This window comes from Erithacus rubecula (assembly GCF_903797595.1).
Source record: "Erithacus rubecula genome assembly, chromosome: 2".
Classification (NCBI taxonomy): Eukaryota; Metazoa; Chordata; class Aves; order Passeriformes; family Muscicapidae; genus Erithacus; species Erithacus rubecula.
This window is the reverse complement of record NC_136685.1, coordinates 86,466,617-86,754,974: the sequence shown is the minus strand read 5'-3', so window position 1 is coordinate 86,754,974 and position 288,358 is coordinate 86,466,617. Positions and strand designations below refer to the sequence as shown.

Genomic DNA, 288,358 nt, shown 5'->3' with positions numbered 1-288,358 from the left:
AGTGCTTTGATCATTTTTCACCTCAGACTCTCTCTGAAACAATCTTGTATGTTATACTCTTAAGGAGAGACAACCTTATAATTTATACCAGTTAAATATATATTACAGTACCTTATAGCTAACATAAGCCTTTTGTTTTCCCTCAGAACACTACAGCAAGCCATATTATGAGTCAATAAAATCTGCCTTTTCCCCTTGTTCAACTGCATACACTTGGGGCCTGGGCCCATGCCAAAAAAAATCAACACATACCAATGGAGGTCATAAAGAAAAAAAATCTTGACATCTTCTCCTGCCACTCATTTTAACATAGTTAGTCTGGCTGGACACATAATTTACTCTTTCAGATAATGTGCTAGCTGATTACTATTGCTCACCTCTTAGCAAATATTTTGGTCAAATTTCCAAATTCTCTGAGCCAACAACTTTATTATATGTATATTTGTTTGACTACAAAATATCTATAATTAAAACCAGCATTTTTTTCCCTTTCTTAATTTTTCTGAAAGTGAGAATTAGGCACTCTGAAGTTCATTCTTTAGGAAAAATGGAGGGGGAAAAAGATAGCAAACAATAGAAAGTTTTAACCCTGTGGGGATTTCTTATTGAAAGCCCACAAGAAATAACATCATTTAATTTCAGACTAAAGGAAAATCTCTCACACAAAACATATGTTCCTTGCCTAAACCACAGCATTTGTTAAATGTTGCCAACCGCAGTTCCTAGTGTATGTGCTTACTTTTATGGGACACCACTTCTTCACACAAGGCTGTGTTTTTGTAAGCAGACTGTCAGCACAAAAAGAATATTCACTTCTGAATTTCATTTTCCAGACTGTTCATACTACAACTCTTCAGAAATCAGGCAACTCTGTTCATACTGGAGATGGTAGCAAATCTTATATATTCAACAGAAGGTGTTCAAAGGCTTAGCCAAGGATGAGAAGCAGTCAGAAGAAATGGATCTGATCTGGAACTGATTCCTGCATTTCAACACTTCACAAGAAAACACCAAATTTACAGCATTTGGCCAAAGCAACTCATTTAACATTACCTGAAATTAGTGTCACACTTGAACTCAAAAATACACACCCAACATGCCCTAATTCGTACTGCACCTCTAATAAGCAAAAAAAAATTAATTGAAAATGGAAAGGCAGGCACTAAAGTACATCCTCTAAATGCTCCTTTGTATCATGGTTACAATAAGAAACCATAAGAAGAATCACAGGAAACATGATAATACCTCTAAATAAATATAATAATAACCTAAAAATAATATAATCTACAATTTTACAGTTTGAGGAAATAACACACAACCATTTTAAGTGTTAGAAATTATCAAATCCAGAAAGTTCAAAACCCTCTTCTCCCAGCAGTGGCCTATCAGTACGCTGTATTTATAAGGTCTGGTTTATAGATCTGGTTCTGCAACAGAGCTACGGCACAGCTGCCCACATCATGGAGTGGTTACAAATGACCTTACTAAGCACAGTTCCCCTGTCAACTTGCCAGCATTTGCTGGATTTTCCTGTGGGTCCAGACCCGTCCTGTCACTGTGTTACTCCTCCCATTTACTTTAACAGTGTTGGAACACATCCATGCTCACAGAAAAAGTTCAAGCAGAGTAGGCCTTATGTTTGCAATACATTTCATTAATATTTCCTTTAAAAAACAAACCCTCATGAAAATATAGAAAAAAAGTTCTTTTGATATGGTCTGAATGTCAATAGAATAACTTCATTGCTTCCTTTTGAAAATGTGGCTTAGTGAGCTTTTTTAGGCTGTGCTTACACAAACAGTCTAGGTAGAGGGTAGTGGGCAGTTTGTTATGGTATTTTCCTGGGTTTACTTTCATTCCCACTTTCCTTTTGTTAATACCCCCAGTTGTATCCATTACTCTGAAACTCTTAAAAGTGGGTGCATCCCTCTACTTGTTTTGGAAGTCAAGTCCTTAAAGCACAAACACAGACACTGAAAGTCCTGAGCACTCAAACTGTTTCCTGGCTCATGGACAGTTGCTCACTTTGACGGTTCCAGAGGTCATTTTGGACATTTTGTATTTTCTCTTTGCATTTTGTACCACTTGTACACAAGAACATGTGAGAAGCCACAGATGTGGTGCAGTCCTTTTCCAATCAAGCAGCAGGGACCACTCAAAGGAATGCCTTCATCACACCACACATAAGGGGTGACATCCTCAAAGGGATGAATGCCTCTCCCTTGTCACATTGTAGACTCTATGAGATTGAAAACCTGTTCAAAAGGGTCTTCCATAATTAAAGTGTGCAAAACCAATACCATTGAGAGGGGGCATAAATGACTTATTTTTTTGTCCAGAGGAGCTGAGTGCAAAACAAGACACAGGTTTTTAGCAGCTGCTGGTGCTAAAACGCTTTAGAGCAACTTCTGCTGGTGTATGTAACCATGTGAAGGGCACTGCATTGGTTTGCAAGACCATCTTGAATTAATTTATACCTCAGGACATTAATTGCTCATGGCACTGTGATTACTTTGAGGGGGCACTACTCTATTCAATTCACACACGCTTGTTGGAATTGGAGCATTTATTGATTGCTTCTCAGACCATGAAATTCCCTTGAGGATATTGCTGCTTCAATAAAGGACATCTGCTAGGAGGGCAATGGGAGATATGAACCAGGCCAGGGTTCTTCTTTGCCAAGAACACCTGCAGATGTCAGAACCATCTTGGGTTGTCTGAATAAAACCAGGACCTAAATGATTGCACAAGATAATTTTCTCTAAATAAATCATAATTTTCCCATTAACTAGTCAATGTAGGCTTTTGAATAACAAATCTCTACATGTATTTACCATCCTAAATTTGCTGTACTTCATTAAAAATGTTGAGGAAGCATAGTACTCTTTTTCCTCTCCCAGTTTTCTCTCCAGTTGCTGTCAATCCTTACAGACTCTTGGCAGCTGGGTCCTATCCATACAAGTACGGTTAAGGTAACTGAAACATTGCCTTCAAATGAGAAAACAGAAGAAATAGTAGAAAAACCTGTTTTGACTTTTCTGTTTCAAAGAGCTTTGGCTTAGTTTGAAAGAGATGTAAATTCTTGGTTTATTTTAAAAGTAACAATGTTTTAATCAGTTTTTCTCCCAAGCATGTGGCCAAACAAATACCATTTCTCCCACCAGGATCCCTGTGGTCATTCCACGAACTGAGGCATATTTGGTACACTCCTTCAGGAGTGGGATATCATGACTTTTATACCCCAAGATCTTCCTATGGATTCACTGCTATAGGCAGCAATGAGAAAAGTTATCTGATCCAAGGTTGGGGTTTGTGCAGTGTCCTTCTGAAAGATGCCATTTTTGAAGGAAGCTGAGGACAGTCCAGAGGAAGAGAACATCACTCTGGGCTTGAGTCAGCATGTCCAGACCTCCAAGTGCCCACCCTCATTTCCCTCATTTCCTCTCTGCCTCCAAGTACCCAGGAGTGCTGCTGCTTCCCATCCTTGCTCTCAGCCTGGTGTACTGCTTCTTGCTGTGTTTCTTCTGCAATTGCAGCATTTTGAGGCTTCTGCAAAAGTCCAAGGGGGCTTAAAACCTGATATCAGTAAAACTTTGCTGCCTGATTGACGGGCAGTTTGCCACATATCTTCAAAACATTTCCATCTGTCAGACATCCAAATGTCATCAGTTCTGGGAAAGTGTTGGTGTGTCTGTCCTCAGGCAGGCAGGTGAAAAGTGTCTAATCAATGTTAGCCTGCTCCCTTGCTGGTCTAGCAGCAGCCAGAGAAGACTCTGTAGAAATTACTCACCATGTGATCCTGTCCAGCTTGAAGCAAATTTGGGTATTGCCTTTTGCTATGTGGAAAAACTGGAGTATTTAACCTTACTAATAATTCAGTAAAATAAATTTCTTGTGCCAGAAGGTCTTATGATGGAAAGCAAAGAGTTCATATTGAATAAAACTGAGATGTTTCTAAGAAGAATGGAAACAGTTTCAAGCAGGACGATAAATGTTTGGATAGGATGAGACCAGCTTGATATTTTTTACTAATCCAGAAAATAATTCGGTGAAAACCACTGAGACAACTCTTTAGATGTACCTGCAACTTTTATTCCACTGTTATTAATTGCCACATCAGGAAATAGAGTTTCTTGGTGCAGAGTATCATTGTGATAGAAAATTAACTCTGTTTCTCACTACTAAACAGTAGAGGATTTTTTGGGCCATGTTTCAGATATTCATTCTCCCTGAAGAGTGCCCTTATGATTAATCTTTTTACCCAATTTGTCCTTCTTTCTGTGTTCCTGAATTCTCCTGTGTTGTAGAATAAGAGTTATCCACCAGATTTAGATGTTGGTTGTTTATAGGATTGGATTAATTATAGGAGAACACATTCTTTACTTAAAATGCCAGCATCTGAAAAAGGCCCTGCAGATACATGAGCTGCTGCTAGTCCTCTGGAGCAGCATGGACCTTTCCTCTCCTGGTTGTTCCCTTGCTGTTTTTAGTACAGGTGCCACTTGGCATTGCTTAGCACTCCTTATCCCAGCAGACCCCTGAGAAAGAGGATTGTTATGGCATGTGCTGCAAGGATGTGCTTGCTGGATCCTGGTGGACACAGGTCCTCATTTGGAATCTGCATCTTGATCTTCCGCAAGCTGTTCTGATGTTACCTGGAACTGCAAAAGGAGCGATCCTGCCTTGCTCTTTTCTGTCAGAACAAGTTCATACTCAAACGGGGATAGGAATTTGACTGTAACATTCAGAAATCCTTAACAGTGGTTGATTCTTCATTTTCTCATCTAGTGCAATAATTACTCTTGAACATATGGACCAGTCCTACTGAAAAAGTTGACTCTTTAAAAGTGACCATTTTACCTCAGCAAATTCTTTGTATAGACACCTTATTGTAATAATATTGGTGCTATTCTTTTAACTTGACTATGGCCACACATCCTGAACAAAACGTTGTTTTCATAAGCTCTCCTTTTCACAGTCAAAAACATTGGCCCTGGATTGCAATCATAGTTACACAGGGCAGAGTGAAGAAAAGCCCTGCCAGGAATCTGCCTGTATTAGCACCAAATTTATTTCTATGCCTTGTAAAGCTAAGGATCATTTGAAGGCTATCTCCAAATGCTCAGGAGAGAGGAAGGTGCCTGGTGGCCTGTAAATATAGCCTCAGTAAAATCATAGGATTTGTTGGGTTTTTTATACTTTGTAAACACATGCACATTGTGCTCAGTTTGCAAACAAGCAGCTGCATATTCTTGTTTTTTTTTAATTGTGGTATTGGTTTAGACTGGAATAAATCTAAGCAAAATTTTCTGTGTGGGCTAAAGGTTCTCATCTGCTTTAAACTACACAATACAATTCCAGTGTGTCTGGCAGAACAATCGGGGCCTTGTTGGCTACAACACTGTGAGAATAGGAAAAAATTAATTCAGCATCATCCTGATGATAGCAAGGATAAAGCTTTATAATAATAACTGTAAGAGCCACTGGATAAAGTGTAACTGGCTGTAATCTCAGCCCATGTCACATTACTGCAGCCAGAAAATAAAGATCATTTTGTTCCTAATTATTCTGTGTATCATAACATTATTAAAGACACATTGCTACTTTGAAAGCATATGATCCCTAAAAACTGAGCAGAATTCAAGTCTTTTACAGCAGGGTATTTACCACTCACATCAGAATTGTTTCTGCCTTCCAGTGGAAAGCTCTGGGGCAGAGATGTCCTTGCCAGGCAATCACAAAACAACTGCTTCAGGGACTAAATACTTTCATTAAAAACATTTTTTGTCCTACAGCAACTTTGTTGCTCATAAACACTGTGTACTGCCAACGTAATTGGAACTAACATAAAAGCCACCTCTGTGTCTCAGGAGAGCTTTTTAGACAAAAGTGCTGCAAGTGTCATGTGCCTGGTTTGGTCAATGAAGAATGGAAAAGCCTTAAGCCTTGAAAATCTCAGTGCTGAAGACTCTCTGGCCAAACTGCATTTTTCTATTAGATTTTCACCACCCTGCCCTTCTACTGTCATGGCATCTCTTAGGTCAGGAGCAGTAATGCCACCAGGAACAAGCTCTCCTTGATAACACCTGCGGGATTTATTTCCTTCCCACTCTCTGCAGGGTTATATCATATTAACTGTATCAGAAAACTAAGCTTCTTTAAAAACCTGCCCCAACTGCATACACAATGTCCTTCCTAAGCTGCTTTATGTTCTCCTGTAGGAATTACATTACTATATTGCTATATTACTATATTGCTGTATTACTATATTGCTATATTGCTATAGGTGGAAGTCTCCAAACTTGCATTTTGCTGTAAGTAGGACACACAGATACCCCCAGTTAAGACAGCTTCCTCTAATCTTGATGAGACAGATAGCCTGGATTTGTGGGTGCCAGCATTCCTGCTTCATTCATGCCCTCTTATCAATTCATGTCATTGTGTTTTGTTTGGCACTTGAGAAGCTCTAAAGAACAGATTCAGAGTTGACTCTTTTAACCTTGTACACCTTCTTCCTATGTCTGAACTGCCAGAATGGAGATCTGGAAAAGTGAATTGTTATTTCTATGCATTTAAAAACAAAGCACACACAGGAAACAATTTCTGGGGAATTAGTGACAGGCAAAATGTATCTGAAAGAATGCACTGGAACCTCTCCTGTTTTAAATTTTTCCACTCACCAAGTGTCCTTATCCATACATCACTGAGTGGAGTAAAGCTCGATCCTGTATACTAGATAACAAATCACATGCAGATATCCTTTATTTTGCGCAGTGATTCAACATCCACCTGGACATTCCTCCCAGGAATATATCTGAGTACTGTTCACTTCAAGTCCACACCAGGTTCTCACTCTTTTGTCTTTCGTCACTTTGTCTTCTCTTTTAAAAACTCCATGAATATTGTGAAGGATTTTCCAAATGTGTGTCTCCATTTCTCTCTCTCCCTTCCTCCAGAAGTTATGCCTTTTGTCTTCAGAGAAGATTCAAATCGGAGGAAATGGGAGGAAAAAAATTTTCCCAGCATTTTCAGAAGGGGGATTGGCCTCACTAGCATTGGAAATGGTGTGAGGATAAAGCAGAGCACAGCAGTGATGTCCAGAGTCAAGGCTTCCTTGCAATTGCCTTTTGCCATCACTGTCAGCACTTACATGGGAGCACTGCAGCTCCAGGAAGAGAAATGGGACATTTGCAGGGAGGGTTTCAACACCTCATAGTGGTCTCTGCTTTTAGAGTTTGTTTCCTTATTTGTTCAAATCTCTCCAATAGCAGACAACTGTAAATAGGTGTCAAATCAACTTCACCAGAGCTCACTCATCTCCACCAGATCACTGCTTATCTTTGTCCCTTGTCTTGAATTTGGCTGCTTGCTGCAGCCACTGTTCCACCTGGTTGAATCTGAGTGTTGCCAGAACTTCCTAATGCCTGTTTGATTTCATATCTCTCACACTCACAAAAACTCTTGTCTTGCTTATTTTATCTCCAGGTTTGAATTAGCTTATGCACCATTTGCTGTTCAGTAATTCTGCAAGTGTCTTAGAGCAGAATGCATGCAACCGAAACAAAACTGGGGGACAAAAAGATCAAAAATCTTTCAAGGCTGCAATTTCCCCTTTTGCCAAATTTTGGGTGGTGAGCTGTGAAAAGGAGTTTTCTTCCTGATAGTACAGATGCAGACAGCCTTGAAAGGAACTTCCTTCAATGAGTTAATTGAGGAAAAGTGGAACATAATTGCTGATGAACAGCTAAGGACAAAAACAGAGAAGAATTGATTTAAAGAGCATTTTTAAAATGCCTTTATCATAAAGACAAAATACCATATAAAGTCTGGAATTTGCTGGTTTTCACACATACTTATGAAACACATGAATTTCTGTTTTGGCCATCATTATGAAACTCAGGCTTTTCAGATGGGTTATTTCACCTGTAGAATTGTTTTCAAGTCATTACATGGTAAGGTGTGGGTGCTCTAAGCCGTGTTCTAAGAAATACATGACAATTACTTTGGCTTCATTTGCAAGACAAAATAGGGTGCAAAAATCTTTGTTCACTGAAGTTAAAATCCAGAAAGCTACCCATTTCTTCATGAACAAAGAACCATTGTGTGCTTTTACTGGAAAGGACTTCATTCAGATAAAATGGAAGCATGAGAAAGAACAAACTTCAGAGGCCCCAAGAGGGAGTTATTTTCACACGTTTCTTTTGGAACAGGCTGCCTCAGCTCTTTGCACAGCACACCAAACAAACAGACTCCCTGTTTCATTAAAAGGCTCAATGTAGACAAAGGAAAAGATGAGCAATGAACAAAGTCTCATTTGTAAGGTATATCCTACATATCAAAGGAAATAAAAGACATTGCCTCAAAGAGGTTACAGGCACAAAAGATGTGTAGCTACAGAAGTCTCTTTGCAGCATAAGGCATCAGATGTTTTTCCAACAAAAACAAGAATTTTTTATTCAAAAAACATCCTGTCTACCCAGATGTGGTGTTAAAAAAAAAATTAATAAAAAGGAATGTAATCCAGATTTTACGGAAGAAAATTCTGTCCAGTGTTCATCAGACAAAAAAAATCCATTACAGCAGAGTTCTGGTATCTGTACATCGTCTCTGGCATGTTCTCCTCCCCGTTCTTTATGTCAATTCTTCAGTAATGCCCTTATTCTGTCATTTTGTGCAATATGTTATTCTTTTTACAGCTTTGAACAACGTGTTCTCATAGGAAACGTTCCTGTACTGAATAGGCCATGAAATATCTAAGTGTTCTCTTTTCAGATCCAGTGCTTGCATACTTGATTTACCAATCATGATAGATAGATAGATAGATAGATAGATAGATAGATAGATAGATAGATAGATGGATGTAGAAATATTATCTTTAATAGGTATCATTAAAAAACACAACAATTCTATATAAATTCACCTTGAGCTAATGGAAAATTTTCTAAAAAGTCGAAGGCACCTGTAAATCAGTTCTATGTACAACATGGACTCAGCAGTTCCAAAGTGACCTATACTTCCAAGGAGTTTTACATCCTGGAAGAGTCCAGAATAATTTTAGAAATTATGAGACATTCTTGACTCTGTGTCCCGAGGATTGCTCTGCCAATGTTATAGAGAATTTTATTTAGTCTGTCTAAAGGAACCCAGGTGAAGGCTGCCCATTTGTGTGGTGACAGACATAGGAAAACTCAAGACAACACAAAAATATCTCATATTCTTCAATAACTAGGAAGAATACAATACTCAGAATACAGCAGCCCAAAACAATATATAAACGCTGCAATGGAATTTCTTCTTTAAATATTAAAGTAATTAATTTTCAAAAATGAAATGAAATGAACTGAACTGAACTGAAATGAAATGAAATGAAATGAAATGAAATGAAATGAAATTAAATTAAATTATCCAAATGGATATAAACTGGAGTTGTTGGTAGTCCCTTTGCTGAGTGTGCAGGCTGGAAGCCTGATTTGATACTGTTAGGTGGTCCCTCTCTAACATTTCCAAGCCTTGATAGAGTAGTTTATTCAAGTCAGCTAAAATCCAACACCCAAAGAAGGTGCCAATCAGTACAAACAGTTCAAGCTGTGGTACAGCTGCAAATGCTGGGTGCAGAGATTCCGTGTGGGACTGTTAATTAAGAAATTTATAGTATTTTCATTAGGCCAAAAAAAAAATATTAACTTTGATTTTCTGAAAATGTTTCTTGGAGAAGTTGTTGTTTTGAGTGTAGCTTTAAGATGACTAGACCATGGAAATTACTTTGAATTACAGCAGTGCTACATCCACCTATATAATGATTCAAAAGCAATCAACAATTGCATTGGCCATGAGACAGTTCACTCTGTAAATAAACCAAATCACAACCTGAACCTGATTAAATTTAAAATGTAGAACATCAGTTTGAAATTTTGCACAACAGCAGATGTGATCGCCCTTAGACAACTACTGACAGCAGAACCTAATGGAAAGCCTGTTTTCTGTGCTCTCAGTCAGGAATACTTGGAAAAAAAAAAAAAAATGAAAACATGTTTTCAGTTGGAGGTTTGGTTTTCCAATTTAAGAATTTTCCAGAGTAGTATTCCCAAGCCTAGCACCAACCATTCTGAATCACAGCCTCAAGCCTAAGGTTGTGTTAGGCTTTGGCTACAAAATGCTGCTCTTCAATCCTCACAGTGCTGTGAAGACCAGACCTCCTTCCCCCTCCTAACTCCCTTTTGTGTCTCTTTCTGACTCTGTTCATTAGAGATTTCATGTGTTTAACCATCTGATGAATCATAGCTTTTATCCACTATCACATACAGAGGCTACTGGGATCCTGCCTGCAACTAATGACTAAAATGGTATTTTGCAAAACTGAAGAGGGCCTCATGTGACAGAGTCACAGAGTCTGGAGGTACTGAGCACAAGGGCTGTCTATTGCTCTATAGAAGTTTCTGGCTCATGCAGACACACACCAGTACTACAGATATTATTTTGTTCCTTCTTTTTTGGGAAACTCCTTTCAATTTATAGCCATGCAAGTTGCAACAAAGCTCTGCTCACATAATAATCCAGCTGCATCCCACTATGACAGTAATCCAAAAATCTAAGACCTCAAAACTTCAAGAGCCCTTGCCAGATTTTCCCTCGCCCTTCCTGGGTTAGCACTGCAGCCAGTTAAAACCACATTGAAATTACCTTTTAAATATGCCCTTAGGCAAAGAGCTACAGCAAAGGTTTGGCAAAGCTCATCCTGTTCTTAATGCTCTAATGCCATATTATTACTACTCACTGAAAAGCTTAATGCATTTAAACTCAGCCTTCATGCCAAAATACACTGACGCTATTTAAGAGTTTGCCATATAATTTGAACTGATTGCGTATTTATTGTTGGAGGAGTCTCAGACCGTAAAGCCTCCTGTTTCCTCAGAAGCACTTATCCCTCTCATGCTCTGATAGTCTCCTGATACAAACTGTTATTCACAGCAGACTGCAGGGAATTCTTTATTTAATAGAGAATATTTTTATTTCTTCTGCCTTCCATCACTAAAGTTTTAAATCTGGAGTTCAGAGATTTTTCTGCTATAAGAAGTAAAAGCAATCTGCTTCAGCAAAAAAATCTCAGATTCTCCTATATCACACCCTGGTGTTCCCTAAGGAGCAAAAGTACCTGAATAACTGCTTTTTGGATGTGTCTATACATGCACTGGGAAAAGATGATTCCCTTTCCTCGTGGAAGCTGTTAAAACTAGTGTGATACAAATACATTCTAGGGATACTTCTTTAACTCCTGATGCCATTTTAAATTTGGAAGGCAGATACTGAGAAACCAGGAAACTGTTAATGGCCAGCTATTCTTTAAAAAAGCAAGCCACAACCCAGACATCTGAACTAGGAAGGTCCACACTCAACAACATACAAAGAAGTCTTGGTATCTGTGTGAACATTTTTTTTTTTTTTTTTTACTGTATCACTTAAATCCCTCCTTGCCCTCATTTTGATACATGCTTTTTACTTCTGAGGAAAATTCACTTTGGTAGCAGGGTGCATTCACAGAAAGATGCACTTCTTGCAGCAATTGTAATACATTGAATGCCATAAAATATCAGCTATGCCCTCAAATTACACTTGGATAGTTTGTCCAGTGACAGTAGCTCCTGCCAAACCATTCAGCAGCATTTTCCCTGTCTCTCATCAAAATGCTCCTTTCTTCTCCTTTAGTTTTTCCTTTTACTTTCTGATATCCCTGCATGTACTCCACAGCATCCAAGAATTGCTAACTGCAGGATGTCTTTTCCCCATCTGCTTTCAGAAAATGCCTCCTTTTACTAAATTACAAGCTCATCTACTTGAAATACCCAAAAGTAACCTGACTTGAAATAACATCGAAGCATTACCAGTGCCTTTTATCATGGAGATAAGACAGCTCTACTGTGGCAGACAGATCTGTTTGCTACTAGATCTTCTCTGCCTGCTCTCTTTGACAGTGTGTTGGGGGAGAGAGATATGGGCTGGGCTGCAGTCAGTGAGGGCAGAGCAGGTCTCCAGTGCCCCCAGTGAGTTCCTGCAGAGCTAACTGGCAGCAGGGAGAAGTGTGCTTTGTTACACTACAGCTCTCCAGATGACCTTCATGCAGGAAGGCCAAAACAAGCATTTGACCCTCTGTGTATTTAACAGGATCTGTGCCAGGAAAAGAAGAAAAGAGCCCACACACAGTCTGCAGATTTATCAAGTAAGTGTCTTTCCAGAAGTTAGAAACAGTGAGTCTTTCTTGGGCGACAACTGTGCCTATGTTGTAAATCCACAACTAAAGATGGTATGGAATTCACATTTCTTTTTTATTTTTCCTTTCAGGCTTGTAGTTCTGTACCCTGCAAATGGCCAAGAAGCTGCAGTCACCGAATCAGACCTTGCTAACTGAGATTATTTTTCTATAATATTGTCCATCAAGCATCATGTCTCCTGTGCAAAAATGAGATTATGAAAGAGTTAAACACTGAGGACTGGGTATCCCACTGACAGCTGAGTAAAATACATCTGCAGGCTAAATGAGAAGCACTTCTATATTTGAAGAGGATAGTGCTACTAAGGATAGGGGAGGCACGAAAAGAAACAAGACAGAAACCAAAACATACTAAATCATGGTGGTCAATTAAAGACCACAGCACTGTCACCCAGGCAGCAGGAATCCATGAAATTTCAGCTTTCACCACATCCAAACAGGGGTATTTCATAATGAATATGTTGGATCTGCAGTGAATCTGGAGCCACCCACACATCAAGTATTTTGTTTATTTTAAACTGACATGCTCTTTTCCTGGACTGATAAATGAACAGGAGATGGAAGTGAAAGGGAATAAATAAATCTCACATGTAGAAATAAATACATTTTCATCTTCATAGCATCAGGAAAAGAGTTCTTGTCAAAGCCTGAAAAGTAGGACGGCAACTGTGTGTCATTTTATCATCTGAACTCATGGAGATAACTTTCATTGGAAAAATAAATCAACTTTGTCACAAAGTCTCTTTCAGCTTGATTTCTTGGCACTATACCAGCCAATACAAATTCACGTATGGTAGCAATGCTTGAAAGTCAGAGGCCAAGAACTACAAGAGCAACCAAGCATTTCTTTAGCATCTGGAAGTAAGGAACTACACATTTTCTTAAATGGCTTTTATCAAACAGAACTGTGAAGAGGGACTTGTGCTCCTCTTCACCCCCAAACACCCCACTCTGCTGAATGCCTCTGGTATCCTACAGCTTTGTAATCTGCTCCTTCACATGCTGGGAATCTCAGCATCTCCATTGCCTGGAAGAGATTTTGACTAACTCCTTAGTAAGGCAGCTTTGAGAATAGTGGAAAGATGTTATCCAAACAATAACAGTGCTCTGTGGACGAATCCTTACACATCTCTCTGGATCTTACAGCAGAAGATGCTGCTGCCTGCCCTGGCTAACACAGCTGAGGTAAATGTTTTGCTGTGACCTCAAAAAATTCAGTATGTTCCTTAAAATAGAGAGAAAATTATATGGAACAAGTATGTTAATACATCTGATTTTAAATGGGCAAGGTCTGAAGAAAGGACCTAGTCCATTTTCATGAGATCGTGATCATGACCTTACCATCACGTGGTTTACTAGTCCATTTTCTGCATTCAATGTGATTAACAAATTCTTCCCTTAGTGATTACAAATTCAGATCCTATTTTTAAAGTTTCTTTTTCCTCTGAAAGATTTTTCATGAAAAGCAAGTCATACCAGCCTTTCCCTGAGGTAATTTTCATTCCTATTTCTTTACCTCCAGACCACTCCATGCGGTGTTTTGAGTTTCAGTGAATCATAAGAAAAGGAAGGATGGGATCTGCCATCTGGAAATGATTATGAAAACCTATTGTACTGCATAAATATGCTTCTTATTTTCCTTACTAATTCTAACACAAAGCAGTGATACTGAAACAGATGCCAGACTAAACAGTGGAGAAAACAATGCAAACATGAACTTTGCCACCAACAACTTAAGTATTCAGCTTGGTCATAAAGGAAAGCACAAGCTGGAGTGCATGAATATTCTGAAGTGGATGAAATGATCTGTTAGGGAAAGTGAAGAGAAGTTTAAGTAGGGTTTCTGGAGGGTTTTTTTGTTAACATCAGCAAAATTTGATATCATTGAGAACTACCTGGACTTATGCTGCTGAAGTGAGAAATCACAGCAAAAAGGTTTAGTTTCTTAAAAAGCTCTAGGAAAACATGCATCTCTAGCACAGAGGAAGTCAGAAGGAAATCAGCTACAAAGAATGTCTGCTCTATTTCCTCTGAGACAAAGGTATTTCTATCTCCAGAAAAGGCAAAACAATGGCAGCTTGCCTTGGGCCTCAGCTCCCTCAGCCAGCTCTTTTTTGGATTTTGTAACATATTTGTTGTTGTTGTTGGGATTTGAGTGATCTGGCACTACTCTCCTTTTAAAATGATTCAATATTTTGTTCAAAAAATCACTGATTCTACATTTAGCTGGAAATATGGCATTGGATTGCTTGACCTTATTGAAGAATTCTTTCATGTCCTACAAATTCAAACAACATTTTGCATAAATTTATCTGGCTCATTTATTCTTGATTCAATCAAAACCAAGTCACAAAATTATCAACAGCCTTTTAAAGCCGATCATACAGCAGCCCAAAGCACAGACCAGGGTTCACAGTGCTCAGTACAAAGAGGTAGCACCTGGGAGACTTTATAGTCATTGCATGCAAGTGGGAGTGCACAGAGAGGGTGGGGGGAGAACCTCTCCTACCCATCTCTGCATGGCTGCTGCACAGCAGCCCTCTAGAATCTCTTCTGCTTGTGCCCGTGGAAGAGCCCATATACACAAGATCTTCTGATTTTGTCCATGCTTTTCACATAATCAGAAGCTAGACTTGCAATACTGTTTGTTACATTTACTTTTATGGAGAGACTGAGGAGATATTAATGACTGGTAGGCATAGAGTACTGCAAGTCAGCTGACACAAGAACAATCTACAGATCATATATATTAGGGTACACAGTACAGGCTACCTGGATATTAAAATATTGACATTAATCACATGCACATTACAAATATCAGCTGTCTGCTGATCTTGTAAATCACAAAAATTATGCCTCAGTTTATTTATCACTCAAAATCATTAGGATGTGATGTTATTTACTTTGAACTTCTATGTTTCACTGAAATGTCAGAATGAGACAATTCTCTGGAATGGTATAAAAAGCAGCAGTTATGTCTTCCTCCACTGCCTTTTATTCACTGCAGAAAGGAGCATTTAAAGTTTGGAAATTCTTAGGAAAAGAGATAACTCTGGTAAATAGACAAGAAACAGCTCAGGAAATTGGTTAGCTGGGAGTGGCCACACACTGAAGTTGCACAAGCTGTATCCCGAAGTGCCTTTGTCAGCCATGGCCAAATGTGGCCTCAAGTCACTGGCCCAAACTGCCTGGAGGTCCCAGTGCTTGGCAGGGCACAGTTCAGGGTCAAGCTCGTCCCCATGTGGGGTTTGAGTTTTCCTGCCTGAGAAAACACAGTTGATTTGCCTGGGGCCAAGCTGAAACACGAGCCAATAACAGGAAGTGAGGATGGTGGGAGAGCCTGGACTCAAGCCATGAACCAATGTGCAATTAGGCACAAATAGCATAATGTCAGAAAGCCCTGCTGAAACCAACAAGTCAGCTCTGGCTGGAACCACCAGCCAGATTGGTGTTATCAGGCAGTTATCTGGGCAGGTATTTAACTGGAATCACATTATCACCTGATTTCTGTATTGCAGAAGGGAGGGGGTTGGTTGTCCTCCTTTTGCAAATCTTCAAATATGACTGAATAAAACCCAGAAATTAGCAGATTCTCGAACATTTCACCCTTAACATACAGACCCAAACCAGCAGGAACAGCTTGAAGACAAATCATTCCATCTAGTCCATCAAATACCACCCCCCAGTGCTGCTTTCACTGATCTGACCACAGAGAGGAGTTCAAGTGGGAATTTTCAACAGCAGAGTGCTCAAAAAATATGTTTTGAAATTGCTGCTCAACCTCTTAAGATTTTCAGCAAAGTCCTGCAACAGGTCAACTGCCCAAACTTTTGCATACACGCCTTTCTATTCCCAATGGCTTGTGGATATCAATTCTATTGGCATCCGGGTGCCTGAGCCCCTGTCTGGTTAATGTCTTGGAGCTAGGGAATATCTGGAGTTCTGCCTCAAATGAATGAGCTAACTTTCCAACAAGAGCAAGCAAAGTATATGACCATGAATAAAAAGGATGGATAGGCTTGAACAGACATTTAAGGCTCAGCCAAGTAAGTGCCACAGCTGAATGGGAAATGGGTTGGTGAGGAGAAAGACCAACATATACTGAACATCATGTGAAACAAGGGGAACATATGTGGATGAGTAAGAAAAACAGAAAGCACAGCATACAGAAGGAAATTAAATCTGGACAAGAGGTGGATAAGATGTTCCCAGAACACCACTGGCAAGGCAAAACCTTGTCCCAGAAAGGGCAGGGAAAATCTGCAGGAAAAGGCTGTTCAGCAGGAGTGGGGTAAAACAAGCAAATTAAAACTTTAAAGCTTATACAGCAAATTGTGGTCTTGTACTCCTATGAACCGTAAGACAAACCTTGTACCTGAATGCTGCTGGCACTTGAACACTATCCCACAAAACCAAACAGAGCAGCTCCCCTAGATCAGACAGCAATGGAAATCTCCTCCTGACTCCGAGACCACAGTTTGTTAGTTCTGTTTAGTCCTAAAAAGCCCTTGCTGAGCATATCAAACATCTGCATTCAGCTATTTCAGGCACTGAAGTGGAATCCAAAGTCTCTGGTCCCTTAGGAACAACTCTTTGTCTGCAAAGCCTCTCGATCAGACACCTGCAAGGCTCTCTGACGTAGCAGTCCAAGCCTAGGCAGGAAGTTTTTATCCTACATATTGGCTTTTTAAAGTGCAATATTTGTAATTCAATGCAAAAAAACCTACTACCAGCCTAGTCACAGTAAATTCTGCCACAATGTGCAGCATCTGGTAAACAAATTCTAGCTTCTTAATGGTATTTGACAATGGTAGTGGCACCACACATTCCTCTCTGTATACTCACTGCTTAGCAGAGTAATTTCAAAAGCATGTTGATAAATTGGAGAGGCTGCAAATGTGATCTGAGTGCTGGAGAAAGCACAATATAGCGAGAGTTGGCAAGTTCAATCTGTGCATGTTATCAAAAAAGTGAAAGATGGGCTGACTGTCACATAAAAACTTTCAGAAAAGACAAAACCAAGGATTCAAGGGCACTTCACTTTAAGCACAGAATGACTGAGACCTGTGTGCAGCCACAGGAGCCAGACAAAAAATCTAATTATATTGCAGGAGCACATTTAAATTGTGACAGTGATAAACTACTGTGGCAAAACTTCAAAGGATGTGGTGAGTTCCCCAAGTCTTGCTGCTTGTCATATCTAGGGTACATACTTTTCTGGGGAAGATGATTTCAGCAAGCAAATTAGAAGCTCAGTGCAGACCTGAGCCAAACTCCCCAGCCTTTGCTATGCAAAAAATGAGGCAAGATTGTCTGATGGTTCCTTTCGGCCTCAAAAATCTGTCTGCGGGTTTACGAACCCCTCGGACAGGAGGAGAACTCCAGCGCTGCTGCCAAGAGCCTCAGCCCGAAAACCCCGGGGCTCTCGGAGCAGGGTCAGCCACCCCAGCCCTGCTCGCAGCCCTTCCCAAGCACACGGATCCGTGAAGATACACGGCTCCATGAGGGCACACGGCTCCATGAGGGCACATGGATCCGTGAGGGCACATGGATCCGTGAGGGCACATGGATCCGTGAGGGCTCACGGATCCATCAGGGCACACGGCCGATCTCCAGCCGCTGATCTTCGCCTCCGAGCGGGCTCGCTGGGTGAAATATGTGGCAAATACACACATAAAAGACCCAAAGCTGACCTCGAGCACACGGCCAGGGGCGCAGGGTGTGTCACAGCCGTGTCTGTGAGCGCTGGTCCCGGCTCTGTCCCGCTGTGCCAGAGCTGGCTTCGCCCCTCGGCCGCCTCAGGGCAGCGGCGGCGCCGCGCGGCCGCCAGGGGGCAGCGCCGCGCCGGGGCTGAGGCGCCGGGAGAGCCGCGGAGGCGCTTTCCGAAAACCGAGAATTTCTCCCAAAACAGGAGCAGAACGCGGCGAGGTGGCTCCGGTCACACCCCGGCCGTGGCATTTGGAAAGGATGCCACGAAGCTCAGCGAGTATTTGTCGTTGTTGCCTTGTCTTTGTGGCACAGGAGAGGAAAGTCTCCCATGCGGGGAGCAGCTGTGACGCACGCCCGGATTTATGTTCGCAGGGAATATCCGCGGGGAAACACAAGTAGTAAATGTCTAATTCTTCGGCTTAGTAACTGGTATGTTTTAGGAATTTACTGTCCTTGTAAACTTGGAGGATTTGAAGCTTTTGTAAAACAAGTGTGCGGTGAGCCAGACCTGCTGTCTGTGTCACGCTGAATTTATATGCTAAGCGTCATTTCTGCTCCCATAAATGCCAGCTACAAAGTGCTTGCAGAACTTGCTACACCACAGCGGTTTTGCTCAGCTCACTCTGAACCCAGAAAATGTGAGATTTTACTACAACATGAAATTCGGCCTTTATGTTTAGCACACGCTGATAATTATGGCAGAAATACACAGGCAATGGAAGCTTGCAGCAAAAATATCCATCATCTCCCAAAGCACTCAGTGGATTTCCAGAGTTTGTCCTTGATACATGGCAACACTTTAAAACACAGTGGTGTGACACAGTAGGGGTGGAAACATCCTAATTGCTCAAAAGATGAAATTTGCCCTCTCTTTCTTTCCCTCCATGCTGTGACTTCTGTATTTACTAAGAACAAACTACCAGGAAAGTGATTTTAAATTTGAAATTACTATGCACTCAATGCCTGTTTTAGAAAAGCCCAATCATTAGAACTTCTCACTGTTCCAAGTTTGCCCAAGTGTGCTGTCTTTGCCACTTTTCCTGAGCAGTCCATATCCACACCTTCCTCCCTAAATCCTGTCTGGCTTTTTCCTTCCTTGATAAAAACAGCAGGAGAACTGACTCAATTATTTTATCTTAGGGTTCCTTATTTTTTTTTCAAATACATCTTTTTTCGCAACATTTGGACCCAGATCTTGAGGAGATAAGGAACAAGAAGAGGTTTTGCTTATTACTTCATTTTCATCTATCACTGAAGTTTAGTATCTTTTTTCGCAAGTGTATAATCACTGAAATATTTCCCTTTAATGAATAGTTTCTGATATATGACAAGTTACCTTCCCTGTGCTTGAAAGTGAAATTACAATAAATAATTACTTTTAAATGTAAAGCAGCAGGAAAGAGCTATACTTCAACATCATGTGTAATTTTGTAATTTTTTTTAAGATTTGTTGGTCATTATTTCCTGTGACTACAGTTTATCTGGAATGAAGTGCTACATTAAATTTTTCCTAAATGAGAGTATTCCTTAGTTTTTCTGGTATTGCTTGTAGATCTAACATCACAAATGAGCAAATCAAAAATCCCGCTAATTTCAAACAATCTGAAGGTTCCTTCAGACACCAGCTATTGCTGCTACCTATTCACTGCCCCTTTGATACTGAAACAGTTAAAAATGTCTGCAATTTCTTGACTGGGCCAAGTTGCTCTCTGGTGCAATTCCATAGAGTATATCAAGGATGAATTTAGCACCATTTCGTCAGCATTATAAAAGCTGCATTTAGTCATTAGCCAGCTGATAAATTATTCAGGAGATTTTCTTCCATGTAGCTCATTAGGGATAAAGAAAATCCTTTTCCAATCAGTCATTGTCTCGTTTTTATTTTTGGTTGAAGCACACGCACCACATTAGCGAGTGATTAATGGCATCGGCAGGCAGCGGCCAATGGACCGTCGCTGCCTGTGTCCATGAGGAGGTGCGGCTGGAGCCCGTCCCACATCCCGCTCCTAACATGAGCAGCTTGGGGCTGGCAGTGCCAGCCTGGTGTGGGATCCTGCTCCCGGGAAGGTTCCATGGCACATCAGCCGTGGGATAGCCCCACGGTGCCCACCTGCAGGAGCCTCTGGCTGCTCGCTCCGCCCTGCCGTCCGCTGCGGAGCGGCCAAAGCGCTGACTAACGCTGCTCCTGGTGCGGAGCTCTGGTGGACACACGGGTCTGCAGCAGCAGATCCGCACATGCCAAGAGAGATCGCTCTCTGTTACTACTGACAGAGGCCAAGGCTAGAGCTGTGCGGTGAAAACAAAAGTGAAGCTTTTTTTTTTCCATTACAGAGTTTGGGAAGTGGATGCTCAGCACAGCACACGCTGTTTTGTTAGTGGTGAGGGGTGTGTGTGTATCATTGCTTTGAGCTCAGGTGACAAAGCCTCACAAATGATTCTCCTGCTTCCAAAACCCTGCAAATACTCATATTCTCTCAGCATCAGCTGCTGCCTGCAGTGTCCAAGCACACAAAACCTGAGCCCAGCTCGCTGAAACATCCAAATGCTTTGCAGCTTTCACAGCTGGATGATTATGCCCATTTCCAAGTTATTCCTGTTCTAATTATAGTCCGTGAACACAGGGAGAGAAGTAGAAGGCGTTTTCCCCATTCCTCCCTCTCTAGCCATCAGTTCTTGAATGACTGCAATAACCAGCTAAATAGTGGGAAATCTCAGCTAAAATCTCTCTCCCACCAGCTCTTTAAGAACAGGACATCAAACTTCAATCTTTCCTTCTTGTCATCAAGTCTGTGGTGAACTGTTGCTGGATTCTTTGCTGATTTTTTTTTATTTTATTACTTTGTTTTGTTTGTTTGTTTGTAGAAGTTTTTAAGACATAAACCAGAGAATGAGGAGGGATTGAGGTCTCTCAGATGGCCATGGATATGGGGCTATGTGCTCATTACCCTTCAGTGTAAATAGTTAATTGTACTGAGGATCTACCATCAGGGTACCATGAGTACCTGAGATAGGTAAGTATTTCCATAATAGCCCAAGAACAATGCAATTAAGGTGATTAAAGACATTTTTCAATTCAATCTTAAAAAAAAAAAATGAAGACAAACAGAACTACACTTAACTGTAGACATGGAGTTTTATTTGGATCATTTAAAGCAGGTCTGCCATGTAAATTAATGTTGATTTGTAAAATAGAATAATGCAATTTATTTTTTTTTATGAGTTCTACTGTTTCATAGTGTCGAAAAAGGGATGGGAAGTTTTCCATCTGCCTAGAGGGATGTCAAGAAACTGATCTGCAGAAAATGGAAAAAATTAAAACTATTTATGAGTTCAGAAGTGCAGCAATTTGTAGGTGAAACATTCACATCCACCAGGTATTTCAGAATTGTTATAAAATGTGGGGAGGAATTACGTAAATTTCTAGCAGGCATAGAGGGAATTATGAACTGTACTAAAATTGTATCTGTAGAATGTCACAAGTTTTATCCCCACTTGAGTTGTGTAATTATTTTAATATATTCACACCACAGCATTAATGGCTGGCCCATTCTCTCTTCCAGGGAAAGAGTGAGCAAACCCAACAGTCAGGATATGTCTGTCATACCAGTTTGGGCTCATTGCACCAGGGCCCAAATGATAATGCCCAGCTCTGCAGCACAATACTCACTGCACTGTCATGAGGGTGAAATTAATTCACATTAGGAGATGCAAACTCATAAAGCTGATAACCATGCCAAAGCTTTGATGCATTATGTAAAAACTCAGTATCAGTTTTCAGTCCCCTTCACTTCTGCCTCACTTAAAAATTCCCCACTCAGATCTGTTATTTCCAATCCAATCCAACACAAATTCTTTGCAATATAAACACAGAGCTTTGTCCTTTTAAAAACCAGATGATATTTAAATTAGTTTCATCTAGTTGCTTATTTAAAGCAGCATGACAGCAGGGATAGCTGAGCTCCACCTTGATGGATAATAAACTTGAACTCAGTGTTATGTGCAGGGGATTGATTTATGCTGTTGACAGATTCTAGGCTTCAACAGTGAATGTGTTAGAGGGGATGTAAATGCAAATGGCCACATGGTTTCCTGAAGACATGAGGGCTCCTCATGGTCTTATACTAATGACTTCCACATTTAGCTCTTATTTTTCTCTCTATAAGCTCCCTGTTTTTCCCAGGAAGGTTATGACCATCCTCACTGAATGCATTTATTCACCAAATCAAGGGTTATGGATTAATAGACATTGATTCCTAAAAAACAAAACACACAAACCAAAAACCCCTCCCAAAAAAAGAAAAAAAAATTCACTTTCAGAAGTATCCATTGATGGTACCTTCTAATATCTGTTAGACCACAACCCTGACTAAATGAAAACTGACATAGGGTAAAAATCAGTATAAGAAATGTCAACCTGCATTTCTTATGTCAATACAGATAAATTTGTACTCTTTTTCCATCATCTCAAAAAACTTCAATGAGAAACACACATCTGTGATGACAACCTCAATTTTTGCCAAAAGGTAGTGTTGACTTGCCCCACTTTTAGCAGCCTTTGTCACACTCCCACTCTTGAGAATGATGGAGCAGCCTTTGGTTCCTCCTCTCAGACTGACTTTCAATGTGTGGGTGTTTTTCTGTCTTGCAATGAGACAAAAAGTCCCTGAGATTGTTGTCACCCTTCCCCAGAATTTTTGCCTTGCTCAGATCAAAACATAAATTTTGAGCTATAGAAAACCTGCTAAAAGGAGTTGGAAAAGGAGAATTCCTGACATCTCAGCACTATAACTGCCCATTGAGAAATGTCTCAGTTCTTATAAAGATAATGCAGCTTTGGCCACGCTGCCAGCGTGGTAGGAAACGCTCTGCAGCTCGAGCTCCTGAGCAGAGCCTCCACAGCCCTGTCCCAGAGCCCTGCCCAGCACAGCCCCCAGCTCCTTCTGCCCATCTGCTGCGTGCAGGAGCTGCCGTGCTTGGCCTTTTGAGGAAGGAAATGACCTTGCCTCAGAGGGCACAGTCGCAGCCAAAACCGCAGCTGCAGTTCTGCAGAGGAACACTGAGACCTCAGCTGATGTTACCTTTTTTCTTCCTGATTCTTGCACTGGAGGAAGCAGAAGCCACACAAATTTAGAGGAATATTTGGCTGGAAATGAAGTAATTGTTTGAGTTCAAGCCTCTGATACAGCTCACAGTGACCTAAAGAAAATTCTAAACACAAGGCACTTGACCTTGTATGAAACTGTATATTGCTTTGGAAGGGAAAAGAAGTAATGGAAGGACAGAGAGAGTTGACAGACAGAACTGTCCATCCAACTCCAGCCTGGCAGGCAGCAAGTAGACACATCTGGTATCTGATACCAGCCAGTAAGAAACATCCACAATGTCCAGCATAGTTATTTCCTTGGTTATTTGTATACTGCCAACCTAATAGTTCAACCCATCCTCTTCCCTCATACTCTGAAGGAAACAAATGCAAGTGAAAGACTTCTCTCAGTTTCTCTGTGGAACCAATAGTCAAATCATATTATAAACTCATGGTTTGTCTAGGGTCTGCCCAGCAGCATTTTGTCAATGTATAAACATCCTGGGCTCTGTTTGCCCTTGATCTTGAAACTATTGGTCTTGTTTTCATTTTCTAAAGAGATTTACTGTGAGAATTCCAGAAAATGGAACCTTAATCTAAAACCAAAAAGGTCACAACGTTCACAATACCCTTGATAACACTGAGAATGCTGCATATCTTGCAATAGCCTTGCAATCTCTGCTGAGTTATCGTGTAAAGACTCACAGAAGAAAAGATTTGGTTTAGCAACACCCAGATTACAGAAAGCCAACCTTCCAAAGCAAAACAGGAAGCCAGATCTCTGTGCCAGCTACCTGACTCATGGCAATGGAACCATTGGTAAAGCGCTGTTCAACACCCAGTCAGTGAAGGCCTTCTCACAAAAAAAAAAAAATCAATGACCTAAAAGGTCACTCCTACGTTTTTTATTCTTTTTTTGCCTTACATCTTGTTTTTATTATTTGGGACAGATTTACTTTCAAAGACTTTTCTATGCTATGGGGAAGTCTGCTAAATCATTACAGTGCACTTCCTTGTTCTTACATGTAACCTTTTGTAAACTTGAAATCTCATGGTGTTCTCAAAGCAGGCTTAATCTCTGTTTTAGAGAAAGGGAAAGGTCACTGCAGTCAGGGCCACGAGTCAGTGTCTGAGTCATGATTAGGACTGTGGATCTCAGCCTGTCATTCAACCATAGTCAGGGACAGTCTGTGATGGACGGGGGTCCATCATGGCAGGGCAGCATTCTGAGTTTCACCCTGAGGTTGCAGGGAAGGTGCACCTCTCTCCACAATTTGCAGAAACATTTTAGAAAACCAACAGTTAAAGTAAAGTCAAAGTTATGGGCAAAACAGAGACTAAAACTGCAGTTTCATTATTCTCAGCTGTTTCTAAAAAAGATCATCAACCTGGTGCTGGTGTACAACACAAGTTTTATCACCTTAATAATGCCCAAAGAATTTGTAGGTTGGCCAAGTTTTAGAATTTAAGAGACTGTTGTTTGTGCAAACTCTGATCAGAAGTATTTTGCTGTCAAAAGTTGGAAAACATCCCACAGACTGAAACCTCAGACACTGTGTTCATTTGCCCAGAGCACAGTCTTGGATGCTCTTTGTGTGACCCACCTTCTTGAAGCAGCATATGCATCATTCTACCTGGAAAGCAAAGTAGAGTGACAGAGGGCTCAGAGCTGGACAGTATCAGAAGGGCAAGAAATCAGTATCTTGAACAACTGAATCACATTCACTGTACTGGGGTAATTAGGTTGAAATAGTCAGTGGTGCTGCTGTCCTACTGGGAGTTCTTCATGACAGAGGAGAGATGAATGAAATATTTTACTGTAGATTTCTTTTAACTCTATTATTGCCTATTGCGACAACCAGATCAACCCTCAAAGCTGTGCCTTCAGCTATTGTCTGTACTGCAGAGTATCTCAAAGTAGTGAATGCTTTGTGTTGAGGCATTTTGCATAGTCTAATAACTGTCTGGCTAGAGAAAAGATAGACTTCCATTTCTAGCATAGTGCATTCAGCTTAAATCACAATCCTCTCTCTGAATTTTAGCATAATGGTGGAAAAGGCTATAAAGCAACCCTCGTTATTTCAACTTCTAGCCATCCTTGCTGTAAATTTCCACACGGACAGCCTGGATGCCAGTACACTGACTATTGTATTTTAAAAAATATCATACAGGCTCATGAAGAAGTTGCATATGCTCTGGAAGAAATAAATTAGTTCAATGTCCAAGCGTAGAGGACAATCACTTTCTAAAGTTTTTGTTAATAGCAGTATCACCCACCTTCAGCAGTTAATTACCTTGCTTGGTATTGCTGTGACTTATTAAATGTTCTTTTGTGTTTTGATTACAGTGTAGAAACCCGAAACAGGTACCCTAGAAGAGACCAAGATTCCTGTCCTTAACTGTAGGTGGCATTCTTCATCTGTTCATCTGAGTTATTGCTGAAGGAATTTCAGTATTACTGAGACAAATGAGTTATTTTCATGTTCCCTTTATTAACGTTATCAGTCTTCTCCTATGTTTAATTAAATAGTACTTTTAATTGGAAGGAATGCAGGTTCACAAAATCTAAAGTTGCATAACTATGCTACTTGGAAAGATTAAAACAACTTTCTGCTGTTCTTGCCCCAGAAACAGAGGAAATGACATGTCTTTGAGTGATCTGGATGGTTTCCAGATAAATTCTTCCACCGTGTGCTATGAGGAAGAAAAAGCTGTAAGGCCTAAAGGCCTAGAGACCATTTTCAATTACCTTGCAGCAATAGTGAGTAAATCCAACCACATTTTGAATTTTCAGTATTATCTCTAGAGAAATCTCAAATAATTTCCTCTAGTAGGTGGATTTTGGCTTGCCCAAAATTTCTCATGTGTACTTGGTTATCTGAGACAACTCTGCACTCCTCTAACAGCTTTAGAAAGGTTTCAAGGGGGAGAAAAAAAAAATACAATTTTTTTTCTTAAATTTAACAAAAATATAGTAAGCTCAAAAAAGAGAACTAATCATCTTTGGCTAGAACCAGGCTGAACTACAAGGATGCAAGTTATCTATGAGTATCCCATGCAGCTCAGAGTACATTTTACTCTCTAAGCTTTTCCAGTCCTGATCCTTCTTCTGATGTAATTCCATCAGTGATATCAGATTATGCACATCCTTCATGATGCAGGCAAATATCCACAGAGGAGTGGATTTAAGGACACAGGGTTCATATGCTCTTGTGACCTGGGAGAGAAGACAGCTTGTAATCCTGGGAATAAATCTTCCAAATAGAAATGCAATTCAATTAAATTATTCATTTCCCTTCTCATCTTAATCAAAGATTAAGCTACAAGAAGTACGTACTTGTGCCAGATAACTGAAAACAGATGGCTGAAATTCGTTTAGTTCACCAGAGAAATTGGTAGGTCAAAGACGTTGAGTCCCTTACATAGTAGGCTTTCTTTTATAAAAAAGAACATCATTTGGGGGTGACTCTTTTGATGTTTGCATTTTTATTTCTTTTGTGACAGTCAAAGTTGTTAAATTATCTGTAATCCACATGGATGAGAGGATTACAGGAAACATTTCACAGAGGTGTATTAATTTTTTCACTTTTTTATCCTGTGTGAATAGTGTTATCAAAATATTGATTTCAACCTTTTTATGACTGAGTCAAACCCAAGTCTTATTGATGGGGAAATATTCAGATAAACTTAAATAAAACATTCTGGAAAGTTTAATTTTTATGGGAGTTTGGGGTCCATTTCAAACAAAACATTGAATTAATCTACAGAACTAATATTAGTTTTTATCAGTTCTAAATATTATCACTTTCTATTTCTACAGCACTTAGCAGCAACAAACTTGAAGGAATATGAATTATTTGGCTCTTACAAAAGTTCAGCCAGATGAATTTCTTTTGTGGAAAAATTAGTGACTGAAAGATAAAAATGATTTAGCAAAGTCCTCTCCAGGAGTTGTGCCTACATTTCACTTTACCTTTTATGGATTTTCTTTAGACAGTGAAGGGAGACTAAGTAAATTGTACTTATCTCTTTCCTCTGTCTCCTGTTTTCACAGTTTGGGTACATGTGCCTTCCTGATAAGGGACAGTGAAGAAATTGGGATTAGTCTTGTCTCTCCCATTCATAGTGTTGCTGGGTTCAGCCTTTAGCTTTTAGGAGTGGAAATACAATTCAGTCACCATAAGAAAACTGGGAAAATCCTGTATTATTTCTAAACACAACACTTAGCACATTTTTCTTCATAATTGAAAAAGTAACACTGTTATTGTTTATGATTTACTATTATTAGACATGGAGAGAACACTGTATTAGAATTGAGGAAAAAGGCATTAATTAATTGGTTTTTGTGTTGGTTTATCTGCTAAGTAACTGTATAAGAACTTAAGACATCTGTCTATCATGGTCCAGTCTCAGTGGATGTCACACAAAGAACTGCATCCCCAGCCACCAGGTGAAGGCTGGACTGCAGCTGGTGGGAAATACTGTGGGACTGTGGTGTATGTGTAATGGCTAATGAGGGCAAGCTTAGATTTGCTGCTGATTACCACAAAAAGGCAAAATATTTCACTGGGTTCACTAATATCAATAGGCTTTTAGAATACTTAACTTTGATTGATGGATAGAAAATGCATTACTAAAGTTGTTTCTGTATGCTGGTGAATCCATTACAGTGCAAAATCCTGACCATGTTCAAAGCTGCAACATGGTTCTTAAAGAAGTCAAATAAAAGAAACAGAATTGTGCAGCCCAATCTGTCTAAGGTAATGGATGATTTAAATATCAGTCTTTCTTACCCGGGTTTTGTAAAGGGTCATGAAAACAAGTTCTTGAGTTAGGGGCTTTTCTTTTTCAATGTAAATGAGGTCTTTAGCCACATGGCTGCTAAAGATGAACAGTCATATTCTGTAAGGAAACATACCATAGTTATATAAAGTCATCTTCTTGTATGTTTTATAGTTCCCTGTATGTTCTCAGATCTGGAAAATATGCTTCACAGTGACAGTTTAACTAGAGTACTGTGAGCTGAAGCATGCAACAGGTTTCCAGTTTTCATTTCAGGCAGAGAAAAAAAACCCCAGGTTTGGTTTTCATAAACATGAGCCGTTTTGGTATTAGCTCAAGTCTTACAGCTCAAGTCTGTTTCAGATAGCTGTGGCTTTGCACAGATCTCTAGAGTAAAGCAGCATGTCAGTGACTTCCTCAGCAGCACATCACCATGCAGAGACAGCAAATTTAAAACATGCATTCATAAAGTCACATTCTATAGTGCAATATTTTTATCATTGCAGGGAGGATATACCTGATGTGGTGCTCCAGATGACATCATCTACATTACAATTCTACAGCAAATCTGAGGTCAGCACCATTGCAGCCTTGGCTGTCTGGGATCATACATGTAAGTATCTTTAATTAATAGGCAACTTTCAGCTATTTGGAGTATACTTTAATTTATTTTAAACTGTACCACCGCCTTTGCTGTGAACTGTTACAAGGGCAAACATGAACAAGACCAAGGCAAAATCCATCCTTACTGTGTATTATTAAATCCCACCTCAGTCGTATTCCTGGAGTGTGGTGATGGATTCCCCAGGCTACTCATACAGTTGTAAAATCTCTCCACTTTGCAATCAGTAAAATAGAGAAGAGATGGTCATGGATCCTCTACAACAGCCTGTGCTGAGCCAATACATCAGGGCAGCACAGAACCTCATGGTCTGTGCCATGACGTGTGAACCTTACTGGTCACTATGGGAATTAGTTCACAAATCTTTTTTCTCAAGTTCAGTAAAGGGATTTGGCTAAAGTAAAGATCACCATATAACCTGGAGAAAAACATTCAGAGGAGTAATACTCACCACATTGGGGATTTAATAATGGAAAGATTCAGGTGATCCGCCTGGATCATATCTTTGTAAATCTTGCAGTGATTTTTCAACATCAGATCCATTCAGTGTTTTGAAACAGTGCCTTGGAATAGGAAGTTCATGGTTCTTCTTGTATCATGTGAACTCTGTGTAGGCATATTTTCTAATACTATAAGAACACATAGTGCATTTTTCCACTCCCCTAGAAACTGAGTTAATGCAGAATGACTAATGTATCTGTTTGGACTGTCAAAATACTCATTGTAAACTTGATGCATAATTTAGCCTAAGTACATCACAGCAAAGGATACAGTCCAAGGAACACAGTTTCTTTTCCCTTGATTAATAAAGGCTTGGAAATCAGGCTTAAGAGCATTCTGTGCTCCCTCAAGGTCAAGAAAAAGATGCAATACTTAGAAGTATTTCATTCTGAGGCATTAATCAGTACTTTAGCTCACCCCACATTGCTCAATAATTTGCTTTAAAAATTTCCATGTGGCTTCATCTACCCTTCCCCTCTCTGTCCAATGTTTTGTTTCCCCATCAGTGTAGACCCCAGGGCTGCCCAGGCAGTCTTAGAGCCATGGTCAATAGTAGTTTGACAGAGCTCTTGGAACAAAGTGTGCACTTTAGTCTTCTATGAAGTGTCTGCTTCATGGGAAATATTGTGCAGACCCCTGACAGAGACTAGAAAAAAACCCCAAGTTTATTTGCCTTTTATGTATGATTTCTTGAGTTTGGAATTTGCCACCAGATAATGCAAGCTGACTTTATAAGGGTGATATAAAACACAGGGAAAGGTCAGGTTTTGCAGGAGCTACAAGGTCAGGTTCTTTAGGACCTACGTGCAGCATCAGCAAACGTTTTCCTTACAGCTTTCTTCCCAGCAATTTATTTCCAAAATAAACTGCAGTGATTGTGCCAGTACTAAAACAATCATTCCCCCTATTCACCAGTGCTAGCAAAGTTTTTGACACACAAAGATCAGGGAATGTTCACAAAACACCAGGTTTTTTCTGTCATAACACTGGTGAATACCAGTAAAGAGAAATAAAATGTTTGTAAAGAAAGAACATCAAACCAATGAGCATCACTTGGAACCAGCCCAACTGAACAACTGAAGAGGGAGAAAAAAAGCTGAATCAAGGAACAGTATGAATGGCTTATGGGGACACTGTGCTGTACCAAATAGACCTGGCTGGAAAGTGAAAGCCCACTTGGCACCCTTGAAAACTTACTCCTGTGACGTAGCTCAGTGGTGAACAGAAGACCTGCAAAATTCAGAATTTTATACCTTCCTAATGCTATTTGGGTTCTTAGTAATTTTACAGAAAAATAGTGATAACATGATTCAACAGGGTTTTGTGTATGTTTGTTTTCCAAAGCATCTTATACAAAATTTATTAGTAAGTCTGAAGAACTTGGCTATAAATAATTTAAAATTATTTCTTCAAATGACAATACACTGAAAGTATATCTTCTCTCCTGTGGAAAAAAAAAAAAAGAAAGAGAAGTCTTTGAGTAGCTTCTATAATATGCAGCACTGAATGTCTTGATTAATGAAACCCCAAGGGACATAGAATAGAACCCATATCACAGGAAAAATTGAAAGGCCCAGAAGCCTATTATTTTGTAATAATTACTATGGAATTACAAGCATTCATTGCAGCAAGTTCATTAAGAGCATTTCTCTTTCATCATCACTGAAATACTCTAATATATGCTGGTCAGCTCAGAGATGTGAGCTTGATACAGGAGGGAAATTGTACTTTTAAAGGGTGGAAGGTGCTCATTGATCTGTCTCAGGAGCCAGGCTGAACAGATCAGGCTAATACTGCTGTTTAGAAAGGAAGAAGCTTTGACCCAAGTGACAAACATGAATGTCAGCTTCAGGTTTGTCAACATGGCATCATAAAATCAAGTATTTCAAGTACTGTCAATGACCTGTGTATTTCAGGTGCCTTCTGTTCATCAATAAAAGGATAAATATGCTAAAAATGGAGGCATTGTTTACATCACATTTATGAATTTGAAATACCAACTGACAACAGCTCCAGTATCTTTTACTGCTACATCAGGATTTATCAATCAGCTTAAAAAGAAATGGTAACCACAGTCTTGTGGTTAGAATAACAAATAGCTGTAAGTAGGAAATAGTAAGAGAAAGAAATGTGTACGAAAACCATTAATTTCACATTGTAAAGCTTCACTCTTATTTTCAATATCCCTCTGTTCAATTCCATGGTTATCTAGTCATGTATGATTAAAGAAAACCTAAACCAGAGGCAGATGGTTATTATGTGAACAAAAGATATAACACTTGGGGAAAAAATTACAAGGATTGATAGCAGCAAAATACTATGACCAAGGTAAGAAGAGCAAACTAAAATGTTCAAATGTAAATTAAGTTTTAGTGAAAGTATGCAGTGTAATAGAATATGGGAAAGAAAAGTTTGGGAAAAATGTAGTAAAGGGATATGGACAAAACAAATGGGAAAGAAAAAATAAACAAGGAAAATGTTGTTTAAAAAAATAGAGCTTGAAATATCATATTCCCCCTTCATTGAAAACAAATCTAGTGTCTGTTTCTTTTATGTGCAGAAGGGTAAACACTGGCTGAAACACGCTGGCTTCCAAAAGCGTTGCCAACATAAATCCTGCCAGGAAACACAAGCTGTCCCTTGCATTTGCCCTGCAGTTAATTCTGTTGTTCTGACTTCCACAGGCACAAAGCTGCCTGCAGGTTATTGGTTAATGCTACACCTGAAGAGCAGGCAATAACCCAAACGCTGCTGGGGCAGGCTGGGGGTGTGTGCAGGGCTGCTCAGCAAAGAGAGGGCTACGTGAGCTGTGAGCTCTCCGTGGTGCCCTCTGGGGCAGCAGCCACAAACCCACAGGCTCCCTCTCGTCTGCTCGTTAAGCTGTTTATATAGGGTATCTTTCAAACTTGGCATTTCACCTCAGAAATGCAAAAAACCTGCAACGCCATCATATTTTACACCAGTGTCTCCACAGCTAAGGAGAGTCACATAGCTGCACACTCAAGAACTAGAAACTTGTCTCAAATCTTCATTAGCTGCCTGCCTTGTTTCCCCAGAATCCATCCATCCATCCATCCATCCATCCATCCATCCATCCATCCATCCATCCATCCATCCATCCACACGTGGCTAAAACAAATTGTCTGTAATCAAGCTTGCCTATTGATAAGTGTGTAATAAAATACTAGAAGTATGAGAACCACAGAAAAATTTGAGGACTTTAAGCAGCTCTTTCTCAGGTCAGTTAGAAGTGTCAGGGTTGCCAGATGTGATAGACTACATGGAAAACCTGCCCACTGGGGCACACATATGCTAAGGATGGACATAGAATCACAGAATTGCTAAAGTTGGAAAAGATCTCTAAGATCATCCAGTCCAACCCTTAACCTAGTACTGCCAAGTCCATCTCTAAACCATGTCCCTAGATGAATAACTCCAGGGTTGGTTACTTATCTTCTCCTCTGGGTACCCTTTATAAATGCCTCACTACTCTTTTGGTGAAGAATTTTTTCTCAATATTCAATCTAAACTTGTTCTGTGCAACTTGAGCGTGTTTCCTCTCATCCTGTTACTTGTCACTTGGGAGTAGAAACCATGTCAACTTTTCTGAAGGCTTTTCTGGCTCTGTTAATATCCTTTTGCTTGGTGACTTCAGCTCCTTGCTAAAGGAGGAGGCAGGGTGGTAAACAAGCAGTTCTTATGCATGAGAGATTCTGCACAGGGTCCACAACATATACTGGCATTCCACATACCTGTTCTTCCTGGGACTAGAATTATTTGTTGCTGACATCAGTTTATTTGCCCTCACCTTGATATATGAGTGAGATCATGGGTCTGTAGCCAAAGAAGATCCAAATTGAGATCCAGTCCTCAAGAAAACCTTCCTGAGGCTGGGATGTGCTGTGCCAACAGTCTGTCCAGCAGCACCCATGAGCCAGTCCACACTTACTAGTACTATTGGGACAAAATTAGGCAAATACAAGTTGTTTTAAGTTTGGACTATTACTGAGCCTGGATAAAAGCCATATTCCTTTTCCTTTTCTGAAAAATTGCTATGGGTCCTTTAAATCCTTAAGACAATCAGAATTACAGTTATTTGGGGAGGAAAATATGAAATGCTTTTATATTGTGTTTCCATTCATTTAAAGGAAACTTTACACATCCTGGATATGCCTTGAATATTCTTTCTTTGATGTAGGAAAGAAAGGTAACATCACCTTGAAATCTTTTCATGGATGAATGTAATATATACTGAATCTGTGTCAGGAACAAACATTCCTATCCTTCTTTCTTGCCTCACCAATTAATTTTGCATGAAATGACAGCATTTGCCTTATTAAAATTTCTGTGCTTGTGCCACAACTAAAAGTGTGAGTGACTTTTACACCTGAAAGTGTGAGCTAAAAATAAGCAAATCTTGACTTGATTGCTGTCTCCTATATATTTGAAAAGGGAATGTATGAAGGTAGTCACTGAACCAAAAATATGCAATGATCCATGGATCACTCAAAACTATTTCTCCCATAGTCTAGAATCTGGAAATGAGTCCAAACTAGGAAACACTTAGATACAGCACGTACATAGGTAGTAAGCAGAGCTCTGTAATGACCTGTTAAGGTTCACATACTGCTCAGTATTTTCTTTCTCAAGAAGCAATGTTCAACCATCTCAGCTCTTGAAATGAGGTAGCAAATATCTGTTGACAACTGTGAATGCACTTGCAACTCAGGTTTCACTGAAGTCCAGGTCTTGACTCCATAAGACTGATTTCCTATGTCACCAGTAAGTCAAGTCTTTATTTGATGTTAAATGTATAAAGGCAAAAGGCAAAAAATGCAATTAAGTAGCATAAACATATCAATAAAAACCAGAAACCCTATCTTGAGAGAGGACTGGCCAGCCTGTTACTAAGCAAAAATATTGACTTTTTCCCAGAGTGGTAAAATCACTTCATTGTTTTTCCCATATCCTAGCTTGAGAATGAACAACAGACAAAAAGATGACATTTTTAAAACTATCCAGTGCTAATGAATGAACATACTGAACATACTGACCTTCTGAATATTCAAATTAAATTGCATGCATGCATTACATACATTTATGTTTTAAGTGTAAAAGTAGAGTGCAAAATTGATGCATGACACACTATTCAATCTCTGGGCAATTTTAGAAGGGAAATCAAGATCTCTGATGTTTTTCCATTTATTCTAAAGTATACAAACAAAATTTCCTTAACTTTTCTGTTTACTTGATTTTTTTTATTATTATTTTTGTTTCCTTTTACTACATTCTCATATTATTTGTTAATAGGTAAGCGTTCTATATTTCTTTCAAGCTAGGCTTTCTTTAAGCTAGACAAGATCATAAAAAAAATAAGATTAGTGGAAAAGAAATACAGCATGTTTAAAGTCAGAAACTCAAGAAAGTTAGAGTAATGGTCCCCAGGTAGCAAATTTCAAATCTTTCTGCCTGCTCCCATGAAAAGTTAGTTGCTGTTTCTTTCTCCTTTCCAAGCAGTCTGACAACAGGAATTTACAGCAGTGAAAATATAGAGTGAGTTTTACTGAGCAGGTTTTACCAACATGCAAGCTGTGTCTCAAATGGAAAGCTTAAAAAGATATTTTTTAATGGCAGAGATTTTGCAAAAAAAAAGTTTGCTCTTATAAGCCAATGATTCAGTAGCATTTTTGAGATCAGGAAATCCTTTCTCTACAATGGATACTTTGTCATGCCAAAAGACGGATCTAAAATTGCATTGTGACTCATTCATAAGGCATTCAAACATTTTTATTTTCTTCAAATGTCTGGAGTTTGAATCATCCAAATCTCCATTAAAAAAAAAAAAAAAAGGAGCTGCAAAAACACTCTCTCCTTTCAGATGGGATGTTTTGAGGAAAGGCTACACCTTTCTTCAGTCACTGTGTCCACATGTGGCACCAAAAGTTCGGTAACAGCACTCAGTAGTGGTTAGAATATCCTGGGGGCTCAGGGGCTGCTCACCAACTTGTCTCTACAGATTTTTACCTCTAATAGTGCTTTTCAAAGAACAAAAGTACTTTGGCTGGAGTAAGGTATGTGTATATCATTATGACTTTGTACAAGCTATGTACTGTTGAAATTAATCTGTTTAGACAAGTTCCTCATCTGATTCACAGCTTAAGTAACATACCCTGAAAAGATTTTCATGGGATTTTATTAATTTCCTGTTTTGTTTCTATTCAAGTATTGCTGATGTAAATTTTTTTAGATTAACACAGGAACAGCAAAGATCTTAATCACTGACATTCATGAAACTCCACAAATTGCTCTCAAAAGAGATTTTATTCTCCGGTATGCTATATATGCATGAGAGCACCAATAATGAGTTCAAAGGGGACTGAAAGAATAAGTACACAGGTATTTTAAATCAATGTTCACTTGTGAAATCTTAGGAGTAATCAGTGAGAATTTTTGTTTTAATTACTAAGAAAACCCACCATGGTTGATCCATTCCTCCTTTTGGTTGTCTGCTGCTCTGTTCACTGCTGAGCACTTTTCATTTGTGTGAAATAGAAAATGCAGTCATACCTGTAGAAGGTTCATTTTGGTATCTTCTGCTTTTTTCTTCTGTGTGGGGGTGATTGGGTTTTGATAATAAATTTAAGAATTATTGGATACAATTAATTTAAACTTTATATGAGAAGTACTGCATAGCTAAAATCTTGCTTTTTCAGTCAAATGCAAACCATACCATGCCATCATTTGTTGATCAAGAACAAGTGCATCACATCACATGAAACAACTAGTCAGCTCACACAGTTTAAACCAAATCAGTATTGAAATGCTTGGTAGAGTTACTAATGGCCCAGGGTTAGCTCATGATCACAGTTTCAGGATCAATATCCTGAATACAACAGAGAAATACAGTATCAGGAATTTAGGAAATGTTAGTAAACACCTGAGTATTTCTAAACACATTTCTAGCACAGTTGTGGCTACTGCTGTTTCTATCCAAAAGTCTCACCACCAGATGCAAATCTTCATGCTTCTTTAGACCATCCATCTCTCTCAAAACTTGTAGTAACTACTAGTAATAAAGAACTGTGAAATATCTAGGTTCTTGCTTACCAGCCAAACAAATTATCTAAGTTTTACAATTAATCCACTTAGCTGTCACTGAAATGCAACAAAACAGCTCAAATTTAAGACACTGATCTTACAGACTTCTACAAGTCCCTATAGGACAGCTTAACTTTACCACAAGGAGTAGTTCTATTTTGGCATGGACACACAGAGAACAATGAGAATAAAGCAAACTTATCCACTTAAAAGTTGATATACTAAAAGGTATTCAACAGTTTGACGTACCTTGACTTTATTTTAATGACAGTTGAATTTTTAGTGTTTTCATTGCAACAGTGATTCAGCAGCTGCTTGCTATGAGCCTTTAAAAGTATTTAAAAGTATCTAGAGTTACATCATGACGTTTTATTTTTATTTTTCAAAAAGTTGCATGAATATTTGATTAGTCAGTTCACAAATTTTAATTAATATACACACAAAGTTTGATTCATAATGAGGGAATCTAAGAAAAACCCAGCTCCTTGCACAGCTTGGGAGCTGATATTTTCAAACTCTTCAGAGGCACGGAAAGTCACATCAGAAGTTCCAAGCTTTGACTTTAAAATATTTCCAAGCATTAAACCTTAGAAAGCCTTATGAATAGAAAGTACAAACTCTCCACATCCTCAATACTTGCTTCTTGCAAAGGAGACACTCAAATGCTGTGAAGATTGGCATCCACAATTGTTGGTTAATTGAAGAGATATTCCATGATCCCTATACCATGCACCTGCCTGCTTTGCAATCTAAAATTAGAATGAGGCTTTTTTCCCAATTTCTGTTAATTATAATGGGCCTTTAAAAAATTTAATTTCTACACAGCAGTTCTACTGCATTCACCATCACCTAGAACATTACAGAAAACATTGTACCTTCTTCTACATCATGCTATCCATCCAACAGAATTACCTTTCCAGGTTTAGAGAAATATGTGCAATATACTTTTTCCAGCCTTAGTTCACCTTTGTTTGGAGCTGGAACAAATCTATGTGAGAACTGCCAACTGGAAAAATACTGGTGGGGCAACAGATTTGCCGAGGGCTGGATTACACCATGGAACCATAAAAACCCCAGGAGCATGTTTCAGCCACTCTTTCTTGTCTACTGCCATATTAAATATAGAGTTAGTTTGGTGGCAATCTTTACTGACACTCACCAGCAGCAGCAAGTGACATTTTAAGGTAGATCAGAATAGGTAGCTCTTTTAAGGTGGGGAAAACCCTAATCTTAGTCTCTCTCTCTGTAATGCCAGTGACTCCAGTGGACAGAAGTTGAAAGACAGTTAGAACTCAACTACCTTTTTTGGGAAAATAATTACATTTCAGAATATTAAATGGCAACATAGATTGACACATGACAGGCAGCATTTTAACTTTCAAAGGAAATTTACAGCCAGTGGAAATCACTACTGCCTGCCACTAATTTGCAGAGAAACTGGCCATTTCCACAGTATTATGTATTCAGCTGCCATTAGATTAGGGAGATGTTTTCCTTGTGGAGCTTTTGCAGTCCATACTGTTATGAAAACTCATGCAGTAGTGGATTGAAGCTTGACTCATTGAATTGAAACACAAACTTCCCTGGAACAGAATATCCGTGAATATACCAATCCATCTTAGACAGCTTATGAATGGTTGTCATGGCACAATAAAATTGCTTTGAATAAAAACCAATTAACTTCCAAACACTTCAGCCAAAACTAACCATGAAATCCACATAACAGTAGAGCCAACAAATAGAACCTACTGGGAAGGAGCTTAGGCTATCACAGGAAGCCATGCTATGTATTTTTCCTCTCTACAAGCTTCATGGATTCATGAAAAAGAAACAAAATGTGATTAATTCCCCACTGCAGTCCATCAGTCTCTAGGTACCGGTCTGTCTATCTGTGCCTGTTGGTTGCTAGCATAGGCTGGAACAGAAGTCCGGATTATCTCAGCTGTAACAAAAGAAAAATTAAAATCCCACTTGAGGAAGGAATCCTACAGTCCCTGCTATCTCTGCTCATCCTCCCCTGGCCCAGCTAGCTTAGTCAAGAAAAGTTCAGGCCTAACAGATTATGGAACACAGAGGAATAATTTTGCATTCGAAGCAAAATATGCAATGAATATACCAACAAATAGTTCAAGACTAACTAAGAGCACAGGAGTATTGCTGCTAAAATGTTTCTCCAAAGTGGGGCATGTGGCATTCTGCTATTTTGAAATTACTTATACATAGTACAAAGACCCCCATGGTATTGGTCTGGAAGTTAAGCAAGAAACTCACCCTTCCAGCTCTTTGTGCAGTAGGAAATATTTAGTGCAGCATATTTACATTTACTGTTCTGCTGCTAGAGAGAGTGATCTCTCTCCTGGAAGAAGGCACTGTCAGGTTCTTTGGCAAAAAGACACATGGCAGGAATTTTCTTCAAGTACTGCAGATGGCACAGTGACCCCCATGGATGTACCAATCCTCCCAGTTTTTAGTGTTATCCAAAACATGCTTCTCTAGGATGATGGGGTGAGTATTTTTCCAGATCCAGCACAAACCATGCCTTCTGAGCTCTGATACCAGCACAGGGAACTGGAAAGAGGAGCCTTGGTCTAGAGAGAGTAAGAACCAGAGAACAATGAAAAATTACAAGCAATACATAAATACATAAATCTGTATTTAGCCATTTATGGAATTAGATGATAATGGAAAAGTTACCTTTTACTATACTCTGGTCATGCTTTTTGACCAGACTCTTTTTTTAAAAGTCCTGTCAGACCATTTCAGAAGTAGACACATCATGAAGAACATTTCTGGCTCTTACCATCCCCCATGAACTCTGTCTGTGTAATTCAATGGTGTTAGAAATATCCAAAGACTGCTGATATTTTTATATCCCACGACACACAACAGTCAGGAGTGATTTCTTTTAAGGAAAGCAAAAAATGCTCAGGTGAATATGCTCAAGCCAGGAAAGAGAAAGTGAAACATTTTAAGCCTCAGTTACTTTCCAAGTGACCATTTCTTGTTCCTGGGCAGCTTGAGTCATCCCGAACCAATAGCTTCAAATGGAGTCATCTCATTTTCAGATGCTGGGCAACAGGTTAACAAGGCACATATGAAGAGCAGCTATGGCAGTTATTCAGAAACAACCTTACTTAGGAAAAAAACCAATATTTTTTCACTCTTTCTTTTTTTATTCTTTCTTTTTACTTTACTGTGTGTGCTAAAGACCTCTGTACTGTGGGCATCAGTAATTGCAAAGCAAATGTCATGTAATCCTGATCTACAGCTGTGTTTCCTCCATGAATCTCCAAGCACTATAGAAAGGAAGTATTGCCATCCCTATTTAAAGAGGATGGTTCCTACTTCACAGATGCAGTTACCACACCACAGGTTCCCCTCAGACAGCAGAAATGCTTCTTCAGTGCAGCTCTAAGCATGAAGAGAATCATTCCAATGATGCATTTAGACCAAGATGAATACATGGCTTGAGGCATTTTATTTCTAGGTCTGTATCTCTAGAGGGCAACTGAAGATCAGAGAAGATCTTTCTCACAGACACACAAGTGTAAACACCTGTATGTTCTTTGGGCTTTATTGTATATAATGGCTTTTTTTCCATTCTGTTTAACCAGCACATCTTCCCTACAACTGGAAATTGTTAGAAAACAGCAGGAAAGTGGGTTGGGAAAGATGCAGGGGAAAAGGAGATTATTTACTTGCTGCTTTAAATATTTTCCAGATTTGAGGTTTCAAGGTGGGGGGAGAAAGAGGAGAGGTCTGTTTTTCTAAAAAACATGCAAATTCAAAAGTCAAAATCCTTACATTTTTGAATGCCAAAATCCAGTGGCATTAAGTCAAAACAGATGTTTTATTTCAGTCTTGCATTTTTAAAATGGACATAAGTTTGGATATTGTCACATCATAACAAGAATTTCTGTTTAATAAGTGATATAAATAACTTAATTTTCCTTTTTCTGGAGTTTTTTTGAAGGGGTGTTCCAAGAGAGGTCTTAGTAGGAAACAAAGAAGGGGTATTCTGATTTCCTCTACTCTCCAGCTTGACTTTAATCTGCAATGAAAACAGCTCATCTCATAATCTTTATTATGCTCTGCTCAGAAAAAGATGACCCAAGGAGGTGCTAAAATATTCCCTCTTGGAAAATAGATGATGATAGAATGTATTATGAGCAATGCAGATAGTACCTTTTATCACTTATAATTTATGAAGAAACTATAGGATACAGTAGGATAAAGTAGGATATAAAACCAAAAAAGGGGAAAGTACATTTTTCATTTTGCAAGGCAGAAATGTGTATTTCTTACAAATATATAGGTCTGGGTTGACTTTCTTTTTATTATTTTTCCTGATACAGTTGTCATAATGTTTAACAAAATTTTTATGATCAACACTTGACATTTTATATCTTAGTTGCAATTTTTTGGAAGATGGTATTATAATCACTTGAAAGAATAATAGAGCAGACTGTGCAAACATACATATGCAAAGGTACATGCCTCTGTATTTTCATTTTTAATCAATTTAATACGGCATGCTGTAATACAAAGGGTGGAAAAGAATTCTAAAGGCAGATTTTCTTAACTGTGTGCTATATTGAAAATGATGCTTTGTGAATGATACAGTTGCCATATTTGCATGGAAATGCAAAATCTTCTTTAAATTTGAAACTAAGCATCTAGCTTCTGCAATCCAATTCATTTGAAAGGATTCCTGCACCACCACAGTGATATTTATGCAAATATGCCCTCTGAGATGAGCCTGAAAGACTGGGGAGCAGTTAAAGGGATTTTTTTTGTACAATAGATAAGAATAATCTGTGAGGAAGAAAAATGCAGTTTTCAACCACTGAGTTAATGGTGTGGATTCTGTGCACAGAGAGGGAGCAGGGAGGCAGAGAAGGGAATAGGTGTCTCGTGATTCAAGCTAAGAAATACTACAAATACTAGAATACTAGATTCAAGATAAGAATTACTGGTGAAAGGCAGTGTGTCTATTTTTGCCTTTTACAAAGTAAGATTAAATAGCACAGGAGAGCCTGGGGTCAGATTTTTTTAAACATAAAGGATGTAGATAAGTCAATTTGGGTGCAGAGAGGGAAAATGTGTTATCTGTCATCCAACTCCCTTTGAGAATCGTGAGGTGAGCAACCCATTTTAACTTTAAAAATTGACTCTTGCCTCCATGTGCAGAATAATATGAAGGAGTAGCATTTCCTCATTAACATGTTCTTCCATAACCCTTCAAGCAGTTATCATGTCTCATGGCAGAGAGCAGAGAGCAGTAGGGGCACCACAGTACAGCAGGACATTACTTCACTATTAAATCTGCACTCTCAGCTGTCCCTTTATTATACAGTGCAAGAAAATAACTCCATTATGTCGGGTTCCTGCATAGCTGGGCTGAGCCTGTGATTTCATAGCAAGAAGAAAGCCTGCAGTTTTCTGAAAGAGTGATTTTTGATCCCTGTGTCTGGACCTCAGTCCCACGCTGTCTGCAGGGCAGGGGCAACCTCATATTCACCCATGAATTACTGAGAATCAAATTTCAGCTCCTGGTGGGGTTCATTTACCAATGGCAGCGTTTCCTGGGGGTGATGAGGTGGCTCTGGAAGTGGCTGAACTGTAAAACCCAACTCCTCCAAGGAGCCAGCACATGCTTATTGGTCCTGGATAAACAGGGATGTGTCATCCATGGTGGGGAGGGAGACACAGTTCCCTGTGGCCAGGTCAGCTGGTAACCTTGTGCTCCAGGTCAGCTCCAACCCAGGCTGTCAGTGTGGAGACCCACTACAGAACAGTGTTATGTTTACAATTAAATGTTTTAGCATCACTGTCCCTGTGGTGACTCTTGATTCAGCTTGCTGCTTGTGGGGCAAATAAATCCTATTTTATGTTGGCAGCATGCATTAATGTGGGCAAGGTAGTTTTTGGTCTGAGACATAGGGAAATGCTTCTATGCTTGGAAGAAGGTCAAAGCACAGCAGCAGCTCTGGCCCAAAAAGCTCTCTCATGTTTCTATTGGGATATTTTCTGTTCTCATGCAATTTTCAGAGTAATCAAAACCAAAGGATTCCAAGCAGCAGCTAGATGAAGTTAAGGAAGAGGTTAATATAAAGTACATGGAAAGATAAACTCTTGAGAGAGTTTTCACTGTAAGCAGATGAGAAGAGTGAGACAGTGAGATGAAGGAGAGCACATACCTCATTCAGCAGGGAGCTAGGGGGAGTGGTACAGCTTTCCCAAGCAGAGCTAGAATGTCACTCATTTCCCTAAACCCATGTCACAGTCCCCTATGCCACTCTTCAGCGGCTCAGGAGTGAGTCTTGAACTCACATTTCAGTTTGCAATTTTTCAACCTAGTTTTTTATTGTTTGGGTCAAACTTCCTCCTTCTTAAGTGTGTACTAAAATAGGTATTTCTGATTCATTAAACACAATATGTTCATATGTGCACTGTGTGCTTCAGGACTGAAGCCATATTTCAGTGTTTACTAATATTTACAGAACACTATTTACACATCTCTTGACAATCACAAAATTGTTGTTACTCAGAATGTTCCTTTTTCCCTCAGAGTCATCATTCTGAGTTCTTTTGTTTCTTTCTCCCTGGCTTGTTTGCATTCCCTTTACTTTCCAAACCCATCCTATTTCCTCTCAGGTGATTTACAAAGAAAGTCAGTGACCTTCCACTATTCAGCTCTTGTATAAACTATCTTGACAGAATTGTGGACTTTAAGGAGGGGGGAAGGTGGAGGAGTCTGGCTCCCTGGCTGAGGATGCTGCTTCCCAGGGCTTCAGTTTGGGCCATACATTGTTTGCAGAGCTAAATTACATCCTTACACACCATTAGCTGCCCCAAAATTGAGCTGGCTGAATCACTACATTCTTGTTAATTCCTTTGTTTTGACATTAGCCCCTATTTTACTGTAACTGGGTGATTGAAATATTTCTCATATCATCATTACTCAGAGCTGAACAAGTGAGGCCAGTGACTAATGGCACATTCGTTGTGGGTCATGGATACCTGGTGATGTGCATGGGTGCACTGATTTCCCAACATTCACATTCCCCACTACATTCAGAAAACATTGTGCAGAATGGGACCTTTGTAATATAGATTTTAAAAAAAACCTTCTCTGAGGTTTTTAAGCATGTTTGCTTGCAGTGTGCTTTTAAGTACTCGTGTCTATTATTCCTGTTCTAGTCCGGATCTGTGTCTTGGCATCTGCATGCAGACATTACATATATATATGTATATACATATATAATGTATATATATATACACACATATATATGTAATATACACATATATAATGTAATATACATATATACATATATACATATACATATATAGAGAGAGAGAGAGAGAGAGATAAGATTTAAAGCTGCTCAAGACTGGACAAACTCTGTTGTTTCCTGGCATTATCTTAGCAAGGAAATTTATTGGCACAAATAGTCATTAATTAAAACAAGTCAGATGTGACTCTAATAGAAGTCTATATTAAATTGGTGTAATTAAAAAATCTCAGTAGAAGTGCAGTTCCCTGGTACAGAGATCTGATCAAGGAATATGCTGGAACACTTGCATCCAGTAAACACAAATCCAGCTTCACACGTTTGTATGATATTGAATAATTGCAGAGAATTGATATTTTGTGGTGCTACTCCCCTAAGATTCCTTGTGCTCCTGCTACAAGATTCTCCATAGTGGGCTTTCCATCAGCCAACAGAAGAAAACTTTTCCTCCAAAACACCCCACAAGGTAAAGGGTTGCTGCTGTCTCTGTTGCTGGGGTTGTCCAGAGAGGAACTGATGGATTGTAGCCCCAACAAAGAAGCTTCTCCTCATCCCTGCTGGGTGTGCAGACTCAGCCACAGTCTGCTCCACATCTGGTTGTCTGCTCCAGCTTTTGGCACTGAGTCTGCATGGATATTTGCAATCTGTTGAGGGTGAACATGTCAATATGATGGTCAAGCATGTCAGTTTTCATTTAATGTAGCATCGCCAAAGTATGTTTTTTATTTAAAGTAAGGCTGTTTTGAAACTCTCTTTCATTCTTCCGTGATGTCTCATGGATTATTGAAACACATTTTGGGAAGGCTGAAGTGCCTTGAGAGCTTAACCTCCATTTTTCACAGGCTGCTCAGGGAATTTGCCACTCTTTCCCGTGCTGAATGCAACAATAGCCAGATAAAATGGCTTTTGATGTTAAACTTTGCACATGCAAAAAAATTCCAGCAATGTCCACATTTTGCAGTGTTTATATGTAACTGCAGAACAGGCTTTCTTTCTGCTGGAAGGAGCTGGATCTGAACAGCATAAGAGCTGTTCCACAACAGGGGAGTATGCTTCAAGTGAAGACAGTAAACAACAAGGAAAGAAAAATGTACAAATTAGGACACCCAGGAAAGTTAATTCTTATTTTTCTTTAAAGTGGATTGGTTAAACTAAATTAAAGTCTTACATAGATGCTTTTTCTTCTCCAAAGGGATTAAGTAGTGGCAGTCACAGAAGTGTGTTTAACAGTATTCACAGAACAGTTTAATTCAATTTAATTAATCAGTTTCAGAATTCACTCTTTAATTAAATCCAAGCCCATTTTTAAAATATATGATCTGTTGACAAGCCCTAAATGAATAGCCCTCCTAAAAAGGTTGTTTTTGCTAACTTGAGAATGCGAAAAATAATTCTAGAGCACTGGTGTTGCTTAAGGGGAAGGAGGCTTACAAAAAGCTAATATTAGAGAGTGCTTGGCTTTGTTTAAATTGCAACTCTTTTTGTGACTTTTACTTAATGTTTTCAATTCCTGCCTCAGGTTTTTTCTAAGGAAGAATTCAAGATGCAATTAAATGATAAGAATGTCTCAGTTTGGTAAGGAATCATTCAGTTTTGGTAAATCTGTAATGACTTTAAACTTATCAAAAAGAAGACCAAGCACATTCCCTTAGAGAAATGTGTTTCAACCGAAGCCTGCTCCTCCCAAGGTTCCATCCCAGGTACCAAGAATAGGCAGAAAGTATTTAATTCATTTTTACACAAAGAAACGTCATTATTTTGGTTCAGTGAGTTGAAAACTCAGTGAGATCCAAGGTCTGTTGGATGACTGCAGTTTCTAGGAAAAAGAAAAACTGGTAAAACAGAATGACTAATGACTAGTTCATTTATGGTACAGTATGGTATTTATACTTATGGTTTGAACCCCCAGCCTGTGCTATTTGAAGGATGCATAAACACATTTGTGCATAGCAACCTTCCAAACTTGTTAAAAGGCAGATGTTGAATTCAAATCTTCACTTTCTTGAATTGCTGTTTATTATCTGAGAAACTTTGGGCAGCTAAAATATGATTCCCCAAGGGGTTATTAGAAATTATCTTCACCCAATGCGGCACTTTAGCACCAACCTTAGGAGCTCTGCTGCACCTTTAAGCCAGAGGGCTCTCCAGCACCTTGGTTATGACATCCTATGCAAAAGCTACTGGGTGAGGAACAGGAAAGTAAAGCAATTCCAGTGCTCTAAGAGTTAAAAGCACAGCTGCAGCATTCCAGTAACAACATCCTGGAAACATCAGCTCCCTTAAGAACACGTTGACCACAAAAGTCTGTCAAACTTAAACACAGCAAATTGATTACTGCTACTTTTTAAAAAAACCCTGTCTAGTGACAACACATTTATGAAGCAGTTATGGCAAGTATCAAGTGGATTTCCTCTCTTCAAGGAAAGAAGGATAGCAGCAGACACTGTCCTCCAAAGGTCTTGTTCAGCCTTTTCTTTCAAGTCAGGAAGAGGGAAGGTGGGCATCAGCAGTCATCACCTTTGACAGTTAAACCAGCTTTGGGTCACAATTACCCTGAACACCATCCAGCCAGTTTTCCAGCTGGTTTACCAACCTAGCAGCACTGAAACTATGTCACATTCAACACCCAAGCATGAGCTAAGACACTGAACGAGGTGGAACAGCCTCTTCAGCCAAACTTTACATGACACCTGATCCGGCTAATAACGAAACATAAACGGGTAGATCAGAGCCCAATTTACTTTTAAACATCAGACCACCAAACTCCCCCATCTCAGACAATGCCATAGCACTTGTAGCCTAATTCCTTTTTATCCTCCACAACTATTAATTAGGTTGCTGTTCTCAGCAGGAGGTGACTTGTGTGCCAGTGCAGAGATGTGCAGGAGAGAACTTGGTCTGCCTCGGTAGGATGAGGGGAGATGGGAAGAGAGGAGAGATGGGAAACTGCCTCTTTCTGGGTGGTATTGATTTCAGCATCTCGCCTTACTGATTCTTCCATGGCACCTTGACAAAAATCAGCTCCATCCACATTCTGTCTGTCATTAAGTACTTCAAAAACACGTACATATGCCAAGACCAGCCTGAGAAAAACTGCGTGTGATCTGAAGAATACATGTATTTTTCCTACTTTTGAGATAGGAATCTTATCTCAATGCTTATCTCTTATTTTTAATGATTACAGCATCAAAAGGCCATGATGTTAACAGAGCACAGAATGCAGCATTTAGAGAGCAGAATTATGCAGCAGTTGAGACGAGGTCTGGAAGCAGAAGAAATAAATTTTATTAGTCTTGCTGCTGCTACAGGAAGAAACAAATAAACTCTGGCCTTGTGTGCACTGAACATCTTCTAAACATCTTTTGTTTACCTTTCCTTCTCTACAAACCATGTCCTTCTTATATCTTACGTAATAGAGGTCAGTAAAACAAACAATAGGCAAAAATCCAAGGAAGAAGTAGGTTTCGTAAAAAAATAAAACATACATATATATATATATATAGATAGAAATATAGATATACATATAGAAATATTTAGGTTCTTGATTTGGAGCAATCTAAGCAAGAATGATTTCTCAAATTCTGTTTCTGAAATACATGCAAGCAGAAATGTAAAAGGAAAGAAACTATTTCAAGATACCAAAACTCGTGGGTGATGGAATCTTACATTAGTTCTTTCAACTTTGGCTAAAACCTTTGCTTCTGCTAATACTAAGGAAACTTGAAGGATGCAGCAAAATAATAGAAGGAAATTCTTGCCTTACAATTGTTTGTTTAAAATCCATTTCAGCCATAATCTTTGTTAGGTGAAGAAGGCACGACTTTACTCTTGAAATGGCAGCTGAAGGTACAAAATACAAATTCAGCGATCACTGGGCTGTAATTTAGAGCTTGATCTGAAACTTTCCACAAGCAAAACCACAGTAGGTGAATCAGAGTTTCCGTGGGGCTACCAGCATTGCCACCCCTGTTCAGGCAGGGAAGTGTCTAAACTTGGCAGGGGGCCAGAGCCTCACCCCTCGCTGGCACTGGGGACACTGACATGGAAAAGATGCTCACCAGCATGGCTGGTGACCCAGATCTTGGTCCCTCTGCTCACAGGTGGTCAGGCTTTGGGAGACCACTGAATGAAAGAGGGGGCCATCAGAAATTCCTCCAGACTTTCTGGAGATAAGATTGAGGGCTGACTCAGGGAGAAACATGCACCTACGTATCTTGCAGCACCAGGGATTTTCCCTGAAAACTCCCATTCAAAAATTCACATGGAGCTCCACCAATTTACGGGTAAGGAATCAAGAAAGACAAGTGTCATCACACAGAATCAGAACCAAGATCTGCTTACTGGACTTTTTGTCTTTCATTTACACTTCAGTTTTTACTCAGTCAAGCTGCTATAGATGTCAAAAAAAAATTTGCCTGTGAATCATCTGGTGCTGCTCTGAAGAACTTTGCAAACCAAACTGTGATTTCTCACTGAAATAATTTAGTCTGAGGTGTATGGGGTTGTCCTGCTAATGGCCATTGCCACAAATAGAGCCTCTGTGATATGTATCCATTGGCCTCAGCAGACTTCTTCCCCAGATTTGTAATTGTCTAAAGTCAGCTTCCTTCCATATGCACTACTGAGCTTTACATCACTAAATAGCCATTAGTGATGAATGCTGGAAGTGTTCTAAACACTTTTTTATTAATGATGCTGTTCTTTTATATCTTCGTCTGCAGAGGAAAATTACTAGATCCATTTTGGTGCCTGATTCTGATCTTGTTTACAGTAGCATTAATTTTTAACAGCTCTATTTACTTTGTTTATCTATATTAGTATTTTAGTGCTCACAGCAGAAATTGGAAGCCTTTTTTTGACAGCTGGTGAGCCAAATTGTACTTTGTTGCATGACTATGCACCAAATAACAAACCCTTGCATTAATTCATTGCATTTAGCAGATTCTCTTTCAGAATTCTCTTTCACAATTTTCATTAGTGATTCCAAAGTCTTATTTCCTTTTGCATGAGATAACAAATCTCATTTTGATCAACTTGAAAGAGCCTTTCCTTGAGAAGATAAAGTATCAGAGCCCTTGTACAAATTTTCAAGCTAATAAAACAGCACTGTGGCACAATGCTTGATATTTCTGAAGCTGAGTGAAAGAGCTGAATGTGGCTCCAAATATTTTCCAGATGCTTTTGAAGCTGTTTCATTACAAATTCAAATTTTGTGTTGTGGAGGATTGACACAAATAGATATCTGGGTAAAAGGTTTTGTATGTGTTGCTTGACCTGGCCTTTTGACAAGGTACCAACTATTTTTTCCACAAACAGACAGAAACAGTCAGAGTAGAGTGTGCACACAGAGTAGAACTCTGTGCAAGCCCCTACTGTGAAGAAGGTGAGTGCTCTGGATTTAGATTTAATCACATTCTGGTGCGTGCTCACTCATGTAGCAATTTGTCTTTTTGCATTAGGAATAAAATATACAGCTTGTCAGTTTAAAACATGCATTTTCCCTTCTGCTTCTGTTACTCTTTCACTGGCAGGCTGAGAAGTCCATATTCTGAAATGAATTCTAAGAGTAAGGGTATGTTTTCATTTGGCAAATCAGATTTCAAGGCTTTTCCCCTAAACATTTGAGATCTGAGGTTAGCTAAGCCTCATTCTCTTAAAAATGGGGCTACAAAGGGGCATAAGAAAAACAGAAGTAGTCTTCCAGAAGAAGGGGGCCAAGTACCCAGAGAAGGCATGGTATCTATTAAAAGTGTTTTCATGCTATCATGTGTTCACAGCCTATCTTTAGTTGCAGAAATTATTGGCAATGACGTGGTTTTTGTTGTCAGAAGCAAAATGTCTTTCACCTTCCTTTTACTGTGAGGTATTTCTGACTGTCTTCTGCCCAAGAGAAGTCAAGTGGTCAGAAAGATCACTTGCTGCTGATGTAGGGTTTGGCAGTGCCAAGATCCTTGGGACTGACAGCAAGTTTCATAGCTACCCCTCTTATGGAAGGGATGAGAGGACCAAACAACAGGATAGCATGGGGGAAACATTCCAGCTTGTCTTTTCCCAGCTTCTGAGGGGATGGCTTCATCCTCATCCTACTCACTGACCCTTCATTGGGCACGAAAAGGCTAAAGTTTGTGAAGCTTAATTTGGAGAAACATCACAGACACAGAAGATATTAGGTGGAGAAAACGACCCTCTAAGTAATTCATTCACTCAGTCTCCTGATAACACCCAGCATCTCCATTACACAATGCAGTCTCTCACCCTCTAATTCTCCAGTCCTGTTCTTTTGGGCTGTGTCCCATCAGTACTACATGCTCCTGCTCCAGCAATTTGGAGTCACCTTCCCCCACAGCCTATTGAACAGCTCCAGCCTGTTGAACAACTAAGAAAAACTAACACCACTTCTAGCTGCACTGAAAACTGCTAAATCAAACATCTGCCAGTGCATGGGGTTACTTCCCATTTTTGTCAGCATTCAGCCTTCTGGTCATATTCTCAGCTGCTCAAGCCTTCTCCCCTCAAGTCTGCTTTTCATTTCCTGCCACTCAAATCCAGTCTCTAGCCCCCTTTCTGAGAAGGAAAAAGAGAAAACAAAACTATCAGAATATCCTTTCACAAATTTACAAAGAATAAACTTATCTACCAAGTGTCAAACACCAAAACTACCCACATCTAAACCATGCTTTTACTTGCACACTGAGCAGCATTGTATAATATCTCAGAAAAATTCATAAAGAAGGGAATATTTTGCAACATCTGCATTTCCAGCTGTATACTCTTTCCTTTTTCATCCCTGCATGGAAATTAGTATATAAAATTATTTTTTATATATTTTAATTAAAATAATTAAAAATATACATAAGTTTGCCTATGTAAAATAATGTGATTCTTCTTTGATCTACAACCACATCCATACTTAAGCAGACAAAAAAAAAGGAGAACATTTCCTAACAGACACAGGGAAATGAAAAAAAAGGATTGCCTATTAAACAACACCAGCATTGGTGAAAACAGGTTCCAGTGGCCTGATGTTCGCCTGACTGCACTACTTGATCAAACATATTTGCTTGGGGCTGAAATGCACCATGCTGGGCATGGGGCAGCTTTCACAAAGGAAATGGCAACTGGAAAGAAGCAAGGCATTAGTCAGTGCTGAGTTTCCCTCAAAAACCCATAACTCATAACCCAATGCAAATTACTACTAAAAACAAGAGAGAAGTCTCCTGTGGCAACAAGGTGCTCTTAGTAACAGACACCCAAATAATGCACAGTACTCATTGCAAGAGTGTCTCAAAATAGTGGATGGGTACCACTGTGGCTATGAGGAGGGCAAGGCTTCTAGGGGAAGACAAACCATTTTACTAGACTACTTAGTGCACTTGGAAGAAGTGAACAAGCTTTGAGGAACAAAAACTCTTCTTCAAGGCACAATCTGAAACCACTTTCATTCAGCCTTTCTTACCCCAGCCACTTCTCATTCTTCAGGACAATCTCCCAGCTGGGCTATTGCCACACCTGTGTCCTCAGCCTTGGGCTGCTGGAACTGTGGTCTTGCTGTGGCAGTGAGCAGCCTGGAAGCTGCATCAGGAGAGGAGAAACCATGGAGCAGGAGATGGGCAATGCTGGAATGACAAGAGGGTCCCCTGGCTCAGAAACTCACAGGAGAGCCACGTCCTGTGGCTCTCCCCAGCTGTTACCTTCAGGACTTTCTCTAGGGCTCCTGGGGGACAGATGTGCACAGCGGTCCTGCACAGTGGGGAGTTTCCTTCGTGATTCCCGTTCCCAACCCTTCAAAGCAGAGGCACAGAGAGCATCACCCTCCTCCTGGCTCCCAGGAAACCCACCCCTGACACTGTCCTAGCCCTAAGGGGCTGTCCCGTCCTCAGCACACCATAATTCAGCTTCTACTCCTTCAGGGCCCTGCAGGCAGCACTTCAAGTCCCGTCACAATCTGAAGTGAGGAATTTCTCCGTACAGCTGCAGGGGAACCCCGCACGGCAAGAAAGCCAGGAGGGCTGTGCCAGAGCCGTGGTGAGGAAAAGCGCTTCCTTAAGAATTACACCCCCTTCCCTTCCAGCAGTGGAAGAGCTCCTGTCACGGCAGCAATGCACACGCCTTGTTTTTCAGGAGAGGAGAGGAGTGTGCGAGGATGGCTGTGGGTGACAGACAGCCCAGGGCAGGTGCCACGGTGCCAGAAGAACGCAGCCCCGCTCCCAGCCCGGCTCCAGGAAGAGGCGCCGCTCCCAGGAACAAAGCTGCTGCTTTCCCAGCGTGCTGGGGAAGAAGCCGCTCTGCCGAGCTCTCACACCACCGCCTGTGGGAGATTTTCTCACTGGGGAGCTGGCAGCTGCTTCCAGCAGCCCATGCACGGCTCTGCCTATGCCTTTGACAGTCCTCATCTTCTCTTAAATACCTCCTTGGCTGAAATGCCGGGCTCGTGTTGCAACTACCTCCCAAAGCCTTTCAGGTGCTCTTTTCCTGCCTGCTGAATCTGTGAAGTGAAGCCTGTCCCAGCTTGCACACAACCCTGTGCTTCCCATCCTAAGGTCTGACCTTACAGATAAGTTACATAATGCATAATGTTATCAGAAACTCGTGCAGCTTGTAATTTTCCCAAGATCCCAGTTCTTAGCACACAGCAAAGTTTTGACTTTCTGTTTTATTAAGTATAGTTCTAGCCCTCGTGGAAGTAGGATTGTTGAAAAAGAAGTGCTGTCAGTCCAGAAAATATAGGGCAACCAAAACCAGAATCCATAGTTATTATTATAAAAAATACATGGTGTCAGATGGTCTCAAGATTTCTAAAGGCTTGGGGTTGCAGTAACAAAACAAAACAACCTGCCTCCCATTCCTTGAGTCTGGAGAGAGATGTATCTGCATCACCAAAGCACAGCAATAGAGATTTCATTCTCATCCTGTTACCATCCATCATCACTCTGCCAGGCACAGACACATACAATTTCAAGCAGTCTGGGCCACATCCTTATTTAGAAAATAGTCTCAGCTTCCTTGTACTTTTGCTTGGTGCCTGCTCATGCCATGCAGCACATTAACGTAACAGCTGACAGAATTAATCAGCAGTAATAAAAGCATTTGCATGACTTGACCTGTATAATCTATTTGAGGACATCTCTCTTTTGCCTGTTCTTTCACTCACCCTCTGTGTTTATGTCTAGTTCACTTATTCCTACCCGTATTCTGCAGATCAATTTAAATGTGCTGCAGCACTTGGGTGATTTCTGAGCTGCGCGGCAGAAGTTACTTTTGGCAGTGGTTACCCAAAGCAGGTCGAAGATTGCTGCAAAACTGGTTTTAGGCAGCCTTTTTTTGTTTTTCTTTCACTTAATGAAGACCTGTATGGGAAAAATGTCACCAAAAAATGTCCTCCCCTCAAAAATCCAACTAAGTTTAAAAAAAAAATATTAAGAAGCAAGCAAAAATACACCCAAAAAATCCAAAACAAAACCTTCGCCTAAATTTCCAAACAAAACAAACAATTTAAAAAATAAAGAAGGGAAGGAAAAACTACTTCTTGGAAATGAGCACAATATTTATTATGCATGATGGGAGATATCACTCTGGTGGGTTATCATTGTTAATAAAGTATATTTAATACAATCAGAGGACACAAAAGGGAAATGTTCAGACTAGGACAATGCAATTTTTAATAGATCTGTGGGCCTTCCTTACAAGAAGAAATGAAAGTGTCTGATTTTATTACATTTGCAATGAAGTAATGATGAGGAGACAAGTAATTCTGTAAAGGACCATTCAGGAATAAGTAAGGCAACAGTTACTCTCAGCTATAGTGCAGTAGAATAGATGGCTTTATGCCTGGACTGGTGGTAGGGACGAGGCAAGTCAAGCAACAGGAAATTCCTTCTCATGAAGATACACATATGCATGTGTTCCCCTGGGAATACTGGTTCATGTCACTTCCTGAGGGCTTGCCCCGGGAGACTTGTATTGGTGGGATCATCCGAGGGGAGGTCCTGCATGGCATCTCAGCTGACAAGCTGTGAGAGCAGACCTCCAGCACTGGTCTGGCTCTTCCTGTCACCTGACTGCAGGTGACATCCAGGATGAGCCAAGAGAATCTGATACTGTGACTGACATGGAAAATTATTCCTTTCTGCCCCTACCTTGTCATGCACATGGTGTGACTGTCTAACCTTTCTCAAGAAAGTTAAAGTACAGGCAGATTAAATTCTCTGTGCTACTTCTAAATTTGGAAGCATGCAAACACACATGCAATCAAGGCATGGGCCAAGAAACCTGGGCTGCTGCCAGGGCTATGCTGCATATTTGAGGGGGTTCCTTGATTAGGCAATTACATAACTGCTCCCCTGAAATAGCCTAATGATTATAAGATACATTCTCCACCTGAGTCAGAAATGTATTTCCCTCCCTTCTCTCCATGTTGTTGCATTGAGAGACCACACTTCCAAAATTTTTGCCTATGGAAGTGTTGCAGATGAAGATGAATAAATTAAACTCTACCCTATTGAATACACTTCCTCTTTGTTTTGCCTGTATACTATCCATTTCCAGATGCCAGTTTTTCCAACTGTGTTTTATTGATCAATTTTCTCAGTAGATCTTATTTCATACTTGGTGCCATATCTGTGTTTCTGCCCAGATTGTGTGGGGCAGTGCAGAGTTGTTGTTTGCTTGCTCTAGAAGATGATTAAGTTTCTAAAGAAGATGGGCATTATTAGGTCATGTTCTAGAAACAAGCTCAGTTCTTTGAAAAGTGCACATCTTAACACTGGTAAATATTCACTGCTAGTGTGTTGCAAAGAGCAAATCTGAAAACAGAAGTTCTTGGGTTTTCTCTTTCCTGAGTGAAAAAAAAAAAAAAAAAAAAAAGAAAGGAAAGGATATTTGGTACAGAAAAACAAATTTGGAATGGATGGGAAATGGTTGGGTTTACTTTTGATTTTTCCTGTCTACCATCTCCTGGCAGTCCTTAATGACAACCATCCTGTGAGACTAAATTTATTAATCCTAATCAGATTTGCTAGAAATACCTGTTTTTTGAATAGGCACTGATGTCTCATTTAGTGGTAGAGCCAAACCATTCACCAGTTGAAGAGTTTCTGCATGTATTTTAATTAACTTCAAATTTCCCAAGTGGCTTCTACAGGCAGTCACACAGTGGCCAGTAACAGTGCTTTTGGTCTGTCATATTTTCTTTCCTGACTTGTCTGATACTAACAAAAAAACTGGAGGGGTCTTGAACAAACATATTCAGAGAGCATCACTTGCTTCAGTTCAATGTGGAAAGCGCTGGGAGTCTCAACCATTTACTTCTAGTACATGGAAGAGGATAAGCCAGTTTTTCATAGGGTGGAAGACAGAAAACAGCCAGCAAGCCATGATAATGAAAGGGAAAAGAACTTAATAAAAATCTGCATAACTTAGCACAGAGTCTGTAGAAAGAAGCCTTTGCATTTCAAAAACAAGTGCAAGAAAAAAGATTTATTATAAAACTATGTATAAGAAATTCATCTTAACAACACACTGTAAAACCTTGAAAAGTGAAGCAAAAAAAATAGGGCCAGCAGAGATAAGAACAGTGAGATCTTTAGTAGGACTAAGAGGATATGCTAAAGGACTAAGTTGCATATGTTGGAACAAATGGTCATATCAGTGCATATGTTGAAGCAAATAGGTCAGCTTTGAGAAAATGGCCAAGTTTTTGACAGTAATGAACAAGGGAGAATGTCTCATATTAGTGAGAAAATTTGGGCAATTTCTGTTCAAAAATTTTATAAGAACTGGCTGAGCGCTTTTCTGAACTCCCTCCTTGAGACACTTTTGGTTCTGGGTTTTGTTTTTCTTCAGCAGCTGTTGGAACGTAGGGGAAAACCTGGGAGGAAAGATGAAAATCTTTTAGGATTGTGCCAATATTTAAAACAGGCAGGTAAGGTGAAAGTTATTACATGGGTGCTTGTCTCTCAATCTTAAAGAACATATCCATATATCTCTCACCAGGCTTAAGAGAGTGCATCTGCATTGCACAGTGCAGCTCTTGGCTGAGATAACATCTTAGTTTCAGGAACAATATAGCTGTATCAGTGCAGCCTCTGCCCTATTTTAATTAGCCTGGGCATACCACTGTGCTGATGCAGCTGAACTGTTCCCAGTTCTGGAGCTGGTTCAGTTGGATTTATGTCAGGTATTGTAGCATATTTTGGTATTGCACCATAAAGACAGAAAGGATAGAATCCATATGTCTGGCCATGCAGTATAGTGCTCAGGGAAGGAGTCATACTTGCACCAGTGGAGAAAACTTCTAGTTAGAACAACAGGCAACAACACAATATAAGTCTCACTATCCTTCCAGCAGGGTAATTTGTAATTGTCTTCAGCAACTGTGCACTTGCAGTAATACAAACAATGATATATGAACATTCATTTGAAATATGGTCCAGATGTTGCCACTATATCATGTACTACTTTGCACAAGATTTCTTGGTGCAGATGAAGTCAACAAAGCAGTGCCAGCCTTAATGATTTATGCACACAGAACAAAAAGGGGGGAAAAAAAGGTTGAGAGAAAACTCGTGATTAGAAAGGCAATGAAAAATAAAAGAGACATAAGAAATCACCACATAATCTGGTATATGGTCTGTTGAAGAAGAGGATGGGGTCTCTCATCTGTGTATAATTTTGTTTTTCTTTTCTGTAGCTAAGTCTCTATTGGGTCTCTTGGAGGCTTATGGTATTTCTTCCACGGTAACTGCCATGGAAGCTATTCCCCTAATTGCACAGATAATTTGTGCAACCCACAGGCTAGTACTTGGACTTGGCTTTCCTCACTGCCAACTTTTCTTTTTTCCCCCAACAGATTTTCTTCCTTGTTTAACACCACACTCCTCATCTATTTCTCTCCTCCCCTGCTGTGAAAGTATGTTTCTTTTCTGCTCTCTCTAAAGCTCCTCTTGCCTGAGAAGATTTGGGCTCCTACAGAACCATCCACAGGCTACTCATAAAGGGGAAAATAGCATCTGCAGCTTCTGCTGGCTTCCTGGGGCAGTACCCTCCCAAGTTACCCCAGCAAAGCCCTGCTAGCTGAGAAGGATTGCTGGTTATTCCTGTAGGAGTGGGTATACGGCTTCTACTCTCAAAGGCAGCACTTCCTGCTCCAGTGTATCCTTGTGATGCCTGGTGGATCAGCTCACCGTGTTTGTCTCAGGCTTTGGCATCACTGGGGCAGCTCTGTCTGTGTTGTGCTCAGGTGTCACCTTCCACAGGGAAACACCCAGGCTCTGCTTGTGCATGGTCCTTTCATTTCAAAGGACATCAGTACCCTCTCTTGAATTTATTTAATTGTTTTTGTCACTAAAATGACAAGCAGATAAAATTCATGGGAGCACAGACTACTGGTATGCCCACCTGGGCACAAGAACTGATCCTTCCTCCAAAACAGAACAGAGATTAGAGACTCCCATCATCTTCTCAATATTCAAGAACTTGCACCCCTAGTTACAAAACATACCTTCAACACCCCTGAATGTGCAGATAAAATCTTAAGAACAAAGCAGTGGGGAGAAAAAATGAGAAAGAAAAAAAAATAATGTCTGTATCTATGGTTCCTGCAATGAAAGGGGAAGAGAGAGGTAAAGTACTAAAGGAAGCCCAAGACTATTGCATGGTGGCAGCAAGTCTTGCTTTCCCAAGCTAACACCCAATCTGCTTTACCACAAGATTAAGGAAGAAAGAAATACAATCTGCATGATTAGTTCCAGAATTTGCAGAGAAATGCTTAGCTCTGCTCTCACAGAAATGCTTTTGGGTCTTTGTGTATGTTTTTAAAATCTTTGGCATCCCCTCATCCTTATACATACATGTCATAATTAGAAATTTATATTGTCCTTTACCTTCCTTCATCATCAGCAGTATCAACTTCTGGAATTAATTTGATGTCTTCTTTTTCCATTCATATTGTAATAAACCAATCTTTCTCAGCTATTTTTGTAATACTTTGGGTGTAGTATTTCTAACTCTTACCATTTTAAAGTTTTGTGTTTTCTTGGTTTGTGGGTTTTTTGTTTATTTGTTTTGGTGGGGTTTTGTTTTGTTTTGTTTGTTTTTTTTTTTTTAATTCTGATTTCTAGAGTCCTATAGGTTTCATTTGAAAATTAATTTGCCCTCAGGATTACAGAGAAAAGTGGAAGCAAAATTGAAAACTTCCAACAATCCAAAGTAAACGGAAAGAATTGCACAACTGGTATTTTTCTATCTTGTGATTTTTAGACCTGCCTAATGATTTTTGGACTATTGAATGCATAGGGCTGCTGTCTCTGTTGACCTGAGGGGACATACTCTTCACATACTGAAATTCTAGCACTTCCTAGGGAAGAAATCTTTTCTCCAGAGGTAGCTCTGCCTGCAGTTCAGAATGCTGCCCATGTAAAGAAAGGAACAAACGCTTGGCAACAGAAGATCCAGCTGAAGGAAGAGAGGTGTTCTCTTTCCCCCCAGTAATTGTAGTTAGATTTTTATTTATCAGTTTTCTGCCTGTGATTTTGGTTCCCTCAACCATTACCTCCCTGCCTTTGTACTGTAAAAGACTTACACAGAGCAGACATGAGCTTTCACTTATTACACAGGGATTACATTTCTGTAATTTAGATTTTTACCTCACTGGATCAAAATGGAATTTACTCCTGATTTAAATCTTTACAAAGTAGGAACGAATTGGGTTTATGACAGTCTATGTTTCTCCTGAGTGTGTTTTTTTTTACATGTAAGGTCTCATTCCAGCTCTGTAGGCAGAGCCCAGGGTCTGTCAGCACAAACTGCTGGTTTATCTGTCCTGTGGACACCCCTGCACTGCCAAGTCTCAGCTCTAAGCCAGTTCCCAACACACACTGTACTATGCAGCCCAGTACACATGCACAGTTGAAGTAACATAAGTCTTTTAGTGCATTCTCTGCACGTATTTTGTATCTCTGTTTCATACAGCTCTGGTAGAAGTTATTCCAAAAATGAAGGTGCTAAAAATAGCAAGACTTCAGAACTGAAATAGCAACCACATACTACAGCTTTTTTTCCCACGAGGTATATGTCCTTCTTATCAAGAAATGTTAATGAGACTGTATATACCCACGTTGCAAACAACACTGTATCACACTTCTTTTTTATAATATTTTTTTAATAATCATTGAAAAACATGGCACAACACTACCCTAGTTCTTGCATTTAGAACAAAAAGGAGTCTTTCTATCTCTCTTCTTTACTTTCGTAAATTAAATACACAATATGCCCCTTTTGGAAAATGCACACCACATTTCCAAAATTTAGTCATAATGAAAACCAGAAGGCCATAGTCTGGCTGCTCTGGAGCTTGTGTGCACTGCAGAGAGGAGAAATAAGGTCCATTTCCTCTGTTTGTGTGTCTCTTGTGGATGAAATGATGTCTCTGCATTATGGTGGGATCGAGAGGCTGCAGGGTCCATGTCCTGAGATTCAGCCCTGCAAGCCTGGGACTGTGCAGGGTGTCTGCTCATGCTTCAGTTCTGATGGACATCAGGACTGGGGGGGAGAAAAAATAGGGAAAAAACACCCACTTTTGTATGAGCAAAATCAGATTCTAAAAGCCCAGGGTTGGAGAAGTAGGAAGTGTCTCTCTCACCTCACATGTATATGTGTGTCAGGATCCTCAGGAGCACATTTTGGCACCAGAGCCAAGTGCTCCAGAGGCAATGGAGACAGTGCTGGCAGAGATGTGGGACAGCCTCTGCACAGCTGAGCAGTGAATGGGCTGCCAGGGAAGTTCAGGAGAGCCCTGGCACTGAGGGCAGTCATGGTTTCCTCACCAATCTCCCAGCTCCCCAGGTGCCCAGGGACCCCTGGAGCCAGCAGCACTTCCATAGGCAGCTACAGGAATGTGGATCTCTCCTGCAGCACAACTCACCCATGAAACAGCAAGGAAGTGGCCATTATGTCCACAGAAAATTGGAAAGGAATATAGCACACTCTTAGCTAATATACCTAAAAGTCTGCTGAAGGCATTGGAGGCAGCCAAATACTTTTCTCCATCTGTAAATACATATGATTTCCCTCTGCCTGTGCACAACACTGCTGGATAAGTACAGCCACACACTGTACCAAGATGTTCTTTCCAAGCAGTAATCAAAATTGCCTTGTTTATATTCCCATGCTTTTTGGATTTTTCTGAAAAAATCCATCTAAAAAGCTTCTTTGAAAAACTGCTCTTGTTGAAAGAAAAATGTAGAAATTAATGAAGGGACAGTGTGGGGGTTTGTAACCAAATAATTGCAGAGAATAAGGGGTAGGCTGAGACAAAAGTGTCCCAGGCAGGGATTGATGGGCCAGTAGCCAGGTGCCAGGCTGGCATTACTAAAAAATACCAGGAGCTGGTGCTTGGGGGTCTCTCCAGGATGTCTCACTTGGGGTCTGCCTGTGCAGAAATGCACCTCCTGCACCTGCAGTGAACTGACAGCACGACTGCATGGAAAAGGAAGAGTGGCTGAGCCAGAAATAAACTCTGCTGCCTCTCAGGGAGACCCACAGCCCTTTTAGGCTGCAAGTAGAGAACATGACTGACAAGGGAAGAATCTCATGGTGAGGGAAGGATTTGTTACCTCCTCTGTGTAACAAATGGAAAACTATAAGAAGCAGAGACACTAAATTATGTCTGCAATCTGCTTGGAGACATGTAAAGTCAAAGGTAATGTGCAGACAAGCAGAGCACAGGGAAAAGAAAACACTCTGTTGTGCTAAACACATTACACAGCTCTCTGAGGGTTTGCAGGAGAAAACACTGAAAATTCCAAAGTATGCCAGCATGAAGTGAGCAGGACTGAAGTTTATTTTTTAGGAAGTTCTTCAAATTCAAACATTAGACTTTACAAAATAATAAAGGGACAATTAAATGACCACAAAAAGAAAGAAATAATTCCAAGATTTTTATCCATTTATACAGAAAACAGAAATTAATGGTGTGACTGGTTCATCCAGATGCAAACTCCAGATCACATTGTTTAAATAATAGCTGTGGTTACTCTGCTAGCATAGAAATAGTTCTTAGAAAATATTTTCTTCACAGATAAATAGAGCAATCCATACATTCACAGTCTACAAGGGGAATGAGAATTACACTGGAAGCACAAATAAAGACATAACTTTGGTTTGGCACTATGTGCTGCTGAAATAGTCAGGTTTGTGAGCACCAGAGATGGATCCAGATTCTGGTAATTTTTAATGCTACTTGAAGCTAAATGGCAAGGCAGATCTGATGGTGCTGTTCCCATCTATTTGCCTATTTGGAGCACAAGGGACCTATTGTTCAGCCACACTTCCTGCAGTGGTTTAGGACTAAAGCTCAGGTTGCTGTCAGGGTGGCTGTTTCAGGGAATCCATTGACATGATTAAGGCATTACAATGGCAAAAGAGGAAAAGAGATTTTTATCTACCCATTATCTCCCCAGCTTTTTCTGCCAGGTATTGTTTTGTGTATGCCAGGTAACATTACATGTTTCTCTCTTTATAACATTTTAATCACGATATACCTGCCTTAAGGTGAGCATAAGGATAACATCTATATTTAGGAGGAGTTGGAATTCATTATATTTAAAAAGAAAACTTTGGGAATGGGAGCTTCAGGAAAATGTTAATAAGTTAAGGTATGGCCAAGCAAATAGTTGTTTTTACATCTAGGCAGAGGACTGTGAAAAATGCTTATGGAGATTTCATACTTGTAGCCTGGCTACAAAGGGAGGATATGGACAGCAATGGAGAATGTGAATTTGTAGAGCACCAATTACCCAACACTATCACTCTGCCCAGACACCCCTAATGCATAATGGATATGACATACCTTATTCCACTTCTTAAAGTAAAAGTGATAGCTTTCCTATGAATACATAAATCCAAGTCTTTTCCCTCCGTGACAGCGTGATGGGGTGGGGAGGGAAGAGGCAGTTTGCAGAGAAATGCCTGTTTCTAAGCTGTCATCATGCCCTGTGTCCTAGATGAAAGCAAGGGGTCACAGCAGGTCCTCAGGAGGGTTCAGTCTTATGCAGTGAGGAGACAGGACTAATGTGAATGTGGGTAATGTGAACTGGTGGGAGCACAGAGCTCTAGGATATGAAAGGGGGTATTTTTTCCAGAGAGTAGTAAAACTTCAAAACTGCTTAATTCAATGCAGAATTCACCCAGCAATAGTTTTCAGTGATCATAGGTGTCTTCTTCATTCAAATCCTGCTCTAATTCAACCCTATTAAAAAAAAAAATTGTGCAGGAAGGAAGGAAGGAAGGAAGGAAGAAAGGAAGGAAGGAAGGAAGGAAGGAAGGAAGGAAGGAAGGAAGGAAGGAAGGAAGGAAGGAAGGAAGGAAGGAAGGAAGGAAGGAAGGAAGGAAGGAAGGAAGGAAAAGAAACTTTAAACTTCCATGGTATCATTTTAATCCTATAATACTTATCCTACCGACTGCAGGTAGAACTGTAATGCTAAATTGGAGCTGGGAAGTTTGAAGAGAGTGGATAAATGTGTTCTACCAAGACATTTATTCAAACAATAAAAGGGCATAGGCTGAGTCACAGTGGCTTTTCAGTAGAGATAAACACCTAGAGAAGTAAATTAAACTAAAACAGATTAGGAGGTAGTGTTAAAGTCTTTCTCTGATATTTTTTTCTCATGTTCACAGCACTCAGTGCCTGAAATATGAAACTCAATTGTATTTACTGAGACTCAGATTCAGATCATCTTGACAATTGATGGCCATCCCAGCATTGTCTTGGAAGACTGAGAAAAGGGAAAAAAATAAACTCTTTCAGAAAATAATAGGGAAATATTAGTCATTTCATATAAAAGGATATAATTATATAAATTTAATTAAATTCCATTTCTTTGCAATCATCAGCATTAACACTTACATAAAATTGAAGTTTTGTTATTAACTTCAAAGAAATAAGGATATTATCCTTAATTATATTTTTCAAGGGCAATTTTCTGGCTTAATGCAGAATCTTCTGAAGGTAACAACAAAAGACTGTTGTTGATGTCAGTGGATTTAGTGGGAGTAGATGGTAATTTAACAGTGCATAAAGGAGCTACAGAAAACACACAAGGATGTTTTCCAATTCCTCTATGCCTATTTTAAATTCTATATAGTATATTGGTTATTGAGACATATATCAATAAGTGTGAGTTAAAAATAATGTTTTAAAATTCGAGCTTCTGGAGCAAGTGAAGTTTTGACTCCTATTTTTATTAGAAACCTAGTCCTTTATAAAGCAGCAAAGCAGAGAAAATAATGAAGTATTTGGTAAAACCATAATGTAAGGCAAGTTTTTTCACAAAAATTATTCATGTGTACTAGACAAAGTCCTTTCTTTAGTTTTAATTTAGTTTATTGCAGAACATGCTTATCTCAAACAATTACTGATAAATAATATTAAGCCACATTCCATTAAATGCTCACCTGATAGTTTTAATTGGTTCAAGAAAGGCTGGAAAAACACATTCATGGGTGGAGGGTGTGGCACCAGATTTGGTGTCTTTACTTTTCTTCCTCTTACTATGCAAATTTGTCCTTTTCAAAGAGGTGATGAAAAGCGACATGTATTTATTCCAAATAAGATCCAGACTCAGGGGCTACACTCCTACAGTCCTTTGTCACACCAGATGTCCCTGACCTCCCTGGGAGTCCCTCAGGCAAGGCCATGGATGGTGTCCATATCAATCATGGCCAATTCTTCCTCATAAGGCAATGTTGGTAGGGTGCAACTGATAAATAACAGGTGGTCAGTGCAAAGGAATGTAGGCACATAACAAAGGCTGTACAGGGTTAAAACATTGGGATTTTGCTTGCAGCTGTCCACAATAAATATGCATAAGTTCATTTTTTGCTTAGTTATGGATTCATCCACCTGTTTTCCTAAGAGTGCCAGACATTTTGAACTCTAATTATTACCAGGTCATATCCAAAGTCCATTTCAGTTTACACAAAAGAAATTGTCCGTGATCTCGGAGAGCAGGGATCAAGCCATATGGAACAGTTTCACTGCCATATTTATATTACAGATTGTCATTTTTGACCTTACATTTGGTCTTTCTGCTTAAAGATTTAAAAATTCTGTGCTGTTCTTATTTCCAGGTAGTTTTTGAAAATAGACCCGTGCTCCTGATAAATTATTCCAGCAGATATTGTTGCAGGACCACAAAGTCAGTGGAGGGTTCAGAGCTGTGGCACCAGAGAGCAGAGATGGATGTTGCTCTGACGATGGCTCCCAGCTCAATTCAGCATCCACACCTTCCCAAATCAACTTTAAGGCTCTCTCCAGAGCTGGTTCAGCTGCAGCACATTGCCCACAAAGCAGAGGAAATGAGAAATGAGCACACTTCATTCTCCAGACCACCTCTTGCTCCCCAGTAATACTCAATGGTGCTTCTTGCTTCCTACCCATTCTCTTTGACTATCATCTTACCAGTGTATGTCTGAAAATTTCATCTCTATTGCCTCAGTTCCCATGTAAGGCCATAGGGTATCCTGCAGCCATAGCTCATCAGGAAATTCACAAGTGGAATCACAGCCTTCAGAAATATAACCTTATCAGGGAAATACATATAATTTGTGAATACTCCAGGAAACGCCACATCATGATTTAACAAACAAAAAAAAAGAACTAGAAAACAGCAACAGCAAAGGAGTACCTAGAGAATTCTCATGGGCAGAACTGAACAGCTCTGTAGATATCACCAGCTATCAAGCATTACCAGTTTCCAGTTAGTTTTGGGATCCATTTCATAAATCTAGAATTGCATAACATAATATACTATTATTTAATAATACATTTAATTATGTAAGCCATTAAATTGTGCAACCTGGCCTTCTCTATTATCCATTTTCCTTCTTAGTGAAACAAAAACAGTGAAGCAAGTTCTTGAACATGGCTATTCTGAATCATTATACCTTACTTTATAACAAAACCTCTAGTTAATCAGCATCAGACACATCTTTTTTTTTTATTACATTATTTATTACATTGAAGATATTGGCTAGTCCTGAAACTGAGGCAGTAGAAGTGTGGTTTGCATGTTCGCTGACACCTCTCTGCACAATTAGTTCTGGTGTGAGTCACTTGGGATGGAGATGTTTGTCAGGCAGGTTTTGGGAGGTTCATGGACATGATTAAGTGACACTGTCTCAAGAGGCTAGTGCACACAAAACAAAAAGAAACCAGTCTTCCAGTCTTGGCAAGTAAATAGAGGGAGAGACTAGTCTAGACTGGCCCAGACTGTTTTCTTATATGAGAAAATAAATAACTAAATACATCTTTAGTTTTTATTTAAATTTCTTCATTACTACTTTGCATTAGCAGACTAAGCTAAAATATCATGTGCAGTTTTCCTTTCTTCAATATTTTAATTTACATTAGCTGTTAGTTAGAACTACTTATGTGACTCATTAGTAACAGTCAATGGCTTGGAAATGGAAAAAAAACCTCCAAACAAATCAGTAAGATTATTTCCACATATCAATTTCCTTTTTAAAGGCTGGAACACAAAGTTTGAATTACCTGCTCTTAAAAACACACTGGTGAGCCAAGATGTGTTTGCTTGCTGCTGACCATTTTCATGCAGGCCAGCCATGATTGAAGAAGAAGAGATGGAATCCCCCTACTGGATCTGGATGTGGAGTAGGGCTGCTTGCAGAGGGTGCCCCAGTAGAGGCTGAGGAGAGATCAGCTCCTGGGGGTCCAGACTGGTGATCCCTGCTCTCTATTTCTAAGTGCTCTGCAACCAAATCTTAGATCAGATCTATTGTCTTGATAGAGGTATTTTTTAAATTAGAAAGTATGCTAATTTCAGCATAGCTTCTGAAAGTTGCTGCAGTTCTGTGGACTTCTAATTATTTACACACTTTTTTTGAGACATCAGCATTTTAGAAAAGACTATATACCCTAGTTATAGAGATTTTTATTGGAATATATTGTATTAAAAGACCATGTATGTAATATAATATTAAATATCAAAACACAAGGCTCAATGCATTGTATATGTATCATATAATTATTCTTGCTATAAACTATTAATACTGTAATATTGATTACTAAATTAAAAGTATTTTCCAAAGTCCTGAAAATAAGACATCTAATTACAAGAGAATCTCATGCAACAGTTAAAACAATTTCCATATCCTCAGGGGTAATGAAAGCTCAAAAACCTAAGCTGAATGCAAACTGAACAGACCAAAAGGGAATAAAAGCACACATATTTGTGAAAGACTTCTGCAAGCATATTTCTTTATTGAGTAGAAGCCTGGTAATAGTTGATGAGACACCTAATTAAAAATAGTAAGAACTGCTAGCAAGCAAAAACTGAAATAAATCTCTGCACAAGTATGGAAGCTCTTACTGAACCCTGGGCTCAAATGCCTTTTAGATCTTTCTGCTATGGCTGAGAAATTTTAAGAGCCATATTTTCCTTTTAAACTAATACTCAAAAATAAAAATACAACAGTACTTCAGAATAGAATCTCCTGGGAGTTGAATAATGCTTTTCATTTGAGTTTGCTGCAGCAAGTCAGACTGTACTTGCTACTGCTGAGAATTAAAAAGGTAATAAACAAAAACCAGGCAGAGATGCCTAACTGGATGAACTGGATTGGATCTGTACAGCTCATATGCAATCCAAAAAGACTGCCAAGACAAGATGAAGACAGACTTAAGGCTTTGCTTTGTATTTTCCTGGGATATACAAACACAGGCACACAAGATTAAAGCTACATTTTTAATAAAGTCCTATAGCTATAATACCTGATGCAAAATTGCACTAGACTTTAGGAGTCTGGCCCACATCATAAACTTTATGGATGAGAAGTTAACAATTGATTTGGCTCTGTATTGAAGACAAAGCCTTATTTCTCAGAAGCATCAGCATAAGTAGTAAAGGGACTTGTAGTTTATGGGAAAAACATGCATTGTAGAAGCATACTGATTTTACCATAAGTGATCTGCTTCAGGAAGAAAGTTCTGCAAAGAAATATCCCCTCAACTCAATAAAAACATGAAGCAGTTATTCCTAGTAAACCTGAACTTTTTTAGTTGGGATTATCCCATGCAATGAATATGGAAAGAATCACCCTTAAAATTTACTGATCTTACTAATCATCACTAATAATTGATTTTAAAATCTAACACATATATGCAAAGAAAGAGAGCTTAACTTGACAAACAAATTCTGAATTTTGCAGCAAATTATTTTCCTTGCAGATGAGCATCCAGAATAATTTCAGTGTGAGTATCAATAAAAAAGACTTCAAGGGTACTAAGCAAGAATTTATCCTTGTTTTTCATAATATTTCAAAAGTAATGATCTTAAGAACTTAGAATAGAATATATTACATAGTACAAACACTAGAAAAACAAGTTCTGTTTTATCTAGGCAATGGTAGTAATGTTTCTGCAAATGTAGACACCAGCATTTTAATGATGCCTATCTTTGATATGTATCAATAAGTTATATTTACATTATAAATTTTATAATTTAGGATTTCTTTTAACAGTATCTTCAAAGAGCTTTAGATAGATTGAATAAAATGGTGTAAATCTAGTTCAATTGAAAATCTTGACTGTTTTAGTAGTGTTGCTATTTCTGTGTATCCTGAGAAATTATGAAAATATTTTAATATTCAGAATATGAAGAAGTAAATCATTAAGTATAATTTTTCTAGCAGATGAATTCACTGTTCACTGGTGTTGATACTTCATTGTTTCGCATCTGGTGTAGTCATTTAGAGATGTGCAGAGTCAGTGCAAAACATTACAAAATTAGAATCAGATTTTTCCAAATCCCTTTATGAAGGTGCTCAAAATGTAAGGCAGGAAACTGGAAAGTCACTTCCAGTGTCTTGTGAATCTCCTTTGGATACTGGGCTAGATTCTAATTTTATTCAACTAAATTCTTTAGAACTGATCCTTTTTATTGTTAATTCACAGTCAAGGATGAGATACATGGACCCAAACTCAAGCGTTCAGCCATGTACATCATGGTTCATTGAACAAAATGTAACCAGTGATAAACAGAGGCAGACTCTCAATTATTCTCCATAGGGGTTTTTTTAGGCATTTGCTGGAATTCTTACAAGTACATTCTATGTACTTTGCTGGAAAGTATACGCACAAAAATATTTCCAAACTAAATGCAGCTGGTTTTAATCCTCTGATAATTTAATCTACATGTATCCCTAGCTTTAACATGAACCAAGCCATCTGTAAAATATTAGTTACATTAGAAGACACAAATCCAGTTTTTGACCAGATCCGAGCCAATCAATAAGTATTTCTTTCTTTGATCTTTGCATTTTCTGGAATAATGGCAAGAAACCAAACCAAAGTCACCACAAAATCAATCCAAGCCTTAATGCACTCTTAAAACTAGTAGGAACAGTTTTTGATGAGGGGCTTCACTGCTGGTAGAGTTTCTCTCCTTGAGACATGCATTCCAGTGGTGATTCAAATTTTTCTGCTGAAATCAGAGGATAAACTATACTTGCAATCATATAGCAAGCAGTAGGAATCCTAAAAAGGTAATTTTATTTTAAAATATATATATGTCCCTCCTTGACTTATTTCAGATGAAATCCAGACCAAAATTGTTTAAATAGTCTGTAAAGACAATACAGGAACTAAATGCAGGAAGAATGCTGGAAAAAAAAAAAAAAAAATCACAGCCAATTCCAAGTACACCAAAAGAATTTTGTTCATATTGTATATTCACATTACATTCAATAAGCACATCCATGTGCTTATTCCATACTCTCACACGTCAGCTATAATGTGGTTCCAGTGACATTTACAGATAACTATTTGTATTTAAAAAGCCCAGGGTTGTTTTATTAAAAGGCAATGAATTTGCATGAGAAATGCTATTCTTTTTGTGGAAGTAGCTTTATGTGTCAGTAGTTTTCCTCTATTTGTGAGACACATATTATTAAGTAGGATTTTCACTACCCCACAATTACATAAGAGAGAGATGGTGGAGTAGGAATGAGCAGCCACTGCTGCTGGAGTAGGGCAGTATTTTGATTTTTCTTGGTGCAATTCTCCATGCAAGGGAGAGATGAGCAGAGTATGAAACTGGTGCCTGCCCTCCCACTGCTCTCTGGTCCTTAAGGAAATACAGTAACACTCAAAATGCTCTCAAGTAATTTTTTGGCTACATACAAAGATGATTCAAATGCAGCTCTTCACTTTCTGCTGAAAACAGCGTATTTTCAGCAAAATTCCTCCTATGTACATGAACCCATAAGGCACAGAAATCAAGAAAAAGATTACTAACTTGATTCCATGTCTGTTAAAGAGAGGCTGGTCTATTCCTCCAGTTGTCAGGCATAGCTAATAGGTTTTCCTCCACATTTTTTCCCTCCCTGTTCCTGCAGTCCTGTATTTTTCTTGCCATCTTATTAATGCTTATTAGCTTTACAATGAAGATTTTGCAGTCGTCACAATTAATCACTTTTATTACTGATGTGGAACCAGCTAGAATAATTTAATAGCTTTTCAATACACCTGTCATCACAATCAAACTTCTACTCCTTCATTTACCTCAAACCCTTATAATCTATGTAGTGGTATTTTCATTTGAACTATTAACTAAGGTCTACTACTACCCAATGATTTCTGCCTTTTCCACTTTTCTGGCACCTTCACAGTCTCCCCTTGAACTAGAGGACTGGATGCTCATCCCCTTCTTCCATGTTGGAAAAAGGTTTGGGAGGACTCCATAGTTTCATCTGCTCTCATGGTCAGTGCAGGTAACCAGCACTCCCTGCTCTGAAGGATGCTGGAAGGCTGACATAAGTAGGGAGGGACATGACAAAAAGAACATTCAGTTCCAATCTGCTGGGATTCAGAACATAACCTGAACTACAAAACACAGTAGCAATCATACTGAAATTAGAAAAATACGAGAGATTAATCAATTCCACCTTTCCTACACTGCCACCTGTCCTCTTCCAGCAAGATTCTGGTTCGACAGACTTTGTAGAAAGAACACTTAGAGTAGATTTTGATCTTCATAAATTGTAACAGCTGGGACTGCTCACAATGATTTTCCACATTAAAAAATGCCAGTGACATCTCTAAAATCTTAGATTTGGCAGAGGAAAATAGTACGTATAGCCAATATAATGTCTGGTGCATCTTTTATTCAAAACTAAAATGGTATTCCATGTCATGCATACTTCAACCAAAGCATGCATTGATACAGAATGAGAGAGGAAACCTTTACAAGGCTTACACAGAAACAGAGAGCACTGCAACTTTGAGGTCACTATGAAGCCATTAGAAATTTTAATCTTCTAATTTGAAACAAAGAACCTTCCAAATATCACAGATGTGAAGTGGGACTAGAACAAGCAGTCAACCTAGCAGGGCTGTCCGAAACAAAGAGCTTCTTATATCTCACAGTAGAAGGGAAGATTGTGAAAGGATTGTCAGAGTAGAGAGGAAAAAAAAAATTAGAAACATTAGAAATGTGTCCTGAAGAGGACTAAGTTGCCTGTTCTGAAATGTGGTAGAGGAGTGTAAGAGCATGAAACACCATTCATAATGTTACAGGAATGGTTAACTTGAGACTTTTATGCCAAATTTGAGTCTTTACTGTCCCTGTTTTCCTCATCTGTGAAGTCCTAAAGGAAACTTGCCCTTCATAGTTCAAGGTTTATTTCCTCAAAACGTTATACCTCTGAAAACATGGAGCTGCAGAACCCAATGCCAATGCTTGAACTACCTGTGGAAATCCTACCGCCACTGGTTACTGTTCAAAGGATTAATTTAAGAACACCTGGATATTAAATGAAACTTTTGTCTTCAATGCCTGTCTCACAACTTCAACAATATTAGCTTTTGAATGGCATTTTTCTTCCTCTTTTGAGAAGCACTGCCTTTGCCTGTGACACCATTTATGCACCACATGATGCTCAGGAAGCAATTTTCTCATATCTGATCTTCAGCCTAAAACATTCTCTGTATTCAGAGTAAACACTGGGAGTTGTGGCCCTGATAGATTAAGGATTTTGTCAGAGAAGAATGTTTTTGAAGGACAAATGTCCTAATTCACCAATATCATATTTTAAACAAACTAAAAAGACCAAGTCAATCCAGGCATTCACCTTTGCCACCAGCACCATTTCCCAAGCATTACAAACCACATAAAAAGACAAAGGATACTTCAGTGTCAGTCCAGAGAGACCTGAGCCAAGAAATACCTTTCCAGAAGGAAGATCACAGACATTGAGATCATATGCCTGAACGAAGGTAGAATTTTTGACTTTCTTGTGTTTTCAGGACCAACTTGAAGAGATATTAGCTAAGAAAGATTTAAAGCCTACCCACCCAAGTGAAGAGGGCAAACCCCAGATTTGGATACACAGTCATTGTTGCTGCCATCTGCTGTTTTCATGTGGAATGGAAAAATTTAAAATTTCTTTTTCCCCCTACCATATTTTTTTCAATTTTTAAATGCAGTCATGTAAGGATGATTAGAGGGAGAGCTTTCTTTTTCACAATTCTTGATTTAAAAATGCAAAATTATTAATTTGACCCGATAAATTTTCCTTTAATGTAGTTTTACAGCCTATTTCAGGGTTGGATTTGGAGTTTTTCGTTCTGGTTGTGTTGGGTTTGTGGGGTTTTTTTTTTTGGTTTTTTTTTGTTTGTTTGTTTTTTTGTTGTTTTTTTTTTACATGAATTCCCTTTGGAGATAAAGGAAAAAGTTGTCCACTTCTAAAGAAAAGCAAAGAAAACAGATTAATAGGGGAAATAATGTATTCATTTGGGTGTATTACATACTTTCTATGAGTAAATTTTAATTGGATGACTTGCATAAATGGAATGTAAATTTGTCTACAGCACAGCATGGTTTTGGTGCTTTAAAAGCCAAAGTTCAACTGCTGATGTCATTAATTAGGAATCATAATTAGTAAATGTAGGGTAGGTAAAGGAAATGAAAACAAATGTGCTTCATTAACTATTCTTCAGGCACAGGTAAATATGAGTTCATTCACTGCAACTGTGCTCTGCATGCCTGAGACAGCCTTATTAGGAATACAGTAATAATCTCCTGCCTTTGATTATAGAATAGCTAACTCCCCTGGTTACATTTGTTAGGGATCCATGACTAGGAATCAAAGTGCAAAGCAGGTTTGAAGTTTCCTCATTTGCCCCTATTCCACTATGAGCCTGAATGACCTTGGAGGTCTTCTCAAAGCAGGAGATACTAATATGAATGGTTTTGATGACCATTAGGAAACCAAGATTAGAATTTTATTTTCTTGATTAATTGTTTTGATACTAATAATATTTATTCACAAAGATACAATCAGTTGCTGCATCAGACTTTGAAAGTGATACATCATTTCTGTAGGACCAATCTGAATGCTGTGTGTCCCTGAGCCTGGCAGAAGCTCCTTCCTAGAGCCACATCTTCTCCTGGGCAGTGAAGTAAATGTCTGATACTACAGATTGGAAAATAGCAATGACTAAAAGCTCAGCTGTACCTTGTTGGTATGCAGAGAGCAGCTTTGCCCTTAAAAGTGTTTATAGATAGCTATTATTGCAAAATTAATATTTTTTGAATGGCAATAGAGTTTCTTTCCATTTTATTTCAGTTTAGCCCATGCTGACCTGTTGGTCTTCACTCTCCAGCCCATGTCTTACACTAAGACCCTTGTTGGTGCTCTCAGCCTGTAGAACAGAGGATGGCCACTGTGATGCTCACTGAACTAGGAATTAAATGCTAACATTATCCTTTCTAAAGGAAAGCATCACACACCTGCCTGCTGGATAATAACCAGGCAACAGAGTGGTTATCACAGCTTAAAAAGGTAGAAATGGAAATAGGAAAGAATCCCAAGCTCCCAGAGGGGACAAGGCCAAACATGAGAGATAAATCTTTTCCTGAGGAAGACATAGCTGAAAGACAATAAAAGAGTCCTTAAATTGGGCAGAACAAGAGGACAAAAGAAAAACAAAATCTCTTAAACCATGTCTGTTTATTTTTTTTATGATGGGGTGGGCTGCAGCATGCCAGCCTGTTTTAAAATCAACACTTCACAGCAAGAAACTACACAGCAATGCATCACTTCTCTGCAGGCACTTCCTTCCCCTGACAAATGGATCAGGCACAGTAATAGCTTAACCAGAACTGCACCGAGGGGCGACCAGCACTGAGGGAGCAGGATCTGTAGGAAATAAATCTGTATTTATTTACAGACACATACACAGGCACACAGCTTATTGTGCAGAGCAGCTTCTTATTGTGGAAAACGAAATGTATGAAATGCAAAGCTACGGGAGATGTTTTAACACTCAGGGGGGAAAAAAAAAAAATAAATTCCACATGTTACGCTAATTTATTCTGTTCCCAAGGGGGATCTCCATAAACTTCTCAGTCAAAAAATCAGCTCCTCTTCCAGCAGTTTTAAAACTTATTAGTTTGCACTCTTTGTTAACATCACTAACCTGCTAGGCTTACATTTTCCTAATTTTTCTAAGAAAGGAGAACAGAAAATGGATTGTTTGAGAGCTCATCACAGCGCTCCTGAGTACAAGCTGAAGCACATTTTTCCTGAGGCAGAGAATAAACTGCACCCTAATGTAAACGGCTGATACAGAGCCAATACACCAATTTATGCCCCAGCTAAATCCTTAACTTAGCACTTATGTAAGACATTAGACTTTTATAGCACTTGGACCAAGGTAGGAATTCATGAGGAGCTCACTAATTTGAGAAAACAACTTGAGTGTGCTTTTCAGTATGACAAACTAGACCACTTATCCAATTAGGGAGAGATGAAGGAAGATAAATTCTATTTTTCCAGCTTTCTGAAATGTTTTTCAGATTTTTCTCATTTAATACAAGCTTGATACAAAGATGCAGAATAAAATTTTTAAGCTGTTCTTTAGTTAAAATGCTAAGCCTTTCCCCCATGAGTAAAAAAAGGTATTGTGCATGGAGAGTTTTAACTATCTCTGCTCAAATTCTGCCAGTTTTTTTGAATGCTTAGGAATCACACTGAATCTGCTCATTCCCCACCAGGGCTGGTAAATGAATTAGCACTAGAGCTTTGCTATTTTTCTGTTACTCAGTAGACACATTTGTAGGAGACTATTAATTTTTTTTTTTTTTAAGCCATTAATGTAATGATGGGAAATTTAGCATAAGCTAACAGAGATTTGTAGGTTCTACACCTGAACAAAAATGTGCATTTAATGAGGACCACAGGAAATGATGCAGTCCTTGCCAAAGAGTCATTAATGCCTTGGAAATTTTGGGATAATCAACATAAAGAAGCAACCTGTAAACTGGATTTTTCAGGATATGGATGCTTAGCCTATCCTCAAAATTAAGCCATCTCTATTGAGTCTCCATTATAGAGATTCTCACAAATCATTACTATTATTTAAAAATTTTTGGCTTTTTTGACTGACTGCAAATTGTATTTGTGCTATTAAATGAAGACATCTGAACATTTGTAAATAACTTTGCACACTGTACTGAAAATCTATTTGCAATAAAATGAAAAACTATATATGCAGAAGTGAAACAGAGATTAGCTCTCTCTGAAAGTCAACTTCTATTAGATTTTATGTTAATCAGCAAAAAAGTAGTAGCACTATGAAAAAATACTATGATCCATCCTACTACTACTACTAAAAAAAAAAAAAAAAAAAAAAAAAAATCTCCCTAAACTGAACTTAGCCACTGGAAAGCTTTTGGCAATCTCTAATAATTTTTGTTTGGAAGGACAATTTCTGTAGTTACTTTTTAAGACAACAGGGATGCTTAGGCATGTGTTAACATCAGACCTCTAGCAATACTTAATAAAACTACAGGAAGCATGTAGACAGCAATATCAGAAAGACTTGGCTTCTAAAATTCATTCTACAGGAACAGCTTGGTGTCTTTAACAAAGAGAATGAGGATAGACATAGCAGTTAATTCATCCTCATTTCAAAAATCCTAGGTCATATTTTTGTTAAACATATAATTAGAAGCCTTTGAGGAAGTTTTCTTAGTTCCTCCCAAGTTCCTGACAAGACTCTTAGTGGCCTCCAGCTCATTCAGCATTACAGGTACTGATTCATGCCCCTGGATAATTTAGAGACTGAACCTTAGGCTGCTTCTTGGGGGAGGCAAAATCCCAGTCCAGAAAGAAAACCTGCAGAGACTCTGTGATGAAGGTAGGAGAAGTAACCTCTATAAGTCAGGAAGAAGTAATTGAATTTTTCTCTAGGTCAGGCATCAAATCTTTTCCCTTACATCAGTGACCCCTGGGTACTTGAGACTCACTTGACAGAGTTAACAATATCCCATGCCTTATGGCATGCTAACAAAGTTGTTCTCAAAGTTGATCAAGGCATCATAAAGAACCCACCTAACTGCAAAGAATCTCAAATGATCACGGGGAGAGATCCTACACTGATTACACCACCAGCTGGTTACAAATAGCATCACCAATTCTCTTTTTCCTAGCTCTGCAGGTAGAACAGGAGAGAGGTGGGATCAGACTTCAGGCTTTCTGACTGCTCATTGCCATCTGGGCTTGTGCTACTCACCCTGAAGAGGTGCACCAGAAAAACTGCAGGAGGGACAAGTGAATCCTGTGAGAAGTACATTTCTCTTTCTAAACAGCAAGATGAAATGGCTCAGGTTCAGACTCCCAACTTCATGTACAAGAATCTCAGCAATTTCATTTTCAGTTGTTAATAATGTTCATGTTTCCTCAGTGGAAAAATGCTTAAATGTAATTTACATTCAAGCCACCGAAAGGTTATAAAGAATTCCCAGGCAGAAGGCTGCTCAACCATGTCAATTCAAAAAACCATCAAGACAAACATAGGTATTCTTGCAAGATGTACTGTTCACAAACCTGCAGTCCAAGGAAAATGTGCCAGAGGAATGAAACAATGGGGGAAAACCAGCCTATTTCCTTCAAGGGCTGTGTAAATATCTCTGGAATGTGTATTTCAGGGTAACCTCCTTCTGGGGTTTGCATTTTCCATAACTTCCCCTGTAAGAGGGAGACTCGGTGTGTGCGTCCAGGTCCCCAGCCAGGGTCTGTCAGCCTTGCCTGCTGCAGTCAGCAACACCAAACAGATTTAGTGCAGCTGAGGCACTGGCTCATTGCTCACCAGCTATTCTGAGAAGCAGAGCTTAGGCTTTGCCTGTCCCAGCATAGATCCAGCTGCCTCCTGAAGCAGTGGGAGTCACAAGGGGTCGGGCTGCAATGCAGGGGGAGGGAGAGCATAGAAAAGAATTTACATCTCCCAAACTGTGAATGTGTCAAACTGATGTGATACCTGCCCTGTAGTATCACATTCTTTTCTCTCTATCTTTGCTATCTATATGTGCAATAAAGCACTGCATGTTTAGCTGATTTGAAAGTTGAGATGGGATATTACAAGTTTACTCCAATCTTGAATAGCATTATCTTTCCTAAGCATCAAAACATAAACTAGAGGGAGACAGTAACTTAGCTTGTTAAAACTTTGTAACAAGTCTCTCAGTCCTATTTTTGAATCACTATCAACAGAGACAGTAGCTAACCCCTTAAATCCCTATACAATTCCTTCCCCCTCCAAGTCAAACATTAGTACTATAAATGAGATAAGAAATCACCTTTTCCTTAGGGTTTGCACCTGGAACAGTTATACTGTTAACCAGTTTACAGCTATGTTAAATAATTTGCCAGTACCTGTCTGAAACCGACACAAATAAGAGCATTTTTCCTGAAATTGTAAGTTCTTCCATTCATCAGCCAACTAAAATTGTTAAAAATTACATACACATGGCCACATATGTATTTACTACATTTTTTTTTTTGCTGAAATTCTGCTTGTGTATTATCTATACTGCAATTACATCTGTTGTGTACATCACAAAGACAATCAATAAATAAATTAATGCTTCAGTCAAAATCCCACCTAAATTTACAGAACTTAGCTTAGACATAAGAATTTAAAAGCTGGAGTTTGTCATATTTTGTTAAGCTCTGCATAGTGCTAGCTCTTCAGAAATTCCTATATCAAGTCACACATAAATGAAACTTTCTTTCCAAATGTCTCAGTTTTGTTCAGTTCCTTAACTCTGCAGGCTTACTTTTAAAATATTGGAACCAAATCTTGGGCTTTCAACAGTTCTCCAGTACAATACTCATGTTCAATATAAGATCATGCAGAACTGGTTTTCTTCTTTTCTTTTTTTCTTTTGTTATACTTCCATACAAGCTCTGCACAACTCATTCATGCTCCTAACCAATTTCAGTAGGGATGAAACATTTTGACACAGATGTATGATGCCATCTTCACTTCTGTATCTCAGTTTCCAGCCTACAAAATAGAGGAAACACCTAAAAATGTAAGGATGTTTGCACTACCTCACTCATGGATGCATGTATCTGAAGGATGGTTTCAAAAAGCTGAAGAAGGCAGCTGGGCTTGCTTTTTTTGTTTGGTTGGGACTTTTTGTTTAACAAAACAGCACACCTGATGCACTCAAGTCCCACATGAAGAATTTGCATAAGGCTCTGTCTCCGGGAAGGGGACTTTTTTTCTGAAGAAAATTGTGCACAGGTTCTGAATTCCCAGGGCACTTTGCTTTTCTTAGCTTGAGGAGATTTCTCTCTGTGTACTCCCAATGCTCTGAGCATCTTGGAAACCTGCCCTGAGGCAAGCAATAAATGGGGGGTGGGGAGATAGGACTGAAGCTGTAGTGCCTGGCTCTTCTTGCTTTTGTTTGTAAAACAAAACATTCTAAAGGGAATTTTGACTGGAATATACTGACTGCGGGGCTCATTTCTCATAGCTAAAAGACTATGAAAGTAGACTATATGAAGCCATTCTACAACATACTCCAAGTGCAGGTAGGAACTCTAACACCTGGTGTAATTAAGACCAGACCTTAGAGGCTAATGGTGGCTCATTTATAGCAGATCGACTACAGGGCATCTTTGTTGACAAGACTACAGGATGTATGAAGGTGGATTATTAATGTAGTTGGCAGGCAGCTGCTCTCAAATTCATTGCTGTGGCAGCTGTTCAGCAAAATTTGCTGGAAAATCCAGTGGAGATTAGATTTTGATGAAAAATTTCAAGGCGCTTTTCTCAAACGCTAGCAAGCGCAAACCTCCAGGGTTTATTGAATATTGCAGATAACGATGCTTTTGCCTCAGCGGATGGAAGGTGCTGGGAAACGTGGGCTGCTCGCAGCAGGTCTGTGCTGCTCTCCAGCTCCGCGTTCTCCCCAGTCCCGTTCAACAACATCCACAGCCTGTCATTAGCGGGCCCAGCTGCTAATGCCGGGGCCGATGTGAGGCAATTACCCACGTCTCTGTGTAATTGCGGCACTCGCCTGCAGTGCATTGCAGGGAAATACTTATAGCAAAACAGGATGTTGCGATGGGTACGGAGCTTTTCCTGACCAAGGAGAAAGTGCGTCATACAACTTGATGATGTTGCTTAACATACGAAATCGCCTTGGCTGGGCGATTAGATAGTACGCAGCATGGCTGACTTGAATTTCTGGTCCTACTTTCTCTTTCGCCCCGACATCAAGCACATGGCTGGAAGTTACAGGAGCCGGTCAGGAACCCGGCTGGCTGGGAGCGGGGGGAGTGACTGCTTATACCCAGGTCTAAGAGAGGCGAGGGTACAGAAGTGACAGTTCCCCTGGCTTAACATCAGTGAGGAAAAACTTCCCCGAACTAGTATGAACAAACATTTTCAGATTCACCTAAGAATTTTGACTGCTGGGGTGATGACATTACGTCGCCCAATTAACCCACCCAGAGCCCTCCCGACAGCACAAGCTTTTGAAGGTGAACCGAGGTGCTGCTGCTGACCGACCCACGCCGGGGAAGGCGCGCTGGCCCCGGCGCTGCCGCTCCCCGCAGCCCGTCCCGTCCCGTCCCGTCCCGTCCCGTCCCGTCCCGCCCCGTTCCCCGCGCAGCCCCGCGCTCGGGGCAGCGGCCGCAGCCGCAGCTCTCGCGGGAGCCGCGGCCCGAGGCGCTGGGCGCTGCCCGCCCGCCGGCGGGGGCTGCGGGGCCGGGCCGCCCGCAGGGGAAGCGGCGGCTGCCAGGGCGGGCGGAGTCGGAAGCACGACAGCACGGGGCGCTGGGGCGGCGCTGGTGGCGGGGGCGGGAGCAGCTCGGCACTCGCTGCCGTGCTGGGGTCGCGGCGCAGGACGGAGCCGGGCAGCGCCGGCCCCGCAGCAGCAGCGGGAGCAGCAGCGGCAGGAGGAGCAGGAGCCGCCGGAGCCGCCTCCCGCCGCCCAGCGCGGGGAGCCGCCGGAGCCGCTGCCCCGGGCGGCTTGCGAGCGCCGGGCTGCGGCGCCGCCGCTGCCTGCCGCCGCTCCGCGGGTGAATGAACCTGTCCCGGCCGAGCACGGCGGCGGCTTCGCTTCGGGCTCCGGCAGCAGGCTCCCCCCGCACAAGATGGACGGTTTCGCCGGGAGTTTGGGTGAGTGGCGGCGGGACGGGACGGGACGAGGCGCGGGCAGCCCGCCGTGCGGCGGGGCCCGGGGCGCGCACCTGCGGCCGGCGGGGATGCCGGAGCCGCGGCTGGGACTGCCCGGGGCCGGCCGGGCCGGGGCGTGCGAACACCGCCCGCCGCGGGAGGGGAGGGGATGCCAGCGCGAAATCTGGTCAGCTTCAAACCATCTGTTGCGAGAGCTCCGGCTGCACTTGCCTTCTTTGTTCTTCGCTCGCCGTGGGTTTGCACTTCCCCAGAGCTAGTTGCTTGGCTTCGGGCTGACGGTTCAGCTTAGGTTGTGTGGGTTTCTTTACAGTGTTACTCTGTTTTTTTGTCTCTCCCTTTTGCTCCGGGCGGGACGGACGCCGCCGGTCCGGTCGCAGCCGGTGTCGCTCCGGGAGCCGCGGGCAGCTCTGCCGTGTCCCGGCGCAGAGCGGCTCCAAGGGGAGCGCAGCGCCCCTGGAAACTTGGGGGCGCTGGCGGCATCCGCGGGAATGTTAGCGGGGCAATCGGCGCCTTCCCAGTGTCCGAGCATCCGTCCGTGCGCCCGGCGAGCCCTCCCGGCTGCCTGGGCGGCAGGTTCCTCTGCCGGAGCCCCGGCGTGATCCACAGTATTTAGTGCTTGCTCGTGTAAATGTTGCCAGAAAACTGACAGGCTGCGCTGCCTTCAGTTCTCTGAAATTCTCACCAGTTTCTTGAAGCAAAAATACTCCACCAGCCCAGTTTTTGACTTGTTTGAAGGATGGATTGCATGTGTTACCAGTTTGTGCTTGTTACAATGTGAACCGAACATGTATCCAAATGTAAGAGTTGTAAACCGTGTAAGTTTCCATTTCTGCACATTATGAGACCATTGGCTTTGCTGTGCGGCTTACCTGCTGTTCTCATCATATTCAGTGCCGCTGCATCTATCGCAGGCATTTCGTGCTCAAACTCACTCCATCTTTTGTAGAATAATAAATCTGCGCCTCTTAAAAATAAGATTAATTTATTTTTACGTCACTCCCGTAAAGTCTGTAGTAACAGTGAATAGTTCTCAATTTTCTGGAAAAATTGACTCATTTAAATACTTCTGAGTGTGATCCTAACCTTTCAGGTTTTTGAAATGTCAACTCCAGCATTTTGGGCATCTCTCCAAACCAAACTGGTGCACCATAATTAACAGTATGCTTTGGTAGTTTGGCTCTCTGCCAGGTATACTGTCCTTGCTCAAGTAACTGCCATGGCCATTTTAGATCTGGCGATCAGAAAGCGACACATGCAGGAATTGTACGGGTTCTGTTCCCAGTTTTTTCAGGGAAGATTGTGCCTGTGGGTGACATATGCAAATGTTCCATGGTTAATATTTATGAACCTCTTAACCCAGCAGAAGAACTGATCACCATATCAAAGCACACCGATATTGCTTTTAACTCGTGCAGTATTGGTCCCGCGAGGTCGATATTTAGAAATAACTGCTTTTTGTTGGAAGTAGAAAAAACTCAATTATTATAAAATAATAAGGCTTTGCTTTCTGACGTGGAGGTTCTCAGTGAGCAGTGGCATGGGATCATCATTGCTCAGACCCTTGTGCTGGAGCTGTGATGGGCTCATTGGGGCATCCCGTGTGTCTTATTAAGGGAGGCTCCATCTGGACCTTTAATTTGTTTCCCTGTTTGTTCAGGAAGGCGCTGTGATATTATGTGTATATAACGAGGATTAAGCTCAGCTCAACCTTTCAAAATGTGTATTATGATATTCACTGCTAGTTGGCCTTTGATTTTGCTCTTGTGGCAAGCAGTGATGAGCAGAGGTTTTCTGGACTTGGGCTTAGGGCAGGGCATTCCCAGAATCTTTTGCTTTGAAGTGTGAAACTTTACGTGACTTTTTTGTTACCAGATTTGAATCATGCTGCTTAGTCCTCTACTGTATTTATAATCACTTGTTGGCTCTTCTAGCTGCTAATGAGCACATAGTGTTCACAAAGATGTGTGAATTGTTCTGAGACCTCTTTTTTTTTAAACGTCCCTAATTAAAATCTAATGGCTTGAATTTAATTAGCTGTCTGCTAAATGTCTTTTAGGAAGGCCATAAATTAATGTAATTTAGAATGAAATGTAAAAATTAATTAAAATTATTGTTGGCAAAACTATGCTGTCTATGTATGTGCATGCTCAACCAGTCAAGCAAGGTTATTAGAGAGCAAGTTGTCCTTTTAATGCCTCTTGTCATTATCTGGAAGGCAAAATGTTATTACAGATTGTGCCCTCTAGCACAGGCAGAAATACCTTCTTGCATGTCTCTTATAGTTGAAAATACTTTACGCAGCTGTTTTCTTTTGGCTTCCACGTTGAAATTTTTATGAGAATAAACAGATGAAAGAAATCATTTTATATGTGATTTAGAAAATTGTTTTGGTTATTGGCTGACTAAGTGCTTATGTAGCATTCTGCTTACAAATATACAATTACTGTATACTGTAAAAAAATAAATCTATATATTATGAGTTAACTTGCACGGTTGAAATAGGTATTGATTATTTTGATAAAGCACTGAGTTATTTCCTGTGCACTGTGGCTTCAGTTCTTTTAGAATATCACAGTGATAATTGAATCCCATTTATTGTCTCAGGCAGGACAGTCATATCTCACATTTGGCATTGCCAACCTGACGGTTGTCAGAGGGCTCAGTGGATTCTGGCCATCCACTTCTGAATGGGAACAAGAAGTCTGTGAACTTGGACTGGGCGCCTGGGCTCTATCCTTGTGCCCTGGCTGAGACAGGAGCTCAGCGTGGGCGTCTGGCTCTGGTGCTGCCAAATTCCCCTGCCTCTCAGGGTCCTCATCAGGGCAGAGAAAGCACTGCTGATTCTGCCAGAGGAGTCAAGCAGAGAGTTCTTGCAAAAGGATAAAAAAAAAAAAAGGCAAGAAAGCCCATGTGGGAAATAGCACAGCTAAGGCTGTCAGTAAGTGTTGTCCTGCTTCATCCCTCCTCCTGTTTGTTCTGCACTACTGCCCTGCACCCTCACTGGTGCCTGTGAGCCCCAGGTGAGCTGGCTCAGACATTCCCATCAGAGAGCTGCCGGACTGCAGAAGACTGACAGTTTTGCCAATAGTAATTTTGATTTTTAGGTATCATCAAGGTTTGCTGCCTTGCTGCTTGCCCCTGCTGTTTTGGTGGGTTTTTGCCTAAATTGGCTTGTTGGGGAGTAGGAGAAGCATGACAGGTGGTGGGAGGGAAGCAGTGGGAGCCTTCAGCTGAGGGTAGGTGGGACCAGGTGGTGCTGTGCAGAGCTGTCAACTCTGAGAGAGATTTTGCTGGGTCGTGTCTAAGGTGAGATCTGCTAGATTTAGACTCAGGAAGAGCCAGCTGTGACAGGCTGCCTGGGGCTGGTGAGGAGTGAGTGCTCCTTGCTGGACAGTTTTCCATTGCTTTTAGCAGCTGCATTGTTTTCCCTTCTGAGAAATCTTCTGCTAAGTGAGCTCTGTAACAATAACTCATGGTAAACAAAGATACGGAAACATTCATCAGATTATATTAAAAAAAAAATCACTGCAGCCTTTTCCAAGTTTGTCACCAGTGTGTGATAACAATGTGGAAGAAAGTATTTCAAAAAGACTCTCTCCATTATTGAGATCTGTGGCAGAATAGTAACTCATTAAAATCGGAGAAGTCTCAACTTCTGATTTCAAACCGTGGTTTTTGTGCAACTGTGCAGGATGCCCTGAAGGTTAGAAGGAGTCTTTCTGAAGAAGTCTTTATGGTTGAAAATATTTTAATAGAGAAATTAAAATCGCTTTTCCCTTGATGTCTTAGGAAAGCAGAATAATTTGGGATTTTTTAAAAGATTCTTTGAGCCTGTGCATTTTGTTTTCAGAGAAATAGAAAGTAAAGGAGAGCTGGAATTATTGCTAAGTGGAGATCATTGCTTTGCTCTGCTGTTGTTACTGGAGACATAATAAAAAATATTCTATTTTTTTATAATTTTGTGTAGTATCTGCATTTTGTTCTGTCAGTGTGTATAGCTGCTAACTGCAGTTTTTATCATATCGTTTTGCCCCATTTCTTTTCCTGGGTATTGTGTCAGGTAGTTTCTGAGGCAGTGTTATGAGTATGGGCTGCTGCTCAGCCCTGGAGGAACCAGCAGTGTCTGTTGAACCTGTGGCTTTGCTAAAACCCAGTAAAGCTTCTCCAAAGCTCCCAGTCTGTGGGGGCAGAGCTGGTCCAGGGCTCAGGGTAGCTCAGAGAGAGAGGATCTTGTGGTCACTGGTTCTGTGAGCCTGGAAAGCGTGTGTGCATGATGATTCATCTCTGGCTGGGCTCACTACCCAGAGAAATGAGTGTGTGGGGTGTTTGTCATGTATTTGGGCTAGAATATTAAGTTTTATCGTTGCCCGTCTAGACTGCAGAAGTGGCCGTGGTGCTGCAATGCGATTGCTCATGGCAACAGCGAGCTCAGCCTAATTCACAGGCTCTGCTCCTGGGATTGCTGTGCGCTATTGTTGCTGTGCTGGTCTTCTTAAAAATAAAAACTTTGGCAGGACATCACTCTCCCCTGCCTGAGAAGGATGGCCTTGGCTGGTGCCAGGGGAGATTAAACTCCAGCAGCAAGGAGGGAACAGGCTGTTTGCTTTAGAAACTTGGTGGTGGCGGCGGCTCACCTTTTGCTAAAGAGGTCTTTAGTTCATGTGCAGTGAGGAGGAACCCTTTGCTCTCTAGCCAGCTGAAAAGCAAAGGGTTGTGTGTTTAAAAAACAATCCTATTTTTGCACAGAGTAATTGGCAATATTTACTCTCATTGTGAGTAGTAACTCAACACAGGAGCCTGTTAGAACTCCTTTGCTTAGAATTTCTCCCTCCTTTAGAAAGGCTTTTAATGCTTGGGATGCTTAGAATAATTTCTGGCCTTACAGTGTATTTTTCTTATTCTTTAACTGAATACTTTTGATATGGTAGTACAGTTATCTGACAGCATTGTCTCTTGTCTGAAGAACTTACTCTGAAAGGATTTTTTCCTTCTAATGCTTTATATCATGAAGTATGTCAGAGGGAAAAAATTGGTCAGGAGCAGTGGTCTTGGAAGTTCTTTGAAGCAGCATTTTGTTTTGTAAGCATTATTATTATTATTATTATTATTATTATTATTATTATTGTATTGTTAGTAAGTACAGGGTGATCTGCATGCCACTCCTTGCTCTTCAGAGCTGCTTCCCTTCTTGGTGTGGTTTGTATCAATTACTGAGGTTTATTTTTCCCTTCTCTCTTTAGGTCCTTGCTAAACCTAATCCTTAATGAATGCAATTGTAAGGCCAAGAATGCTGTTCCTGTTTTACCCGCACATAATGTAATGGGAAGGGTGTTAGAGGATAATTAATTTTATAGCACATGGCATGTATGATGACAGTGCAAGTCTCTCTGTTCCTGCTGGTGTTGAGCATTTCTACTAGGGCTATTCTTCTGTTTAGGAGGTAAAAATCACCTCATAAAGAACTTTTCATAAGCTTCACTAGCTTCCTTTCCAAGAAGTCTTTCCTGCAGTTACTTTTGAGCTCAGATAGAACCATGGCTCACCTCACTTTTTCCCTCTCTAAACAAGTAAGCACCAGGAGTTCAAAGAGTAATTACTTGCCTCTTCATCTACTTGTTTAAATTGATGTAGAATTCTAGTTTTCTGTACTTTTCTTTAATTGAATGCTGAAGGATGGATAACTGGATACCACATGGTAATGTGCAATTTATTTTGAGAATTTGAGTGCTCTTTAGGAAGTACACATATGGGCATTCAAATTGCAAATGCTTATGCCCATGGAGCAGCTTTGAGTCTGATCTGATCATTCAGTAATTCAGAGTGGATAGATGGTGCTATGGAAGAGTGGGATGTGGAGAACACCATCAACATTAAAAGCCTGAATTTATTGCTAAATCTTGAAACATACAAAAAGTTTTTTCTCATTTTGCCTTTTTTTTTCTTTTCTTTCTCCTTCCTGCTCCATTTCTTATTTTTGCTTAGCTTTATTTTTCGCTCCATGATGCAAGTATTCATCCTACAAACCATCAGTGAGTGCTACAATATTCTTAGGCTTCCCACCCGAAGATTGGGTTGAATGAACTGGAGTTTTTTAAATTAGTTTTTTTGATTGTTTTGCCTCTCAGTGGGTTGCATCTTTTGCTTATCCTCAATAGTGTCAGCCTAACTTGTTTACTAAATATAGCTGTGTCTTGTTGTTCTTTGCTGGTTTCTTGATCCCTTTCCTGACTCTTTCATGGCCACACTGCTCTGCTTTGCATTCAGTGCTGTTGGTAGGGAAGGACAGCTACCTTTTTAGGAGTGTTTGGGAAATACAGTTTCTTTGTTTGGTTGGTGTGTTCAATGCCTTTCTGCCCATCTAGTGATGTGGATTGCATGCTCTTGCATCTTCTTAAGCAAGATATTTTTGTATGCAAATCTGTCTTATTGCAGAAGTAGGCTTACTCTTTGTATTTACTACCTCTTCTTCCTGGAGCTGCTTGTACTTGTGAGTGACTCTTGTGCATAATAGAAATGCAGTGTGAGGGACAAGAGCAGGAGCAACAGCTGTGCACTGTAAATGGATGTATTTTGGATGTGATATATTCTGTACAATTACATGGAATTTCTAATGTATTAAATTGAAGAAAAATACTCATTGTTGTCTGTCACCTAGTTCTCTAGTTTTGCTGAAGCTCCACTCATAGCTGTAAATGCAGTGTTCCAGCCTGGAGATGGCTCCCATTTCTCTGGCCATTTTTGAGCTTAAAAAATACAGCAGGGGGGAAGCTGAAACCAGGCTGGTTTATGTCTGATTGTATTTTGGATTTGTGTAAACATTCTTAATGCATCAAGCTAAATTGGCAGGCTTTCATAATCCTTTGGGAAAATTGGGAGTTTGAAACCCAGAGGATAAATGAAAAAAAAAATGGTTCTAAGCCCCAGATTTGGCTCCCTAAAGGGATGTTGTAAATTAGTTAGATCTAGAAATGTGGTTTAGTTAAAGTAAATGAAAATGAGTTTTCATGAGAACCTTATAATTTTGAAGACAGAAGAGTTGGATTTCTTCATTCTGAGTTGAGACACAAAAGCGAGAAAATGGCTGTTGACAAGAAATTTATATTTGCCGTCCAAACAAAGAGGTAATGATTTCACCACTTTTTATGGTTTTTAATGAAATGATGACATAAGGGTACTAGAAATTGTTTTAAAATGCTTAAACTCAGTCAGTGGCTGAGGTAAGCAAGGCAGCCTGCACATGCATAACTAATTTAACAATCCCAAATATACAAAAGATGAATGGTATAACTAATAGTAAACTGTAAGGAAACTAAGTTACTTTTTTGAGAACAAAAAAAAATGTTGCTTTTACTTCAGTGTTCTTTGTGATAGCTTTGTGCCCATCACTGTAAAAAAGAACTGCAGTAGGGTGGGCTCGTTTGTTTCCGTCCTCCTTTATTCTTGATCACAAGCAGACCATGCCATTTCCTTAAGACATTTCCTGCTGTGTGTGCATTATATGGACCTTTCTTTCATTAGAACTCAAGATTTGCATTGGCAAGCTCTGTTTAAACATAGGAGAGTAGAGACCAGTCTCCCAGGTTCAGTTTTTGAGGAAGGATGTCACCTCCCCAGACTAATATTTTTAGTCTTTTTTATATATCTTCCAGTACTTCTGGCTCCTGTAACTAATGGGCAAATTTTAGACTGGCTTTGAATTGTAGATATAATTGTAGATCTTGTAGACATAATTCTTCAGGTAGGGCACAAATGACTGAATTCCTTTCCAGAAGCAGATGATGTTGGGGCCACATGGAATGGAAGGAAAAGGGGCTGCTGTTAAAGATTTTCCACACATCTCTGGTTTGGTGTAGATGTGGTGGTGAAATCACTCTCTGAGTAGGAGCAGTTCTTAGGTCATTGCTGCTCACATCCATCTGGGATTCTCTGGGAGCAGAGGCCACTTCAGATATGTGAACATGCATTGCAGTTGGCATGGTTTGAGAGTTATTTGGATGCATTTTGGTTGAATGGACTTCAAGAGCATTTCTAAAACTGCTTTTTGGTATTTCCAAAGAGAGGTGTGGAAAGGAGGAAAGAACCTCCAGAGGTAAGAACCATAAATTAAACTGTTTCAGCTGCAAGATTCAGAGACATGGCAATACTCATGTCTGTGTAGTATCACTTAGCTTCTTTAAACAAGAGCTCTAACAAGGAGGTAATTACAACTTTGTTTAACTATGAAATTCTGCATTGAACTGCTATCCCCTCCTCTCCCAGCGTGTGCTGTGTTAATGCCATCAGAGAGACCTGGCAGGAAATCAGCGGTTTGTGTGGCTGTGGTTCTTGCTTTCTGAATTCTAAACATGTCCATTAAAACCATGAGGCAAGAGGGATAATAACAGGCAGTACAAACTCTGTTTCTGATTTTTTTTTTTCAATAAGTTAAATTTATTTTTTATATTCTTTCATAGGATAAGCATGAAGCAGCACTGAGTCCATCTGCATGTCTATTTTCTCCAGTTCTGGACTTTTTTCTGTGTTTTCTATAATCTGTCACTGTAGTATTTTCTGGAAGATGCTTGGAGGGATGAAGTGTTGGTTATAAACAAAGAGTTGGGTGATTTGAGATACTTTCAAAGGAGCTTTAAAAATAGAAATTGCTTCTCTTCCTCTTAAACATAGAGAAAAGTGGGTCTTAGGCATAGTCATAGAAAATAGTAAACAATTCAGATGATTGTGAAGTTGTTTTTTTTTGTTTTTTTTGTTTTTTTTTTCTCCCTGGACACTTTATTTGGCTTATAAGTGGTTCATTAGAAATGATATTCCAGTATGGCACTACTCCTGTCCTGTCTGCTAGAATAACTAACCTGAAGTGTTGATACAAACTCTAAAATAGGAAGAAGCAATTGCTGGCCCCCAAGTGCTGGAGAGCTTTGGGTGGTGCATTGGCAAAGTCTGTCCAGCACATGAAGCAGTAATGGTATTACAAACTGATAAACATTCTTATGATTCAATTGGAAAATCGTCAAACTGTGGAGATAATTTCTGTGTGAGATTAACATCATGCCTCAAGCTTTTGCATGTTAGCTGGTTTAGGTGCAAAGAAAACAGATAGAAGCTGGCAATCTTCAAATTTGTAAGCTTTGAAGTTTAGAACCACTCCAGCCAAGAACTGAAAAGCAATCCCACTTTAATCATGATGTGGACAAATACAGACTAAAAGTTATTGTTTATTTACAAAATGGTTTGGCTTGGAAAAGACCTTAAAGATCATCTAGTTCCAACTCCCCTGCTGTGGGCAGGGATCCCTTCCATCAGAACAGGTTGCTCCAGGCCTCATCTGATGATAAATTTAATTTTAAAATAGGCTTCCATTTTTCATTTTTAGATGCCAAACCTATAGATGTTAATAGTTGTTAGTTATTTAAACTTTGGAGGGATTCAAGTTGTCAGGTTGGTGGATGTTACCAAGCTTTGATTTTAGTGTATTGCAGAATGGTTTATTATGGGTTAAATGTCATGGTGTGTGTTAGCAAATTCAGGAAATATTTGTTTGGAGGAATCTTATATTGCTTTTTCATTGGGATAATTTGTCAGTGAGCCTCTGTGGTATTGTGTAGAACTCTAATCTGGCATCCTGTTTGCTGAACTGGAGATAGGAGACCAGTTTTCTTTATATCTACTCATCTGAGTTTTAAACAGATTTTTGATCATTCATTTTGTGTATATGTGCCAGGCTTGTGACTCTGCTACAGGAATGTTTGTATGTGTGTATAGTAGTCTACTTCTTGAGAAATATGAGGTTGGGAGAGCATTTTATTTGACTTTTAGTAGTCAAATGTTGAAGTCATCATCCACCTCAGAATCAAGGAGTGTAAAATGTTTAGTACTGGATTGAGGTATTTGAAGCATTGTTAGAGTGGAGTTTTTACCTAGTTTCCCTCTCTGCCTATCAGCTGAGTTATTGCCTAAATGATACAGGTTTATGTGTATCTTGTAAGTGTGCTTTTAATTATCTGCATTTACTTAATTATTACTTGCAGCAGAAATTTCAATTTCCTGCTCCTATAGCTACAGCAGCTTTACCAGCAAAAGGGCTCTAACTTGGCTACTGGTTTTTGTGAATGAATGGAAACATTTGCTGTTTGTTTTCTGTAGATTACAAAGGGATTTTTTCCCAAAGCTATAGATAAAATGTCAGGGAATTGTGGGGAACTGAAAGAGAACTGACAAGAAAGCTTGCATAGAGTATTTGCAGCCTATATTGTATTTATCAGTTTGTGCAGATTTGTGTTTGATAAGACTGCTTACATTTGCCTTTCAGCCTTTAATTGAAGTTAATTTAAACAGATAAAATTTGAATAGTCCTTATTTTAGCTTCCAAAACTAACTGGGCAATTTCCAGACTCTAGTGTCTCCATATGTGTGTATATATATAGTACTACACCCACTGACATCCCCTACCCTCTCCTCCAGTTTTATTTAAAGGATTCACAGTCTGACCACCCTCTCAGTGAAGGAATTTTTCCCAGTATCAAATCCAAACCTGTACTGATGCAATTTCCTGTGTTGTATCACCCCTCACCTTATATATAACATATCTCTTATGTAATATAGCCCTATCTGGACTTACTTTTTGTATGTGTGATCAATGCACCTTTTGGTTTCCTGTCAGTATTACTGGGTCTTGATTATCTTAGGCACTGCAGTATGCATTTTTGTTTTGAAAAACTTTAAGCTAACTTTGAAGCAGCTTTTTTTGTTGGTCTTCACCATCTTACTATTTATGGGTCTTTTGCATAAAGTGTATGAGTTAAAACTCAAAATACCTTCGAAGTTAAACTAATTAGCAGGCAGAAGAAGATAGAAATCTTTACTAGAAAGAAGTGACTTGCTTAAGATGAGCAAGAAGCTGCATTTTGGCAAACGGCTCTTCTGTATTTTCTATTATCTTTGGCTATGTATTTTTAGAGGAAAAATGGGTAGGGTTGATGTAATCTGAGAGTGGCCTGTGACTCTTAACTCCAGTTTTCCTTATCAGCTTAATTACTCTGTGATGTTACCAACTCATGAGTTGCAGTTCTGGCTTAAAAGCCTCGGGTATTGGCTCCTGCCTTTGATCTGCATCTTTCTTTGTTGAGAAACAGGGATGCAGAACCAGCCATTTCATAGTGATTGTCACCTGCCTCAACAACTTTAATGTTTAATCCCCCCTTCTCTGTCTGTTTTTCACTGAATGCCATTTAACTTAAAGTTTTTGCTGGAAAGCTCTTGAGGTGGTGTATGGCATGCTTGCCATGTTCACCATGCTTATCATGGCCTACTTTATGTCACATCACCCTTTTTCTAATCTGTGCTCTCCTCAGATGCTGACTCCTAGTGGTTTCAGCATTACAGAAACAATTTTTGGTCTCTTGGAAACAGAATAGGTTTAGTCATTTATCTCTTGTGCTATGTGAACCATTCATATTCTCAAAATGGAAAACTCAGTCACATTGATGCCCTGATAACTTGGTGTCTTTCTGGGCCACTTCCAGGGATCTTGGAGCAGGAAGGTGCTTTTGCTTTTATACTGGCTGTTCAGTATAAACGTTCTGCTCCTCAGTTCTCTTCTAACAAAAGCCATCCTTCTTATTAAATAAGATAATGGCTGCCATGTGATTTTCTTCATTACCCTCTTCTCTTCTAATTTTTTGTGTGTGTACTTGTACTTTTGTGTGCTTGTGTACTAAAAGCTTTGGAGGACCATCTTTGCTAGAAAAACACTGAAAGTAGATAAGTTCCTGCTTATTTAGAAACGTGTTAGAGCTATACTTTTTTAACATATAACAAATAATCATAGAGGCATTTATATTAGTTTTTTATCCTGTGAAGTACTTTCCACTTATTTGTTAATCATTATTGGTTTGATTGTCTTGTTTGACGTAACTCATTCTTCCAAGAAAAAAATTTCAATTTTTATTGCAGCAATTACATGTGTACAACATGAAACTTAGAAGGAAGTGCAACATCAGATCATTGGGGAGTCTGTGGTGCTTTTGCAGCTAATTTTTATGTTTTGTGGTGTTAAAGTTAATGATTTCTTACTGTGCACACTATTTCACATGCGTAGTGTGTATTTTATCTGCTTTATTACTGAGAGTATTTTTTTGAACCCACATGAGTCAATGTAATTAGTAGAAAACTTATCTTTGGCTTTGTAATTGAACACGGTTGTATTTAGGTGCTTTCTAGTGCTGCCTCTTTTATTGATCTGGCAAGTGACTTGTAACAGTCAGAGTAGTTACAATTACCAAGATGTACTGAAGCTCTTCTGTTACTGTGAACTTTTTATTGCCATGTGTGCTGTTCTGCTCTCATTTTGCATTTCACTTTTCTATGCCCTTTTGAGTAAGCTCTGTATCAAGTAGTCATCTACTTTCTACCTACATAAAAACCCCTCTGTTTTAGTTTTGAGGCAGTAATTTGTAGTCTTTTTGTAGGTCAGTGTTCCTGTTTGTATAAGAATGTTTCTGAAAGTGTCAGCAAGAGCAAACCAGATGGAGTCAAGTTCTGATGGTGTTTTCACTGCATCCCCTGCTGGGAGGATGGACAATGCACTGCTGCCTTTGGGAATGTGCTTTGCTCTGTGTGTGAGAGCTCATCTTGCTGTGCTGGGGAAAGAGATGTACCCATCCCATGGCTCAGACCCTGTGCTGCATGAAGCTGTGCTGGAGGACTGCAGGGGGCTGCTGAGAGACAGCTCTGGCAGTAGGGGACACCAGGCTTGTGAGTGTGACTCTTCTGTCTTGGGATGTAAATAATTTTTTATTTATTTCTTTTTTTAGCCTGCCTTTATAACCCCTCTTCAGGTGAATACTGAGTACTGGCTGTATTTGAGGGCAGTAGGGTGGGGAAAACGAAAGGTGAGCACTTGAAGCCCAAATGATTTCTTGTATAAAATGTTTAGGGTTAGATGTGTGCCCATCAACATGATGAGTGTGTTTCTGCAGAAAATCAGCTCATTCCTGATCTGAGTTGCCAGGCTGGATGGTTTATCTCGTGGTGACCCCTCTCTCACATGCCCAGGGTGACAGCAGCAACTCTGTTCTTTTAGTGGTGTTGGAGAAACCCTTGAGTCTTTCTGAGGAATTTTGAGATGCTGGATGTTGTGGGCTCAGCTTGCTCTCCCCAGGGAGCCCAGGGCAGGGGCTGCAGCACTGACATGTCTGCCTTTGGCTTCTGTGGGTCACTGGCAGTGGGAGGTTACTGGGAGCATCAGTTTGTCACTGTCTCTCTGGAGGATGTGGGGAGGTGAGTGGGCAGATAGTGGCCTGAAAACTTGGTTTGGAAACTGTAAAGATAACACTGTTTAAAGAAATATCAGAAGATTGGTGTGTGCTGCCCAGTATGGGCAGCCTGTGGTCTGGCTCCCCTTTGCAAGGTGGGTAGAGCTGGTTCACTCTACACACAAGGGTGAAAATATCTCCTTGATGTGTGGCTTGCAGGGCAGATGCTGTGGGGGAGGAGGAACAACTTGGTGTGGTAGTGGAGCAGCTGGGGAGACAGTTGGATGCTTTTGAACATCCCAGTACTCTCCAAATCCCAGCAACTTTCTTCTCCCTCTGCTGCTTTTCCTCCGCTTCTTCCTGTTGTCCTCCTGCCATTCTCAAAAAGAGTGTGTGAAAAGACAGAATGGATTTTCCTTTTCAAAGGTTTCTGGCAAAGTCCAATATTACACATCCACCTATGTCATTGTGTCTTCTCACAAATGAAGCATAAGCAAACATAGTGCTGTTTTCTTAACAAAACCAACCCCAAACTTAAAATCAGCTAATGATGTAATTATCCCATTTAATTATCATTATTTGTCTTGCTGTCCTTATTAAGGCAGTTATGCATATGTTCCAGATGAGAAAACGTGTTTTAATTTTATTTTACTGTTGCTGTATGCTAAATAAAAAAATAAGCCAGCCTAATTCCCTTTGAATGTAGATTTTGTGGAAAATGTATATTCCCTTAGAATGTAGATTTTATGGAAATATCTGAGATTAAGGAGTCAATTTTAACTTAATTTACAAGACTCAATTTTGAGCTTCATATTCTAAAGCTAGTGTATTGTGGAGCAGCTAATCATAGGAAAGTCAAATAAGTATCAGATTACAAAACTTTTCTACATTAAAAATATGACCATATGTTCCTCTGAATAATTCCAGATGGAAAGCTGCTGGTTTATAATTTGTTTTATATTACATTTCTTCAGAATTCTTTCCTTATTTTTTTTTTCCTTTTGTTGTTGTCATGAACATAAATTGTGAATCCAGAGATATATTACAAGCAGGGAAAAAAATAAAAGAGTAAAATAATAAAAAAATTTAAACAAAAAGTAGTAGTTTATGCCAGCAGAGTTTTAGGTTGGACATTATGAAAAATCTCTTTACAAAAGGGTTGTAAAGCACTGGAGTAGGCTGCACAGAGGAGTGTTGGGGTCACCACCCCTGGAAGTATTCAAGAAACAGTGTGGCACTTGGGGACATGGTTTAGTGGTAAACATGGTGGTGGGTCGACGGTCACACTTGATGATTTTTAAGGGTCATTTCCAACCCTAAGGATTCTATTTCACTTACTAAGCTGTGTAAATCCCATTCCCCAACATTTTGGTTGCATACTTAAACTGACAGGGGCATCAGGTTTGGATTGGCCATACAGACTTTTTCATATGCTATTATGGATGCTCACACTGTAGAGTACAATTCTTTTTTCATATGTATTTTAAGAAGAATATTCAGGTGCTTATTGAGGGAGTTCCCAGAGTGAATGTGAAAACTTTCAAATAAAAAGGGAAAAACTTGTGAAAGTTACAGACCTCTGAAAACATGCAAAAAATATAATAAAAGTGGTTTTGCAACCTTAGTTCTGTTTGCCAACAGTAGTGCAGCATGCAACTCCTTTTGAGAGAAACATACTCTTGAGAGCTTGTCAGCTTATTTTCTTTCATGACTCCTCTTTTTTAAAATAGCCTTGTGTTACAAAAACCTTAGAAATAGGCATAAGTTTGGTTCATCTTTTCAAAGACAGTGGTTAAATATTTCATAGCAGTAATTGCAGCTGCACTTTCATGGCAAGGTGAGAAAAATGTAATTTTAGGTTATAGTTAATGAAGTTGTAATTGTATGGGAGTCATTTGGGACTCCCTCACTTCAGGATTGGTTGTATAATCCTTTTATCCTCCTGCCCTGGGCAACTTGATCATTCTTGATCCCTGTGTGGAATTGCAGTTCTGGTCCCTATTGGTCCTTGCTCACCCTTTATGACAGAGCACTATCACATTTATTCAGGATAATAATTTCAATTCTTACTATTTGTGTCTATTTGGAGCATTTTTCTTGCATCTTTTTGTTTCCTACTTTCTCACACAGTTTCAACAGTATTTTATATGTTACTGTTGTTACACATAATAACTGTTCCTTTGTTAATAGTTTCTTTATGTTTAACTTCACTCCAAACATCATGTGGGGTTCACATGCAATATACTAACACAGATGATGAGCTTTGCATAAAAAGTGCCTGTTCCAAGTTGTTTTTTCATCTGCATCCTCCCTTGTTTTATTTCTGCTGCCACAGTAAAATGTCAAGGCTTTAAGAAAGGCTATGTACTGAATTCACTTCATGACAGACGAAAGAATGGGGTTTAGTTTTGACAATGACAATCACAAGGTTATAATATCTCAAAACTTATTTCCATGTCTGGAAACTTTATTCTTCTTTTATTACTTCTTGGGGCTAAATATTGATTCAATTGGTGATTATTCAGGAGTCATGTGAAATGCAAAATGCTTCAGAGCCTTGTGGTTTGAAGCCTTTAGAGGCTTGCCCCAATGCCTTTCAGTGGGCCATCTAAGAGGTTCTTTATGTGCTTTGCTGAGGTACTAACTGTTTGTGTCTGCAAAATGGGGATTTTCTTTTTGTAATGCAGGAAAAGTGAATTTTGTGATTTGTGTTTTTTACAATAAGTGTGTGTGTAATTAAAAAAAAAAAATCTGATTATTTTCAACAATGTTGCAAGTATGTTAAGCTTAAGAGAAATCATCTTGATTTCTCAAAAGACATCATCTTTGTTGAAAAGTGCAATTTGAGTAAAATAGTTTCTGGAGTACAGAACCTCCTGTACAGTGCTATTTCTGAAATACTGCTAGGAAAAAGGCCAGGATTAGAAGGGGAGCAAAATTTAGCAGTATGGAGGACTGGGATTGCTAATGGTAAGCTTTTTCTCATGCTTGTGAATGTATCATTTTTATGGTCTTTTAAAGAAAGATATTGTGATATTTCTCCTAGTCTCAATTACTTCTGTAGTCATCTTTATCAGTGGTTTAGACTTTTTTTTACTCAAATTCTATACTTTAAAGGATTTCACCACTTTTCTATGAAACCTTTGCCCTGGTCCTTTAGCATTTTAGATGAAAACTGTCCTTTGCAACTAGAAATTCCCATAAACTTACTTGCTTCTCACACAGAGTAAGCTTAAACCTATTCACAAGCCCTTGTGTGTAAAGAGGAGGGTGTTTGCTTGCAGTTGCTTTGAGAAACAGGGGAGTGAAGGAGCTTTTGCAATGTCAGGCTTGTTTGTTCAGTTGCTGTTATAACAACAACCCCCTCAGAACTGCTGCTTTGTAAATGACACCCTATGTACTGTTAATTATTTTTAATTCTAAAATTAATTCTATTTGGTGAGCATTTAACCTGGAAAGCTTGCCTTGACATGTAAGGCCAATTAGCTGGCATGGTATGGTGTTCTTTGCACACATTTTTTTATTTTTTAAAGAGTTGATGTAGCAGCAGTGAGGCACCATCTGACATTTAAGGTTTGTGATGGTTCCTCTGCATTAGGATTTCAGGAAGACACTGTCACCACACCCATCAGCAGCTCCCTCTTCTCTGGGGACTCCTTTTCCTGGTATTTCCTATGGTGCCTGCGAGATTCAGCTGTTCAGAATGTGACTTGTTTTACCAGGTGACCAGATTTGCTCAGGAGTCAGAAGCCCATGAGAAAAACCATTGCAAGCTGGCAAAACCTCCCCAACTGTGCCCTTGGAAGGATGGAAAGCTCTGTGTGTGTGTGATATTTTGGAGTTAATTACAACAGAAACTGTATTTTGGAGCAGAAATGTGTAGGTCACTCAGTTACATCACCAATTTTCTGTGTGGAGCACAAGGAAGATGGTGTGCAGTGGGTCCACAATCATCATGAACCATGGCTGAATTGGTTATCAGTATTTCATCAAGAATTGTCTTTGAGTAGAAATCAGGCAAGAAGAGCACAGGCCCACCTGGAAGTGATTTGCTGTGAGTATGAAAATGTAAAGTTTGACAAAAGGAGAGGGATGCTGTAAAGGGAGGTGTGCTTGCTTCCCCCAGCACATCCTTTCACACCAGCTCGTGGTGTTAGCTCAGGTGAAGTGTGGGCTGGCACAAGACAGGAGACAGCATTATATCTTGAAATAAACACATAAATATTTAATTGAAAGCAGATGGGGAGCACAGATGATTGTAATAACCAAAATGTGTTGAAAGATAAGGTGATGCAGAAAAATCTAGAGGATGGTTGAGTGTTAAAGCTCAGTGATTGAGTTCATTTCCTCATAGAGAAGTTCCTCTGCATTACTCAAAAATACATGCTATGGCTTTTGGCATGCATATCTTAATAAATGGATACTTTTTCATCTGAAAGTTGCCTTTTGATCACTTTGCTCTTTCTGTATGGGTATGTTTGAAGTTGTTAGTGTGAGTGAAGAAAAAAATGGTAGATATGTTCTTGCTTCTGCAAAACATTGATGCCCCCTAGTAAAACCATTAACTAGGGGTTGTAACTGTTTGAAAAAATCCCTGTACAGGTGTTCTTTGCTTAAAATACTTAAATAGAAATGTTTCAGATTTCTGTTTCTGTAACTGGACAGATAATGGTTTCTCCAGCTCTTTATGGTGGTTTTATCTGCTTACTTTAATTGTCTAAATAAGCAAATCTGAAATGACATGGAGATGACTGTGGGTAGAGGAAACTTAATTGTACAATTGCACTTTCTTGTTATTTATAGTAAACATGTCTAGACTTCTCATTTGTATAACCTTCCCAATTTAACAAACTATAGTACTTGTATTAGATGCAACTGCATACTTAGTTCAAATGTCTGAATGGTTATTCAGTTTTTCTGTATTTTATAAATTAATTACCCAGATATATCTATTTAAATCTTACATTTCTGATTCTACACTGTCTTGAGTCATGGAGTCTCATTTGCTCAGGCAAAAATGTCATTTTTGTAAATGACACTTGACAAACCAGCAGACAGGAATTTAGGAACTGATAAGTGCTGGCATCTTTAGTTACTGATCACATTCTGCCACACATGCCCTCTCAAAGGGTTTTTAGGTATGGGGTTTTTGTTTCCTCCCCTTGCATCTGTTCATGCAGGGCTTGTTCTTTGCTTGTTGGCTGATCTGCTGACACATGTTGCTCGAGTTATTTTTGTGTTGTATTTCTTTGCAATCAGGGAGCTAACAAAAACTCTTGCAGTGAGTGTGTATTTGCACATAGCTTAATCTATCAGTGTAGGTGGCTTTGCAACAATGTAATGCACACTCAAAATGTTAATTTGCAGCTTGGCAAGAGTGGAGAGGAGTTCAGCATTTAGCATCTTTGCAATGTTTTTAGTTTGAATGAACATGTTTAAATGTACTCCTTTAATCAGAAGTCTTCAGAAGACTTAATGTTTGGGCCAGCAAAACAGGGAATCTTCTACTGAAATAATTTCTACCTTCTTTTCCATTCTCTTTTTTTTTTTTCTTCTCCTTCTTTTCACATATATGATTGTATAAATTGCACTCCATTCAATAAGAACTTGTGCAGGTCATGCAGAAACTCTTACAATACAGGCTATCAGGTTTTCCAAATATCAGAAATGCATTCTTAGTAATAGTTGAGTGTCTCAACCTCTATTTTTAAATTATATTTTAGTGCATAAATTCTCCAGTCTATTTACCAGTCTTCATGATTTGCTTATGAGCTTGTTTGTAAATGCTCACAACTTTAACCAACAAGGAGCAAGTGAATTGTTGGGATTTTTTGGGTTTTTTTGTTTTGTTTTGTTTTTTTTTGTTTTGTTTTTTTTGAGATATAGTCCTGGATAGGCTTGTTTTCTTTTGTCTCCCTTCATTCTTCCCCACAGGCCACCAGTGAAAATTAAATTCTTCAAAATATTAGTTTTTCAAATGAAAATAGACTTTTCAGTGAGTAAATGAGAAATGTTTTTGTGACTAGAGGAAGAAGATCAGTGTGTGTAAGAGACAGCTTATTGCTGCCTTTTATCCTATTGTTGGGTTCTACTGCCGCCTGTGCTTTTCACCAGTGTAGGTTCCTCTTGTTTCACCTAAATTATGGCCAGGTTCCAGATTTCACAGTAAATTTCATTTAGACTTCTAAAACTAACTTTAACTTGAGACACACAGTATCTTTATTATATTTATTAGCAAAAAGTAATTTTTTTCTATGTGTGTAGAGTATTCTGTGTGTGTAGAGTAGCCTGGTTCTACATTCTTCAGAGAGGGGGCAAATTCTGTCAACTTCTGGCTTAAATGATCTCCTATTGAAATGAGTAGTCCCTTGCCCTTTTCTTAACACTCTCTGTTGGACTGTCTATCAACATAAATCAAAGTTGTCACATCAGACTCTACTGAAGTTTTTTCAGCATATGCAACCAAAGCACAGCAGGCCAGATCCCCTCTCCTTGATGGGGTTCTGTTGATTAGCATCAGCTCAATTTGTGGCCCAGCATGTGCAGTGGTCTCAATTCCCAAACACAGCCCCACTGGCTCTGCAAGACGCCAGTGCCACATTTATGTTGGAGGAAAGTTTGTTGTATCAGCTGTGTTACAGAAAATCTGTTTTCCCCAGGCTGTTTGTTACAGATTGTTCATTGTGACTTTGGCTGGGTATCAGATGCTTCTATTTAAACAAACAAATGCCTTCTCCTAGTTTTCCTCAACATGTCCTGCAGTGAAGTACCTCTGACTGAGACAAAATGAGAGATACATATGTATTCCATAAGTAAATCATAATTTTTCCAAACACATCAATAAAGCAGTCAATGAATTGTGACTTCAGAGTAGGTTCTAGTGGCACTAAAACAGCAACCAGAATCTCTGAAAATATCCATTTTCAATACACCTACTAAAAACACCAGATGTTTTTCCCCTTCTTGCCAGATCAGTGACACCAGCATCTGTACTACCTGTGTTGCTCAAAGGTGAGCCACAGAAAGGTGTGATCTTCCATATTTAAGATAGAAGTCCTTGTGTACAGATATGTCAAAGCAACTGTATGTTTGCATTTCTGGATTTTTTTCCCCTTTTTTCCTCTTTTCCCATGAGTTTTGACACAGCATTTTGGAGCATCTGCTGACAAGAGTATGTCAAAAGAGTGTAGAGTAGTATCTTCTATTCTTGCATTCTGGCTGGCAGTGTGTTTTGGCTCACTGGTATATTACATTTGTAATCCTATACCATGCATGCTGTCCTAGAATAGATCATAGAATCACTGAAAAATGTAGGTTGGAACCGCTGGAGGTCATCTGGTCCAATACCCTCTGACTCCAGCAGTGATGGCTTCAAAAACAGATAGTGTTACTCAGGGTCTTGAGCCCACTGAATTTTGAATATCTAGAAGAAGAAAAAAAAAAAAGGTTACAACTCTGGGTAATAAGCAAAAAAAGAAAAAAAAGGTTGAGGGTGTTTAAAATTAAAAACAGGTGACTGAGTTGGAGTTTCCTTTGTTGCCTTTTCTTTTTGCACCTCTGAAGAGAGTTTGATTCACTTTTTTCTGTACTCCTCAGTCCCCAAGGTAGTGAAGAGTTGAATTGGCTCCTACTTTGACTTTTCTCACAGCCTCTGGTCTAGCATGATGTGCTGCAGCCTCCTTACCACTGACTCTGTCCAGCTGGCCAATCTCCTCTCTGCTGGAACATACCAAACTGGATGTGTGTCTAGCTGCCACCCAGATGGGAATAATAATTTCTGCCAGCACATTGGCTGCAATTCTGCTCAGACAGCTCAGAGTGGGCAGCCTTGGCTGCTGCAGGGGTCCCTTGCTGACCCCTCCCAGTTCTTCACCTTCACACATAGTCTTTGTGCTGGTCATCCCAGCCTGAAGGGCTTGTGAGACTTCTTCAGACTGGTTTTCTAGTTTGTCCTGGTGCTGGGGAGCAGCAGCCCTGCACCCACCATTTCAGTCCTCCCCATGGCTGATGTCATGGATTCATAGAATTGTTCAGGTTGGAAAAGACCTCTGAGATCAAGTCCAATCATTTATCCAGCACTGCCAGCTCCACCATTACACCATGTCCCTTAATGCCACATCTTCATGGTGTTTAAATATCTCCAGGGGCGGTGACTCAACCCAGAAGTTATTTATGGAACGTGACCTGAATTTTCCCCTTGTACTGCATTAAGAGTGGGGTATTGATTACCCTTGAATAGGATGAGGGTGTGTTTATCCTCTTGGCCAGATGAAGCAGTATTGACCTGGGTATTGACCCATGAGGTGGCACCACTGAGGTCAGCCACCAGCAGGACCATTAGACCACAGCCCCTGCATTTGAAGCCTGGTGACCCAGCCAGTTTCTCATCCCATGCCTAAAAATAATCACATATCTTCTCTCACCCAATCCTTACATTTAAGCACTGCAGATTTAATAAACAGATTAGTGGAATGGAAATTGTTAGTACTGTAGACTTCTAAAAATGCATCACTGCATTTAAGAAGGAATTGGGAGTTGTTTGCAGAAAGCTGACAGTCCAGCAGAGAAATCTTTTTCTTTGTTTTTTTCAACCAATATAGATTTGTGAAAGTGTCACATTCAGAGTGATTTGAGTTGAAAAGAAACTGAAGGGAGAATTGCAATTGGGTTAATTTTTTCAGTACTAATTTACATTGTTTAAGCTTTCTTGCACTGGCTGTGTTTGCAGGCTGTGTATAGGAAAAGCAGCTGTGTTAGAAAGGCTTTAAGGAGAATGCATGGCAATAAAAACACAAAGTATCAGGAGGGTTCAGCATGCTGGAATTATTTCTAGCTAATTTTGCTTTAAAGTAACTGAAGTTTTAAAACAGTTAAATGTACAACTTTTTTCTTCTTTTTTTTTTTTCATTTTCTTTGCACTTTGTGAGACTTTTCTGGATGTGATGGCAAATTATTGTTTGTTATTCAGAATTCATTTTGTAAATTGTTTTTCCTCTAAAAAGGAGCTTGTGTTTGGCTTGGATAAGCCCAAGGTCTGTAAGCACAACCATCCTGGAACACTTGGGCTCATCTGAGCCTGGAGATGCAGCTCTGGGCAGGGTTTGGTGGAGACAGGGGCAGGGTAGAGAGAATGTTATAGGGCAATAATGTTATAGCCACAGCTGACCACCATGGAGCTGTGAACTTCCTAGGGAGAAAATGGGGATGGGAGAGTGTGTTTCTAGCTCAGAAACAAGGGATATCTGTGAGCTCTGTGGAGAATTTTCCACTGTGTCAGTGTGAGCAATGGAATTGCAAATAGGGGAGGTAGCTGCTTCCGGTTTTGCACAGCAGTTTGACAGGAATAATTCAATCCAACACTCCTGTCATAAGGGGGCATTAGTATGATAGTCCTGTGTTGTGGTGACTGCACAGATTTTACATCTCTTTTCCTGCTCTTCCTCCCTGACACTTCCCTTTTCGTCCCATTCCCCTTGTCAAACTCACCCACCACAATCTCCTGCATTGACAGATGTGTTTAAACAGGTATATTGTATTTAAAATATATGCCCATAGCTCTGCATTAGTCAGGTTAACCTTACATCATGCCTTAATTTTACTAATCTCACTCCATTATTACTTTCACGTTCTTTCCATTTCTTGTTTGTTTTGAACTTGAGAAGGTTTGCACAACCAAAGGTGCATTTGCTTGCCTTTTAATTAAACCAAGCAGCTTTGATTGTCAAAAAATACACAAGGATGTTGACTTTGGTAGTAGACAAGTGTTTGGTAGATGTCTTAAATTCTACAAAATCCATGGAAAAAAAAGTATCTTCTGTGTGGCACTGATGAATGAACATGCATTTTCAGTATGCTTTGACTTTTATTATCAAATGCAGTGGTCACAATATCACCTGCAAAAGATAACATGGTGGTGGCAGAGATCAGAACTAGTGTCCTGAAAATGGCCATAAAATTGTTCTTGAAAATTTGCATGTGTTTGTTTTTGTCCTAAGTGTTGATACAATCTTTTTGAAGGCTGTATAAAAGTAGCTTTTTTTTATTTTTTTTTTTAAATTGTGTAAGCAAAATAAAAACTTAAGAACTATTGGAATGAATGTGGAAAAAATTCCAAGTGTGAATTTATACAGCTGTGCACGGTACTAGAGACATTGACTTGTCAAATGTAAAGGAATATAAATACAAATGGAGGTGCATTGCCCTTTTATTCTTAAACATTTGAGTTTGCTGGAAGCACAGAAAATAATGATCTGTTGTTCGAAGTGCTGGATGTATAGATTGATGCCAGCAGGAGTGCTTACAAAAAAGAAAATGCCTTCAGTTTTGAGCAGAATTCGTATCCATGTTCACCATACCTTGAGGAGTAGTCACTCTTCTGAAAAGAATCTGCTGTCAAATACAGGGAAAAACTTGTAACCTAGTTTAACCTAAAGGAAGATGTTTATAATATTTTAATTTTTTTCATTGTTGACAGTGGTGAGAGGGTGGTTTTGTTGTTTTTTTTTTTTTGTTTTTTGTTTTTTTTTTTTGGAGGGGGGCAGTGGTGTATGATTTTTTTAGTTGAGTTTCTTTTTTGGTTTATTTTTACTCTTTGTTTTATTTATTTTTGGTTTTCTGTTGCTTTTGGGGGGCGGGGGGGGGGGGGGCGCTTTTTCCCCCCTCTCTCTTCTCATGTTTCCTGAAACTCACCTTGCAGTAGTTGAATATGGAATTGAGCATCAGGATGTATCTGGTGGAAGGGCCTGCACTTTCATCTTAAATTTCAGTTTCAGTGAGAGAGGACTTTGGTGTTAGGGGAAATTGGGGCAGGGTTTTGAGAAGGAAAAGATCATGTGCAGCTGGGGATTTCCCTTATGGTGCTGCAGAGAAGAATCATGTGTTCTGTTTTCACTGTATGCAATCACTGGAGGTCTTGGTCTTTGTGGTGACTTAATCAAGATTGTGTGCAATCTTTGAGTTTCTGACGCAAGTTGGTAACTTTAGTTTGGAGAAAACCACTAACTTCTAGGCAGCTCTGATGTTCATCTCTGCCCCTGGATACAACTTTGCTTATAGTTGTACTTTGTATAACTGTATATTTGCAGTTATAAAGGTATTTCTTGGCCTGTCACTCTGATTGAAATTCAACAATCAAATTAATTGTGGAGAATATAATCTATTTTCTAAGGATTACTAGTAATGTAGTCATTACTTATGCAGCTGCATCAGTTTGGGGAGCACTTGTATTGAACTTTTGGTTAATTTGCCTTTTGTGCTGTTAGAAATAAGCACAAAAAGCTTGTGATAAAAATCTGATCCTGGTCTGTGAGTTTGATAGATGGAGTTGGTGGAGTTGAGTAGACACAAAGCAATTCAGCTTCAGTCCCCAAGATTCATCCAACTGACATTGCACTCACTTCTACCACAAAGCAAAAGAGAAATACAGAAGTTCCCACTCATTTCATCATTGTTTTTTCCCCTTGCAGATTTAAAGTGCTGACTGAAGTTTGAGCAGCTCTATGTGTGACTACCTATAAATAAAGTTCAGACTGCAAGTAATATTTTGTAGCTTCAGAAATGAAGAGCTGGAAATCATCTGTGATGCACTGGCATTTTCTCCACTATTATCTCTTGCTCTACTCCATCCCTCTGCTCCTCTGGCTTGGCTGCTGCAATTTTGCATTTCCCCAGGTGCAGGCAGGTACTTTAAACAAGCTCCTGGCAGGGACTAGCAGCTTTTTCCTCTCTGTTGGCGGGATTTGGTGAAGTCATGTGGGCACTTGCTCCAGAGCTGGGAAATTGTGTTGCAGTCTGTTCCAGTTAGGTTTCTGTGAGTAATTGCAAACTTCCCTTATCTGTATTGTCTTAAGGGTTTCTGTTGTTAATTGATTCAGTTGCATGAAGCTGTGACAGCTGTGATAAGCCTTACTATTTTTATATCCAGTTAAATATTTATAAAACGTGAATTTCACTGTATGTGGCTGGAAAGTCAGATGGAGAGCCTCTGAGTGTATTTGTTTAATTGTCTGTAGCCAAGTACAATTAGCATGTACTGTACAGGCAGTGTAATTATCCTGTCTAATAAGCATGCAGAATTCTTCCTTACTAGAAGATTATTTTATTGTTCCCTTGGTGCAGTGTGGGGCAGCCTTTGGATCCCCATGCTAAAAATAAGAAAGAAAGATGTGCATATTGTGTATTGCATCAGCTTTCAGCAAGCTTAAAATAATTTATTGTGCAAGAACATGTCCTTCAGCTGATTCCCTAAAGACTATTGACAAGTTTAACTCCTTTGAGCCACGCACACACCCTGCCATGTATGGACACAGAAATAATATAATTCAGCTTATAAAATAATCCATTCAGCTTGTAAAATAACTCATCAATATGCATTGATCTAAATTCAGGAGGAATTTGGATTGCTTGTGTGGAAGAGAAGAGGTAGCATTAGCTTTAACTAAAATATAATTTGATTGATTTGGCATGAGTGCTGGTCTGATTAAGTGCTCTCTGGAAAGGTTGTTTGTGTGTCCAAATGCTTTCTTAGGTTTCTTTGTAACAGGACTAATCCAAAATTGTAAGTCTCTTTAATTCTGTATACTAGAGGCAATCTCTTGATTGCAACTCTTGGAGAATCAGCAGTAAATGCATCCCAAACAGCAATTATGCATTACTGCTTGTACTTGCCCATAAGTTGACTAAATTACTGTAGTAATGTATTTAATACCTTGTACAACAGAGGTGTATTTCTAGCATAGAGGTGCTTAGAAACAGCTGTGCATTCCTCTTTTCTCTTTAGCTGTAGAACAAGATTTTTGTTTTCTGCTTTGGTTAGTTTTGTGTATTGCCTCCATATAGTTAATGCTTAAAGAGAGAGCATGAATGGCTGTTCTAATAGGCTAAGTAGCTATTGACCTGAATGTTTAAAGCTTATTTTGGAGGTGTGAGATGAAAGTATAACTTCCATAAATGAACTGTCAGCTTCAGTGTTTGAGACTTCTGTTTATTTTCTGTTCAATTTCTCACTGTGGATTTGGGGCTTTTTTAGGTGTAAATTAAGAATAATGGCATCATTAAGAAGATAAAGCAATGAAAATGTACTTCATGTCTGTTGAGATAGTCACAAGTTTGCTTGGGCTGTTTCTATGCATGTATTTCCTTTGAGGCATTCATCCCCAAGGTTGGGGTGGAACATCACTGCTCATTCCAGTGCTTCTCTCATTTCTTCTAAGACAGGTGACAACTGGCTCTAAACCATGTCTGTGAAGTCCCAGTGTCCTTTTGTCTGTCCAGTACTTACTGCTGTAATCTTCATCTGGCATTTCTTGGGATGACAGGAGTGGCTTTAGAAAATCTGAACTCTGACTTGAGTGACCCAGCTGTTGGAAGTACACTGCAAACATGAGTTACAGAGTAGGATTACTTTAAAAATCATCAGTTGGTAGTAGTGGTAGGTTGTATTGTCTGCTGCTTTGGGAAGGTACTGAACTGTGGAATAAACAGGATTACACTTAACTTGGAAGAAAAAAAAAAAACAAAACAGTTGAATGAAATGTTTTAGAGTATGATTTTAATACTACAGAAGAGGCACAGATGCAGTTTCACCCAGGTGATTTATCCTGCCTTGGAGTCAGGGAATAGGTAGCCATGAAACAGGTAGAGTTCACCCTCTAAAATATTATTAAATAACTAATTCTGAATAAGGTTGATTTTTTTTTGAGTGGTGTTTTTTCATTTGTTTGTTTTTGGGGTTTTTGTTTGTTTTAAGGAAGATGTATGCACGCTTTCAAAACTTGCATAGAGAGCTGACATTTCTGTCTGAGTATTTGTAAAAGTCTGGCAGATCTACCAAAGTGAATTGAGACAATGAATTGAGAGTATTTCATGATAATTATTTTCCTTACTTGAATCAGAATTTCAACTTGAATCAAAATTTCAACCTGAATGTAATCCACCGAATAGATTAAAAATTGCAAAATAGATTTTTGTCTCTAAATATTTCAAGGTGTCCGGATACTGCCATGCACAGGAGCCTGAAATTACTACCAGTACTCTGTTAAACTGTATTAAAACCAAGTCCACATAAATGTGCAGAGTAGAAATAATGCTGAATCTAATTGGCATTTGATATTCTCATGAACTTTACTAGACTACAGTTAATCAAATGTTGATTCATATTTAATTGTTTTTGTGGTTTGAATTTTGCATCAAATTATATTACAAGGGGCTTAATCACAAGCCTGTTGCTCTTTACCTCAATTTTTTATTGTGAAGTGTAGGGTCTTTTAAAAATAGATGAATAAACTTAATCTACAAAATGAATGTTCCCAGCCTTAACTAGTCACTGAAACAAAGGCTATCAGAGGTATAATTAGAGCTTAATTATATAAGCTCTTATAATTGTATCTTAGAATTAGGGGTTCTTTTTTTTTTTTTTTTTTTTTTTTTTTTTGGTTTTGTTTATGGATATACCATTTTCCCATACTTAATTCTGATTAGCCATAGAATTTTGGAATTCCTAATTTGGTATGACACTTTTCTTGTGTTCTGCTACTTTGTGTTTCTTACCACACTGAGTATGAAGGAGCAGTATTTTTGGCCAGTATAATAACTGTTTTATACAATCCTGCATTAAAAGGTATTTAGGTAATGACAGCAGTATGTATTTATTTGGAAAGATGAGCTAAACTGCACAACCTGCTTTAACAGGCTCCTGAAGTTTTGAATGCCTGCCTTTCAAATGCAGTAATACAGAGGCAGCTGATTGGGGTTGGCCAAGTTCTGCTACATCAATTGTAATTGCCTAAACTTAGACATGCCAGCTGTGATGAGACAAAAACCAAGTAGGTCTTCCTCTTCTATATTCTGCCCCTTATTTAAAGTAAAAGCAGATTATCTCTGAGTCAAAAACGTTTTTAAAATCTTTGTGATAAACTAAGCCATAATGTTTGTGGTTTTTACCTATGAGAGGCTTTTCTAGCTATTTTCCCAAATATAAGCTAAAGGAGTTCTGCTGAAGTGATCACCCTGAGCTGGTAACTTTGCCCTGCCCTGCCCAAACAAGCCCAGTGAATTTGTGGGGGAAGGAGCTTAATTCCTGTCTGCCTACCCCTTCAGACAGGAGTGTGCTATCAACAGTTTGCCTTGGGAAGCAAAGAGCCCTGAATAATTTAATTTAGGTCATAAAAGTTTAAGTAACATCCGGTGTCAGAAAGGATACATGTGTCTGGAGGGGGTAAAAAAAAAAGACAAAAGGGAAGCAGGAAGAGAGAGAAGTGAACCAAGGTTGAGTCAACAGAGGCCCTTTGGAAAAGGGAAATTCAACCCTAAGGAAACCAATACAGAAAACCATAAAATACACCAAGCAAATGTATGGGAAGGAAATCAGAGGGGTGAGAAGTCTATGAAGCAGATGGTCTACTTTGTAATGTGTCACTTCACAAAAATAGGAAGTGAAATAGCTCCTTCTCCAATAGACAATTAAAAGAAAAATAGTATGTGGGGCTGTGGAGATAAGTACCCTAATTCTGTGGGGATGTCTTGTTTTGTTATTTGGTGGTGTGGTGGTTTTTTGGCAGTGAGAGGGAATCACTGTCACCCTTCAGGATGTTGAATAAAGTGATATTCAGGCTGGTGCAGTGAAACACAGGGAGCTGTTGAGACCAGCTGGATATGTCAAAGAATCCTGGGCAAAATTAGGGATGAGGAGTTTCTGTTGCAAGCATGCATTTTGCTGTCAGTATGAGCATGGTGAAAGGGCAGAAAGAATAAGAAAAGTTAGTTATTTGGCTAAAACTAAACAAGTTTATGAGACAATACAGAGTAACCTGATGAAGCAGAACAAGTGAGCGAAGAGGAGACAAGTACAGCACCTTGGGATAAGAGGATTTACAGAGGCTCAATTATTGTCCCAGCCAATGAAGCAAGGGGCAGGACAAACACGAGTTTGCAGATAAAAAAGGAAGGACCTTGATGTAGATTCTAAATCCAGAATTGGGCAGCCAAATTTTAAGTACATGGAAGAAATTAGAATGCTTTATCTTGGTGCTTGTCTCCAAGGTATCAAAAAAAAAAAAAAAAAGGGGGTGGGGAAAACAGAAAACATATGAGACAATGGAAAGGTAGAACATCTCCTGTGAACAATGAACACTCAGCGAAACTAAATCCAAGGAAAAGGAAATACTCCCACCCACTCTTTTTTCCTTATCCTTGTTCTCACAGAATCAGTGTTTACATTGAATAACACATCTCTCTCAGAGGCCACTGAAGCTGAGAACTCTGAGAATTCAAATGATTTAGACATTTATATGAGTAGCAAGTAAGAGGTGTTACAGTAAACATTTTGTTTTTAGCAAAGTATAGAATTGTTGTGGTTTTGGGCATCGGCCAATTTCAGAGGTGTGGTCTTTAGTTTTTGTGGTTCTTCCCTCTCACTCCCCTCCCGAATGTGTTATCAGCACAATTGGAGAAGCAAATGCTTTTCCCTTTTTGATACATGCTGCGGGATAGATTCACCAGTACTCTCACCAGATTGAATGTTTTTCTGAAGTACAACCCTACCACATGGGCAACTTCTGACTTCAGTGTCTGTCAGGGGTGATGGAACCAACATTTGTTTGCTTCTTTTTAAAGAAAGAAACAATAAAAACAACAAAACTTCCCCCCCTGCAACAAACAGACAAAAACCCCAAATCAAATGCCTTGGTTTTTATCTTGTGTGACTTGTGTTTGGGAAAGTTGTTAGGAACTGTTTGTCTTAGGAACATATGAATACTTCTCTCCAGTATTTAGAAGCTGCTAGGAGGCTGTAGCATCAATGGAGATGATGTGGGCTGTTATCTCTGTGAATATAAACAGAATTAAAAAGGAATTGCTCTGTCTGGAAGCTGAACTCCCTTAGTTCAAGTGCTTCCATGCACTGGTGGCTGTTGGAGCCACAGTGCCTTCATCTGCCCAATTCCACCTGCTTTGCAGCCACTGCTGTCACCAGGGAAAAGACTTGTGAGGTGTTGAGATCTGCCCCGTAGCACGAGAATTTCCACCTCAAGCATGCAAATAAAAATCTGAGGGCTGAGCACAGTCTAGTGTAAGAAATTCTGTCCTGAAGCTGTCAAATACAACTGTTGATTTACTTATTTTTTTATTAAAAAGAAATGCCAGTCAGCTGTAATCAGGTTGGGCATGTTGGATCTCCTTGTCACTCCTTGAGATTTATTTCCATCTGATCTGGCAGATGGTGCCTGGTGGTCAGGTCTCCCTCCTGTGGCACAGGCAGCTCCATAATTCATGCTTATGAAATAAACTATTTTTTTAGTTTTTTGATGGTCAGATCAAATCCTGTTAGTAAACCTCAAATACAATGAAATACATTTTCAGAAGGGCTTTAAACTTTATAATGCACTTAACAAGTATTCTTCTCTCATTTGCTGTGTGTTACCAAGCACATCTGAAAGGCAATTTACATGCCTATTGCATTTATAGTGGATTAGCTCTACTTTTTTTACCTAGAGGGGTATGTGTAAATCCTTGATGTGTGAATTGCTTCTGCAGATATGTTCAATTAGAAAGCCCACACTTCAAAGTCTGAGTTATGGATGGGGCAAGGCAAGGCCCGTGTCAAAGTGTTATCTCAGTATGTGTTTGTGAGGCTTGCGAAAGGAAGGTGCTTTAACTTGGACTTTCCTGCTTGGGGGAAGAAACCTGTCTTTTATTACTGTTTGTGCTGAGTTACAGGAGTTAATCATTGTTCAGGTGTGTGTGCATTGAAAGAGAATGTGTTCACCAAAGGCAGTAAATCTAACAGTTCAAGGTGTTTTCTTCTGCTTGGTGCGCTCGGTGTGATGTTCAATAATGATTTTCCCATGTTAGGTGCATTGAAAGCATTTTTAAACACATTAATCTCAGGTGAACAGTGCCTCACAAATATACAAAATATGCACTTGCAATGTTTGGGTAATTGGTGTATAGTCTGCAGCACAATAAAGCTGATGTATGGTTGTACATTCTGAAACACATCTATCAAAGCATTAGACATGACAGCTCATACATTGGTCAAAGGCAAAATACCCCCAGGAATCACATAATTTTCTTAATTTTCACTTAAGTCTTCAGTTGACAATAATCAGTTTGTCATAAGTGAAGGATGCAAAGGCAAGTGAGTTATAAGGTGTTTTTAACCATTCTGTGGCAAAGCCCATAGTAATAGTTTCCACACACCTGGTGACCTTCAGTATGAGAACATGCTGTTGTCTGTCTAGTCGTGTCTTTTATCTAACTTTAGGCATCAGCAGCCTGTTTCAAAAAGGGTGTAAAACATCTCTGCCAGACAAATGGGGGATGGTCTTCCTCCTCATTCTCAATGGAGTTGTTTTATTATCCTAAGGAAGGGTGCTTTGTATTTCTTCTAAACCTTGTGTTTATTTTCTTTATGCTCTTTGCATGCCATGTCTTTTTTTTTAAAACTGGCTTTTCTTTGTGTTTTCTTTTTACCTTTATGACTATTTTTGTCAGTGGTAATCTAAATTCATTTATTGTCTTCCTGAAAAGAATAAGTGACATTTCTAGGAATGGTTGAAACCTTTGACATGACATTTTTTAAAAGTAAATGTTTTTATTAACATAAATGCAACAATACTTGTAATTAAAGTGCTGTTGTGTTTTTAAGAATATTGGTATAGCTTATATAGCCTTATGTTAACAAATACAAGAATGCTTCTTTTGCAATAGAGTTCTGAAGAAAATTAAGTCCCTGCTTAATATTTTTCTCATGTGGTTTTGAAGGCAACATTTTCTTCTAGAGAAGTCGTTAAAACTAAATGTCTTGTTTTGTTTTATTTTGCCAAAGTAATGAAAACTAATTTTGGTTGTAATGAATGTTAAAAATTAGGTGTAATAGAGAAGAATATGAACTTTTGAAATATTAATTTATTTTTTTAAAGGGTATTTTTGCTCATATTTATATGTGGTCAGTTGGAAGGAAGTAAGCACTTTGTCTCCTGCTAAGTGTGGAAAGCTTTAAATACATATTGCTCGGTGCTAACTTTTTTAAAGCATTACTTATGACTGACACATCCTGGTGTAGTTTGCTCTTCCCACTAGTGACCTTGAAAGCATGTCTGTGCAATAATTGCTTATTGCTGGAACAAAAGATAGTTCTGTCCATGGTTGTTTGAATTCAGGAAGCCGTGTTTGCCAAAGTAAAATCTTGGTGACGCAGCCATGTCAGGTTTCAGCAGCCACACCTCTGCTTAGCAGTTTCAAGTTTTCGGTTTTAACCTTTGTTCATAGCAATATTCCTTTTCCAGCAAAACATCTGGGATGGTTTGCTTTCTTCCTTTCGCACTGGAGCTGTGCTAAAGAAATGCCAAGTTAGAAGGAAAAGCAGCAGCAAGTACTGTTGAGGTTTCCAGCCCTTCTGTGCTAAGACAACTGGATGATAGCAGAATAAATGGATTCTCTTCCTGATCATTGTGGTAAGGTTGGCACACAGTATCCTCAAGTGTTGGATGGTATAGATGGTGTGGGTTTTGGGGAATGGGATTTTATAATGAGCTAGCTATGCCTGATAACTGAAAAGCAATGCAGAATACCATCACTGAGTTGTGAAGGGGAGTGGAAATAGGTACTTCTTCACTGCTGTAATGCAGTTTTCAGTGTGGCTCTGAGGTATTGCATTAGCATTTGTCTTTGATATTGGTGTTTAATGCAAGAATACTTTTCTAATGAGCCAAGCTGCTGAAAGTGCTCCCTCTAGGACTGTGTGAATATAGTTTTCACTGCTTTATGATGAGGATTTGCCTTTCTGTAATTATGGATTTGTAAGAATCCCTGCAAAATTAATGAGTTTTGGACAGCAATTACAGTTTAGAAGTGTATAGTGCTGTTCATGTGCTGGGTTGGTCCCTGTGCTGTACCAGCTGCCTATTCTGACCTCTACTCGGGACCGAGTCTCTGGTGAGTGCAACTTCTCACCATTATCAAACTGCAAGCAAGCATTTAATTACAAATTAGCTGTTTTAACTGCTTTGGGGAAAAAAAAAACCCAACAGAGTTTTGAAATTAAATCTTGAAGGATCAGCATTTCAAAAGCAGATTCATCTGTTTCTGCCTGGAGCAATCCTTATTTATGCGTGTACATACACACGTGGCTTTTAATTATCAAATACCAAGGTTTCCTACTGAGATTTCTGAAATTTGACCCTTGGATGCAAATTCTAATTTTTGTCAAGCTCCAAAGTGCTTTAAGCATCGTGTTTGAATGTTTTCTGAGTGTAGAGGGCTGAAATCAAGCGTCATGGTCTTGGAGAGCATTCAGAGCTTTGTTAATATTGCTCTGCAGTCAGATGCGATGCCAGGGGTCAAATCTTTGTTTACAGCAGAAGTAAATGAAGCAGTCATTTTACAAATGACTTGTGAAGAAATGATAGTAGTGGCGTGTGGAGCCTCTCTGGTCCATTTGTTGCTGCATTCAGCCCTGCCTCATCTTCATCCTGCCTGATTTACTGCCAAAGTATGGGACAACTCCCAAAGACCCTCACTGAAAGCAGTTTGTGATCTTCTACCATGATGAGTACAATACCACATTCATCATCACAGCCCACTGCTTATGAGTTAAAATGGGCACACAAAACTCGTCATTTACAAAAATAGACTTTTTTTTTTTCCTCTCCTTTCTAACTTGCTGACACTTCTTGCTCTTCTGTGCTTGCTGTCTGACAGGACTTCCACAGCTAATCAGCACCACTCCTTTCCTGAGCCTCTTAGAGGTGCTGGTGAAGGATTCAGGCAAATTCTGTACCTTGAGAGACTAAACTGTACTTTCCACTCAGGAAAGACTAGGAGAATGAACTTGGAAGCCCAGGTTTTTTTCATGGGCGGCACTTTCTACCCAATACCAAAACACCTTTTTTTAAAATTTTTAATTAAAGATTCTAATATGGCTACTAAAGTGTTCAGTGTGGTTTTTCATTAGGGGAAAAAAATACATTTCCTCATTGAATGCATTTTCAGCCATTGATATATGCAGACTTGGCTGCTGTAATACAAATAAACATCATCTGTGTTCCATGTGGTCTGACTAGGAGACTGAGTATCTGCAGAGAGAATAGCTTCAGCTTTACTTGAATTAGAGTTATGGTAGACACAAGGTACCTGAGAGATCCAGATGCTCAAGAGCAGTTTCTCCTTAATGATAAACAAAAGAAAACAGTGTGTGCCTCAGAAGAAGCTGGGGAATGGAATTCCATCAAGAATTGGGATAGTTGTTCAAGTGCTTGACATTTATTGAAAGTTTCCTAGAATGAATTTTTTTCCTTGTCTCTGTAATATGCAGGGTTCGAATTGAAATGAATTTTATAAAACTTGCTGGAAAAGGCAAGAGGTATACAACAGCTGTTATAGATGAAAAAGGTCTTTCAGCTTCCAGGATTGACTAACTGTTGCCTTACCCTTAGGCCACAAAGTAAGTGGTGAATGCTAAAGTAATGTGAAAATGGGATGGTAAAAGACTTGGAAAAAACATGAAATAATCAAATTTAAGAATGTTTTGAGGCTTGGTGTTTTGGCTGCATTTAGATATAAATGATACCCATGTGATAACCTCTGAGAAAGGACTGGGATGTGCAGTGGGATTTTTGTGCTTTTTTACGAAATATGTAAAATTAGGAGTGTTGATAATTAAGTACTTAAAGTTATTCTATGCAGAGATGAACCTTTTACTTGAAGACAGATTTACGTGATATTCACAGCTCATAAATCATTCTTCCATTGCCTCCCTGCTAGACTATTGGCAGTAGAATGCATTTCTCAAAATATGCCTGTTTTCAATTAGTTCAAGGAAAATTCTCTAGTTATGGAAAGAACATCCATCTCTATTACCTGCCTCATGAATTAACACCCAAATACATTTGCATTAAGATTACCAAAGCTTACTGTGTGTAAGTAATGATTAGGGCTGATTCTTAAATAAGAGAGGATAGGAAGATTTAACTGAACTGCCTTTGAAATGTTTCTAATCCTGAGATTCAGAGTTGTCATGGGTTGTGGAGCAGCTCCTCAGAAATGGAGAAGTGCAGCCCAAAGCATTTTGGGCTTGGGAGGCAGGAGGATTTGAGAGAGCCAGTGTGGTGTGAGTTGGAACTGGTGGGGCTCTGGTTCAGGGGGATGATGGAAAGGCAGGATGCTGCCTCGCTCGCCCCAGTTGCTCTGCTCTCCTGGCAATTGTGCTATTTGGTTTTTTTTTCTCCTCTTTAGCAGCAGTTTTCTGTACACTCTGTATACAGAAGTTCTGGGCTGAGGCAATTGAGAGCTTCTTAGTCCTGTTTTATTACATCTTCTCAGAACAGCCTTTTGTTTGCAATTTGCCCACTTCATTGTGCTTTAGTTTAAAAAGGTTGCAATTACAGATCCCTGCAAAACACAGTTTGTTCTGTGCTTTCATGGTATTTCTTGCATGGTGAGTTCCACCTCTCCTACATCGACTTTGTTCTCTTAACTGAAGAAAAGGCAAGGGACACTGCCAACTTTCACAAAAAGCTTATTTTCTTCCAAGGAGAGTTGAAATAGTTTTAGTCTGTGACTTTTTCTATTGAAAACCAGATTTGTGTGAACTGGCATACTTGGAATGCACAATGTCCCATTAATGTGGTCGATCCAAAATCCCTTTTTGAAGGCAAAATGGGTGATCTTGACTTGTGTGAGGTTGCCAAAGTAAATGTCATTTGAAGTCATTGGCTTGCACTAGGCTGGAACAATATACCTGGCTTTTAAATAAAGCTTTTTTTTCACTGCCTGATCGTGGGTGAAGAGCTAATTTTATTCTGTTTTGCTGCTAGGAGCAGATTTATAAGGTACTGAGTTAATTAGAACAACTATTCTCTGTTTTTCCAGGGAAAGAAGCATTTACTTCAGCACATACATTTCAATATGTAAAATGACAAAGAGACATTTCTAGGAGCATCTTGTCAGCTCCTCTGGTGGGGAGGGCAGGTTGCTTGAGAGCATATGTGTGTATGTATACATTTGGAAGATCTGTGTGAACATATGTCTGCTGCTTCTACAAGGTGAACATTTCCATAAATTAATATTGTTATAAGTGTCTGGATTAAAATGATGCTGGTGTGTATTTGGGCCGATAGGACAATCTTAGGCATGTGATAATTTAAGCAGTCACCTTTTCATTGTAGTCACAAGAAGTGGGTTGTTTTACAAGGTATGTACAAGGAGAAGAATGTGCTCTGTGGCACTGTGACTGTGACACATTGTTCTGCTACTTGTGATGCACTGGGGCTTGGTGCTCAGGCACACATAGTCAACGCTAAGGAAATGCTTTATGTGTGCTCTATATTGGGAATTCTTGACACTTTTGTTAATAGCATGTAAGTCTGTGTTTATGAGTCTTGAAAAATGCTTTGGAGATTTCACAATTTGTGGCCACGTCAGTACAAAACTGGGCTTTTATTAAAGACTTAGTGGACAGTTCTGCAGTGGCTGTACTTTGTCACATCCAGGAGTGCTCAACAGGAAGATCTGTTTGGATCAATATACCTGTTCAGGGATCTTTGGCTGCTGGCATTCCATATGTCAAGATGCAAAATGTTCTTTAGTAAAATTAAAATTAAACTGGCTGTGGGTTGAATTGAGTATTTGGAGGAACAGCATCATTTTATCATACTTTTTAGCTGGAAGGTGAGAATGGGAGAGAGGGAGGAAAGCCTTGGCTATGCTAAGCTGATCTGTGTAGGTCATGAGTCAAGGGACAGCAAGTAACATTTTGTACTCACTTCTTACAATTTTTGTTTAATGTATCTGTTGTCTTGCGCTTTTGAAGGCTCAAGGACAGTGATGCCCAGTTTTTATGAATTCATGTAGTAGATGACTATCTCTTTACTGTAGGGCTTCTGAAAAATGTCATTTCTCCTTGTGTAATAAATTTTTAAAGATTTGGGAAGAGATAATTTATTACTTAGCTATAGGTTCTGTGCTTTAATGAGAGTAATATGCTTCCCTTTTACAAATGCTCTTGACTGTTGCATCCCATCATGTAACCTTTCACTTAAAAATCTTCAACTTGCAAAAGCCACAGGGTGAGGCAGGAATAGGAAGAAAATATTTTAAAGCAAGACCTTATTCTTTATAATAATACTTATAAAATGTATATATTATACACACATAAAATGTGTATCTATTTTATATATATAGATAAAAAGTGCATGTATTTATTTTAAAAGGTAAATATTTGTATACATGACTTTTTTGGCAGCTTACTTCAGTAGCAATTAAGAATGCTTTTGTTGGTGTTAAATCATTCTCGTAAAATTTGAAAGAAAGAAGCATTAGGGTTTCCTCTAGCTTTGAGGAAGCCATAGTAGAGAGCAGAGGTGCTGGGTCTGAGCAGTGCACAGGGAAGAAGGAATCACCACCATCAAACACAAGATGCTGTTTCTCCAGGTTGTTGTAGTGCCAGTGGTCAAATCTACTTCAATTTTGATAATAGTGTTTCACTTCAGGCTAAAAAATGAGAGGTCCTGTTTTACTCTTGATTTCTATGGAGGAGAGTGGGAGAATTCCTAGAATAATTATGTTTTAATATTTTATTGCTGTCAGAAGTATTTTCTAGAAGAATTTTTCTGAGGGATTGCTGTGTTATCACCACAGCCCTAAATGAATGTTGCTTGGAGTGAGTGTTAAACTGAAATGCTGCAGAGTCATAATGCTAGCATAATGCTTTGAGTTGCTTTTCAGACACAGATGATGCTCTTGAAAAAGCTCCTTTTTCTGTGCCTTCCAGGGATTGATTTCTGAAATTAAACATCCTGTCTCTTTGGGTTGTTTGGATAGTGCTTGCACAAGCTTGAGGAGGAGAGAATTGATGCTTTGTGCATGTGGAAGCATTCTGTTTATCATAGTCAAAGATTACTGAGTGCCAAATACAGAAAAGCAAGAAAACTACTCTCAATTATTGAGGGCTTATGTATTTAAGAAGGGGAAAGGTGAATAAAAGGAAGGAAAAAAAGTCTTGATTTATTTTTTTTTTTCAGTCTGACTGATTGAATCCCTTGCACACATAATTTGTGAAAAGGAAATAATCCTAATAGGCTCCTGGGTCATTGGTTTATGGGCCTGGCTCCAGGAAACCTTGGAGAGAATAATTTAGTTAAAACAATGACACTAATCAGGCTGAGAGGGAGATGCTCAGCAGCTTCACTAATAGGATGTTGGCTCTTGTCAATTTTGTCTCCCAAGTCCACTGAGTGGGGGCTTCCTGGTGTTACTTGGCTTTCCTAGCTGGCACATGAGAGCTCTGGCTGAGCTTTCTTTTTGTCTGGGCTGGCTGTGTTTGCCAGGAGCCAAGGACCTGTGCATGCCCCAGGCTTCAGGCTGGAAGGCAGAGGGTCCTCACTGAGGTTTCTGGACTTGAGGTGGTGCTTTTTGAACCTCAATTTCCTTAATTCATCTGCCAAATCCATCAGTTGAAGGATGCTTCATTATGTTGGTGGAGGAAAGGATGGGAATAGAGTGGCATGGGGTGAGTTTTAGAGGTCACTGATACTTAAACAGTGGTGGTAATAAAACCCATATTTAGCTCCTTACTTTCAAACAAAACAATTTATGTGTCAGTTTTCTATGAGAACTTTCAGAATATCAAGTGATTTTTTTTTTTTTTCTCCTCTTTTTACTGCTGTGTGAAATAACAGCTTTGTTCAGGACAAGTCTTTTTTTTGTTTGTGTAATTGTCACATTTCTTTTTGCCTACTTATAATCCTCAAACAAAGTTGTTTGATTTCAAAGCTGGTTTATAGCAGACAAGAACATGTTGACATGCTCTCCAAAATAACCACATGTTCCTTCGAAGAAAGGAAAGTGAAAGACAAAGTTCCTGTTAGCAGGACTAACTGCTGTCTTATAAAGCAAAGAAAGCTGGTTAGAGAAAAATATTAAATATTGTGAAGAGTTTTGATTAGGTTGTATGTTGTCCTTATTTATGCTTTTCCTAATTAAAAATCAGCAAAGTGGCACCACAGCTCTGCAAGTAAATTTCTGTGAAATATTTCTAGTTCTTCTAGTAAAGGACAAAGAAAAAACTAATTCCTGCAGTCAGAAAGTCTTGATTATTTTTTTAAGCTCTGTCCTACACAGCTACTGTTCTTTGTGTGATTAATTACTTTATCAGGTTTTGAACAACAGAAATGTGCTATAGAGGCAGATGACCTGCAAGCAGCAACACTTGAACATAAACTGGAGTATAAGAAGATGTTAACTCTAGGACTGTAGTTTCAGGTTCTTACATGCACATGCTATCTTTGCTTATATACCAGTCTTGCCAGAACTTTTCAGTGAGGTTTAGATGACATCATTCATACACAGGAAAGAATTTAAAAATGCTTTCAAAAGCTGAAGAATGCTTAATATAACTTATGCTCTTTCAGTTAGATTTTTTTTTGTTTCCTGGAGTTTTTTTGTTTGTTTTTAATTGACAGTGAACGTGCCATGTAGCAGGGATAAAAATCATAATCAGTTGTTCCTATCAAGAGCCCTTTCCTCCTTTCATAGCTCATCTTGCTGCTATAGATTTGGGAGTAGGCTGCTGCTTTTCAAATGGGGCATATTTGCCAGTTGGACAAGGCAACTTTTTTCAAAGGCAATTACTCCAAAACATTGCAGGATATGGCAAGCTGAACTTGTGTTTAAAAACAAGAAAAGCCAAGAAAGTTTGCAGAAAGGGGGTGGGGGAAAGATGTCTGGTTTGCCAGAATAGTGTCACACTTTCAAGTAAGGGCAGAGACTTGTGGTATGAGACATGCAAAGTAATATATAAATTTGCTGAAAACATATTATTTTGGTCATGCATAGGATTGCTGTTGAATTATCATACAGATATCCTATTTAGGTTTTAATGCCTGCTTTTACCCAGAATATTAAAGCAAGTAAGAGTATATATTCATATCCTAACAATTTAATGATTAAAAATTAATTTTAAATTACACCCAGTGCAGGTAATCCTGTTTGCTGGATGCCTTGCAAACTTGGGGAGAGAACAACAGGCATCATAAGGCATTTCTAATTAAAGAAATACAGAAGATGTGTACATTTTTGCTGGTATTTGAGGACTGTTAAGCAAACCAAAAGATGTTGCCTATAAAATGGGATTGAAGTTCATTTTCCAACATTAGAGTTTGTGTCTATGAGCTCTTAGATTGTGTGAGCCTGTTTTGCAGTGGGGTAAGCTGGAGGAAATTTCACTTTAATTTTGAAAATTTATTTGAGTTTGAACGAGAATCTAAATAAACATTTCTGGTTTTTCTTTTAGCGCTGAGATTTTTAGCAGTGGGGAACTTCTTGTCAAAATGCTTAGTGCATACCTTGTAATGGAAATTGTGGGAGAATGTGAATAGAACAGAAATAGACCCAGCGTTTATCTGATAGTTCAACAAAAAGTAAATATTGAGATTTGTTTCTTCTCTTGTAATGGACTATTAAAATACAGCTGACTTGGGAATGGGGGGCTGAAGGGGACAATTTCCCCAAACTGCTGTGTTAAAAAGAAAAGTTTAAATCTAGATGGGCCTGTTGCTTCCATTCCTCATGTGTTCTAACACATTTAAAGCCTTTATAAAATGACAAAGTGTGAATAAAGCATAGTGTGCCCTAGGGAGGCTGCAGAAAAGTTCAGAAGCATTTTTTCTACATCTCTGTTATAGCAGAGAATGTACTAAATGTAAATGCCTGGCTGAGTGAGGAAACACACCATACCTAAGCTACAGAAGTTCTACCCAGGAAAAATTCATTCAAACAATAGTGAATTTATAAATGTGCTGTGCAGACCCTGCTAAAGTTTGTTTTCAAGTTTGTTGAAGTACAGCTTGCCAGTCCAGATGGAGTAATACCTCAAGCTTTGGGGCTTCTACCAGCTTGTGCTTCCCCCTCACCCCCTTCCTTTTCCTGTGATCCATGCTGCCTTACATTAACATACCTACACAGCTCTGTTGCTTTCAGCACTTAATTGCTAAGCTAGAGGATACCATGTGCTTTAGCTTCCCTTATGAAACAGATTCCTTTTTTTTTTTTCTTTTTTCTGTGCTCTGTCTTCTCTGCACGTGTTTCAGGTAAATTGGTTTTGGGAAAGGCAGGTGGTTTGGTTGTGTTTTGCTTTTGACTTGGTAGCCACAACTACGTGTATAAAACTACAAGTAGTGGTTGGCCAACACCTTATATAATGGATTATTCTGGTTTTCTGTTAAAATGCCTATTTATTGTGTGTGTAAGTACTGCAAAGCATCAGTCTCCAGCAGCAGTTGCTGCTCTGAGTCTCTGTTCTCCCCCTCATCTCCTGTTACTGGGTCATAGCAGAAGTTGTTCAGAGTTGGCTTTCACTTTATATGTTTAAATTTCATTGCACTAGTGTTGCTCCAGCTAGCCCAAAGGACTGTCCAGCTTCTGAGTGATGCCTTTGGGAACAGCTAATTCTCCAAACTTTGGTCTCCCAGAAGTCATTATTGATACCTGTTTTTTGGTGTGGTTACTATGTAACTTACTTATGTAGCTCTGGTGTGACAAAACCGAAGGAGCACACATCTTCTTTGTTTGAGCATCTTATCTCCCTGTTGCCTGTTTTTAAACCAGTGCTTTGTTCATCTTTAAAATGTTATATGTCTATACTTTAAATATTGCTGTCTATGACATCAGTTCTTGCTGTAATTCTAGATTGAGTTCACTGGTGTAAGCTCTTTGGTTCCTTTTTTGAGTAATAAATTACTCAGCTGAAATAAAATTTGTCTTCATTTCACTGCTCAATTATGTTTATGATTTCTTTTGTTCAGATCTTGTCTTATCAAGGTCATGCTTTTGTACTTGTAGCACCAAGGTTTCTCTTCCTTCTCTCCCAAACTACTTCCTTTCCCCCTTCCTCTTGTAGTGATTTTTGTCACATCTGTTGGTGTTTTGAGTGCCAGTTATTTCAGTATTGTGGGATGGAGATTATCCAGATCCCTTTATGTTTTTATTTGTAGAATAAAGGTCCCATTTCGTCTCCATGCTGTATGTGGCAATAACCATTATCCTCTCCTCATTTTCAGTGTTATCTTATTGAAATGCATGGCAAAATATTTTTGTTTTGTGTTTGTTCCAGTTTGGTTTTTTTTTCCTAAATGATCTCTTACACCTCAGTGTGTAGTAGCTGTCTTTCTCCCCCTCCTTTGAAGCTGTGGTGCATAGTAACAGAGATGCCCCAGAATTTATTCTGCATGGTTCAGCTCAAGCAGCTCCCAGTTGGTTTTGCTCTTCTGTTGATGCCCTGTAACCTCTAAAACATGCTTGTCTTTCTTAAGCTTTTTTCACTTATGGGGAAAAAAAAAATAAAAAAAAGCTTTCCTGTTTATTTTTAGTATCACAGGTCAGTTTTTTATTCATCCAGGTAGTCTAGGTTTCCTCAAGAGATTTGTTCCTTAGCTTGGAAAAATAGAATGCCCTCTGCCAGACTGTTTGACTGTCTCTGGGCAGTGGTCAGGAATGGTCAGGATTGGGTTGTGATTGCTGGAGCTGCTGCTCATCTCTCCTGTCCATCAGCATGAACTGACTGGGGCAGCATCCCTGACCACTGACCCAAGGAACCCTTCAGCTCTTACGTCCATGCCACTGCTATCATTCATGTTTGTTTGGGTTTTTCAAGAAATAAAATGTTAGTTTCTCAAGAGTTCACCCTTCTCTTTCCATTTTATGAGAGAGAATTTGTGGACCACAGGTGTCAATCTCTCTAGGATCCCAGTTGCTCCCCAAAGTGATAATTGTTATGTTTCAATATTTCTCTTTTTTTCTTTCTCTCCTCCCTCATCCACTACCCTACCTGGCAATTTTGGCCTTTGTGTGTAAGTATTGGCCACCTCTCAAAGGTTATGTTTCTCTTGTTTCATAATGTGAAGACTTGTTTTCTTGTGAGAGTAATGCTTTTTCTTTTGAGTCTCTGAATTGTCAGCTGTGGTAGGACACTGATGCTAGCATGTGGAAAACAATGCATCATGCAAGAGAAATGTGTGGCCAAATTATTTGTGTGTGTGTGTTTATGAAAAACAACCTTTTCTGCAGGAGACTGTTACGTTAGGACTGAAGACTGCGTGGGAGAGCTGAAATTGCTGGAAACATGTTTATAGGGGAAATTCTGGCAGGTTTTTAACTGCCATACGAGGAATGTGGCTCTCTGAAAACAAGAAGTTGTATGATTCTTTTTCCAGATGTGATCCCTTTACCTTTAATTGCAATTTTAGGATATGAAAAGGTTTAGGAATGGAAAGACTGATGTAAAATGTCTGATGACACCAATTATTGACTCAGGTTGTTTTCTAATTCCATGTGCACAGTAATGCATCTGCTTGAAGGTGCTTGTGCTGTGTAGGCAAGTGTTCATGGTTCCTCCCTGTGGAGGTGGGATGGCAGATGTTAATGATGATGTGAAACTGTCTAAACTGTGGATGGTTCCTCCCTCTAAAAGAGGGCTGATAGATATTAATGGTGATGTGAAACCGTGTAAGCTTTGAATGGTTAATTGTATGCCTGGATCTGCTGCATGTATTGAGATTGCTCCTTTCATTTAATTGCCCAGACCCTCTTCCATGCTTGCTGGGCTTTTTTTGTGGCTTTGTTCCTTGTGCTTGCCTTCTTTTTCCCCTTTCCTCTTCCCCCCAACCTTTTTTTTTTTTTTTTTTTTTTTTTTTTTTGATTGGTTTTGTTGTTGTTGTTTTGTGCTTGTTTAGTTTTACTTAGGCTCCAGAAGGGGAAGGCATCACCAAGTCTGCTGGTTATAGGTCTGTAGGTGAGGGTGTGCAGAGAGTGGGGGATTTTTTTGCTGCTTCTTCTGGTTTTTTGTTTGTTTGTTTTTGTTTTGTTTTGCTTTATTTTATTCTGATGAGTTAATGGTCAGGAGAGTGGGGCAGAGGGAAAGCATTAGCAAGTAGTGATGCCTGGCAGGGGTTGATTACATTTGAAATAACTGATTGTGATTTATGTTGTTTAGTTTTCAATGAGAAGGAAGAGGAAGTGGGACACATCCTGTCTAACAGCTTCTTTTAATGCTCCACCATTTATCTTTGCAGCATGTGCAATGAGACTGTTCAGATTATTTGCTATGTAAAGAATGTTCAGTACTGTCAACTGTTGAGACTTCTGCCTAATGTTGTCTGTACACTTTGGTATTCAAGTAGCCCCAGGCCTATTGTTGCTGCTGCTTCCTTTACAGGTGAGCATGTTTTTAATGTTAATGTAATTTCCCTGTGCCAGAGAAAAGATCTCAAAAGTTTTGAACCCCAAACTAACTCATTAATGAATATCATTTTGTCATCTCACTTGAGACAGTGTTCTTCATGGTCACTGAGCAGGTGTGGCCCATGTTGTAACCCACCTGAGTTTTGCAGTAATCACCTCCTGTCTTGGTGCTGCTTTGTCCTTTATGATCCTTAGTGAGCAGCTCTGAGGGGCCAGGTCCGTGCCTGGCTCTGTGGGTCATGGACAGACGTATTTCATACAGACAAATACATATTCAAGGCCACTTTTTGGTCCTCTGGACAGGTGGGATCTTGTTTGCTCCTATCACTAAGGGACCTGCTTAACCCCACAAGCAGGTTGTTTTTAAGATGAATTCATGTTGAGATCTAGGGAATATTGTAATCAGATTCTGTTTTGTCAAGAAAGGGAGCCTTTATTTGGAGAAGTGCAAATCTTGTTGAGTTCTATTATTTGCCACTCAACAAAAGGATTAGTTGCCAGATCTTTCAACTCTGTTTTTAGATTAAGGAAGAGGGAGAAAAACAAGAAATAAGGATTTGAAATAAATGTTTTTAATTTTTTGCTGTTACGAGGGTAGGTTTCATTTTTGTTAAGGTCCTTTTGGAGAGTGAAATGAAGTGTAAATTTAAAATATTTTTTTTACAGTATTTTTGATGTGCAGATGGGACTGGAATTGTGTATATTGTGAAAAATCTTGGACTAAGATTATATGTTTCTAGGCAGAAATACTAGGAGTAATTTACTAGATTAAAAAGTAAAAAAAAAATTCTTTCATGTAAGCATCTCTTTCAGCGTAATAAGAACCTCAAAACAGTTCCTGTCATCAACAATTCATGCTTTAAATAGGCAAGAAAAGCAAAAACAGGATAAAACGAAATATTTAAAGGAAATAAAGGTATTTTGTTGGCCATCTGTTTTCCCCTCTTTGTGCACATCCCCTAAATTTTATTTCCTGCTTGGCCCTTAATGTTAAACATGCCAATACGACACCCTCTCTATTCCCAAACCTGTGGAATGAACTTCTTTGTGCATGTTGTCAAAGAGGCTAAACACTTTTAATGTCCTTATTTAAAGGCAATCCCTGGAGGAATTTGGAAATAGACCCTTAGTGCAAGGAATGTGTGACTTTTTCCTTCCATGGTGCCCCCAGGAGGTTGTCCTTGCTCTGGAGACACTGTGGGGCTGGTGTGTGTCATTCATGTCTGGCACAGAGCTGGAAGCAGCTCTTGTCTTGTTCTGGCAGGAAAATCACTGCAGCCAAGGGCTCCTTAGGAGGCCCTTGGTCAGTGTGAGCTTTGGGAAATGAAATACTGCCTGAAGTAAGGAAGGCATCCCATCACTAGGAGGGTTTGCAGGGTGGTCTGTGTTCATGTGGCTTGTGTTTTGTTTTTACTTTCTGTGTCTGGAATCCTGTTTTGGACCTTTGATTTGTTCAGCATGGTTAATAATCTGCTACCATGTTGGATTTTCCAGTGGATTGGAAATTTGACTCTTACTGTGGGAAAAAAACCCCATGAGTTTGTTTTCATTCATATGCTTTACTTCTTTGTTTTCATAATCTGCAAAGGAGTTACAAAACTGTAATGGGCACAAAATTTCAGCTTACATCTAGAAGAATGAATAGAAGCAAAAAGTACACAGTCTTCTCTGGCTTAAACTGAAACTTTAGGAATTTTGCATTGATGATTCAGATGTGTGGATTTGCTGTCATTGTGCAGCTCCTCCTAAATGTTCTGGGAATAATCCAGCAATGTCAGCAATGCCTAGAGCAAGGTATGTAGTTATTTTTCTATGAACCTAAAATTGTGTTAATCTTTGTGGAGGTTAGAAAGACAAACTCATAATTCTTTTTTATCTTTTATGTGTTTTGAAGTGACTCTGGTACTGCACCTGCACATATATATCACTGCAGGTTATTTTTCAGAATGGCACATGCTTCAGTCCTTTCTGATACAGCCACTTGCAATGCAGACAGGTTAAACAGAAAAATAGTTTTAAAGGCTTTCTGCTTAATGCTCCAGTGCAATTAAATCCTGGCTTTGTTTGTAGAAGATAGGATCAGCATGCATTGGAACAATCAATATGGCCCATAAAAATAAGAGGCTTTTGTTACATTAATTTTGTCATGAATGCTCAAGTAAGCCAAAATGAAGTGAACATTACCAAGAGATGCATATCCAGGGATTGAACCTCTTGGCAGAGGCTTTGTACAGCTCCAGATATGTTGGTGGGGTTTTTTTTGGTTTTGGGTGTTTTGTTTTGTTTTTTTTTTTACATCATCAGCTCTACTGCTAATGGATATGATTTCATCAGGAACATTTTAAGAGTTTGGTTTTCTTTAAGGCCATGCTTGATGAAGCTGTGAAGTATAAGGAAGAGAATTTGTGTGTTTGCTTAGCAAAACTGGAAATTTAGCAGTCCCTCAAAGTTGCAAAAGGAAAAAGCATGAAAATCTTAAATGTGTGGGGGAAGTGATCCTGAATTAACTGACACAAGGTCAGAAAAATTGCCCTTTCCCCAGTAAGTTGGATTCTGAGGCTGGCTTCAGAACTCAGTTTAAACAAAGATAGTTAATTTAACCTGACACTGTCTGGCTCTCCTGCTCAAACTGCATCTCTGTGAACAGATCCTGCTACCTAGTGGCTTTGCCCAGCAGACAACCTCACTCACCCCTGGGAGGCTTCACTCTCCTCCAGCTACACCAAATACTGAAATATACTCTTGCAGTTGTAGAATAACTCCCACCACCACCTCTCAGTAGGAGGCTGAGATTTCTCCTCTACCCTTCTCTTTTAGCAACAGATAATTTCAAAAGCAAATCCAGTACTGTGCTCTAAAGCAGATTTTTTTGTCTGGAATTCAATTAAGTCAGCATACTACTGGTTTTGTCATCTTCATGAATTTATTGCATCTTTTTTGCCTAGCAAAACAGTATGGGAAATCAAAGTACTTGAATAATTTGCAAAAAACCAATTTTTTTTACTGATGGGGTAGCAATATTAATAGCCATTCTTTTACAAAAGTAGCTCTGATACTCAGTCACTGGGAATGTGATGCCCTATATGAAGCAGTGAAGGCATCATTTAATATTTAGTATAGCCCAAGTTGTGCAAATGCTATTAGGGTGCATTTTTGAGGATACCTGCTGTAATAACTTGTTGAAATTTGCCATGTTATGTTAAATTGTATCAGAGCATAGGGTGTAGTAGTCTGGAGGTGAGTCCTGGTTCCCTTTTCAGTCAGCTGGAGCTTGTCCCAGGTTTTTAGCCCATCCCTCACCTCGCTTACAAGGTGGTCTGTGTTCAGAGCTGTGCCCCCCCTCCTCCCAGTGCACAGCCACCAGCCAGACTCCTCCCTGCTAAATTGTGCTCCAGGATCTAAAACTTTTTTACCAAATCAAATCTTCCAACAGTGAATCCAGTTTAAACTGCTGGTTTGCTAATGATCTAAACCAAACTCCTGACTCAGAGGGTTGTGCCAACTACGTGCTATTTCCACTCCTAATCCTTTTAGTGGAGAGTGGTACCTTGCAAGCAGTTATCTGCAAGTGTTTTCTGGCCAGTTTTCAGGAATGGCTGGCTCCATTCCTGCAGCTGCTGCCTGACTCCATCCTGTCTGCAGGAGAGTGGACCTGTGCTGGAAAGCCACCCTGCTGTCCCCACCTGTGTGTGCATGGGGTACAGACAGCCCAAGGTATTGATTCCTGTTCTTGGAGGCTGGAGGGCTTCATGGAAATGAGCAGCTCTTTAACATTTAAGCATTTTTGTGACTATGGATTAATGCAATTCCTATTTTAAAATATTGTTAAGTAGACTGGATGTTCATCATATATTGATATTGACATGTGGTGCCCTTGCTCAGTGGTCTCAGATGTAGCATGATTGCAGACCACTTTGTATGGCTCTTCAGGTAGGTGATTAAAATTGGATTGCAAACTCAGTTTACTGTTTCCAAGTACATTCCTTCCAGTGCTCCTTCCTATCCTGCCTAGAATAACAATTGGTTTATAAATGAGAAAAGGAAGGAGACAATGTGAATAAGCCATAGCATCTCATGTTCTTTTTAATGCCATAGATCTGATTTCATCAGTGAAGCAGTAAGATACTTCCTCCAAATTGCTTAATTTAATTCTCCTCTTTCTACTTCTCCCAACGTTCCTGCAATATACATATCCTCTATGGGTTATGAGGATGCTGCAAGAACAAACTTGATTTCATCTGATTGCAGGTATGCTTGAAAACCTGTAATTTTCCTTAATGGAAGGTAGTGCTGACTTCTTGATAGCAATGAAGCAGATAAAATCAGTTGCCTGATTACCCATCAAATGAGTTACTCATTAAATCAAGTAATTCTCCTGTGGTGAGACAAAATGAGTGATTTGAATTCTGTCAAGAGCATAGCAAAGGAAAATACTGAGGTATAAATCTTCTGTTGAGAAGATCTTGAAAGATATGAATTATAGTCATTTGCAACTGCTCTCTCTTAACTTTGTTTTAAAGGAGCTGGGAGGAGATGCCTCTTTGTGAGCACCCTTGCAGGGTGACAGACCTTCAACAAGGTGGTTTTGAGGGTTAGTTTTGCAATACAAATGTGTCTATGTAAATTTGTAAATATCCGAGTCGTGTAAGTGTAGGGAAGCTCCACAAGCGACTTCCAACAATTCATTAATTCCTGATTGCTGTAGTTAAATTTTACACTTTATTTTCATATGGGGTGGCAGAATGTTGAGCAATTTGACAGAATAGTGAAAAACTTTATTTGATGGGAAAGAACATTCTTCGAATCTGTCACATTGCCAGTGGGATGCATCCTTAAATGATGCCCAAAGAAGCATGCAGCATTTAGTGAAAACTTCAGAAATGGAGACTGGAATTTTCTCAGTATATGAGCCAATCTTCTCATTGCTATCTAATACCATTCCTTTTGTTCTGATGTCCTTCAATGTAATGTGGCAATGCATGCTTTCCTGTAGAAGCCTTCATTTATGTTGGAAAAACCCTCAAAAACAAACAACCCAACAAACCAACACATATTCATGCTGCAAATACAGGCCATGGAGAAATAGAGTAAAATGTCCAGCATTGGAGGTTTGTTACTTTCAAGCAGATTTTCCTGTGGTCTTTGTTAAGATAGTAACTCACTAGCAGCTGGTTGAAGGAAATAGCTGAGTCTTCCTGTTTATAGAGGTAGCAGGCAAAATACTGACTAGAAATTACACTGAAATTGTGACATTGTCTGGTGCTCAGTGTCCTATAAGCTTCTGTGGTAATTACAGATAAATAAATCACTGTTACTGTTTGTCTTTTTGTCTTGTTTTGACTAAAGCTTCTTGACCATGCTAGAAATTCTTTTGGCCTGAGGATAGAAAAAAGAGGAATGTGGGTTTGTTTGGGAACTTGTATGTTGGACTGAATAATTCAGTGGTCACCTCTGGTGTGTATGATTGTTAAAAAGTAGTTGTTAACTAATTTAGATCACTTTACTAAGGTTTGGAAATCTTTTCTATCTCAAGACTATCTTGAATCAAGTGTCTCTTACTTTAAAAATTTGAAATACTAGAGAGCATCATAGACTGTAGAGGTAATGATGCTTTATTATGTCCATAATTTAAAATCTGTGTAACCATATGCATTTAAAAGTTCTGTAATTCTCCATTTGGTTTTGTGTACTGCTTTAAACATGGTGCAAGCTGATATGAAAGTATTTGCAGTCCATTTCATACCGTATATGTATTTCAAATGGAAGTTGTATGTTCAGAATTTAGTGAAAGAAACACACACACAATCCCCAAAACTTGAATTAAAAGAAGCTATGTGTAAAGGTGTTTGTCAAGTTTCTGCCTAAAAAATCCTGTGATAGAACTGTGCTTAATACTCCCCTATGAGGAAAGGCTAAGTGATTTGGGATTTTTCAGCATGGAATTGAGAAATTTTTGGAGTGACATAATTGTAGCCTTCCAGTTTCTGAAGGGAGCCTACAAGAACAATGGAGAGAGAGAGACTTTGTATAAAAGCCAGTAGTGACAGGACAAGGGGGGATGGATTCAAATTGAAAATAGGTATAGATTTGGTATTAGGAAGAAATTTTTTGCTGTGGGAGTGATGAGGCACTGGTTGCCTGGAGAGGATGTGGATATCCCATCTGTGGAAGTGTTCAAGGCCAGGTTAGATGGAGCTCTGAGAAACCTGGTCTGGTGAAAGGTGTCCCTGCTCATGGCAGGGGATTGGAACTAAGGAAACTTTAAAGTCCCTTCCAGCCCAGACCATTCTGTGATTCATTGTGTTCACCTGCATGTTAGCAACTAGTTAGATGAAACCTGTGTACTTCATACTCTTGCATATTAAAAAAAAAAAAAAAAAAAGCTTTTGTAGTCTGTCTTAAAAAAAATTAAAAAGCAGGTTATGAAAATAGTTTTTCTTATTTTAGTTTACTTTGTATGCAAATATATCAAGTTTATTCCTTATTCTAAGATGCTGGGAGCTCAGAGCAGTCAGTACTGATGTGTCTTTTGCTAGCAAAGAAGTTGCTTTTAGTTGTAGCCCTATCACCCCTAGTATTCCATTCACTTAACTCATGAATTTATCCTTGTCAAGGAACAGATGGGTAAACTCTTCATTTGAGGCTCGATTAAATGCCTTTAAAATTTGTGATTTCAGTGTGTTCTAGATTGTTCTCTTGTTTTTCAGCTCTTATTACTTGATAATAACTAGGCAGATCTGGAGTACAGGAGTTTCTTGTGGTGAAGTAAGGACAAAGTGAGCTTTAGCATATGTTGCTGTAACCATCCCCACCTCTTAGGGCTGGTGGTTCCACAGTGTGTGGAAATACCTCTTAGGTAATATGATACCATCAAACTCCTGCTGCTTCTGACCTTTAGTCAGTCTCTGAATCTTTGGTAAGCTGGATTCTTGAAAAATACAACTGTATTTCTTAAAGCCATCAAGGACCTTTTCCATTTTTTCTTGTGTGGTGTTTTTCCCCTGTAGAATGATGTGTCCTTGTCTTGACACAGCTGTTTAGTCTGTCAGTTCTGTTAGACCTCTACTGCACATCACAGTTCCCTCTCTTTCTCCCTCTTTCTTTGTTCCTTGCTTTGACCTTTAGCTGTCATAACAGGATTGGTTATCCAGGGGAAGAAATTATTTTTTCTGACCTATTGAATGTTTATTTCTGGCAATACCAACACACTTCTGTAGTCAAAAGTTGCCCTTGGTCTCAAGTCCTGTGAAAGAGCTACCAGTTAAAATGGTATGGTGCTTGTCTCTTACTTGTCCATTGTTTCCTCTCCAGAGAGAGGCTGGCAAAGGTATCAGTTGTGCCAGGCTTTTTGTAATACTACTGTTCCTACAGGAAGAAAATATGTTAATGTCCATAGTGTTACTTAGACTTTTGTTAGTCAAGTAGGCATGATTTCTAGTCTGGCAGATTTTATTTTTAACTTAGTTGAAAGGTCTCTTTCGACTTCTGTGTGTAGATCGGTGTGATTCCTTCTAAAGACAATTTTTTATCAAGCAATTTGTGGGAAGAGTATGGCTTGTTCTTCCCATTTTATATTCACCAGGTTTTAGGAACTACTGAAAAACAAGAGAAGTAAACAGGAATTTCCATACTTGCCTTTTTGAAAAAAAAAAAAAGTATGTTTGTGTGTTTTTCCAATAGTATGGGTCCAAAACCCTGCCTGGGGATTTCACAACAGTTCAATCCTATATTTGTAAATTAAACATGATGTTTATTATTGTGACCCATTTTCCTTAAGAATACAAAAAACTGTTGTCAGCTAAATTTAAAGGAATGACATGGATATAAAACTGTTTCTACAGATTCCCTTTAAACCACTTTGTTTGGTAGTCTGTGCCATCAGAAGGGTAATTAATTTATGGACTGTACAGCTGTTATATATAATATGTCAAAACTGTGTGGCTGTAAATGATCTTTTGATAAGGTCAGACTCTGGAGCAATAGCTTAAGGCCTGACACCTACATCACATTTGCATGTACTAGATAATACTTAAATAAGAGATGCTGCATTTCTGCTGCATGTTCACAAATGGAGATGGTCACCCCACCCCTTGGGTGGAAGATTTGGGTTCTGCTGGCATATGCAGAACTCTGGAAGCCAAGAGGTGTTCCTGTTGGTCTAGGTGAAGCCAGACTGGCACTGTGAGATTTGTCCCTCATCTCCATGGCTTGCCATATGTCTGAGCCACACTTTGGGATGGGGTAGGGTGATGGCAGTGCAGTCACATGTCACCCTAGTGCACAGCTGAGCTGATCACCCACTGTGCAAACCCTCTGTGCATCCACAGGTCTTGTGCTGGACATCCTTAATCAGAAGTAGTTCTGTGGGAAGGATTGTGATTTTTGGGGAGAGTTTTTTCGTAAAGGCTTTTATACCTCCTCAGCACTTCAGAGTGTATGATAAAAAAGAAACTTGTTGGTTTCTCTCATAAATAGTGTGCTCTTTCAAATTCTCTTGGGTTTTTAGCTCTTAGTTTCTACTTCTAAAAGCAGTAAAAATAGTCACCATTTCAGCAACAAATTAATGGAAACAGCCAACATCTGGAGATGTTTTGACATGCAAGAATGACTTTTAATCATTTTCTGAAAGGATACACAACTCTTAAGCAGTTTTGTATTTCTATAAGTAGAATATATTATTTTGAAAGTGCTTTATTAGAAAACAGTTCGTAGATTGTCTCTGCACTACTGTTTCCCCTATTCTGCATGGCAGAAGCAATATTTTTCTTTCTGTTGGCATAAGCTGAATAATTATCAGTAATTTCACCATGGCTAGTCATAACCACAACTTTGATATGGCTAAGACCACCAGTGAGTTGTCATTATTAATCAAACTTTTGCTGATCATTTTCAAAAGCATGGAAATGAGTTCTATTGAACAACCTTGTAAAATTTACCTGTACTTTTAAAAATACCGCTTATGCAAATCGTGTGCTTTTGAAGCTCAGTTCGTGACCAGAGATGAAACTGTGATTATCTCCATAAAGATACAGACTGTATCTAACAAGGATGCTACTGTTCAGACTATTTCCCCATGGACAGGGTTGCACATGTTCTTGGGGTACCACCCAGGTTTATGTGGTCAGGAACGTATGCCTAACACGAAATTTGCAGGAGGAGTACCTTCTTGTGTCTGTTTTAGATTGAGCACTCTTTCATTTGTCAGCTGGATGGGCAGGAAGGCAGCTGCAGGCAGTCTGCATGCAAGCACTCCAGGCAGGCAGCGGAAGGCATGCTACAGCTGTGGTTTGATGCTGTGCTCAGTGAAATGCCAGCCTTGCACCCTGCCACCCTTCCCACCCTCCACATCAGCCTGCTGCCACCTCCGCCGTGTTGGCACAGCTGCTGCTGCAGCAACCCCCCTGGCAAAAATAGGCATTCCTGTGGTTATTCTGAAAATGTGTGTTTGCATTTGGAGGGCTCTAAATTGTTTGCAGGTTTTCCTTTTCAAATTAGGCAATGTGTTTTTGGACAACAAATATAAAATAAATTTTCCCATTCAGATCACTTTCCTAGGCTGGTTGACCAAGTTTTATTAGGGTTTAGTTTAAAGCTGGGTATGATTCAGTTGTGGAGGACAGTCTCAGGACAATTTTTAGGATCCAATGTAAACCTCTTGTTTCTTGTGTTTTTTGCATGCTATCTCCATTTGAGAAAAATGCCATAGGATGAAGGAGCTCAGTTTAGAGTCTAGGAGGGGGGTGATAAGGGAAGGGCCTCAGGCACTGCTGTGTGCTCTCTGCTGCATCCTTGTGCTTGCCTGAGCACTTTATTCTCTTCTGTATCAGTTCCTATTTTGCTTGGTTTTCTGGCAATGAAATGTGATTTACAAGTGTAGCTGTTTCACAATCTCCTTAAGTCATCCATGGGCAGAGCTGCTGTTGACAGACACGATTCCCACCACTCTTTCCAGAGGGTGCTGCCACCTCCTTGCTGACTGGCCCGCTGAGTTTCCCTGTTTTGATGGCAATGAGTTAAGTTTCATGCTATTCAGTCTCCTGATGTGCTTCTTTGTGCAGCCCCATGAGCTGTGCTGGCAGGAGAGAATGAGAATGGGAAGGATGCAGGAGAAGGGCAGGGATGTTGATTTTAGTGCTGCCATATGCCAGCTCTAAGTGACCTTAATCCTAGTCAAAGGCCCTCATCACTCTTCAGAGAATGGAAGTTTATTAGGGTTTATTACAGTGCCCAGCACCTGGAGTGAAGAGTAGCCCGCAGAGGCTGCCACATCCCATGGGTGTTAGTGGGAGTACTGAATCCTGCTGGATATCCTTGTCCTATTTAGCTCACTAACCAACTCTGCACACCTCACAAGTACTGCTGGAAGCAGGTGTGATGCAATGAGCATCCTTAACCAAAGTGTATCTTGTAAAACTGTTTAATTACTTTGTCTCAGCTGATGAGATGGTTTTGGTCTGTTGTGCTTGCTGGATGATAGCAGATATAACATGGGTTTAAAAACAAATGGAAAGGAATTTTTCCTCCTAAAGATAAAGCACTAAAAAGCTTTAGGAATTGGGAGGGTTATTGAAGAAATCATTTTTATTCTCTTTTTTTTGTGGGGTAAAGCTAATGAATGCAGCTGTTGAAGGGTGATACTGTCAGGCAATGAGGTTAATTGCCAGCTGAAATACTGTTGCAGTTTATTTTCAGAAAGAGGAAAGCAAAATATTTGAAGGATCATTTGCTAGTGGAAACATGATTGATTCCCTATATATGAGGAAACAAAATTAACTAGTGCTGCCCTCTTGCAGTTCAACAGCAAGACAGGCATTAAACTAGTGTCATTGGAGTTACCTCTTTGTGATGTTTAGGTACAGTTACAGGTTTTATGAATAAAAGGTAGATAGGGAGAATCTCTAGTAATCTTCTGGATATATCACTGTATTTGCCTCATGCAGCAGCTCTTGGATCTGAAATCTCTTAAATCTGAAGGAAATTAAGAAACCTTTGTTCTGTGAAAACTGATTTCAAGTTTCATATGGCAGATACTTTCTTAGGAGCAGTATCACTTGCCAAGAAAGCTCAAAAGATAATCTTCCTCTCTTTTTCTTTTTTTTTTTTTTTTTTTTTTTTTTTTTTTTTCTTAAAGTACTAAAGATGTCCTGGGGACAAGCGTGTGTTCTGCAGCTGGGGACATGGTGACTTGGGTGGGGGCACCTCTGGTTTCCTCAGTTAGCTCTGAGTGGCTGGATGGTAATTTTTGGTGTATGGACCCACAGGGACCTACTTTGTCCTCCTCTCCTCATGGAAGTGGTGACTTCAAAGAATTCATGCCTTCCTGTGGCTGTCTTCAAAAGGTGGAGGAACCATTTCCTCCCCCTTCTGAAGAAAAGGCCCACTGGAGTGTTTTTTGACTTGTGAAAATCTGAAGTATATCTAAAATCATCCCTTTTGCACAGTCACAAACTGGAGCTACTGCAGTCTTTGAGACATTAACTGTTCTGAACAACACCAGATGTGTGGTGTTCCTAAATATTTGTATGTTTGGGATAAACAAGTAATGAACTAATCTATACTTGTACAGTGTGCAGAGCTCCATTCCTAATCTTTAACAGGCTTTGTTAGATTGAAGAGTGCTTGTTGGTTTTCTTCATGGTGTGGCAATGCACTTTGCACTGCTAATAATCTGAGAGTTTTTCCTAAGCAAAGGCTTACATTCTGTATGTGTTTTATTTTGGAGTGTGTAATATTTTAACTTTTTTTTTCATTATTTGTGCCTATCTAAAATACTTTAAAAGAGCACTTCCTCATCACCCACCATTCATGTTAAATAGTATCAGGGAAGAGGGACCTGAGATGGTGTTTAAGCTTGAATAGTGTAGAGATAGACAACTGCTGAAAATAGGTGGCTTAGAAGGACAGGTATGGTAGAAGGGCCAGAGACAGAAGAGTGAGAAATCCTAATGAGGAGGTAAGGTTATAATGAGAGATTTAAAGGCAACTTGAGGAATTTTGATCAAGTCTTCAATGGAGCAGGAGATGGGTGGCTTGGGAGTGCTTCTGCCATTTTCAGGGTTAGCTGTATACACTGAGCCTTCTGAAATCTTGTTTCAAAAGTTAGAGTTCTGAGGGTCGTTCTGATGGTGCTCTGACAATTGCTTTGGTTCCTTCTGCCTCATCTGCATGCTTTTGATAGAGCAGGCACTAAGCTCTAAGATACCCAGAAATAGCAGTGTTTCATATTCATTTTACAGTAAGAGAGCTTAACTTTTTTAATGCAATGTGCTTTACTTACTTCAAAATTGATATATTCTAAAAGAAATGTATTGGTGTGAGCTAGATTGGATGCTTTTTGCCAGTTGCATGTAAAGTTTCATTGTTCAGAGCACTAATGGCCACTTAAGATTGCAACAAGCCTCTTTCAGCTCTCGGCACTGATCTAACCAATACATACAATGTATTTTGGTACAATGTATCTTTGGCCTCATGGGACATTTTGCCTGTCATTTTTTCCAAGGCTTCATAGTTGTACTGGGAACCATGTTGAGTTTGAGAGGATACCAAAGTGTGTGTGTTAAATTATTCTATCCCAAAGTGTGTGTGTTAAATTATTCTATCTGCCCATCCCACCCAAGATAAGGCTCAGTGTTTCATCTTGCAGATAAGATTGTTTAATGACTTGATGCAACGCAGGAGTTAGGACAAGTTGGGAACTTGGTTGTTGGTCAATCCCATAGCCTCAGTGCTGTGCTGAGCCCCATGGCTTCATTAGGGTCCTTGATTGGGTGCCCTTGCCTTTAACACTTCATCTTCCACCAGACAGCTTCCTAGTCCTTTCCCCTTTTATTAATCACAGTCGTTGTCTGGCTGACTTCATCCTGCAGAGCTGTGTTCAGCTGACTGCCATCTCTTTTTTTAGATCACTGCAGAGGTCGATTCCTCCAGTCGATCAGGAGCTGCTGGAAAAGAAATACACTACTGTTTTTGTGTAGATTGTTAATCCTGGGGAAAAACACAACCAGTTGTGTGCTGTCCTAATTATATGTGTTCGTATGAACCTATTAAGCTCCTCATCAACTATTTCTGATGGTGGAAAAAAAAGTGCTGCCCCTCCTTGTTTTTTGAATGGAGACACGAACTTCCCTTCCCCCCCCCCCTTTTTTTTTTTTACTATCCCACTGTTGTCTGGAAATCTAGACTTTAATCCAGAGTTATTTCATATGCTTGCAAATCTCGAAAATAATAAACTATCTCAAGTATGATAGAAGAGTCAAAATACATGCAGTACATATTCACAAATAGTTTTGTTTTGACATTTATCTTGCTGTAGTCATTCTGCCAATTGGCTTCAGGCACGGCTACCAAAAGAATGAACACATGTTGCATTCATTAGTTCTCATCTGGCTGTGCTTCGTCTTGCAAGACAGACAAAATCATGATCACATTAAATAGATTGTAATGCATTTGTAATACGAGTTCCCTTCTGCCGAACAGAATTATAGCTTTGCAAAGCTGCTGCTTTTAAGCCATGATATTTTGCTTAGTTTTCATATAATGGATATGAGTATATTGCCAGTGACGTCATTGCTTTTTCGTCTCGAAACTATGTCATGTGAAAAATATTCCAATATAATACCGAGCAAACTGCTGCCCCCTTCTTCCCCCCGTGTGAACTCCCCGTGTCCCTGCTCCTGTCACTCCTCGTGCCCGTAGATGTGTAAGTTTCTGACAGACAGACAGGCAGACATGCTGCGGGACAGCCACGGTTTATCAGCATCTGCCGAGGGCATTGCCGCTATCAGCGGTGCCGGTTCTTCAGGCCCGGGCGCGGACCGTGTCCTGGCTGCGGGCTGCTCGCGGTCCGGCACGGCGGAGCCGGGGTGTCGTTCGCGCTGCCGCGGTCCCTATGGGGAGCTGCGGGTCGCTGCCCGTGTGCGAGCAGCTGCCGCTCTCCCTCCCTCCCTCCCTCCCTCCCTCGCTCGCTCCGGTTCGGGCGCAGCTCCGCTGCCCGGCCGAGCAGGCCCGGGGATCGCCGCCGCGAGCGCGTGTTCGCCGCCTGAGGGCGGCCCCTCCCCGGCCCGGCCCGGCCCGCCCCCGCTCGCTCGGGGCAGGGGCTCGGGCGGCGGGACCGGCGCCGCCAGCGGGGCTCGGGGGCCGGGAGCGTGTGCCGGGCGCCCGCCGCGGGGCCGGGGCGCGGGAGCTGTCGCTGAGGCGCGGCGGGGCCGCTGTCGGCCGCAGGGATGGAGGAAGGCTTGTCCTGCCTGGCCGCAGCCTGCGACCCCGCGGCGCTCGCCGCCTTCTGCACGGGTAAAGTACCGCGCTGCCCCGCGCCGGGAGGGCTGCTCCGGGCGATCCCGGCCCCGGGCGGGAGCAGGGAATCCTGGCAGCAGCGGGGCAGGCTCTGCCCTGCCAGGTGTGAGGCTGCTCCGCGTCCCCGGCACTGCCCGCAAGGTGTGCCGGCCGGGGGGCTGAGCGGCGCGCTGCCGGAAAATTGACAAAAGAAAAGTAAATAAAATCGGGACGTGCGTGGATAGCGGAGGAGGCGATAAGGATGAAGTTAGCGTCCACTGGACCGGAGCAGCGTGGGTCCCGACGGCCCGGGCCGGCAGGGAAGAGTTTGGTGCGAGGGAGTGTGGCAGCGCTGGTGCCGGCGCTGCGGCGTGCCAGCCCTCCCCTCGCAGCGCCGGGTCTGCCGCGCTCCGCTCCCGCAGCGAGCCCCGGTGCGGCTGCGGGGCCTCGGGCAGGCGGCAGCACAGGCTCGTCAGCCTGCCGAGAGCGGACCGCGCCTGCTGCCGCCTCCCCTGGCCAGGGAGCCTCTGTTTGCCCTTCAGAGCTAAGGGCTTTCCCCCTTCTCCCTTTATTTTTACCAGTGTCACGGAAAGGTGGAATATTTCAATGTCTATTTCCTTTCTTGAAACAGTTGCTGTCAAAACAGTCTCTCTTGGGTGTAACTGATTGTAGCGTTCTGACTGTAGCTACCAACCAAGTAACTCTAACCAAGCAATCCTATCAGAGATAAATCGTGTTCCTCTTGCACACGGAGTGGAAGTGTTTTACTGCGAATGAAGGAGAGGTCGGCGAGCGCCCGTTCTTTGTTTGCTGATTCATGCCGTGCAATTTGGATACAAATGCAGCATCTCGCATATAAAACCTTGCACTTACGACCTAAGTGCGATGGTCCACAGAAAAGTTTCTTAAAAGAAAAAAAAAATGGCAAGTGCTTAATGTATAGATTTCTATGGGCATTTAGTGGAAGAAAGGAATGACCTTTCTATAGTGTACCTTGTTAAAGTGAGCAACGTTCACTGTACTTTATCTGCTTCAGAATTCAAAACATTTGGTTTAGAATTCAAGATGTCGCAACCCTCGAGAAAGATGGGAGGATAAATTGGAAATGTTAACATTGTAAGTGCTTTGTATGAATTTTTGCAGTCTTGCAAGGATTTTTACTGCAGAAAAGAAAAGCTAATGTTTAGCTGTTTGTCTTGAGACAAAATTCAAAAGAACAGCATTTTTTATGGCTATGGCTTGGAGCTTTGTTACCGATACGTAGAGGTTTATGTGACCAGCGTTTCCATTGACTTTAGTGGCTTTTAGCAAGAGTTTCTGTGATTGTCTGTAAAAAATATAGCTGTGTCTCAAACTTCAGTGAGGCATATCTTGAAGTTCCAAGGAGAGTGTGATATAATGGACTCACTTTTGAGGTTTGTATAGCAATCCAGAAAAATATGATGCAAGAAATATGTTCTTTTCTGAATGCATATGTTCTATTTTAATTTTTTTCTGTCTTAGGAAATTATTTTTCCAAGATAAATCAGTTTTGATATAAGACTGAGCATTTTACTGGATAAGAGTTAGCTTTTGTAATTAAAAGAAAATTTGGCTTTGGATATTCTTAGCAGCGTAGTGTGTTTTGTTGATTTAAAACTTGATTCCAACTTGTACAGTTAAACCTAATATACCTTTATATCAGGTTTTTCCAATGACTGTGTGTTGGCTTGCATGTAAAGTTAGAGTGATAAGAAACTGTTATGATGGAGAATCAACGAGTGCTTTGTTCCTGTGAAATTTCTAACTTCAGCCTTGAGGGCTTTTAGCAACTTTGCAATGGTAACAAGTATGGAAAAGCCTGAGATTAAGTTATAGAAAGTTTTTTTTTCTTCTTTTTGTTGGGCTATACATGCTCATTCTTGCTTTATTTAAAGGAGCTTAAGGCTTTATAGTAACTGTAGGATATTTCAAGTGAGAGTTTTGGGTAAAAAAAAAAGTATCCTATAGTAGCTTACTTTTCTATAGGAACTTTTCTACCTTTAATTGTGATTTGTTTTGTGCACAGGTATCATTGTACATGCCTCAAATTGCCCATTTATTGCCAAAGCTAAATATTAATTCCTAATTCCTCAGTAAAGAAACTAGCATTTCCTTTTAACATATGGGGTACAAGTGCTGATAGGCAGCTTAATCAATTTTTTTTGAAAGCTTTTCTGCTGTAAATAGGAAAGGCTCCTTTTTCTAATTAGCCTTTTATAGTTAAAGCTAAGGCAAAGGCACATCCCTTAGGAAGAGTATAGCTATCAAATTGGATATGGGCTGGAATTTATCTCAGACAAATACAGATTAGAATAGAAATTTTCAGTTTGACCAAGGGAAGTATTTACCTGCAAACAAATCTTCAGGTGGCATGCTTCTAGATTAGATATTCGTCTCCAGTCACACTTGGCATTGAAATTGATATTTATAAATGGGGAAAAAACCAAACAAACTCCAACATCCTGTGTTTTTAAGCTTGATTTCTTTCAGACTCTTGATCTGTATGCATTTGTCCTTAATGTTAAGACTAGTAGAGAGTTTGCTTAGGGTTTTTTCACAGTGGGAGTTGGCCAGTTGCTGGAGATGTGGATGGGGTTGTGTCAGTGGCTCTGCAGAGTTTCTCGGGTGTCACAGTGAGTCTGCCTTGGGCTTGGTGCCTCTGTCACTGTGCCCTGGAGGGCACCTCGACTGGCAGTGGCTTTGCCACCTGCCTCGCTGGCAGCAGTGACAGTGGCTGGCACATGCTGCTGTTCCTGCTGCCTTGCTTCCCTGCACAGGTGCTGGTGCAAAAGTATTTAATTTGAGTTAGTATCTGACATAAAGGACTGTGCTGTAAGTATTTGGGTGTTACAGGAGCCTTTTTCTCTCTAGTGCATGGAGTGCTATGTATACACAACACAAAATTGCAAACAGTGTAAAGTCAGGAGAGGTTTTCATCTCACAGCTATTTAGAAGGCCAATACTTTGCCTCAGTAGAAGTCTCATTTCTTTAACTTCATAGTTACCTTTTAAAACTGTACTGTCATTTTTGGGTGACAGTTTTTTCTGTTTTGCCAGTTCAGAGCTCTAGCTGTCTCCTAACGGTTCTAGGAACATGTATTAGTCATCAGAAGGGGGTTGAGGAGATAATAGTGACTTGTGCAGGGTAATGGTTAGCATTTTTTAGCAGTTGCAGAAAGTAATTGCAAGTTGAAGTAACTGCAAGCCACATTTGGAAGTTGCTGAAGTATCGAAATTGATGAAATGTCAGAGGTGGAGTTGACACAGCAAACTTGTCATTAAAGGTCAGCTAGAAAGGTTCAGACTGCACGCACTTTCTCAGCACCAGGTCTTTGCTCTCAAATTTTGAGTAATGCCCCGATTAAAAAAGTATCTTTATGAACCCTACATCACACCCCTGCTTCACACAGAGAAATAAGTTCAGCAGGAAAGAGGTGGCATTGGAAACTTCCCTCTTGCAGCAGGCTTCAACCTGCTCCTTCTGTGTGGAGCCAGAGCAGCTTGAGAGCAGAACTTGCAAAGAAATACAGAAAAAGTGCTGGACATGCAGCTCCTGCCCTCTGAGCAGGGAAAAAGAAATAACCAGACAGGACAGCCATTAGTCACAGTTCTTTAATGTGTGAAGATATGTTGTGCATCATAAAAACAGGATTTAGGTGACATATCTTCTTGCTTTGCTCTTCTCTTCCAGCACCTTTTTTGTTCTTTATATGTTTTAAAAATGCATTAATTTGTTGGGGTTTGCCTGTGAAGCTCTTCAGAAATATTTAAAATGATGGCAATATTCATGGTCTAATTTCTAATACCTATGAAATGCATCAAAGGGAGCATTCATTTCCATAAAAACCTGGTTTGAGTTGTTTTTTGCATAATTTGACCTATTTGGTAAATAAATGCTGCAATGTCTTGAGCATTAAGATATTTTTTTGAAGTTGCTTTTCTTACATGATAGAGAAGAAAAAGTCAGAGGTGCAAATGTGGCCCTGAGCAGTTTGCACTGATGATGTGCAGTTTCTGTGCTGGGATTATGTTGTGTACGTGCTGGCAGAGTGGCCCTGAGGGCTGTTGGGCAGGAGTTTGGCAGGAGCTGGCCAGTGAGCTGATCCAGCTGAAAACTAACTGGGGATGGGAAAAGTTTTCTATCAGGTAGCCACCAAAAATTATGTCCTGGGGCAGAAACTGGGGCAGAAAAAGCAGCCTGATCCTTCAAGGAAAATCACCTTATAACATCAGCCCACAGTTTGACTGGCTTAAGAACAATTGAAGCCATGGCCAATTCAGTAGTACTACAGACTGAATCAATACTAAAATTAGAACAATTTGTTATTTTGATGGGATCTTCATGTAAAGAAACAAACTCTGTGTCTCTGCTTGCTTTCAGCTTCAGAGTCTTGAGTGATTATTCATGAAAAACATTGAACTGAAGAAAACATCTAATGGCTTTCACTGAAGAAATCTTCTAATTGCCCATCTTAACAATATTCTATGCATTTTTGCAATCAAGGAAACCTTTAGTAATTAAATCAAAACCTGCTGAGAAGGAAAAACATTCTGAAAAACTTTTTTTTTTTTTTTTTTTAAAGATGCAAACTTTTAAAAACTATCACTCTGTCTATACTAAAAAATAATTGTATCTGTTTAGTTAGAATTTTGTTCAGTGGGGGCAGAGTTGTGCTCCTGGCTGTGCTGTGGCAGGATCACTTGTCCTCCCCACCTTTCTGGGAGGTGTTCCCAAGCTCCCCCAGGTGTTCCTGTTGCGTGTCACGGAGTGCTCTGGCACGGGAACTTTGTCCTGTACCATTTGCAGGCTGCAGGGATGGTCACACCTGGTTGGAGCGTGGGCTTGCTCAGGAGTTGCAGAGGGCTGAGCAGAGGCGGAAACTTGGAGCATGTTGACACAGTAGGTTGGTAAATGTGGATTAGTAGGTTAAACAAGCTGGCATTTAGTCTTGAGTAAGAGCAGTGTGCTTGAGGAGTGTGATGCTGTTAACTCTCTCTTGTGTTCACTCCCTGCTGGTTTATGTGGCCATACCCCAGCTTGCAGCCCAAAAAAAGTATTTTGTTTAATAATAAAATAAAAGTCGTCAAATAGGATTATTGGAAAGGTTAGAAGATGCTGAAAAGTTGCAAAATAATTTTATTTCTGTTGATGTATTCTGTTGTGGTGGGAGGAGTATTTTTCATGCATGAAGGATCCTGTTATTTTGGTTGGCAGTATTATTTGGAAATAGTATCCTCCTGGATGGTTCTTTTATATGTATAAATAGCTGAATTAGCATAGCTAATGCTTAGTAAGTGTATGGGGAATTAATCAGTCCTAAAACATAAGCATTAGTGGAATAAACTAGATAATTCAGTGGTTTAGAATAATAGCTGCTTTCAGAGTAACTATTATCTTTTTGGCTTTAGATTGTTCTCCCCACAGTTATCAAACAAATACAAATCTCCAGGGTTTAAAAAAGAGAATAAAACTGAATTGCAAACACTGGAGACCTACAATATATAGTTTTTTCCAGAGGACTTTTCAATTTATGAGTTGGAGCGTATTTGTAAAAAATCTGTAAACTTTATTTCTGTGGGTTCAGGCAGACCTAACCTAGCACTGCAGTTCATGATCTGTTGTGAAAAGCTGGAAGTGTTACCCAGTGATAACCAGAGAAGAGCTTTGACATAGGTCTGCAAGGGACTGACAGATGGGTTGAATGACAATTCAGAGGCTCTCTGGTTGTGTTTGTGCTCGTGAACTTCTGCAGAAAAATGTTCCTGGGGTTTTTTTTGTGTTTTTTGTTTGTTTGTTTGTTTTTTAATTGTGTCCTTTAGCAAATAAAAATTTCTCTTTCTGGTACGAAAGGTGGCTTTTTTATCAGTTCTTAACTCCTTAATTTTGAGGAGGAAGGAAGTAAATGGGAAAAAATGCAACATGCTTTTTATTTGTAATCTGTTGTTACTTAGTCCAAACCATATCCAAGACTTGTTTTCTTGTCAAGTATTTGTAGCCCTTGCAGTATTTGTGATACTGGGCACATCCATGATCAATCACTGTTACTGTTTGCTGGGCTATGTTTTTTACCTAGAAACTGTTTCTTTGCAGCAAATAATGGGAAAAGAAGCCTGTAGATTTTTTATGCTTCAGAAACCCCCATCTGTAGGAAAATCAGATAAGTAATCTGTTTATGATACAAAATGTGGTCTATTTAAGCAGTGTTGATAGATATATCCCTTTTGAGTGTACAAAATTTGGCAAGCATTCCACACAGAAGTGTATTTCCCTGCAGGATCCTTTGAGAAGAAAGGAAAAATATCCCTATGGAAAGGCATTTTTCACATGTAAGCAAATTCCATGCACATATGCATGTGATTTATCAACAGTGATTGTGATAGTTCAATTTTATGTAGGACTTCCACATAAAATCCCTTCAGGGTGAAATTTTAGAAAGTCTTAGCCTGCCTGTGTCAACCAAAGTGTTCTGTTCAGTGATTGATTTTTCTCTGGGAAGTTGTAGCATCATGTAACACTGTTTCCGAGTGTTTGTGTTTGCTTTGCTTCAGTTCTGAAATCTGCTTTGTGGTTTGGCCTAAATAAAGGTGAGACTTAATTCCTCCCTTTTTTTGGGAAGTTTTCCATTTTAGGTGTAATAGTGCCAGAATTAGCAACTGAAATTATGATTGAAACTGGCTTCATTTTTATGTATTTATTTCTGCAGAAGCAGCCTAACTGCAGCTTTATAAAATAGATGTGCAGTCACACGGAAATGTCTGCCATGCTGATCAAGAGTTCTTCCTTGTCATGAATTAAGTCTGTTTCATTTCACGATTACCTCATTTGTTTACAAGCATTTGTGGGAACATATTGATAGTATCCTTGCTAAGGAGAGTGCAGCAAGACTTGGTGGCAGACCTTTGTTCAAAAGACTACCTTTGCAAAATAACTAATGTTAATGTTTCTGCAGCTCTGGAGAAGCAGCACGTTGCAGGACAGTCAGTCTCCTGTCAGGCAGCAGCAGCCACAGCAGCAAGAAAGGTGTGAGCAATGCTTTCCACCCACACCTTGTTTACAGCTGTTACTTCACCAGGGCTGTTTGACTGCTAACATAACAAAACAAAAAGAGCTTAACTAAAGAACCAGTCAGTTTAATTGTATGTGTACTCAGTCCCCCCTTTATGAGGGTGGCTGTTGACTTTCACCAGCATAGATACTTCTTATTGCTCTCTAGCCTGTGTTTTCTCTGACACACAATGTGCAGATATTCCATTTATTTCAGTGGTTCCTCCTGTGTAGTAATAACCAAATTGGAGATTGTGACTAATGTGTGATGAGTACTTGCAGGTCCCACGTTCCAGGTTGGTTGTATGTGAGCCATGTGCTTTATCCTTGAAATCAACAGATATCTTAGCTGTGTCTGTAGTATGACTGGGTTTATGGAGATGGGTTAGTTCTTTTCTATGCAAAAAACCTCCAACCAAACCAAACTGTTGTGGATTTGGTTCTACCTGGAGTAAACACGAGCTGTTGTAGAGATGTTCCTCTAATACCAAAGCTGCAAGCAATTGCAGAAGCTATGGAGGCTTCTTGGTGGAGGCAAACAAAAGCAGGATTTTGACTGCTGCTGTTGCAAATGTTGAGTTGGATCAAATTTATAATTACAGCTTTAATCTCGTGTTCCTAAGAAACAGTGGACTTTTAAAAATATCAAAACTAAGCCTTGTGTTGGTTCATGCTCCCAGGACCCAGAAGGGGTTGAATGGCTGTGAGATGGTACCCGCTGCAGCAGTGAGGGTAACATTTGTATCACAGAGCTGGGATAAGGGGAGATGCAGGAGATGCTGTCCAGCAGATGGATGAAGCATTGCACAGTGCAACTGGCTGCTCCAGCAGAGCTGCGGTGGAATGGTCATGAGAGAAAAACTAACCCTGGAATGAATGCTCCCACCTGAAGGCTTTTCTCATAGAGGCTGTTTTTTTCAAGGGAAAGAATGGATGGCCATCCTTAGGTTTTGGATAAGAAGATACAGTAACTCTTCAAGGTCACTTTAGCTTGTTGGAGTGGAATTTCAAAGTTGGTGTTTTAGTGAATGGGCTCTGGTATGGAGAGGTAATAAAGCAACGGCCACATAGGGAGGGCTGTGAGTAAGTGGAAGGAATTCCTGTACCTGAAATACCAGGAAACTAAGATAAGGCAGTGAGTTGGTGAGTCTGTTTCAAAACAGGTTTTCCCTTTATCTGAAGCTGCTGTGTCCTGTGACTTGGCGCAGTGCGAGCTGTGAAACAGCGCTGTGTACACCAGCGCTGGTGCCTCCCCCTGCTCTGGTGTAAGCACACAAATGCTCAGATCCTGCTTTTTCCAGCAGTACTGAAAGGGGAGGCTTTCCCTGCAGGGTAGATGAATGTTTTGGGAGAGGAAGGTCCGTATTTCTTTGGGAAAGGAAATTAATTCTACAGGCCAGGTTTCTATTTTTCTTGATGGAGTTTTGCATAGTGGTAGTTACGATAGATTGGCTTAGAACAGCACAGAATGAGATCAAAGAAACTATTTGTACAGTGGTATTTTTGATGTTACAATTTAGATACTTGTGAGTCCTGGGGGGAAAAAAATGCACAGCAAAATGAAGCAGCCAGTACAAAAACTTTCAGAAATATTCCAAAACTTTTATTTACAGGAATAATGTCTAGCTTAATTACTAGATAACAGAAACTAGAGATTGTTCATTTGTGTGCCAGAATTTGAGATGAGTAGAATTTTGTAAGTAAACATTGCATGGTACGTAATAAAATGTATCCATAAAAGAAGATGATGCCTGATGTTATCTCACTTAATGATTTCAGTGCTTTTCTGTTTTGCTGCTGAAATGGTACTCTAGAATTGGTGAGAGTATAGCAATCTTACGGTAGAAACTTCTTTCCTCTGGGGCAAAAATGTACTTGTTAAAAGCATACCACAAACAAAAACCCAGTTAAGTTAGTTGCCCAAATAAACAATGAATATTTAAGATATTGGAAGATTTCCATAAGTGTCAGATTGAAAGTATGTTGGTACTACTGAATTCAAGTGCTTTGTAGCAGAGGAGATGCACTGCCAGTGATGGGGAATGTTGGACTTTGCCTTTGTTGTTGCAGTCGAAAGATTTTGCAAACTTGGATTTTATTCACGAGTTACTAGAAAAAGATATGTTTTGGAAATAAAGCTTGTATAATCAGAGGTCAGATGTATGAATTAGGGCTTAAATTCTGAAAAAAAAAAAAATCTAAATATATGAACACTTCTACTGCATGAATTAGCACCATCACTATAGTAGGACCCACAGACCAGCTGTGGGTCCTATTATATATCACTCTGGCAAGAGCAGTTAAAAAATAAGTGGTCCTGGGTTGGAGGGGGGATATAGAGAGAGATGGAGAATCTGAGATTACTGTGAGTGTGCTTTTTTTTTTTTTCTGTTCTTCCCTTCTTCCTCTCCTCCACCTTTCCATTTACAAGCCTCCACACCAGCTTCCTTGCCTGCCACATAGCTGCTGGTCCCTGCCTGTGCAAATGAGTTTCCCCAGGACTCCAGGAAAACCAGTGTTTCAGTTGCTCCCATGTTTCTCCATAAACTGTGTTTGCTGGACCTTGTGATGTTTTGGATAGCAGTGCTTTTGTCTGAGCCTAACTGTGTTTATCATCATTCACTGTATTCTCTTGAGCAGATCACTGAAAGTTAATGCTGCCATCTCCATCTTGTAGATTTGTGCATTAAAGACATAAGGTTAAAGAAGAGTGTTCTAAGTGGGAAGTCAGACTGAACTTAAAAGTCAGAATTCAGGTTGTTCTTCAAGACTATATTGAAATCATGTAGGTAGTACGATGCAGCTTTTAATTACTGGGTCATAGTCTCCTCCAAATTAGAATTCTGAAAAGCTGATTCTTCTTATAAAAGTAGTTGGTTGGTATTTTGAGTCACCTTTATTTCCTTTGAGTGTCTCTCTCTTATTTTTATGGGAAGGCTCTTAATCTTGAAAAATTGCATGCATTTAAACACTGACCTTGCTGCAGCACTTAGGTAGTTCACTGGTAGCCCACAAATGTTAATTAACCTTTAGGCAGTGTGGGGTGATGAATTTAATTTCATTTAACAAATGAAGAGTGAAGTTAAAAAGACATTAATGTCAAAAGCATCTGCTAATTACCTAATTTTCTAATTAAGTAATCACCTAATTTGAAACTAGAAAGGCTTGATTGTCAAAGTGCATAGGAAGGACTGCCCTGTACATGTCAAAAGCCTGATTGCTTCTGGTGGGTTTGCCTGTGAGAGCTGATCACTATTCCACTCTGATGTCTGGTGTTTTGGGCTAGGCACAGCATCCTCTGCAGTGAGGCTTTGGGAGTGCAGGAGAGATGCTTTCCTACTCTGTGTCCTGCTATAGCCACCCTGCAGCCCCAGGCTGTCTCTGTCCTGCAGAGATAAAGCCTGTTGAGTTTCTCCATAGGCTGGCTTGGGTGTCATCTGCTTTTGGTGCAGGGAGGTGAGTGGTGGCTGAGCCCTCAGTGGAGGAGAAGACTTCAGGGATGTGGTATCTCTTCACCTTATGAAAAGTTGCTTTTCTTAGAAAATTTTAGCTTGATCAGTTTGGGCATTAGGGAGGATGGGGATTTACCTACATTATTTAAGGTTCACTTAATTTGTTACTTCTAAATTAGGTTTTTGCATGGAAACGTTCTAACACTTCTAGCACAATATTAAATATTTCCAGTGAAGGAATGCAAATCTATGTGTGCTAAAGTGTTAATGCACGTGCAACTTGCAGCAGAGCAGTTTATTGCAGCTGTCTCTGGTTGCTGTGTGAATTTCCAAGCTCCTGTATTAGAGAAGATGCCCCCTGCCCCTCTCCTTACTGTGACATGAAAATGGGGTGGCACCAAATATTGACAAGAACTTAGGGTGGCTGGGATAGCTGCTGAGCTATTTATATGGGGGATCCCAAGTAGGTGCCCATAGCCACCATGAATTCTGTCTATGGAGTGTAGAGGTCATTGATTTGTAGCAGACATAGTATTTTAGAAGGGGAAGGGCTTGTCTTTGAAGAGCAATATCAGGAACAATATCTGGAGCATCAGGAGCCAAGCAATGTTAGGAGAAGAAAAGTACTTAAAAACCCACAAGGCTTTTTAAGCAGTGGGTGGGGGAAAATCCATGGATGGTCTTGCTCTTGAGATGCATCTCAATGGAGGTGGAGCTGATAGGAAGTATGCAGTTGGGGAAGGATGTGAGGCAGTGCCTGCATAATTGTGTGCCTCTTCAAGTGATCAAATGGATACCAGTCTCAAATATGAGAAGTGTCTGTAAGTGTTTGTTCTGTTTTTGCAGTCTGCCTATCAAAGCTAGTATCAACAAGTATGAAATATAAAACTGTAAGTTATACAGTTACTGGAAACTTAGGCAAGCAGAACACTTACATTGGTCAAATATGATATGGGTGGGTCTGTGCCCTGTGAATCTCATGCTGATGTATTTCTAGATTATCTGTATTAAAACTGAATGTTGACAGCAGCAGAGACACAAGCTTATTACAAAAACATTTGTATTTTCATAAATTTGTGGCTATTATTGGGTTATTTTTTTATCCGGATGCTCTTGTGTCATCTTTTAATCTTTCTCCTTTCTTTGCTTTTTCATGTCAGAAAAATGAAAATATATGAAAGTCTATGTGCAAAAATCTATCTAGCATATACAAGTAGAGCTACTAATTGTTAGGTAAGAAGTGGTAAATCATCTTACATGTCAGAAGAAACCTTTCAGATTAAGTTGCTTCAAAATATGAGTCATGTTCTTTATAATGTAGTGATGGAGGCTCACAGACATGAACATGCTTCAAACTGACCATAAAGCAGTTCACAGTATCGAGGGCCAGTAGCAACTGTTGGACTGCAGAATATTCATGGGTTTCAGCAAAATCATCTACAGACAATTAAATACTGCTTTCTGTGGACCTGGAATGGCTAGTGTAGAGTAATATATCCTTTTTTTCTTATTATTAACTACTTGTAGGGGGTAAAATTAGATGAGTCTATGAAACAAAAAATCTCATGAGTTGTGCAAGTGTGGTTGATGTGGTGGTCCTAGTGAAGTATCAATCCTGAGCAAATGAGTGGTATGTGACAATGTGTTCTTCCTGAAAACCCTAAGAAATGTCTTTGAAGCAGACAAATTTAAGGTGTAGCTAGTGTTGGAAATGTTAATGTATGCAGTATCTGCAGTCCATGTCTTACCTGTACCTATCTCAGAACATTTGCATTATTATTCTGAAAATAAAATAAAGAATGAACTTCTGTCATCAGTAAAAAGTGTGAAATAAGAAGTGCATTAGTTTTAATTTGGTGTAGAAAAGCTGGTGGATTAGGGAAAAGAATAAAAAACTAGCAAGAGAAGCCAAAGCTGTGTGAGGTAATTGAGTGAGTTAAAGGCCAGAGTCTTGTGCTTGCAGGAAGGGAGAGCTTGGGAAGAACTTCCCACTCCACTTCCATGCCATAAGCTCTAGGATAATGTGGTATCATTTGGATTGAGGGGGAGCTCTTTGAATCCTCTGTGTTCATGTTGTATGCTTTGATTCCCATTCTTGTATTCTTTCTATGACTCACAAAATTGTGCATGTGCTGGCATTCAGAGGAGATACTGTAAGTAAAAGTATGGAGTACTTAATTCTACTTTTTTGTTGTTGTTGAAAATTGTGAATTACAGATATGAATCATAATTCTTGATCTTTGCACCTTTTGTAAGCTGCTCTTAAGTGATCTGCAGAAAACTTCAGAGAGTTTTCTTTCTCATTACATGTAGAAAAATTTGTCAGGTATCTCTCTGGAAATATAAGCCTCATCCAGAGTCAAATTTTTCAGTGCTCTTTGGAACAAAAATTGCAAGTTATACAAATACATACTTTCCCTCACATATGAGCAGATCATGGTCCTCATGAGTAAAGGTTCTTTGGGGACAGTTATCTCCTGAAATTGTCAGCCAGGTCTTTATACCAGTCCTAGTAATTTCTTTTCCTTTTCCCTAGTAAAAGACTCTTACCACTCTGGGCAAAATGTAGAAAATGGTGTGGGTGCCTCAACAGCCAGGGGTTTAAAATTACCTGTGGTTTATGTGGCTTTATTGGGTAAAACACAGGATTTTCCACCCCATGGTTTAAATTTCCATGTGCTGGAGTTTGTAGAATTTGTTTTTCTGAAATGCTGCTAACGTCTAAAATTCATTCCTTACTTAGGTTTAGTCAAAGCTGGGAGGAATTACTCAGAGGGGTGATAATGGATGCCCTGGGTTTCTTGAGGGGGCCCAGAATAGACGGTTCAGTAGTAAGACATTTTTTCTTTCAAATGTAGCCAGTTCAACATTCTAGGCAGCAAATGATGAAGGGTGATCCTTTTCAAATGCTGGTGCCCTCACATGCCTGCTGGATGACATGTGAAGAGTGATAGGTGCCTTGGAAGGTTTGTTAAGTACCATCACTATGTCCTGGATGCTCCTTTGGAGGTCCTGGCCCAGGTCTAAGGGGCAGCTTGAATTGCTGCCTTGTTTGATCTGCTGTGAGTGTTTTGATGCCTGTGGCTGTGAGGAGTCTCACACGGAGAAACCTGTCTGTTCAGTGCTGCTCACTGGCTGTGAGAATGGAACCCTCATTTTTAGGGTCATCCTTGTGTCTCATGAGCATGGAATATTGGTGTCCCATGTATATCTCTTATTGCTGTGAAATCAAGGGAAGAATTGATGTGTTCCTGGCTAAAATTAAAAATCAAACTGATGAACTATGAAAAAATCAGTTTATTTAATTTTGAAAGTTATAGTACTGTATGGTTAGACTTAGCACATTTTTGCTGTTCTTTAAGTGCCAGTGCTCTTACCTTAAACCGGTTTTTAAGACTGAAATACCTTAGATTCACATCTATGTGGATGTCTCCTCAACTACTGCCAGGGAGCACTGTAGATGGTGCTTTTTTCCCACACTTGATCTTGTTCCCAGTGTGTCCCTTAAAGGTATAGGTCATTGACAACTTAAAAAAACATGAGTAACACATCAGAAGTGGTGATGTTTGGTTATAATAAGAATAATCAGATAACTAAAAAGGTATTTTTAAAATTAATTAAATGAATGAATCAATAGTGGACTGCACTTACAAATTACTTGCTCTAGTTGCTTAACTGGTTTCCCTCTTTAAATAAGTTTCTCTCTGGTTTTATAAAAGAAGAGCAGCTTATGGAAGACCAGGATAGATGCATGTCTGTGTCAGCAAAAGGGAAAGGACAGATGTTTAGGACTGGGAGAAGAGGAAGGGAGGAGATGGAATTTTGCTTCCCATTGACTGACTTTGTTCTTGCATAAGAGCTGTTTCCTGTCTGAAGGGGGGGACATGTCCTTGAAGGAAGGGATTTTTTTTTAATCTCTTTTGAAGTAGTTCTTTGGATTATTAAATATGTTTTAAATGAAAGAAGAAATCTGGAAGATATTCTGAAAGCTTCTGCGAATAAAAAGTGTAATTGCGAAGATTTGTCAGAATGATCTCATGAATTCCAGCTTTGTTTACTTTCAGGGCATCTTCTTTCAAGATAATCCCTGTTGAGTTACTTTTCAAGACACTGCCAAGAAGGGCATGTTGGAATTCAGTTGAATATTTGCTGTAATGGGTGAAATATTTGGACTGGGGATTTTTAGTTTTAATTCTCTAATAGTTGCCAGGGTGATATATGGTTGTCATCACTTGAAACAGATGCTGCTTCTGTAGAATGATAAAGAACAATGAAATGTCTTCCAAGTGTGCTACTGTATTCCTTGATTAAGGAATCAAGTTAGTCTTGATTTCCCAGTGATATCCTTGCCCTCCAGTTTCTTTCAGTCGCTGTCTCCTGTGGCCTCTGCAGTGCAAAGCAGCCACTGCTGGTTTGGAAACTCCCACTGTACAACAGGGCACATTGCTTTGCCTGGTTTGGAATCAGCTGAATGGCTCAAGCTCCTTGGCCTTCTCCTCGTGCCCCATTTCTGCAGCTATGCCCTCTGACAAGCTGCTGTGTTGAGAGGGTCCTTCTGCCTCTCTGTGCTGTGCCAGGGCTGGAGCCTCACAGCCCAGCTCAGAGGAGAGCACTGCTCCACTCCTCTGCCATCTCCTTGGGTGTGTTGAGGTGGTCAGGACATTGCAGCTCAGCCTTACAGGGCAGGAAGATCTGTTTGCCTGTTGTTCTTCAGAGTTCCAATTAGTGACAGAACTGTGCCTTTGGGAGCTGCTGCAGCAGCCAGCTAATGCACCCCAGGTTTGGGTCCAATGGCAACAGTCTGGTCAATGTTAGTAGTTCATGGGAAATAAAGGTGTCCAGAGATGTGCAGAGTGTTTGCTTCTGTGCTCATCAGAGAGACAGATCAGCCTTTCCTGGTTTGGTAATTACTCTTGTTTGGACTCTACACAGGGAGCTCAGTAAGATTTGGCTTCTAAAATGATAATTTGACATAGCTACTTGCTCCTTTTACAAGTGTTTTATAATGATCTGCTGTATATTTATGCAGCTTGGGAACGTATCCATAATTTATCCATTATAATGGATAATACCTATTACTTGAAGACTTTGGCCAACAAAAAAAATTATGAAGGTTTTCCCCCTTTTTTTTTTTTCCCCTCCTCATTTTTAAGGAAATGTCAAACTGCTTTCTTCTGTTTGGACTGCTACTCAGTGTGAGAGAAGTTACAAAGTTGATAATATTTGGAAAGTAATTATTTTCTGGAGTACTCATTCTGTCTGGTCCACTGTTTAAAGGCTAATATTGCAGGATAGTAGAAATATGCATTATATGGTATTTTAAGTCAATTTGCTTTCCTGAAGAAAAGCTTTTCTTCATGGATTAATGTACATTTACCTTGGTTTCTTTTTTTATCCCACATACATATGTATGCATGTAGGAACTTTTCCCAGCTCCTTAAATCAGGTGGGGGTTTATGTTTTGATCATGAGATTTTTAATAAAACAATCTTATACAGTCCTTCCCAGTCTTGGGTAGGTGTCACAGATCTGGGTTTGTAAAGTCCTGCTGAGAGAGCATTGGATGTGTTGGGCTATGGAGTCATTTAAATCAATTTTCTCCACATAGGGAGGTGCAGTTATGAATGGTGGTAATAAAGATTTTTTTTTTGTTGAATCTTAATCTGTTGTCTCTGGATCTCAATTTGATTATGTACCTTATTAATTAATTAGTTAATTAATTCCCCTGCAGTTTTTTCCATCAGCCAGAATGAACATCGTACTAACCATGAAGTGTACACTTCTGCTTTTGATTTAATCAAATAGTGAATTAAAACAATATGCAAAACTGTCATCTAGGGGCTGGTTTATTATTGTAACCTTAACTGTTCCTTTCGGTTCAATAATAATTGTGGATGCATTTCATTACTGAAGGGCTTTTAGGGTTTTCTTCTAATTGATTGTAGGAATTTTGTTTGTTTTGTGAAAGTATTATGATGCTTTATTTTGGTTGGTTCAGTTTTTGGTCCTTCAGTAGTGAGTATCATGTTTTAACTGAGTCGAAGTTGGCATTAAATTCCTTAATCTCTTTTACAGTGAATTAATTGGAGGAATTTGACTTAGTATTTCTTTTGTTTGCATGTATTTTGAAAGTGCCCCTACACAAGTATTGCAAAGATTAATGCTTTTTTGGGGGGGAGAAATCAAAGTATTGGGGTTGTGGCTTATATTAACTTTTTTCTTCTTGTATGTCTTCCTAAGATCAGTGAAAACTAAGGTTTAGATTAAATAGAATCACAGTAATAATACCTGCTGTTTATCTTTATGTTTAAATTTGCTGTAATTATTTTGTAGAATATAAAGTTAAGCAAACTATATAATGCAGGTGAACTTTTGTGTAGCTATATTAGAAGTTCCTTACTGAGATTTTAGGAAGCCTTAAAGAGGATGGATAAGGAATTCAGTGCCTTATGATTCAGTGACACACTCTTTTACAGATTTTTTTTCTCAAGTGATTGGCCAAAGATTTATTACAACAGCCATATACGAAAATCTCTTATGTGTTATTTTGGCTTGGCAGAAATAATGCAAAGAACTGTCTAAGGCAAAGAGTAAGCAGAAGCTGTAATTTCCTTTTTACCACTGAAGAATAGATTTGGCTGGGTTAGGCCTTGAATGCTAATCTATCTCTGTGTGGCCAAACAGATTTTTGGAACCTTTTTGTAGTGCATTTATTTTCTCTACGCTTCAGGCCAAATGTTATAAGGTTGTATGTTTTTTGGCACATCCAGAGTGGTGATGTGAAAAAAGTTAAATAGAAGGAATTGAAAATAAGAACTCTGATCTAGACCATTGAAATTGAGATTGCCACTTGATGTAATTAGGTCTCTGTTAACAGTACTTGTAGGTTCAACCATGGACTCTTTTTTTTCAACTTTGAAACTTGATTTAAATAAGGGTCATAGCTGAAATTCTTAAACAGTTCCACAACAATACATTGCAGAATTTTACCACAGTTTTATACCTTTTTGGTTAATTCAATTGGGTGTTTAAATAAGATTAATTTCAGTCTTCCATTTGTAAGTGTGTTTTTCACAGGAGGCACATTGTGATTTTAATAGGGCCACGCCTCCTTAAGCCTTCTGTCTTAGCTAATGATTAATAATGATTTCTGTCTTGAAGCATTAATTTGATGTTTGCCATAATATCCATTCCTTATTAGCCCACACACGTTTGTTAGAGTGTCTTCAGTATTTCAAAATGATGGGACAGACGTACTTGTGCTGTACATGTCTCTCTCTGTGGCGTTTAATTCAGAACAAAGCATTTCAATGCCCCTTCCTGCTCTGCTTTGCCTCTGTGCAGATGACAGCATCTCTGCTGCGAGCACCTCCGATGTCCAGGACCGTCTTTCAGCCCTGGAGCTGAGAGTGCAGCAACAAGAAGATGAAATCACCGTGCTAAAAGCAGCCTTGGCTGATGTCCTGAGGCGTCTGGCTATCTCTGAAGACCATGTAGCTTCTGTGAGAAAATCGGCACCAAGTAAAGGTAAGCCCAAATTTGGTAACTTCTTTCTAGAGTCAGACTGTGTTATCATGTCAGAATGTTCTCCATTGGTCACTTGTTTTTTTCCTTTTCTGCCTCATGTGGGAAGGCAGATCTATTTTGAGCTGGAGGGGTTAGGTTTATAACAGTGGCTTAAATATATACGGCCAAGAAATATCTGAAGTATGCTTATTGATTCTCCTATTTGCTAACATTTTTATATTCTTGATACCCCTGAAAATTTTTCTTATTTCTTACTAAAAGGTTCCTATTTTAATTTCAATGGTGGAATGTTAACCTGCCACTGGAGGTTCTGGGGTTCATTGGCAGTTTTGAGTCTCTGCTTTAACTTTGCCTGGGAATTACTCAACTGAAAGGGCATATTAGAGATTGCATTTTTCTCTTGCTCCTAAATTATAATCATGTAAGAAATGGCCATGTAGCAGCAATTTTATTTTTTTTTTTTTGGTTATTCACTAGTAACTTTCATATTGCAGCACTGACATATGTTGGATTGTTTAAAAGTCAAGAAACTAGATGCTTTTTGCACTAATTTTTGTATGCTTCCACCTACTCTCCTCCCTCCTCCCCTCCCCCCCCACCCCCCCATATATTTCATTTTGTGTTCTGGAGAAGTATTTGAATCGAGTTTTGAACTTACTCCAATTTAAAGTTGCGTATTTGAAGAGAATGATGGCTGTGTATGTTTCTGGCATATATCAGGTCTCTGATTATATAGAAGATTAGGTCATATTTCAAATAAATCAGAGTTCTAATTCACCATAATTGCATGTAACCACATCAAGCCATGCAGCACAGAGATCTCTGGGATCAATCCCTGTGTGACTTGCAGTGCCCCTATTACACCAGTGTCAGTATAATGCTAAATTGATGCAATGAAACCTATGCTTGTTTGGGTGACCTCTTTATATAGGCTGAAAATGCTGAAAGTTTGAATTATTTCAGTTGTAACAGAGGGATCAAATTCCTTAATTAAGTGTTTTTGCAGTCTCTCTGCCAGATGGAAGGAAGTCACGATGCTTAATTGGCTTGGGCTCTGAATCCTGCCATTCCTCTTGCTTGCTAAATGGTAGACTGTTGCAATTTCTGCTTATAAATGCAGCTTTTATCTACCCAGTTTACATGTCTGGCCTCATCAAGATTGAAGCTTCTTTTTCGAGCTCTTTTTAAATATAGCTTTAGCAGCTATTTTGACTAAATCACTCTGCTGTCTTCTGTCCATTATGAGATAAAGAAAACATCCAAGTGAAAAACGTGTGCACTATAGTGCCTTAATTCTTCCTCTTTAAATGCAGAGGGGCTGGGGTGTGTGTAAGCATGGCTAAAAAACCTTTGGCTTGGAGCTAACATCCAGCAAACTTTGTGTACAGGCAGGGCAAACTTCCTGTCTTCTGCAGAATGCCTTGGGGCTATCTTCTTTCTGGCAGTCTTGAGACCATACTGAATTCTCTAGGTCCATTTGTTCGGTGAAAAATAAACTAATTATTTGGGGGAGGCAGAGCAGAGGGAGGGTGGAATGTCAAATATCTTCAATTTGGTCATATTATATCTCTACAAATGAATGGCAGCAGCATGGAACTGTGAATAAAGAGATGGCAACAGGGACATGACATGTATGATCTAATTCACTGAGCTTAAATGAATTATGACTAATTGGCACTGTATTTGATTGGTGATGGATGTGTTCCCATTGTGTTCAGTTACCCAATACCTCCAGACAACACATAAACTTCACTGCTAATCATGAAATCAGCTGTATATAGAATTCACAGAAGAAAATTTTTGCATACAGAGACTGGAATTTCAAGAGACTAAAATTAGACTTGAAGAGTAAACTTGGGATTAAAACAAGTTCGTACATTGCTTTTTGCAATACCCTAGTTTCTACTTTTGATTTCTGTATTTTAAATTCTTTCAGTGGTCAAAAACCAGAGATAAATGTGTTATTTTTTTTAATTAAATAGGATTAGAAGATGGTCTGAATTGCCATACAAAAATAATAGTCAAAGAAGTAATTGTTAGGTTTTCTTTGAAGTATTATGCATCATATAACAGATTCTTACTAGTCAAGTCATGATTGCTACAAAGGTAACTGTATTACTTCAAAACTCATCTTGGTGTTTCTGATCTTGTCAAGAATCCGGATTTCTGCATCAAAATAATTGTACTTTTGTGTAAAATATTACAGGTAAATTTTCATTTAAAAAAATGCTGAGGCTTTCGATGACAGAAGTATTTTTCTCTGCAGCAGCCCTTAAATACATACTGACATAAATAATGATTAAAGAGAATAGATGTCTATATATACTTCTGAATACATGGGGAGAGACATATTTAATCTGAAGGGAGATAAATACTTTTAAAACAAACTGAACTTAGCAAGAGTAATAGGACCAGAAAAAGCCACCCTGAATCTTTCTGTCAAACAAAGGAGTTTTAATACAAGGCAATAACTAACCTATAGTTTGAAGGATGGCTTTTCTACTTTTTGCTGAAATGAGTTTTCTAAAACCTCTCAATTTTTTTTCTTGTTGCCACCTCAGCAGTGTCTTTGAAGAGAGATTTTTCATGTGCTAAAAATAAGTGTTGTGAGCAGACAGTGAATCATTCTGAAAGGGATAAATCCATCCTGATTGCTTTTTCACTGGTTTTTCTTATTCTGAAGTTGATGGCTTGACTTAGTGAAAAAAGTGATCTTTTTATCCTTTGTCTAGTTTGTCTGCATGGCACATCTGGTGATCTAATTCTGTTCTTAATTTCCTTTATTTTAGATTGACAGATTGAAACAGTAGCTAAAGATAAAGTTTTTGCATTATCCTTTAAATCTTTGTGTTTTTTTTTTTCACCTACATTTCTGTCACATGCTTATTTTGAGCTTGATCCAGTCTCCAGTGAGAAATCCACATGATTGGGGTATATTTATATTTCTAACTCATGGGCTCTCAGTCAGGAGGTTGCTACCTATGATCTTGTGTGTAAAGCTCTGTCTCAGAAGCAAATGGCTCTTGATACAGGGATTTGTGAACTGTAGAAGATAAGATAAAGGGCAAAATTTTTTAGGCACCTCAGTGTCTCCTAGTAAAGCATGAAGTGGAGATACTGTATAAGGAAAATACCTCTAGTAGGGATTGCAACAGGATTAGCATTTGCCTGTATTTCACAGTGAAAAGCAGGCTGAGAGTGTTTGCATTTAACTTCCCAATGCAAAGTTATTCTAAATAGAGCAAATCTTTTCAGTATAAAAAGGCTGTGATAGTGCTTCTCCATCTCTGCATGCAGCTAAGAATAACTACACCAAGGAGAAATTACCAGGTCCAAAGAGAGTGTAGAGGATTAGAAATGTGAAAGGGTTTGGTAAGGAATCCTGTCCTCAGCAGCTATGGGGCTTGTAGGGATCATAGTGTGGGGATGAGTTTATGGGTTTCATTTCTTTTCTTTCTCTCTTGCTTTTCTTATAAAATAGATGGCTTGGTAAGAAGAATTTCTTTGGTGGGAAATTATTTGCATTTGGCAGCTCTGCACTCTTGTTGCTGCATGCCTCTGCTGTTGATGCATGATTGATGCTGTTAGCATTCACAAAAAGTTCCAAAAACAAAGATTACCTGGACACTGAAGAAAAGGAAAGCATAAAGCAGTCTGGTACTTGTGGCTGCCAGCAAGATAGATTGGCTCACAGCTGGTGCCTGGGAAACCTATTAAAACCTTCCAGGGTGTCAAAATGTGTGTAACAGAACAGGAGAATTCATCCCTCAGGCTCTGGGTGTGCAGACAAGTTTGTGGCACTCTATGGCACCAGTGAGATATCTCAGACTAATCATTTCACTGGAGTATGAGCTTGTGCCTGAAAAAGTACATCTGATGTCTGCCTGTAGAGAAACAAAGAGTTCATGTCCTTTTTCTGGACTCAGAAATAATGAGGAGAATTGACAAAGGTTAAACCTTTGGAGAAACATTTCCTATTGCTTGGATAGAAATTAGTATTAAATAACTCTTATGCAAATTCAACTCACCAAGTGAAATTGCAATAGTGAATGGCAGTTTGCAGAGAGGGTTTCCCATGACAATGAAGAGTGGCAAACTGAGAGGCATTTTATTTTACTTAAAGTAGTGATCTTGGGGACCTACAAACGGAGGTATGTACTGGAAATGCAATTGGTAGGAGTTTTTGTACTTATTTTTTTCTTTCCTTTGTGCAGTGGGCTTTTAGAAGAGGAGCCCATTGAATTTTTCTTCTTTTCCTGCTCTCCTCTCTTGTATGAAGTAGTGTGTGTCTCATCAAATTCCATCTCAGTGCACTCATGTAAGCAAAGTACTTCAGATGTAATTTTTATCTTATCTCAACAATAGTTTAATTTCATTAAGTCATTTTGTTTTATGTTAACAAAAATTCACTTGAGGTGTTCAGCAAGCTTCATTAATGGAAGCATAAGACAGATTTGAGTTTTGCTTTTTTTAGTCTTTTTACTATATTATAAGCAGAGCTGTTCACACTCAGAGCTGAATGTGTGCTTAATTGTTGTCTAAGCAGTAAAGGTTAAAGAAACAGAAAATAGAAGTGTAAATAGGAAAATGCTCATGGTAGTGGTAGGATATAGGTTCTTATCCCCCATATTAGAACTAACCTGGCAAGCTTGTATGTGGGTCATTTTACTCATGGGAAAAGTCCTATTGAAGTCTGCAGGCTGCATGCTCACATAACAAATAATGATACTCTTGAGGTCTTAATGCATTTTCCAGGTGCTGTTTTTAGTGCCATCTGGTCTTTCTGCATTTCTTCCCATTTTTTCCTATCTTATGCTGTGACTTACTGAATATTTTCTTTTTCTTCTGTTACACTTACTGTTCTTGATTCATATATTTTCCTTTTTTTAAAGAATTTGGATCTTGAGGGCATTAATGAACTAAGGGTCACTAGCCAATAAACCAAGTTTAGGAAGGAGGAGTGAAGGACAAAGTTCAGAGGTGTTTTTTAAAGTTCTGTAACCTAATAATCTTGTTCATTGCAGAGGAATATTTTTGGTTGTGGTGATAAATATCCTTATTCTGTTTCCATGTGCTTCTTACAGTTTTGGGTATGTTTTCTGCATCTGTGTACTTCTTTTGGAACAGTGTGAGTAAATTTTCTTGAATGGTACTCTGCTGTTCTCCATGATGCTTCTCAAACTAAGAAATGTACTTTTGGAAGAGTTCAGTGTTGTCACTAACTTTTTTCAAATGAAAACTCTCTATTTATAACACTTTAATACCATTGTCATCACTTGTTTGCTGAAGTGTATCAAATTGTTTCAAATCACCATAGTTAAAATTTTATTTCCTCTGCTTAGAATTAGCCCATTTGGCAATTGGTTGAGTATGTAGATGGTGCTTCTGGGAAAGCATAGCAAAATAAGATAGAAGGGAAAAGGGCAGTGTGATTTGAATAAGCAATTGCCCAAATAAATCTTCCGTTTCCTGTAGCATATTTTAAAATGCCTGCCTAAAGAACAGAGACATGGCTCCCCTAACACCTGAGAAATTAGTTTTGTATTCCTATGAGGATCATTTAAAGTTAGAAATCTATGGGTTAAGTCAATATTTATAAAAATCTTACAGGAAATCTAAAGATAAATATTTAATTACTTTTAACATCTAAGTTAGTTTATCTACCTACTCGGAGAGATGCCCTTGGAGCTCAAGTTGTTTATGCATTAGCTATACACTCTCAAACTGTTGCTTATTAGCATGCCTCTATTTGGATAGTTCTTTTCCTTTTCATAGGAAATGACAAATAATGAATGTTTAATAGCTGTCTGTTGAAATTTGTGAAATTGTACTTCCATTAAATAGTATAATTTTTTTTTCAGCCAGTTGTAATTGCTGTAAGAATAGTAAAGTTTCTTGAAACTTAGTTCTCTTAAAACTCCATTATTAAACAAGCAGGAGCATAATCTACAGATGGTGAACTGAACTATTTATCCTGATTTATTTTGTTCATTATTTGAGACGTGGTGTCTCACCCTGACCTGTATAGAAGACACTTTTTTAGCCTAGGAAGTTTCAATCAGAATTTGAGTCTTGTCAAATTTGATAGGTAAATCTTGTTTAGTATGTAAGTGAAATAGTTGAATAAAACAGAATGCCTAAGAAAATATTTCCCTACCCTTCAGAATATAGTAATCTCATTGAGCAGAGTTTTGGTGCTCCCAAGCTGTTTCTTTGCCAGCATCTTCCATGGGCTGAGGGCCTTGACATCCTTTGAAAGCCTGGAAGCTGAGCCATGACTAGAGCTAGCTGCTTTTAAACAATTCATGGTAACACCTTTAACTAAATCGAAGATTTGTCATAATTTCTATTGATTTTGATGTTGTTCTATTAGGAAGGAAGTGCAGATAAGATCTTATGTTCTGCTAAACTTGTAACTATTTCTGTCTGTTTTTCCACAGCTCACATTGTGGGCTCTCTGGAGAGTTACACACAGTGTACACTTGTTTAGTAAGAGTGCTAAATTGGTTTGCTGTCCTTCCAGGCAGAAAACCCCATGGCATGTAATGTATTTATAATCTAGAAGTCTGTCACATTTTGCTAAAAGTCAAGTGGTTTAAAGTTGTTGAAGTATTTGGATACTGTATGCCTTAATGGGGAAAAAAAAAAATCTACTGTTAAAAAGACAACTTTTATTTTAGTAAGGTGTCATTTCTTGAGCTTTTTCTTTTAAATCCACTTAAGTGACCACAGAAGTAATGTTTGATATAGTTGCAGTTTCTTATTTTAAATTGAAATTACCTGAAGAACAGAAACAAGTCTTTGGTTTTTCCTTGTAAGAAAGGCAGTTTACCTGTTAGAATATTAGAAAATACAAAAATATTGAGGAAATTGTTTCAGTAAATATATTTGATAACAGAATAAACTACATTTTAATGTAAAATATTCTAAGTTTTGGTTTTGAGAAGGAAAATTAATTACTAATTGATTCTCTGCTCAAGCACCTTGTAAGTATGTTTGGAGGGAAAAGCTATCATGTTATCACAGGACACACATTTTCAAACTTACCCCTCTCTCTAACAGCTTGGCTTCATTTTTTCCCCGGTTAGCTAATCAAGGCTGATAAAGAATTGGAAATAGATTTTTGGTTTATTGTGGTCTGTTTTTTCTAATCCTACTTATCTTTCATTCACACATTTGTATACTTGACAGATGTTAATAAAGTGTTTCGTTTGAACTCTACAGATATATTCTATGAAAATTATCAGAACAGAGATGAATCTGTTCCATAAAAGACATTTTTACCACTTTGATCTCTGACAATTTGGCTTTAACCCTGGTCACCATACACTGCCTTTCATTCTGTGTTCAGTTTATGTCTGGCTTTTGTTCCAATCTAGCAGATAAAGCTAAGTGCTACTCAGTCTGAAAATTTTCAGACTGTTTATGCTAGCAGGTGGTGTATGACATGTTATTGCAGAGATGTGCAGCCCAATGCTGGGAGATCTCTATTGTTTCAGTGTATTGATCTGGAATTTGTGTTCTCCTGTGCTGCTTCATTATTTCCAGGTCTCTGAAGCAAAAGCACTTGACTGCCATGAAGGACTATCTCTGCAGTGAAGAAGGTTATAGTGTTGTTAATTTTTCACATCTTTAGACTGCAGAGATGCCCTGGCTAAAAGTCATTAGAGAGATGTGTGGTTTGAACTGGTGGCTCAGCTTCCTTGGACTTCTGATCTGGGAAGATCCCCTTGGTTACCTCTGTCACTAGCCAGACTTCACTGCCAGGGATGTGCACAGAACTTAAACTCACCTTTCCTTTTGATGATTTAAAATACAAATGTATTTCCTTTACATATAATTGCAGATCATTAATTGCATTTTATTCTTCCTTTTAAAAGTAGGTATTCTAAAGTCACTTTTGACTATCTAATTAACATGCAGTATATAGAAACTTTGGAAGGCTCTTGTTTCTTAGGGGTGTTGAGTGTGGGGTTTGGGGATTTTTGTTTGGAGGATTTTCTGCTGCTTTTTTTGCTTTCTTACATTTTATTGCACATTGAGTGTGGCACACTGACCAAGATTTTGTTCTGGAATGGAAGAAGGCCTGATATGTTTTTGACACTTGAAAAAAAATTGTTACTGCAGTTTTTAATCTGGGTTATGTTTAATGGTTAGTCATTTTGCAAAAATAGTTTTTGCCTCAATTCAAAAATACTAATCTCTAATATGATTTTTCACATCCCTCAATGACATTAGGAAGTACTTTGCCAATCTACAATCAATACCCACCTTACTGGAAAACAATTCCAAAGCTCCTGTCTGGATCCCATTTTTTATTTTTATTGTGTTCATCATTGCATGGAGCACTGCATATTGCTGTCATGAGTATATGCTGATGTAGAGTTTTATTTGTAATCAGTTTTGTCCCTGGACATAAGCAGGAGCTAACACTTCCCATACCTCGTAGGGGGAATTACTCTAAATGTAGTCAGTAAACAAAACAGCAGTGTGTTCCTTGTGTTCCCCATCTTAATAAGTTCTGTGTCCTTTGCACATCCCAGTGAATGCCTTCCCCACCATGCTGGGAATTAGTGCTGTTACATCTCCTGATTCAGATGTCTGGAAAGCCATGCTAGAGCTGGCTGGGGAGACATTAATCTATTACAATGAGCAGACAGAGATGTTAAGGTCATATACAGTTCAAGAGTGAATCATAGGCCTTGATATTATGCATCTCTACAAAGAAAATTACTTACTTTGTCACTGAAAATAAAAGAAGCTAATTTATAGGTTTCTGTAGTAACTGTGCTTTATAAGCTCATGTGCTTTTGTTCTTGCATCTGAGTTACGTGGGGTATAAAAAATCTCTTGAGCTTCATAAAAACAAATTCTAAAACAAACTTTGTGTTCCAAATGTTTATCTTGCAAATAAAATAGTCTCTTAAAAGTACCTATTGGCAGGAATTATACAAAATTTATTTATACATAATTTAGGAAGAGCAATTATCTTTGAAGTGTTTTTGGATTTTAAGGGTGTCTTTACTTTTTTCAGACTTCCTTTATTCTCATTTCTGCCTGGGATATTCCACATGTTCCTTTTGGTTTTCCTGATCTGAATTTCAGATGTGATCACATGCTGCTTGGTGCATTTGAAGCAGTGTTTGGTTTGTGTAGGCCAGCCCATTTCTGCATTCATCCAAGTAGTTCTGACATCTAATATTCCCTTGATGGGTATCTCTTGTATATAATGTGGTAGTTTAAAATAAGAATCAATTTGCCTCTCTACCTGCTTGAAAGAGCTGTGCTGTGAAACACGGGGTAGTTTTTAAATGAGGCATCTGTGTGAGTTTGTCCTCTGTGCACAGAGCTGTTGATTCTCTCCAACTGCTGTTTTACTCCTCACTTTTATCTTCAATGGGTGGCCTCATGCCTTATCTATCTCACACTATTCCAAGCCTGCCACGGACACAGACCTGCTATTTTTCTGTCAGTCATCCCCTCTGTGTTTGCTGCTGCAGTCAGAGTGACTGGCCATCACAAACCTAGGAGATGCAAAAGAAATTTGCTGTCTGTAAAAGGGGCATGTGACACAGGGGCTCAAAAGTGACCGCTGGTTTTTGGATGCTTATTGTAGGATTAGCCTGGGGATATTTCTCAGGGAATGTTATACTTCAGAAAGGAAAACTGCAAGTCAAGCACTTTAGAGGAAGGGGCAAAATTCTCTGAGTAAGACCTTGGAAATAAAACAGGCACACAAAAAGAGACGTAGTGGGAAAGGATGAAACATCAGGGTAGGGTAAAATGCCTTGTATTTCACTGGCATTCTGTGGAAGAGGCAGGTCTGGGAGCTGATTGCCAGGCTAGTGTTCAGCTCTGAAAATAGAAGAGCCTTTGCTCCCCCTTGTCTTCCTTGCAATCCCCTCCCACATTCACTGCATAGTTTTAAACTTCTGCAATGAGTGAAGTGGGCATCTGACAGACAACAGCCTTCTTCACATATACACTCTTGATTCATCCCTGGAGAGAGTCTGTAATGTTCGCTGGATGTGGCAGATGTTCTCCAGAGTGAGCACTATCAGAAACATAATAGCTATACCATAGGGCATGTACTGAAAGATATTTTAAGATGGAAGAGGCAGCTGAAATGAAACTGAAAATCTTGGGTTTTTTTTTTAATCCTTAGAATCACAACCCTTAAATAACTTAATAATTCTTTCATGACATCATAGCAGTAGAGAAACTGACCTCTATCACAGCATATTCTTGTCTGCCTTAGTGTCCCAGGTTTCCCAGGTCCAGCTGCTTAGGTTAAGGTTTCATGAATACTTGTTACTGGAAGTTTGTCCTGAATGCTCAGGCTGCTGCTGTGTGAAAGCAGGTCTGCAACTGAGAGCTTCTTGTTGTTCATGTGGACCTTTGGATGTAGCTATGAAACCTTACATTCTCCAATATTGCTTTTCTCTAGGTCAGCCAAGCCTGCGAGAAGCTATCTCGATGTCATGTATAACTAACGGGAGTACAGGAAGCAGGAAAACAAGCCACAGTTCATCTGTTTCTGTTGCCAGAAAAGAAACACTTTCCTCTGCTGCAAAAAGGTACCAAATTGTTATTAATACTCAAATTTTTATATGTTAAGAAACCCCAAAACCGATCAGAGCAAGAGATTGATTTTTGTCTCTGCACAACACTCGGCAGCCTGAGGTCCAGTAAATCACAAATAAACTTTGGAGATTTACCATGTTATCAGGCTGTGTGCAGAAGAGTTCTAAAAACAAAAAATGGAGTGTACTTCTGTGATGTGTAGTGTCCAAAATGAATTCTCTCTAAGGGAGTAGGAAAATGTATTTCCAGTACAAATGGAATTTTTTTTTGTCTGGTATTCATATGCTTTTTTTGTTGGTTTTTGGTTTTGTCCCCCCCACTTCTTCCTTCCCTCAAGGAAATTAAAGGGCAAAACTGACTTCATTGTCTGTAGTGTAAATAGTAGACAACAGCAAAATAACTATGAAACAATAGTAAATTGTGTAAGATAAAGATTTACATTTTTGGGTAGAAAATCTAACCCAAAATGTGACAACTTAGTCCTTATGAAAAATATCTGTATCACATCACAAATGTGAAGAAATAACATTGCTGTAGAAATTTGGAAGTTAAATGAGCTAGGAACCAAACAGTAGTGGTTTTCTTCCATGTACTACTTTCAGCTTCATACAGTAAACAAAGTGTTTGCTTAACTGCTTTTTTTCTGTGGGTCTGTTAGACAGTGGCTTCTTCAGCAGTAGGTTTTGTACCTATTCTTGTTTGTTGTGAAGAACAAGCTGCCAGATATAGCCACGGGGCAGAGAATACTCTAATGTGTAACTGTGGTAAGTCATGTGAACAAATTCTTGGCCCCTGTAGAGTACTCTGGTAGCTCCAGTGGCTGGTTTATCTTCTAGTGTGGATGTAAATACACTGTGCAGCAAGACAGGGAAATTATATACTTCAGGGAATAAAAATGCTGCAAGCAAATATAAACTATATGAGAACAAACCAGAAAAGCTCTAGTGCCTTTTGGAATTTGGGAAGTGAGGGTAGTGCCCCACTCTTCACTTTTCTCCACTATGCAGCATTGCGTATCTTCCTTTTTATTGAATTCTTACATTTACTTCTTAACAATAAATCAAACAGAGATCAGTGTATATCTCTATCTGCTAGTGTGACAGGCACAGGGACAAAAGACATTCCTGCAGGAAGGTATTTCTTAGTTAGCACTTTTCCATTAATCTTACCCCTGTGGCTCTTGGCACTTTGATGAGAGCCAGTCCAGTTCCCGTGGTGTTCAGCTTGCATTTGTGCTGAATCACCTGCTTGATTCATTGGCTGCTCAACACTTGACTACATAAGAAGAGCAGAGTGGAGTGGCCGGCATCCCTTTCATCTGAGTTAAGGTCTTTAAAAGGAGACCTGGACAGACCAAAAGTGAAAATATTCATATGCAGAGGGCAGCTCTCTCTTGGCCCCCGAAAAAATGTCCAGGAGAGATATTGGTGGTTCCACTGCAGCTGAAGACACAACTCCCTTCCTCAAGACATGTTTTAGAAAGGCCTAGGAAGGCTCTTTTACCAGGAGTTCCTTTCACTGTGATGTCTTTATCACTTAAATTTGTTTTGTATTTGGAAGAAACAAATTTGCTCTCTTGTAAAATAGCCAGCTCAAGGAAGGGGAAAGGCAAATAAATGTCGACAGTAGTCCCATCTCCTTACAAACGTAGAGTAACCATGTTTATTTTTAACACTTGTGTTGAAAAGAGGGGAGGCCCAAGGAGGCTGCAATGTTTCACCCCACCTTATCCAGGCCTTTCTTCAGGCTGAAGCTTGGACTGGCGCAGCAGGTGGACAAGGTCATATGCTGACAGAGAATTAACCTTTAGGTTCTAAACAAACCCCATAACCTGCCTAGGACTTTTCATGTTCCCACTGTATGCAGCCATACATCTAGCCAAAATAACAGAAGGCCTGCTGTGTTCAAATTGTTACTGGTGTTGAAGCTTATTATGTGAATTTCTTCTATGAATGAGCTTGACTTCATTTCCTGGATTGTTAAATCTTGTTCTACAAACCTGAACGTTGAGATCACGGATATAATCAGCTGCCTCAGTATCTCCACAGCAGCAGGATGTCTCATTTCAACAATGGCCTGCTAAAATACCAGCAATCACTAAAAACAGAGCCCAGGAATGTTCCCTGAACAGCAGGTAGATGATGTCCCATTAACAGAGATGAAGTCATGGATGTGCTGAAAGAATTTCAACCCTATAGTTTGGACTGGAAACAGGTATATACTTTGCACAGAAAAACTAAAACCAACCAACCAATGACTCTCAGGGACCTGTTTGATCATTTTCCTTAGGACCAAACCTTCTTCTGAAAGCAGCATCTGATAACAATAATCTTGATGTTTTTGAGTGAACACCATCCACAGTAGTTGCCAATGTGTTGTGGTCCAAGGGATGAAACACTGTACAAAGTGAAATTAGAGAAACTGCAAAATTAGGACAGATAGTAATAGCTCTCAACTACTCACTTGTAGACTGAAGAAATGCCTCATCAAATTGGGTTTTGGAAGGAATTTTTGGATGCATTAAATGACTGCTTCCCAGAATAACTAGTCTCTAGAAACCCACAGGAAAAAACGCTGGTTTTGATTTGGTTTCAGCAGTTACACAACACCTCCTAGAAGAGGTATTAGTTGGAGAGCCACTCTGTACTAGCCAGTCATAATACAATTAAGCTGAAGATTTTAGCAGAAGTGAGCAATTCAGAACAATAATATTCAGTACTCAGGCTGCCACATGTCTCCATGATTTCCTTCCAAATTAAAATGGCAGTCAAAAAAGGAAGCCTACTTGCTACCTGGTGGTAGATAAAAGGACTTTGTTGGAATCCAGGTGTACGTTGTGCTACAATCCAGAGTGAAACCAGAGTGGTCCAACAAGTCTCATGGCCCAGCAAAAAGTTACAGAGGGAACCTTATGGCAAAGAAGTGAAAGGGATAATCCACAGTGACAAGCTCAGTGAAGAGATTCCCACACCTATGGGAACCTGTGGTTTCTAGGAGATGGATCAGATAAGATGAGTTTGGGTAGGAACACAGAAAATACGAGACTGAGCTGATAAATTGGATTATATGCTGCAATCAGTAGGTGGCAATCACCTGAGCAGGCTGGGTGAGTGCAGAGCAGAATTGCTGATGTGTCACTGTTAAACAGGACATTACAAAAAGTGGTGAGTGTACCTGTCATAGTAGGAATAGAGAGGATTTCTGTTTTCTTCAGTGAAAAGAAATTCCAAGAATTTATTTCACTATGCTGCATTTCTTGCAACAGACTGCAAAAAGATTGTGTAATGTGCTTTGCATCCAGCAATGCAAGCTAAGTCTTCTTTTTAAAAAAAATAATAATAAATTTCTTTGCTACCAGTTAATTAAGGACTTTTGGCTATAAATTATTAATCAAAACACCACAGTTCTCCAAGCTTTGTTCTCTGTGATCACATATATGCCCTCAAGAAATATGAAAGCTCTTTGTTTTGTTTTCATCTGGGTTTTTTGAAAAGAAAATGTCAGTTTGATGGATTATATTGACATTTTAAAGTAGTTAGCATGTTTTACAGTAGAAATCCTGAGTGATCCTTGCAGATGTGTCTGGGCTTCATATTCATGTTATGACCTGTTTTTCAATGTTTTGACATGTTTCTTTTCTCTGAAAGCAGTTGGAAAAGTTGAATTCCTGCAAGTCTTGGGGGTTTTGTCTCAGTGGTAAATGACACACTTTAACTGAAATAACAAAAGAAGCAAAAAGAGGTTCTTAAGAATGATATGTTAAAATTGGCTTCCCATTTTTATTAATTTATTTTGAATGTTGGTTTACTGTTTAATTGCATTTTGGGAAAAGGTAAATGAAAATACAAATAATTATGGTAATGCAAGAATTCATGGTGGGGGGGGAAATTGTTGTGGGGGGGAAAAAAAGAGGATTCTCATGTTCAGAAAATTACTCTTTCTTTTTTACTTTGCAGGTTACTTTGACCCTAAGAGAAAAATCTTTCTATTACATTTTTAACTAGTGTTTGTATCTTGCTTTATTTCTTCATTGAGAAATCTATCTTAAAAGATTTAACTATTTTACCTTAAAAAATAAATAGGCTTGTGAGTACTCTTCTCTTTCAGGTTCCAGTACTGTTTGTGTGATTCAGTATGTTACAAAGTATGTAACTTCATAGAAAAGCCTTTTAATTAATATTTCTGTTTACCTAGCAAACCCTTGGTTTGGTTCTTAATAGATTTAAAGTTGGTAATGATATGTATTTAAATCTGTTTCAAATATTAAGCTAATAAATGCTGCACTATGAAAATAAAGATGTGTTCTTAGGTGTCCTGGCTGAAGGCATTAAAGAAGTGGTGAGACAATCTGTCATTAGTCAACTAAAGATGAAAACAGCCATGAGTTTTCAGGGATGATGTTGTTTGAACTCTGGTGCAGCCAAGTAGAGCCCAGGGACCAGCACCACCATTCCAGGGCTTTGGTGCCAGCTCATATATGTCAATAAATGCAATTCCATGGTGGGCTTACACTAATGGGAGAAGCACAAGTCACAGTGCTGCCTTGGCTTGCACTGAACCTTGGCTGGCAGCACGACAAGGTGGTCAGTGAGCTCTGAACCAGAGGATGGTTTCCTGCTGAGGGTCAGCAGACTTGTGGAACATCAATTTGTGTCAGCTTTGAGTGCTGTAGGAAAACCCACGAATGAAGGATGCACTCAAATCAAAGCTGTATTAATTTAAAAATCATAGTTAATGTAGTACAGCTGAAATCTGTAAATAATCTTCCATTTTTCTCTGACTATTTTTTATTGTTGGAGCTAGTGGATAAACCTTATTTCAGCAAAATGTTAGCATGAAGAAATTGAGTTAATAATCAAAGTGTTCTTTTGGTGGTTGTTTATAGTAAGTTGTTAAATGCCTCTCCCATCTTTTCACAGAGGATTTTTTCTCCCACCTTGCTAATTTATTTGCTTGTTCTCTTTTTTCCCTCCCTGTGTTACACTTTATTTTACAGCGGTACAGAAAAAAAGAAGGAAAAACCTCCAGGACAAAAAGAAAAAAAAGAGGACTCTCATTCTAATGATCAAAGTGCACAAAATCAAGCATCACCTTCTCCCCAGCCCTCCTCACAGACTCTCCAAACACACAGGCAAACTCCAGAAAGCAAGAGTTCTACTCCAGCTAAAAGGTTTTCACAGTACCACAGTACAGAACTAGAAAATGACTGTAATGATAGTTCATATTTGACAACAAGTCATGTGAAATAGTTCTAATCTCATGATCAGGTTTTTCTGCTAGAGAAAATGCATTCAATGTGCATTGCAGGAGAAAAAAGATAAAAATGCATATTTTTCTTTGAATATATTTTTAAGATTACAAAGGTTTTTTGTTCTCAGATTAAAATCCTAATACAGTAGATTGACTCTAATCAACCATGATTGTAAAATATTTAATGATCACTCTTACTTGGTTCTTCTCAAATACACTTCATAGATTTTGTCTGACATAGCTGAATTATGGAGTGTATTTTCCTCATGGCCATTTATTATGTCTCATAACAGTATTTTTAAAAGACTAGTATCATTGCAACCCTTGGTTGAGAAATTACTCTCAAATTATTCTATAAAATAACTGCAGTTTTGTTTTTGTTGGTGTTTTTTATTTCATTGCCCTTCCCTTTTAAATTCCTGCTAGGTTGCAGGATGGCTTACTTTGATTCTTTACATGAGTGAAGTTCTGGTTTTATACCCAGATCATAGAACTTTTACTTTGAAATTTACTTTTATGCAGAAATTAATTTAGGATTGCCTTTTAAATTCCCACTCATTTTTTGTGGGAATTAGGCACAGGGGAAAAAAAATAGGTACATTTCAGAATGCTAGATTGCTTTTTGACATCAAGAAAATGGGTTTTAAGATTTGGATGGTGGTTTCTGAGTTTCAAAACTGTGCAGATCACTTGGCATGGTTTCTTTTTTTTTTTTTTTTTTTTTTTATATTTTTTTTTTTTATTCATTGCTACCTTACTGTTTTGGAAGGTGTAATTTTTTTTTTTTTTTACTCTCTGGCACTTAGAGACTGAAAGAAAATGAAATTTATTACTCTGAAATTTACTGTGGTTCACAAGATTGTTGTCTTGCATTGCTTGAATTCACAGCTCTTATAAATATTTAAACTTCCACTTGACTGGTGCATGTTATAACACTCCATAAAGGCTCTGTCTCCATGTCTTGCACAAACCTGTAAGTTGTCTGAAGCTGAACTTGCAGCCTGTTGTTCTCTTGCCTGGTATTTCCCTATAAAGATGTCTGAAGTCTTGCTTACTAATCTTTTGCAGCGTGGGGGAAAAATAAATGCCTTTTTTAGCCTCCTAGGGCTTTAACTTGATTTGATTAACTTGTTTGTCACAGGACCTTTGAGCCTCTTGAGGTGCTGTGGAAGGAGCTTGCCATTTCTAAGGTTGCATTTCAGGACTTAACTCCTGCAAAAAGCATTTCTGACGGGATGAAGTGAGACACTATTAGCAGGACATGTGCAAACTTTAAATCAGCTGGCTGAAGGATAATTTGGGCTAGGTTACTTTTTGAACATGTGTTCCGTGATTAAGGCATACATGAAGTTATTGAACTAGTGAATTATTGAATTAGTGACTGCAAAATTTGCAAGTTCCCATTAGTGTAAATTAGCTGCAATAGGATTGCTGAAAAATTACATCAGAATTCATGGATTTAATTGTCTGTAGTATCAGGCCAAACCTAGCTTGTCTTACTCATGCAAGAGATTTGCAGACATTTGTTTCAAAATGATTAAAACCATTAATGTGATTCAGTATGTGCTAACTGCAAAGCTTCTATATGAAACTCTAATCTGATAGAACAGTTCTGCCTCAGAAATCAATGTGCTAAAGCTGGTAAACAATCATGGAAAAAAGTCACATTGTTATCTACTTAATTGATTTTTTAAAATATAGTTTATTCTTTAAGGCTTATATACTTAGCCTCATTTTTTCCCACTATTGTAATTTGTTTGTGATGCAGTAATGAAGTATAGAGTTATTTTGTTCAAGTCTTTATGTAAGTGCATTTAGAAATGGAAAAGAATAGATAAAACATGTGCCAATTGTCTTGCTCAATTGTTTTCATTCATCCAGTTAGAACTTTTTGACTAATCTTTTTTCCCTGTTTCATGCTGCAGCTTGAAGGAAGATCTAGCTCTGCTTTTGTCTCCTGCTGCTTGATCTGTCCATTTGCATATGAGTTCCAGTTATTGTTACATTATTATCTTGTAATTGTAAAATACTTTTTTGTTTCTTCCAGCATAAAGAAATCCTTGACTGTTGAAAAAGCTCACAGTGCTTGGGAGAGTTCAGATGACAGTCGTAACAAGCTAATGAGAGTAGCATCAACATCTAAATTAATATCAAAAGTGGCAAAGAATGCAGACAAGTATGTATTGGTTTGTTACATAAAAAAGCAAGAGAACTTGAGAGTCAAAATATTATGAAATCACACAATTCTAGTGAACTTACTGGTGTATATGCTAAGACCTTTTTTGCATCTTTGTTTTTACTGTGAGTACTTACATAAGCTGCCAGTTTGGTGCTCCAGGTGCCCATGTAATTTTAAGATTATTATAAAGTAATTCTTGTGTAAATATGTTTTAATATTGCCTGTTGGATTATCAGGATTATGACATTTTATGGCTTAATGCCAGTGATGTGAAACTTTTAATTTTTTTACCTAACTAAAGCTGATTTGAAAATGCATGTGTATTTCCTTGGAGTCAGTTTCTGAATTTTACATAGGATCTGTTTCCAAAGTAGACTGTAATGGTAGGAGCATACTTTTATGATTTCAGATGGGTCTCTCTGTTTAACTGTATAGCAAGTTCCTGGTGGCAGGTTCTAGACTATAGGCAAGGCTTTTCTTTCAAGTGTCACCTTCAGCAGGTGATGTGCTGGAGCCAACCATTCCTCTCCTGCTTCCTCAGCAGCAGGTTTTCTGAGTTTGTGGTCTCCAGTCAGGGCCTCTGGGGGTGAATAGCACAGAGTTATTCCTGCTCCTGTCAGAACAGGGGCAAGGGTTTTCCTTTTTGCTGTAACCCCACCTTGTTGATCCCTATTGTGACCTACTCTTATCCTCACTATTCTCTGCCAGTTGGGTTTCCCACTTTGTATTCACATACTTAGGTTCTCATTTTGACTTTGTGGAAGTTTTGCTGAAATTCTTGCGTTGATTTTTTGAATGAACCCTGTCCTATTTGCCAATATCTCCCCAGGCAGCCTCTTCCAGCCTGGTGTTGTCTGCAGATTCCTAGATTTGCTCATTAATCTTCATTCAAATAGCCCTTAACTGGCCCAAGGCAGAACTACCTGAAAACTCCTCCCATTCTGACTAGTAAAGCACTTCAGACCTTTCAGAGTAATTTTCAGGTTTTTATGATTGTGGCTGTAGTGCCCTCCTTAGCTTGCAAATAAGACTGTCAAATACATGGTCAAGAGTGGTGCAAGTGCATTCCTAGGAATGGGAAGAACAAAGGCAAACTAATCTTGGGTGTGGGTGTGGATCTCGACACATTTAGTAGAAGCTTTATCCTTAGCCTGAAGAGTCCTGCAGAGCAGTGGAGGGCTGTGTGTGAGGGGATTATGCATTGCATACTTTGCAAGTATTTCCTTTCCTTTTATAATTGGTTTTCACTGTTGGAATTTGAAAGCCCTTTAGCAATTTAGATGATAGCATGGTACTGCTGGGTAGTATTTTGGAATGACAAAACCCTCTGCCTTTTGCTATGCTGCTGAAATATCTTTCACAGTTTAATGTATATTTCAAATTTGCTAAAAGTAAAAAAATAAATTTTGCTTTTATTGACACTTTGTATATTGTTTCAGACATGGTTAAAATTGAGCTATTTTATTTCATTTTTCTGTTATTCTGCTTATTTCTGAGAGGCCTTAAATATTGCCCTTCTACAGTCTTTAATGTGGAAAAAAAGTCAGGTATCTAACAAAAGAGTGGGCAAGAAAATATTCGTTTTAATTATTGTTAGAGAAAGTTGTCTGTTCATAACTTGATGCTGTTGTATCTTAAATATATTGGCTAAAACAAAGCTTCAAACATGAGCTGTAGACCATCACGTGCTTGAAGAGTGAGTGTTGTGTTCCTTGTCCTTATGCTCAGATTTGTAACAGAGGCAGTGTTTGCATATAAGGACATATATTAATTATAATTTCTTATACATTCTGTATGCCACATTTTCATAAGAACTGGTTGGTATTGTGCAAAGATGTATTGTTATATTTATTATATTCAATGTGTTGTTCCCAATTAGAAACGTTGCCTCATCTGCTTGAAGCTACAGGAGTCTTGTGCAAGGCAATAGAATTCAGCCCCTAGTGTGGGCCCCAGGACAGAAATGTTTTACATATGCTTTGCACTATCAGCCCAGGATATGAACTTTGTTTATGCAGCTCAGTCTTTAAGTCAGCACTGAGCTGTAAATCAGTCTGATAAAGCCCTAAGAAGTGAGAGGGTTCCCACGGCAGCCCATCATTCAGTGCTTTTCAGGCAAGACTGGGAATCCACTTCAAATTTTTCATCTGGCAGTGTGGTAAAGGGTGAATCCACCAACAGCCAGAGATGACTTTCCTCATGCATATGCTTGACCCTTTGTCACTGTTACAAAAATTTGACCTCCATCCAGCTAAAAATACTGGATGCCACTCATACCTTTCTGCTGAATTTCAAATGAATTCAAGAGGGTGTTGTATGCAATGCATTCTCCTGTCAAGGAGTGTTATTCTATTAAGAAGTAGGTTTTATGCTGGAAATTAGTGTTTTTTCCCTCTTCACAAAAAAAGCCAACCCAATACTGAGTTTTTTTATGAGTAACTCATTTCTGGCTCCGGTAAGGAGAGATGTCTCAACTGCACTGTGTTGAAGACTTTGTGTTGCACATCTAGTAATGATGCAGGAATCTGGTTTAAATGAAACTGCAGCTTGCTTACATTTAATCCATGTGTCCAATAGAGTTCATTTCTAGAAAAATTTGTGCTGTTGTGTGCTGACAGCTTATTTTTACAGGTGCTTGGCATGCTTGGCATGCAGGCCTGATGATGTTTAGCAGCTTAAAACATTTGGTTATTACAAGTTCTCTCTCTCAAAGTGGAATTTCCTCTGCACAAGGAATATGCCCTCTGTAATTTATTTTTTTAAAACTATCTGTATTTTGTAATTATCAGAGTAATTCTTAGAAGCCCTTACCATAGGTCCAAAAACTGTCGCTTGCAAGATACAGTGAACTGCATAGAATAATTGAGAAAAATGCACTACAATGATCAAGATTAGCTATTGAGCATTGTATTCTGCATTTACACTGTACACAGAATCTGATGAGGTTGCCAAATGCAGTAATGGGTAAAAACTAGATTATACTGCCTTGATAAGCAATCAATTTTTGCATGTTATTAATGATAATATTTTGAATTTTTCCACAGGCACAAAGATGTCATTGTCAGCCAAGGTAAATAAAAATTTATTTTTAAATACTGGATAAAGTTGAAAGTATTTGCTTTTGACTGGATAGTATTTCCTGTAAATGAATACAATGGGGCATATGCTTATGAAACAGGGATTTAGAGGTAAACTGTCATTAATCAACTCCAAGAATTAATTTGGCAAAAAGTTACTCCAGATATTTATATGAATCTTTAAAATTATGGAGAAATACCTCATCAGGTTGGATTTTTAATACAGAAGGTTTTGGTAGGTGGGTGGTGGGGGGGGGGTTGATTTACTTTTGTGAAGCCAACCCCTTTCTAAAAATTATTTTCTCTATGTATATATGCATAGAGAGAGGTTATGGAAACAAAAATCCAAAGTTTTGACCTATGTGCCAGTCTTCATCCAAGCAGGTGTGAGTCAGACTTTAGAAATAGTTTTAAGATATTTTATTTCTGTCCCATAACTAGCCAAAATGTCAACTCGTGAAAAAAACAGCCAAGGTAAGAATTAAGCTGTACCCTGTGGTTGCTTTCTTCTAATTCAGCACTCTCACAAATCTTTTATTTGGCTTTTCACCATCAAAGAGCATCAGTGCATACTGTCTTAATATTTCAGCTCTCTTCTTATGCAAATTTATATGCTTATACACATTGCCATCTATATGGGGTCTATTTGGGAATAGTTAAAATAAATTACAGCACACATGATTTCATTGGAGAGGAATATGTGTTCAAATAGAAGTCTTGCATTGTTGCCTAAGATGTCACAATATTAAGAACTGCCAATTAAAAGATTTGTTTTATCTCAGCTTTCTGTCTTGCCATTATTTACAACATATAAATGCTGATTAGACAAGAACAGAGACTGAAGGCTTTAATAGTCTCCTGAAACGAAAAATTAGTCTCTTCTGAAGTGTGTGTCTTTGCACCAATGAATCTTGCATTCTGTGGCTACCTGCTGCTGCTGGCTTGTTCAGTCAAGAAAAGGAGCCATCTATCTGAATATGGTGGGATGTGACAACAAAAGAACTCTGCTTCTGATGTTGCAAATTACTCTGCTTTGATGTCCTGCAAACTGTACTGAAGCATGCAGTTTCAAAACTAAAGCATGTACCCCAAGTGCATGCTGTACACAACAATTCTATGTACAGGGGTTTTGTCTTGCGCTTTTTTGCTGCTAATTAACAAATCTGTAGTCTTCCCATTCTGTGCTGTCAGCAAATTTACATTATTCACAGTTTGATTGCTTTTGGTCTCCTTCAAAAGAGAAAAAAAAAAAACTCAGATTTTTTGAAAGTTTTTGAAAGTCGATAAACAAAAAATCAACTTGGATCCAATTGCTTTATCTTTGTCTAGTTCACAGAGAAATTACAGGTATAAAAATATTCTGAATTGATGCTTACAAAAAGCATCTTCAGAGACAAATGTGCGAAAGAGAATGAATAAGTATCAAGAACAAAGAAATGTTTCATTATGCCACAGTGCTTGACACTAGCTGTGGAACAGTGCATATGTGCAGCACTGGCTACTGTAAAAGGAAAGCTAATCAGACCAGCTGTTTAGCTTTTCCAGTTTTTGAAGAAAACTATTATATTAAAAATACCTTTCCTAGTAAAAACAGCTTTTCACAAAACCAAGTTGTGTATAGCTAAAATACTTTCAGTACTAATTATTTCCTTACGATGTGCTTCTGCATCGCTGCATATTCAGCCCAAAATGGACTTATCTCATTCTGGTAGCTGTAATTTCAGTGGCCTCAAGGTGTTGCCTGCTATCTTCTGTGTTACTGTGCAGAGGATGTGATGCCTTCCAAGTGTGTCATGCTGTGGACTGTCCTGAGCCTAACTGGAATCAGAGAAACATGAGGCAGATAACAGGGCCCCACACATATGGGAGGTGGAAGGAAAGTCTTCTCACAGAAAATGCATTTGCTCCAGTTTCAACACATGGAGTGGCAAAACGTAATTCTCTCTCTAACATGGATGCAGATGCAATTAGAGAATTCAAAGTTTTGGGTTTGGGGTGTTTTTGGTTTTTTTGTTTGGTTGTTTTTTGGTTTTTTTTAAATATGGATCATTGAATATATTTTTGTTAGGTTTTAGAGTGTCATGTGTGTGGGACTATTAGCTTTTATGTTGTGTTTACTGCCACAGAAAAAAAGCCTGTGTGGGTTACTGTTGTTGCAGGAGGTTTACCCACCTTTCCAGTATAAGCTTAGCAATACTTTGTCACCTCTCTGTCAGGGCAGGTGACTTTAGCCTGTTTTGTATTTGACAGCTGCCACATAAGTAAATCAATTTCCAGTTGTCACCTTGACCCAACTGGTCAGGAAGCTGAAGAGTTGCACAGACAGTTAGTGTAATATTTCTGAACCAAATTCTGTGGACTTGGAAAGTGTTGTCTTAGGTTGGGGTGAAGAGCTGCCCTTCATGGTGTTTGTACAGAACCTTCCTGTTCTGGAATGCAAGAGCACAAAAATATACAGCTGCTTTAACACTCCTTTGTGGCTTGCCAGCCTTTGCCTCGTGGGGTGAGCAGTCTTTAGCACAGTGTTAATTATGTTACAGCAGTCCCCTTGAGCTGCTCATTTCACTGAGCTGTGTGTAACACACTGTGTATGCTCCCAGCACTCATCTCCCATAAGGATTGCATCCATGTGCTTGCTAGACCTAGAAATTCTGTGAAGGAGGCTCTTGGGAAGACTGCTGGTGTGCAAACTGTCAAGCTTCAAAGCAAATCTACGGTAAAAATACGTCAGTGTCTTTATAGGCACACAAAATAAGTTTGGAATCACTGTGAAATTGCAGATTTTCATAGCTGAAGGTGTTTGCATAGGATAATGGGATGGAAGATGACAATTTTCTGTTGCTTTGAGCATCCTGGAGTCACTTTGTTTCTTTTTTTTTTTTTTTTTTTTTTTTTTTTTTTTTCAGCTAATTAAAAAACAGCTTTGAAAATGCTGGTATAGTATAGTACCACAAAATAGAGGTGAATACATTTTTGCATGCTTAGTTCTTGGAATCTAATTTTCCTAGTGGTAGAAGTTACTGCAGTTATATCAGTCTTCTGATACTCTGTGTAGATTCATTGTGGTTTCTATTGGTATTGGTGTTAGCTATTAAAGTGAAAGACTTGGGGAGCAAGTGAGAGTCTTAGGTGAGCTTCAGTCTTGAAAGACATTAGCTGTGGTGTCAGAATTGGCTTTGGTTTGATGTGGAGTTCCCCAGAGTGTGTTGCATGTAAATGTCAGCAAGACCTAGGCAATTCTGTTCTCCTGCCAGGAGCAGCAGCAGCAAAGGCAGCCACATCCTGCAGCTGCCTTGTGGGCAGCCACTTGATTTTCCTCTCTTTATCTCCATGCCTAAGCCACAAGTGTTACAGAGTCATCTTGTACCTTCTCAGTACCAGTTTTGTTCACTTGGTGCCTTTATCTCTCTCACTTGGGTTGAACTGCACATACTTTATGTAAGGTTAGTCCTGAGCTTTTACTTCTGGGTATGTGCTGCAGCAGAAGCCAAAGAGTCAGTTTGTTTGTTTGTGCTTGTAAACTACACCAGTCTTTTGACAGTAAAATCCAGTACTAAAATTCTGTGAAAATCCAATAAACCTGTGGGTGAAATGAACAGGTGCTTACAACAGCCTTAAAAAGACCCTAACTAAAGCTATTCTTTTAAATTCTTTACCAGCAGGTGTTTATAATTGCCTATAAAACCCATCTTGCTTCTCACTTCAGCAGAAACATTTTTAAAGTATTAATCATAAGGCATTCATATTTTTATACCCAGAAGTTAAAGACCTGGCTTATGTTAAGATAAAAGGTAATTTATTTCTCTGAGATTGTGTGTTTGAGTCTGGCTTTCAGTGATAGCAGCTCCACATATGAATCACTTGTTCACTTATTATAAAGTAATAAGAGACACTTAAACTTTTTGGACAGCAATAAAAACCATATGTGGAAGAATTAATGAAAAACATGCATTGCATTCCTGAGTTTTTGGGGTTTTGTTGTTTGGATTTTTTTTAAATTGTACTTTTTTAGTTTCCAGTACTTTTTCTTCTGTTAGTTTAACTGTGCTGTAGTTTTAACTTCTCAGACAGAGCAGTGATGAAGCACACAATGGAATAAAAGTACCCTGCTGGCAATGTGTGCTGTCTGCTGAGAGTGCAAAATTCAGTGGCTACCTCGGATTGCTCTTTCATCAGACAGTGCTTTTTGTATCATGGTTGTTGAAGGTGCTCTGGTACCTGAGAGCAAATAGAGACCCCATCTATCATTGCTGGGCTTCTTGCTTTTGTTCAGGCACAGTTCATATTATTAAAAACCATCAATACTGTCACAAAACCAAATTCTGTACTTGGGAGTTTTTGTCATTGATCTTTGGAGAAGTCAGAATTTTATAATTTAAGCAGGAAGCATTTAGTTAGTCTTATTGAGCTTGTTTGTGTCCATTCTTCCTTTTTTAGTCTGTTTATTTTTTTTTTTTTGTGAAAAGCTGGAGTTTAATATTAAACTTCAAATATTTCAGTGCTAATGGTAACCCTTGTTAATACTTAGATTCATAATGTCACCCAATAAATGAACAATCAAAGTTTATTTTTCAGATTATGAAAAAATTAATAACCAAAGACCTGTTAAGAAATTTCATGGCAAAGCTGTAAAATCATTCCAAATCAGGGCAAGTCTCTCATCTCACCTATTGTATTTGACTGTTTGGCAGGCATTGCACCAGGGCTCAGTAACAGCAGTGCATGTCTGTCTGTCTGTCTGTCTGTCAGGTTCAGCAGGCACTGGTACTGGGGTGAGACATTGCAGACCTGCAGCCACATTTGAATCCTACTGCAAGACTGAGTGTAACAATCTGGGCTGGTGACTGAATTTGGTTATTCATCTCTGTGCTGTTAGCACTGATTTAAATTAGAAACAGGCTTCTGAACTCTTGTCCCTCAGGTTAGTGGTCCTGCAGAGCTCTTGGACACAGGCCTGAAAGCAGAAGGCTTGTGGGAAAGAAGCTATTTGCAGATTTAAAAAGCATAACTTCACTGGTCAAGCAACTAGAAGGTGAAGACAGATTAATAAATGTACCCTGGATGTGGTAGTTTATTGTATCTCACTGGACTGTTCTGCATGGCCAAGCTAGTTGGAGACTTTGGGGTTTTTCATTTGCTTGTAAATCACTTTAGGGTGCTGCTACACACAAATAAAACTGAGCTGGGTTTTGGTTTTTTTTTTAATGCATCAGCCCATGCTTCACTTTCAAACTAGATGGAGTGGGATCTACTGAATAATAGTCAGTAATAATTTGCAAAATTATTTTAATGATTCCTTTAGAACTAAACTTGTGTGGGTGTATATATATAATCTACTGTATGCTCATTAGACATCCCATTATGTACATACTTGTCAGCTGAAGAGCAGTTAATTACAGCACAGACTTGCAGGGCTACCTCAGAGTCTAGTCTAATGAGGAATAGTGTAATATAAAATACACTTTTCTAATATGCCCAGTTTTGTTGAAGAAGTCATTAATTGAGGGTGAAGGTTTCTCACCTGCTTCTACAAAACTACTTGATTTCTTTTTGCAGCATGTTTTTTTGGAAAGCAGGAGGGTTTTGTAGTCTGCGTCTTCAAATTTCTGAACTATCTGAATACTAGCTTTCATGTCTTCTGAATTGCTTTTCTCTCTAGACAATTCTGTGTTAATCTACAAAGAGTTCTTTGATTTATTTTCTCCTCCTTTCCTATTTTTTTATTATTTTCCTTTGCAAGTCTTTCATATGTTCCTAAGAATATGTTTCAGGGAAAGTAATAAATTGCTTAAGTGCCATTGCATGAGTCTTTCTGTGCTGGCTTCATGGAAGCACTAATTTCAGCTTTTCAGATGTTTTTTATATATCTTTGCTCTCTGTTATCACCTGCAGGGTTTTTCATTGGCCTTACCTTCCAGCTTGCTTTCCCTGATTTGCTGGGTTTTAAACTTTTTTCCAAAGGTGCATTAATAGAAATTGTTGAGAGTTGAATTTTAATGTTATAGAGCTGCTTTTTCTTATTTCTTCAACATTTTTTTTTTTTTAATAAAGCCTGATTAAAAGCTTCTTCATACTAATGGGTATCTGCTCTTAGTACAAGGAGGCTTTGTAGAAAACTTTGTCAGTCCACTATTTGTCTACAAATTTTATTTGCCCCTAGTTTTAGTGAGTCCTGGATTGCCATGCCTTATCAACAGGTTCCTGTATGCAAGGTAACTATGCTGGCTTACAGCACCTTGTTTCACCAACATATTTATTCCTTTCTTCTCTGTCAGGCTGTAAACTTCCAAAGAACATGCTGTAGACACTTTGGTTGCTAACATCTGCCTCCAGCCTGCTGGGACCTATTTGGCTTAGTGTTTACACTAATGAACTTAACACAGGAAAGTAGAAGCACTGAAATTTCACTGATGACACAAAGCTAGGAAGCCAGACTGATGGAGTTGGAAGCTGAGATTTTAATACAGTAAGACATAGATGTTCCTGAGGCTGGAGTAGTATAAAAAAAAATTAAGTTGTTCATTCAGGAGTTGCTAGTAATGTTCTAGCTATAAACAGGTGCTTGCCAGAATTAAATGGTAGGGGAAAGGGCTGTAACATGCCACTTAATTGTACAAAGGTTGAACCACTCACTTATTTTGAAATCACAAATGCAGTCCCAGGATGTATCAGAAGTAATTCTAATGCAAATAGAAGCCTTGCAGAAAGTGTTAATACATCAAAACCCTGGTAGGTTCTCCTCTGTAATACTGCAGGCACCCATAACCATAAAGGGTAAGTTTAAAACCCCTATTATATAAAAAGGGAGTTAAATAGCTGGATGTTTTTATTTTTTCAGAATATGAAGACTGGGAGGATTGCTTTTTTCATGCTCATCCAATTCATTTTCTGACAGCAGATGAGCAGACCTATGGTGAAATGAGCAGCCATGCTGTCACACACACACAAAGAAAACAACCTGGCCTTGTGTTATTGTCAGCTGGAAGTTGAGAAGTTCCCAACTGGTAGTAGGAGGAGGTTTTTGGATGCTCTTCTGAAATCAGCAGTGTGTTTGTGTTTCTCTCAGTGACAGCCAAGGCTCTGCTCTGCAAAGCAGTTGCTACAGTACTCTGCAGAGTAAAAAACATCAATGCAAGCAGAGCGAGGCCACAGGAAGGACATGTTGGGTATCTGTCAGGCTGGACTAGGCTGAGCTGAGCCAAGCCATGATGTTCTACCAGCTCATTACATTAATTTGCATTAATTTGCAAAGCCAAATGCCTGAACAGTATGCAAGAGTACCTTACCATGTCCTGGCTTCTGTCTTGGTGTCTCTTCTCCTGAGCAGTGATTTGTGTCACTTCAGCTGACTGGGGCCACATTTTATTCCAATTAAGTGTTTCTGCGTCTTTGGGGCCAAGTTAATTTCATCAAACCTCTGGGGGACCCATGGAGAGCCAAGACCTGTGGAGTCTGCTTAGGTCCAGCAAACCCAGAGGGCTATGTGAGGCTAAGCCTGAGCCAATCCTGGGAGCATAAATTGGGAGTGCTGGTCCTGTGTTCCCTGGCACTTGTGTAAAGAGATTGTTGAGGCTCCAGAGGTTAAATATCACAGATCCAAGCAGAGTTTGGCAAGGGCTGTGAATTTGAGCTCAAAGCTGCACAAAAAGCAGCTACAGCTGTTCCTGGTGAAGAGCTGGCCCCTGGAGCCCAGGGTGCTGCAGCCACTTGATGCTGCCTTTTGTAGCAACTGTGGGCCTGAGCTTTTCTTTTTGTGTGGTGTGAATAATCCATGGCACTTGGGTGTGCTACCTGCAGAGCTTCAATTGTGCTTTTGATTTTTTTGTTGGTTTGATTCATATTTGTAAGGATTTGTGGGATGTCTGCAGTTGCAGAATAATTAATTTAGCAAGTGCCAATGGTTCATCATGGTGTGCCTTCCTTGCCCTTTCCACACACATCCCTTAGCCCCACCTTGCCCAGATGCTTCTACTCAGTGGATAGTGGGATCTGAACATCTTTTTATATGGAACAAAATATTTTTACTTTCATACCTAGTGTTTTCAGGCTGGTAGATACCAGAATTGTCAAGGGCTTTTTGTTGGTTGGGGTTTGGTGAGTTTTTTACCTACTGTCTTTAGAAGTTTTGAATTTTTCTCCCTTATCATCCCTTACATACATGTCTGTTATAATAAGACTAAGGCTCTTTTTTCCCAAAAGAAGGAAATAAAAGTCTAGACATGCTGCTTTGTTTTGGAAAATAGTGAGGTTGCAGAAAAGGAACATAGTCTAATGCTCTTTATCATTCAGTTGAGCAAGTATAGTATGAAAGAGTTAAATCACTGATTTTCTTAACTTGCAAATAAAGAATTTGGCCTCAGGCAATTAATTGCTGTTTGAGAATGGTGTTGGTACGCTGTCATCCTCTCTAGTATTTCAAAAGATTTTTACATTAATATTATATCTGCCCTACAGGTTATTCTAATAAAAGAAAATTTACAGTCTTAGACCAAAAAAAAATCTTTCAGTGGGTTGTCTCTTTTTCTCATCCTTCTTTAGGGAGAGGCTGAATCAAGTTTTACTAAGGCTGTGTCTTTTTAACACGCTGTGTCAAACTGTTAAGTGTTTTAAGTATGTATCTTCAAAGGTAATCTTGAGTAAATACAGCTGGTTAATAAAGGTAAAAAAAGTTCTTTCTTTAATGGGAAACTTCAGAGAGCTAATTTGTATCTGAGTGCCCTGTAGATATTCTTTTCCCTGAGCTCCAGGAGAGCCTCTTCTGCCAGAGACTTGACTGAATTCCTCTTGGGCTCTTCATGTCTCTCATCTGCAGAGTCCAACAGGTGCAACTGCCTCCATCAATAAGAATTTCAGTAGCAGATTGTCTCCCCTGTTCTAAGCAACAATGAGGAATGTGATCCTAAATTTGTGGTGTCATTTTGCACTGATCTGGTGGAACCAGAAGTGCCAAGCTCAGTGTTAAATGAAGAATTTATGGTTTAACAATGATTGGTCTTTTGTAAATACCCTCAGGCTTTAATTTGTAAGACTGTGGGTGCCAGATTTTAATAGAAAGGTCATTATTAGTACATTACTCTTGGGTTTGGTCAGTGTTATTTTATATCTGAATATACATACTATAAAAATATATTAGTGGATAAATGGGACATGGTGCTAGTTTGGAGTAATTATCTAAACATTTATGTCAAACTAGTGTCAGCTCCAACCTTTAACTTTTCTTAGCAATGCAATTAAGCAATGCACATGTGCTAAAATAACAGTTGTGTCCAATTTAGCTATCAGGGAGTGATTTTCTTAGTTCTTTTTTATTTTTATCTGAGACAGGTTTTCTACTGTTTCTACAATGGTGAGACTCATGGGCTTCTTGTTCAAAGCACCCGTGTTTGTTCTTGGAAAGAAGTGGGACAACTGTTTTTCATCTTTTTTTATATTTGTTCCTTTCATACAAGATTTCTATGGCTCAACTTTTCTTGTATTAACATGCTAAATAAAAGAAACGTTTATATATGTGTTAGCTTTAAATTATTCAATTATTATGATTAAGGTTTCTTTTGCCTTTTTAGACCTCCAAGTTTGACTTGAGCTCTTAAGCTGTGATTCTGTGGAAATCAGTCTCAGTTTCTCATAATTTCAACTTCAGATGTTTTAGGGAAGGCCAAACATGGATTACACAATCATGCAGTCTGAGTATTAATCTTATGCTTAATTGGGGGAATATTTCCAAGTATTCCTTGAGGATTGTAGGGAAGTCTGTTTCATGTTTGTTTTTTAAAGAAGTACTAAAGTAATTGTTTAAAAATCTTTATTTTAGAGCTTAGTGTTTGTTGCATCAAATGTGATTAGAGATTTCTTAATACCCTATTGCTAATTTATAGCTATTCTTCTACTCCACTTCTACTCAACTGTTCATATTTTGGGTGGAACTCTGAGTTCCCTGTGCCTGCTACAATTTTCAAATCCCCACTCATAAAAAAGTGTCAGTGTTCCAAATTCACAGCAGAATATTATATTACTTTGGTTAATATTTATACTAAAAATGGATGTTAATTACCAATGAAGAACAGTAAAAAGTTACTTCATTGATGCAAAGTTAGTGGAATATTTGGCTCTTTGTCATCAGTGCTTTTTGAAATGGAACTGTAGTTTTCCCTGGTGGTAGGTAAGATCACTTTCCTTGAAAAGGGACTCCTAAAGGCTTGTGAAGTGCTCAGATTCCCACTGAGATGATATACACGTGTTTTTGTCGCAGCTGAAGTGATTCTGAGCTGTTGCTTTTTTCCATTCTTCAGGATATAATGCTTAATAACTCAGGATGCTGTACTAGTTTGTGGTGATATATAATTCTTGATTCTATTCATCAGCAAAGCCCTTGATGCTTTTTCCTGCAGTGTCCTAGCTTGGCTGCTAGGATTTAGAAAGGTGGGCAGCTGGGTGGGGGAAAGAACCAGTTGGCCATGGGGAGCTGTGGTTAATGGGTCATGCTTTACCTGGGGGCCAGTAGGTGCCACGTGGAGTCTGCAGGATGCTGGCCTGGCCCTGCCCTGCTCATCATCTCTAGCAATGGTCTGAGGTAGGTGACACAGTATCCTCTCAGGACTGCAGGGACAGCAGACCAGGGGCTCAGTGGCTGTGCTGGAGAGATGGGCTTGCAGGAACCTCACAGAATTAAGCAGAGACAAATACCGAGTCCTGCACCTGTGGGAAAGAAGAGTCTCTGGCAGGAACACAGTCTGGGGACAGAGGGGCTGCAGGAAGCAAGCTGTGTAGGAATGACACCTGAGGTGCTGTCAGGTGCCAGGAGAGGCTGTGCCATCTCCATCATAGGAGTTTTTCAAATCTGGATTAGGCAAAAGGCTGAAAAACCTATTCTGGCCTCATGGCCTGGCAGAGGTTGGATTTAGACATCTCCTCAGGTCCTTTTCCACCTGAAATACCTTATCCCATAATTCTGTGACTAATTATTTATTCAGTTTCAGATTTGAATTTGAATTTTGCCTTTATAACTTAACCTGCATGTTTAAAATGTTACATGCTCAATCTGTTCTATCACAAATTCAACTAACGCTTGTTTTGTGTGTTTAATGTTCCATTAAAAAAAATAAAATCTGGGCCTTTACCAAGCTCACATTTCAAAAACAATTGTTATATAACCACTGCAATTTGCATCTCTGTGCTTATTACTGGTTTCTTTTGTTCTTACTTCTTGTGTAAACTTGCCACATGACTAACGTGCCTTTTTGTTTCAACAGAGGGAGAATATATCAAGATGTTCATGCGAGGTCGACCAATCACAATGTTCATTCCTTCTGATGTAGAAAACTATGATGATATTAGGACAGAGCTGCCTCCTGAAAAGTTAAAACTGGAGTGGGTGTATCCTTAATACCAATAACTACTCACTGTTCCCTTTTTGTCTTGTCTTGCATTTTTCCCTTTTAGAATCCAGACTTGTCTCTTGTCTGTTAAGATGTGAAAACTAAAATGCGGGGGAAAATGTTCAAATTAATGTAATAATGGAAAGAGTTTGTAGCTCCTGTATAGTACAGATTTAAATGGCAGGCTACATAGGTACAGATATAATGCACTTTTTCTTTGTTTATTTTGCTGTTGACTAATTCTAATTTACTAACTGATTTATATTTAGTGCAAAAGAAAGCATATTTGGAGAGTTACAGGATTTGAATAATGTCCCCCTCTGCCTCCCACTTTATTAATGTAGGTTTTGCTTCATGAACAATTAGTTTTCAATCTCTGATCCTTTTTAGGAAGTTTTAGAACTATGGACAATGTTGAGTTTGTTGTCCTTTCCTATGGAGTGAGGATTGGAGAAGCTACCATCCTTTGCACTGGTTCTGTACTTCAGCTCCAAAGTGAAGTGGTTAATTTCTTGGAAACTGCTTTGTATTAAATGCTCTGAATTTATCATTTGAGGAACTGAGTAGGTGTGTGGCTGATGACAATTCTCCAAGTTTAGTAGATGAAGTTCATTTTAAGAGATGTGCTTTTGCACACATTTGAGACTTCCTGTCACTCCCCCATCTCTACAGATTTTTCCAGTAAGCTGTGATTGTGTAAGTTTCCTAGTACTTCAGTAAAATAACATGTCTACACAGCACTTGACTTGTAATAATCTGAGGTTTGATGCTCTGATGTTGCTAAAAGCAGAAAAATTTTTTAGGAATGTTGATCATACACTATCATATGTCAAGAAGAAAGTTTTGGATTAAAGTCTGACTGGAAGGAAGGCAGTGCTCTTATTCATGCTTTGTAAATCTGGGGTACCCAACTTTCCAACCATCACAGCTCTGGTTGCTGACCTAACTCCACTCATGACTGTGGAGTGAATTGGGTGAGTCAGTGATTTGGCTGAAATGTAATCTTTTTTTGTGAAGTTAATTTTCAAACAGGACTGGTACATTAGTTTGATTTGCCTCACAAACATGCAAGGGCTGGCACTGGCATTCTGCAGGAACATCAGCTCTGCTTTTCCAGCATCAGTGAGCAGTTTGGACTGCTGAAAACTGATCATGAAATCACACCCTCTGTTAAGTAGGTGCAAATCCCAGTGTGGACACATTTAATGTCCAAGAACTTTAAGTTGGGTTAAACCAGTTGGCTGCTGAGGTCTAATTAAAGTGAAATAAATCTAGTCTAAAGAGATCGTCCATATGTTTTGGAATCTGTTTAAGGAAATGTCATCCCAAATCAGACCAGTATATTTATGAGTGTAGGATATCTTTTGGATGCAAAGGTGAAGAAAATGAGGAAAAGGCAGTAAAATTTATGAGGACTAATAATGGTCTCTATATGAAATTTATGAACAAAGTTGCTCTTCAGTTTGGAAAATGCAGCAGCAGCAGACCTTCTGCTTTATGCTCAGGTTTAGCAAGAGGAACAAATCTGCAAGGCAGCTGTATCTTGCAGATATGATGGCAAACCAAACTCTGTCCACCTTATTAAAATGTATGGGGATAATGATTCACTGGGTATTTTACTGATGTCAGTGTTTTGCACCTGAAAGCTCAACTGGGTGTTGAATAGTTCCATTTATAGGATTTGTTTTGAAGTCTTCTAATTCTCCTGCCTTCTGGATGATTTTTTGTAACTGGGTTTTCCTTTGTTATTACTCCTTTGGAAAATGCTGGTTAAATATTAGCTACTGCAAGGAAAAAACAGGCAGATTATTGGGATTGATTTTGTTGGTTTTTTTGGCTTGTTTGGGAGGTGAGGGGGAGGGGTCTCCTTTTTAGATGTTTCTTGTAGGTTTATTCAACTCTTGATGCCCTGTACTGTAGATTCATCTAGGGAAGCTTAGCTTTTGTGTGTCTTGCAGATTATTCTCATTTGAAGAAATGCCTAAGCTGCTTGGCAAGATAAAGCAGCTCATGGGAGAGTCTGAGCTCTTGACTGTGTCTGGTTCCTGAGTGATGTCATTTAAATTGAATAATTTAGTTTGAGTATCCCTGCTTTGTAGTGCAATCTTTGCTACTGCACTTCAAAACTGGTTAAAGCATATCTGACATTCCTAGTAATAGCAAAATTGGCTTATTTAGTAGCTTCAGAGGTCACAGTCAGTGCAGCTTTTGACAGTGACTTTGTAGATTCTTTTTCCCAGTGTATAGTAGCTCAATTTCAAGAAGGTATTTCAGACTCCGTTTTATGAGATTATTTTTAGCAGTAGTGCTCTTCTTTCTAAGAATAATCAAAGACAGTGGTAAATTTACTGCTTCTCATGTATGGTAGATCACTTTTCATGAGGGCTGTAGCTATTTTTAGCCAGTTCAAACAAATAAACAAATAAAAAAACCCCAAAACTTAATGTTTTAAACATACTGAATGTTGTGACAAAACAGTTCTTATAATTGGTGAGTAGTCACAATATCAAGACAGCTATCTCTCGATTTCCTTGATTTAATAATTAGTTTCACTGAAAGACTAACATTGAAATTCAGTGGAAATCAAGCATCAAAGTTGTGTCACCCCTTTTTCTGAAGAGGCGCAGTCAATTATTTAATTAATTTTATTGCATTAATTGTGTTGCACTGTATGTGCTGCTTTGTTCTGCATGTGTGGAGAAGGAAAGAAATGCTGTGGAACAACAACCTCTCTTTTTTTCACTCAAGATAATCTGGGATATAGAATGAAAAAAGAAAAAAAAAAATGTCCCACGAAACAGGTGGTTTATTTATGTGCTTTTGAAAAAATGTGCTTCTAGAAAATTCAGCCACTCTTTGGTACTTTATTTTATAGGAAGGGTAAAGAAAGGAAGGTACTGAGAAAATGTGATTTTTTTTTTTCTCAAAGCTTCATGAATGTCAGAGCTCAATGGTGGGTGCCAAAGTATTTAGCTTTAGCTTGCCTAAGCATGGAAGACTTCTGCTGTGGAAAGACATGTTTATGTAAATCATTAATACTTTTCTAGGATAAATGTTCAAAGATGTCAGTCTTACTAAATGCTTATCAATACATTCCCTATTGTGTACAGCAGATGTGCAAAATCTTCCTCTGAGAAGGTATTTAAAATAGTGTTCTTAATGCTTCAGGATAGAAAAAATATTTTCATTTGTTTGTAGCCCATCGCTTTTGAAAGTTCAGTTGTTTGGTTTGTTGTTTGTTATTTTTTATGAAAGGCCATTCTGGGGTTTCTCTTAGTTCCATCAGAACTTCTAAAAGAAGAAAGGGGAAAATTGAGTGGGGAAGTTAAGAGTAATAGAAGAGAAAGAGAGGCATCCCTTTTTTCTGCCCTCAGCATTGTGTTGTATGAGGATTTCTCTCAATATTATTTGCTTAGCAAGCCAGTGAATAATCTCTGCTTCAGAGGAGCCATTGTGTTCTTCCCTGCTAAACGGAAGACAGCAAGATATAAATGTGTTTTGTTTTCCACTCTCCAAAGGGGTTTAACTGACAACTGAATGCAGTGTCCCTCTTTGAACTGTTGTTTAGTTACAGCATGTGTTTAATTTTACAAGTATTCCTCTGGTCTGGTGGGACTGCAGAAGAGGAAGGGTAGTATGACATTTTTGGGGGTGTGGTGCTATTTTTGATAGAAAGGTGGCCTTTTTTCATGGAGAATAGAGGTCAGGCTATCAGATTAGGAAATACCAGTTTGGATACTCCCAAACTTGAATTACTGCATCTGCCTTCATTTATGAGAAAGGGCCATCTTCATCCATCCAGATTTCTCCACATGGGCCTTTCACTTCCTTTTATTTACCTTATTAACCAGGACCTGAAGCTGGACTCCTTTAGCTTAAGTTGCCTAATGTGTTTCCCATCTTTTTCTTGCTGTTGCAGGTGTATTAGTTGGCAATGAAGTGGAAAGCTCTCTAAAGTGCACGACATAACAGGAAAATAATATTTTTGGGGCTACATAGTTAGATGTTAAAGTCTGAGTTATGATGTTAATTGTTCCTGGTGACCCAGGGAACTGAAATATAGGCAGGCAGCCACATTAATAGTCTAGAGGAAGAAAACTGCACCTGTTCCAAAGAAATAATGAGTTGTAATAACGTTTGATCAGTGCCAACCAATGCTCCTTAACAGTGTGTAAAACTTCTGAATGTCATTAGGAACTGTGCATATTTCTACAGAAAACGTGTCTTTTATATGTTTTGGGTAGATTTGAATAGCATATTTTTCACTGTGTAAATTCCTTTTAAGTTTGGTTTGTTTAAAAAGTACTCTTAAAGCAGTCTAAAGAAATCTTTCCTGAGCTTGGCAGCTGCTGTGCAGAAGCTTGCCTTTTTCTGTAGGGTATTAGAAATTGTTTTAAAAGGCAATGAAAGCAATACTCTGCTGCCCAGCCTGATGATACACAGCTCTGCTGCTGTAGAATTTCAATTAGAATAGCGAGTTCTGCTGTTACCTCATGAAATTTCACAGGAAAATTTTTACAAAACTGCAATACTGTGTTTGCTTTACTTCTACCATATCTTATTTTTAACATCAGTGATCATCATTTCTCAAGGGATTTGGGTTCCCAAAGTCCTGTTGTATGAGGGAGTTTTGTTTTCTTTTTAAACTATGTTAGTGAAATCATGCTGCAATTCCATAGGGAAAAACTTGAAGAGCATTTGCTGACATGAGAGCTCCCCAGGAATCCTTTAAGGGAAAAATTTAAAAAAAAAGTTAGTTGTTTTTTTCCTGGTATTCAGTGACTTCATAAACCTTGACTAAAACAAAAATACAGATATGGGTATCGTGGAAGAGACTGTCGAGCCAATGTTTACCTCCTTCCTACCGGAGAAATTGTGTATTTCATAGCCTCAGTGGTGGTACTATTTAACTATGAGGAGAGAACCCAGCGGCACTACTTGGGTCACACAGACTGCGTTAAATGGTTAGTATGCAACATTTGCATGTGAGTGTCTGGGTAATAATGCAGAAATATTGCTTTTCCCCTCCTGCTGTATTTACAAACTAATTAATGTCATCGTTGTTGTAGTTATTTCCTGTTTAATCAGTCCCAGTAGATTTCACTGGAGTAAACACGGCACAAATAAATGGTGTTCGAGCAGTCCATGCTAACTTAGGATGTCTGGTTTAAATGTAAAACAAGGGGATATGTATACAGTCTAAGAGTGCCAGGAAAGGATCTTTGCATAAATTAATCCTAATAGTTGTCCCAGAAATTAAAAATTACTGTTCACCTGACTCTAAATCAGTTGTTTACAGGCAATATGGCAAAAGCGCAATCTTAAAGGAGAACTAGAAAACCGCGCTGAAAACTGAGCAGTCATAATCTAATTTTCTAAAAGATGCCCCATCCAAGTATAAAGAGAGTCAGGGAAATCAGAAAGATGTTTGCAAAAAAAAAATCCAAGGGAAGGAAAATTGAAGCCAATGTCATTGTGGGTGCAAAGGCAGTTACAGAATTTGCTATGTTAGTCTGAAGAGTAGTGCAGAAAATGTAATGGGGAACATAAACTCCCTACTGTGCAGTACCTGACTGGAAGAATTTTGACATCTAAAGCTCTTCTCTCATTGTCTGTGCAATTGCTTGTAGTGGGAGGAATGCTACCAGTTTGTGTTCTTCATTTTAATTCAGAAAATTGAACTGAATTGTAAATTTTTTTGGCGTCCATCATTATGACCTCTTCAGGTTTGCCCTGGCCCTCCTTTATTCTTTCAATGGTTTTCTTCTCCATTACAGTTTTACAGACAAAGCAATTAAGAAAATAGATCAATAAGTCCCAAGAACTGGGAGAATGTATTCTCTAAAATCAGGGGTTTTTTTACATCAGCTTCAAAGCAAACTGTTATAAGTAAGGGCAGATTTTTACTTCCACTAGTAGTGCACCACACTTCATTAGTACAATCACAGAAGTAACTCATTTCAACTGGCAGTAATCTCCAGTTCCTGGGTGCACAGGCAAGCCCTCAACCAACTTTTCTGACTTTTTTTCCCTGGCTTCATGACATCTCTAGATTTAGGCATAAAATACACTGTAGTGTTTATAAATATGACATGTGTAGGAGATTCATTACTAGACAATGTGGATTTTGTTACAGTGTATGCAAACCTGAGATGTGTCACAGCACATATAGAGGTGGCTCTTCTGGCATTCCTAGTTGTGTGTCAGCCAACAGTCAATGGAGTGTGGAATGAAATATCTGATGAGAAGCATTCAAGTTGTCTCCTTAGAAGTGGGATTTAGAATCATAAGTGTCTTCATGGGCTTTTGTTGAGAAACAAGTAAAAAAATTTACAAAACACCTCTCAGTTTTGAAGACCTATGACAGCAAAAGCAAGTCATATTTCTGTCTGTCTTAGTCTTGCAGTTCATCCAGACAAAATTAGAATTGCAACAGGACAGTTAGCTGGAGTGGATAAAGATGGAAGGGTAAGTAATAGAGCTGTTGAGCAGTAGTATCTTGTTTTGAAAATCAGGAAAAAGTGTTTTGGGGTTTTTTAATCATCACCTTCTGTCTGCAGTTTATATTATGCACTGCATTTACTGAGATATTTTGAGTTCCTCAGGTAACAGCCTTTATCTCTAGCAAAAGACAGTAACAATGAAACACTCAACCATACATTAAAAGGAGCAGAAGCTCAGGAAGTCCTTTATCTGCAAGCAAACTTGAAGCTTGCAGTTGTTTTATAAGGCCATGTAATTTCTGTCATATTACTTTCCATGTCTTCTCCCAAGGGAGAGAAAATCCCCAATGCTGTGGGTCAGTATAGTCTTAAGGCTTCATGGAAGAGGAAACCAAGTTTGAGAATTTGTCGAAGGTATGCCAAGCTTTCCTATAAACTTGCTCATTTGTGAGCAAGTGTATTTAAATGCTGCTCTCTACCTCTTGGCATAGTTCTGTCAGAATATGAATAATTGGATTATTTTCATGAAGTTATAAATGGGGGGAAAAAGACAGATGCTATTAAGTGTCAAAGCATTTTAAATATAACTATTTGTCAGATGTTCGACTTAATTTTTTGTATTTTGTAAGAAATTAATGTGGGGGAATTTTGAATACATGATTTCCACTGAGCGTTTTCTGACTCTTGTTAGAGCTGGTTGGTTTGTTTTTCCATCAACAGATGGATTTGTCACTTTCAATGGTGAATGCTGTCCTTAAGCCAAGTTAATTTGTGATTGTTTCTAAGCTAGTTTGGGATAGTAGTTGTATGAAATATAACCATGGACATTTTCATTGACTGGTTGGTGATGGTTAAGAGGTGCAGTGCACCAGTGTTTATTTTTTTCCCTAATTTGTATATATAAGCCCAGATTTGATCATTATTTTGAGTTGTATAATATCACTAGTCTGGGGTCTGACATGGAAGATGATTCTTCCGTTATTTGTTCAATTCTCGATTTGGTTATTTTCACAACTACCAAACACGCTTTCCTGCCTGGATGGCACCGCTGCCACGTTGGCAGCCCAGCCATAAGGAAGAGCATTGCCTTGGCTCTTCCCTTTGGCTGTGAGGGTATTCCCCAGCAGCATCCAGCACAGCCACCGTGCCTTTACTGAGCCGAGCTACAGTTTGCAGTTCAGGCAGCACGGCCTGGCCCGCGGCGCTGTCCCTGCGGTGACCTTGGTCCCCTTGCTTTTCCACGCAGCCCCTGCAGCCCCATGTCCGAGTGTGGGACTCGGTGAGCCTGGCGACGCTGCAGGTCATCGGCCTCGGCACCTTTGAGCGCGGCGTGGGCTGCTTGGATTTCTCCAAAGCGGTAAGACGGAGGCGTGTCCCCGAGGGTGTGCCCAGTCCTATGGAAAAGGGAGGGAAATCCCTGGAGGTTTCACATGTTGATCTCTTTCAGTATTAAAAGCACTGAAGTTTTTTGTATACTTTATAAAAGCAGCTGACAGCAAACTAGCTGGAAAAACAGGAAATGGCATGTGTAAAATTGTGGTAACAAACCAGCACGGTAAATAAATAGCAGGCAAAAAAAACCTTAACTAGAAATCGAAGTCCACACTGGGTTTGGTGGTTTGGTTTTGTTTGTGAGGAGCTTTGTTGTTTTTATTTTGATGTTAGAAACAAATTTGTTAGGTTTGTGAAGACAAAATTTAGTGGGTTCTCACAGGAGGGTTAACTTTTCTGCTTTCACAGCTGGAGTAAGTTTTTGTACACCAACCGGAAATTAAAAAAAAAAAACAAAAACCCCTCGTGTTATCTTGTACTATTTTTTCCTGAGGAATAGCTTGTTCACTTTTTGCCTCATCTTTTACATAGAAAAAAAAATAGAGGTCATTGTTACTGGGTTCATGGAATTTATCAGAAAAATTTGTAGCATATGGAGATGCACTACTTGGCATTCAGAAAGTTCTCATTTCAAATTTGGAAATTAGTTGGTTGTTTTGGGGGTTTTTTTTTGTTAAATATGGACATATTTTAATATTTAAGCTGCCAGTGCATTTTTGCCAAAAGACTGAGACATATCAGACCTCCTGAAAACCCAGACTGGATTCTTGCATTCCATCAAGAAGAATTAATATGTGTAAAAACAGAAAATGCAAAAAAACAATGTCTGCAGTATTTTGCTAATAGAGGAAGAGATTTGCAGGACAGCTGAGGTGGGGCGAGATGTCTGGAGATCACCTCATCCACTGTCCTGCTTACAGCAGGTTCTGACAGAGCAGGCTGCTCAGGCTCTGGTCCAGCTGGCTCCTGGGAATCTCCAAGAATGGAAACTCAACAGTGCCTCTGGGTGACCTGTTGAAAATAAATTCTTGCACTCTCTTGCTGCAGTTTCACTTAGCAATTGAAGGAAAGAAAGCAATTGAAAGAAATTTCATAGCGTTGAAATGTTGCTATGTTAGATATAGTACATTTTGTGTTTCAGTAAATGATGTGAAGGGAGCACAGGCATTCCTGTCACTCCAGCAAACCAATGAAACTTTCATGCTAGGATAGAGATCCTTTTCAATGTGAATAAGAATACATTCCATCATTTTTATAATGAAAAAACCCGGGGAATTTTTGAGGACTAGATTTTAGATTTTATTTGTTCTGTTTTGCAGCTGAAACTGAATTTGATACCTTATTACAGTCTTAAGTGATTGCTCACTAGACTGAAACAGTTGGTGTACAATATTTAGAATTTTACCACAGAATTTATTAACCCCCACAAGAGCTGTGTACATTGCCAATGCTGTCTTCAGTGTTTCTTCCCACCTAGTAATTCACACATATATTTGCATATTACTGCTTAGAATAGTGCTTGGGAATAATAACTTCAGCCACCTCTATTTTCATAATTTGTTAGGGAATGAAGTGCAATAATCAACTTTAAGATAAGTAAAGTCTCCTCCAAATCTTTCCCCAAATGTCCTTGAAACCAGTGGTTCGTGCAAGCATGCATTACTGGGTATAAGGATGGTTTTAAGATTTTTTTTCCTCTGCTCCTTTAATTACATGTAGTCATATATTTACCATTCTATTGTAAAGGTGTCCAAAATAAGTGGTTTCAGTTATTTAATACTAGGTGCTGCTCTATCTTCCCTGCAAGCATTGTTTTATTCAGAAAATATTACATTTGCTGCAGTTTTACCAACTACATGATGAAACTGCTGGTACTTTATGTCCCATAAGGCAAAAATGAGACATGCTTACAGAATCTGATAGTGTAGTTGTGTGTATGTGATGGTGGTATTTAGGAAAAAAGCACAGGTGGAGCTGTGTGTCTGTCCTCTGTGACCTGAGGAAAAACAAATTATTTATAGAATAGAAAACTAAATCATTTTGGTGCTGGCATGAAATTGCAAACAAGAAAAAAAAAAAACCCAAAAAACAAACAAACAAAAAAAAAACCAGCTAGAAAAACCAACAAACACAACTAGAGTAAAGACTTGGTAAGATACTTTTAAAGCTTTCATAGAATATTATTTGAAGCATGGTCACTTTTTATGAGATTATACAAAAATCTATGTCTGTTTTTAAGAAAGAAAAAAAGAAAAATTTTGTATATATATATTTAGGTTGTAATTACTTTAAAAGCACTTGGTTAATTTATATTTGTACCTTTGTGGATCTTTTTTTTTAAAAAATATCTCTGCCCTACCCTGTTTCTAAATTGGGTGTGATAGTACTTTGTCATTACTTCTTTTTTTGCTTTTTCCTTTAGGATTCTGGTACTCATTTGTGTGTAATTGATGACTCTAATGAGCATATGCTTACTGTGTGGGATTGGCAGAGGAAATCAAAAATAGCAGAGATAAAGGTAATTTTTGCACATGAATATTCTGAAATACAAGTGGTTTTTTTCCCATAAATACAACTTTGTGAGACACACTTCTGATATTACTTGGAAACTGCAACTGTGTAATACTGCCTGCTTGTTTAAGGGTTCCACAGAAATTCTTAACTTGTTTACTGGAAGAGGTTTGAATATTGAAGGGTTTGTAATTACATTTTACTCATCCTTAAGAGCCAATGCAAATAAAGCAATTGTCTAATGGTTTCTTAGTTTAAAAAATAAATCCTGGGAACTTTAAGAAACTAAACTGATGATTCAGTCTGTAGTTTTTTAAAAAAAATAAAATAGTTCTAAGCATTCCTTATTTCAATTTGGTCCGAATCAAATTCTGGTTATTGATTTTCACTATTTGTTTCCTCATGTTTGAAGTCCTAAGTACTTTTGTGGATTGCAGTCATGTCGACTTCTCTGTTTCTTTTTGAAACTTTCCAAATTTCAGACCAATGAGATGTGTTCAGAGGTGTTGCACTCAGTGCTCATGTAAAGCTGATTTCACTAGGAACACTCAGTCCTTTGTGTTATCCAGTATCAAGCAAACAAATATTGCATGTATGGGGAACCTAGTGTTTTTCTATTTTTATAAATCATGCTCCAAAAGCATATATATCTTTATGATTACAAACTTGTCATTTCAGGTAACAAAATCAGGTTGGTTTGACCTGTTTTCTCTAGATTATGTTGACCAATACTAACTGTATTCTACAAGTTTTAATTTAATTCTATGACAGTATTTTTAATTCCTTTTTGATATTTTATATGAAACCATTTGGTGTATGCCTTGTATTTCCTGTTCACTGACATTATCTTTTGACAGTTTTTGCACTCAGGGGAGTTCTTTGGTGTTTCAGAATTGGCTAAGAATTATTTGGCAGGGATAGCTTGCCCTTCAGAACTTATTCACATCTAGGACTTGCTCTTTCAGTGTCTTAAGCACCTTTCACAGAAGATGGTGTGAGAAGAGTTGCATTCCTTGAGCTGGGATACAAAACAAGCTGTTTCTTAGCTGAACTCCATTAAGGTTTTCAGTCCTCAAATTCCAAATGATTGTTTTGACATAGCATATTTTCTCATGTGAAAGCTGTGTGAGAAACATAATTCAATTAATATGGCCATCAAAAAAGAAAAAAAAAAAGGAATTTAAGATTTTATTTTTTTTTTAAAGTAAGCCAAAAGTAGTGAAGTAGGAAAAGTTGCTCTCAAAGATGTGATTTAGCAGCACTCTTATGTATAGATCACAGAATAGCTGGGGTTGAAAGGCACCTGTGGAGATCATCTGTCCAACCCCCAAGCCAAAGAAGGTTCACCTAGAAGAGAGAGACTCCATAACCTCTCTGGTCAGCCTGTTTTGAAATCCTGTAGAAATAAATGCATTGACTTTCCTGTTTTGTAGTCACTGCCTGCAGAGTTGTCTTCAAAGACAGTTTGAATATACATTAGAAGTTAAGTAAATGATCAGTCAGTTTGTTATGTTTATAAAATCTATTGGTAAAGGATGAAATACTTCTAGATGTTGGTAAAATTACATGCAGCCAGTAAAAATACAAAGATGGGACCCTATGTTTCTATAACCAAGTTTTGAGTTATGCAGGCTTCTCTTTTTCTCCTTTTCTTCTTTGTGAGGAAGGGCAAATGAAGAACCCAAAAGAATTTTTACAGAATTTCAGAAAGAGAATAATGGATATAATTCTACAATATTATCATTGTCTTTCTTACCTCTGTCACAGCTTTTTTATCCAGAATAGCAAACCAGTCTGTGTGAAAACTAAGCAGGGTTTTCAATCCAAAAAGTGTATTTTATACATTATTAATTCTCCTTGGCAGAGGCCTTAGCTATTCGAGAGAGCAGAAGCTTTTGTGATTTAGAAGGGAATGTCAAACCCAAACTTGTGTACAGAAGTTTAATAAAGGTCTCTTATGTATGTGAAAAATCACAGACAGCTGCATTAGCACAGAACACTTAGAAATACTTTCAAGCATACAATGAGCTATCTAGTTCTACATATCTCTGTTCTAAAACTTGGGGGTTTACATGTGTTTCTAGTAGTTAATGTCCTATCTGAATAAATGTTACTTCTGTTACTATTTCAGACTACAAATGAAGTTGTTCTTGCTGTAGAATTCCATCCCACTGATGCAAATACCATCATAACGTGTGGCAAATCTCATATATTTTTCTGGACCTGGAGCGGAAATTCATTATCAAGGAAGCAAGGGATATTTGGGGTAATAATATCTTGATACCAGGACAGTTTTAAATCAATGGAAATCACTTGTTCTGTACATTTGCTTCGTTGTTACCATGTACTGTCTGATCAGAGAGGTAAACATACAAAAAAAGGCTAAATTCTGTTCATGTGTATGCAGGGTGTAAGGGTGTGGATGCATTATTCTAATTATGTAACAAGTACAAGCAATTATCCCTTTCTCTTGCTTATTTTGTTTCAGAAATATGAGAAACCCAAATTTGTTCAGTGTTTGGCTTTCTTGGGAAATGGTGATGTGCTCACTGGAGACTCAGGTGGGATAATACTTATATGGAGCAAAACTACTGTAGAAGCTACTCCAGGAAAAGGAGCCAAAGGTAGGATGTGTTCAGAGTTAATCACAGATTCTACATAGTCTGTAGAAGACAGACATTAAGGGTGGCATTGAAAGGAATAGAGAAACAGCCTGGCTCAGAGCATACACTTGCTATCAATAACAGGTGGTACAAAGGCCTGGAAATTCCATGAATTTGCTGACTTAAGAGCAGTCTGGAATGTCTTTAACAAGACTGTTCATTAAATTAATGAAAACAACTTTAAATGTTTTGCATTTTTAAACAATGTGATTAATCAGCTTTCCTTTGATCTGGTGATTTGACAAAAGCTCTAGGATCAGTTTGGGGATTCTGCAGGCTGCCTTTGCCTCTCAAGGCTTATGTTGCACCATGCTTAGTCTCACAGGTGTACCATTAAGTGGTGGAGCTTACATTAATAGGACTTGAATGTGAAGTACAATTACAATGCTTAGTTGTAGCAGTTACATGAGTAACAGTTTCTGCTAAAGCAGACCCTCAAGTCTTGATATGATTTCAATTTATTTATTTTTTTTTTTAACTAACTCTTTAGAGCAAAGCTTTTGTAAAAAAGAAAGGAAAATTATTTGTTACCCAGCATATGCAGACCTGGCACAGCTGAGCCCTCATAAATTCAATGATAATTCATTTTACTTGGCAGCTATTTCAAACACTCTGGTTTAAATTGGTATGCCAAAAAAACATTCATAAAAAAAGTACATTTTTAGCAGTAAGTCTGACTTTGTAGGTAAATCTTTTTCTCATCTTTGGAGCTAACTGCAGTGGAAAAGTAATTCAACATATTATCTGATGTTTAATTTCTGATTTCTTGTGCAAAAATAACCTTTTTTCAGTATAACCCGAAGCATTATCAAATAGAATATTTATGTTGGCTTAACTAAAGGTGGAGTTTTTACTTGGCTTATCACATTAGATGGTCACAGGACTTGATCTCATACTCTTACAGTGTGAGAGCATACTGACTTGAGCCATAGCAGAGCCAGCAAAGTTAAGCTCATAGCTGGGTGGTGTTTTACTTTTTCTGTGATTGCTATTTGAAAATATGCAGCACCAAAATCTTGTTTTGTTTGGGTTATTAAAATTACCTTCCAACAGCAGTTCTTTTGATGTGAAGACCTGGTGAGGATGCAAAAGGCTTCTTTTGCTACCCTTGTTTGATTTTTTCTTCATTCTACCAAGGATTTCCCTTTGGGTAGACTGCTGTCTTTATAGATGCCAAATGCTGGTTGTACTATTTTTGTGTGGCAGCATCCAGCATTAGATATTAGGTTCATGCATCCTGGAAACTTCTCTATAAATAATTGGCCTTTTATTCCCAAAAGACTATAGACAGCAAGCCTTTTAGTTTCTTTTAATAAAGTGGCTTTACTTATTTTCTAATAATGACTTGCTAAATATTTTTTGACTCTAAAAGATAGTTTCTCTTGCATCTGGAAACACTGTATTCTTTTGGAAAGCAGAGAAATGAAAGCAGTTTACCAGTTCTTGGTTTTGCCTTCACATTTTGTAGAACAATCAATCTTTCTTTAGAAAGGCAGGCCTTTTGTTTTATTTTTTCATCCTGTAAGAAAACACTACCACCTTGTGTTTGCAATACTAAGAGTCTGACAGTCCAAATGTAATTATTATTATATACTTCCTTTATTCTTCTGCCTAAAGGCAAAGCTTCTCACAAGCCCTAGGTGAAAAAATGAGTATTTTTCTTTCTTATTTTCTTTTTTGTGGATATAGGGGTATATCAGATAAGCAAACAAATCAAAGCTCATGATGGCAGTGTGTTTACACTCTGTCAGATGAGGAATGGAATGCTGCTAACTGGAGGTGGGAAAGACCGAAAAATCATCCTGTGGGATCATGATTTGAATCCTGAAAGGGAAATTGAGGTAAGAAAAGGAAATTGCCTTGAACAAGGTATTGGCTAGCAAGACAGCCTTCCCCACCCTTAGCAGGGGAAGTTAGGATGAAGGAATATCTTCTTTTTAAGTGGATTACAATGTTTTATTATAAAAGTGTTTAAATTTTAAAAACTTGGGTTTTACTTTATCTTGAAATGATGTGGACTCGTTAAACATTAAAGTTCTTTAAACACTGGTTTGCTTCACTTGCCTATTGCCCATTTATAGCAGCATTTTTTTCTTAACACTTATGAATGTTCAATCTAGAATTTGTTACTCCTTGAATCTAATACTGACATTTAGAAAACATGGCAGAGAAGATAATCACTGACTATTGTATACAATTCTTATACTTAAGTAACACACCATATCAGTGACTCTGTTTTCCTTTGTTAATAATGTTATGTTAAAGCTGATTTTTATGTTACCAGAATCCTGACAGATGGATTTTTCTATGTTATGTAATGTTATGTTTATATGATGTTATGTTGTTATCACTTAATATTAGTGTATTTTCTCAAAATAATTTAGAAAACAAATAATTGCACACTGTAAAATAAAGCAGTGTATTAGAAATCAAGCCTGCAATAAACAAAGTCACAAAAATTCAGGATCATTGCCAACATAAGGCATATAAACATTAGACTAATCAGGAAACATTAAGAAAATCAGGAAGCATTTACTGTGTACTACAAGATTTTTCTTGGTTTTCTAAACCTGTTTTGGAAGGTAAATAGTAACTGTGAATTACTCCTTTCCTTATAAGTTGTAAAGCTGTGGAGTGCATTTGTTTAGTGGATTTGACACTGAAAAGCTATGTAATTTAATTTGTAATTTTTTTCTACTGATGTTATTGAAATGATATAACCGTGATTGTCTTGGAATAAGATCTTGTATGCCTGTACTGAACAGATAGATGAGAGAGGTTTCAGGTCAAGCCCTGATTGAGGTTATAATAATTGGATTGATCCTTTCTGCTGGGAGAATTCCAGTTCTGATACTGTCACTGTGCTCTATTTGTGCTCTCCAAAAGGAGGCACCTGTCAAGATGCCTGATGGGATTTGACAGATGTTTCTTTTCCCAGGTTCCTGACCAGTATGGAACAATCAGAGCAGTAGCAGAAGGAAAAGCTGATCAATTTTTAGTGGGTACTTCACGAAACTTTGTTTTGAGGGGAACGTTTAATGATGGTTTCGTGGTAGAGGTACAGGTGAGCATAACTTGATTTTTTAATCTATAACCCACAAATGTAAAGGTTTTCTCTGCTGGTGTGTTATATTAAGACTCTTCATTTTATTCATTATTAAATAACATGTGGTTTCTTTCTAGGGGCATACAGATGAACTCTGGGGACTGGCATCTCATCCTTTCAAAGACTTATTTTTAACCTGTGCCCAAGATAGGCAAGTTTGTATGTGGAACTCTGTGGACCACACACTGGAATGGACCAGGCTGCTAGATGTATGTCAACCCATTAATTTAAATAAAAAATCTAGAAAATTGGAAAAAGCATTCAATTTCTGAAACACTCCTGTCCCACCTGATTGCAAGCAAAAATCCTACAGTTATGCTTTTAAAAACAGCTATCTGCATGCTTTGATAAACTTAGCAAGGTTCATCAGACATTGTGTGTGATGTAATCTGGTTACCATTACTTGATGTCATTTTGACAAACGAACTTGAATAAATCTTAGTCCTTTATTCATATTACATTTATTTTTTTCCCTATTATTCAAGCAATCTGAAGATGTATCATACAGTTGTGAAGGTTTGGCTTTAGATATACTTTCCTTACTGTCACCCATTCTGTAGTTTGGCTAGTTCTCTGCTAATATCCAAGCAAAAGTTATTTTTTGCACAGAGATGTAGCAATGTTGCTCACAAGGTGATCTTGCAGTGCATGTCACTGAATCACTGAGAGAAGAGCTGTCTGAGGATTGGCATGCTGCTAAGTGGTTGGTTTTTCTGTGTGAGCTCAGCTGGGACTTTTGGGATAGCTGTGGTGCAAGGAGAGGTGTTGAGCCTCAGGATGAGGATGGGGCAGTGACGTGTCTGTTCTCCCCTGCAGGAGCCCGGGCACTGTGCAGATTTCCATCCCAGCGGAGCCGTGGTGGCCATAGGGACCCACTCGGGCAGGTAAACACCTTCCAGCTGAGCAAAGCAAACACTAATGCAGTGCACCTTATACTTGAGTTCATTTGCTTTTTATGCTTTTTGCTTGAGGTTATGGAGCCTAAAAAGCATGGCAGAAGGGGGCAGAGCATCTTATATGAGTTAGATGAAGACAGAATTGTCTGATTGTTGTTAGGCTGGTTTGGTTTTTCAACAACTCTTGAAATGAAAGCCCAGATCTTGGGCTTTTGTTTTATTTTGGGTTTTTTAAGCTATTTTTTTGCAGGAGTTTCCATGAGCACTCCTTATTGTCTGTTCCAAGTATCTTACATTTCACTGTTACGTGCACATTACATTTCTTTTTAAGACAGGTACAGTACAGATCTTTGTCCTTCCCAAATCAAACACACTTGCAGCCTTTCAAACCGAGGTGAAGAGGCAAGTGAGCAGACTGGTATTTTGATTTTTGTGTAAGACTTAGTTCAGCATGTCATTGAAGTGATACTGAACTGTTCCTATTCTTCCTGAAGTCATCATGCTTTTGAAAGCTGTCAAAGCACAAACTGAATCTTTTTAACTATGGCTTCATACAGTGGGGAAAAAAAGTTACATTATTTTGTAGTCCAACTCGGACTTGGTATCATCTCCCAGGGAAGGGAGTGCCAAAGTAGTAATTAAAAGAAAAAACAGGATATTCATAGCATTAGAAAGGTGAGAGGAGCACATATTAAATCTACCAGCATTTTTGTTCTGTTTTTCAGTTATACTTCATGGTTGATAACTTGATGATAAAATAATGTCTAGAGCATGTAAGAAAATTGGGAAATTTTTTTTGCATGTTTGACAACTAGAAATTTTTTTATACTTAACCTCATGCCTAAAAACTATTTGTAGTTTGTTTTTTAGAAACTGCTGAACATATGAAACACCCTTAAAATTTCCTGGAAAAATGAAATGCTAAATATTTTTAGGGAATTTTCTCCAAGATGAAGAGGCAGTGTGCACTAAATTCATTAGGTATTATATCAGGCTACAAAACCAAGTTTACCTTCCAGTAAAAACCTTGCTGAGCTCTTGTGTATTTGATTACCACATTGAATCTTTCCATCTTACAATTATAAACATTAAATTGCACAAATGTTTCTATCTTTATTAAACAGAGCAGAATATACGGGCCTAAGAGTACTTGAAATAGGGAAAAGGGAAGGAAGGTCAGGCTATGTTTCTTCAGAGTTTTTAGATGTTTTTGAGTTTATGTTAAAGCACAGTCAAGGCATATTGCATGGCCAAAGCATTCAGTCTGTTGCTTGCTTTTGATTGCCCTTTTTTTCCCTCTCCTGGAGCACTTACTGTTATGTTTTAAGTTTGGCACATTCAGTTTAAATTCTTAGTTTTAATTTACTTGAGGCAACAAGTTTATATGACGTTTAAGAAGTTTGATGATGGCCTTGGAGTTTTTTGGTTTTTGGGTTTTTTCCCTTTAAAAAGAGTTTTTGAGCTATTATATTTTCCCTATTATATTTTAGTGTGTTCTGAAACTGTAAGGTTCAGTGATGGGTTTGAGATATACAAATGAAACTGAGTTGAAATGAGACCTGGTAAGTGTATAAGTGGATAAGAAATAAATGGACTTGAGTCAAGATAAACAAAACAGTTTTAAAATTACTGCCTACCCAGCAGCATCATGCAGTGCTTTGTGTGCCAGAAAATCTGGTCCAAAGGAGTTATTTCCCAAGGAATGGGGGCTGCATGATATATCTCGATTAAGATAGGAAAAGCATACATAAAAACCATAACAAATCTTTTAATAATTTGATTCACAGCCTAAAAATCTCAAAGCAAATATTAAATTAGTCCAATCTGTTTAGAACTCAGTGAACCCAAACCTTGTGTGTGTCTGTTACCATTCTAGTGCAGCTCAGCTTTCAGCATTTCCCCTTTTGGACTGTCTGCAAAGGGCCTACTGCAGGTTTTGTTACCATTTCCTTAAATACCTGCTGTGGACCTGATCATCAGGTGTTTGGGAGTACTAATTCTCTTTGTGTATCCTGCTGCATGCTGAAAAGGCACAGCTGTAAAAACTAAAAAAAGTTTTTTTCAAGGCACGTTTCAGATCCTTTTACCATGTTTTCAGTGGTACTATTTGTAGGGAAGTAGAGCTTTCTATGACTAATTGTGTAGAACATCTTGAGTACTAAACATATGAGTATTCAAAAACGTTGTGGAAAAAAAGACAAGGTTCTAACAGAAGTGCTAACATTGGTAAGGAAAGTGAAGGCTAAAGGGCAAGGTTAGTGTAAGGCAGAGCCACAAGAAGACAGAGCTGCACATTACCTGTTTTTCACTGGTTCTCTCTGTCTTGCACACAGGTTAATCAGCAGTCCATGCCATGTGGGATTGGGAGTTTTCTATGTATATTTTGTTTAATTTCTTTCATGTGGTTCTCTAACCACAAGCTGGTTTTAAGCCATTGGGACCAGGCTGCTTTCCAGATGCCTAACTGTTGGACACTGATGAGCACAGATGAGCATGAGCTGGAGTGTCATCCTCATCTATAGAAAGCAGTGTGTAATGTTGTTCCTGGAGCTCATTTTACAGCTTTGCTGTGGAATAAATGGTCTCAGGTTTAGCAGTGTTCCACTGAATTCATCATGAGACAGAGGATGGGATTCCCTTGCTCGTTTCCAGTGTTTGAACCTGCCATTAAGATAGAAACCTGCCTGTGGTGTATATACATGGCTGTGAGAGGTTTGCAGCAAAGAAATTAAATTCTGAGTACGGCTTCAATGTGTTCAGCCATACTGACACCTTCTGTTTTCATTATCTGTGGATATGAATACGTGTTTTTATTAATTTGTCATTGTCTCTGTGTTGCTAATGTTCAATGTATTTAGGAGTTGGGAGGGCATCAGACCCATTGCAAAACGCTCAGGTCCTGTTGATCTTGCACATCTTGCTGTCAGGGGCCATTTTGGTCTGTATGGCATTGAGTTTTTGTAAGCATCTCACATGTGCCTCATAAATAATAAATTTCAGTTATAAAAGTTATTGTTAAAGAATAAAAAAAATGCAATTAATTACCTTAGTTATAAATCATCCAAGCAAGAAATATGAAATAATATGGTAGTTTATGACCCATCAAATTGTAGTGCATGGTTGGTTATTCCTTCTTACTTTAATAAAATTATTCATAAAAATGAAAAGGATTGAAATAAAAATACCAAACTAGAATATAATTTGTGTTTACAAAGAGTATGGAAATGTTTTCCACCTAGATCTATTACTTGTATTCTTTTTTTAACTTTGCTTTATAAAAATTGGAAGATCAGTTTTTATATCAAAACTTATCTTCAAAATAGGGAAGTAGGATGAAATTCAGCTTAAGGCTTAATGATGATAAGATGCAGTCATGTTTGGTGGCATGTTTATTGTCCAGTAGACAATTGGTTATTATTGCAGTGTTCAGGGAAGGGAAATAAATTGAATGGTATTTAGAATCTCTCATATATAGTTCACTGAAACTTGTATTGCTTTGTGAACCAGAAAAGTGTTCTATTAACAACAGATGTTCTCTATGCTGCCCTTGAGGGGCTAGCATAAGATGATGGAGACAGGCAGTGGTTATGTCTGTTTTGCTTGGGTTTTTTGTTCAGTGGAAGTGATACTTACTGGAATTCTCCTCTCTCTAGGTGGTTTGTTTTGGATGCAGAAACGAGGGATCTGGTTTCAATACACACTGATGGCAACGAACAGCTTTCAGTGATGCGCTACTCAGTAGGTAGGCAGACTTGTACAGTCAGAATAATTCTGATAACCCAGATGGATGTTCTGCTAAATGGTGCTAAACTCCTCCCCAGGCACTAAAAAAAGCAAAGCTTTGGAAAAATTGTTTCAAATGCTTAAAGTGTAACTGAGGATTTGCTTATGGATTTGTTTGTGTGTATTAAATTCTGGAATTTTGTAACTGCAAATGTCACAATCACCTTTCTCAGCCTTTTCTTTGCCTTGAACTCTGCTGTTACAATAAATGCTAGCTTTGCTCCTCCAAAAAAGTTCTCAAATAGTAAACAGGTTAACAGAAAAGTCTGTGAAAAGCTTAATATTTCATTATTACTTTAATATCTTTCTTTGTTCATTTTCAAGTTCTTTAATGCAAACCCATAAAACTAAGTTCATGTCTGTCTGGAAGTCAGAGCTATTTGTGAAGTGTTTGCTGTAGGATTACATGGAGTTCAAACCAGTGTTGAGTCTCCTCTTCAGATGTGACATGACAAATACTCAGAGGCTGACTCCTCTCTGTTAAAAGAGGATGGAAGAACATGCTTGCAAATCTTTTTCTTGTTTTCTTTTGGCTCACATGCCATGTCAGTGAGCAAAATGTTCCTCTGCTGCTGCCACAAGTGCCAAGCACAGCAATTTATTATAAATTACTGATGTTCATTGATGCTTAGAGGTGTTCAATTGTGATTTGTGGCAGCTCTTGTCCACATACCTTTATTTAAAAGGAGACAAAGTAGAATAGAAAAATGCTTATAATGTTTAAAAATTCCACATCTTTGTATGTTTAGTGTTGATTTATTCACAGTCCACGAAGTTAAGCTATCCATAGACTAAATACTCTTCTGCATTTTATGATGCATAAAACTCAAGTCTGCCTGCTGTCAACAGCTTTCAGAAGTCTGGTGCAGTCTCAGGGTTTATATCCTGTCCATTGAACACTTATTCTAAAAAAAAAAAAAAAGCTGTGAAGAAGTGAAAAAAGTGAAAGAACTTGTCAAAAAAGAAAAAATAAAATAATTTAAAAACCCACAAAGTAAAGAGATATGACTGAAAAGCAGCATAATGTAAATTGTTATGAATCCTTCAGTACAGTTCATAGAGTAGTTTAACTGAGACTATTGTCTTAGCAATAAACCTGAAATAATTAAAATTCACAGAACAAGCATTCTATTTATTTATATTGAATATTGTGTTGTAGATGGCACCTTACTTGCAGTTGGATCCCACGACAACTTTATTTACCTCTACGTAGTAACAGAAAATGGAAGAAAGTATAGCAGATATGGAAAATGCACTGTAAGTTTTGGAGCATGTGTAATCATTACATGATTATTACATCTTGTACATAAATTTAAGTGTTAAGCTATGAAACTCTCTCAGGATTAATGTTTTTCCCTTTTGGTTTTTTGTTTTGTAGGTTTTTTTCAGTATTTGATTGGTTTTAAACTTAAGTCTCTGATAGCTACTGCATCTGTTAGTGTGCAGAGATCACTTATGCATGAGATAGGACTAACTTATCAGACTATTGCCTTCTTTCTCTGAATGGGAAATTAGCAGTAAGATGGAGAAATGCCTTGTACCTATATGCTGAAATTTGTTCAAGGGAAATACTGCATTTGTTTGGGGGTGTTTTTCTCCTATTGGTAAAGTTCTTCTTGAACCAAAATGATATTAGTGTGGTGAAATTCCATTGGAATGTGTAGTCTTGGAGGCTGCAGATATACATTGTTTTCAGTTGTAATTGTTGCTACAGAATTTCAACTTGAGGGATGTGGCCCAGGGCAAATAGATATAAATGTAGCATGGGTAGTGGAGTTTGTTATTATTGTTACATTTCATGAGGTTGTCCCAGTGCTAAAAAGACAGGCTATTTTTCCATGAATGTTTATTGTCTAACATCCTGGTCTTAAGTTCAGCTATCTTTTAAGGTCAGTGAAAATATTTGCATTGAGAACTTGATGAGATTTGCAGATGATGTCATAGCAATAGGTTCACCATTGAAATGTGACACAGGCTAGAGCACTGGGGTCAGAGCAGCCTGTGTGCAGCTGTTGGGGGCACAGGACTGCCAGGGCAGGCAGCAGCTCTGTGTCTGCCCCATCCCTGCCTGAGCTCACACGGTGGGGAAAGGACAGAGCCCACAGGGAGCTCAGAGCAGGGCCACAGAGAGGCTGGTGGGGATGGCAGTGGATGCACCTCAGTACAGCATCTCACCTCAACACTTTTTCAACAATAGAATATAAAATCATTCAGAGATGGCTAATCCTAACATATATTTAGTTTGCTATGTATTTCAAGGTCTCTGTAAGCTCTTTGAAGACGTATGAGATCATTTATTTCTATGTATAATGTATGCGGAGAGAGCATATTGCAATTTAAACCAACATCTGGATGTCCCTTTAGCCTGCTGGCTTGGCAGGAAAGGGCTCTATAAACACTGGTGTGGGAGAACTGAGCATTGTGCAGAAGTGCCAAGGCTTCAAAGCAGATTTCTGTTATCCTTTTACTTCAGTGTGAGTGCCAGCCTGTAGAACACAAAACCAGCAGCACGGTTTGTGTCGGGCTGAGCTCCCTGCCCTCCCTGCCGGTGCAGAAGGCAGCGATGTGGAGCTGCCTGGAGCTCTCTGCGAGGCTGCAGATCCAATTTCACTTGCCCTGCCCCTCCCCTGTGCTCCCTGCCAGCAGCCTGGCAGGTCCCTACCAGCTTGATGCTAAGCAGGGAGACACCCAGGCATGCTTGGGACCCGGAGCACTCTCCTGGCACTGCATCCTTCTGGCATGCTGTCATTCAGTAGCCTCACGAGTGACCTCCAAATAGTATGACTCAGCCCTGCTGGTAGTCAACTTCTGGTTGTTTCTTCCAGCTTGAATGCATTATTTGAATTCTTTCAGAAGGGTTTTATCTACTGAACCAGCATTAGCTGGTGCATAAGGGCTGTATGCCTGTTGTTAGGTTTAAATCCCCTTTCAATCACAGCCAGGCATTCTGCTGCTGCTGGAGAGGCAAGTCTGTGACCTGTGGGCCTGTTTCCACAGCAAGGGATAGTGCTGACTGTGATCACAACTTCAGATGAGCCAAAGCAACCATTTTGATGAGTGCAGCTGTTTTTTGAGGGCTCCAGCTCTGCGGTCAGCAGTGTGAAGGTGTGGGCTGGGTCTGAACTTCCAGCATGTCAGCAGTTCCCAGGTGGCTGCTGCTGTCTCTCTTTGCCTCACATCAGAGATGCCTTAGCCAAAGAGGAGAAAGTACTGGGCATTTATTCAGAGGGCTGTGGGATGAAAGCCACACAGGCAGCCACTCTGAAGTATTTGGTGCGCAGGACTTTACCTGAAGTGATTAGTGTGCCTGTCCTAGAGGCTGTGGGCATTTTGAACCTTGCACCACTGAAGTCTGAAACAGATAAACACTACTGAAGGAGGAAGGAGTTTCCATTTAGTCAGATGGTTTTCTTAGCTGGTAGCAGTATGAATCATTCATTGTATATAAAGGTACAGAAAAGGAGAGAATAAAATGTTGGTGGGCAGCTACCAAAGAAAGATTTTAATAGAAAGTGGATCCTCCTATTGCAAATATGATAACAATGCTGAATTCCAGTTCATCACTTGCCTGAAGGGATTTTGCAGCTGAAGCCCCCTGGCCAATTGCTTTGTTTCCTCACCCCACCGCCCCCAGGAATTTTAACAGCTGCCAAATGTCTGGCAGGATTTAGTAAATGGCTGACCAATTCTTTTCCATGTTGGAGTTCAACTGCAAATTGGAAGACTTGGAAAATAAGGGGGGAAGAAAAAAATCCTAGCCAATTTAATACAGGTTTGCATGTCAGTATCATATATCTCACCCATGACTGCAAAGCAGTTATGTCAATACACAGTTCCTCTGCTTGAGGCAGAGATGACTGCATAAGCAAACAAATCAGAAAGGCCAGCTCTTCTCCAAAATGTTTTTGCAGTCTCTCACAGAGGACCTGGGAATGGGGAGATGGGACACAGTTGTATTTCTACACGTAATTCTGGAAGCAATCAGGATCTCTTAGAGCTCTCTGTGGAACAAGCTGGCGTGGTGGGTGGCACAGCAGCCAGTGCAGACCCACAGGCTCTCTTGTTTGCTGCAGGCTGTGCCAAGAGAGCCTGTGGGGGGCTTAGGGAACCTTTTTCTTAATGCCCTCTGAAGGAGGGACATGGATTGACATCTGTCGGTCGAGAATGTGACAGTTTGTTGCCTGGCAGAATGACTAGGAAGGGGAGAAAATAGGTAGTCTTACAAGGGGAAAAGGAGCAGTATGAAGAAATGGAAGAATGGAAAAGGAGTGACATAGATGTCACTTTCATTAATTTGCTTGCCATGATTCCTACTTTATATAAACGTGTGGCTTCTCTGAAGCCTTTTATAGCTTTATTTTTACTGTTATTATTACTCTTACTTCCCTCAAAAGAAGTTTGTGCGCAGAAAAAAATACTCTGTCCAGCTGCATTTTTCTTTTTCCTCAAAACCAAAGCCAGGTGTTTAACCCTCAGTGTGCTCTTGATAGTGATAACTAAACAACTAGACCAAAGGGTTTTGATTCTTAATAAATATGACCCAGTGCCTGTAGGATGGACACCTTTCAAAGCTGCTGCTAACATGGTGCAGTGCAAAAAGCATCCAGAGACTTGCAACAAGCTTAGAAGCATATTGTTTTAAAACCAGTCCATGATCTTGTACTTCTGCATGGTGGTTGTTAACCAAGGTATCCTAAGTTTTTAGGATGAGCAAGGGTTATTTACATGAGTGTGCATTTAATGGAAGTTATTTTAAATGGATAGAGAAATAAAGAATTCCTATATGTCACTTTTTTGTTAGGATCTAAAAGTGATCCTCTGTAAATTACTTGCTTTTCACAACTAGTAGCAATGTGTATGTTCTAATTCCAGTATAACTTGGAGTTCATCCATATTTTAGCATCATGCCTTCTAGCAGTAAATCATTCTGGAGTCCAAGAGGGCCAGGCTTTACAAGGGAGAGTGGCAGAGGCACGATGCCCAGCCTGCATTTGTTTAGCTGTTAGCAAGTGTGGCAATGGCACTAAGGAGCCTTTAAAGGAGCATCAGTGAATTGTGCAGACCTGGGGCAGGTGGGAAGGTGATTTTTTTTGTTTTTGCTGTTAGCTCTCCCATCTATGGGTGCAACTTCTGCTTCACTTTTAAATGAAATCAAGTGTTTCACACTGGTGTTATGCATTCTTCTTCAGGGACATTCCAGCTATATTACACACCTTGACTGGTCCCCGGACAACAAGTATATAATGTCAAACTCAGGAGACTATGAAATACTATACTGTAAGTATGAAATTAAATACACTGGAAACAGAAATGTGCATTAGTTGTCAGAGTATTTAGAAAAATGTGCTTGATCAGGACTGTACAAAATGCTAAGTGACAAAGGGACTGATTTGAACTTGTGTAACCTGATATCTTGATGTTATTCAGAGCCATGTATTACCTAATGGCAATGCCAAATATAGCTTACTTCTTTACAAGGTCATAAATCAGTTTTACAGCATAGAATTTACAGAACAACTGGCTCTACGACTTGATGTTGGCCAAAAGTTCTCTAGATTGAAAATAATATATACAGTTGTCTAATTAGTGTCAACAATACCAGTTATTTTGGAGGAATAAAATCAGTGGGCCTGTGCCACAGTTCTCTCCTGGAGTTTCTTGTTTGAAACTTTATCTTGGCTGCTGTGGTGAAAACTAAGAGAAGCAGTAATGCTACTTTAATGAGTTAGTGGTAATAATGTTTTTGTGTTTGTTTTTTTTAAATATGTGAAAACATGAGTATAACACATAGTGATTATGCCAGAAGTTCAACATCAATAGTGCATATCAGTCTGGTTTAATGTTTTTATTATTCTTATGGATTTAACTGGGTCCAAGAGGATTGTATTTTTTTTCCCCTTTACAGGCAAGAATATCCAACAGTTTAAATGTCTGTCGTCTTAACATATTTTTTCTGCCTGTCACAGCTTAGATTTCAAATCTAGATAGTGCAGCCTATCAAAAGTTGGTGTTGTTGCCTATAATTTCATGTATAGGAACGAAAAGAACTGTGACCCATTATTACTGGCTTGGTGTATTGCAAGATAGTCTTTCCTTTTCGAGTTCAAAGCTGTAAAGCAGTCTAAGGCTTCTCTGGCAGTAGTTGCTCACTGTTTTAAAAGTACAGCTTCCTGAATGATTTATTGAATTTTAGGACATCAGTGGAGCTGGTAGAAAGAAGAAATTACTACATTACAGACTTCATTAAAGCATTTTGTAGAGTTAGTAGCAGGGTGTTCAAGTTGCTGGGAAGTGTTTTTGAGGTTATGCTATCAGAAGAGGGAAATGAGAAGTAAATGAGACTCATAAAAAGCAAGTAAAGCTTCAAGTATCTAGAATTTGATAAAGGTGCTGGTCTGTCTGCCTCTATAATTTAATTCCAGATGCAATTTAAGATTGATTCATTTAGTGCATTAGCATCTCTTCAAAGAGCTTTTGTATTGTATAGCTCCTCATTCACTTTTTTTTTTTTTAACAGGGGACATTCCAAGTGGCTGTAAGCTAATCAGGAATCGTTCTGACTGTAAGGATATAGATTGGACAACATACACTTGTGTGCTAGGCTTCCAGGTGTTTGGTAAGCACTGTTTAACTCACTTTTAAGCAACTAACACTGTGCTTTTGTGGTTTTGTTTGCTTCAATTTGTCATTAAAAGCACACTGTTAATGATTATTAAGGGATGGTGCTGAGTTCACAGCAAAGTGACTGACCACAGCATTTGTCTGTGTTAAAGTGCACCAAGTGTTCTATAGACAATGTACAATTGATTTCTATTTAGTTCTTGCAGTTTGGGGTTTGACTCTCCCACTGTTATTTTAGGCTAGCAGTTAAGGAGGCACTGAAGCAAAAGGCTTGTATTTTAAATTGCTCATGTTTACCTTGTTTTGGGGCAGGAACAAGAACATTAGGAGTGTAGGTTATAGTTCATAAATTAAAATTATGCCAGCACTTGATACCTGTAGACAAAGGTGAGTAATATATTCTGTTTATAAAGAATAAAAATGCTTTAAAGAGTAGACAGATTTTTACCTAGTAGTTTATTTTTAAAATGTACAAAAAAATTTAAAAGCTGACAAGTCTGCATTTAATAGAACTGTTTTAAACTGTGACAAACCACTTCAAATAGCTTTTGCTGTAGGCAGCTCTGTTGGCCATAAAGGAGTAACCCCTCTGTGAGGGGTATAAAAGTGATGCTCAGCCTCCCAGTAAAGTTATGTGAGCAGGGTGCTGAACTCTCTTCTGCCACTGAGATCAGGCACCTGCCTCTGTTCTGGTGGAAATACCAAAAGCAAGCAAATCAGCAAATCTTTAGAGGTGAGGATTAGATCTACAAATCTTCTCTTCACAGCTACTAGGAGGTCAACTTTGAATACCAGTTTGCATGCAGGATAGAAGAAAATGAGTGAAGTGTGAGTCCTTTCTGTAGCTTCCAGCACCTCATGTGCTTAACGAGCAAGTAGCCACAAAGGATTGAGGTTGGAGTGAGAGCTGGCACATTGGGTGGGTGGAGGACATTTGGTGCTTAATAATCAGGTATGATTTCCTTTTTGGATACCAAAGATCTGAGAATAGCAAAAAAATAAAGATTGGAGAAAGAAGTGGATAGGCAGAATAAATATTTCTGATTTTTTTGGAGCTTGGTAGGTGGAACAAATAAACAGGAGCATGCCCTTTCTGGAGCTGAATACTGTTGCTTATTGCTAGTTTGATGAAAATACTGGCTGCCATATTGTGTATTTTGTGTTTTTATTCAATCTGTCTGGGTGAAGTAGAAGCATCTCCTGATGCTCTGTTTTTGTAAGCCTAGGCTAAGCAGGAATTGGACCACAGCAGTTGTTTCCTCACTGGCTTTGCTACTGTGACTGCAATAACAGTGCAGCACAAAAGCCTTTTTTAAAATGGAGTATCAGAAGATTCAGGAGAGGCCACAGAAAGTGAAAAGCAAAACTCAAATGCTAATATGATGTCTTCCACCAGAAACAAGGAAAACACTTGGTAAGGACTGCATATTCCTTATGGAATAGGCTTGGAGCTGAAACATTTTACATTTTTTTACAGAGTACTTTAATCTACCAGAAACAGGGAGGTAGCAGGCTCTGTATCTACTGAACTTTAACCACTACTTTGGGTAGTAGAGCAGCCAGAATAAGGACAGCTGAATCCCAGGGCTTTCCCAGAAGTGTCCTTTACTCCTGACCTAAGGAGGTGAGATGTGGCAGAGTTTGAAGAAAGAGTTTGGTTTCACATCTACCCCAGTGGCTTTGTCTTTTTAGCAGCTGTTAGATAGAAGCTGTTATTAGTGACTGGGGCCAGGCTGGACATGAGCAGCTCCCATAACCACTGTTTTGAGAAACCATTTTTCTTATTGCTTTTAGAAGTGGGTAAGTCTCCTGATTCTGTCTGCATTTTCTTTTGGATTAGCATAAACTTCAACCACTCTAAATTAAGTTTAATCAGTTTTAACTGCTCTCAAAACCTTCAGTGTGCTAGTGAACTGGGAATGAAGTAGATAAAGCAGATAATTAAATGGTATTCCAGGGCAGAACAGAATATATTTAAACTTCCTAGCCAAGATTCATCACACCCTAATTTTATATTGTCTGCTAGTTTGACACCCATTGCAGAATCTTAAAATTATGGTTTGACCTCAAACAAAGGCAAGTATTTTCCCATTAAATCAGACAGTGCAGCTAAACCAAACTATCAGATATTTGCTAATCTGGCTTTGACCCAAGGGTCAGCTATCAGGGATCCAAGCAAGCCAGGGGCTGTTCACAGATTTTTAGGAGAGAGGGTAAAGTTTGTGGGGTTTGGGCTTTTGAGGGTATTTTTTCTGGATGTTTTACCACACCATAGAATCAGGCATAGCACTATTTTCAGCAGAAGGAAAGGGATGGAAATGTGTGGTTTGGATGAGAATAGCATTGCTCCTTTTGGCAGTTGCTATTACTATTGGCTCAGCAGTATCATCATTCTGCACCCCAAATGCTTGAAATCACTCTTGGGTTTGCTGCACATTTCCCACAGTTTTGTCTGAACAGATTCTTTTGAGAGGCTTACTGCTGTCTTGCAGAATTTGTTAAAATTGAAGTGCTGCTGTCGTGCCTTGTAATAAAGTCCCATTATTTTGGGGGTTTTGTTATTCTTACAGTTAAAAATTTTTGCAGTTATCTTAAGAATTCAAGACTCAGTCGTATTAATGTCTTGGATTTTTTCATGCTTGCCTGATGCATTGAGAGCAAATCTGCTGTTTTATGTATGATAAAGGGTTGCCTTACCTTTGGAACTGCTAAAGAACTTTGGAACATAAAAGATGTTTAATAAAAGCTTCAATTTTGGATATTAGACCTTTTAATCTTAAATTAAAAAGAAGAGGAAATTAAAAAGAAGAGGAAATTGCATAGTTCTTTTTCAAAGCCTGCCTAAGGTGGTAGCTGAAACTTCAGGCATTTATTACTCCCACATGATGACAGTATTTCATATATAGAATGAATGAGGAAAGGTAAAATTCATTCATGTTGAACTGTTTGAAAATTTTTAAATAGTATACATTTTTCACTTTGATTTCATTGATTTGAGAACACTAAAATGTTTCTGAATACTTCCCTTAACACTTCATGTCTTTATTTAATAAATTACCTACAATGTAGCTTGTTGGCATTGTAACCAGTTTTACAAGCTGCCTTCCTTATTCTTGAGAGAAAATAAAATTCTTACTTCACCCACTGAAGAAGGGGGAAAAAAACAGCTTTAAAGTTAAACACTCTTTGCTATTTTGCTTAAAAACAAGATGATAAGGCAATTCTGATTTGGCTTTTTGTGCTGTATAAAACAGTAGACAGCACATGTTTTTTATTTTATTGAAGTCAGCAACTGTAAGGGAGGAAGAAGGTATTTTCATATATGATAATCAACAGGCCTCTTGATCAATTGGACACACAGTTTTTCAGGGTAGGGGTAAAATTCGAGGAGGGAAAACTCCTCCTGACTTGTAGATCTAATCAGAAACCCAAGTCTGATCTTAAAAACATGGTAGCTTGGGCCTATATTAGTATCTTACAATCCCTTATTTATCTTTTGTTCAGTTTTCTGTGCAAATGTGAATTGTTTGTTTTATTACAGGAATCTCCAATGTCTTTATGTTTTGATAAAATAATTTTATTTTGAGTCTCCTTCATCCCAAATTTGATCAGTGTTTTTCATCTAGGAAATGTTGTTTCTCTTTTGTCTAGACATTTGTGTCACTCTTTTGAGTTAAAACCATATTGAATTGTACTTAAGCACTTGACAGCATTTACATCTATGAAGCTTGCACAGGCTGGGTTTCTGTGCAGTGTATCATCTATCAGTTGTCTTCTTTGAGTTACACAAATACCAAGATTTAAAATACAACAAGTCATGTGAATTAAATCAGAGAAGAAATCAGTAGGACCACAGTGTACAGTACTTGGGTTTGCCCTGTGCTTTAGCATCACTGTTGCTTTTGAAACATCTGTGTATGAATGACAATAATAAGAGTTACCAGTTTTAGCAGCAAACTTAATCTAAAGATAAGGTTTAAACAAGACTGAAGTTTTGAACAGGAAACAAATGTTAAGCCCAAGATATCATCTTGGCTGAAAGTGAGGATTTGGGAGAACAGGGTGGGGAAAGCAACATTAGACAAGCAAAATATTAATGAGTTTAACACAATGCACATTCCGTTTTCCAGCTGAATTTCTGTCTTACCTTTTGTTCATCTTGCCTTTTCTCACAGCTTTATAGATTTTATTTTTGTTCATGAATTGTGTGTTGATTTGTTTCCAAAACCACCATTGCTGAATATCTTCTGTATCTTTGCTAGGAGTTTGGCCTGAAGGATCAGATGGGACAGACATAAATGCCCTTGTCAGATCTCATAACCGAAAAGTGATAGCAGTGGCTGATGACTTCTGTAAGGTCCATCTCTTTCAGTATCCCTGTTCCAAGCCAAAGGTAAGTCTAGACCAGTCTAGTCCATGTGCATGTTTACATTGCCTGGAGATTTCCTTGCTTTCAGCATAGTTGTTTTGGAGCCTGGCAGGCAAATACTACTTTTATATCCAAGAATCCCTATTAATTTTTCATATAAAATAGAAATTGCAAAACAATATAAATATAAAACAATATACCTAAAAGGGAGGTGTCAATAGTTATCCTTAAATTCTGGAGATGAGTCTTGCTGGCCTCAGTTTTAGTTCCATTACTTTTTCTATAAAGATCTAAATATGTTCCAAGTTGCAAAGAAGAGAAGGAAGTATTATGGTGGGAAATCTAGTATGAATACAATTCTTTATTCTTTTGTGAACTAAGATGTCTCTTGAAGGGCTAAGCAAAAACATTAGTAGCTTTCAATTTCCATATCATGTGCTCTTCAAGTCAACATGTGATTTATCTTTCTGCTTGTTTTCAACAGGCCCCGAGTCACAAATACAGTGCTCACAGCAGTCACGTGACAAACGTCAGCTTCACTCACAGCGACGGTCACTTGATTTCAACTGGAGGGAAAGACATGAGTATTATCCAGTGGAAACTTGTGGAGAAGGTAACTCTGCCACCAAATGACATTGTCCTGGATATGGGTGGCACCAAAGTGCCCGTCCCCGCCGGTGAGAACGCCGTGCAGCCTCCCGCCCATCTGCCCCAGGCTTTCAACGAGATGAACCAGACGGAGAGCGTGACCGGCAGCTCTCCCGCCTCCTTGGAGAGCAACCTGGAGCAGTCAGCAGAGGCCAGCGAGGAGCAGAGCGAGGAGCAGAGCGAGGGCAGCAGCCTGGATCCCGCCGAGCCCAGCTACGAGGAGCCCTCCAACGAGCTGAGCGAGGAGCACAGCGAGCCCACGCTCACGGAGGAGCAGCAGGAGAACTCGCCCGTGTCCTAGAGCTCCCGGCTCAGCTGGCTGTTGTTTTCCCGTGGTGTGCGTGCTTTCATTACAAGGGTGAGGGTTCAAATAGGGAAGAGTAGCTGAGATTCATGACCACTCCAGATTTTGAGTTTCAGTGAGATTTTTAGTCTGAGCTTCAGTTCAATGTGTGGAACCATCCCAAGGGCCTGGCTTGATGGTCTGTAGCAAGATCTGGTCGCAGTTAGTAGTGGACATTACCATAGATCCATTTCAGTTCTGAAATTGCTGTCAGGAAGTGGCATGAGATACATACTGGAAAAAAGGTTAGCTCTGAGAATTAGCTGAAGTAGACCACCTTAACTATGTGAAAGTGCTTTCTAGAAGAACTGAGCTGATGGGAAGCACTGAGCTGTTCCAGGTGGGTAGCACTGTGCTGCTTTTACCAGATGCAAAGACAAACAGAATGAAAATAAGCAACCAAAAAGCTCTTTGTGGGGCTGTTTTCCTTTGTTTTTTCTTGAGAAAAATAGAGGAAAAATAATGTAACAATGCCACATGTATGGCGATGCCTTCTTGATCTAACACATATGCAATTTTCTAACACTACTAATTCTTTGTGGAGTCTGGATGTGTTCAAAGTTGGTCTGCCCTGGGTGCTGCTAGTTCTAAGGCAAATCCTGTTGAGGAACAGTGTCAGCTGTTCCATTTTCACAGACTCTTAACTAGCAGACTAACCAAATACTGGCGTGTTTCACTTTTCATGACCTGAAAGTTGACTTAAACTATAGGACATAATTGTCTCTTCAAAGAATTGCTTGCCAAGAGAGTTGGAAACTTGAGAGAATCTTTTACAGTGGCTGACGTGAACAGCAGAGGAAGCATGACAAGAACACAGAAGTCAGATGGGCTCCAGAGTTAAACTTTAAGCCTTCAAGCAGAACTTGCTCCATCCCTAGTATGAAAAATATAAATACAGTTAACTTAAATTATTAAATTGGTGCTTAGAATTAGTAAGTTGATAATTTTTTCTTCTGAATTTTTTAGAGGTAATTCTTAATCATTAAACTGCGATCTCTACTTTCTGTTTTTTCCCCTGGCTCCTTTAGCAGTTGTGATATATGCATACAGTAATTTAGATGATAATGATGTGATTTTTTTTTGTTGTTTTGTTTTGTTCTCCCTAGACTTGCTGATCTTTTGTTTTTGTGGTTTTATTTCCACCCCACCCCTCCCTGGGTTGCTCTAAGCCATGCAGCTCTCATGTGGCTATACCTGGCCAGTTACGGGATATCTTGGCATTTGTTATGCATTTGGAAAGTTCTGTTTTTTACAAAGCCTGTCAGATAGCTACATTTTTTTTTTCTTAAGTGCATACATTTCCTACTTTAAAAAAGATATAGATGTACTGGCAGATATCCATTTCCTACGTACTTGTTTATATTTTGATTACATAGAATTTTCTTTTTTAACTTGCTGCATTGTGCTGGTATTTTAGTTCTTAGTTAGAATATCATGTTTAGAAACTTTGGATGAGTTCATAAGTCTTAATTGTGCAAACGTTTACATGATTGTGCCATTCCAAAGTGCATCAAAACTGTCATTCCCTTACTAGTATCTTCTCAGGAGAAATGCTACAGATCAGGTATTTAGTCATCATTTGGAAAGATAAAAACAAATGGACTCCCAAAGGACATTTAGAACATTTATATATAAAATATATAAATATATATATACACACATATATATATATAGAAAAAAAATCCTCTTGTTTACAACAGTTCCAGAGAACCTCAAAGTAGTTCCCTTCAGATGGAGGGAGATATGGATTCCAAGCAACCCATCTGTTTAAACTGTGCTCTGTACATAGAGTTTTACTGGAGAGCTCTAGGATGCCTGACTTGCAAGTTTGCCAAATAGCAACAGTGGAAGATAAAGTTCATCAGCTCATCAAAGTTCTTGGTTACAAGTGAGGAATATGCTGTAGGTTTAGAAAACAATCTTAGTAAAGGAGAAAGAATAGTAGAGCCAACGAGGCACAGAGAGCTCTCTGTCATTTTAATGAACTCCACATAAGCAACATATTTCTCTTTGGAACATCTGTCACCTGGGGTTGCCATGTAAGTGAGAGTTAGAGTTGTGATATTCTTGTGTAGTTCAGAAGACTCTACTAATATGCAAAAAGCCTTACAGCTTTCAATTGCTGGCAACTACTGTTTAACAAATAATTAAATCTGTGATAATGGATGGAAATGGGATTATGTAACTGTAGATGTTTTAGAAAAATAATTGTGAATGAATTATGATTAAGAGTGTTTCATGTGAAGATGTTTGAGCCATTTCTATCTATCATGCATTCCTGTCTTGAGGCAGAAAACTTTGAAGATTAAAAAAATAAAATAATCAAAATTAAATGTTGCAGTGTCTTTCTCCATATCTGTTCTGTTTTCTTCTGTACATACAGTGAATGCTGTCATCACAGTTGCAATGTCTGGGTCTGTGATTTTGAAAGAACTTTCTCAGCATGTGCTTTTTTGATAACCTTCCAGACTGTCTAAAAATAAGTTAACTAAGCATCATGTATACTATTGTCAGATCTAAATATTGCTCTTGTTTATGTCTCAAAAGTTCTATGACTTTTCCCTTTTCCATTTTTCATGAACAGCTGGCTATATCCTTCTGTAGCTAATTGATTAGTGGCAGAGTGTTACAAGTAGGTTTTTGTCCTGCTGCAAGATGCAGTCTGCCTTCCAGGGTTCTGCCCAGAAGCTTTCTTCTGGAAGTCACGAGAGAAGTATGAGCTTATTTTGGCTATAATGTATTAAATACCACAATGTTTCCCCATTCCTCATAGTCTCTGTCCACCTGCAGGTGCAGAAGGTCACAATATTCTGAATATATTCCTTGTGAGAGATTCCATCTTTTTGAAGGCTTTGAGTCATTCGCATTTCTTGCATCTGGTTTCTGTCCTTCACAAAAGGGGAGGGTGAGGTACAGAAGGAAGAAACCTGCAAGACAGACAAATACCTCATGTTTATCTTCACTTAAAGGGAAAGCTAATAAAAAACATCATTGCCACCTGGAGTTGGTCTGGAAACCTCAACTCTTCCACCAAATTGTCAGGAGAATGCTGACACCAGGAGAATGTTCTACCATGGGCAACAAGCACATGTGCCAGGTTTGTGCTGTGCTGTTCCAGCACACTGCAGCTGTGCAGGGCTGTGCTTTTCTACAGTCTGCTCCCTTCCTCTCCAGCTCAACGCTTTTGCTGCCTCTTCTCCTGGGATCCTCAGTAAGGCAGGAGACTTCCTGATGAGTAGGTAAGCTGGTCTGGGAGTCCTTGGTGGTGGTGCAGGGGGGACAGGCCTTCCAAGTGCCCTCTCATCACCTGGGAGCTCAGGAAGCTGCAGTGATGCTATTTGCTCCCTGGAGATGAAGTTCAGGGCAGAAGCACCACTGAAGGTGTAAAACTATAACTGCATCCCCTTCTACACAATGGAAAACTTAAAGTCTGTATTGAAATGTTCGTGTAGTTTCATAGTAAAGCACTGGAATGTTATGGAGTGTTATGGGTTTTTGCAGTCTGCATCCATATGGGTGAATGACATAAAGTGATACTGGGTTTTGTGGATATGACCACATATCCATATGGGGTTTTTTCCCATGGAAGTTTCAAGATAAGTGAGGAACAGGCTGGGCATGTGGATGGGTAGTGATGAATGATGAATTTTTCTTTGGTTTGATCTTGCTGGAATTCTCATATATACATCTATTATTTGTTGTATAAATAACAAAGTACTAGTTTTTGCATATGATGGCATGTGAAGATCTAGCTTCTTACTTTTTAAAATTATCCCTAGAAAGCAATTATTCTGATTTTGTCTGTGAAAATGAGCATAAATTATGTTTTAATGTATTGACTAGTCTGCACTGAAAAATATGCTGTATTTTCTACTGTGTGCTTCACTGCACAAGGTGTGTCACATCCCCTTATGTTTCCTTCAGTTCAGTGCAGTACTTCAGTTGAATCAGGATGAAGTAAGTAGAATCTCCTTGTGAAATTTAGGCTTGGTCAAACCAAGCAACCAAAAAATTCTGATTTCCACAGCTTCAAGCAAATAAAACATGGGCTCCTGGCAGTGGAAGGGTTACTGTTACATGAGATGGATTTAACTTGAGTGATATTTGTGCTGCATGTTTGCTTTCCTCCTGAACAAGTCCAAGCCCATTGCCTAATCTTTATTTCTGACAGATGTTTTATGTACTAATACTTTAATCAACTGAGAATGAAAAACTGCTTACACTAGGATTATTCCCTTTAGAACCCTGGCCAGTGTACATATTTTAATGTATTTAACGTGCATGGGGTAGCTTTGTGTGCTCATACACGTATGAAAGCATCAAATGGATGTGGCTGCTCTAGGCCTTTTTTTTTTTTTCTGGTTTGAAAGAGATGTGGATGACTTCACAGTTAATTAAGAAGGTTTAGGAGCATGGAATAAAAAGCCTTCTCAACAGAATAGCAAGGCAAGATGATTAGGAGAAGAGGGGCAGTGGTGGAACTGGTTTTGTCAGAGCTGTTTCCTACACTGGTTCCCTACCACGCACCCCAAATTTCCCTCTTCTAGTTTTTTTTTTTTTGTGTGCTAAAGCCTATAAAAATTTTCCCTTCTGTTGAATGTACTGGCTGGTTTTGAGAAAGGAAGTTTATTAAGATTTTGGCTGGGTTTTAGTTTTAACAAATTATTCTAAAAAACAGCTTTCTTTTAAGGAACCAAAATCCATAAACAGCCTACATCTTTAAGGGATGTATATCCTTGTGATTTTTACAGTCCAGTATCCTTTTTAGAAGGGGACCTCTGGGTACATCCCAGTTCTCACCAACCAAATGATTTCCAGCAGGGCTGTGCCTTAGCACAGCCTCTACTGTGTAGCTCTGTGTGGGTCATACTATTTTTGCTCTCAGGTAACCATGTTTGTTGGTTCCTTGGAAAAATAAACAAACAAACAAAAACCAAAAAAAAACCAAAACAAAACCAAAACAAACCTTGAAGTTCTTGGAGGCTCTCTGAATCATGGTCAGTTACCTTGTCCCAGCTTTATTTTTTGAGTAGTGCCTTTAGGTTAGTATGTCTATAACATGCTTTTGCCTGGTGAGCCAAGTGCTCCAGAGAGCTCTTGGTCTGCTCTGTTCCCCTCTGAGAATATTCCAGCAGTGCCATGTTTCTGTTGTGCATTGCCTGTGTTGCCATTGACCTTGCTCTGAATCTGCTGTCACACAACACAAGGCTCCTCACCCTGCCCATGTCACTGCTGCAAGCAAGAGGTGACATTTGCTTTTAGTGCAGCTTTAGAGTTCTCTCAGCTTCCTTTAAATGCACCTTGTCAAGCCCTTTGCATCTGTGTGTGCATGTCCCCTGTTCTTCCCCCTCCACAGCTCTTATCAGTGATCAGTCCTTGCACTGGCAATAATTTTTTTCCTTTTTAAGTCTGTTCACACCCTGCTATGCACCTATAGGTGCATGCAGTAAGATCACAGAAGAGGAAAGTCATGAGCTGTGTGCATCAGACAATGGATACAGCTTGAAATGCTATCTAGGGTGTAAGTATAAAATCCCCGGAATTTTTGTATTCTGATAATGAGTGTCTCTGGTGTTGGGGGAACACTGACAATGGAATTGGGAACTTATAAAACCTAAGTAAAGGAACTTGGAAGAAATCTGGTATTATTGCTACATCATGGAGGCCTGGAGGCTCACCTCATAGCTCTAGAAAACAAGCCAAAAAAAATCAGAAACAACTAAAATCCCACTTTCTGTGGAAAACCTTGTTTTCAGCAATGTGTTGATTGGAATTTTTACTTGAAGAACCAGACAACACAGAACTGACAACAGAGGGACAGTCAACATTTTGTCCAGACACAGATGTTCTCCATTGCTAATGCTAAACAGAGATTTTCATGACTGTCTAATATGAAGTGGCTGTTGTATAGACAGGGCTTCTGAAAGGATCCCATTTGCCCCAAGTTTGGCAAAGGGAAAATGAAATGTCAATTGAGCGTGTAAAGCTGGGTTTCTTATGTCAAAAGTTGTAATGCATTTTTAGATTGATTCACAAATCAGGAAATTTGCAGCTCCATGGATTTTCTGCCAGCAGGGATGGAAACAGATGTGGAGCATTTTAAACTTTCAAAAAAGCATACCTATGAGGGATTTTTCAGGACAGATGTCCATTCTACCCTCTGCCAGGACCATATGGATCTGCTTACATTGTGTTTTGTGGGGGTGTTCATAGAAGTTCTGCTTATGTTGGAGTATTTTGTATGAGAGTCAGTAATTCTCTCGGGAAAAAGACAAATACAAAAACACCCAAACTGTTTGAATAACTATCTGCCAAATTGCTCTCTCAGTGGCCTTCCTAGGGTTGGACCTCTGAAGCATCTTTCAGAAACATCTTTTCTAGACCTCTTGCTCTGAGCCTCTTGATTTTCATTCAATTACACATAATGTTCCAGAATGTTTTTTCTCTCTTAAGAATACGACAACCTTCCAGGTTACTTCCAACAATTAAACAGTCATTGTCTGTAACAGCAAAGAGGGGTACAGCTTCAGCTTTCCTAGGATTTGTGCCTTTGGAAACTTTTAACTAAGGCTTCTTCAGCTGTGCAGGTGATGTTTCTCTGTGCTGATGCTGCACTTGGAGGCTCCAAGGGCTGGCTGTGCCCATGGGCTCCTCTGTACCCCTTTGGGAGTGGCAGGAGGTGGCTGTGCAGGCTCTTCCACCCACCACTCCAGGAATGCTGACAAGGTCACGGTGTTTTGGTGAGCCTTGGCAGCTGGTGCATCATCATCGCCAGCCCAGGTGGTGTTCCTGCAGCAGTTTCACTTCCTTGGATGGTTTTCTCCTGGAGTATTTGCAGTTTAGCCCAAGCATGCAGGCTATTGCAATCCATAAATTTCTCAGAAAGGGAAGGGAGAGGATTTGGTACGCAGCCTTCTCATTTACTGCTTTGATTTTATTTTTTTTTTTTCCTTCATTCTTTCACGGATTTAAATCAGTTTGACTGGAAATGAGTGAAGGAACACATTGACACAAAGACTGACGCAGATTTGACTGGAAAGTTTATGCTTAAGTTCCCCCATCACTTTGGAGCCTGACCAACAGAGAGATTTTAATGTCACAGATAGCGTGATAGAAGTTCTGGCTTAGCTGTGCTGTAAGAAAAGACCAAGGGGAACCATGGTCTGTGTCCCATTTTAGGGTCCTGAATTATTGCCAATTATAATATCTCCCTCTGCAAGCACTGTCTCCCCAGAATCACCCTGTGGGAACTGATGATAACCCTGCAGCAAAGAGCAGAAAGAGGCTTTGTGCACAGGGGGAAGGGCTGCAGATGGGGAGAGCTGCCATAAATGGCTTAGCTGACAGTCCAGCTTTTTGCTGAATTGAAAACTTGTCCCACTGGAAATCATGGGAATCAGCTTATGAGTTTCAGGCTGGATGCATCTGCCTGGAGCTGTGTGTGCTGAGAGCTTGGCCTGGGGGTGCTGTGCTCTGTGCACGTGGCCTTGCTGCACATCTGATGTGCCACGTTGCTGTAAAATATGTAAAATCCAATGGAATGTGTGTGGAACAGAGGGAATGAGTATCATGTGTGCAAAGGAACAAGCAAGGTTTTGATCAGCCCAACATGCGACCCTTTTGTCAGCCTTATCCTGATTTGTTTGGTTTGCCTTCTTCCTTCACATTTTCAAAGGCCCTTCAAGAGGTTTGTTCCCAGCAGTTCTCAAGAAGTTTCAGTTCAGAGTGATTTTCAGGGCAGAGCTCCATCTAAACAACAATAAAACACGCCATTGTTTTGTCCTGTGATCCAGAATCAGTCCAGCTACAGGTGATGGTTTGATGAAACCTTGCAGGAGTGAGGCTCCACAGTTACTGTGGATGTGGTTATGAGAAAAAGCCCATCAAAAGAGTGGTGCCAGCTGAAAGCCCAGTGTGGTACAGGCACACACTTCTGCTGCAGGTATTCAGGTGCGATGATGAGATTTGTTTGCCTTTAGTACTTGTTTTGGCTGAGTAATGTTGATGCTTGTTTCTCTTTGATTCTCATGCACCCACCACTGCCCATGTGCATATATACATACATAAAAATTAATATAATTACAGTTCTTGCCCCCTGACCTGTAGTGCTGCATGGCAACTTGCAGCTTTTTGTTGACATTCATTTGGAAAAAGAGCCTCCCCCTCTTATCATGAATATGGAAATTCCACACCAGGCAAATTCTAATCTAGCATTAAAAAGTAATCACAAGTACAAACTTAAGTTTTAAGTGGAAAGGTGAGTCCAAGAGTAGATTTTGGGAAGGAAATTGGGCTGGCACAAAGGAAGAAGGGATTGCACAACTGGTTTTCTTAATTGTAACAGATAAGTGGTTTCCAAACACTGGCATAGGGAGTTGGGTTGGTTCAACAGTGAATATGTTCTGGGAAATAATTTTATGTTTCTTGAGCGATTTGAAAATTGAAAGGAGAGAGAAAGCTGTAAAAAGAGAGGGATTTGCATGGATAGGCCATCCTGCTTCTCTTGGCAAAGGAGTGTGCCCACCAGTGCAGTGCATTGCAGGCTAGATGGTGTGTTTGTGATTCTTATTCTCTAAACTACAAGAATCTGAGCTTTCAAAGGGGTCTTTTCTAGTAAATAAGAGGTAATAGGAAGGATGTTGGGCAATGTTTTGTCAAAACCTGTTACAAGGCAGACTTTTCTAAAGGATTTTCCTTATATCCATCCAGGAATATATTATTTAAAAAAAAAAAAGCTTGTGGGGTCAGTCTGTGGATACAAGCAGTCTGTTTCTCAGAAATTATACCCTCACCCTTCCCTGCACCCTGTGGGAGGCTTGGATTTCCTTATTTTCCTTTTCTATTCAAGCAGGTTTCAAATATCTTCCCTCCCTCAGGTATTCTGTGGCTCTGCAATAGCACTTTCCTTAACACACAGAAATTAATCATGGCTAATTTGACCACTGCCCCTAAAGGAAACACATATTCAAACCTTTGAACTTGTTCATCCAGGGTTCCCCTGGACATTCCAGCTGTGATACAGGCTATGCAGGTTCACCCATGAGATCCTGGACATTCTGTACTGTAGCAGTGGCCAGCCCTGCCTTTCCAGCTCTGTTGTGTCCCTAATTAATCTCTGACCACCAGCTTGGTACAAACTGGAGCAGGGTTGATGACTGGCTGTGTTGTTGTCTGTCTCACCAGAAAGTGAAAATCTTCCTGGGTGGAAAGATGCTCACACTTCCCAATTTAGATCTGGGAAGCACCTGTACCCACTGATGCCAGGAGGATATGCAATAAGACTATTTTCTTCCTCATATTGGAGCTGGTAGGTAGCTTGGAAAATGCTACAGCTTTGCAGAAATTTATACAAAGACATTTCAGAAATTTTTAAAATTAAATTTTCCCCACTTTTGCTTAAATACTTGGATTGATTTACAGTGCCTTTGTTACACCTGTGATTACCTAAGTTGGCTCTGTAGGCCAACTTAGGTGTGCAGCGCTGCACAGTTACATTTTAGTTTAGGAAATATTTTCCAAAAATATATTGTATTCTGCATGTATTTTTTGTATTTTTTATCTCACATTCACTTGCAGAACATCTGGTATTTTAACTTGCTGCAGGTAGAAACTGATTACATAATCTCTCTGCCAGAATCTTGAGCCCATGGTGAATGGTATCAGTTATCAGGCTCTCTACTTTGGGCAGTGGCCAAAAAGGTGTTTCTTTCTCTTTTTCACCAGCAAACAGTGAGTGTGTGGAAATAGGATTTTGCCTCTCAAGAGCATTTAGAGATGGGGTTTTGGCAGTGCTGTTTGTGGTAGTGGTGATTTGGGATTTTGTTGTTGGAAATTACCTAGTTGTATTTTGGTGTAGCTGGTCTCTCAGGTTTAAGCTGTTCCTTTTCTGGGAAGGAAATGCCATGGGTATCCTCCTAGCACTGACAGTGTTTTGTTGTCACTTTGGCTTCTGAGCAAACACTTTTCTCCAGCTCAATCCCTGCACTGCAACAAGCTTAGCCAAGAAACTGCAAAGCACAAGAGAAATTTCAAAAATTACCTTTAGCAATGTATTAAATCCTAGAACTATAGAATCATTTAGGTTGGAGAAGACCTCTAAGATCACTGAATGCAACAATTAACCCAGCACTGCAAGTCCACTACTAAACTATGTCCCCAAGTGCCTCATCTACACATCTTTTAAATACTCTAGTGGTGTTTACTGGAGGGAGGGTGACACCACCCCTTCCCTGTTCCAATGCCTGATGGTTCTTTCAGTGGAGGAATTGTTCCTAATATCCAATCTAAACCTTCTCTGGCCCAGCCCAAGGCTTCTCCTCTTGTATTGTCACTGTTTGCCTGGGAGAAGAGTCCAATCCTCACCTCACCACAACCTCCTCTAGGGCAGTGGAGATTTATTTTAGAGAGTGGTAAGGTCCTCACTGAGCTTTCTTTTCTCCATGCCAAACAACTCCAGTTGCCTCTTCCCTGCAGGCAATGCCAACCCCTGACACTGGTGAGATGCAGGGATGCCCATCTCGTCCTTCTCACTGCCAAAATTGGTTTCTGTGTGTGCAGTGAGAGCCCTTCCACAGTGAGCAGCTGCTCCAGCCACACCAGGGAGGCTGAGCTCTGCCCTGGAAGTTAAATTCAGCTGCTCAGGCTGATCCTCCACCATATGGGACAAAATGTTTGTGTCACTTTGGAATTTTCTTTGTGCTTTACTTTTCAATATGCTTTGACTGAACAAGTTGCCTCCATTCAGCTTTTCCACTGAAGGAGGAAGGCTGGACCTCCTAAATCCAGTGAGAAGTGCACATGTGCCTGTGTGGCTGTGGCTGTTCAGCCAGGCTGGTACTGCTGGCTGTGCAGGGGGGTCCCAGGAGAGAGGACTGTGCTGGTGAGAGGCTGCAGGGCACAGGGTGAGTGTGGGCTCTGTTGGCTGCCATCCCATTTCCTATCAAATGCAAAATCCAGACCTTCCACGGGCCTGCTTGCCAGGGCAGGCTATGGATACCTGCTGGATATAGGTTGTTTTCTTCTTAATATACCTCCCCTATAAAATTTTCAGTTCAGGCTGAAGGTGAGAGGCTTGTATTAATTCCTTTGCCGAACTCTTCTGCCATTTTAACAGGCAATTCTTACTCTGGTCTCCTCAACTGGCAAAGACAGACTTGTTAGTGAATTAACTAGTTTATATTTCTCTGAGGACAATGATGATGTGAGGTAGTAATGACTGAGTACTAATAAGCTTCTTGTCAGGGATAACAGCCCTGAAAAACTGTAATTTTATAGAGAAAAGGTTTGTGGAGAGGTCTGTCTGCATGGACATATGAAATCAGACCTGCCATCCCTGTTTGAGAGCTGCCACCTGGGTTTTTCCCTGCCCTGCCCACAGAGGTGATCCTCCTGTGACCATGGATTTTACTGAGAGCCACGTGGGCTCACCCTGAGCTCTGCCACACTGCAGTCAATGTTGAAACATTTGGACTCCAGGGATATGACTCAGATGTCTGTACTAGATAAGTGAAAATAAAACAAGAACCAAAAGGAAGCCCTCTGGAAGGAGGGGAGGGCCTGCCTGCATGTTTCATTGGACAAAAATCAGGCATTTCCAAGTCTTTCTGAGAAAAACAAGCCTAAGCCTTAAGCTAAAATGCTCTACAGCCATTCCCTCCCCTCCTGCTGATATAAAAAATGCAACCATTTCCCACCCCCATCCTTCTTTTATCTGTTTCCTCTCAGTTAAGTCTGAAGAAAGAATTTCCGCTCCCTCACCCTCCTTAAAGCAGGAGGCTGCCTGATATCCCCTTGATCCATGGGAAATGGGATGAAAACTGCAGTGGGATGGTTTTTTCCATTACAGATGTGCACAGCTCCTTCACCCCCAAGGCACAGGCTGCCAGAAGGTGACAGTTCTGCGGGTGCCTGCAGCTGCCTCAAAAAAAGGTCTGAAATACATGCATGCTGTGGGAGAGAAGCACCAGGGCTTTAACACACATTTATGAAAATATGAGAGCTTAAGAAGAATTGGGTCACATCTGACTGCTACCATCTGGCCCACTTCACTCCAAGATTACCCAGGAATGTATTTCACATGTGCCTTTGGAACAAGATTGTGAGCTGCCAAAAAGAAAATATTTTACAGCTGAGCGTTGCGTTTCGCTCGGAGCAGTTCAAATGTAATATCCCAAGGAGAGGATTCCACTGGCGGGTATCAGGCAGGGAATTTGGGCTCAGTCCCTTTGTTTTGTCTGCACAGTTTTGTAATATGGGACTCTTTGTTGATTGCTGGATTGGTTTTAAAGGTCCTTGGTTAGAACAGAAGCTTCCTAAAGGAGGTTTCTAAAACTAGAGCCCAGGCTAGGCAGCCGAGTTTGTTTAAACTGGAGTCTCAGCTCAAACAAGGTGGCTGCCCTTGTGCAAATGGCACCTGTGTGGCTGGGGGGAGGCACCTGGGATGGAGGCTGGATATATATATATATATATATATATATATCTAAAACATTTCTCCCTGGCACACAAGCACGTGGGACAGAATCTACACAATGAAAGAGCACATGGCACCTGTTACACTTGGGCTGATGTGGGTTCATTGTCACTAAAACAGGGAATGAGGGAACAGCAGCACTTAACCTTGCCTCTGTCTGGGCACCCTGTAAGAGGAAAGGGAGCTTTTTGTGTTTTGTAACGAGGAGTTAATTCTCTCTCTGCCTCAAGCAAGGTTTGCAGGACCTGAGAGCTGAACCAGCTGTGGAGGTTTCATTACTTGCAGCCTGCTGGAGATTATGGTCTGCTGAGGTTAGTGACAGATTCAGGCCCTCTATGGGATGCTGGGATAATCCTGAAAACCTGGGAGGAGTGCATCCTTGCATTTATATATATATACATATATATATAAAATGTATTTTTAATAACTAGAATCAGCCACAGTTCATTTTTTGTCTGAATTATTGTTTCAGGTTTTGAGTGAGGGGACTTCTGATTTATAAGATGTAAAAGATAGAGCCCTTTCATTTATCCATGGAGTAGGAGCTCAGTCACACAGACTGCAGTATGAAAGAGTGTGCAAGGCACAGCAGTTTTGCTGGCTGGAGCCACCTGTCCTGAGCTTTGTGTGGTGGGGAAGTGGCAGTGGGACCAGCCTGAAGTTTCAGAAATGTCCTCATGAGCAAGACTCCCCAAGGCCATTGGCCACAAGGCATCCCCACACCCTGCTGAGGTGCTGCTGGGCTTGCACAGGTTAAAAATGGGCATTGCCTCAGCACAGTGGCACCTCTCTCATCTTCTGAGGCTCTTGGGGCAGAGCAGATGGCTTCTGGCTGTCACACTAGGAAAGTAGTTCAGTTTGTTCCTAGGACAGTTGCCCAGCAGACAAAGGGTTCAAATTGCCACTGTTGTGTTTCATTCTTCCCGAACTCAACTGCTTTAACCAAAAAAAAAAAAAAAAAAAAAAAAAACCAAAAAACCCTCATCAAATCATGCTCTGCAAGGATATATTTTTCATATTTAGGAATATTTACTAAACAGCCATGAACTCTTGTTTGTCCTGTAAAACAGGAGGATTTGATAACTTTTGTGCCATGGTCCATACTTATAAATGACAATGGGCTCCAGCAGTGACTGTGGTGTTTGTGACTTTGCTGGAGCTGAGAAACACTGAACAGGATGAGACAAGAACTGGAATAGTCATTCAGAGTAATTCATTCATTCATTTATTGCTCCATTCTGCCCATTTCTGTTAGCCTAAATATAGGCTGTGTTTCTGGTAATAAATGTCAGTTAATCTCAAATTTTTCTCAAACACACCCAAGGACGAAACCAGAACTGAGCAGCAAATAGTCTTTACCTCAGACTGTTTTCCTGGGAATATCTATGCTCCACCCCAATAGTCTGTCTGAGCCAGTTGTTCATTACCACATGTAGCACTCACCAGAGGAGGAACTGAAGTTCCTGCACTCTGGGTATCATTTTCTGGGAAATCTCATTTTACCAAACACCTGTTGTTGGGTGTGTTGTAGGTTTAGGGAATTCTTTTTAAAAATGAAAAGAACATTTGATTTTTCCTTTGTTCTCTCAGAGAAGAAAATTTTCAGCATGGGAACATCATCCTAGCCAGGGAAATCTCTAGCTTAACAGTAGGAAATGCTTAATCTCTGTTGGAGCTACCAGGGAATTTCGTCCTGCTCCCACACTCTGCCAGGCTAATGCCTCCCTTTGGAACACCAGTAAATGCACTTGAGGAGTAAAAACCTTTGTCTCCTTCATCTCTGTTCATGTCCTTTACCATTTTCAGAGCCCACAAGCAGAGTTTTCACCCCATATCTCTTCAGGGTGTTGTGGGACATATAAATATTCTGGCTGATGTTTGCTGGGGTCAGTAAATGCCTTTCATCTGTAATACAGAAAATATTCCTGGCTTGTGTGATGTGCTCACTTCAGCCAGGGGGTTTAGATTTTCTCTTGCTGAGATCAGTTGAGAGTACAAAATGCACTCACCTAGAACTGCAGAGAGTTGTTTGTGGCAGAGCCTTTTCAACTTCACATAATTAGTGCAGACTCTTTAATAATTCATTATAATCTAATAGAGGGTGTCTGACACTGCCAGTACAACTGAAGAATGAATTTCTGGTCATTATTTTCTTATTGATAAGAGCATGCCTTTTGAAATCAAACCTGCTTAGCACTAGGTGGCACTCTGCTATAATCTAAATTAGTTTGCTTTAGTTTCGAAGTTTGGTAAACATTTTAGCAATGACAACAAAAAGAGATTGAGTTCATCAGCAAGTTGCCAGGATAGGCAACCACGTTGTGAAATGAGGGGGTGGAAATGAGATCCATGTCCTTCTAACAGTGCCAGTCACTGCACTTGTTATTGAGAAACCAATGCAGTGTTTTGTGGGGTCAGTAATGGGGTGCCCTCTGAGGAAGTGGTAAGGAGGTGCATGATTCAAGGACTTGTCAGTAGAGAATAGAGTAGGGATTGTGGAACATCTCCTAAAGGAGCAGCTGTTCTGCCCCACTTGCTCTTGGTACATTTTGTATCATGCAGGCCAGGAGAGGGAAAGCTGCACTCTTCATAATTGTCATTGGTTTGCACTGCTGAGGTTTTTAAAATGTATTTTAAAGGACTGAATTTATGGGGTGTGTGAAGACTTAATAGAGAGGTGGTTTCTGGGTCAAACATTGCCTGAGTGGGTGTAGGACCAGCTCTTGGTGCAAGAGGAAGATTCTGGAGCTGGGTAATGATGTGGGCAAGTTTGCAGAGTCCTTAGGGGAGGAAATAGAATTGAGGGGTGTAGGGCTGGAACCCAGTTTCCAGCAATAAACAGTAACTCAGATACCTTGGAGTTGCACTGCAGTTCATCCAAGCTGTATACTGGATGAATATGTATGTTTGTATGTGTGAATATTGAATTTGTATATGGGATGGATTTGTATACATATGTATATTTATATGATGATTTTTACTCATCCAGAAGAAGTGGATAGTCTTAGAAAAGCTGAGGTTGTCAATGTTGTTAAGAAAAACAAATTACTTGGAAAATGTCTGTCAACCACTGATATGTCAGGGCTGATTTTGGGCCCCTTCTGGGGAAGGGGGACCTATGGCTCAGGACACAAACCCTGCCCTGGGATTGCTGCTCTGGTGATTGAAGCCTGCCAATCCAGACTTCCTATGTGACTGAGCATGCAAAGGATGGATTCAGGCAAAGGATCATCAGCTACAGCCTCATTCATCCTCCAGCTGGCAGATCTGGGGGCTGAGACTCTGCAGCTGGTGAGTGATGAGAGTTAAAGCACCTCTGCTGCTGAGCAGAGGAAAGAGAGAGCTGTTGGTAAAGCTGAGGTGTGTGGGGGAATTTTGTGTGCTCAGCAGAGCTTAAAAGCATATCTGAGGCTGCTGCAGGCACCTGTCCCTTGGGAGCCAGACACTGAGGACATGCCAGCAGGGAGGCAGCTGACAGCATTTCCTGGGAAAGCTGACCTGAACTCACTGTTGTCCTAGAAAATGAGGCTGGCAGAGGGGGAGAAGGTTTTTCTGAACTAATTTAGGTATTAGACATCTTTGCCTGGTGTCCTGGGGACCCTGGGCTGTCTTTCTTCCTTGGCATGTGGGGGTGTATGTGGGGATTTGCTGTCTGCCAGGAGAGAGCTCCAGGGCACCTGCAGCACCTGGCTGGAAGAGGTGCAGGGCTTCCACCTCCTTCAGGAGCTCAGGAGAGCAGGAAGGTTGAGTGAAAAGGGAGAGAGCCTGCCCAGCTCTGTGCTTTGGGTGTTTACTAACAGAGAAGAGTGGGCTTCAGGTGTCTCTAAATGCCAGGCTTTGCAAAACATCAGAAGTGTTTCAGATGAAGTGTGTGCCTCTCTCTGTGTCTGTTTCTTGCTGGTGAATGCTGACTTTTTAATGCCAGTCTGTGACCTTTGTGCTTTGGGTTCTGTCCCTAACATTAAAGGCTCCCTCCCCAAATACCTCTTCTTTTTTTCTGTGTAGACCAGTTCTTATCACCCCAAGTGACTGGTGCCATTTTCCTTGGCTATCTGGGCATATCATCTCTTTACACTTTTCTTCCAACAGTTGGTTTACTGGATTGTTTTCTTTTTCCCTGAATTTTAGCCCAGCCCTTGTTTTATCCTGTAAGGCAGCTCTGATATTTTGGAATGTATTTATTATTTGTTCTTCTTCAAACATTTACAAATAACTCACTTACATTTTTGTTCCACAGCACTTCTTTGGTTGTTGTAACAGCAAAAAGGGACATATTTTGCAGATTTCTTCTTTTCTAAGGGATAAGAAAGTTCAAGATTTCTGTGTTTCTGTTTGGAGGCATGTGTGCAAAGAAAGATAAAGCCAGATGAGAGCAAATGGCAATCCATGCACATTTGTGTACAGGCTGAGGGTTTTTCTCTAGTGTGTTTGAGAGTTATTGCTTCCCTCCTATAAAGTTTTCATGACAAAATTTTCCATATAAATTCAAATCCTTCTGAGGTGGTTCATGGTGAAATGTGCCCCATTGAACTGTGGAAGAATACAGCTGCAGTTGGTGGTTTCAAATCAGCCCAACATGTGGTGGAGCACTGGTAAAACACACTAGGCAGCCTGTCTTGCAGTGTATATTTCTGCTGGCAGAGACCCTACATCTCCTTGGCCAAGCATTCAGTGCTGGGATAGAATCTAGATTCCCAGCAAATTCTCAATTAAGTGCAAGATGTTTCTTGAGCACGGAGCCAGAGATCAAACTGAAATAAGGCTCACTCTGAGAAATATTTTGAAAACTGTTTGAATAACCTAGTGTATACAAATATTTTAGGTCAACTATCATATTCTCCCAAGACTTGTAGGCGTTTCTGTATGGGTGCCAGCAGCACTGCATCTCTAAAGAATGGAACCAATGCTTCCACTACTGTGTCAGTGAATCCACCCACAGCCTGATAATGTCAGTGCAATGTGATGGAAAGTTTTAATTATTGTTTGGCCCTTGTGCTGTTTTAGTGATATTTTTGCGTCAGCACTGTGAGGAAGAGGAGAGGGTAGTAACCAGGGGTAGGAAAGTAAACCATCCAACTCTGTGGAGAAAAACTCACCTCCTCTCAGTTTGCAAAGCTGTGCTGGGAGTCAGTTTTCATTTTTCCACCTTTAAAAGCTTGGCCTTCAATGAGAGGAGAAACAACCCTAGACGATTTCTTCTCCTTCGTTTCTGAGTCTGAGTGGTGCACACCCACTCAAGCTTTCCTAGGGCCACAGACAGGTTTGGGTACTCTGTCAATGGCAGCAAACCTGTCTGAGATTGTCTTGCAGCCAGAGAAGAGCCCAGATGACCCAGGACAGCACCTCTAAGCAGCTCCCAGCTCTATTCCACCCGTGGTGCAGGCAGAGCTCGCTCCGACACAGAAACCACTGTGCAGGCTGCTGACCAGCTATGTTTAAGTGTTCTGGCAGAATCCTGTTTAACTTTGGAAGGAATGCTTTTAATAGTCTGCATTTCTCCTGGAGGCCTGCAGTAGGGATGTAGTTGCCTTCCACTCAGGCACACGACTGATTGGAAAGTGTGATATGGCATGGATGTGCATGGATGTGCATTGTGGCCACGGGATGTCAGCAAGGCAGATTTAAAGTACTGCTGGAGAATGACAGAAGAACTATGCAGACCTCTCAAGATCAGAGGCCAGATTCATATTTATCATATATGAAAGCAGCAGCAACTTTGCTGGAAGCAGTGGTGTTACTGTTCTCTAATGCATGTGAAGGGAGTGTGCATTATTCATTATCTGAACTGAAGCACATCCGTGCTTTTATGTCACTTTGATATTTGGTACATGGAGCTGTGAACCTCCTAAGGAGGCACTTGCCAGCTGCTGTTAGTTTTTATGCAGGAGAATTCATCTTATCCAGAATTCTTGCAGCAGCTGATGACAAATGCATTGTTGCTCTGCAGTCTGTGGTGTTGGAAAAGGGAGTAGCCTTCCAGTTGGATTTTTGGGGTTGTTGAAAAGTTACCTGGTCACATTCAGAGCTTTTTGCAACTAAACAGAGCTCTTGGTTTGCATGTACAAAGCCTCAGATGTTTGCAAATACTGTAATGGGGCCATGTCTGCATGTGGGATGGATGAAAGGGCTGTCAGCCACAAGTATTCACAGCTTAAACATTAGTTTCTTCTCTCCCTGCCTCCCTTCGTCAGTTTAACTACAGTGAGAAGAATTTATTTTCATATTAAATACTTCGGATTTTTCTTTTTTTTTCCCTTAATTTTTCTGGCTCACAAAATGAAATTGTGTTCTTGGATTGCACAATAATGGCTACTAGAACTGAAAACTGATTTTAAAAGACAAGCAAAAATGTAAGCCAGAGATGAGAGGCTCTTTCCAAAAGCTGCTAATTCCTAAAGAAGCTTGAGGAAAATACCAACAAAAATAACACCAATATCCAGAGGCTATTGATAGGACTTCAAGAAGAGATAAAAATAAAAGATCTCCTTATTATTGTTTTAAATTATTGTTTTAATTTTTTGTGTAGAAGCTAAAGCATGAGCAAAATGAGCAGAGTCAATTATGCCTTGAGCAGAAATAACAATTTCCTGGAAAACAGTGATAAAGCAAAAAAAACACCTGGAAAAGGGGATGTGTAAGCTGTGATCCTGTGCATCAGAATTTTGCTGAGCATATTCTGCCTGGTGTGTGAGTAGTGCATCACTCCATGAGAACTCCTTTTTCTCTGGAGGATTAGAGAAAGCATGAGTCTGCTTGAGTTAGGGCATATGGATCCAAGCATACTCTTCAAATGGGAATTTACAGCAACCTAATATTTTGTGCCACCTAAATACTTTTCCAACACCTTCATAAAGAATTAAGGAATCGTACCTTGATCAGTGCTGTGGATGTGACTTCTCCTTCTGATTTGCAATTTCTCTATTAGTTGCTGTGAGGAATGTGAATTGTTGTCTCCACGAACTTGAGTGTTTTCAGAGTGCTGACAACTCAGTCCTTTGAGTTGTCTGTATTGGCTATATGCTGATTTTTTTTTTTTTTGGCAAAAGCAGTATTGAGCATAAGAAGGTGTGTGAACCTGTCTGTGGTTTCATCCTCAGGAGCCTTGGTAGGGAATTCTGCAGCATTCCCATGCCTTTGACAGCAACTTTATGAAGACGTGTTAGGATTCCCTGAGATTAAGTTTTTGCACCTACAGAGACTCACAGACCCACCTCTTCTGGCAGCAATGCTGTGAGAACAGCAGATACTGACAGGTACAAAGGAGGTTTATTTTGAGAGAGGTGTATTTGAGCTGGGATGTTGCACATGAAAAAACAGTCAAAAGAAGGTGAGTTAGGAATTAAATGTATCTGTGAATAGACAACACAAGATAGAATACATATTTTCACCTTTCACTTGATTTGTTTTCAGATTGATTTGGATGAGCTAATTATTCCTTTGATGCTGATGCTAACAAGAAATGTTCTGCGTAGAGAGATCTGTACAGCAAAACAGTTCTGGGGAGTCTGATGTCTGCAGCAAATACCAAGGGGAAATTTATTTTTGAATAGCTTTAATCTGAGCCTGTTGACTTGCTGCCCACCAGCACAGCATGTGCACTCCTGTAGCACATCACCCTGCTGAATTGAACACCTAAAGAATTAATTGTGCCCTCTGGGTGAGGAGCACAGTCCTGACAAAAATCTCTTGGTGGATCCCATTCACCTTGTTTTTGGTTTGCATCCCAGAAACATCTCAAATGAGCACAGGGTCACTCCAGATTACACAATTTTTCCTCCCCTCTTTCAGGAGAACTGTGCCTCTTCATGTCTGCTCATGTCAGTCTGTCCTGCAGGAGTTTTGGGAAGCATGGCCAGGCACCTCTGCTGTCAGCAGCTTGATTGTACAGAAGTGAGGGACTTCTCCAAGTAGGATTCCATCCCAGGCAATCCCAAGCAGGACTTCTGGATTTTGGGTGCTCAGTTTTAAGTATCAAATCAGCACAAAGGAAGATCAGGACAAATCTGCTTGATGTTTGCTATTTACTGCTCAAGCATTCCTCTCAAACCTGGAGGTTGGAGAGGGAAGGCTCACCTGCTTGACAGCATGTTAGAACCTTTATTTTAATGCTGAGAACTCCCATACAGGATGTTAAAATGTCATTTTAATTCCATTAAAAAATCTGTGTGTTCACTATATCACAGCACAGGTCCCTGTATTAGTAAGCCCTCAATCTGCCTTCCCTATTGTCTGAATTTCCATTTTCATCTTACATTTTTTTCTGTTCCTGCAGGAGGCTCCCCATTTTTATTTCCATGCTGTGCTGAAACTGGGAATCCCATTAGCATTGTTCATGTGACCTATGGAATGTGAGTAAATGTTTCAGAGCTGTGTATCTTCTTGGCTGCTCTCCAGGGCCTGTAATTAACTCCACATATATTCCTCTATCTATCACAGCCCTTTAGATCTGACCTAATAGAAAGAGGGAAAGCTGGAATAGAAAGCAAAGCTTCATGGAAAAAATCAAAGAAAGTGCTTTGCCTGCTGATAAGTCTTTAAGTGTTTATGGTGCATGCTTTCCTTTTAACAGGATTTCACTCCTAGGTAGCACTGTAAGTATAAAGCAGCCCTTTGAAAGGATCCTGTGACTTTCAATGTGCAGGAGATGCTGGGGCATCCTTTAATTTTTTTAAGCACGATGGTGAACACGTCACTTGTGAGTGGGTTGAATGAACCTTTACGTGGGTAACAAAACTTTTTTCATTTACCAAGTAATTTAACTATCTTGTCATCCTGCCTAACTAGAGCAGTTTTCAAAAGTTGCTGCTTTTCAAGTAATATACTTGTCTTTCTTCCTTTTGCTTTCTATCATGTATGATTCTGAAAAATATTCATTGACTCTGGGTTTAATTATCTTATGAATTACATTAGGTTTTTGGCTGGACTGTAATAATTCTAGACCTGGTGAAGAAAAATATGGTAGCATTCATAAAAGTGAGATACAATGCAACATGCATTCTTTTCTGGGTTATCATTTAATTCTCAGTTCATACTGAGGTTCAGGTCTGGAGTAATAACACTGAAACACCAGCAGAGCTGGAAGTTGAACTTGTCCTTTGTTTTTTATAAGTACAATATTAGAATTTCAGATCTTTAATCTGTTCGATTTTCAGTCACCTTAGTTTATCTTCCATATCTAATTATGTATATTTCAACCTGATTAGCAAAACTGTTCAGAAACAAAGGCTCTCTTATGATTCTTAGGCTTAGGCAATTCACTGCTTGTAGAGAAATGTTAGTGGCTCATCTGCCCTTGGTGTCATATTCCACTTGATGGCTTTTGTGTATGTCATTCACCTGGAACAGATGTTTTCCCTCCTGCTTTAACTGTTCCCCAAAAATATCTGAAAGGAATATGAAAATACAATTAATATGCATGTCTATCCAATTAATTTAAATAAATTAGCATTAAAATTGATTCTGGATTTATTTAGACACTTTCTGCAGCAGCCAAAAATAATCTTGATGCAGGATTGAATTCTGTCAGATGCCTCAGTAAACAGCAGAGACTTTTGCTCAAAAGAGGAATCTTTATTACAAGATGGTAATTCAGTCTTAGAGCTCTGCTTTTTGTGACCAGTGTGACACCTTAGATTTTTGGTCTGCTGTGAAAAGGATATAGGGGAGCAAAACAGGATGACAGTCAGCTGAATCTGCTGAGGTTTTGGGAGAGGAGCAGTGCAGAACAGCTGTTCCTTTGCAGTACAGACTGCTTTAAAATTCTGCACTGAGCACTAGTTAGTCCTGCAATTCCCAGGCTAGAGATATTTCTAAAATGCTGGAAATATGTATTGCAGGGTGTTGGAGACCCAGGTGAAGAGAATGGTCTGTCCAAGCTTAAAGGATTTCATATCCAGAGTGCCAGATTGCTGAGAAGAATGAGGAAAGGGGTTGGTATTAAGGCATTTGAGCAGGATGTGCTTTCTTTAAGAGCACTTTCTCCTGGTAGGAAGTTTAGTTAAGTACAGATATTATTTACTATCTTCCCTAACTTTTGCTTTCCTTTGTTGCAACAAGAGAAATAATTAAAAAATAAAATCTATCTTCTATAATCTTTCAGCAGCTGCTGCTTCCATCCCCAGAAGCTTGTCAGCTCTTTTAGAGACCATGGACACACTGAGATGCCAGTGCAGTGGCAGGTTTGGAGAGCATCTCCTGTGAGCTATGTCAGATGCCAGCTCCAATCCTTTCCAGCCCAAGCTACACAAATATATTTTAAGGATTGGCCACAATCCCATAATTAAATAGCTAGCTGTGTTGGACTTTCCTGACTATAGTTGTATTTGAGAGAGAACATAAGTTTTCTCTGGCTTTTAGGGTTGACAAAGTTGGAAATGTCATGGCAGAATGGAAACCATGTAAAATACAGATAAAAGCCTGCTGGAGATCCTGTTTCCCTCCCTCTCTTGGATTTGCTGTTATGCATAAAACCCTAAACTATGAAACAAGTTGGAAGCTCCCTCATTGATGTACTAATGTAGCCTGTAAAAATAGCAAATAATAACAGGCCATTTTTAAAGAAGGTACAAAATTATGATAATTTTTCCTTTCCTCCCCCAGAATATCAGGTGTAAATCTTGTTCCTCCCACAGGCTAATGACACGAGATGTTTCAAAAAACAGGTGAAAGCTAGAGATTAACCAGAATATTAAAGAAAATCTACTCTGAGGTAGTTATAAACTTTTACTAAGTAAAAGTGAGTCAGCTGTGTTTTCTCTTTTGATCTAAAGCCTGAGCTTAGTTAAAAAGGATAACACGACACTTGTACCTCACTGCAACAAAGTCAGCATAAACATACCAAATACTTGGAATTTTTTCAAATGAAATGATGAAGTGAAAAGTTCATTTTGCAGCCTTAATAAAAGTTTTGTCAGCATACCAGTGAAAAATATTATTTATACTTTGGTGTGAGCATACCTTTTGAGAGTAGTTTATTACACTCCTATAAGGAGCAACCTATTGGTAGGTTTTCAGTAGTCTGCAAAAACAAACATATAAATGAGCATGAGTCATTATGTACTAGCTGGTTTGCTTTCTTTTCTGAACTAATATATTTATATATTAACTATATATTATATATATTAATTATATAATATATAATATATATAATATATATATTATAATATATAAATTTCTGAATTAATAATTTTTTATGTGACTTGGCAGTTTATTGCTTGAAGTTGTAAAAAATTTTGAGCTGGGCAGGTGTGGGATGAGCACATGGGATGTCAGTGCTGCTGCTCCTCCCACCCAGGGAGATGCCCTGCTCAGGGTGTGATGTGGCAGTGTGTCCTCAATCTGGCAAAGAATCTGTATCAATATAATTGATTTTGAACTTACTGCAGCAATCTGGCAAAAACAGACACTGCATGATGGAGGTAGCCATCAAAATTATCTCTTTTCAATCTGGCACAATCTTTCTCTTCTGAGGCTAAAATGTTGCTTGAGAAAGGCAGCCCTTTTTCCTTGTTTAATAAATGTTGATGAGATGCCTGTGTTCTGTTTGTAAATGTAAAAAAAAGAAAAAAACAACCCCAATATTTTTTCCCTTAGTGAAAACATTTGAAAATTAATATTTGAAAAGCTCATTTGAGAACTGACATTTGGCCAGGATTAAAGATTTCATTGAGAAGGACTTTGAAGAGTTTCAGTGGATTTTTTTTTTTTTTATTTGGCCAACTTTCTGAGCCTTTGAAAAATATAAAATTGATAATGCCCAGTATGTTTTTTTCCACTAGGCTTGTATAGATGCATTCATCATTCATTGCAGTGTGGGTAACTAGAAGTGTTAGGAAATGAAAATCCACAGAAACCCATGGCTCTGGGTTCCTGGTAAATCATGTGTTCCATGAGATGTGTACTACAAATTGCTGTGGTGAGGCTCCTGGGAGATCTTCCTGAGCTCTGGAGATGGGCAGGGTCACAGGGAGAGAAGGGTTTGTGCTGGAGCTTTACGGGGGCAGCATGATGTTGTTTAGGAAATCCACTCTTTGTACAGCACATATTGGGCATGCTGTACTTAAAACCTGCCAAATTGGGTGCAGTGACCTTAACTTTGTTTTTAACACATATGTTACATTCAGCTGCTTGACTGCATCTTTTTATGAAAACACAAGGTGTGGTAGCAAGTGATTGTTACAGCCACTCTCTTTTTCTGCTCTTGCTCAGTCCTGTGTTTCTTGTCCCAGTGCAAATGCCATTTTGGTAACCTGTGTTTCTCCACCTGTATTATTAGAATTATTTCCTAATATTCAATTTGCTACCTCTCTGACAAGTTTTTGTTTTTGCAGAGAACAAAGCACTTACACCTCTTTTCATAACATCCTTCTAAATGGCAACTAATGACAAAATGCCATTATTGCCTCTGCCTCGACTTTCATCAGCTGGTCATGCTGCTCTTCTCTTTTCTCATGCTTCACCACAATTCTTCTTGGCTCTCTGCAATCAGGTCAGTTGGTCAGGTCAGTAGGAAAAACCTGTCCAAAGAACTTTGGCAAGTAATAGCTGTGTGAGCAGTGTTCTCACACACTAAGCATTAAGGCTGGAGTGAATCCACACACACACACCTATTTTTGTCCATTTTTTTTTCTTCGGATTGTAGAAAATGGCCAGAGCAAGAAGAAGACACACCCTCTGTCTCCTTCTCAAGCACAGAAGAACTCAAGAGTGTTACAGTAAGCTTGAACCTGCCTCAGCAGCCCAGTGCCTTTTGCTCAGGAGCAGCAAACCGTGGGTTCCCATCCATGTAATACTGTCTATGCCTCCCTGTGGAAAACACAGATGAGTTTCAGGAGTGGAAATCAAAGCTGGACACCCTGCCATGTGTAACCTCAGCAGCTGCCAAGCAGGTGTGCAGCCTCCAGATGTTTATTGAAATAATCTGTTGGAACACCCAGCTGACACAATCCTGGGGCTGCAGGGAGGAGCTGCAGGTAAAGGAGAGGGAAATTGCTTACCAGTTTTATATCTAGTGTGATGGCAGTGGTTAATTTTTTTCTTCTGCCTTCACTCAGAGTCAGGATTGAATGCTTGAAATACAGCTTTCCTGTTTGGATTTGTTTGTTTATTAAATCTTATCTAAAGTACAGAGAGTTCTTCAGCACTTTTGCTATCAAGGCAATGATGAAAAAATTGAGGTGTTTTTAGCTAGTTACAAGGTAAGCCTCAACTACCCCATTAAAAGCTATCATCTATATTATTTATACTTTTGATTCAATAATCAAACCCTTGTGACCTGCACTGTGGGATTTTCTAACCAATCAAAAACTACTCCCTGAAACCATGAAGAAAAAGGAACAGAAAGGAGAAAGAGACAACACCCAAACCCCTCCATCTTGTCCCATACCTATTACTATAATCTAAAAACCCTAAATTTCAAGCCCTTCACCATGTGACATTACACATTTTTAACTCCACACCAGTGATTCTAACTCCATCTCTCAGATTTGCAAGCCTTCTCCAAGGCCTCAAGTCAAAAGCAGTGCTCTCCTGGGGGTCAGTGTCAGAAAGCACAGAAAGTTCAGAACTCCCAGGCTTCTGGGCTCCAACAGTGTGACATTTCTTGAGTGGCTGCAAGGCCAAAAATTGATGGAAAGCAGGAATAAATCTCTTTTCTCCTCCTCAGATGAGAGAAGATTGTGTAGAAGAACCTGTGCTAAAGATGCATACCAATGGGTTGTGGTCTTTGTTGGGAACAGCATTAATATCCCCTGGGAGTCAACAGGCTTCTTCACTAAATGCCTCTCCTCTCTTCATGGGGAGATAGAACCTCACAAAATCTATTTTTATTTAAGACCTTCCAGTAAATTATGAATATAAAAATTTTTATTCATATTTTTAAGTGTATCAAGCGAAGAATGTTCTCTAAAATATTTGGCAGACTTTCCATGCTTCTTTCCACAGAGAAATCCCATTGTTCTTCCTTAAGCATCCCAAAAGACTTCAGTTGCTCTCACATAACAGTATAGAGCTTTTCACATGTCAGGGGATCTTTTTTTTTTAATTAATGAATGTAATTTCATTGAGTTTAATATTTTAGCCAGGTTTTATTATAGTGAAGTCTCTAATTTATGTTCAGCTCAGGTGAACAGTGCCTTACATTTGTCATCATAATAATGATTGATTGGAGGTCTCATTACAAAGCAGTGGTGTGATGGCTCCCATTTTACTCTGAATAGGAACAATAACAAAAAACACTGCTGTGTGTGACACTTTCTTGTCATTTTTTTCTCACTCTCAGCTGAGGCAAGCTGAAATAAAAGGAGTAATTTTCTCTATTTCTGACTTTCAGGCCCAGTTTCAAGGAGGTGCATCAAATTTGTGACACCCCCAACCAAGACTTGCATGTCTGGTGTCTTTCTGTGGTCTTTGGCTTTTAAACTTTTTCTTTTCTTGAGCCTAAACCTCACCTTACCAAATACTGTTATTTTTGTGAATTTGAATAGGTCATTGCTCCCCTCTGCCATAAAAATTACCAAGGAAATAAGATACAATCTTAATTGTATCATTGTCTTTATATCTGTAACATGATGGCAATTATCCTTATCTAACTAACTTTTCAAAAGAAGCACTGAGTGTTCTGCAGCTATATTGTCTGTTTTTCCCTAGAGATATGGATTTTGGGTTTTAAGTACTCAGCTGTAGGGGTTAGGGTAACTACAGTTGGGATATTTGGTATTTGCAGGATGAATAATTAACAATTGACTGACAAAAGCTGTGTAAATAGAGTAGAATTTTGTCTGGCTGTGTAAATACAGTAAAACTCTATTCTGAAGAGACAGCAGACACCAGAGACACAGAAGAGGATTAAAAATTGTCCCACTGATGAACAAAAATACATTGAATGGTGCTCAAGTGCTCACAGCACTCATACATGCACACCAAAGACTGGTTAAACTTTTAACTGTGCAGAGCATAAAAGTTGAAACCCAGTATCTCTTCTGGACCTGAAACAATTCCAAAACAGCCATGGCTCCTGCTGGGATCTAAAGCTTTCTGCTGGGCTATTCTAAGAGTATAAGGTGCCTTTAGGCCAACCTGGATCTGAAAATCAAGACTCTTGAGGCCCTTGTTGCTCTTTTGCAATTTATCTTAGATTAAAGCACTGCTATATAATCAAGGATTAAAGGCATTAAACCATCCTAAAGAAACAAAAGGATGTGATTTTATCTGAGTTACCAGATGATAGATCTGAAAGCATTTTTGATTGTTTGTTAGAACATATTATTTCATTGGTTTGGACTGACTAACCAAGTAATTTTTTAAAGGAAATTGTTAAAATCTGAGGGATTCTCTTCCTCCTGTGGAGATCTGGCCCTTGACAACATGCCACAGGCTGGCCATCTTTCTGATCTACTTGAGCTTCAATCAGGTTTGAGTGTAGGCAGCTCACTGAACTGCAGGACATGCATGCCCCACTTGATCACATGAGAATTGTAGCTGGGGCTTAGCCTAGCCAGTTACAATCCTAGTGACTAAATTTAAACAGCAAATTTACGTAGCTGCTTCTTCTGTAACTGTAAATTGTTCTGTAATCAGTGAGCTGCCAGTAATTTGCATCATTCTAAACACCTTTAGAATTAATACTCTGAAAAATTTAAATTTAATATTTAGTGTGCCTTTAAAATTCAACACTAAATTAAAGTTGTATTTAACAATTGTTAGCACTGGTATTAAAAGAAAACACAAAATACTTCTCCACACATTCACAAAGCAGACCTAAGTTTAATCAGCTTACACAATATACCCTAAGTGTTAGACTGAAATACAGAATTCATTTAGCTGGAGGGATTTTGTGGCATGAACTAAGGTTATCTAAAGTACAGATTTGGAAGAAAGTAAGAGCTGAAACAGCTAATCATGGTTTGAGAGAGAGTCACACAGGACACACTGAGCCAGAGAAGACCTTCTCTTGCTTTCCACAGTGGGAATGAAATCATTCAGATCATGAACCAAGCTGTCAGCAGCAGTGTGTGCTCTAAGGAGGTGCCTGGCACTGACAGGGAACACAGATCCCTGGTGGCACTCAGGAAAATGTGGAAAAGGGCATTCAGATATTAAATCCAGGGTCAAGTGCTGCTCTCAGCCTCCCACAGGTACATGCTGGAAAACACAGCCCATGTGTTTTATATCCTAATTTCTAGTTGTATTCAGAGCTGGAAGAGTTCCTAGACCAATTTAGGCAGCTCACGCAGCTCTAAATTTTAGAATCTCCCCAGGTTCGTCATCAGCCTTCATTTTCACCATTGGGCTCACCTCTACTTTTTCCCCAGTGCTTTGTAAGAACAGGGTGCAGCCAGCACCCCTGGGGTCACCAGCCTTGACAAGGACACCAGGGCACACTGAAACCTTGGTCTGAGTTGGCCACTGCTGTTTTCAAGTGGCATTCAAAAATGGAATAAAGATTAGACAACATTTTTGAAGTGTAATGTAAGTGATAGCAAGCAGGCAATTTTTCCCCTGTTCTCTCACTAATTGCATTTTATTATTTTGTGGCTGTATTTTCCAGGCTTCTCAGTAATAGGGAGTATTTATTTACCTTGGTACTCTCAAAGCCAATTTGGATGGCAGCTATCTTGGTGGTTGCTGGCTACACCCACAGGGGGAGGAGGTGCTGTCCCTGATGTGTGGAGCTAAGGATCTGAAGTGCCAACATAAAATTTACTATTCTCAGAAAACTCTGTGATGTGCTGTCGTGCAAACAGAATTGCAAAGCCTTTATTTCCACTTTTTTCAGTCTTTGCTCCAGGAGTGCACTTACACTGACTCCCAGAGACATGGGACTTGTTTCACCAGGAGCTCTGGAGGAATGCAATTATTTTTCTGCAGGTGCTCTGCAAACACCGCTGAAGTCACAGGTTGAAAAGATCTAATTTATAAAGAATTAACTGTTTATACTCACCTTCTCAGCATATGACTCAAAATACTTTGACTGGGAAAATCAAATTTCCTAGGGATTTGCAGATAAAGCAAGTGAGTATTTAACTGGTAGAAAATTGAAATTAATTTTGCCAGTTCCTGGCCACCAAATCACATGAGACTTGTAAAGACAGCTTCTGGCAAAGGATGAGAACGATGTTTAAATTTTTATTATTGTGGATTTTCTGAAAGAAATTTTATGGGGAGGGAGAGGGGAAAACCACCAACAAACCACCTCCACTGAGCTGTTCTATTTTGGGTGCATTACATTGATAACTGGAGTCTGTGTTCTGCTGGTAAAACCAATTTCCAACCCTGCAGCTTGACCATACCAGTATTTCCCTGTCCCTCTTCTCCTGCCTCCATAAAGATCCAAGCTCTCCTAACTTCCTTCTTGTTCCTGACCAGTTTTTCTTTTAGCCATCATACACTGGTGCTTCTTGGTTTACTCCTCTCTTGGACAGCCCCATCTGTTCTTGTCTCTTCTCTGATGTGGGGCTTTGGCTCAACTTGGTCTTCATTCACAACTGCCCTTAGTGCACCACCCTCTCCCTTTACTTGCCAGCTGTAGAATATTTTTTTTTTTTCAAAAGGCATGCATTATATAAATGCTTATGCATAACTTTTGGTGTTGAATAATCCTGGTATTCCATATTTTTCTCTAGTTTGCCATCTGGTCCTTGAAGTCATGCTGCTGTAGTCCTTTGCTGATTATGCCTTAACAAAGTCGACCCTGCAAGTTGAATTCATCCTGTCTAATCAAAGCAGAAAGCATTATCTTCTGGAGTAAGTATTCTGATTTAGAATCCTGAGGTAAATATTCAGTGTGGGAGGGCTTTTAAACTTTTTTGTCAGCAGCCCTGGCAATAATCCCATGGGATAAGAGGTTACTCTTCCATCAGCTCATCTCTCAAGCTTACTGGTAAAATGCTGTTTTCACCATGAAACACGCTAAACAAATATTTAAATTAACTTACACAATCAAATGACTTCAAATTAATTGTGATTTATTGGTTATTAAAAAACCAGCAAACAGCTTGTATTTGTTAAATGTTTAATTCTGTGAATATCAAGTGCAAAAGAGTGGGCTGCATTAGTCCCATGCTCCAACAAAGGAAGGGAGAGGAAAACACAGTCTGATACCATTGTACAACCTGTACTTTAAGTAAAGTCACATTTGTGGTCAAGAGATAAGAAATGACTTGTCTGAAGTACTCTCAGGGAGCTGATAAGTAAAGTACTGGAACAAATGGAAGGAGGGTTATGAGACTGGGAGGGAATAAAATTAAGACTGATAACATATGGAGACTTGCAGCTATTTCTCCTGTTTCCTAAAGATTAATTTTCGCTGGTGATATTTTTTAGAGTGATTTAATAATGAACAGAAGGTTGTGGCTTAAAATGCTGGCAAAGGGCAGATTTTAGCAAATCACTGCAACATGGAGCTCACAAGAGCTGAGGATTGTAATGGCAAATTTTAACTAAAGAAATTTTCCTGAAAGCTGTTGAGTGAAAAATATATCTCTGGCTCAAAATGTAAACAATCAGTGAAGAAGAGGAGATACACACCATAATATGATTGATTATGGTCCAGTGCTTTTATTGATTTTAAAACTGTGGATAGAAGTACTTGTACTTCCCTCCATGAGGTGCTTACTAGAAGGTTTGTGAAGTGTGTGATTTCTGTGTAGCAGGAGATGCTGAACAAAGCAGTCCCTGAAAGACAATGATGTTTCTCAGAAGGGCAGATGATGACAGAAACTTCATAATATAGCCAAATTATATTGGACTGAACTGAGCTCCAACAGGCTTCAGACTTACTCCTATGAACCACTTGGGTCAACTTCATTTGTCTACACATTATTCATATGACTTTTGTTTCCCTTAAAGGTCAAAACAAGTTGTGTTATTATGTTTGCCTTCTTTGTTCATGTGGGAGCAACGGAGGGTGGGTGATCTTTGCTTCCAGTGGCAGACACTCTTGGAATCCCTGGTAGGTTGTGGCAGCCTTTCACTTGATGGGAGTGACCAAATAAGTCACAAGAGTGAAGAGTTTAAAGTGTCAGGGGATGGAAAGAGCTACTGGAAGTTCTTGTTAATGGCTTGCTTGAACGTTTTCATGTACAGTATGGACTGAACCCCCTCCTACCATAACTTAAATTCTCACTATCTGCAGAATGAAGCTTTTGTGCCAATATCAGCTGAATGAAAGGGCAGAACAATTAAGGGCTGATGTACTCAATTTAATTCTTTTGCCAGGTTGACAATGCCAGAATCTGCCACTTTAAGAAACTTATTGTAATCTTATTCCTCTGTTTTATAAAGCATGTTTATATAAAACCCCACTCACAGCAGTTAATCAAATGCCTTTGTGGCCAGATAAATAAAGAAGCAGCAACAGGAATATGTTAAAAGCAGTCATTAGCATGTACCTCACATCAAATAAAAAGTACTGCAATTAATCATAAGGACATAATTTTCCTTAACCTCATTTCAGATTGCTGTTTTAAGTGCAATTTATGCCACACACCCACCCATGTCTATTTTAATCAAACATTTTGTGCTGATGCGTGAATTAAAGTAATATAAGAACAGAGAGCTGGGATATGTGATAGAACAAATAAAAGGCTGCTCTGCTCCTCATTCCAGAACCTCAATGTACCAGGTAAAAGAGAGAGGAAAAAAAAAGGAAGGCAACTTTTTAATCAAATAAAAAGGCTTATGGATGTTCCAAATCAGTCAAACAAAAGGTCAAAGTAACTTAATATCTTGTCCATTAACCATTTGGTGTTACCAGAGCATCTACAAAACAGTGGAGAGTTTTCAAGATTGCCATGCAGACAGAGGTGTTCTGATCACTGCTCATCTCTTGAAAACATTGTAGGTCGGGAAGAAGTAATTTCATTTAAATATAAATAGATTTTTTTAACTGACAGACTCTTCTTGTATAAACAAGACAGGGTCATTTGTGTCACTTATAAATTGTATGGATCCACTGATGCTCTTGGTGCAGATTTACTGTGTCTTACCTGGATTTGGCTGCCCCTCTTTGTTTTGAACTGATTTTGATTGCAAAGAAGAAAATATCCAGATGAGCCACAGTGAAGTTACAGAAAGTGTGTCTTGGCATCAGAAATTCAGCAAACATTGCTGTGAGCTGTTTCATTATGTCACTGTTCCTCTGATTGCTCCTTGTGATTGAATTCCCTCTAAGTGAAATATCACCTGTGTCTACCTGCTGAAACTCCAAACTGTGCAGCCACTGAACTTCTGCTAATGACCAAATATTAGTGTAAATTATTCTTGCTTTTGCCTAGAGTCTAAAAAACCTCTCTGTTTAAATCAACAGGAGCCATTTGTAAGTTAGTTTAGCCTGTGGTATTCCCTCCACAAAGGAACATACAGGGAAATTACTGCCAATATCAGTATTGTTGACCCTGCAACTCCCCTTATTTTTCTTTTGGAAAATATTTGTTACACTCCTCTATGGTGTTCTTTTCTGGCCCACTTCATTCCATCTCAGATATATGACTATTAAGATTGCTGTTTTTAATATACTGATAATCATATTCAAACAGTCTAAAGTAAGTGGTCTCAAGTCAAAATTTTACAAGAATTGATGCAGAAATGTTCAAAATATTTTTTCTAGTGAAAGCATCCAGGCAAGTAATCTTCTGAATGAAAGAAAGGGGGGAAAAGTGAGCTTTCCACTTGAACAGAATTTATTTTTAAAGCTCTGTGCTTCTGAATGAATAATGAATCTGTTTCAGGTTTTCTTCAATTGCTCAAACCCTGGAGTAGATGTGTCCTGCAAAGGTCCATCTAATCCTGTAGTCTTTGATGCAAATGGCAACTAATACTTAAGGAAAAGTACAAAAACAAGGGAGGCAGAGAGAAATAAGCATAACAAGCCTTCAGCCTTGAAAACCTGGCTGGTAACTTCCTGAAATTATAGCAAACAAGGATTTCATGTTCATGTTAATGCCCAGTAGATGTACCAAAACTGGAAGTTTGCAGAATTTGGCTCAGTTGTTTTTTGTTTTTTTAAATTTTTATTATTTTTTATGACAAACAGCCTTTTTAGTATTACCACAAGAAAACAGCAAAGGGTTGGCATATCTATTCCAAACAATTCTGATATTCAGGTGCAGTCAGGATTGGCCTTAATAATGGTAGGAAAAGGCACTGGAGCCTATATAAGATAACATATATTACATATATATATGTCAATTATTGCTAATATGGACTGAATCTACTTTAAAACCACATTCTATGTCAATCAGAAATCTGAGACTGTGCTCCAAATTTACTAAATGTAGAACATCCATTGGTATGTCTGATTTAGAGTGTGAAAATTACTATTTGATTAGTTTCTTGGTGCTTCTGCATCCATTTTTTCCCCTGTGTCATTTTATTTATTAGAAGCATTCTGAAGAGGCAGGAATTACAGCAGTGCAGCTGCTGTTTGCTCAGCCTGGAGAGAAATGGTCACAGAACACGATTCTACTTTTTAAGCTCTGGGATGAAGCGTGGATATTTGAACTGTCATGCCCACTCATGAAGTATCCATTTTAACTGGACTCAAATCTTCCAGGGGCACTTGCTGCCTTCCCTGAGCTGTCTGTGATGGGATGCTACCCTGGTCAGCCAGGGGCTGGGTGTGGAGACAGATCTGATGAGCTGCTGTGGTTTGAGCTGCCTGCACTGAGCAGTCGCTGCAGGCACCGAGTTTGAGTTTCATTGGGCTCCAGTGGTTCAGATAATTCAATTTTGCCTGGAAAATGACTACACTCAGGCTTGCTTAGGGAGCAGGTGGCTGCCACTTAATCCTGGAAGGTTATATCATGCTACTGGGTTGCAGAAAATACTATGTAATTACCAGAGAAAAGATTGATCCCTTAACTGGGTTTAGAGAAATCCACGCTTCCTTCCACTTGTGTACACAGACATGGGTACATCTGTATTGTGTTGTTAAAATCCCTCTGGGAAAGTTTCTGCCTGTAAGCCCTGCTAATCAAATCTTGCCTACTTCAAGAGATATATTCTAGTTCCTAAATCTTCTCTGTTGGTGAGCTATTTCCATGATGCATGGCCCTGCCATGAGGTGTGAGAGCAGAGCTCACCAGGAAAAGCTGTGGAGCTCTCATCTCCTTACCATGCACAAAGTATTTGCAAAGGGGTTTGGGGCAGCAAAATGAGTGATGGAATAGGCAAAACTGGACTGTAATCAACAACCATTGGCCAACAATTTGGTGCCTCAAATGACAAGGAAAAGCTGGAAAAAGAAAATTGGTAAGAGAACTGGATGGCCACCAGAAAATTTTACTTGGAGACTGACTTGTAAGGAAAACAAAATAAATGGAGAGATCTAAAAACTGTGCTGCTTGAAGCTCTGATATCTCCTCTTTTTCAAACTTTTTTTAAAATATCACAACTCTTTTCAGGGCTCCAAGAAATTTGTGCTGCCTCCTCAAACCAGCCCTAGAAGACCTGACCCCAGACATGTGCATACACAGAGAGGCATGTTCCCACTCTCTAAAATGAGAATTCAAACAAAACTCTTATTTTCCTTGCATCCCTGGCAGCCACCCTATCTTTGTGTTTCTTACAGAATTTTCTATTATTTGATGTTTTGGTTTAAACTGTAGCAAGTTGGAGCTGCACAGGTTTTTAGTTATGTTTTTGAAAAACTCCATTGGCTCCTTTATATTACAGATGTTAGAAAGAACAGAAAAGAAAACTTGTACCAAATCTACCGAGACATCTTGATCAGCAGAACATTTTTCCATAAACAGGCTTCTATTTTACAACATTTGAAACCCATCTAATTACCCCAGAACTGCAGAATGAGTTCAGGATGTTGGGAGGATCTGGAAGGCTGTTGTTTTACAGTAAATGGCTTTAATCATCTGATAACAGAGCTGTGCTTTATGCATAGAAAGTCCTGTTTCCGTTTTTTTTTCCCCTCCATCAATGTGTTCCATATCAGTTTTCTCTCTGAGCTCAAGCCACAGAGGATGTGGACAGTCATGTTATATCCCATTTGCTCTGTCTGCTGATTAAACAGGAAAGATTAGGTTAATGTCATGTTACCCTTTAAAAAATCATTGCTCTTACAAGTACATGTTTTGTGTTTTAAAGACATTTACCCTTTGAAAGAAAGAGGTTACAAGAGCATAAAATCAATGTAAAGAGCAGTTAGAATTGTACATAGCCCACATTTTTAACTTTAAATGAAAAAATGCCTTCATGTTGCATTGTATCTTGCATTTTCACACAGCCATAGCTGGATGCTTTGGAACAGATCATCTTTCATTGTCTCAGATGTGGATTTGGCAAGGAGCTCCTGTGCTGATCTGAATTCTGGGAAGTCTGAACTCTGCATGGTTTACTTCTGTCAGAAGGAAGAAGTTCACAGATAACCTTAATTGTGATAATCAATTTTCCATAGCTATTGAAAGTCAGTTGGACAGACACTGAATACTTTTTGCTTACTTAATAGTAATGACTCACAAAAGTCACTCACAAAAATTATGTGAATTTCATAACCTTTCATTTCATCGGAATCTTGTCACCAGCCTGCAATTATGCAAAACCCAAAATACTTTCTCAGCAAAGTTATTATGCTTTCCAGTGGAAAAGCACATCTGCCCTGGGCTTTAAACCCCTTCATGGTGATTATCTCACACAGCCCAGTGAGGGGCTGGGGACCCCAGGCTCTCTGCACGGAGCCAAGCCTCTGCTTTGGCTCAGCTCCTGCTGCCCAGCATGTGCTGAGTTCAAGGGAGGCTGAAAGCAATGTGAGAGGAAGCATTCCTGCACAAAAAGCTCGTGTGCTAGGTGCTGGATAAACCACAATTTCATCCATGTGCTTCCTTTATAAAGAATGCTCCTGTGACACCATTTTCTATCCTTGCTTACTTGCTGTTTTCATTATCACAGCTGCAATGTTTTGAAACACACACAGGTGAGTCTGAAGGCAAATCCCAGCAGACAGTCAGGGAGCACAGCCTTAGAGATTGCTTTGCCTTCATCATCTACTACTGTAAGTAAGTGTGCATGCTGGAATAGATTAATTGCTTCCTTTTCAGTGCAAGCACAATTAGCCATTGATTCGTTTATGTCAGGTGAGTTCCAGGTGGTTTTACATCTCACAGCTTTTCCTAATGGGAAAGGGAGGTTTGCCACTCTATGGATCACTTCAGTGGGTATTTAAGAGCAAACAGGCTGGGGGAGATGGAGGGTGTCAGGAGTGTCCAGGAGCAGCTGGGGACACCTTTCTGGTGCAGAACCCAAGGACTTGCTGCTGGGCAGGCAGGCACAGACAAACAGGGCTGCTTCCTCTGCCTTTGCTTGGGCTTTCCAGAGCTGTTTAACAAAAATGTAGAGAAAAGGTCCTGACTGTGGATGTCTGGTTAACATTTCAATTTTCAGGCGCTCTTTTTCTCTGTAGATCAAGGTTGAAATGTATAAGCAGACCTGTCTGGAGAGTACCCAGCTGTTCCTCAGTATGTTTTTTCCCACTTGTCTCCATAGAAGCAAAACAGGCAAGAATTCCAGCTGGTTGGCCAGCCATAACTGATACCAAATAGCCTCCATATTTTATTCTCTGATGGTGTGTACATGACAAAAAGCTGCTCTTTGCAGGTGCTTAATTTGTTGAGGTTTTTTCAGCCATTGTTACATCTTTGGATGTAACAGATGGAATTTCCCATTTAGGCATCAAGAATGTACCTGTGGCCTAAATCTCTCTTGAAGAAGGATGATTTTAGTGTGCTTGTAAAAGATGTCAAAAAAAACCCACAACTGTTCACTTCCAGCAACTAAGTTACAACTATCAGTAAATTACACCCAGTGTGAAAAATGCTAAATAATCATTGTGGTAATTCACTGTTGTGTGAAGCTCAGTAGAATTGGATAGGACTTGATAAGGTGCTGTGACTGATATCTTGAAATTGTTCTCTTGAAATTTATTCTAGCTTAGGTTGTGAATTACTTGCTTTATAAAGAGATACAGGATGCTACACAAATTTTGTCACAGGGGTCTCCCAGAGGGTGTATAAAACATCCTCCAAAATTTTGGCACTGACCACATGAAGACTTCAAAAATTAGCAATACAGAGTTCTACTAGTAAACTAGTTTACTGTTAGAGCTTTTGCACTTTGTTACTCTTGTTATTTTTACTTTTTCCAAGTATTTTAGAGGGTGTCTGGGCTCCAGAGCCCAAGGACATGGAGACAAGGAAACTGCTATTGGTTGTGCTTCAAAATACAGCCTGAGCAGGGAAGTTTCTGAGCCTCTCAGGTGGGGACATGCTTGGTAACTGCTGGGATTTTGAGCACTAAAGATGCTTTAACTACAGCACTTTTCGTGCATCCTATATACATGTAAGGAAAAATAGTGGAATGAAAAAAAAAAAAAAAAAAGGGAGAATTTCCTCTGGAGACAAATGTCTCTGCACAGTCTCCCACCCACATTGCAGCCACAGGCAGCTACAGCCAGCTCTGTCTGTAGCAGTCTTAAAATGTGTGTCCAAACACAGCTTTGAATAATGTTTCAAGATATGCACAGGAAGACCAGCTATTCTGTGTTGTGTGACTGGAAGACTATGAAAGGTTCTGGGATGCCTCAGTAAACCCAGAAGGAATGGTTTCAGCACTGTGGAACATTAAAAATTCCCAATATTTTAATATTTATACAATTCAGGGACAAAAAATATCACTCAGACTAGGCAAACTTAATGGAAATATTTAGTCTTCTATCATGTGGGAAACAGACTGCAGGTCTTAAATTCTCTTCTGCAAATTCAGAGTCAAAGGGTAATGATTCTCCACATGGGCTAAAATTGAAATATTATACACATTTGCTAAGGGTAATGATTAGGAATCAGAAGATCTCACAAGGTTCCTGACCTCTAACATTTTACTATGACAGTGATATTGCTTTAACAGAGATAATTTAATAAGTAAAACAATACTGTCCCTAAAATGGACATTCTTCATTTTTTCCACTGCTTTGGATTTTGTCTTGCATTAGGCACATCAGCCTAAATTCATCCTTGCCATAAATTCACTGGTGTGCCTGGAGCAGTGTGAAGCATGTACACATGTGCCAGGCTGCAGCCTTGGCACATTGTGAAACTCTTGGTAGAGAGCAGAACTGTCTGGATTGAGCAATCCCTGGTGGTTTTCTGTAATCTCATCCTCTTTAAACTGAAGGCAGACAGTTATGGGCAAGAAACCTCCTGTTGGATGATTGTGTTTTTTAGAAGTTCATTTGCAAAAAAAACCCTACCCCACAATTATTAGGTTGAATTAGATATTCTTAAATTATATGCAAAGTAATTTTAAGATTAACAATAGGATTATGAGAACTTCTGTGTTTAAATATAAAGATGGGAAGAAATCCTGTGAGATCTTAATAAACTGGAAAATGTGCTCTTACATGTAATTCTTATCTCTCTCCTATTGCCTAGAACCTGTGCTCTGTAGCTGGGGATTGTTTTCCCCACTTGGGAGCAGAGCAGCCCAATTTTTGTCATAAATTCTCTCTGTATATAGCAGGATGGATCTCTTCAAAGCACATGTACCACTGGCCTTGAGGGAGAAGAAATGACTAAATGGCACAAAAAATCTGCTTTTTACCCGAGGTGGCAGGGAAACAGGTGCTCCATGGCTGCTAGAAAAGGCCATGGGAGAGGATTGTGTGCAAATGAGTTTGGGAATGTCAGTTCTCCAGGTGGTGACTGTGACAGGTGAGAGGAAATAAATCAGCAGCCCTGCCTTGCAGTGAGCCCTGGCTTTTCTCACCCTGCTGAGTCACACAGAATAGCTCATTACCCAACACTGCTCAGGGACTGTCATAAACAAGCCATGGGCTGGAATTTTTTTGTCCTTCTCTCCACCTGAAAATATATTTTGAGTATAATGAAAGTTTTGCATTGCACCCTCTTTCTTGGGGCAACAGGTCAAGAAATAGGATTTTAATATGAATTTGTTCCTATAGCACCTAGCTCATTGAAATATCACTATCACTTTAGGGGAAACCCTTATGTCACTACGAAGAATTTTTCACCTAAGGTTTGATTTGGTCACTGAAAATATTTTAAGCCAAGTTTTATTTTCTGTTGCTTCACTTAGTTGTCTTTCCAGAACAAGGATGTGTCAAGACAATGCAGGAGATTATTTTCTCTCTCATTAGAAACAAGATATGAATAAAAATTTGTAAGATGCTCCATAAAAACTGCTTTTTATTGATGGTTAATAGCATAGATGAGCAGACAGAAAAAAAGAGTGTGTACCCTTGCCCACTGATATTTCAAGACATTTGGTGTATTTTGCTGCAATGATAGAGGCATCTGGGTTTATTCACATATTTTTTTGTGACTGAATTGTGGTTTTAAGTCCCTTTTACGTGGAGGAATAGGGTTTTTTTCCCTGATAAGGAGGGAGATGAAATTCAGTAATTCACCCTGATTCAGTGATGAACAGCATGGAGAATTGTCCTGTTGAGGTGCCACTCTGGTGTCCATAGGTCATATTTCAAAATCTGTAAACTTTGAGCACCTGGGGAAATACTTTAACTGTATAGTGGCATTTTATGCATCAGAGACTGGATTTTTTTTACCTTGTTCACTCTCCCTTGAATTCCTGAGAGATGAGTATTGGAAAGTATGGAAAACTGAGATGAGAATACTTGGATTTAACTGTGAGCTGAATTCCAATTCCAAAATACCTCAATGATTACTGGGAGATAGATAGAAACTATCCCACCTGTCCTTGTGGAGAAGAACAATGTTCTTTGTACTGTGCCAATGGCAAACCATGGTGTTTCCAAAGGGCTAAGATACAGTCATGAGTGCTTTTTGCTAGAAGGGGGAAACTTTTCCCTCCCCACTAACTGCAGAATTCTCAGCTTCAAAATTTCCTTGGATCACACTGAAAATGAAAATCTGAAGTTTTTTCTCCTAAAATTTAATCTTAAATTTTAGATGTGAGAAGAGTTAAGTTCTTGATTTTTCTAAGGGACCTCAGTTTGGCTCTCAATATTTATTCTTGCTCTTTCATCTGCACACAATTATGTCTAGAAATGCATATAATTTCTTTCACTGGTTAAAGGCTAAGTATGCATTTGTTGGCACAACCAAATAATTATCTATCCAAGTAATATAAAACAATTGTAAAGATATTTGCAGTTCCCTTCACTTTATTCACAATTACCATAAAACTAAGGGAATGTGAGGAATGAGGTCTGGATTAGTCTTTGAACAAAGCAGAGCCTTCTAGAAAATAGACTTCAATTACATTCCTCCTCTTGTTGGAAAGGTTATACATCAGGAAAAGTCTTCTGAGTCTTTTTTGTGGCAGAAATGTAGCCACCATATAAAACCCGTAATAAGAATTGTCAAATATAACGATTTTATGGTGTCTGTTCATCATCTGGGCACTGAAGCTTTTCCTAATGAATGTGCTGATCTGACAGACGAGGGCCAAGGAAGAAGCAGCACAAAAGCAGTTCCACAGCTTCAAGGAAAAACACAGAGGTGAATGTCTGAAAGTCAGAGGCACAAAGTTTTCCAGTTGTTTTGCCATTGCTGGTGGTGAGAGGCTGAAGGTGGATGATAGGTGTGAATTCAGCCAGGAGGATGGGGCAGGCTGACACCTCAGCTCCTATTGCCCAGAGAGACCAAGGAGAGGGGTCTGAAGCACAGGTTATCAGACACCTTGGAGAGTGTGTCAATCAAGACATGCTCTTCTAGTTTGGGTCCTTGGATTTGTTTTAAAAGCAGTGAGATTGCAACAGACTCCTGTAGATTATCTATTTATATCATGCTGGATAAAATGGCAAGGATTTTGGAAAAGCACTCTCTCTCCAAGCTGAAGTAGATACACAGCTTGCTTTCTTTGGTTTTGGTTTTGTTTTGTTTTGTTTTTTTGTTTTGTTTTGTTTTTTTAAACAAGCTTTCCGGGGCTTTGAGACACTAATTAAAATAGGCAGGACCTGACTGCTGCACGCTCCCATTGCTCCCATTGACATCAGTGCAAACCTGCCAAAGTTTTGCTCCAGTAGGATCAGATCCTTCAGACTGTGTCTCCAGTTGTTTACACAGGTGTAAATTAAGTGTGGATCTATTGTGGCCAGCACAGGCATTAATCATCATGGCAGCCTATAAGAGTTGCCTTCAACCTTGCACTGAACTCTCTGAGGTCCCTCCCTCCCTCCTACCCTGTGATAAATGTGCCAAGAGTGGTGTGCTAATGCCCATCTCACAGCACCATGCCCCTTCCCAGGCACTGTCTGGGAGCTACTACAGCCCCAGCAGTGCTTTAGAAAACTGCTCCATGGTTCGTGCTTTGGGTCTGTGAGGGTGTCTTGGGTTGCAATGCAGGACGTGGCCAGAAATGTTTGTTCTATCACCATCTGTTGAAGCCGGGTGGGGCAGTGATCTTATCCCTGCGGGAGATATCCTCTGCTAAGGGACCATCTTTAAAACCAGGTCGGACAGTCATCTTTATCTTTTCCACAACCCCTCCTTCCTCCAGGAGATATCATCTGCTGATGGGCCATTGAGTCCCACTGTGTGACTGATAAAATTCCATCATCCCACTGGGAGATACTCCAGCCAGGAGGAGGAGCCAAGCCTTTCCTACCTGGATAAAAACTGAGATTTTTGAACACCTTCTTTCCACTGGATTCCAGAGGAAAATTGGACCTTTCCACATCACCCTTGGACCTTCAGAAGAAAAATGCACTTTCTACATGAGCACTGCTTCAGCTGAACCACATATGTCACTGCAGGGGGACTGCAGCCACCATTTAATGGGACTGCTACCAACACCCTGACTGACTGACAGGGTGTCAGGCCGTATTCTGACTCTGTCAGTGTTTTGGGTTTGCTCTTTACAATACTGTATTTCTATTTTAATTTTCCTAGTAAAGAACTGTTATTCCTATTTCCCATATCTTTGCCTGAGAGCCCCTTAGTTACAAAATTATAATAATTTGGAGGGAGGGGATTTACGTCCTCCATTTCAAAGAGAGGCTTCTGCCTTTATTGGTAGACACCTGTCCTTCAAACCAGGACAGAGGTGAAGCATACTGGATGTTACTTGTGTGATTGGGCTGAAAATCTGTCTGCCAAAGCTCTTTGCTAATACATGATACCTTTCTTTCTCTCTCTCCCACAGAATTCTTGTTCCAGATTTGGTGATGCCAGCACTCAAGGATCTGCGGTCAGCTCAGAGCACGAAGCAGCGTCTCCTGGGGACGAGTTAATTCAGCAACAGCTCTGAGGCAGCATTGGCCCTGGAAGGAAACAATGCATCAATTCCCTGGAAAAAAGCTTTAATGACTGTTGTGAGTCAAGATTTACATGGTAAAATGAACTGCTAGCTACTGCAGTAAAGTATGTGTAGGAAAATGTTATGGATCCACAGGAAGATGGTAGGGGTTATAGGAAGAATTTATTATTGTGGCAGTCTGGTTCTTTTCTTTTTCACTGAATTGTAAAATTGAGTTTCATGTTAAGATATGTTTAGTAAGATGAGTTTGTTCTTAACTATTTGTTATTGACATCAGTAATACAGATTATAAAATATGGCAGCAAGGTTTTGTTGATCTTTTAATTTACAGCAGACAGAACTGGAAGTTCATACTGATAAGCAGGCTCTCAATGTTTGTAAACACACACAAACAAAAGGGAACTTATTTACACTTAACTGGGTCCTCAGAGAATAGCTGCATTCTGTGTGTGTTTTGTTTTTATACTGGGTTCTGCAAGGCTGCCTAAAACAAAGTAAAAGAAGTAACTTTATTTTAAAAAGAGATAACATTATTCACAACTGATGACTCAATGGCTTTGGAATGCTCAGGATAAATGGTGTTTTGTTATCATGTTTGGTGTTTTTAGGAAAGTAAGCAAGGGCAGGGACACAAGCCTTAGGCTTCAGCTGGAGCAGACCATGGCTTGTTCCCTGTGGGTTGGAGCAGTTGGCAGCTGTGCTGTGGGGAGCAGAAATGTCTGTGCCATGTAGCCAGGATGCAGGAGCTCTCTCAGGATGCTGTGAGCAAGCCTGAGGCACTGACACTGTCCTCATGCACTGCCCAGGTGTGGCCTGAAACCTCCCAGCAGGTTACAGCACAGCAATGGACCAAGTCCACTCCTGCTCCCCATTTCCATATAAATATTGAAGAAGTTACACTCAATAAAAAAGGGTGTGCATTTTGACCTGTACTCTCCATAATATGATGTTTTCTAGTTTTAGTTATGAATACACTGTTGTGGAGAGATTTTGTTTCCTACTAACAGAAATTTCTCAACTCAGAAGTTCTGAATTAAAGAAAACATTTGGGAACAGAAAATGAATCATGCCAGTGTACTATGAATAAGCTTTTTACATTCATAATTTAAGGCTCTTCACACATTTTTTTTGAAACATCAAGTTTCCATTTTGAGGGCTGAATTTGTATTTTAATGAATCAGAACCTGTGAAAGCAGTATGAAAATAAGTTTTTAAGTCTTGGGGGGAACTTTAATTCAGAACAGTAGCAATAGAAAATTGCTTTCAACAGGCTATATCTTTGCAAAATTTGAAGGGAAAAAGGACAACTGGATTATAATCTACAAAAACATAGATGTTCTAAGATGTAGAGTGCCTACCTTTGTCATCAGAAAAGTGATATGAATGAAGTCTTAGTATTTTCTGTACCTGTTTCACAATTAACATAAAAATATAGAATGTACACTTACATGTAAGTAATATAAATTTCTTAGTAAAAATGAGGGGGGAAAAAAAAAAGTAATTTGAGTGACCAAAAGCCTGCTAAAGGAAGTTGGAATGAAAACCTGACCTTGATTTCTACCTTCCCAGGCAGTGGCCCCTGGGTGCCCTCGAGGTGCCTGATGTGCCTCCATTCTGAAGCTTGGGATGCTACAGAGTGCACAGGCAATGCAGCACTACAAACAACTTTGATTTAGGAACTTGTGGTGTTTTTTTTACCCTCTGAACTTGGATTCCTGGAATAATCTCTTCTCTGTTTTCCTTTTTCCATTATGGATGTGTTAAAGGAGGATTAACCAAATGTTTTTGCCCAAAATCTGATGAGGCTGACAGATGAATGTGGGCATTATTGTCTCCAAGCATTCACTTGGTCCAGAAGTTACAACCAATGTTTAAACAGACTAAGCAAGAATCTGTGGTGTGGTTTATCCAAGGGAGTCACATGGAAGAAAACACAAATGTAATTCATAGATGAAGCTACTATAAGAAATGGTGGCAGCATTGCAGCATTAATGTTTTAATTTTTAATGCAAATGAAATTACAGATATTTTTCATCTGATTTTTACAATAACATTCTTTCAGGCTTCAGAATACAGTGTTAAATACAAGACTTGGTCATTTGGTTACTCAGTGACATCTGAACAAAGATGGGTTTATGAGAAGTCTGTGGTTTTAAATTAGTTTTGCCAAGTGTTAGATAAAACAATCAGATGTGCACAAGTGAAAGCTGTTGAAAGCCTGGATTACAGGGAGATAGAGCTCAATGAACATTACTGCCAACAAATAATCTGACCTGTTTCTGCCATCAGGGTAGAGTTCCTAACATATCTGGTGGCACATTTTAGGCAACAATGTTGACTTTAAATAAAAAATGGCCCTGAATTTCCTGTGACCTGCATCAGAAAAGACCACAATATCACCAGCAATTTTTCAAAGGTAGATAGAGACTGTTTCATGCTAACAATTTTATATGGGTTTATAACTCTGAGGTATAACAGCACTTTGCCTGTTACCAGACTCTAAAAAAACAACAGAAGTGTCCATTTTTAAAAATCTTGGCTTAACTTAAAAGTTAAATTACCAATTGCTATCCTTTTATGGTGGAAAAAGAACTACTAATGTGTCTTGCTGGAAATCCTGGTGCACTTTTTAATGTTTGCTTTGAATTGCCAACATACTTTTCTAGGTAACAAAATACAATATTAGTTCAATCATCTCAAATGCAGAGCAGACCAATGTTGCTGGGCTTCCCAGCACAGTTAATAACAAGCAGCACTCTTGTGGTTTTAAATCCGAATTAAATTTGCAGAAATCAAGGGGAAATTGGGGCCTGATTTATGGTTACATATTATGCCTTGAGGTGGTAGCTCTTTGTTTTCCTCAGGACTGTGAGAGTTTAGACCAACCTGTGTGTTGGTTTAGGCCAACTCAAAACAGATGAATTCCACTGGACAACTCAGGGGAGCTTGGCAAAATAATGCCAATGAGATCTTGGCTCCCTCTGGAAGACTGCAGGGATTTTGCCACTAACATCATCTGGGACAGATTTCTTCTTTTGCTTCTCATCCCTGGTGGAGTCTGCTTAATCCCCTCCTGGGTCAGTGAGATGAAGCAGCACTGAAAAAGGTGTGGTGATGTAAAGCATCAGGAATAAGTTATAAAAAGTTGTGTTCAAAAGGCTGGATAAATATTACTTAATCCTGTGTCCAACCACAGAAGGAAGAAGGACTGATACATGTAGCTCTTCTTTCCAGCACAGGCAGAAATAATTCCTGGATTCTTATAATCTCCAAGCAAAGTTTCTCAAAAATCCCCTTTATGTTGTGGAAAGACTTAAAAGTAGAGAGAGTTTATTCCTTAAAGAAAGGCAAAAAAAAAAAAGGGGAGGGGAGGGGGAGGAAGAAAAGCACAACTGCCTAACATAAGAAATCACCTGTTTATCATATAAATCAAATGAAAAATCTTCTATTTGTTAATTTGCAAAGTTTGAGCCAAGTTTTACATATAGCAGAAAAAAGTAAATTCAGAATACAGAAATATTTCAGAATTGAATGTACTACAAATTGCTGTGTCTGACTAAATTGCCCTTCCTGGCTTTATGTTGCAAAGGAGATTTTCAGCAAACACAAATTTATCATAACTAATCTTTAACAAAGATGATACTTCAGTGAGGAAACCTGGCAAACCTGTTTCATTTGCCAGTGTCATTTCCAGGTTCATGTTCAGTTCTTATTTCCAATAACTTCACTCTGTCACTCCTTATTTAGGACTGATTTTCAAATTCCCTCTTTTTTCAACTGAATTGAGCTGTATCTGCCAGGGAAGCAAATCTTAAAACTAAATCCAGAATTATTAGTGATAGGATATCTATAGAAGAGATAATTTCCTGTCCCTGACAGGTCTATAAATAATAGCTAATATAAAGATGGGTGTTTTGCTCTAATAAAAAAGCAGCAAATCAGGAGGAGAAAATGGTGTGTGGTTGTACAATGCATTCTATATTGACTGCAAAGATCTGTCTTCTTCCCTAAAAACCCAACAAAACAATTTTGCTAAATTGCCAGAGTGAATGCCATCAAACTGCAAAATATTGGAAATATGTTTTAAATTAGCATCTAGATATAGGTTGCATTTTCATTCCCTAGGTATTCTCAAATATTTGCAGACTGCATTGGGCTTAGCCCACATGCCCCCTCCCACCACCCAGCTTACATCCACACATTGCTTTTGATGGCTGTGGTTGTTGAGTCTCACCTTGAGTCAGTGATGCTGTATCTTCCACACTGCTGTTTCAGGTGTGAATATTGCTGATAAATTTTTCCTGATCATGGTAATATTTGGCATGTGATCACTGCAAATATATGCCCCCCCCCAAGCACATGATGAACAATAAAGCAAATGCTCTTATATCACCTATATATATAGATACAGATATAGATATCTAGATGTAGATATATATCTCTAGATATAGATCTAGACTTAGTTTCCTTGTACAAACTAAAATTTCTTTGCATAAAAGAGCATCTCTGTCTCCTCTGTCTCAGATTTATCCATTTCAAAGGGTCCTAATGAAATTCTTTGGAGGCTGAATTAATTATAAAGTGTTTCCAAACTGCATAGTACAGAAATTGGTCACTACTGACTTTCTAACTGGAATTCTGCCTGAGTAGATTCATATCTTCAGTCCAGACTGAAATAACTTGTATGTTGTTTGTATTTTTGAGATGATGCTCTCTAAGTTCCACTTTGTGTGTGTGGAATGACTTCCTGGCAGATCAGGAGGAGTCATTGCAGACTGGAAACTGGTGGCCTATGGAGGAAGGACTGGATTCAGTTATTTTCCAATGAATCCTTAACAAAAAACCCCAACAGGTGCTGGAGTGGTGACAGGGAGACAGGTTCCTACTGAAGGAAAATTTTCTCACTTTCTAATCGTGCTCAAGATCATGCTCTGTCCAAAGGCACATTTAAACAGTCTGTTGAAGTTGAGCTGTTTCCAAAGAGACTAATAAATGTAGTAAAGTGTGGCTCAGCACAGGCATGCTGGGACTGGTATTTGAGGTGATAAATCAGGAGGGAGAAAAAGGAGATGGCAAGGATGAAGGGAGAGAAATGGACAGGCAAGCAGATGTAGAAGTTGGCAGTGAAGCCAGCCTATAAAAACAGACTACTCTGTTCCTCTTCCTTGCAGGGCCAAGCCAGCAGATGTGCTTTGAGAATTCCCATCGGATCAGGCTTCACAGAAGATCCAGAGCAGTAACAAATTCATAGTTCCCAGCAGGGTTTAAGATCAAGCTGGAAGCTGTGCTGCTCTGGCTTGTCAGGCTGTGGATGCCCAGAAGCAAATCCTTTATTTTCCCTTTCTCTCCAGAGCTTTGCTCTTCAAGTGCCACAGGAAGAGGAGCATGGGGCTTGAGGAATGAAATTTTACTCTTTGATTCTTGGCTCAGCAGTTAGCCTAATTATTATTGTAAATGTGGCAGGCAAGTTGTCTTTCTAATATGTTTCCTCTCTTTTGAACTATCCATATAGAATGTGAAAAAAAATTCTATACTGCACTAGGATGCCAAAGTTCAGTTTTAAAATTAAAAAGTCCAGAATCCAGAAAGACCTTGTTGTGCTGTCAAGCATAACCTCACCTCCTAAGCATTTGAAAGCCTGAAGGGCTTGGAGAGAAAATGAAAAAGGGTATCTAACTTTCATGGAAACATGTATTTTTTTCCCTGATCTCTTTATTTATTTTGGTAAGAAGTATACAGAAAAAAAAAAGGACAACTATGTTGAAATTAATCATGTGGAACTGATTTCTGCAGGAGAGGCCATGAGATAGCTGGGGAAACTCAAGAAAAGTCCAGGTCCTGCTGCTGTGGTGTGCTGACATACAGGAACCTGCATGACAAGAAATGACACAGGCTGTGAGATGCACAGACTGAGCTGCTGCCAAGGCCACAATCTGCTCACACTGGGCAGATTAAGCACAAGAAGACAAAATCAAGGCCTCGTGGAATGAATAAACACAAGTAGAGAGCTGAGGTGTAGCTGGAAGATGGTGTCCCAGCAGCACTGACAAATGTGAGTGGTACACAGCACCTTCACCCCCCTGTGGGAAAATAACTGGCAGCTTCTGGGTGAGGAGGCTGTGAATATTTAAACTTTTTATACTGCATTTTTGGTCTGTGGCCATGACCAGAAAGAGAAATTCCAAGAGAATTAGTGTTTGGTAGGTATAGGATATATAGGCATATATAGTGGGTACAGGAAAAATATGAGGACCGTGCTTTCAGCAAGCCAAGCACTGATTCTTTGGGAATTTTTGCTCCCAAACTTAAGATGCCATTGTGAAAAATACACAGAAATATAATCCATGATGCATGAGATTGAACTTTGAGAGTGAGATCTTCCAAAATAAATCGTTACCAGCAAGGTCTGTGCAATCCCAGAACATTTAGCTGTTAAGTACTGTCTTTTTTTTTTCTCCATAGGGGTATAATTTGCATTTTGATTGAACTAGCCAAATATTTTGTTGAACAAAAGAATTGCTTAGTAAAAGTAATTATGCTTTTAGTCTAGATGACCTTTTTCTTGATAAAAAATAAACCTGATTACTTTTTCCATTAATAAAAAGTTGATAATTGTAGTTGGGTAAATTATTAAAGAAGAGATAACTGAATTAATCATACTTAATGTAATAGCAGATTACTGGGAGCTTATAGATTAGTATCAGAATTTCCCTTCTGTATAATATAAATAGATTTAATTCAAAGGGACCATGTCCATTTTTTTTTTTGGCCTTACTCATGAATTAACACTGCTCTTGTAAGAACTCCTGGCACAAAACCGACACAGGGTAATGCTTTGAAATCAAAGTATTCTTCAGCTGGTCCATGTTTTTCACTTCTTGTTTTTAACAGAACTTAGAAATCTGTTCTGTTTGAAAATATAGATTTTAATTGTCACACACTAAAAAGAAATCTTGTATTTTTTCAAGGCAGATTTAGAAATATTCAGACCTTGTGGTTGATAAATTAGTTTTGAGCTGCTCTTTAGCTACCCAGTTGTTTGTGAATAACTGTCCTGTTGGTGAATTTCTTGAGATCTGAGATAGATCATGCAGCACCTGGCTGGTGAACATTCTCATGTTTGCATTTTGAGAGAAAAGAAAGTAAATTCTGTTCTTCCTTTTCTTTTCTAGACCTTGTTATCAGTAGCTGGGACACATGCAGAAGATGAACAAAGCAAGCAGGAGCCAGGTGACAATGTTTTTCCATTCTCTGGGAGTGTCTGATTCTTCTTGAGGAAGAGACTTTCTGAATCCATTGGATTCCTGCATAGCTCAGCCTATGATAGACACAAAGTCTAATCACAACCCTTGAAATGTAATGAGCCCCTCATGTACAGTGAAACAATTACAGATATATACATGTGACATGGAAAGGACCAGGTGCCAAAAAAACTTTTTTGCCATAGAGAGTAAAAATATTAATTCTAAAAGGTAAAATACAATGAGGTTTATATGTGTATGTTTATATATGTTTTTATTCCATCATACTTCTGTTCAGAATCATTTAAGTACCTTCAGAAAAAGTTTTGTTTGTTGCTTTCTTTAAAGAACCTCTTCTTCTATTTAAAAGGCCACTGCTAAAAAAAAAATCAATGTAATTTTTATGTATGTAGCAGCATGTATGTAAATCCAGAGTTGTAATGGACCTTTAATATGATCCAGCTGCAGATGGTGACCAGCAGAAAGTTCTATCCAATTTGTCTGGGACACATTGGTGGCTCCCATGTTCCTCATGATCTTGTGGATGAGATGAGAGGGAAGATAAGGCATCACTCACCAAGCAGAGACTGAGTGGTGATGATACTGCACAGAGAGAACAGGAACACAAAAAATGGGTGATGTTCAAAAGAAGTTGTGCAGTGAGCAGCCCAGAAGGTAAACTCAGCTTTACCTGCTGGTCTGGTCTCGTCCAAGAGATTCTATGGGCCCTTTTTTTGTCTTCTTTTATTGCCTTGTCCCCTGAGAACACCTCAGGTATTGAAATAGCTCCCACTTGGGTGATGAAATAGTTGAGCTGTTGGAGGCAGTGTGATGGTTTGCAGGGAGAAGCCTGTGAGAGGTTTGGCCACATTGGCTCAGGACAGGATTTGTCTGGTTTAACATCTCACATGTCATCAGAGCTAGCTCTGACCACCTGAGGAAGATGCAACACACACAGCAGAAAATTGAAGGAGGGCAATGAATCCAGCAATCCTTGTGGTTGTAATGGACCCCATCATAGCAGACAGCCTCTATTTAGTCCCTCATTATAATTTATTATACCTTTCATATTATATGAATATAAATGATATTTCATATAATTCATATTGTCATTTTATCATCATAACCCTTGATATTTTTCTTATCAGTTTAATGTTCAATTCTCTTTGAACTTACTTAGAAATTAGGAGACAATGAGGTCTGTAATGTAACCATGGGTGTATGCTCTAATGGGGAAGGATGGGAGGCGCCCCTTTTACTGGTTTTTAAATTTTTAAATTTTCATTTTCATGGAATTTAGAATTTCTGTTAGATCTGAAACTGTGTCTGGTGCTCTCCCTGCTTCAACTTCTAATGGTTACAAATGCAAAGAGCAAATGCAGAGTAAACAAATTAAGGAACACCCTCTATTTGGGACATGACCATTTAAAACATTCCTGAGGCAAGTGTTTATTTATCAAAGGCATTTTGGAAGCTACATTTGAAAGGTTAAAAGAAAAAAATCCCTATTTTTGTCTCCCATTTTTTATATTTAGGTCCAGAGTAGTCTGATACTTTCTATCTGTAGAAAATAACAGAGTTCACATTTCCAAACCTGAATGGTTCTAAAAAGACCAAGACATATTTTCATTTTTTAAAAAATGTAGTTAATCTCAAGCTTTAAATTGCCTACAATCTGTTGAACAGCTTTCAAGATTGATATATAAGGAAAAGAAAAGATGGTCTCTAGGGAGCTAATCTTGAAGCAAGTAATGCTTTGGGTTTTCAGCCAAATAGGATTGGAGACCAGGTTTTCTATCAAGAGTGATTAAACTCTCTATATAAAGCTCAGATTAAGAATTTTAAAAAATGCCTACATGAAAAGGCTTTAGTGTAAAACTAAAATCTCACAAATCTCTTTCATTAAAAGCAGTGCTACTCATTTCAATGGAAGAATTTTTGGTCTTCTCTTTTTTATCTCTCTTTTCTCTTGTCTTTTTTCTCCTATTTTCTCCTATTTTCTCTTTTTTTCCCCTTTTCTCTCTTTTCTCTTTTCTCCTTTCCTCTTTTCTTTTCTCTCCTGTATGTCAACTTGCAGGAGACTGGGATCATTCAGGAGAGACTGTCCATCTCTCTCTCAATGTATGGATTCATTACACCCACTCCAGGATACCAGCAGTCTGCTGCATCATGCACTGGGCTGCATCTTCTTATTTCCACATTCAATCCCAAACACTAAAGTGAAAAAAAATTTGCCATACGTTTTTTAACAGTGCCATGAAAGTGCAAAAATTGTTACCCAGGAGAATTTACTTTTAAATCTTGATTAAACCCAGATTAGGACGTTAATCACTGAGTTGAAAATCCTGATGACATCTCACTTAAGTCGAGTGGAGCAGCTTGAAATCTAACCTTTTATAGAAAGTGGAAGAACTACCATAAGAATGGGGCAAAAAGACCAAAAAAGTTGAGATGAAACCCTGTGGTAAGTCTAATTTTGGGAAAATTCTGAATCAGAACTAGAAAGGTAAAGCAATTAAACGAATATTCATCCTCATAGTCTTCACATATTTTATGAATAACAGTTGGTGTGAAATTACATTTTATAAAACAGTACTCCATTCAGGATTAAAGCAGTACTTTCCTGCCTCTCTCTGAATTGTTAAATGTTTTACTGAAAATGAGGCTGTTCTAGTTTTTAGTTTCACTCTATTGGGAAGAGTGGTCAGTATTAAAAAAAAATGAAGAAATTATCAGAAATGTGATCATAGCTCCAGAAATGGTATACAATCTTTTTAATAAACTCAACAAAGCAAAGTCATTTTATTCTCCACATGTCAACCAAAACAACTTTGCAGACCCCATTAATAAAATAAATGTAATCAAAAAGGTTGGAAAGAAATATGTGAAGAAGATTAAGTAATATAGGATATTAATTTCAGCTTCAATGTAGAAGCTTTGTTTTCTACCCTTCATGTATGTATTTCTAAAGCCTAGTAAAATCAACAGTATTTTTGTTCAGTGTTCCTTCCCATGGTGATTTTGTTATTGTTTTTGCTTTAAGCGTGGAAATGTTTAACTGTGTAAATATATTAGTGGGAGCTGGGGGACAGATGTGGAAATGCAAGTTATGATGTCAGGGTGGTGAGGCTGACATGGACTAATGGAAATCAGAGAGGCTTCCCCAGCAAGCAAAAGCCATAGGATGGGAAGAGTCTCTGGCTCAGTTTAGGATGGAGGATGTTTGAGGGGCATATGGGCGGTGTAGGATGGGGAATAGTTCAGGGCACTTCCTAGAAAGATAAGCCCAGACCAAGAAATAGATCTGGAAGCTGTTATGTGTTTTAGAGTGTTGGATAATGACACTGGAGGAATCCTCGTGTATGAAGGCAAAAATCTCCTTATTTTTAAATCAAATGCTTACATACTACAGACGTGTCCCATTATTCCTAAATGTTTCCAGTACACAGACTGCTCACATTTCCTCTAATCCCATCACACAGCAATGCAAGGCTGCTTCTCCAAGTTTTTAAAAGATGGCAAATAATGGAACAAGTCTGGCTGAGCTGAGCAGATAGCAAGCCAAAAATTTTCGGGTGCTGCCACCTTACACATAACGCATTAATATCTTCTCCAACAGGGATTTTTGACTGATTGAAGTGTCTTTACAAGACTGAGTTTTGGCTTACTTTATATTTCATATATTTTTTAATCAGAGCCCTCCAGATGCTACTGTGTTCTCCTCATTCAAAACATCAACAACCATATGCTACAGAACCAAAGGCTTAATTGCAAAGATGTATCTGAAATTCAACAGAGTGAGGGGAGAGGAAAGGGAATTTCATTAGTAATCAGGCAAACAAATCACAGGCATGATGCATAAGTAACAAAGAAATATGCTCAGCATTCTCTCTATTGATCAACTTTTCAAACACTTCCAGGTCCTGCAAATAGGGAAATTAGATTAGTATCTAATGTATGTGTATTAATTCACTCCTTATTTCTGTAAATACCAACCAGGAATTCTTACAGGAGAGGTGAAATTAGGGAAGAAAATAAAATGTGAAGAAAGCACATATCACTACAGTCAGGTGATGCCTCACCACTGATTTTGGGAGGAATCAACGTCTGTTCAAGATTGGAATTGCCATGGAGCCAGGTGGCATGTGTGGATGGGAAAACTGATGCATAAAGAAAATATATCAGGTTGCAGTAAGAATTTGTGGTTATTTGTAATGATCCAGTGGTTTTGACCAATGCAGAGAAAGTAGCAGGGTCTGTCCCCTGTTGCAGAGCATTGTTAGGCAGGGTCTTTGTTGTTGGTGCATTTCATACATTGCCACTTTAGAATTGCCAAGTTTAAATCAAATTAAAGACCTGGTTTCTGAATGAGGAGCAGCTTCCTCCTGCTATTCTATTAATGTATTTGGGTACACATTGAGAGGAAAAGTTACATGTATCCAGACTTGTTTTTTATTTTATACAGGCAAACATATAATACAAAAAAAAAAAAAAAATTAGCACCCCAAAATCCCAGAATCATCATACTATCCAAAAACAATTAAAAAGTTATTCCAAAATATGCCTTGTTTCCACTAGAGGTCAGTCAAGAGATGGTAAATTTTCATATTGTAGGAATGTATATTAACAGCTTTACCCATGTAACTTCTGCAAACCTGCTGAACAAGAGAATTATTGTATGTGAAAAACTTATGCAAGAATATTGTTTTTAAGTGTTTGAAAATTAACCATCTGTGGGAGTATTTAAAAAACATGCAAATGTGGTACTCAATTACATGTTTTAATGGTGGACTTGGTAATGCTTGGTGGTTAACTCTTGGACTGGATGAAATTAAATGTCTTTTCTCACCTGAATGATCCTATCTACAACTCTACAAGTGCTATCAAACAGCAAACATGCATGAAGAATTTCCTTTCCAAAGCTGCAGCACAATCTGTGAGAAAGACTGTGTTATTGTGTAGGGTTTTTAAATTACAGAAACTGACTGGAAATCTCTGTCAGCCTTTTACTAAGCTGAAAATGTAGCAAAACTGCTGGGGTTTTTTAAAGGCAATTTGTCTTAGCATTATACTTGAAAGTCTCAAATGGCTTTAGCATGGCTTTCTGGTGTTAAAACTCTTTGTCGTTTCAGAAAAGGTTTGCCCCGGGTGCATTTACTACTGCCTTTATTTGCTACCTCCAAAGTGGGGTGTTTTCCATGTTGATTGTTGAAGAGATAGAGTTCTTAAGTTGCTTTGTATTGTGATTTTATTTATTACCTTTTCTGCAAGCAGCATTTTCATTCCTTGTAATTTTCTTCTGGGTATTGAATTACCTTATTTTTAGTATAATAGCACTTTTTTTTGTTTTCTCTTGTCTCAGGATGTCAATAATGAGGTCCTTGCCCTCAGATGCTCTTTTAGTTCTATCATACAGGTAGTGGGTTTTCAATCTAGAAAGCAATTTTATTGCACTAATTCTTAGAAACTGTAAAGCTGGACAGTACCCATGTTGATTGCTATGTTTTGTTCTTAGTGAGTATTTACCTAATATTTGAGTTTAAATGCTTCAATTGCTTAAATACAAAGATCCCCCATCTTCCACCATCACCAATTAAATGCTTTTTTTTTTTTTTTTTTTTTTTTTTTTTTTTTTTTTTTTTTTTTTTTTTGCCACACCTCTGTTGCAACTACACTAAGGCTGAGAAAAAGAATTTTGCCTAAGGATTCAGCACAACAATGTTCGTGTGTGGACCAAGAACATCAAAAAGTGAGTAGCAGTAATCAATCTATTAAGCTATTTGTCATAGGTTACAATGTAAAGATGTGCCCAAAAGTGTGTATTCTATCACCATCTGCTGAAACCAGGTGGGGCAGTGATTCTTATCTCTGTGAGAGATATCCTCTGCTAATGGACCATCTGTTGAAAACCAGGTGTGGCAATGTTGCTTATTTTTCCCATGACCCATCCTTCCTCCAGGAAGATATCTTCTGTTAATGGGCCAGTGAGTCCCTCTGCATGACTGATAAAATTACATCATCCTACTGGGAGATGCTCTAGCCAGGGGGAGGAGCCAAGCATTTCCTACCTATATATAAAATGAGATTTGGAACACCAAGGCAGTCCTTACCACTGGTTTCCAGAGGACAAGAGCTACCAGACCTTTCTACAGGATCATTGCTTCAACAAGACCACTTCATCTGGATTACTACCACCACCCAAACTAGCAAGGTGTCAGGTTGTATTCTGACTGTCAGTGGTTTTCGTTTGTGCTATTGCATGCATTTTATTTTTATTAAATTGTATTTCTGACTTGGAGTCTCCCACTGGTTTTGCTTTCAAACCAGTACAGTATTACAAATGTATCCATATGCCTTCATAGCTCTGCTTGTCACTCAAATAGAGACATGAGCCCTACCTGGCATTACTCTGTTATAAAATTATTATAAAATACTTAACCATCCAGCTTCAGGAAAACCGAAGTGCTGAAACTGTAATTCAGGAATCATTATCTGCCTACTGATTCAAATCATTGTGATGCATGACTACAAAAAATTTTTACATTCTTACAGTACATTAAAAAATTTTATAAAATTAAAATTATATGCAGTTCCTGCTAGACCCAAATTGCAGGTCACTGACTTCTTAACCAAGAATTGTGTAGTAGGGGTACCATTAGTACTGAGTTTGTTCCTTTGCAATTGAACTTGACAGCTAAGTATAGGACAAAAATGCTCATTTCCGTGAAGACCCTGGTGTAGCATTTTCAAAACTTCCTATTATTCCAAACCCTAACTGTATTATTGGGTCTCTCAGTAGTAAGCTGAAACGTGACACACAGTTTTGAGCACAGGTCAGAGGATTTTTCAATTCAGCAGCAGCATTTTCAAAACAAGTTCTCTTTTTCCCTGTTAACTACTCTTTTTCTGACATATGACATTTGAAAATTTATTTATGGCTGTTTCAGCAAGGGAAGGATAATACAGTAGAGTCCATTAATTCATTTAAAATACATTTCTTTAGGTGTTTCACTGCCTGATTTGTGCGGCCCCCACCCCCTGACCGCATTTCCACCACAAGCATCATGTGGCCCCACCTCCTGGCCACGTTTCCTTAAAATTTCCCACTTCAATCTGAATCAAGATGGCATCTTGGTGAAAATGACAAAGTAAATATATTCATATTCTTGTTAATTTACAGTACCTAAGGATTTGGCAGTCATATTATTTTGTTCCTTTTTATATGTCCTGCAGCAGAAGACTACTTCCATGAACCTGGGAAATTGTGGCTTTGCCACATCCCTTTTGTGCTCTTACTGTGACAGGTAGCTTTCCCCAGAGGGAGCATGAGGGGTGGTGGGAGGACAGCAGAGCTGCACAAAGTGATGAACACACACAGGGAGCTGGTAAAAGAAACCCATTTTGCTTGTGTGTCAGAAGAGGTGGGATGTGCCCGAGGGAAGCAGATTTTTGGATGAAAGTTGCTGAACTTTTTCTCTGATGCTCAGAAGTGAGAGCTTTGCATAATGGCTACTCTGGGAAATTTACCCTGGGGCTCTTTAGGCAGCTGCTGACTCCAACAAATGGAGAGGGATTTTTTTTTCCCCCTTGCCATGTGAGGCAAATTTTCACTAAATCAGGCTTTTCTGAAGAATCTAACACACTTTTCTCATCTCTTGGATGGATTTACTGAGGAGAAACAGACCATGGCCTCCCTCACATCCCTGCTTGGTGCACTCACAGGCTCCTTGCAGTGGTAGGGAATAGCAGCTGCCTTGGGTCTGCTAAAGAGCACAGAGCCCCAGCTGAGGGGTGTTGACTCACTATCCCAGACATTAATACCTGGGATGTGCCCTCCTTCCCCAGAAGGATGCTCTAGGGTGTTCCAGACTGCACAGGCAAAATGATCTCCTGCAAAGACCTTGTGTCTTTGCTCACTGTGAAAATTTCCTGGCAGCTGGTTAAGGTGCCTTCATCCTGGCACCAGTAATCCTGTAGCAGGGATTCCAAATCCATGCAGGGACACAGCTCCAGTGATCTCAGCAAGGCTCTGCCCATTTAACCAGTCTGTGAGCTGATCACCTCCATGCAAATCCTGTGAGCAGGTAAGCTCCAGAAGGGTTAAATGTTTCTAGGAGTAGCACCTGGCTGTGAATCTTGAATGAGCAAGCCCACTTTGGGTTTACAACTCCTGAAAGTTATGATTGTCTCTCTCCCTCTCAGCAGGAATAACCCTTAAAGGCTCTTCAAGTACTGATGAAAAAGTGTTATGGGGCCTTCACACTTAAACTCACATAGCTCCTGTGACATTAGAACAATTTTACCATTTTATACCTGCTTCGGTCTTCACCACCTGTAGTTCTGGTCCAGCAAAACCTAGTAAAGAAAATGCTATCAGTACCTTTGTTCTTTTATAACAACTGGTGTTCAGACCCAGAAATTGGCCATTTATGTGCTTTTATTTGAGGACATGTTGGGCAGGTAAAGGAGAGATAAATGTATGTACATGTGTCTATGTGTGAAGGTGCTATAGCTTTATCTGCTTAGGTTTTACATAGGTTTTGGGTTGGATTAAACAGAGAGATGAGTACAGAAGGGCAAAAAAATAATTGAAAGGAGAACAGAGGATCCATAAGAAAAACATATTAATTATTTTGGAATAGATTTTAAGACTGGGAAGTACATGCTTTTTGTGTGGTAGTTTTATTCTTGGGTTAAACGTTCTCTACTGAGCCCTGAAGGATGGTTGTAGACAACACTAAGACCAGTTGTTAGAATGCCAGGTAAAGCAAGGTTCTGGATACCATTTGTCATTGTGTATCTCAGAATAAATTGATATCAAGAAAATACTTTGACAGCAGTACTTACACGGGTGCAATACAAATAACAGAATACTTTAAAAGCTGATACAAGAAGACAGCTGCAAAATGCCATATGAAAAATCCACAGAGAAACAGAGAGATGAAAACAGACAGGACATATGATACCTTGCTCTTGGCTGGGAATCCAAACCTTGTCTGCTCAGCCATAATCAACTTCAGTCTGCTACCTCATCTTGACTCCCCATTCACACATAAGAGATAAATTAGGAAGTGCTGGGACTCTGGATAGCTAGAGCTGCTCAGATGTGTTTGGGGAAAGAAAACCAAAGAGATAATATGATGTTATGAAAGGTTTATTTTATGACCAGTGTACCATATTTAATCCTGCCAAATCTATGACAATGTTGGGATGCTAAAAAACCCCACAAAACCCAAACCCAGATCCAAGGGTTTTGTCTCCCTTAGTCCTCCTGTGTAACCAGGGAGCTGGAGGATATTGTATAATTAACAGCTCACTCTCAGAGTGAGCTAACTCAGCAAGTAAAATAGTCAATATGTGTCACCTGAGCTGTGGCAATTGCTCATTCATGTGCCTGGCATGTGAAATACCAAATAATGTTATTTAACTCTCTTTCATTACATTATTACTCCCAGTGTGCAGTGGGTTAGGAGTGCTCATCAGAAGGGTTTCACAGCTCTAAATTTAGATCTCTGTGTCAGGTCTGTGTCTGAGCTGGTTGTCTAAGTTCATACTGAAGTCAGTAAAAGAAACAGGTGCATCTGGAGTGCCCTTCTCTTCTCTGGGGGCAGCTGTTCAAAACTGTGTGTGGGAGTCCTGCTGCAGGTACATGATTAGCTCAGGTGTTACTCTCAGGTTAAGTGACACTAATGTTTGGAGATCTTCCACATCTCAGTTGATTGGTGATCATCAATTTAAGCAGGCAGATACACCAACTCATCTGGTATTATCTCTCACTGATCACAGCAAAGAGAAATTCAGATTTTGCTGAATATCTCTAAGAAAATAGTAAATATTTTCAGACTTAAGGTGGGGTTTCCTAGTTTCTTAAAATGTCTGACTCTACAGGCAAGTCACAGAGAAACTGGTCAAAGCTCACCTGCCGTATTAATGAGAGTTCTTTGCTTTTAGGTATAGGATTCCTTCCTGCCTTCTAATCTTGTTACTTCTATTCCTGCAGACACTGGATGTTTTTTTTTTATTTTGAAGTACAAATGGACTGCCACAGCAATCCAGTGAGAATGTGGACTCAAGCAGCACTAGAGGAAAAGTACAGCTTCTCATCCGGTATGATGACTCAATATTTTCAACAGTTTACTGTCAGAGAAGCATTTACTGTGGTTTTACTTCAGTCTCCCTGAAAGCATGTAAGCCTTCATCCTATCATGTGGTTTGGCAATTTTGTTCTTGCTGGAAACTTGGAAAATGACAGGAGGTTTGATTTTATTGTTCTATCCTTATCACTTTAGCCCAAGAATGATTCCTATGGGATATGAAGAACTCCTTCTTCAACACTTCATGTCCTCTGCTTTGGGGTGGGAGTTGGTGAGGAACTTTGGATAAAAGAGCTTCCCTGAACTATGTTTCATGGCTATTTCAAAAGATATGTGAGCCTGTTGACAGTAAAATCTAGGGCTGCTCTGGGTTATATGTGATGATCTAAGTGCTCTTAGATGGACCAGCTAAATCTGTCTTCAATAATGTCTACCTACCTAATCCATCTCAGTCTCTACCTCATTGCCTTTTGTTAAATCACAAATTACAAATAATTTTTGCTTCTACTGCAATGTAGGTGAAGCCGTTGCCACTTTATCCCTGTGCCCTGTTAGGCTTTTCAGTCCAGATCCTACCTCGTGCTGTCAAGAGATGGAGTAATTTAAAAAAAACCCATAATATGCTCAAGGAATTCTTTCTTCCATATGTATCTGTCCTGCAGGGTAGCTGCTGAAGTACTTGCTCCAATCCAGCAGAAAAGAGGGAGGAGTGGGAGACAGCTGCTGAACAATTGGGTGCAGCCTCAGGACAAAGATGATTAAATTGTTGTGTTATCCCCTCTAACAATCAACAAAAACTGGTGGGGGAGAGAAGTCATCCTTATTCCTGATAAAAATGAAATTTAAATTCAGGATTGTAATGCTGACAAATTACAATATGTTTAATGGAAAGAGACCAAATGAGAACACAATATTTGTCTTTCTTTCTAAAACTCTGCATTTTCTCTCAGTGCAATGCTTTTAGAGCTTTTCTTTTACAACCTTTGCACTACTACTTTCATTTATGGTATCTATTAGCTAATTAATCATAAGAAAGATAAACCTAAGGTCAGTCCCATGTGGACTCATTCAATCAGAGAAACCCTGGTGACTGGCTTGCAGCACATTTTCCTCAGATAACTGTCTTGCCTCTTGAAGCAGAACCATGAATGATCCCATTTTAGTTTCCTCCTCTCAGGACATGCTGTGGCTTTTATAGAAGCCTCCTGTTGTGTACAGCCAGACAAAATGAAGCCTATACTGAAGGATGCAAGATTGCAGTCTTGGACTTCAGCAGTGTCAAAACCTGGCTCCAGACTAGAGAAATTATATGATACATCCCCTGCATCCCTATTGTGTTTTGTAAATTATGAGTAAATGTAGTTCAGGTCTTTGGGAAGAGTTCATCAAATCCCAAAACATCATTAGTACTCTATTTACTTGTGAAGTTCACAGGGAATACACTGGGGTGTGTTCAGAGGCATTGACACCCAAGATTTCACTGCTTGCTCCTGTAGGCACAGGGAAAAAAACCAGCAATTTCCCTGGATTTTAGAGTGAGTTGCTTAGGGCTTAATCTGTGCTCCTTCACCCTCTCTGTATGTCTGCAGTGAGGTCAGGCAAAGATGCTGGCATTTACTATTATTTTATTTAATTTCATTCTTTTCTTGCACAGACATTTCCCCTCTCCTCTGTGTTCTGACAGACATGGGATGATAGTCTGACCCTTGGTGGGTACCAATTGCTTTGCAAATACTGATATGTCCTCTCACAATTAGCACTGGCTCATTCAAATGCTATTCTCTCTTGTTTTATACTTCCATTATGCTGCTTTTCTATGCAAAAGAGTACAACTTCTTTTGTGGAATATGACATAAAATATGCAGGGTTTGAGACCCAGGCTGACTTCTTCCTCTGAACTGAGGGTTTGAGAAGCAAACAGCTTATGACAGCTTTGCATCTCTTCTTTCTTCTGAGAGATGGGGTTTTTGTGGTTTTCCACTTAGAGCAAAAAAGAGTAATGATTTCTTAATTAGTTTCATCATTTAACATAAGATGTTCATTGATTATAAATGTAAATGAGCTTGTTTGCATTTCTGTGTCACATAGAAATCTGGTGTTATAGAGTATTTACCAGACATGTTGATTGTTTACAGTTTCATTACAGAAATACAGGGTACTTTGAAAAAATGGAGAGCAGCAAGAAGGCATTAAATACTTCCTGTTTTTCTAGCTGTTTCTTTTCCATACAAATAATTCTTCCAGTATTGGGCTCTAACCTAAATTGATTTTTAGAGAGATTTGTCAGCATTACACTTTGGCTCTGCAGATAAGACTTTTGGAAAGTGTAGGTTGTGGGTGTAAGAAATGTCTAAAGGGGCTGTGGTAAGCCTGTTTCCACGCTGTCTGAGAGGCTGTTATGTGAGACACTGGCCTCAAATATTTGTGCTTGCACAGATGATTGACTTAAAACCCCAGCACCTGTGATCTCTGCAGTGCTCAATCTATTTGTGCAGCTGTTCCTGTGAGACAGTTACATGCAGAAATTGATTAGTTCAGCAGTCCTGCTACAGCACTCTGGTGTTCTGAAAGCTGGTGAATTAAATAAGATTTCATACTTCCTCTCGTTCTGCATGTACTCCTTGGGTACCAGTATTTTGCTGAAGGAGCCCTGCTTTTCCAAAATGGTTAGAACACCTAAAATACTGATTTGGAGAGGTGAAAGCATCTGTTTTTATCACTTCCTTTACTGAAGCCAAACACCCTTTCTATTTAATTTGATGAAGAACTGATGAAGATAACACTCTTAAAAAGAGGACCAGGAGGCAGAGAACATGGAGTAAGCTGAGAGCAGAACAAGCAACCAAGATATCTTGTCTGTATTCCTCCTCTGGAGGGAAAACCTAGTGTTTGAAATTAAAAAGATGATGATAGAATTTAACCATACTCACAGAATTAACACAATGTTATTATTTCTGAAGTACTGTTACAGTTCAAAATACAAGGTCTTATTTAGTCTTCCCCCATGTTGCATAACTGTAAGAGAACAGTCCTTTAATTCATCTACATGTGGAATAAGAATAATTTCTCCTGCAGAACCAGGTTTAAAACAACACTGTCATATAATCTGAGATTAAAAGGGGAAATGATGCAGTCCATGACAATTCCCATTCTGCTGTGCACAGGTGAGTTTATTTTTCAGACCAACATTTTTCTAGGAGTACCTCAGCAAGTGCTAATCAAGCTGTGCAAAAAGCACAGCATGAATTACAGATTTTATACATATGAAGAATTGTATTTACTGTGCTTCCATGAACTTGACACACACTGTGAGATGGATTTTATATTGGAACCTGCTTGAGAGTTCAAGTTCTCCAGAGTTAAAGTTGATTTAGGTCTAAAACTATTTTATATCTGACAAGTCCCAGGGAGTCTGACAGGGAGGGTACAGTTTATAAATATAAATATATATTTATATATACAGTTTATAAATATAAGCAGAATGAGCCTTATTCCTTTAAAATAAGATGGTTTCTACCCATCTACTTTTCATGATTTTGATACATGCTTGGGGTTTTTTTGGTGGCAACAGTTAATTGTAGGTAGAAATCTTATCATTTCTGTAACTCACTGGGACATATTCCTGCAAAACACTAGATGTTAGGTGTGTAAGTGCAGAGGATGAATATGAACCCAAATGTTTTGTTAGATCAGTTATTTATAAAGTGAGAGTCTTCATAATTTGTATTTATGATAAGGATATGTGCCTAGGTAAGGGGTTAAACAAAAGATGTTTAGGAGAATCTTGATTTAGATGAATAAAATTTCATGTGTAGGTGTAGACCTAAAACAAGGTCAGTGGAGTGAGAGACTGAGGTTGTTTTGAAAATCTGGGTTGAGCTACTGAAAGACTGAAAATAAAATATTCACAATTTAAATGGGAAAAAAAGGAAAAAAAACATCACAACCACATATCACTGTGAAATAATAATTTAAAATTGGTGGAAGATAAATAAAGAAAAGATGGAATTGCTTTAGATTTTTCAAGTTTTCCACTTATACTGAATGTAAAAAAACACACATATGTAGCTAAAATCTAGCATGTAGTAATAGAACTGTAGCAGCAGGGTGATGACAGCATTCTCCTGTGTGTGTGAGACATGAAACAAAGCCTGCCAAGGTGTGAGGAAAACATGTAAAACTTACCCAAGCTTTATCCATAATCATGGATCACATGCTGTTGTAAATCAACACAATGCATTCTGGCATGATTTACAGCTATTCTGGGTTTTATAATGGGTTTAGAAAAGTAGTTGCTTCATTTAGGAATAGGTTGGTGTTAAGCTACATTCTCTCATATAGGCCTGTTCAAAGTGACAAAGGGTAGTCCAGGAAGGCATAGAAGAGGAGGCCTAATCAAAAATTTTTGCATTAATTCTTCTCTTTGAGTAAAGCAAAAGTAGCTCATTAGGAACCTAAGATTGAGTGGTTAATAAATTTCTCTTAGTTTGTTACCTGTGCTCTTGCTGATACAAGCCATGTGAAATTCCTTAATGTAAAATAAGAATGGGATGTTTTAAAACCCAACAAAGAGAATTTCAACAACATTTTAAAGTTGCTTTTGATAGTAGAAGAAAATATCTGTCGTTTTTCTTATGACCAGTTCTGAACTTTTAATGATAATTCATTAAGCTTTTGAATATCAGTGTTACAGAAAAGCAATTCTCACTCTTATTTCTGAGTTAGATTAAACTTTGGACCCCTTGCAAAGTTTTATTCTCTTTTAGGATTATTAAGTTATAAAGGGGAGCTGTACCCCTCCCTTATTTATTTATTTTTAGTGAAAAGTGGTATTCTCATCAAATCTTATGGATGATGAGCTTAGGTCTTCAAGTCTTTGTATACATTGAAGTTCTTCATAAAGTTCTGAGCTGGTAGGAGTTATGATAGGTATCTGGGGCTGCCTTTGAAAACAATATGTGAAAATCTATAAGAAAAATATAATGTATTGAAAAGTGTGAGGGGAAAAAAACATCAAAATACATTAAATAGAGAGTTTTACAAATAACTGGAATATATATTTTTGCAATTTTGACTTCTTGCTCTGAGGTCACATTCAAGTGTTTTTAGCAAATATTTACGCAACATGTTATTTAAAACCTCAAGCTTAATTTCCATAACCTTCACAGGTATTCTTGTAGAATTTTGCTGTCCTTGTGACTAAGTAGGAGTTGCTTTAAACTCTGGTCTAGCATCTAACCTTTCCCTGCTGTGAAACAAACCAATTATTCTTTGTTTCACTCTTTACAGCCTTGGAGAATAGTTAACCTCTATATCCCTTTTAAACAGTTTTGGGATACATGAGAACTGCTGTGTCTACTAACCACCTTTCCACCCTTTTAATCATTTAACATTTGCTCTGGCATCTCCCAGGGTGTGAAGTGGCTGATATGTGATTCCCTGGACTCTGTCTATGCTAAGGAAAGCACAGTGCTTGCCTTTCACCAGCTCTTTTTGACTCCTCAAGGATAATAATTCAGAGAATTCTTTGGCTTTAGGGTACATTTGAGCATGGCCCACTGCCTTTAATAGAGTCAAATGATCCATTCTCTGCTGTGGCCTTGGACTGTTCTGCCCTGCTCTGTACCTACCTGCTAACATTCATTGTGTTAAGTGGCCTGCCCTTTTGCATTACCATCGACAAAGCTGGTGACAATTCTGCCTTGTCCTTGCCATCCCTTGCTGTGCTCACTCCCTGCTGGCTCAGGGTGGCAGCTCCTCATGCTGCTGAAGGGATTCCTCTCCCTGCAGCATTCCATGGCTCCTGCTCTCCTGCCCCGCTCCTCTGCAGCAGTGCCAATTCCTCAAATCCTCACCCACCAGGAGTCCCTCCCTGAATGGAGTGCTGGTGCTCAGTGTTTCACCCAAAATGAAACACTCTGTCTTGAGGATCTCAGGCATTTCCTGCCTATTTGTCAGCACTGAGTGATGAGTAACTGCCCACCTACTTGTTTCTTCTAACTTCAAATACATAAATACAGAGGTAAATCTGGGGACCTGAGGACATCTGTGTCCTGCTGCATTACATTTCCTGCAGCTCTCAAGTCAGCTATAGCCTTTTTTACCAAGTTTGTTAAGGAAACCTGCCCTTGATTGTTTTGTTGCCTGTTAGAAAAGTCACAACAAATTTTGAAAATGTAAAATTAGATTTATGTCCTCTCAGGTTCAACATTTTGAATAGACTGTCTTAAAGTTAATATAAAGGATAATGCAGGATTATTCTCCTAGAAAAGAAACTAAATTCTTAAACAAGTTTTTTAGAAAAGGCAGAGCTTTCAGAAAGATATTGCAAAATCCAGATGATTTGTTCATTACAAAAATCAACAACCCACTAAGACAATGTAGGTGAATTCCCTGATTTCAGAGAGGAAAAGCAAAAGCAACCATCTTGTTTGAATAGTGGTCATAACAATTCTCCAGATGCTGTAAGAAAATGTTTGGGGTTTTTTTCCACTAATGTGGAGAAGCAATAAAATATAATTTATTTAAATTCTGGAGCTGCTGTTCTGAAAGAAATACCCTTAAGAAGGGATGTGCAATCAGAGTCAATCCTGCATTAAGTAATATATTTTTTAGACTGATGTGTGTTAGAGAGAGATCAAGAGATAAGAAAAGAGTAGACATGCTGTGGAGGTACCAAATCATACATCAGCTATTTAGAATGATGGAGGGTGAGCAGAATGTAAAAAATAAATTCAAACCACAAGCCTGGGTGTAGGTGCTTGGCAAATTAATGTGTGGAAAATTACCTTTATTTTTCTGCTGAACTGTGATTGTGTGGCAGACAGGAATATAGTAAAAGAATGGAAGAGAAGATAGGAATATACCTGCCATTCATCTCCTCCAGTCCTTTAAAAGTTTGGTGAGCCCCTGTGTTCTTCACAGGTGTTCCTTGTGGAGGATTCCCTTCCCTCTTGAACTTCAAAACCTGTACCTTAGCAGTTGTGATTTGTAGGCTCTTCTTGTGCACAGCAATTGCTCATCTTGGATCTCCTCCTGATTGCCTCATTCATCTGTCTTTCAGGCACTCAAGTAAATTAGTTTAACTTAAAATTAATATCTTTCCAAAAGAAAATGTTTTATAAATACTCATAGTCTTTGTGGGACTTATCTGAAGTATTAGTCTAAATGACGGCATTTTATTATCTTTTCATAATATTTTACTGCTCGTGAAATAAAAATCAGTTTAAATGTAGTTTAGCATTGTCTGCCCAGTGATAATGAATATCTCTGAAATAAATCCAAATGCATTAGCAGTCTGTTCAACAGACTTCATACTCCCATCTAGAAATCTTGTTAATTTCCGTGTGTTGGAATATTTCACATTCTTCTTTGCACATTATGCAGATAAAAGTGTCAACACTGTGATATCTATCAAGGGAATGCAGGAGAAGCTGATTAAGATAAGATGTGTAGA

General features: G+C 39.2%; 1 protein-coding gene across 7 annotated transcripts; it reads left to right on the top strand.

Annotated features, from left to right (window-relative positions):
* The first annotated feature begins 77,602 nt into the window (after positions 1-77,602).
* EML4 (EMAP like 4) lies at positions 77,603-223,193 on the top strand. Of its 7 annotated transcripts, none has more exons than XM_079297517.1 (24): positions 77,717-78,206; positions 155,478-155,660; positions 166,108-166,237; positions 171,241-171,414; positions 173,542-173,670; positions 176,718-176,743; positions 177,192-177,224; positions 188,000-188,123; positions 192,940-193,089; positions 194,524-194,593; positions 195,815-195,925; positions 198,323-198,418; positions 200,543-200,677; positions 200,900-201,035; positions 202,764-202,915; positions 204,013-204,138; positions 204,258-204,389; positions 204,997-205,064; positions 208,730-208,818; positions 210,019-210,116; positions 214,049-214,136; positions 215,377-215,475; positions 219,743-219,873; positions 220,334-223,193. In XM_079297517.1, exons 1-24 carry the CDS (start codon positions 78,098-78,100, stop codon positions 220,796-220,798), a joined length of 3,054 nt encoding a protein of 1,017 aa, XP_079153643.1. In that variant the 5' UTR covers positions 77,717-78,097; the 3' UTR covers positions 220,799-223,193. The 7 variants fall into 7 exon arrangements, with proteins under 7 accessions (XP_079153649.1, XP_079153648.1, XP_079153644.1 ...); XM_079297520.1 differs by lacking the exon at positions 77,717-78,206 and adding an exon at positions 78,288-78,846; XM_079297521.1 differs by lacking the exon at positions 77,717-78,206 and adding an exon at positions 111,526-111,565.
* Positions 223,194-288,358: the final 65,165 nt, after the last annotated feature.

Coding starts and splice junctions, on each gene's coding strand:
- EML4 (XM_079297517.1), top strand. CDS start 78,098: ATGAACAAACATTTTCAGATTCACCTAAGAATTTTGACTGCTGGGGTG. Junction 214,137..215,376: donor AGACTATGAAATACTATACT/GTAAGTATGAAA, acceptor TTTTTTTAACAG/GGGACATTCCAAGTGGCTGT. Junction 219,874..220,333: donor ATCCCTGTTCCAAGCCAAAG/GTAAGTCTAGAC, acceptor TGTTTTCAACAG/GCCCCGAGTCACAAATACAG.